We start from the raw sequence: 243,793 nt of genomic DNA on the forward strand, positions 1-243,793 counted from the left end.
CAAGAGACTTAAAAAACTGCTTTCATTATTCCTGCCCAACTCAATCAATCCAGTCTTTAGCACCGCACCTGATTTTGAATAATTTGTAATGGCACCCAGTTCCGTGACTGATGCCCTGCTCTGGGTGCCTACAATGAGATATCAAGGTAAAGTATGAAAATGGGTTCAAATCTTTGTGGCCCAAATGCCTGCACTTTCAACTTCAGACTGGTAATTTTTTATGACATCCATCTCCCTCGGCCCATTCCCCAGCCTGGTTGTTTACCCCAATTCAGTTTGTCTTGTGCTTCTGGCAAGCAGCAAGGGAAAGAAGCGGTCACCGACACTGCATTTTTTCCCAGTGTAAGTTGATTTTGATTGACAGGGCTGTAAAGCTCCTTTTAAATATACATTTTCCTTCATTATTTCTTACAGGAATACTCAATTAGTTGTGAGATCTAAAAAAAACAATTGCAGCACCTGTGCTGAGGAAACAGGCCCAACTGTGAAAATACATTTATGACAGAATATAGTTCTTTGCCTTGCATACACAAACCTGGGGAGCAAAGTGACATTTCTTATTTTATTTATTCCAAGGTTAATTTAAGTATACTTTTCAGTCTTTAGATTGAAATGGATCTTGTCCTTCCTCCTGCACCTATTCCTGTCTCAGAAACTAAAATTATAATTCAGTTAAAATGCCACAACACTGTATTATAACACAGTTACAAAGATAAATGAGTAATGGACTTGGACAAGGAAAAAGTGATATGAATTTAAATAACATGGAGAAGCAAGGAGTCAAGAGAGAATATACCAGAGCTCCTCCAGATGGCAAAACTTGCAGAGGGGACCCCTTGAATGGCACAATAGGCTAAGGGCTGCGGGCAGGAATGCCTTCCAGATTCAGTAGCACTTGAGGTGTCAGCTCAATAAGGCATTTTCCTGTTCAGCAGCCATTTTTGATGATCATATCCCTTGGTTAGTTGTTTGTTGCTACTTCTTCATCTCCTTCTTTTGCATTACTCTGCCTCCTTCCTTTTGTTTCTGGTCCTCAGACTACACACTTCAGATTTCACATTTTCTTTTCATTTCAGCCATTCCTGTCTTCTCCTGCGCCCTTCTCTCATCCTTTCCCCCCCTTCTGTTGCTTATTCTTTCTCTCTGTATTTGTCACTCTTTTTCCATTCCTCCCAGCCCACCATCGTTGAAGGAGACGATTCTCCGCTCCCTTCAGTCCACAAGCCAGGCCGTGGTCTGGCATCAGAAACCCTTCCTCGCTCCTGGATCGAGAACTGAGGCGTTTGGGCTCTGGCACCTCCGCGCTGCTCACAGCTGGGACCAAAAACAGATGTCACTTCCGCTGCCAGCTGCCGGGAGATGAGCAGCAGCTGCCTGAAGGGACAGACCTCCTGCATGGCAGCTGCTGGGCTGACACTGAATGCCACTTATTATCTGGCGTCAAGCTGCAGGCAGAGCCATCCCACTGAAGGGGAAATAATCTGCTCCAAGGTCAGGCTCCCCCTTCCCCCACTTCAGTAGCCAAACTTGGGTTTGTAAAGTCAGCACCTAGTCAAGGAGCCAGATTTGCAAATCTATCAGTGGCAGCAACAACAAAAAGTGAAAGAAGAGAAGCCAATCCAGGTACGGCTTGTAGTCCTGGCAAGTGGGAAAAGTATGTTTTCAATTACTAACCAGTGGCTTTGCCAGGAGTTGCTCAGAGACAAAAAACAAGGAACCCCACGATGCTGTGTTAAGCAGTTCCTTTCCACAGCAGAGACACAGCCTCATTGAAGCCCTACTAAAGTCAGTGGGACTGAAAGTTCCTTGCAGTGCATTCAGGAATGCATGGCATCTCCTCCCTCTGGCCATCTTCAGCTAACCCACACATAACCATACTGGTTATGCTGGGGTTTTATTATTATTATTATCATCATTATTTTTATTGTGCTGCAGTTTTAAGTGTGTATTTATGCTGTGCTCAACTCCCTTGCCATTTGGTGGGGCAACGTTATGGTCTTGATTAATACCAACTACGTCTTGGAATTTAGTTGTGACTCCAGCTTAAGCACCCACAGGCCTATGGTACTTGGGGTTATAGGGGCACTTCTGAAGGGCAGTTTGGAATTTCAAATCCTTTCAATACTCACTGTGAATCCAGTGACAGCACAGTAAGCCTAAAAGGATGATTTTGTGCACCATTAGAAGAAGCCTTGATCTCATGACACTGTGTTTTGTCCCTCTCTCTTGTACATTGAGGGCTGTGCTGCTGTGTAGCAATTCAGTTGAGGAAGCTGAAAACCTGTTATCTGGCTGGAAACTAACCCTACAAAAAGTGATTAGCTTTCACCAGGCACCAGGTGGGATGTCTTTGGGGGAGGAGGTACTTCATGATTCCTGCTGCAAAGGGATGTGCTGGAGGCATGTAGGGCTGCAGCAACAGAATCATAGATTAGCGTAAACTGACACTCAGTTGTACCATAGGGCACTAGTTTTGTAAATTTGCAGTCTCAGGTCCTGCATATGTTGAGGGCAAGATGAATATTTGTTATTCTAACTCTGTTATTCCCCTTCTGCGGACAAGGGTGCATAGGTAGGTGAAGCGCAGGATGGCCAGACACTGTACGTGGCTCCTCTCTTTGGCTGTCACGTACAGACTTTGTGAGCAGTGAAGTAAGCCCTGGTTGTGTGTTGTGACATGCAAACCTCTCCGAAAATGATACATCTGAAAATGCTCAGAGGTGAACTGCATTCCAGACTGGTAGGTCAGGATAAGAAAAGGAAGGAAGGAAACGAGGTGTCTCTCGCTCCTTCTGGGAGTGGCTGCTTACAGCAGATCAAAGAAGTACTTTTATGATGGATATTTCAAGAAAAGCTGCAAAATGCCTTGAGTGCACAGCACAAAAGGCACATTACATCTCCTTAGTTGTTTTGTTGGGTTTTTTTTCTGCTTCTTCTTTTAAAGCAACTGGCTTCACCGACTTTGGTCTTTAATCCTGCTTTTGATTGTGCACCCTTGTGTAGGCAGCTCCACAGAGCTGTGGAATGTGCAGGATTTGTCCAAAGCTTTGCTGCACCACAGCATGGTTAGTTATGGTTACTTACAGTGTAAGGACGGGCATTACAGTGGCAGCAATGCACCCTCTGCTGGTGTTCATCACTATTTTATCCAAAATCTTCCCCAAGTTAACTATCGACAAACCCTGCTGATGGCAGAGGAAGGGCCAATATTTTCCTTTCCATCTTTGCTGATTCCCAGCAGTGATAACGTGAGGTGTTGAGATGGGCTGAAAAAACACTCAGCATGGTGTGGGTTCTGCAGCCATTGGCCCCCATAAGCCCCAAGGTCTACAATGTGAATAACAAAGATGCAACTACCTTCAACAGGAGGCTGAAAAACACCCTTAACTTGTGAGTTAATGGAAAAATGGGGATTCATGCTATCAGGTTGTGTGGGTGGAAGACGGAAAAACATTTGTTATCGTCTGGGACAGCTCCTGCCAACATGTGCCTGCCTCAGGCTGGATTCTTGGTAGTGGTTTTTTCAGACCTTTTTCATTGCTCTCAAAACACGCACTTGACTGAGATTTGTTTCAGATTTCTGGAAACCCTAAATTACAGATGAAATGGGCAAGTTCTGGACAATTCTGTGTTCAAATTATGAATCTTCAAGTGCTTTTTTGAATGCTGTTTTGTACTTTAGTGAAAATCTCTGCACTTTTTTTTTTTGAGTTTTAAGCCAAATTTGATTAAAGTCTTAGAAGCATCAGAAAAAATTTAGAAAATAACTGCACTGCACTGTGAAGGATGTGGTCAGTGACTTGAGAGAGCATTAATGAATGTCTGGGGGTTTTCGAAAGTGGCATTAAGTAGGAAACACATAAAATGTCAGCTCATCCTACATTAACAATCTTGTATGCAAACTAAAAAAAACAAAACCAATGTTTTTAAGTGTGAAGTGGGAAAGAAAATCTCAGTAAAAAGTGACATCCATTAGATTTAGCAAAGATAAGAGAATGATTTCCAATCCATGATTATCATATCCTTTAGAATGAATCTGATAATTTATGTTCTTTATTAGGCTTGTATTTTTCCCCAAAAAAGCAATCAGATGGTCCTCAGAGGATATTTCATTACTAAAATGTGATACTGTAAACATTCAGTGTGGAAGAAATCGAAGTTGTAGAAAATTATGCTGCAGGCAATATTGCCTTGTAAGTAAAACACTGTGCCCTTCAGTAGCTCTTTCATGCCCTCTGCAGTTAAAACTCTGTTTTGTGTCTGTGCAGTCAAAGTGTGTTTTTCCTGGTCACGGAATGTAGGGTTATTGAAAACTGTAGAACAGTAAATACTATGGGAATTTTTGGGGGCTCCCTGTAGGGTAGGTCGTGACTTTTATTATACACTCACATTAGGCCTTAGCATTGGGCTAAGGCAGATGATCCTGTACTTTCACAGCAGTACCTCTTATATAGCAAGAGCTGAGAGCACAGAAGTAAACAGAGGTGCCCTCCTGTATGAGGTCTTTGCTGGTGCACGCTAGGTTGCACTACATGCATGCATCCATCTCCACTGAGATTAAACTGATTAAACTGACTAAACTGATTTTCATGCATGTTTGCTATCAGGTAGAAGTTATGTACAGATGACCATATAAACTGCTTTAAAGCAACAGTGAGTCTCATCGTTACATGTAACTTTTTAGCATCACTTTCTGAGAGTGCTGATCATATTTATGTATAGAATCATCCGAAGTAATTCATCCTACTCAAAACAGTTATAAAAACAGGTGAGGAAAAGTGTCTGATTTCAATTGATTGTACCTCAATTACACTCAACTAATTTCAAAGAGATATCTAACTTTTGGATATATAAAATTGTAATATAGTGAAACATACTCTTTAAATTTGAAGAGAAATGTAATTCTCTTGGATGAAAGAAGAAATAGTCACTCTGATGAAAATAAGGACTGTAAATAGCTTTTGTAGGTCCTACTCTGGCAAAGCATTTTAGCATATATGTATAAAAGCATGCCATGCTCATTATCTATGGAAATGCCTCATGTATATGAAAATAAAAGTTTTATCAGAAGATAGTCTGAGGAATATGTTCCCTATTTCTACAGTGCCAAAGGTCAGTCCTGAGGTACTGAAGAAAAAGATCATTCCTGAAGTACCAAGAAAAGGACTCTTGGGGAGGAAAGAACAAGTGTGATATAATTAAGTGAAAGAATTAACAACAGCAGCAGTAATAATAATTATCATGAGAAAAAGAATTGAAGCAAAAATCAGCAGTGCTGATGAGATGATCTGCTGTTTAAAACATCAAAGATGTATTGTCATACTTATGACATTTTTCAAGAGTGACTGCTGGTTACTGACTCTGGTATAGACTTCCACCATGGACTAGAACAGGTAATTTCTTGCTTGTGCCTTCAGGTTCTCTGTGTGTGTGTATATATATATATATGTATATGTATATGGCTCTGGGCTGTGGCTCTCACTATCATTGCCATGATCACTAGTAGAAACAACACTTGGACTCAGACACTGGTCTAATGAAAGTATTTCTGAAGAAACTAATATATTGCTATAAATTGAATGCATTACTTTGGGTTTCTCATCTTGATTGAGACTTTTAAAACAGTGACTCTTCTTCAAGGAACTTCATAGCCTAAATAAACCACCCAACAGGGAGTGAGGCTGGACACAGGTGCTGTGAGGAGACTGGGGAAGGCCAAGAACCCAGTGACTGCTTGAGGGAACACAAAGTCCCAGGATGGTGAGGCCAATGCCAGATCACAGAGACCCCTCAGGCCCCCACTGTATCTCACTGACCTCTTCTCTCCCCATAAAAGAGCAAAGTGTGTGTATTGCACGTGGTCCCATGTTTCAAGTACAGACCAGAGAGTCTGGTTTGCTGGGCACTAGCCCCACTCAGGGAAAGATGAGCATTGGCAGGCTGGTAAACATCAATATGCTTCAGCCTCTCCCTCTGTGCAACATGAATAATAGCTACTTCACAGCAGCATTTGCTACAGTGAATATATTCATATTTATGAAGTCTTTTGTAAACTGAAAATCATAAAAGCTTAAAACTGCTGTCTTGTAAAATTTATTACTGCTGAGATGATACTTGAGTGCCAAAAACAACTCTGTGTATCAGGGAACCCTTGATTATCCAGTTCAACCATGGAAATATCACTTTACCTGCATTCATTTTTGGTGGCTCTAGGTGGTATTACTCATGTACCTGAAATATATGCAAGGAGCTTGGACCACAGCATTTATCAGTGTATTAAAATTACCCAGCCGTGTTCCTCATTTGACTCATTCAATGTTGTGCAGTAGATTTATGAATGCTCATCTCTGTTTATGAGATGCATCAGCAACATGAATTGAGCTGAAATCCCTCTTAGACAGACCTGGGATTGTCACCTCACACTGAACTGTGGTTTTTTTGAAAACATTTAATGGAGGAAACTGGGCTTCCAACTTGTGTGAGCAGTGCAAGGGGAGCAGGGCTGATCAGGGTGTGTGTAACCCTGCCAGGCCTGGGCTGTGCCCCCCACAAATGGAGGCTGGGGCTGGCTGGGGGCCAGCTTGCCCCCCACCTGAGGAGAGGGCTGGAGGACAGGCTCCCCCTGCTCTTTGCCTGGCATCCATTTCCAGGCAGAGCCTCCTTCTTGATCCCTGCACAGGCTTTGCTACAGGTACCTTGTACCCAAAGCCCAACCCAGATCCCTGCTCAGCTCACCCCCATCCTAGCAGACCTGACTGGGATGGTGGCTGAGCTCAGGATCATGCTCTCCTGAGGGACCCTCAGCAGGGAACAGTCCCTGCATCTCTCTTCACCGCTGCCTGTTCTCTGCCCAGGGGTAAGGCTGATATTTGGTAGGATGAGGAGGAGAAAACCCTTGGGAATCTTCCACTTGAATGAATTTTTTGGAAGAAAACACAGTCTTTACAAAGTTGAAATGATCTATAGAACCAAATCAGAATAATTCAGGGTTCTTAGATGGCTTAAAACACATGGGCTTCAATCAATTCACCAAAGCCACAGCCTTGCATTTCTGTGTCACTGTGCTGACATTGCAGGAGAGCAGCTCAGGCCATCATCCCCATCCCTGCTGCTGTCCTCTGCCGGGTGCCCAAAGGACACCATCTTCCACAGTGCAGCACAGACCTTCCTCTAAGCAAGCTGCGGGTGTGTGGGGGGAGATTGGACAACTCTTGAGCCTTTGTGAAAGATATTTGGCTGGGCAGACTACTCTGTGGGCAAGATGTGGCATTAAACATTAAACTTAATATTCCTCCCATAGGGCAATATGCTGTTATAGGGGAATGCAGTTTAATACTAGTTTAAGACAAAGCATTTGAAACAAGCTGTATTTGGATGCTGTATTTGGATGCTAAACTATGTTTTACTTTGATTGAAAATACTCAGATGTTTCAACGTTTCCCTTTTCTCTCATTATTCATATCAAGAGAAAATGCAAGTGCTGCTTTCTGGCTTTGATTTAGATTGAAGATATTCAAGTGTCAGACTTCATGGAGGGACAAAAAAAAATCATCTGTGCCCCTCAGCTCCTGCTGCAGAGCGGTGGTGAGAGGGATGATGGGGACAGTGATGGGGGAGAAGGGGGCTGTGCCCCAAGGCACACAGAAAGGGAGGGAAGGAGAAAACAGGATCTCTGGAAGTACTTGAGAGTCACAAAGAAAGGGACTGAAACTCTAACATACTGAGTAAAAGGAGAGAAAGTAAGTAATGACGGGATTAAGGTTGTTCCTGCGATAAGCGGACGGTGTTACTCCTTAAAAGCCTTTTCAGCAGGATACTCCTGATCCACGCGGCGGTAAATAGCGGGTAAATGCAGGGCACAGGGAGCAAACACGCCTGGGAGAGGGCGGGGAGCGGAGTGGCCGCGCCGGGCGGGCGGGCTCGCCCTGCAGGGGGAGTCGAACACCAGGAATGGGGAGAGTGCGGGAGCGGCGGTGGCTCCCGGCGGCTCCCGGGGCGCTCCCAGCCCGCGCTGCCGTTTGTAACGCACACCTCCTCACCTATTGAACTCTTTAGCAGCTTAGCCCTATTAGCTGTGATTTATATGCTGTATGTGATAAAGGTTAGTTGATGGGTTTAGCTAATGTAAAGTGGTCCATGATATTATGAGGTGGATGTGCGTGTGCGGGGGAAAGGGCGGCCTCCTGGCACGTACCAAGGTTCAGGTTGTGAACTTGCAGCTGAGGAACGGCAGCCTAAAATCTCTGCTCGCTGATGTAGTCAGTCCCGGGCTCATGGGTAGCTCCATGAAGCTTAAATCGTATTAAAGCTATTTAAAAAGCGTATTTGAGCTTAAAGCTTAAAACAAGTGACTCTATTGTTCAGCCAATCCTACACAGACATTTTTTAAAATTACATCTGTGATAATTTATTATCTTAAAAATAATGTCCTACAATCACATGTTAATGGCTAGGGATAGAACCAGCAAAGGCTGAAGCTGTATAGGTGTTCAACAGCAAAGTACTTGTTTTTTGGTTCTCACTTGTCCTCTTTCTTTAGGATGGTGTATGCAGGAGTGGGCTCTTCCCAAGTGGGTGCAGTGCCGTATTACCAATGACAATCTACAGCCAAGAGAGCTGCACCTGGTGTGTAGTTTAGGGAAACAATTACCAGCTCCTCAACTGTTGCCAGGGCCAAGCAGGGACTGAGGGAGCTGCAATAGCTCCCTGTGATGTGTCTGGCAGACGCTGAAAGTACACGCACATGCACAAAGGCACGTTCAGAATTGCACCTGCACACATGTTAATTTATAGGTCCTGTGTTTAAGCCAGGGCTAGTCAGTGTTATTCTCAGTTGTCACCAATCTCTTCATTCTTTTGCACTGTTGGTTGCATCCACTTATTTTAAGCAGTAGTGCTAGAGGTGTAGGTAACAAGTGCCTCACCACATTTCAGAGAAGATTCATAGCTCCAAGCTGATTGGACTCCTTTGCTTAACGTTAAAGTCGTCTAATGACTACTTACATATAAAATGTATGGCAATATTCTGGCTGAATACAGATTGCTGTGTTCTTGATCTTATTAGATTAAATACAAGTGCTGATAAATGACAGACTCCCTTTCTCCATTTATTTGTGAGAATATACCACATTCTTCAGACAGGCCTTTTTGAGATTTCACACATTTTACCCAATCATCTCTTTTCAATTTTTTTGACCTATTTGACACAGAGGTTGAAGTTTTCCAGTAGTTACTGTTAATATTAGCTTAAACGAGTACTTAAGAAAAGTTAATTATCAGTGGCTCATATGTAACACTTTGCTTGGGAAGATCCCCAAGTACTTTATAAACATTCATTAAAAGTGACAGCAAGTAATGTGTAATAGCAAGGGAGAGCTGTTCCCATTTTGCTGAGACATAATTTCTTGGTCTTGATATACCCACAGCCTTGACAGTGAGATAATGCAATTGCACTGCTTGACTGAAGTACACGCTCAAGAATTGCTGCTACCTCTGCCCTCACCTTTCCTTAAAATAGTTTGTTCCTGTGACTCCCTCTGCATAATAGCTCATTGGCTATTTCTACAGAAGACTGTGACAATCCAGCTGTTTAAAGGATTTAGCTAGGTGTTGCATTAAAAACAAACATGACTATGCTTGGATCCCAGGTACTCCAACTAAAACCCATAGTGTCCACATTAAAGATCAGAAGCTTACTCCAGATAGAACTGGTAAAACAGCATATGGTATACCTATCTCTTTGTATATGCTGTTAATAGAAAGAGAAAACAGCTCCTGAAATTGAAACTCTTCCTCGTACTTTCAGTCACTGACTGTCCAGTGAAGCTCCCCTGAAGTGGGCAGTTTTGACCACCTGGAATCAAGTAAATAAATTGTTCACAGAATGCCACTGTTCTCCACACTAATAAAAGGACATATTGAAAGCAACTGAGGAATCTCAGCTGCCTGGGTGAAGGACTGAAAAGGGTATAATTTAAAGTAATGGTTGCATAAATGAGAGAAATAAATGGAAGCAGAAAGAAAATATGCCCAGATATCCCCCACAGTAACCCAGTAGTCCAGCCATGCCATACAAGGTGTTGCTTGTGGAGATTGTAAACAATAACCATGAAACAAATCAGCTTCCTGCATATTGTATTGGGCTTGCACTAAAAAGCACTACCTTCTGCAAATCTTAACAGCTGATATGCAAAAGAGGTCTGAAATGATTCTGTTAATTTGATTCTTCTATTAACCTAGCTTCTGTTACTTGTGATCCCTCAGCAATATATTCCTTTGCATGGTATTGAAGGAAAAGGAGCAGAAACCAACAAACAGCTTGTTGCACAACCCTGAAAAGCCTGGGGAGAGCTCTCATGGGGACATAACTTAGAAGGACATTGGTGTGGTGAATAGCTATGGGTTTTCTCCTCAGGAAAAGAGGGTCCATACAACATTGTTTGAAAGAAGTATTGACTTCTGCAACAGTTTCTCTTCTTTGGAAGAGTCCAAAATCCCTGAATGTTGGCCATTTTCTCAGGTCCAAAAAGATAACAAGAGCAGAAGTTTTGACAGATTGTTCAAGGTACTTTATCAGATTTCTCCTGAGGAACAGAGACCAAGAAATTATATAGCTCAGTAGTGACCAGTAAAAACACCATACTCTTACCTTCTGAAGTGGAACAGGATTGAAGTCATGTGTATGACCTATGGTAATCTCCAAACAAGTTACTATAAGAACAGCAAAATTCTTAAGATAAAGTCTTATGAGTTGCTTTGGCTGACATGCCACACTGTAGAGATTTCTATCCTTTAGAGATCTGTGCACAGTTCAGGTGTAGAAGCTTACAGTAGCTTCAGGGAGTGAGAGATCTGGGAACCCGCTGTCAGTACTTGCCAGGTCAAGGCCTTCTGGCAGCTCCTGGTCAGCTGTTCTCCTTTCCAGGCTGTATCAGCCTCAGCTACACCTCCTGCTGGCCAAATGCCCTTTTGCTATGGCACCTGCAAAGCTCCTCTTCCCTTTATGGGCAGATACTTATGGGCAGATATGAGCTGTAAGCCTCAAATCCATCATCTCCAGCCCCATACTTTCATGAGCTTCAGGTGTGCTTTTCCAATTGAAAGCCTCTTCCTGTTACCATTTTCTGGTCTTTGAAATGACCCATTTCTACAGGAGACCAGAAACCTTATCTGGAAACTCTCTCTTCTATTTCCTAGAACAATACTTCCCACACCTTTGATTTTTTTCCCTCTCCTGCTCTTTAATATCAGAGACAAGGCTTTTCTTCTTGTTTTTTTATATAATTCTCTTCCACCTGGTACAGCTGCATGTGGAAAGGTCCCTCAAGTACATGGTGCTGTGAGCTTCTGGGTTGCTTTATTGTCAAGTCCATTCTGAATGTTAAATAAGCTTACAGAGAGATCAATAGGTACTCAGAAATTAAAAAATACTCAATTTTAGAGCTAAATCCTAGTAAAAATATATACACAAAGACTGCATATATTATATATATAGTATGCACTTATATCTATCTACTTATAAAATCTACAATCTATAATCTATATATAAAAAGTGTATAGAATCAATTATATGCTTATATATATTTGTTTGCATTTTAATGCCTATAGGCCTAGGAGAAACACATGTAAACAATATGCAGTTTGGGGAATGAAAATAGAACCTGTCAACATTTAAGATGTTAATGTTTAAAACCAGACTGCCGGTGAGTAATAAAAGAGGCACCTTCATCAGACATGTTCACAAATATAATGATAACCTAAGTCTGATTAAGCCAGATGTCAAACATGAAAGAGCAGGCAGGAAGGTTCAGGAGGCTGAGAACAAACATGAAGAGACCAGGATCTGGAAGGCCATGAAGAGTGAACTATGTTGACATGAGATGGTTAAACCTGAGTTGCACTGAATAAGGTCTAGTTTCTTATTTTATGCTTTGTGGGTGGACTAACACAAAATGTTTACTCTCTAGACTTGGCAGGCTCTTATCTTTCACCTAAGAACAGCTTGCTGAGGCATTTAAAAACAGTACTGACAACACTGAACAGACAAAGTCGGCAAACATTTTTCCCCAGTAGTAGTTTTTCTTTTCTCTCTCCAGTCGCTAAAGCTGTCATAGTGTGTGGTGTGGTGTGGTGTGGCAAGGCACAGTACTGTATTACAGTCATTTTTTTAAGCATTATGAGATCTAGAAAGCCATATGCCAGCTCCAATAGAAGACAGCTGCCATGGCCTATTGCATGGCTCTGAGGAGCTCTGCCTCTGTACCACCGTGTATGATAAAATTGCCTATTTATCCTATATGACACTATGTCTTCCTCTATATTCCTTTCCATTTGTTTGTGTAACCCTGTAAAATGGTGAAGATTTCAATTATTATTAAACTCATTATTGCAGAACTGCAAAATATAGAATAGTCTGATTTCATGAAGCTTTATTTACTTGGTTAGGGGCTTTCTACTGTACCTATATGGAGGGACGCAATCCAAAAACTCTCCTGAGCCAGTGGGAAGACTTTCCAGGTCTTTAAAGGGCAGCAGAGCAGTTCTCAAGGTGGGTGAGATGATTAGTCTCAAATTCAATGTTTTTGTGCAGGCAAACATTGTTTTTCAGTTCTACTGTCTTAAAATGAGAAAAAGTCACATAGGACAAAATGTCTTGCTCAGCTGATAAGGAAAGTTTCAAAGAAGGAATCCTTTCTGTTTAAACCAACTCTATATTTCTCGTGGACATTTCCAAATGATTCTTTGCCCCAGTCCTCCCCGCCAACTTTGGTTTGCAGGAGGTACTGCAGACCCTGCTTGCACAGGTGGTGTGAGCAGATCTGCCCAGCCTGCCCATAGCAGGAGCCACATCGCTGCCACATGATGCCATGGTCACTAGCAAGGAAAATGCACTCCTGGGAGATTTCAGCTTTTGGGGAACAGAGAAGGCTGAGTATCAGTGGGGACACAGAAAGGCAGGAAGAAAACCAGAAAATACTGAAAATCCCTAAATGAACTTATACCAACTTCAGAATGGTTCATTAGAATGGTGGGCTCTGTAATCTAGCTCATCACCTAAATGACTTCCCCTCCTTGGTAGTTATTACACTGTCACCATGATTTAGATAATGAATGAATAAATTTTGCAGCATTTGTCTTAATGCTTTTGTCCCGTTTCAACTAGCTATTTACTAAATCATCTTTTTGTACATAATAATTGGTCAAGATAGGATCTGCACTCAAAACAATGGGAAAGCTCTTTATATTACTTACACAGTGTTATTTTGCAAGTATAATTTCCTTAAATGCATCCTGCCTTACTCTAAATCTAATCTGAGGTCTGGCTGAAAAAATTTAATCTCGTCCCCAGCCATCTCCAATTGCCAAACTGAACAACCTTCACCTGGGTTTAGAAGTTCAGCTTTTTTATACACCACTAATTAATCATAGTGATTAGTTAATAAACAGCTACCTTCACTGCTTTCCTTTCTACCCTATGTCTATTCCACTAATTTTTATCAGAAATTATCTAGTGGAATGGTCTATCAGAAACTGCTAATTGAAGAAAGCTGATTCATTGACTCTAGAACACTGAACGCCAAAGACCTTGCATTTCTCAAACCCCAAGCAGCAGAAAACCAGGGTGCAAAGCCACTGGCTTCACAGGTTTGTGCATCAGGGCTTACTCCCAGCTGGCTGGAAGTCCCTTGAGTCCTGGCCCTTAGTTGTGTTCTTTGATCTTGGTGCCTGAGGGCAAAGAACTTGGAAGTGTTGGGCTCAGACAAAGCCCTCCATTGAACTGGAAGGTGGTTGGTTCAGGAATTCCTGTCAGGTTGCAGCTTCTTGCAAGTAAGCCCAGAAAGTACCAGTTAAACAAAAGCCTTTCCCTGGAATATGTGGTCTGAGACCTGATAAGCCAGCACAGCTGTTAGTCAAAGTGAAGTTTTTCTCAGCTTTATATTTGTTAAAATAACAGCTTGAGCCAAAGGAGAAATTTCTTCAAGGTTTACCCTCTATCATTGTTTCTAATGCAATTTTTTTATAATGTCTGACTCAAAATAAATCTGAAAAATAATAATATAATTCATTTGTATTTGAGATGACTCCAAGTTCTTGAAAAGTCTTGCAAAGGTAGAGTGCTGGGTTTTGGCCTTTTCTTTGATGGGTGGTAAGCAATAATCAAATTAATGATTTCAAATTAATTAAAAATCATCCTGACCCAAATCCAGCATAATTACAAGCAGATGGATAAACAAGAACAATAGGAACTCACAATATAACCAGCAGCTGTTTTAAAACACCTCTGGTAAAGGAAAAACAAACCCAAGCATCTTTAGGGTGTTTTTGATGGGGCAGTATGATTGCATTAGCTAGAGGCTGTGAGATCCACCCCATCAGTGACACTACTGCAAGAGGTTGCTTACCCAACAGCTTCCAGGGCAATCACAAAAACAAAACCCCCCCACAACCCTGCCTCAAAAAGTGATAGACTCTATGTCTGCTTAAAATAACATCTCACCGGTGAGAGTTGTTCGAGCTTATGGACGAGCAGCTCAAACATTCCCAGAGCATTACCAGGAGCCAAGGCCAATGAGTACAGAGCAGCCAGCTCTGCTCTAGTAAACACTCTTATCCTTCAAGTCCGTGTGGCTGCTTGCAAATTGTCTGTTGGGAATGGTGCTGGAAATCCCCTGCTTCTTTGTGCCTGGGAGTGGTTTGAAGGGTAGTTGGCCGCAGTCTGGAGGATGCTAGGGACTTGCCTAAGTCTTTTACACCATAAATGATCATAACCCAGTGCCCAGAACTGTTCCCAGGCCCTGTTTATTTCACCAGGATAGATGTAGGCTGAGAAGAAAATTAAAATGAAGTATTTGGTTTGTCGAGAATAGAACTGTCACGTTTTCTACTCTACAGGACATCCATTACAGAGATGGATTAAACCAGTGTGGTATTATTTGTTTGTCTGGTGCAGAACTAACTACTAAAGTCACAGAGGAATCCTTTTAGCAGTACTGATGTCACTTCAGAAAATCAACTTGTATTCAGGACAACTCCAGCACTGTGCAGTTACAATCTTAATTTTGCCAGCATCAGCAAAGAACCAAATTAATCTGCAGCAGACTTTTAAATGTGACCTATGGGCCATATGAGTTGGGTTTCATTGGTGATAATGGCCCAAACTGGGAAGCATCTGTTAATTTCTTCTCTTACTTTGTACATCTGTTATCAGTCCCTGGTGTGATTTGATTTTTGGAAGCTAGATTTCCTTTCCACATACCATAAGGTTCACTTCCATGTCCTATATACAGTTTGCTATAAAGCCCTCGATTAATGCACTAAGGGCCAAATCTGAAGAGTGACAATCAATCCAGACTACTGCTGGATTACACCAGCTGAAAACAAGGCTTTCAGAAAATACATTTAGGTGTCATAGTCAAAGCCTATGACACCTATTTTAAAGATTATTTGTCAGTGTCAGCAACATGAAGTACATTCACCTCCACAACCCTCGTCTGTAATTTTGTCTGGGTGGGTGAAAGGGAATGAGAGTACAATTGTTTCACCTCTTCTAATTCTTAATGATCCTGCCTTCCCCCAGTCGACCTATGCAGAGACGTTTACAGCCATCAGGCATACAGACTGCCAGACCTAGGTATGTTGAACTGCGCCTCTAGGGATCCTAACCAGATGGAATTTTAGGAGAGGACACAGTTCATTTCAGAGCAATCCGAATGAGCAGCTTTCTTTTCTTTATTACACCATTGCATTTGGCGGCAATCCACCAGAGGCAGATTCTCTGCTCTCTAAGGAATGATCTGCCCACTCTGTCCATTTAGGAGGACGTTCAGCTCAGAAAATCCAGTTGCTGATCACACATGTGGAGCAGATGTGTGAGTGTGCACAGCAAAATAAAAAATAAAAAATCCCAGCAGTGTACTGGGAGAAATGTAGCGTAACTACTGAAAAACAGTGACACAAAGGCTCTGATTCTGAAACAGTGGTTATTGTTGTTTTAAGGAGGATTTTTCTTATTACTCTTTCTTAGGGAGGAAAAAAAAGCGTAATAAATCCTTTATTATTTTTCTCTTTGGAGGTCAGGGAGGATTATTCATGTTATACAAATGTGGCTTCTTTGTTCGATTTCACAGACTTCTTTTACAAAGATATGATTCTAACTATTTTGACCAGACTATCTTGGGGCCCTACCTCTCAGGAACTGAGTGCTGGAAAGCTTCCACTGGAAAAAAAAACACACCCTTTTAAAAGAGAGGATATCAGAAGTATACATCTTTTATCCATGCCCCACACACTTGCATGTAAAGGGAGAGCACCAGCTGTTTTTCTCATGGTGAATAAGGGTTACTTGGGGAAATCTGACTTCCTGTTTTTACATGGACAGCTACATTGTTGCATAGCCAGTTAATTTTGGTTAGGTCAACAGACCAAGTTTAATTATTGGAACCTACCTTACTCACTCAACTTCACACTGTACAGAAGAAAGACAAATTACTGGGAACTCCAAACTGCATACAGAAGCTGAAAAGCTCATCTTAATTGCATGGCTGTTGCTCAAATATATAAAACATTTTTTTTTTTGAGATGGAGGGAGCAGGGGAAATGGGATTTGCTGAATAGGGCCATTTGGACTGCAGGCTAAATTTCTTTCTTAGTTCAAAATATACTGAATAAAAACCCTATAGAGACTTTTATTTAAGAATATACATACATCTATATATATGTATATATATGTATTTATATAATGTATATATGAATATATAAAATAAAAGCCAACAAAAAAGCACAAACGCCTAAATTAACATATTTAAGACACTGGAAGCAGTAGAACTACTCCTACAGATGTGGTGGGAAAATGGTCCATTTTTCCATGACTGCACAACCCAAAACAGCAGCGTTGAATACAGAGAGCAATCCCATTCAGTTACAGATGGCACTATGAAAACACACCTCTCAAGCTGTGACTCTTATAAGCAGAACAATTGGCAATAGTGGAATGAAATTGCAACCAACCCCAGGTAAAATCCCACAAGAAACCAGAAGTATTTCTTTCACTCTATGCTGTTCATTTCTAACTTACATTAACTGGAATGTTTAGATTTTTTTTTTATTTAGTTCAGTCCCTGGCTAAGCCCCTTCCTCCATTTCATATGGTGTTACAAGCTATGGTGGATTTCTAAATCTTGGTCTTGGTTAATGCATCAAAGGACATATGGGCTGATTTCCTTCAGTTTTTCATAATATTCGTGTAGCCAGCTGCATGATATTACATAACTTTAGACTTAAAGCAACCAGATCATTCTAGATACCATGATCTATTTCTGTGTTTTTGATACAGTTATATTACAGTGGGAGAAACTCACCAGTGCTGTTATAAGGAAAGTTTGGGTTTTTTTTTTAATTCATATCCTTGTTCTTAATAAACATCCCAAAGAAAAATATTCAACAGCAGCAGGCAGTAATAAAGAGGCAGAAAATGGCAAAACCACAGTACTGAGGAAACCTATGTAAAAACACTGGTTGTGTCTTCCTGGTTACAGAAAACAAATAGAACTGTTCAAAGTGCTTGCCAATAAGGGCCTGCCAAATAAAATATTGTTTTATGAAGTCAGGAAAAAACTAATTTTAAAGGTTATTGTAGGTTATTTGTGGTCACGTCTTGTGTTCATAAAACATGATGTCATCTTCACTATTTTTATTTCAGCCCTATAGGTCTTTGTCTGAGACACTATCTCAGCAATTGTAGAAATTTAAAAGTTATTGGGGAAGTCTTAAAAGAGTCTGTTCTACAAATTTAATAGGAATAAAATAAATTAGATACAAGCTAACAGAATGCAAAAACCCACCAAAGCAGTTGTATTTTCGGGGAGTTTATTTACCTTACCCAGTAATTTGGAATGACGAGATCGCACCACTAGCATTAAGTTTGAAATCAGAGAGCTGCAGAATTTTTTTCCCTACTTACTTTTGTTTCAAATTATATTAACACCACAAAACTGTGCATCATGGCATCTAGTCTCTGCCCTGTCCCTGGAACCCTGGGGGAGTGATTATTAAGGTCACTACGGCAAACATTTTGTCACTTTCTGCTTTTTTGGTGGAAAGAGTTTATTCACCTCAGTGACTGAATCATCCCACCAGCCAATCCAACGTATCTAGATGAGCTGCAAATCCGTGGAGAGGACAGATGTCAACGAGATGGTTATAAGGAGTTAAAGACTTTTCCTGGCCACCATTAAAGCTTTTGCCTCATTTCTTTCTCTCTTTTCTATCTGACATTCACTGACCTGTCGTAATGCTGGATGGAGTACAGGGGAATTTTTTTCAGAATCAGGGCTTCCTACAAATGGTTTCTCCCATTTGAAGCTACCTAATTAACAGCTGACTCAGGCCTGAACACTTCCTTGAATGTGACCACTTTGGGGATTTTTTTCCACTGACAGCCTTTTCTCTGATGCTCTCACTGCTGAAGCAGTTTGTCAGAGCAAAGAAATGCTTATGATATCTTCCCTTGTGCCCCTTTAGGCTTATGTGCCTACTAATTTTTTTATTAGAATAAGAACATCCCTCTAGTTCTTCTCCTTGCTCCATTTAGGCTTTGTTTTATGGTCGTGGGAAGTGACTTGACACGACCTAAGTCTTAAAACAGAGATTTTAAGGTAGTGGATAAATTGTTCATTTTCTTTCTGAAGCCCATGAGACTATGCTATCCCAGTGATGGTGGAAGCACCCTGCACATGGAAGAAGCTGTGTGCTGAGGCCTGGCCCAACAGGAGCAGTTTCTTATGGCTTGGCTCTTATGGGCATGCAAGGATATGCATGGTGGGTGCTATGATATTCTCATGGGATACCAGAGCATGTACCCACTTGTATTTCTCCTGGTGCAACTTCTGGCTTTATTATTTTCACTCCTTTTCTCAAGATATGCCTGTCTTTTAAATGTAAAGGCAACTCTACGTGGATCTCTGCGTCAGTGAGGGATGACAGCCTGGGTCTGCCAAAGAGCACAGGACTCCTACCCCCATGTGAGGGAGAAGTAAAGACAGTTTTACCCCACTTCTGTTCCCTCTCTACCCCAGGCTGCTGCAAGCACAGAGGCAGTCTTCAGATTTTTGTAGAGTTTACATAGCCCAGAGGCCTTGTGTGCTCTGCTGGTGACAGTGTTGCTCAACAATCCTGAAAGGCATGTGGTTTGGCTCTGCAGCCCCATCTCCAGTGGGGGCCTATTTGATGCCTGGGGTCACCAGTGACTTTTAGAGGGACAGCCAAAAGCCTCCCTCATGGTTGCCAAAGGAAATCCTCCTTCAATTTCATCTGGAATTTTCAGAGGCTCTTTTCACTACATGAACCTTTTTCTTGCATAAAAGAGCTGCAGTCACAGGACAAATCTCACCTAATACATCTTACCTGTAAATGACATTTTTTTTCTCCCAGGTCAGTTTCTAATACCTCACTGATTTTTACTTTTCTGTTATGCTGCCAGTTGGCATTGCTGATGCTATTTCCGTGCTGTACTGTCATGTTTGTGGAATGAATCTCAAGAGCACAGTTTCTATTGATGGCTTATCATTTGTGTTTTCTGGGTAAACTTTTCACTCTAACTACAGTTGAGTCAGACTTCTATTCCCACTATCGATTTCACCCTCCCCAGGTGTCTCCTACCACCCAGCTTGTAAATATTTTTCTTTATACTTAGTACTGTGGAATTCATGTTTGGGAAACCAAGATAGGCTTTCAGACAGTTTGGGCTGGTACTCAAAGATTCTTCTGTTCCTGTGGTTAATCAATAATATTCAAGTGCAGAAAAAGAAAACAAACTTAGGCAGTGGTTAACATTTGTCATGGAACTAATGCTGTTTTCTGATGGTAAAAATGCCTAACTTGCTTGTTTTCCTCAATAGCTAAATTCAAAATACGGAAAAATGTGATATGTTGAGCCACCATATTTGTGTGTTTCTTAAAAGAAACTTGAAGGGTGTCTATTACCATTTGGCTTCATTTGCTGAACTTTTTGATCTCTATCTAGAAACATTCCAGCCAGCCAGTCTATTGTATTACAAGCTCAATTTCTAAAGCTCTGGACAACCATGTAACTCAATTCTGGACTCAGCTAACTTCTATCTTCCTCTTTATGCTCTCCTCTACATTTACAGAAAGACTTGTGGGGTTTTCTTGTGTTTGTCTGTGGTTCGCCCCTCCTTTCTTTTTTGTTTGGTATCTGCTTACAAGCTAAAAGAGATGATCTGTTCTGTTTTTAAAATGGGGGGAAAATGAGCAGCAGGAATGCTCAGGATTGGAGAGAGTTATGCTGTATGAATAAGGTAGGGATGGGATGGGAAGGAAAATGATACAGCTGTTTAATCATTTCTCTGTAACATGACTGGAAGCATATATTTTATGATACAAGAGCAAAAGGGGTCCATAGCCCTTGCATACATTTTTATACATACCCTTTTAATAGACACTCATGCCATTGCTAATAAAAATAAATCATGTGATGTTTACCATAGGAAGTTGTGAATTGTTACCCTGGTGTGCCTCAGAAGATTAGCTCTTGATGATGTATTCCTATGATGGGTACAAGTAAGAAACTAGCACTGCAGAGTTCAAACAAAAAGACTAACACTGATGAGATAACATTTCTGAGATGAATTATAAGAACTCATTTTCTGTATTTCTAACTCTCAACTTTTCTGGGGCAGTTCCTTGAAGGGGCTCCTCAAGGTGTAGGAAGTGTGTAGCAGATGTTTATTGACAGGAGAACTAGCAGTAGCTCCTGCCTCTCGTTAGAGAAAGTAGAGATTCTTTGGAAAAAGGTCCCACTTTGATCCTACCAGGAATTGACCTCCCTGACCACCCCATAGGACTTTTTCAAGATGAGGACCATTATCAAATGCACCTATGCTTAAGCCTATTGGTCTGTGTCTCATTGGTTTGGGTTTGCATGGCATGGTTTTGGTAGTGGAGGCAGGGAGGCTACAGGAGTGGTTTATGTGAGAAGCTGATAGAAGCTTCCTGTCTGTCCAATAGAGCCAATGCCAACTGGCTCTGAAATGGATCCACCAGTGGCCAAGGCTGAGCCAGTCAGTGACAGTGTCAGGATCTCTGGGACAATAGATTTCACAGAATCACAAAATGGTAAGGCTGGAAAAAACCACTGGAGGTTATCTAGTCCAGCCTCCCTGATCAAGCAGGATCCCCTAGAGCATGTAACTCAGGTTTGTGTCCAGACAGCTTTTGAATATCTCCAGGAAAGGAGACACCACAAGCTCTTGTGACAACCTGTTCCAGTGCTCAGTCACCCACACAGTAAAGAAGTTCTTCCTCACGTTCAGGTGGAACTTCCTGTGCATCAGTTTCTGCCCATTGCATGTTGTCCAATCACTCAGCACCACCAAGAAGAGCCTAGCTCCAGCATCCTAGAAGAGCCTAGCTCCAGCATCATCACACCCTCCCTTCAGATGCTTACAGACACTGACGAGATCCCCTCTCATTCTTCTCCAGGCTAAACAGATCAAGCTACCTCAGCCTTTCTTCATAAGAGAGATGTTCCAGTCCCCTAAATATTTAAGAAAGGGAAAATAAATCTAGATAACAGCAGCCAGAGAGAGGAGTGAGAACACGTGAGAGAAACAACTCTGTAGACCCCAAGGTCAGTGAAGAAGGAGGGGGAGGAGATGCTGCAGGTGCCAGAGCAGACATTTCCCTGAAGTCTGTGGTGAGGCAGGCTGTTTCTCTGCAGCCTTTGGGGGTCCATGGCGGAGGAGATATCCACCTGCAGCCCCACACTGGAGCAGGTAGATGACCAAATGAGGTTGTGATCCCGTGGGAAGCCCAAGCTGCAGCAGAGTCCTCACAGGACCTGTGGATTCATGGGGAGAGGATCCCATACCAGAGCAGCTTTGCTGGCAGGACTTGTGACCCCACGGGGGATCCACGCTGGAGCGCTCTGTTCCTGAAGGACTGCAGCCCGTGGGAAGGAGTCATGTTGGAGAAGTTCATGGAGGACTGCCTCCCATGGGAGGGGCCCCATGCTGGAGCAGGGGAAGAGTGTGACAAGTTTTCCCCTGAGTGGCAGAGGCAACGTGTGATGAACTGATAACAGCCCCCATTCCCTGTCCTCCTGTGCTGCTGGCAGGGAGAAGGTAGAGGAAATTGGCAGAGAATTAAAGCCTGGGAAGAAAGGAGGGATGGGGTAGGGTGTTTTAAGATCTGGCTTTATTTCTCATTATCCTACTCTGAATTGATTGGTAATAAATTAAATCTAATTTTCCTGAGTTGAGCCTGTTTTGCCTGTGACAGTAATTGGTTAATGATCTCTCCCTGTCCCTATCTCTACCCATGAGCCTTTTGCTAATTTTCTCTCAGGTGAGGAGGGTGAGCAGTTTTGGTGGGCACCTGGCATCCAACCAGGGTCAATCCATTAACTCATACATTATATAATGGACTTTGTTCTCCACCTCACAGGATTCTGTGGAGAAAGCAGTTATTCTTTTTACTTTTCATATGGTGATATGCAACAACAAGGAACAAAGTAAGGTCCCAAAACACTGTTTTAGCAAACATAGATCTCCTAGTCCTGTTTTACTGTCCTGTGCAAGCTCTTTCTCTGCCCATTGTGGTCTACTGTACAGGCTAATTCTGACCATCTTGCAAGGCTGACCTTGAAGATCAGCTAAGGAGGCAGGTTCCAACTGGTAAGCTTAAAATTTTATTGCAGGAGACACCTGCTGCATGATTTAACAAAACTTGTATGGAATAGCTGCCTGAACCTCGGATGAATGCTTCAGAGTGTTAGGAAGGAGAATTCCCCCAGAGGTCTCAGATTTCAGGCCTATTCCCAGACCTGCCTGTCAAGGTTGACAGGAACTCAAACTAGAGAAACTACACACTACAAGCGTTTCCTCCCAGAACTGCACAAGCAAACTTGTCGTAGTGTGTGGTGGTTTCAGCCTTCTGCACACTCAGTGGGTAATCTGAATCAAAACCAAACAGCTGTAATGCTGAAGGGTATGACTGAATATTGTTTGAGAAAACTGAATATTTCTGGAAGCAAATTGTAGCAAGTGAAGCCCCCAAAGCACCCTACTCTATTCTGAAGGGCAGTATTGAAAGGAGAAGATGACAGCAGAGTCCTGACAGCAACTTTCTCTGACTGAGTAGAGTTAATTTTCCACAGATCCTGAAGGGCAGTCTTTTCCAGAGGAGCACAAACCCCTACCAGGTTGGTGGTAGAAGATGAGACAACAGAAAGTTCTGCTGTTGGCTCAAGTCAGTGGGACAGAGACAGTGAGGGGCATAAAACTGGGACATCCTGACCAAATGCATGGAACTTGCTCTGCATCAGAGCTTGACAGGGGCTCCTAAGAAAGTCTGCTTTGCAGTTGACAAACACATCGCCCTTCACAGGTCACCATCAAAAAAATGGCTGTCTGTTCACTGCTGTTGTGTAGCACGCTCACTGTCGTACTATCCTGTGTGAAAAATGTGTAAAAAAAGTGCTCCTTGTACACATTAGGAAAGGAAAAATAACAGAGTCTGAACCATGCAACCAATGCATTTCTTCCAAGGAACACCAGCCAGTCCTGTGAATTGGGACTTTTGGGCTTCTTAAACTCCCTTTTGACTTCTGGTCTGGGATAACTTGATGCATATGAAAATGAATTAGCACAAAGGACATTCTGATGTAATCACCAGAATGTCTTCAGCACTGTTTTTCTGAATGATTGGAAATTGGGTCACTGCCTGTCTTGATCTTCAGTTCTTAAGCTTTAATATAAGCTTAGCTTTTCCATATCTCACCAAAGTGTCGGGAAGATTTAAGTGTTAAAATACATTGATAATAGATTATATTATTGAAGTGAGCATGTCTGATGCCTTTTACAGTCTTCTAGTAGAGGCATAATTTCATGAGGAAGCCTGAGGATATTTTGGCCATGCTCTATTTGGTGTCTGAGGTGAGAAGCTCTCTAGCTGTGGTCCTGTTGCCATCACAGGAGACAAATGAAGAGGTTCATTTTAGGAGTTGTCATGGTGGTGAGAGAAGGACACACCTTCATTGTGAGAAGTGATTGTTTCTGCACAGCAGCACAAACCCATGCATCTTTGTCTTCAAGGAGGGAGTTTTGCCCAAGTCTGCTGTAAACAGCCATTTCACAATGATGTTGTGAGGGCTGATGTGCACAGATTGCTCTGAAGACAGAAATGTTATTGACAACTGCTGCTATTACTAATGAGTAATAGCTTAAAAACTACACATTATTTATTACAAAATCTTTCTTAAGAATATTTCATAAGTAATCAGAATGGGTCAAAGGCACAAATATGTCTTTCAATTAAGCAGCACAAAGAGGAATTTAGCTTGAGTAGATATATATGAGTATGTATATATATATATACATGCATATATATGCTAGATCAAACACATCCTTAAAATATTCACAAAGAATGTTATTGCTTTTATTTGACTCAATAACTATTATACAGATGTAAATATTATTGCATTTCTATGTGCTTATTGTATGTTGAAAATTTGTTGTTACACAAATTTCATACTTCACTGGAATTTGCATGTGTAGCAATGAATAAGAATACTTGCTGATTTAGGGATTGATAATTGGATATTCAACCATTTTGTCTCTTCATCACCAGTTCCACTGAACAACTGCCAAAATGCTTTCTTTGTAAATACTATTTGGGGTCTGTGTCATGGAATCAACCTATTTCCTATTCCTAGTATTAATCTCAAGCACAGGTCACACAGCAGTAGGGTCACACAGTGTGGTAGGAGCAGAATATTTATGTATCAAAAATACAGTCATGCATAGAGGAATTCATCAAAAGATGAATTTTTATAGATAATATTATATAGATAATTTTTCTTGGCATATGACAATTTGAGAATTGTTCCACTACTGTAATGTTACAAACACTTGGCACGATTTAAGGTTGCCATAGGCTTTAGGACAGCCTCAGTAATATGTCTTAGGAAGCAAGCATTCCATTTAATTTACTTTCTTTTTATTGCATATTTTTAACCCAACACAGGCTGTTCAGTTTTAAGGGCACTTATTTGAAGATATATATATATATATTCATATATATGTGTCATTACCACTATCATTCTGAAAGTAAGTGGTGTTAATCCCTATCAAGTAACATCCTGTACAAGTGCCTTTGTATAACTTCTGCAACTCCTTTGTTTCTCTTCAGGTTCACTATTCAAGAGAATAGTGACACAAAGTAGAGAAATGAGGATTGTCATACGTGTAATGCAAGAAATACTTAGGGATTTGTAAGACTTAAGATGCTATCCACTAGTAGGAATCACATTTTTAAGTCGTCCAAAGTGTATCTAGTTTGTTTCGTTTATTATACAGCTGAATACTTAGCCTGTGGACAGATGTTCAATTTGCAGACAGCTGTGTTAGTTTAAGATGTTACTATCCCCAGCTGTTTGCAGCCAGCATATTACTGAAGGCCCCTGTCCATATAGCTCTGCATGGCTTTACTTAGGTTTCTGAGGCTAGCTAGGGCAAGGTCATTTGGGCTAGTTCAAACCATCTGCAGTAGCCATTGCTGTCGAGAGGTGCCATGAACTATTACTCCTGCGGTGTCGTCACTGTAGTGGCTGTAGCAAAGTAGTGGCTTCACCCTGGTGAACCTCAAGCATTCTGTGAGTGTCTGCTTGGCAGATCAAATCCTCCACAGAAAGGCATCTGTCCCCAGTCTCCTACACATAATCAGTTATAGATAGATTGTGAATAATCATCTCCTTTGTGGATCTTCAGTAAGGATGAGATCTTTGTTATATAGTGAGCAATTCAGGTACCTAAACAAAGTTATATCTAATATATACCTATAAATACTTATTGCCATTTCAACTTTCTAGGCTGTTGCAGTGTGGACATCTTTGATATCTTATGGTTAAGCTGATAGTAGTCACCTATTTTTAGTAATCAGACTTTTCCCCTCTATATTGAATAGCTATCACTGACAGATGGTAGTTGTTTTGGTGAGCTACTAAAAATTTTATACAGCTCAGTCTGAATCCAATGAGACACAAATTCAAGGATTACTTTACTGGTGTTTAATAATCTGAAATTCTGAATTCTTTGTGAGGAAGATTCTTAAGAGAGAGTAAAAAAGAATGTCTCTATATACATAAAAAAATATTTCCTTAGTCAAACCCTTTCTTAGGAGAAGTAAAAACTCCCTCAGTCTTTTTTAGTTAGAGTCCTGAAGATCTGTTTCTCATAATATATTTAGTAGATTTAGGAGTAGCTACAAAATGTCATTATTAATGCTTGTATCATTCTAATTTTACAGACAAAAAGAAAAAAAAATCTCGAAACGTCAATTTTTTTCTCAGTGTCTCCTACATGACTGAGAAAGTTATGTGCCTGATAGCAGTGTGAAACAGAAGTGTATAATCACAATGGAAGAATCTTGAGATTGTCATATAAAAGCAAATGGCCCCTAAGTTACTGGTCTACCCTTCTCATATGTGAGATGGGTCCGTTCTTTTGTGCAAAACTCTTTGCTTCTTGACACTGTGCTTGTTATCTTTGGTTTATCTCTGGATTGCTTTATCGCTGGTTTAGATGTGTAATGGTGCAACCCTTTAGTTGCACTGGGGTGTGCATCTAAAAGCTGATGAAAGAAGAGGTGTAGATTTTATAAATTTGTTGTCCATTGTTCTCTCTATTTCACTACTTGAATATAATTCAGAAAACTGATGGATAGTCTTCACCATTTCAGGCAAACGACTGAATTTTAAGTAAGTGATTCCACATGCTGGTTGAGAAAGACTCTTTATATTAGCCTTTTGCTGGTCTAAACCTACAAATCATGTTTGTAAGACCTTTTCTTTCTGTTTTTGACCTATCACTTTAAAGTCAATGTATCTATTTTAGCTGCAATAAAACAAATTGTCCCACAGTCTGATGAAGACTACTTACTTTCAGTGCCAGAAAAGGGCATATGTCACAAGAAACAGTCTGCACATGTACTTCACTGTTGCTTATTTGACAGATGACCCTGATGTGAATCTCCACTGGGGGCTGAGGCTGCTTATGTCCATGTTTGGTTCAGGTTGTCTTGTTACTATTTTCTTCAACTAGGGCAAAGATACAAAGTTCCTCTAATTTTTGTCTCAAGGCTTATCAGCATCATCCAGAAAGAACAATTTAGTTTTTCAAGGGAGAAATCTGAGGCCAGAACTCTCGCTTACTGCACATTCATTTTCAGTGTTTTACAAACATCCAACATCCAGATATCCCAGGCTGTGCTAAAATAGAATGACACTCATGAGGTACAAAGAGACTGAGGACACTGCTGTATATGCCCATATCTGGCTATCTCTCTAAAATACCAGCAAGAAAAAAGGTTGTATTAATATGTATATAATCTGTGGGTCCCACTTGTTTCTCACTTCAACACATAATAATGAAATAATATTATAATAATATTATTATAATAATATAAATGATAGTTATGTAATCCACTACAGAGAAGTGAACCAGGTCTTCAAGATACATGTTTCAGAGTCCCTCCTGCTTTAGGCAGGGACTTTGAGGGACTGAATAATTAAGTAAGTTCAATAGAACCATGGAGGAGTAGGACTGTGCTGCTATGGGGTCACAGATTATGGCTGTGGACCAAGAAGAATATAATTGAGTTTTCAATATAAAGCAACTGCAAATACTTCATATAAAAAGTTCTATGTGTTCTCCTTCCTTCTTCCTATCCCTCTCTGCTCCCTGCCTACAGACTCTCAACATTTAAGAGTAAGTAAAAAAATACTTTTGAGTATTTATATGCAAATATATGACTTAAATTTAAATTAACTCAGTAACTAACGCATTCTTATTTTGAGGGCATGTGCAATGCAAATAATACAGAAATATAGCTCTTAATTCATTGTTTCACATCACAAATGTTTTATTTTTTATATGCCAATCGCACCTATAAACTGAAGATATATGTATATATTCATGTATGTGTGTCACCTATAAACTGAGGGCAACCAGATTAGTGATGCTGTTTTTTCCCATCATAGTGAGTTCCAGTCTTTTGGAGGAAAAATATTCTCTTCAATATGCTGAGATGGTTTAAAAAGACTTTCCCAGAAGCTTGAGTTACATGGTATTTTTTGTAATTTTTAAGTAAACCCACATTTTCCACAACAATTTAGGATGCTTTTTCTATGATACTGTGTATGTGGAGTTTCATACTGTGATGATAACATTAAAGGCACATTCAGTGGCTACTTAAAACTTTACCTATACAGCAGATGAAAACGACACATTTCACAGAGTTGAAAGGGAGTTACCGAATCAGAGTGGGCTTCTCAGAGGGCCACTGACTGGACTAAAATACCTTTTTAAAAATTGTCTTTAAAGCAAGAATATGTGGCCCTTTCTTAATGCTTTGTATATTGTTGCTAAATTTTTATTATAGAGGTAGAAATTCACGCAGTTTTCTTTGTTTATTAGTACTTACTCTGTTTCTATTTTATTGCATACTTGTGTCATGATTCAGTCCCTAGAAATAGCCATATTCTTTGGGCTTCTAATGCTCTAACATCTTGGCTCTCAGAGCAAACAAACTTATTTAGCACCAAGCTGCCCTACCTACAAAAATAATTTCTGAAGGTTTTGTGAGTTGGAGCTGCATTAATCTGAATGATATGCTCTCCTCAGCCTGTTTAGCATTATACCTCATTCAATAGACAGTTTAATGGATGATCCACAGCAGCACATTACAGTTTTGAGCTCTGGGAATTACTCTGCACAGCCCAAGTTTTGGGACTGGATTTGGTGGCTGAAATCCAAAAGCTTTTTCCTTTTTTTAAGTACCAAACATTGCCTCTTGCCAAGTGGGATCATTTTCCCATCTGTTGAAGGGTTTTCTGCCCTTAGTAACAATATTCAGTTTCTCTGGCTCCTTTATGCTTACACTAGTATAAAATAGAAGTAACAGAATTTAGCAGTAATGGGAGTAAGCAACCAAAGTCAAAGGCATCAGGGAATCAGACTATAGGTGTGAAGGACCAAAAGAAGGCCTGTCTGCATCTGGAGGAGTTTAATATAACATCCGTTGTCTCAATCTCCTTTTAATAAGTGATGTCTCATTTAAAAATGGCTGAGAGTTCTTTTCCTGTGATGCTTTCTAGACTAACACACCAGCTGTCTTTGAGAGGTTGGGAGAGAAGCAGGCTATGATGAAAGGCTTTGAAAGCAGTGTTTATATCTTATCCCTAAGGACTCCTGAGTGTAAGCCCCTAGTTTTCAGTGTGGAGTGTGCCAGGGACACATTAATACTGTCCGAAGACACTGCTGCAGCTTGGTAAGTCCTGCCCTTCCCAGAGCAACAATGGGAGCGAAAGGAGAACTGGCTGTGCGTGGGACAGGCTGGTGACAGCTGAGCTCAACCAGGCCTCTGGCTGCCCCAGAGGTGGATTGGCTCAGGACACCAGGCACATCAAGCTGACCTGTCAGGATTTGTTGAGCTGCTGAACTGAGTACTGAACTTAGCACAACTCAGTCCTGAGAAGACTATTTGATCTTGCATCCCTGGAGTTTATATCTTCCCAGTGGTAGAATATGCATAGAAAAGGGCTAATGTGTATAAATATGGATATACAAAATAGAATATATATATTAGTACATGAAATGTACAGGCTCCAAAGAAATTACTTCAGTAGTTATTCCCCTATAACTGGAAAATGGATTTAAAAAATCATTTTGTGTGTCTATTTTTGTCACAACACATTTCAGAGCAGCTGTCATAACACTTGGAATTTGCTTCCAAAAATATATTCCAAAAAATCCCATTTATCTGGCAGCAAAAGACTTAAAGCTGACACTACATTGCACAGAGTCATATTCCAAATGCACATGATAAAAAAAACTTCTGGTTATTACTGGGTTAATCAGCACTCTTCTGGAAAGTACCAAAAATTGCATGTAACTGTTTCAAAAATCACAGGGATATTTTGAACATTTCCACTGGGTCAAAGTAAAAATAATTATACATCCTTTCTAGGTGATTATATTCAGGAGACTGGTCTCGCTAAAGTGACTTAACACATCCATTATTGCAATTATAATTTAGTGATAATTACTCTGCAGAATTCCAGTGTTCTATTACCACAACTGAGGGCCTATGGAGAAAACCAGAATCCAGCAGCTCCAGAGCCTTGGAACGAATGCCTGTAATTTATAATTTCCAGACTTGTTACATTTAGTTTGTGAGAAGCTATACATGCATTGGGTAGGTTAAGAGCCCTCTCTTTGCTGATTTAAATGAAGTATTGTCATTTACATATCAGATCCAATATAAATAATTAACATGGAAAATACATTTGACCTACACTGGTACTGATAGATGACTTCCTTACACAACTTGTAAGCTGTATAGACACTTGTAGGCATTAAGCCAAAACTTAAAAGCAATTTGTATTTTATGAAAGTCTATTTAAGGTTCTCTTCAAATAGAACAAATCAAAACAAAAAACCAGAAAACAAACGAAGCCCTCACACAATGCACGTCTTCAGGATCATAATATCAACTTTCTGTAATCAGTATGTGACCAAATCCATTTTTGCAAACAGCATTCCTTCATAAACCATGATGACTGAACTTAAAGATAAGACCCTAAATTTCTGTTTAGAAAATTGCACAACAGTGTAAAAGGCAAATAATTTCCCAATAGTACTTTATTCTCTGTTTTCTACTTCTCAAATGTGTGCCCATACAGGAAGGAGGGAGGCAAATACTAGCCATCTAGAAAACTAAGGAAATAACAACTGATGGAGAAAGGAAGTGGAGAAGAACCGAGGCTCTTAGGAGTCAATGTAAGTGTCAATTACTTGTTGTTAGTGGAAAACTCTCAGTAAAACTCAAAGGGCTGTCAATTCAGGACAATATCTTCTACTTTACTCCGCAGTGCTTTACTTTATTTCAGTTCAGTTTATTGGAGGAAAATAAATAAATTAGCAGCAGCCTGTATACAACCCAACTCCAGCCAAATGGTGGACCATGTCCTTGGCATTGCTCTCTGGTTGGCCTGGGGAGATTTGAAGAGCTGAGAGAAATCTCTGGATGGTACCAATGGAGTAAGAGGCACAGCTGAGCAATATTTTTCCCCTGCATTCAGCTGTTGACATACGCTTTGAAGATGTAGCCATCAGTGCTCCAGAGACCATGATCTATGCAGGAGTTCAGACAGACCTGTAGCCTATTTTAGGACTAAGAAGGCACAACCATGAGGTAACAAAACCTTCCTTCTTTACACGTTCTGGTCTCTGAATGTGGTCATCAAGTCAGGAGAAGCATTTGTCCATTAGCAGGAGTAAAGATATGAATACTGTAGGGATATGGTACTTCTCTAAGATATCTTTCTGGCTGTGACATCAATCAGACTTTTAACCAAGGAAAGAGGCAAAATAGACCACATAAATATCTGTAATTGCTTTCACGAGGAAACAAATCAGCCAAAAATACTTGATTTTTCACTTTGTTTTTCCAAGAGGAGTTAGGACCTAGCTGAATAGCTTCATTTTTCATCATGTGGCTCTAGGAAGGAGATCTGGGGAGGAGACATGCTTGTCAGTCTGTCTCATGTAATCTGTGGCTCGGTTTTGCCAACACTTGAAATGACAAAGATTGGAAGTTACAGCTACTTCCCAGCTCTTGCAAGCACAGCTGCTTGTGGTTAGCAAGGCAAGCACACAGAAGGAAGAGGAAGGACTCTTCCTATCATGACAGGTGGGGTAGAGTTATACGGTAACATTAAAAAAGGAGGAGAGTTGAAAGAGAAACAAAAGAGCTACTGCCTTTAGTGATAGTCACACAAAATCTGACTCTTTTCATCATGCCCTCATCTTCACCTCATGGGAGGATCTCTTTTGCTATCTTTATAAACTTTGGCCACCCCAAGTGTGATGTTGATGTTCTCACTGTGTTAAAAGCCAGCCTTGTCTGCACTGATAGAGAGATCTAACACAGCTCTGCAATAGGCCTTGATTTCAAAAAAAATATTGAGCTACAACACTTAAAGGCCCTTCAGGTTATCCAAAAATAACTAATAATTTTTTTTCAAATGTTGATGTGCCTTTGCTCAGTGACAGATTTCTGGAAACAAATGATACAGAGTAAACTAATGAGCCATTTCTTGCAACACTTTCAGTTTGGGTTCAAACCGGAAAGCACAGATCCAAGTTCTACTGCCTTGGGGATATTTTTCAATGTGAGGTTTGGATCCAGCCCACTGTAAGGAGCCACTATACATGCAAAATTCTGAGATTGCTGTAGGTTTGGACTCTGTCCACTGTTAGAGTTCATAAGGTTTTGTCTGGGTATTTTGATGTGGGCCTATCTCCATTTTAGTTTTGGAAACAAAAAGCCTCAAATACACATAGGAACAAAAATCCCCTTGCAAATATGCAACTTGCCTATCATATGCAGAAACAATTTCAGGACTCTCAGTCCTCCAGGTAGTTACTCATGCACTGACACCCATTGTTTTCAGTGGACTCCATGTGTAAATAATTACGCACCTGGGAACAACCATTTGCAGGATCAGGCTGTTGTAAAATAATATGCTGATGAAAACTTAAAAGGTAGCTGTAACACTTGATTGGATTGGTGTAGACTGTTAGCAAAGAGGCTGTCTGGATGCAGGCTATTGTCAGTCTCATTTTAAGAGGCAATTTTTAAGCAATTACATTTCTTTGCCCTTGGTTTCCAGGGCATCTCCTGCTACCCCTTCTAGGAGGAGACAGCTTGCAAATACATGTTAACAAATTCAAATGCTACAAATGAATTTTACAGTCCTCTGTGCTGGTTATTCTCACCTCATGAATCCAGAAGTGTCTATGAATTTGAAGGATTGTTTTGGGGGGATGATCTCATCTCTCAGCTTTACATATTCTCTAGTTTCGTTTTCCCCTGCAACTCATTCCATGCACTCAACTAGCAAGCCAGACTTTCCAGAAAAGGACAAACTACTATTGCTTTTCTTCCTCTTCCTTTACATTTGCTGCTTGTGTTTATCATCTCGCTGTGGGGCAACAGTTTTTGTCCAGGGATAGTAGTTATTTTTTGGGTTTTTAATATTTTATGTACTTTTTATGTTCTCAAAAGCAAAGTTTTAATATTCCACAGATCAAATAATTCCCAGACTTTCAAAAATGATACAATGGAAGCTTCAGCTTCACAAGCACAGCTGTAAATGAGGCTTTAATTGCCAGCTTAGAAAAAGGGCTGAAAATGTCTAGCCAGTGAAAATGCCATAAATTTTGAGAGGTCAGATCAATAGAGAGCATGTCTGTGTTCCACAGGGTATAGCATATAAGGCTAGAAACATTCCCATGAAGCATACTTTATGTGATTTTTATTGCAGAGATTGTGAAAAGTGAACAATGCTCTTACCTTTTGTTATCAAATCCTTTCTGTCTGAATATTTTACCATCTTTAAACTGCTTTTTTTGTATATTTTTTCCCAAAAATGAAAGAGAAATTTTTTTAAATGGTGCGAGTTCTTTCGAACATTTTCTTTTTCTGTGTGAAGCTCAAGAAAACTTGGCAGATTTCAGAAACTACTTCTGGAAGTTCACAATAATTGATGGACCAATTATAAAAGACCATAATGAGAGTTGCAAAAAAATCTCCTCAAAACTTCCCTATAGCCCAAATTTCATATTCCTGTTCCAAAAAAGGAATGTCAGAGAGATTCTCAACAAGAGTTCATCAGGCCTTATTTCACAGGAACAAAACAACATTTTTCCTCCCAAGAGCTTTTCTTGGAAAGAAACACAGTATTTTGTTAGTTTGAAAAAAATCCCAGAATTGGGTCATAGGAAAACAGAAAAAAACCATGGAAAATTACATCCCCAAATGGTTAAAGATTTACAAGTCTATAAGCAGCTGGCAAGAGGGTCAGATACTGGGTTATGTTAATGCAGTTTCAATAATAGGTGGTATTATTAGCTCAGCTTGTAGCTGGTATTCTTATGGGATGTCAAATATGAGATGTTACGGAAATATTTCATTATATAATAAATGAGCTTCTCTGAAATAAATCTCTCAACCTTTTGCAGCTGACTCATCAGTTGTTTCTGAAACATTGTGTCTTTGACGTTGCTACAGTGACTGCCAAGAGCTGGATCAACCAGTGCCAGCTGTTACCGTATTTGTGATACAAATGTATTCCCAAAAGGCATTTACTTTATTTTAATTTTCACTATACCCCAGTTATGCACTCGTTCAGGTTGACTGTTTTGTGCACTCGGGGGCAATGCAGTTCAGGAGGGTTTTGAAAAGAAGTGTCTCAAAAGTCAAGATAAAGAATTACATTAAGAAAACATTAGCTGGAAATTTTGTTGTGGCTTGTTACCTACATTTAATAAGGATCCAATAAAAAAAAAAGCCAAAGCCCCCCCAACCAACCCCAACCACCACTGTAACAATAGTTTGGTTTAATTATAACAGAGCAAAGATGCAAAAACTATTTTAATGTTGTTTTACAAACAATAGAGCATATGATAACATTTTGTATACTATTATTTTATGAAAAGCCTGTTAGATAGTTTTCTCACTCAATTTAGAACAGTTTGGAAAGGGATAGAAGAAATAGAAATCACAAGACCTATAGTACTTCTGAGCATCCTATTAAAAACTGTCAACATATAATTGGAATTACCTTAGAGGCCAACGACTCAGAGGCACGCAATTTTAATGACTGTCAGACAAAAAAGGAAGAATAAATGACACAACATTTTGACTGTGCTGAATCACTGAAAGAAGTAACACTTCATTTTACAATCAGTCTGTGGGATTCACTGTCAGAGAATGCCAAAACTTTACACAGGTTAAAAAAGAGAGTAGTTCATTCAGGAAAGAAAAGTCCAGCAAGGGCTAAGAAACACGAAAGTAAAAACTCTACCTCAAGAACTCCTTAAAGCCATCATCTAAGGAGAACGTGGTGTGAGAAATATCCCTATCATGCTTCTCCTGTTCTTATACAGGAACAGGGGGGAAGGGGCAGTGCTCATCTTCCCATAACTACTGATGCAATGTGGCGTATAACACTTCCTAAGAGCCAAAGAAGCTCAGTAGCTCATGATTGTGTTAGTGGAAAGAGAAGAGAGAGGGAAATCGTTACACGTTGGCACTGTGGCTCAGTAATAAGGTCCCTAATGTGTTTCCTGCTTGTTCTTCCATCCCATTTTCCTAGATTAGATATACCAAAGTCTCTTGGCTTTCTATGCAGTTATTCTTTCTATGGTGCCAGTCCAAACACTCTAATGACAGTAAATCTTTCATTTTCCTCCTTTTAGGTTGTACCTGTATCATCTTATTACTGGGGCTTACTTCTATTGACATTTTATTGCTAGCTGGGCTTCTGCTGCAGGAGATATACACAGACCACATCAAAGAAGAACAAAATGTTACTTACAAGTGGGAACTACTACTCTAGCTGTAGTAACTACTTCTCTAACATCTGTTGTTCTTCAAAGCATGCTATGCATTTTTTACTCTACGTATATGGAATCAGAAGTTGATTTTTTCCTTAAAATTCCTGCATCTCAGAAAAGCTAGCAAGGTGTAAACTAAATCCTACAAAAGGAAAATAAGAGGAAATTCACAGATGGGTCTGCACTGGAATTTTTCAGAGACTGCAATGTGCTGTGCAGCTCTCAACTAGGGCACCCTGCTTCATTTTTTTCCCATTCCTTACACATGCTGTTTGCCTGGCTCCCATGCCCACACAGGCCCTGTGCACATACTCAAATAAAAACAAGGGCACAGCACTGAAGAACAACTGCTATTTTCTTTTACTGTCTGATTACAGTTTAGCTACTACTGTATATGTTTTCTGCCAGTCCTGAACAAATAGATCCAGTCAACAATATTCATTGTACATGTTGCCTAGTTGGCCATGTCTTTGGTGAAAATAACTGACCCTGTATTTCTGAGAGATGTTATTTTCCCTAATAACTATCTCACTTGTCTGGTAGCTAGGGAATTGGAATTGACATGATTTATTTCCCTGGAAGTAAGTAATGGCTGATAAACAAAGATTTGAGGATATTATTTAAAATTTCAAATCCACTTTCACTTCAGTCCTTTACAAATCTTGCTGGCTATTACAGTCTTGGTGTTTAAATGTGTTTTATATAGTCTCCTCACACTTCCAAGTAGTTCTGTTGCATTTTTGTGACTGAGTGTTGCCATTCATTGTTTGAAGTAGGTAACAAGAACTGTGCATTCCTTCAAAAGAGGAGCATCCCCAAAGGCTTACTTCAAGTTCTGTTTTGAATTTAAAGTCAAAGTTTAAAATCTGATTATTGCATCTTCTTTTTAAATGTGCTTTTAAGTCTGTTCGCATGTGGGAAATGTTTTCGGTTAGAAAAACATAGTTAATATATTTATTCCTATAAACTGAATATGTGACACGTGGTACAAGAAACCTTCATATGTATGAAAGCTATCCATATGAATTCTATTGCTCCTGGTCCTTATGTGAGTCTGCTGCTGATGTGGCTAAATACAATTTGGCCTATCACTTAGCAACAGACAAGGATTTATGAATGCATATCCCTTCCCGCAGGCTCATAGAACACCCTTCTTTTAACCACTGATGTTCACTTAAGAAACATGCTTTACTTATTTTTGGTGGTGAGGGGGATTTCCTCTGGGTCCTTAATGTCAGCTCATTATAAAGCCTGTTACTGTACATGGTATGGGCCAAATTCTTTCCTCATTTTAGAAATTGCAAACTTCATTTAATTCCTTGGGGTATATGGAGCTGCTTCAAATTTATGGCAGTAAAAGGAAGATGAGAATTCTGCCTTTGATGCTCATCTGTTCTGTATGAACTCCCTTAACTTGCAGAAAAAGTCTTAAATGAACATTCAGGTAACTGAATGCTATTGACCTCTGTTAAGAAAGATTATTGTTGTTGTTGTTGTTGTCATTGCCATTGTTATAGTCTTTATTATTCCTTATTATTATTTGACTAAAGAGAGTTAAACTGAGGAGACCATGGTCATGTGCCCTTTTGGGCCACTGACTTCAGAAAACCTGGTAAGTGGATTAAGATAGAGTAAGCAAGGGGAGTACTAGGATTAGTGCTAGGGAGAAGTCAAGGTCAGGTCTGTTTTCTTGAGTTCATCTTGGTTCCCTCAGTCATCCTCACTGTGGGTGGTAACAGTGAGTTCCCCCGTGTTTAAAGTTGAAGTCATCTTTAGACAGGTGGAGTTACTTTGAGTCCTGCCAATTTCATATTTATTTTCCTTGAATTCCACCACAGTCCAAATCATCCTGTTGTTGCTTTATGAAGATAGATTCCAGAAACCTGCCTTTCCAGTATCTTTTTTTGAGATTTCCTACATTTAAAAGGTGTTGCATATTGACTCATGGATGATTTATTAAAAAAACCACAAAACCCAAATAAACAAATAGACAAACAAACCCAAACACAAAAAACCCTCAGCAAACCCGAAGATTTTGACTTGTCTAAGTAGGGTAGTGCTTGCGGAGAATCAAATCTCCCAAACAAGATGATCAGTCACTATCTAGATAATGACTGTAGTATGCATTTCAAGGTGCATTACAATAGCATCTTTAGCTGGATTAGGTGAGATTTCCCAACCCAAAATGTGAAGAATGTGGTTCTATATGACCACTCTAAGCACGTCCATGATTCATTGGTACTGACAAACTACCTGCAAAACATCTCCCAATTGCTTTAACTACGTGCAGAAGACCATCCCACATGCCCATTTCTTCAGCTGCAATTTCTACCATGTCTCCAGCCTGTCCATGGTCTCCCATTAGCCTGTTCATACCTCCGTGGGGGAAGCCCTGGCCCAAGCAATTACTAATTGCACTGGGGGAGCACACAGGCACAAACTTCATACCCATCTGTACCACATCTATAACTACAGGGCAAACTTGAATTCAATCCTTGTGTCACATTTATAACTTGAATTTCAAAGCCCTTACCACATTAGAAAGAAAGTGCTTATTACAAGATCTCTAGTAGTTTCTTAGGGCTGCGTTATGGCTTCTCTGATAGGGTTTGTGTAGACAAAAGAAATGCTGAGCAGCTCTGCAAGGGACTGTTTTGATATAGATGGGAATTTTAGCTGTCTTTGTATTAAAATTTGGAGATGTCTCCTACACATTCTTCTCACTGCCTAGGAGTTAGGCAAAGAGAAAGGCAGCTAAGCTTTAGAGCAGAATAAAGACAATAAAAAAAAAAGGCAGAGATTAGAAAATAACAGAAACACCATTTGAGAGAAAATGAAAACAGTTGCTACATGACTTGAAGGCATTTCAGCTTCTCAACTGGTTGCATGCGTAGACAGCTTTGACACAAACATTTGCATGCTTAGATTTATAACAAAATGTTACCCACAAGGGTGACATGCATTATTGTAGACTCGGAGACTGAAGTAACCAAGCCAAAATAGCAGAAATACAAGGCATTCTGGGAGCATATGAGGAGCACATGTGCACAGCTGGGTTTGCCCTCTTTCACATGTACACACAAATGCACTCACGTGTAATTCAAATGTATGTGTCCTGGCCTCTTTCCCAAACACCTCACACCTTAAATGATATATACACATATATGTATGCATGGATATAGATATAAGTACTTATGCACTGACTGTACATGTATTTCCCCTTGTTCTATGTCTAGCACTGGTATACTTCCCAAAATGTATCCCTCTTGGACCTGTAACACTTATAGTGTGTCAGGGACAGCAATGACCACCAGTATTCAGCCACAGCTGCATGTAGTTCCTCTTTCACCAAACAGTACCCAAGGGAGAGCAATGCTGCCATGAGTTTTTGTCTTCAAGTATGAAAAAAACCCCCTACTATTGTTGGGGGTGGGGTTAGCCATCAGCTGGGAAATTTGGAACAGCATGTATAATTTAATGAAATTTAAAATAATTTAAACCCCCAAAACATGCAGGATGGAAAGTGTCTTTATATTTTGGATGTGTACATGATATCTGGCTTCGAACATATAAGTGACTGTGTGTCTGCAGGGTGAGGAGTGCTTGGAAAAGCTGGTGCTGGGTTGGAGGTGGGCCAGGCACCCGGTGCCCCTGCCGTGGCGTGAGAAAGTGTTTGTGTCTGAGAGCCTGGCATGCCCCACGGAGAGGGCTGTGCCAGACACAAAGCATAGCTCCAGGTTCAGCTCCCCCAACCACTGAGCTTTCTAAATCTGGAGTTTTGTTTCAGAGCTGCCTCCTGTAATGATGGGGAGACTATCTGCTGTGGCTTATGAATGTTTTTGTACGACACAAAAAAGGATCGGTAATTCTATAGATTTTTTTTGTTTTTTTCTTTTTGTTCTAGTCTTTTGGTTTCTTCTTCTTTTTTTTGGTTGGTTTTTTTGTTTGGTTGTTTTGTTTTGTTTTATTTTATGTCTATCTCTCCTTTTTTCCCTTCATGCCTTTTCATTTTTTTTCCTTTGCCTTGCTACTATAAGGGTTGAAATGAGTGAGACTCCTAATACTTAAGTGCTAAATTTGAGGTCACTTAGTAAAATATTTACTAAACCTTGAAGTCTGGTCTATTTTAAAATTTCTCTATCGTGACAAGAACTTAAAGCACAGATGTCACTATGCCATTTATTAAACTTTTTCTTGCAAAATTTAAGATCAATATAAACATAAGTCATCTACAGCCTCAGTTTGACCAGCAATTTATTTAATGAAAAATTACCTTAAAAGAAAGTTGGGTTGATTTAATCTTACATTGCTTAAATCATCTGCCATGTCCATGTTTACTCCAAGCTTGTACCCATAGCCTCCTTTTACAGCTAACACAGAGAAATGCACACACTCTTCCTGAAATTTATTTGGCTGATTTTAGACTAAGAAATTGTACCCTAGAAGATCTGGACTATTGCATAACTTGCTCCAAGATGACTCTTTCTCCCAAGTATTATAGCTGCACCAATGAGAAATTGAAGGACACGAGTGGTTTGAAATCCATCAGTAGTTAAACATAAGTTCTAAAATAGAATTCAAAGATCTGGATTGATCTGATTGCCCTTTTGTAGTTTGATTATTTAACACTTGCTCACAATAAATTCTAAACTGCCTTTTTGAGGTCCAACATCAGCTACAGAAAAAAATCATCTTTCTTCTAAGTATTTCATGCAGTAAAGAAATATATTTTGATCCATTATACTCACTGAAAAAGCCCCCAACCTATCAAGCATCAGTTTCCTGTTATCTGCATAATATGAATATATATATTCACTTGCTTCTTAAAAATCTTAGTTGAATAAATGTTTATATTCATTTATTTTGTATTTGTAGATGTTTTTCTAGCTAACTTTTAACTCTTCTTAGTAGAACAAACTTCTGAAATCTCTCACTGAAAACAAGGTAGATTACATAAAGAGGTGTGATCATCAGTAGGAGTTTCTAACCAGTGGTTTGACTGACCATTCATTTTCTGTTTTGCTGGACATTCTTATTGTTCTTTTCCTAAAATACTTCTTGAATGAGGTTTTCATACAGATAAAATCCATACCTTTTTTGTCAAGTTTATGAAGCCACTTCTTAAGGAAGGCATGGAAATCAACAAAATAACTCACCAAAGAAAAAAAAGATTTAATCTCAAATGCTCCAACATACACATATGTGTAAGGAAACCTCTGCTCATGACTGGAACTGAGAACGGTTCCTTTTGGTTCTTATGATAGTTTAAAACTGTTAATATTTCTTTCAAGCTTCAAAAAATGATATCTTTCCCCAACTGTGTCACAAGAGGTCTTTTCTATAGCCCTGTATTTGGCCACACCAGATTCGTGGTACCTCCTGTTTGACAGTGCCAGTCAAGCTGTAACAATGTAATGAGAATACGCTGTCGGATGGTGACACTCACTGGGGGACAACCAGCCCGTTGTCACAGATAGCTCAGGTGACGATCATGGCTGTGGAGTAGGATACAGGCAAGTAGAGCATCTGGCTCACTGTCTCTGAGATGGAAATTTAACTTCCTTCAGCACCACTCCTGTGTGAGATGTTAAAGATGCCCTGATTATTAGAGCTGGTTGAAAATTTTCCAGTGGAATACTTCTCTGTTGGAAAATGCTGATTTTACAGAATTGAAACATTTCACAGGAACATGTTGATTCCATTGAAAGTTTCAATGGAAAGCAGGCAGGCAGGCTGTCCAGGAAGCCTGTACTCCTGGTCCTGTGCCAGCCTGGGCTCCCCTGGCTCCCCGCTCCCCAGACAGCTGCTCCTCCAGCTTCCTGACACCCTGACCAGGCCTCTACCTTGGGAGTGGGGTGGTTCAGGGGGGAGGGAAACATGAAGTGGGGGGGCAGGCTCCCTTGCCATAGCACACCTTTGAAAGTTTTCTTTCCTTTGCTAAAGTACGAGTTCTTCAGGAAAATTCACAATCAATTCTTTCCACAGAAGAGAAAATCTGTTTTCTAGGCTGATGTACCAGCAGGGTGATACTGACAGCATTTGCTTTCTCTTTGCTTGCACTTCACATATTTATAAATATATAATCCTAGGTGGAAAGTATTCATTATATTCACACTGAAATAATGATGGAAGTGTCAGTGCCTGAAGCATTTATTCCCTATGATAAGCACCAATAAAAAAAGGACATGTTCACTGTGCAGACTGTCATCATGATGAAATCAATTCACGTTTTTATCTCTGGAATATATATTCAGGGTTGTCCAGAAGAAATATACCAAACAAAAGGGATATCTATCTGTCTGTCTGTCTGTCTCTCTCTCTCCCCACTTCATTTTTTTATTTATTATCTATTTATTTTCAAATTTGCTCGGGTGAGGATAACTAACCTAATTTTTTTTCATCCAGTCTAGGAAAAAATATTTAGGGAAAAAGAAAAAAAAAATTAATTAGAAATGTCTCTTAAACATTGTAATGTACACCATAGGAATTTCTAAGCCCAGCTGAAAAAACTATTTATATGTTTTCATTAATATGTTTGTTGACTTGAGCTTAGTAATTATAGTCATAACTTGAGCTTAGAATTCTGTTTTGGGGCATGTATGCTATGACAGACAGCCCTAGAAATCAATTGTCTCATCACTGTTCATAGATATCTTAGACTGTGTCTTCATGTGGGTTCTACCGGCATGTGTAAGCTAATTGTCTCATTAACTTTATGCAGTCAGTAAAATTAATAACATGTAACTAATAATTTCTAAAGTATTTTGGGTGATTTGACTTAAACAAACAAAAATGTCCCAATGTTTGTTCTGCATTTTACCACCCGTGGAGGAATATACAAGCTATGAGCGTTTATGTGTGCATGCTTACAAGTTTTGACTTGCACTGAGGTGTGACACTGCTGATCATTTCTGTGCTATTTCCTCAAATTTGGTAGGTGGCACACTTACAGTACATCCAATCAGTGAATCAATAAATAGTGAAGCCTGCATATTAAAAGAAGTTTAACAAATAAGTGCTCATAATGAAAGTCAGTGTTGTAGGCTTTTTCTCCTTGGTTTCACTGGCAGTCGTGCTTTTGATCTGGGAACTGTTAGGAGCCATTGCACCACAGATGAAAGGAGTTAGAAAATTCCATATCATAATGCAGTTAGATCAGTAATTCATGGAGCAGGTAATTCACAATGACTTGCCAGTCCTTTGATTGCACACGGTTTATGACTATTAGCAGTTTCCCCTTTCAAATTTGTATGCTTCCATACTTCCTTTCTGACCTCTTTTTCATCATTTATAGTCCAATTTGGTAGTGAAAAAACATAACTGGTGCTCAAGTGCATGGCTGTCATTCAAACCTCAATGCGTTAGTGAGCAGTTTGACATTTGTGACTATGAAAAAAAAACATTAAGCAGGTGTACAGAACACTAACCAGGTCCCTCAAACAATGCTTTATGGGATTCACAACTTGCCTCTAGGCTATAAACCTGATTCAGCCTATGTTTTCAAGGTAGATTTAATCTTGATATTTATCCAAATTTATCTTGCATCAGAACATAATTGCAGTATAAACGGACACAAACACATTTCAAATGGAAGATCATGGGAAGAGAAGTTTTACTGTAGGAGCTTTGGAATGATATGTCTTCTTTGAGGTTTAACAATTATCTGTCCTTGGTTTGTAAAATCAAGTGCTGCATCCTCAGCTTCAGAAAACTGGTTTACTCAGAGGGGTCCTGGCTCCAGCAATTTCTTGCTACTCTTCTAAGGGAGTAAGGTCCAAATTAAAAGAAACACAAAAAATGCTGTTTAATCACTTTTAACCTAGTCATCTGCTGTACAGGTGTGCACATATCACATTTTATTTCAGTTATACTTCCCAGGTTTCTGGGAACTGATGTTGCGGCTTTACAAAGGTAGAGAGATTTCTACAAGTTGGATGAATAACATCAGGTAAATGTGTTAAAATAAGTTACTGTTTTGTTTCTAAAGGACTAATATAATGTTGAAGTTGCTGAAAAAGGGCCCCTAGAAAGAACATTGCAAACATCTGAGTGGTCAAGCAGGAATAAGAACTGTGAATATGAGAACTAAACAGTTCTGTGAGGTGCTCAATTAAAATAATATTTTTATATATATAAGCAAAAAAACTGTGCACAAAGTCCTCCCATGATATCCCTCCCAGTTTCCAGTAGGTAGTGGGTTAGGGACTTCCTTTTCGCCAGAGGGCATCCGGATCACTGTGCTTAATAGCCATTGATAGACATATCCTTCTTGAATTAGTCTAATCTCCTTTTGAACCCTGGTATACTTTTGGCTTCTGCAGCATCCTGTGGTAATGAGTTCCATGATTTAATTGTACATTGTAATGAAAAGTGCTTCCTTTTGTTTGCCTGAAAATTGCTGCTCAAAATTGTTAGTGGGGGCACTTGCCTACTCCATCTGCTCGATTTTGTTTAGAAGACAGAACTGGTTAGTCTGTTCATAGTCTTACCCAGGATTTTGTTTCTTATGATGGCAAAATCCATAGCCAGTAAGAGGTAGAGAATGATGTTTTGAGATTGCTTCAGTACCGACGGATTTAGTGTATGAATAGCAGAATATATGGGTAATTCAATTGTAAATACTTAATTTTGATATTAGGCCTGGGGTTGCTATGACATTTGTGAATAAGAAAGCAGGAGTAACATAGGAAGGCTATGATAAATGTTTTCAACACATGTGCAAACATGTGTACGTATATTATCAGAGTCCTTCTAAAGTGGTGTGTGCTCATGCCCTTTGTGCAGCATTTTTTGTGGAGATGGAGAGAGATTTTGTGGGCAAAATGTGGCAAGTACATGGAAAGTGTGGAAAAGACCACACAGAGAAAATTGTCTGGAAAGTGAGCACTGGCATCAGCTTGTGAGCAATAACAGCAAGAAGAAAGTGGACTTTTGCCTCCTTCCCACCTTCTCTTTGCTTTGGGCAGGGTTACTAGGTGGTGTCCATGCCCTTCATGAAATGGCTGAAACAAGGAAAATCCCACATAAGTAACTGAAAATGTGAGATACCTTACATATTTTGCTGCTTCTGTGATGATATGAATTTAGTTTTGCCCTTTTTGTTTCTTGGAAAAGATGAGAAAAGTTTTGTTCAAATTTTTTTGGGAAAAAAAGTGTGTTGTTTTAGGACCACAGCATATCTTTTAGGTCCAAGTGAAGACTTCCTTGGGTTTACAGTTTTCTTCCTCTATTAATACAAAAAATTTAGCAGGAAGGAAAAAAATATACAATCAAATATCTTGAATTCGAAATTCAAAGAAATTGAATCCATAAAATATTTATATATTTTTCTAGAATAAGTTGAAAAAGAAGCATGGGACCTTTTTAAACAGGGCAGTTAGACAGCTATTTTGATAAATTATACACAGAGTAATTTTTTCCCTAATATACCTTTTTTTGAAATGTAAATGATTTAATCAGAATTATTTATCCTATAGAATTTTCTCCTTCCCCATTCAGCTATTCCCCCCCTCCCCCCACTGTTATACTCCTTTCTGCATTTTGTTCTTTTGTTTTTCTCTAAGTACCACTCATTTTTGCTCACAGGCCTACAGAAAATTCAACCTTGACTCTTGGTCCGCCCATGTCAAAGCCTTGTTGAACAAGCTGGATGTAGCTCACTAGGTGTGGAACAAAACAAGCCCCAGATTTTTTCTAACTTAAGAGGAAAATAAACCTCACACTTGTTTTATTCTTTTTTTTAATCTTCTTACCTGATTTCCTGTTCAAGAGGGCATAACCACAGTGACTGTTATTGCTAGAAGCAAACAACATTTGTTTTGTTAATATTTATACATTTCCTAGCATAGCAAGGCCCTAGTCCTTATTAATGTTTGAGGCAATTCTGCAGAAGAGTCAGAGGATGAATAATTTTAGGGACACCTTGGTGCTTTAGGCCTCACTCTACATTAAACCAGTTTTGGGGGGCTGAGGGTGGTGGGTCAGAACTGGAACAGCTGACTAACAAGCTGCACAGAGAGCTCATTAGCCCTCTACTTTGGGATGCTTTTCTGTCCAAATTAACTTCTTTTAGGCAGCGAAATATCTGATAAATTCCAGCTATCTAAAGGGCCACAGCATAGTTAAAATTTGTCTCTGGGTAAGAAAGAGATCATCTTCAGGACATAAACGAGTGACATTCTATTTAATCTACTTACTATTTATATTATTCTCTTGGATATTTTCTGGACTGTCTTCTTACAGAAAGGAAAGATGGGGTTTTCAATGAATTATACTAAATTAAAATCAAGTTTTTATAGCCTCACTGACGGGAAAAGAAGCAAATAAGAAAATAAGAACTTTTATATTCTTCTTCTTCCTTCTAGCTGATTCTCCAGCTTTGAATGGTCTTGCAGATGTGATGATAAACATACTGACAAAAGTCTTTGAATCTGAATCTACCATTTTAGATGTGAGACAGAGCAGACTTTTCTCAAAATGAAATAAAATTTCAGAGCTGATGCTATTAGGAATTTAACTTATAAAGCTGTTGCTTTTAAGACTTCAACTTAAAAAACCCACAATGTTTCCAGTTGATTTGAGCTTTTAGTATGAAGACTAGCAAGACCGACTGTTGTAAAATGAGAGCTGAAACAAAAGGTAAGCAGTGTCTTTTTTTCTAGGTACAGGAAACTTTTACTTTTACAAAGCAACTACATACTCTTGAAAAAAAAATGCCCTGTAGCTTAGGAAGTTTAAAGAACAACATTTCATAAACCTACATTTATTTAATTTTGTTTGTTTGTTTGTTTTTGTTTTTAAGGGTAAAGAAACCCAGAAGGACTAGTCTTCTGTTGAGAATATTTGGCTGTTCCTTGCAGGTGTTTAGATTTTAAAACATTTGGGCAGAACACCAATAATTTGGTTTACAGATTACAGTGTTGTCCAGTTTCCTGCACATTATTGCAATGTGGAACAATGACATTACAACAACCCATGTCTGCTATGAACCTTTTCTGGTTTTTGCTTGTTTGGTTTTTTTTTCCTTTGTTTGTTTTTTGGTTTTGTTGTTGTTGTTGTTTGGGGTTTTTTTTGGTTTGGTTTGTTTTGGTTTGGGGTTTTTTTTGGTCTTTTTAGACTGTGTGTCTCTTCAGAAAACATTTAAGTGTGTCTTGGCCAGTTACTTTAGCTGTTTACCCAAGTAGCTACAGGACATCTGTTTCAAGGTTGGTTACAGGCACATCACATTTCACCTTCCTGAAGGGGAAAAGGACAGGAAACTTAATTTTGAAGTTCAGCATTGCCAAAGCTTTCTGATTTCCATAAAGATGCCAGACAGCGACATCATATCTACCTCGTGTTTCTTTGTTTTATGGCTGGATCTTCATTGCATGGTGCAAAAGTTGCAGGAGAACAATTGATCTTGACTTTCACCAGACCTGTACTAAGCAAAAGTAACAAATGGTGTCATTGCTCAAGCCTGTGAAACAATATTTATAGTCATGGTTGTATCTGGAGCCAAAGACAGAGGCACTGAACCAGAACCTACGTAGAACCCAAATCTTGCCAAGGTCACATGTTATTTTATTTATTTGTTTTAACTGGACTAAGTAGGTTTTTGATCATTTAACCATGGCCCCTGTTCATAACAGTCCTGTGGGTTTGCATGAAAACAACTCTTCAGTGTTTTTAAATACGATTTCAATTAAATATTATTATTCAGAACAAATGTTTTCACCTACCACATCATGTAACTGCAATCTGTGCTTTTGCTTTCAAATCTGTTATAGTGAACACAGGTTAAATGACCACATAAAATAATTTACAGTGGCCTTGTGTAAAAACAAATACATTCAGAATTAAGACTGAAAAAACCTAATCTCTAGTGTACTTAACCAAAACAGCATTCTGTTGGCCAAATCCTAAAATACTGGCTTTTGGACCATGACAAGCTTTCTTAGAATTGAATGCGGGCCACTTGCTGCAGGGATGCCTTCTCAACTGAATGGTGCATGTTGGAAGTGATTATTAGTGGTTTTAATTATATCATGGCAAGTACTGTAGCAAGTAGATACATTTTTCTTTTTCAGTTCCACTTCTCAGCCACTCAGTCTGCATAAAGATATGGTTGTGTTCTGCTCAACACCTGACACATGCTTCTCAGAAATGGCTCCATTTCAAATGTAAGTGAAGCGATCCTTGCACAGAGGGCCTAATGTATGAAATTACTGAACCCTCACGTTTTTGACAGAATTCAAGGTGAGTTGTTGCTTAAAAACCCTTCCTGGACATTTCTGTCTTATAGTGGCAGTTTTTTAGGGTAAAAAAGGGCTACATGGTACATATATGTTATCACATTTTTATTCTTAATGCTAAATCACAATGAAACTCCTAATGAAAAAAATAACTTGTAAAATAAAGCTTTTGCTAAGCACTGTAAGTTTTCCCAGCTTTACAAGAAAAGCTGCCTTGAAACATCTTTTTAATAACTTTAGGAAATATTATGTTACAAATGTTACAAACATATTAAAAGGCACACTAAATGTTATGTCAAAGTTAAGGGTCTGACTTTTTTATCCTTAAAAGTACAGACGTTTTAACCAACCTGCATTCATAAAAGAAACGTCGATAGACCCTTAACTCTTGTGAATCCAGTGATTAATGGCATAAAGAAAGAACACATTCTGAAATACATTACAATAAAGCTACATACAACATAGTTTATAGATTTATAAGTTTTAGATTAAGTCATGATAGTTTTCTGTGTTTATCAACAGCATTAAAAAAAAAAACAAACAACAAACCAGTAAGCAAACCTGGAATACCACAAACCAATCAATAAAGTTTAAAAGCTCCAGTGAATCTAACCTATAACAGGTCCTTGTTTGGAGAACATGCCCAAGAAACACATGTGCCTTTAAGAGGTCTTGAAAGAATTTACACCCATGGACCATTACCATTTCCAAACACCCTGCAGCTTTACCAGCCCAACATGTGCTGACTGTATATCACCATGACCCTTTCACTAAAGCTCTTTTGACTGGAGTGCTTTTAATACCCACTTTCTCAGCTGAGCTCAGGAGTGATTTGTTTTACATGCCACATTAATCCTTTCCACATTTTCTGGATGAGGCAACCACAATTCCACTTGTGAGGTGTTTCTAAAACATAGTTATAGGAATAAAGCAGCAGGGTCCCAGATTTGACAACTTCCCTTCGGGCAGCTGACAAAGTGGGCTATCGTGGCTGGTGTTGGAGCTTGCAGTTGTGCCCGGCAGCGAGGGTGGCCTGCTCTCCGTGGTTAGTCAGAGGCCCAATTATTGTTGGCAATTCAGCCACAATTAAAACCCTGTAGGGATCTTCGTAGATTTAATGTCCAATGAATGCTGATGCAGATTAATAAAATCCAGCTCGTCTTTTATAAGCTTAAGATGAAATGCAACAGAGAGAAACAGAACTGAAAGTATAAATCGCAGCTCCGTAAAACCCAAGAAGTTTATGCCTCACACCTACACGATTGGAGGAAAAGAGCTTTTTATAAATGGGCAATTAGTGTTCAGTGTACTGGGTTTTATTACGTGGTAATTTTACAGTTTTCACTTTAAAGACACCCAAAAAGAGAAAAATCAAAGGCCAAATGAATTTCTGTTGTATGCATTTATGAGCTTTCTGCATTTATAATGTTAGCTCAATGTTCCTAATGTAGGGTTTTGAAAATTTAGTGTTGTCAACAAGGCTAACAGAGTGGACCAACCAATTACAAAACTGTTTTTACATGTCAGCGCTGTGCACATTTTATTAACAAGTTAGTATTATACTCCATTTTTTATGTGTTAAATCAAAATGTACATGTAACTGGACGACAAAAATTATGTTTCTATGCAATTTAATTTATTGCTCTTCCCCCATAAATTTTACTTGCAAGTTCAATGGTCTGAGCTGAACTATAAATTAGAGTGAGGTGAGTCTTATATATAACTTGATTTACTCTGGTAATTTCTGAATGAAGTATCTGAATCCACATGCCTGTCTACAATTGTCTTTACAGCAAGCTATAGCAACAGAATAAAAAAAACAGCGGCCAATCTAGAGTTTTCTGTTAAAGGCTTTTATGCTTTTAAACCAGGCTCTTTCACAAAGCTTCAGACAACAAAAGTAGCTTCACGAGCCATTCATGCCATGTGGTAGGTGTCACCAGATGGTGCCATTTCGATCTTCCAGACTGTTCTTTCCATTTTTCTTTTATTTAAGCATGCAAATAGATATTCATTCCCAGGATAATATACTAATTTTTTAAATTTGTGTGTCTGTATATACAGTTGTGTGTGAAGGGAGCTGCGTTATCAGAAGGTGAGATTGTTATTTGCTTTGATCTTGTATTAAAATCTGTTCTTCAGGTGGAATTGTTGCTTGTAATCCCAATTCTAGTGATGAGCTGAAACTCTTGAAAAGCGGAATTACCTGCATACTGTTTGATTTTCTCTGTTCCAGTACTTATTTATATGTGTAAGTAAACCAAGTTATACTTAGAATATAACCAGAGGCCACATATCTGATTTCCCTCATCTGCCAAGACACCTGCAACTGCTCTGCAGGGGGACAACAAAGATGTGTGCACAAATTCTCCTTCTTTAATTTGCAATGAGACATTTATTGTTCTGACTTTTAAGATATGCTAATTACCTGCAGCTGGGAGCTGGGGACACCCAGCATTTTTATGTGTCTCAGGTTTTTTGCATGACTGCTCTCCTGGGCATCAAGTAGAATCTCTCTGCCAGCTTCACCAGCTGTACATTAAGACCTCGTTGACTACTTTTTCAGTGTTTTTTTCTTTTCTGACTGTATTAAGGTGGAGAGCTCAGGAGCACAGAAACATCAGCCCATCTTCTTCACATTTTCTTCTTGAGACTGTGTAACAGGTATAGAAGCCCTGACCCGAACTTACTCTTCCCACTTTGTCTGACTGGCTATTTCAAAAACTTCCTGAAGCACATGTGCAAGGAGAGGTACAGCTGAGCAACTGTTTGTTGCCAGTAGGACACAGAGAGCAATGTGAAGTATCCAAGAAATAAATTTTGCTGTCATTGAAGAGGTATTACATCTAGCAAAGAAGAGAGAATACACCCTTTATGAGACTACCCACCACCCTTTCCCAAGTACATGGACGATGTTGCAGTATCACATGTGACCCAAGTGTGGACATTCATTTCACCAGGGCAAAGCTGTCATGTATCAAAAGCCCAGGAGCACTCTGAGTCATTCTACCTTGTGTCTGAAGCGCCTCCTAATGCTCTGCATTTGAAGGAGACTGCATGGGTAGCAGCACTCTGCACACCAAAAGGAAAAATGCCACCTTTTGCGAAATAACCAGCCAGCTGGATATTGTCAGCCATGCAGCATCCCCATTTCATAGAATCATAGAATAGTACAAAAATAGAATCATGGAATTATAACATGGTTTGAGTTGGAAGGGGACTTAAAATATCATCTAGTTCCAAGCCACCTGCTGTTGGCAGGGACATATTTCATTAGACCAGGTTGCTCAAGTCCAGTCCAACCTGGCCTTGAACACTTCAGGGATGGGGCACCTACAGATTCTCTGGGAAACCTGTTACGGTGTCTCACCACTCTCACAGGAAAGAATTTTTTTCTAATATCTAATCTAACCCTACTCTCAGTTTGAAGCCATTCCCACTTGTGCTGCTGTCACTACACGCTCTTGCAAATAGTCTCTCTTCATCTTTCTTGTAGGTTCCCTTTAGTTACTGGAAGGCCACAACTAGGTTGTCCCGAAGCCTTCTCTTTTCCAGGCTGAACAACTCCAGATCTCTCAGTCTTTCTTCATAGGAGAGGTGCTCCATCCCTCTAATCATCTTGGTGGCCCTAAATTTCCTGAAGGGTAACCTCTATGGGACTCTCTAAAAACTCCACTCTTCTCAAATAGAAAACCAGAGAAATTCTGTGGGAACAGAATAGACTGCATGGCCCTTGGATCACCATGATCCTTATGGCTGTACATGTGTTGCATTTGACTTCCTCAGGCAGGCTTCAGGCGGACCGGCCCCACTCTACAGGACATGGACACTGTGCACAGATAGTCATGCTCCTGGTCATAGGGCATTATGTGCACACTACTCAGCCTTGTTCACTTAGCTCACACAGAGCATTGCACTGATCAGCAACAGTCTGCTCTTGGAACTGGCTAGTTCAACATGAGCTTGGCTCTTTCTATCAGAGTACAGGCATTGTCCTCAGCCCTACCTGTTCCCATATCTGTACCCTTGGCTCTTGATGAATAATTTAATTCCCTGAATTTTCACTGACTTTATTTTTATTAAAGAGTCTCGCATAAAAAAGAGATTTCATATATATAGAGGGGAATACCCACCCAGACCTCTGATAAATCCAACCTGTTAAAATTATTTGTAGCCATCTATACATGGTAATGTTACTTACTGTATGCCACAGAAATTAGTCACCGAAAATGGGCTGTAAATGTTATCCAGACAAAAAACTTTTCAAGATGATAGTCTAGATTGTACAAAAGAAAATTGTGATTCCTTAAGCAAGACAACTTCCTGAAGATTTGAGTGGATGTGTAGTTTTTTTAATATATACCAAATAATAATATCTACTAAATAAAAATATCTACATTTTAGCAAACAACTTCCTTCATCATTCCTTCATCTGTTCTTCTTTGGAATATATTACTTATGGGTTTGGATTGCTATTCTTTTTATTGTTTTCAGTAGCCATTTAACAAGAGCTTTCTAATTGCTTGTACCTCAGGATACAGATTTTGACTGTAAAGAAGACAACATGAAAATAACAATCATTGAGCTTTTTAAAAACCTTAAAAAGCTTTTGATCACTTTCAAGACCACATATTCACAAAATCCTTTTATATGTCAGTTCAAAAATCAACTCAGCTGTATTTTGTGTGGGGACATAATCTGAACCACAGAAATTGCCTACTTCTCTTTTGCCTTTGGGCAATTTTTCAATCCTAGCTAAACCAAGTCCATAATGTACGCCTGCTGGCCAACATTCCAGGTAAATGAATAGCTTTTAAGGAAAAATTATGCTGTTTTTCAAAAGCTTGACGTTTTTAAAATACAAGTCCAGAATTGAAACCTTCGATAATTTTTCCATGCCTATATGTTGCAAGCAGAAAAATGTTACACAAATGAATACATCTGGGATTATTTTTAAGCTGTTATTTCCCACTAGGGAAAATATTTAGAAATAAGGCTCAATTTTTTTTTTCTGTGCTGAAACTACAAAGAGGCCAGCCATCTTGATGTTTTTCCAGATTTTTTTAATGGTTTTACTGATATTGTATAGTGACTTTACTGCCCTGTTTTGTATGCCCTTATATTCACCAATAGTAAGCATTTATGTTGGGTTTATTCCAGTTTTTAAATCTGTTTTGTGGCATTTATGACCTAAAGCTAATAAGGACATTCAGTATTTTCTTGTAAAATATTGAAAATACCTTTTACCATGAAAATAAAGGGGAAATGTTTTTAAAATTAAAAAAAAAAAAGTAGCCTAACCGAAGGCAGGAACCACCCTTATTTAAACTCAGACAGGCTTTGCCATAGCAGTAAAGTGGTGTTTCCTAGGCATCAAGGAACTGGCAGAAACTCATCAAACTCAAAAAAAAGCCCAGCAGAGGTTTGCCAGTACCTGGGTACAAGGTGTACTGGACCAGGCTAGGTGGAAAATAAATACGAGTTGGTTGAAAATGAAACTTCCTCACAGAAAAGGGTTTGTCAAAAAGCCTTTTTTGACATTAAAAATCTAGAAGAATTTTTCACTGATCAAAACTGTTTATTTTTATTCTCTTTGAAAAATAGTGTCCTGCTTCTCTCGCTTGAAATTATTTTGCATTTTTGGAAAAGAAACCAACTGAAACATAAAACTTATAAATACTCTCACAAATGGAATCTTTTAGGATGACATAAGTATAGTGCTGCTTAGGAGAAGACTTTTAGTTAAAGAAATATCTCAGGACTTCCAGTTGGATTTTTGCATGGTCTTTTTTTTTCTTCAGAAATGTGGATATTGTTACGGAGCAGAAATCTGTTTCCTTCCTAGTATGTGTCCAAATGTCTTTTATGGGGCTTTTTCTGGGCATGATCATTACACTCATTTTACAAACTGGAAGCCAAGGTGTAGAGCTGCCTTGCTAACCAGGTCGGTGGCAGAATAATTGTCCTCAAACTACATTTCTAAATGCAAATACTAGCCAGTCCTGCCTGGTGATGCACAAGACCTGTCCTGCTCCCTGCTGTATAAATGCATTGCAGTCCCGTAGAGCAGTCAAGCAGCAGTGCTTCCTCCCAGCTTATATTTTCTCTGTACAATAGAGGTTCAATTTAAATAAATGCCTTATTTACATTCACAACTGTAAAAAAATTGCCTACCAAGGCCCAGCGTGCCGCTTGGTGAAATCACGGTAACATTGAAATCATTATTCTGACAGGAACCCAGCCAGCCAGACGCCTACAGAAGCGCTTTTCCTCTCCTTCACTCTGGGAAGCACGGCCCACAGGCCTCTCCAGAAAGCTCTCCAGCTCCATTCATTTATTTATTTGCTGCATCGCCAGGTCACTAAATTCTGGTTTCTGCGGCCCAGGGCGGGGGGAGCGAGCTGCCGGGGCGGTGGGGAGGCCCTGCCAGCAGCGGCAGGGGGGAGGCAGCTGCAGCTGGATCTGAGCCTCTCCCCAGGGAAGGGGGGGCCATCGCCACACATCCAACACCACCAGGGCTTCCTGGCCAGCCACCTCGTCCCAGTGTTTACATGGACTTGCATGTAAAAAATGGGACAGCGCCGGCCTGGCTCTGCATGGATCTGCTCCTGCTGCTTCACGTGTGATGGGTAGGATTTGGGAAGAATTTGCGCTTTTTTTAATTTTTAATTTAAAAGTGTCATGTCATTGCAAAATAGGAAAAGGAAGAAGAAAAATGTGTCTACAATGAGCATCACTCTGAAAGTCACATAATCTACAAGGCATTGTTAGCCAGTAGCTAATTATTACCCAGCTCTTCTCCCATCCCTGCTTATTAGGAAAGTTTAGATATTAGTTCCCATTTGCTGTTCAGAATAGCACAGATGGAAGGAAATGAATATGCCATTTGCTTTTTGTGACCTCAGGGGAGTGGAGCAAAATATGGATGTGAAAACATTGCCAGAACCCTGAAAGTTATATTCTTTCATTCATTAGTTTTCCTGCTTCTCTATTCCATATGCTCTCCTTTCCTTCGGTTCCATGGAAAAGTATCGACGAGCCAGACGAGTAATACAATTAGAGCTTATGTATGACCTGAATGGTGTATGTGGCTTGACTGGCCTGTTAGCCAGGGTGGCTGCTGTATGACCAGAACAGCACAGAACAGCACAGACTACAAGCATGAAAGTCCATAACTCTCTTATCCTCCAAAACATCTTTTGACATATTATTTGTGGATTAGTGTGTATGAATGGTTCAATACAGTGAGAAGTCACAATGAATAAACAGAGGGGACCAGATTCTTTGTAAGGATGTACACATGGTTCTCATTTTAAGGCCTGAACCAATCCACTTAAGTTAATGTAAATCCTTCTCCAGACTTCAATGGGAATCTAGCCTTTCTGGCTAGCTCTAGTAAAGGACTTAGGCACCTAAGGCAGGATGTAGGTGGAACAGCATCCAAAAGCGCTCTCCAGAAACCTGTGCTTGGCTGCTGCCTAATCCTGGAGGCGCCTAGTCTTGCAAGGCACTTCCCTTTTCGATTTTAAAGTTATGTAGGTGACAACAGTCATCCAGATCATATCCAGATCAGCCTGGTCTGAGCAGCTCATCAGCCAGTTCTTTCCTCAGAATGGTCTAAAGCCAGGAACTAAGCAGAAGATGCCTAGGACTTTTGAGGGCCACATCTGGTAGGCATTTTCAAAGCGTCCTAGCATACACTGATGGATCAAATGCTCTTCATATCATTCTGCTTTAATACTGAAATGTCAAAAGGCATTTCTTCCAAACCAAATCTGAGAAGAACAGAAGAAAGACTACTTTTTTGGTTGATTGGTTTGGTTTTTTTGTGAAGTTAAAAAGAGTAATATGATGTAGATAGGAAATATGTTTAATTATTCACATTACTTTTTTTCTCTCTGATGCGCTTAGAGGGTATTTTTAACTCAACTTTGACTGGGCTGAAAAACAGTCACCTCATCCCTAAACAGTCTCATGTCTAGGAATGTTCACATTCTCTAAATCAAGTTGAATGTCAAACAATTAAGTATGGATAATTTTTTCTGCATCTAAGTTTGGAAACAAACCCTTCAGTCTATATTAAGATTACAACTTACTAATAAAAAGGAACACTATTTGCAGAAGTCAGCTGCTTTTTGCACAGGTAAAACGTGGTGCTTTAGAGGCACAGAGGAATGTTGTGTATTACATGAAGACTGCAAGGTGGAAGTGTTAATTCTGTGTCAGACGTTTGGCAAAACAGAAATATAGCCACAGAAATAGAACATTTTCAACACATCCTGCTTTGAAAATAAAATTACTTGGCTTCTAAGTGGTATTTTTTCATTAAAATAGAGGTTTTGCTGTGGTATTTATGTGTCAGGAGGAGCCCATTAGTCTACGATGATATTCTTTTTCCATTGACATTATCTTTTAATTATATCATTCTGAGCCACATCACTAGTGGAGGATCAATTTTTACAGCCCAGTTTACATATCGCTTCAGCATCTAATTCTGAGGAGGTGTTACACACTTTGAGGTTTCTGCTTCCCTTTTTTAAAATAATTTGGAACTCATGACTGCTTAAAAAGGCATCAACAAAGGTGCCTGTCTTTCCTTTGAAGTCATTTTTTGCGGAAATCACAGTCACTGACCAAAAGGTTTCAAAAGATTAAATTGTGCTTATTTTACGACATTTTAAAACAGCAGGGTTAAATGCTGGGCCAGCTGCCAGGCAGTCAGCAGCACCCATACTTTCATGTTCAGCAGCCAGACACATCTACAGCAGTTATTTCTGAGTAGTTATTCCTGAAATATGTCACTCAGAACAGCAGAGGAGATTTAGGATTTGTGCGCTTTGATGACGGGCTAATGAAAATGTATTTTATATATATGCCATGGGTGTAATGAATTTCAGGGTTAAAAAAAAAAGGAATGTAGTGGGCAAATTAGATATTTGTAATTCTCTTTGTCAACTCTGGCTTCACCCTATAGTTGGAATCAACTTGGAGATCCACAAAATCACGGCTGGCAGACACTTGGGTCCTGTAGTGCATTATCCACGTGTGGCAAAACACTTCACTGCTCACTCCTTTATATGGAGGCTGTAATGGACCGAGGGCTAGTTTATACTTGTAGAACTGTTTCAGAAAGGGACACATAAATCTTGACATCATCTTCGATGAGGAACCCGAGGAGAGGAAGGACACTCAAACACTGTCCATCCTGGCCAGCAGTGCTGTGGGCTTAGTGGATCTTTTTTGAAGTTCAGCTCTGTTGCAGTCAGGAAGTGATTTGCCCCATTTTATAAATTTTCGTTCTGGTCTTTTCTTTCTAATCCTCATGTGATGCCTGGTTTCCCTTGCCTTGGTGTGTGTTTTTTTTTCATCTGCCTTTTTCCATTTTGAGGACTCACAGGCCAGACCCTCTGTGCTGGTTTCCGTCACTTTGTATTGTGCAGGTGTTGCAGGGCGCTGTCTTAACTGGCCCCGGGGGATGTTCCCTGTGTAGGGAGCCATGCAGCCGGTGCAAGGTGGTATAAACAGCTCTTGTGCCAATTCTTCTTCCCATGCTGGCACAGGGAAAGACTGAGAGACCCACAGAAACAAAACAGAGTGCTCTGGGTTCTTAATGGGTACATCTCAGGGACTAAAACAGGCTGGGATTAGTTAGGGTGTACTTGAACTACACAAGCTTATCTAAGTTCTGCTGGGGCTCAGGCTGACACAGGAGCAGCCGTAGAGCTGTGTGACCATAACCAGCTCCCCATCTCCTGCTCTGAGTGGATCTTGGCAGAATATGGACCTTTTATTCTTGTCCTGCTGGCTGGATGAAACCCCACTGTCTACAGATCAAAGGAGTTTGATGGACTGCCAAAAATAGTAACCTATACGTAAAACATGTGCTCCATTTATAGCGATCATTTGGAAAGTTTCCTGCTACTGCAGAAATTCAGATTACATTGATTTACTGTTCAGTGCTGCAATATACTGAGAGGCTTTTCAATGAGTTCTATTGTATGCATTTGCAGAAAGGCTGGGGAAATTTCTTCCTTCCTTCCTTTCCCTTTGGTATATAATGCATAATCATGTGAAGTACATCTTTCTGAGGTTTTGCATAGCTCTAGTGAAGTGGGTTAATATCTACTCTCCACTTTGAAAGACATTGTCACCTGTGCTGATGTTTTAGTCTTTGAAAATGAAGTGCTGTTTCTTTTGATGTAAAGAGCATCTCTCCAGTATTTATGGAATCATTTTATTTTACCTCTCAGTCTATAGGCTGTTAGCTACAGAATATGTCCCGCATGTTGTTTCCAGGCATTTCAGTGGCTTTTGTGTGAACAGATCAGTGATTCACATGGCAATTAAACAGGAAGGTACACATGAGTACAGCCACCTTGTGTTTCAGCGCTTGTGCCTATCTCTGCTGTGGGCAATACACTCTTTCTAAGCCTCATCTAAGTTCTGTTGGGCAAAAAAGCTACTTTCAGACTCCTTCCTAGAGGAGTATTAATATCACTGAACAGCCATAACGGCGCTGCATTTATAGACAGCCTGAGCTTAGGTGGTTATGGCAAGGAAGACAGAATACATTGGGCTGTACGAACTGATGTGGACGCTCAGAAGTAAATCAGGGAGTATAATAATGCTACATCCTCTACAGAGCCAGCCTACACAGACCCAGTCTCTGTGTTAACCAAACAGTATTTGATATCTAGCTAACAAACAAAGCTGAAAAGAAAGAAGAGCATCTGAAGCTCTTATGACTCATAAGAAGGCTCATTAATCCATGTACTCATACATGTATTGTGAAAAGAGTAAATTTACTGAAAAGCTTAGTAATATAAGAAGAAAATAAAAGCTCAAGAGTGAGCAGGGACAGTTAACTGCTGGCCTACAATGTTTCAGCCTGTTAGCAAACAGGGATCCTCTTTGGTGGATGATAAAGAAGACAAACTTGGCCTTAATTTCATGACTCATATTACGGATGGATGTCATACCCTTCTCTCAAATGATTTATTTACCTAACAATATCCAGAAATGGCCTTTTTTCCTTTCTGGTTTTATTTTTATAAAGTGTTTTCCTTCAGACCCTAGCTGCTAATAGGCACCATAAGAGTTAATTATTCTATCTCTGGATACTATTAAATTCACCCCAATTCACTCCTCTGCTTCCCGTCTGTTAACGTCCTATGGATCAAAGCTCAATATAACTATTTTAGGCCAAGAGTTCAAAATGCTACCATTCATATTATAACTTAACAGGAAAGCATGAGTTACTTTTCCTCCTAATAATTAATACCTTTCTGAGTTATGGTGGTGGTTCTTTTGTTTGATTTTTTGTTTGTTTGTGTGGTTTTTTGTTTTATTTTATTTGCTGGTTTGTTTTTTAAACTGAAGAATTAATTTGGATTTTCCTGTTTTATAGTCCTAATCTCAAAGATTACATCAATCTGTTTTCGTGTATCTGTTATGTGTCAATCATTTGAAGGAGAAAAAGTAATTAATCGAAACACACTGAGTAAGAAAAGTGTAGATAACATTTCTGAAGGAAACAGGGGTTTAGAATGGCAGCAAGAAAAAGGAAAGCCTTTCCTCGGCTATTTTTCTCTACTTGTGAATTAAAAAGACATTTTCCTTTCAGATCTCTGCAGAATTATTAGCAAGCATTCCCACTATCTGCTCCATTTGCGACCTGAGGGCTTTGCACGGAAGGAGCTGTTTTAACCAGCGTTCAAACGGACACCCTCCGCCGCGGCTCTCCCTGCGTTTCTGCCTTCCCCGAAACGTGCCGGCCGAGCGCTGGACTTCACCCTGCGATCGCTTCGGTGTACATGTCCGCCAACCTGCCCTCCACATGGACACTTGGAACGCTCCCCCCGCTTTCCCCGCTCCGGGATCCCGGCCCGGCGCACGGGCGGCCGCGCTCGGGCGCCCCCTGGCGGCCCCGCTCGGTGGCGGCGCGGCCGTGTCGCCGCCCGCAGGCCCCGGCTGCGCTGCAGGGCCGCGGCTCCCGGGGCCGTCGGTCCTTGCTGCTTTGGGAACGGCGACCTCCTGCTTCCCGGCGCTGGCCTGCTGAAACGGTGAGGGTTTGCATGATTCTGTACCGCCCCAGCCGCTTGAGGGTGACGGGAAGGAAAAGAGGAGCTCGGTACAGGAGAGTGCGCCCGCGGTCGTAGCGGAGGCAGCGGTGACACAGCCCCTTTGGAGGGCAAGGCTGAAGGAGCTCACGGGTTTAGCCTAAGTGACAGCTCCAGCAGCATAGAATTATTAATTGAGAACTTGCAATCTCTCAATACCTATACTCAAGGTGGGGTCTCCCCTGGAATACTGAATCCACCTCTGGGGTCCCCAGCACAGGAAGGATATTGACCTGTTGGAGTGAGGCCAGAGGAGCGTCATCAAGTTGATTAGGATGGAGCACCTCTCATATGAGGAAGGGCTGGGAGAACTGGTATTATTCAGCCTAGAGAAGAGAAGGCTCTGGGGCGTTCTAATTGCGGCCTTCCACTACCTGAAGGGAGCCTACAAAGAAGATGGAGAGGGACTTTTTCCAAGAGTATGTAGTGACAGGACGTGGGGGTGTGGCTTTAAACTGAAAGAGAATAGGGTTAGATTAGATATTAGATAACATTTGATATTAGAAAAAAATCTTTACTGTGAGGGTTGTGAGCCTCTGGAACAGGTTTCCCAGAAAGATTGTAGATGCCCCATCCCCAGAAGTGTTCAAGGCCAGGTTGGATGGAGCTCTGAGACAGCTGGTCTAGTGAAAGATATGCCTGTCCATGGCAAGGGGTTTGGGACTAGATGATCTTTAAGGTATCTTCCAACCCAGGCCATTCTATGATAGGTATTTTAATATTTTCATTGTAAAAAGCGCGTTAAAAGCCTGGGCTATGTAATACTCCAGCCTTTGTATCGTGGTTGTGAATACTTCTTCAGAAATAGGGCATTAGAGCAGAAGTGTAAGCTGAGAGATTGCAAATTCATAATTAATAATTCTATGCTGCTGACAAAGTATTTACCCCTGTCAAATACCTACCTAAGTTATGTTGTTTATAAAACTAATTCAAACATCTTTGATCTCAGCTCACACAAAATTCCGTCAGATGGAAGTCAAACACTTTGCAGAAAAAACCATGCACTTTTGAGGTAGTGTTGCTCAAACTGTGTAGAGGGATTGGCATTGGCTCCAGCTCAAGGACTGACACGTCCCCCTCCACCAGCCTCCCTCTCCTCTCAGTTTCACCCACAGCACCAGCCCTTTCCCTGTTCTAAAGTTGTTGCCCAGGACTTTTTATTAGCCATTTAGCCCTGCTCAGCTGTACAGCATGAAGAATGCATACTTTTCTTTCTACTTAGTGTTGGCTTTATCAGTAAAATTTATCTGGAGTTTGATGTTCAGAGGGTTGAAGGGATGATGGGAGGGGGGAATAGCCCAGGCCAGCTGTGAGTATATTGACTGCTCATTTAAGCAAAGGCAAGGGAAGCAGCCTGGCTGCAAAAAGTAAAATATCACAGGCTATATCATAAGGTTTGGATGTGAACATACATACACAATGCTTCTTTCACAGGATTCCTGCTGTAAATTTTATCCTTTACTGGGTGATTCAATCCTCTGTAATGAAAATGTTGCCCCACTCTGAACTTTCCTGATGCTATTTCTTTCCCAAGAATAGTAATAACAGAAACTAAAACAAAAGACAGAAGAAAACATACTCCATCTTGTGTTAAAGGAATCTTTCTTGGAAAATGAAAAGCCTTGGTACCACTGGGATCGGCCCTTCAAAAGCTTCTGAAATTTTGCCACGGCCACCACATCTGCTACAGAAATTAATTTGATACGGCACTGCATTCCTTTTATGGTTAATTCACACTTATCCAGTGGGTGACCTATCCAGCCTGTAGATAGGTAGGGCAGTAAGTGTGAAGTCACCTGAATCAAGAAGCAGTATGGCTATATTTGTATCATCTGTATTCCCTAGTTCAGAGAGGTGCCATGTTGAAACAACAGCTGTTTTTCCTCTCCATCTTGTGAGCTGCTGTAAAATAAGTTTTGCACTGTTTATGTTTTTGGGGGGCCAGGGTACCCCACTGGTAACCTTGGATAACAAAAACCTAATTAATGTAGCCCTGGATAACAGAAACCTAATTAAACCACAGACGCCATGCACCCATGAAAACGCCTGGTGATAAATCTTTTTCCCATTGGCTGTTATGCTTCCAAATTTGCTGCTTCTCTCAGAGATGTTATTTATTTGCTTTGTGCAAATCTTTTTCATGAAGCATGTCTGCTTCTTTCTAGACCTTTGTTTGCAAGGTATGCAAGTATTAATGCATGTGTGCATACAAATTGCTCCCTAAATTATTAACTAGCTTAGGACACTTCGTACTCTGATTGAATCCTGACTATGTTTGGTAAGCGGACAAATTTCTAGAAACTTTCTGGTCCATGTTTTAACAATGAATATCATCATGCAGCTTTACAAATGCCTACTTTTTGAAGAAAATCATTCTATCTTACATAGGAGGATACCCCAGAGGTACCATGGCTTTTCATTTTCCAAGAAAGATTCTTTAGCGCAGTCACTGTTCTGCTAGTGATACATCCCCAGGAACTCTACTAGAAACCTAGAGAATTGGAAAGTATTCAATCAACATATCAGTTTATTGCTAAAGCAAGATCATATTCCAACAGAGAGAATATGAAAACCAATACACCAATAGACCACAGTCTTTTATTAACTACTGAGTGTTTTAAAACACAACAATGTGCAAAGTCTTTTTGCAAATTGAGTGCCAGGCTTCATTTTTGGAAGCTGAATGTTACTATTTTGATAGATATTAAAAGATTCAGTTCAGTAAATACAAAACTGACATGTGTGCACCGGTACAGCAAATTCTAAAAATGCATGTGATGCACAAAGAACCAGACTATTTATTCTTCAAGTATACTTGTTTGGTATGTTGTATGATAGCTGTTAGGTATGCTTAAAGAATTATTTTGTAATTGCAGTCTCACAGGATGTCCTTTTGTTTTTCTGAGGAATATTCCCCAGTGTTTCTCTTTTCATTTAGATGCCTAGAGCATGACCACAGGAAGACATTATTTCCCCCTTCGATACAGGAATATGTATCAACATAAGACCCATGCCATACTGTTACACTAACAATTGTTCAGTAATTTATTTCCCTCTTGTTTCTCTCTTTCCAGTGGAAATACGTGATCCAAATCTGAGCGAACTGACTGCAGATGTTTTTGTTGACTTTATAGACTTTGATTATATCTTTGATACAAGAGAATCCGCCCTGCAGGACGGGAGTGTAATTCCATCAAGGACTTCTGGTGACCTCATAAACCATGAGAGCTGGCATTGACTTTAATGGGCACCACGTGGTTAAGTTCCCATGCATCATTTTGAAAATGTAGGGCTTCATTTGATATTGCAGAAGGATACCAGACCTACCATGTCAAATTGTTTCTCTTTCTTCTTAAGGAGCCACCCGCTTTATGTTACAGTCAGTCCTTTTGGTAGCAAATGAAATATGCCATTCTGGAAAATTAGTATTTTCTCTGGCAAAATGAACTTGAAAAGTGCATTTCATAGAAAAGCACATATTTGGGTTATATTCTTTTAAATAAACTTTCTAAAAAGATGGCAGTAAATTCAAGGAAAGGTGTGGGTTTTGCAGCACTGGCTTTGCTTGCAAACTGGTTTTACTTGCAAATTTCAAAGTATGAGACATTTAAAAAAATAATTTGTTAAAAAATATAGTAATAGAATTGTTATGAGTCAGGTGAAAAATTAGACCATGTTAAACATGGTTTAAGTTAAGCTAAGTTAGCTCAAATTGCTAGTGATAAATGACCTAAGTTAGAAGTTACTTAAACTAAACCAGTTTAACTGTATTCAGTGCACCCGTTCTAGGACTCTGTTATTAGGAATTTCCAGGGGTTCAATAAAATTGACTTGAAGTTTCGATGTGTGAAATTTGTTCCATCACCTTTGTAAGGCACTTGGAGATTTTCTCCTGCCTTCTCTCAACCTACATTTCACCTGTTGAAACCAGTATACAACCATTGTCCGTACCTATGAAAAGTTGCTGGATATCAGTCTAAAAATAAGATCTGTCAGCACAGCTCTGATTCAGGAAAACGTGGTAATAAAGACATAAACTAAGTGTGTCAGCTTAGCTTTTTTTATCATATATGACATCAGTATATAACAAGGAGATGCTCTAAAAATTCCTCATCATGATGATTGCATACCAGGAAAGGATCTGTCCTTCCTAATTCTGAGAGTACAGATCAGTGAACTGCCTAACCTCTATTTTTATTTCAGCGTTATAAGTAACTTTATTCCTAGATTGGTCCATAAATAACAAAATCTTTGTTACATGGCTAGATAATATTCCTGTATTATATGCGTAGGATATGTTATTTTTTATTCAGCTTCAGGTAACAAATCACCTTGATATTAAAGGGGGGAAAAGGATACCTTTTAGACAGATTATTCAAAACCTACTTACTTTGGCCTTTCTACCACCTTAATGTGAAGTCCCCAGTGTGTGTTGTTCTCTGGGATAACTTCTGAACTATGTGCATCACTGCTCCCTATGCTATATTGCAGTGAGAAGTACATTTTTTCACCATGTGCATGGCTCATCCATAAGGTATAGCACTCCTTTTAGTAGTTCTATCCCATGTCCTAGAGCTAGGTGGAAAAATTGCATGTCTTAAGTTTAGTTTAAATGTCTTCTTAAAGAATGGTGACTGTGGGTGTATGGGAGAAGGTTGGTTCTCCAGTGTTGGTGTCATGGTACAGTTATGTAGATTTTATACAACAACCTCCTTCTTAATGGCACTCAGCATTATCCCAGTTGTAATCTCATAGCTGAGATAGTTAATAAATTATAGGCATAAGGAAGGCTGTGTTGTACTCTACTAGGTTAGATAGTTTGTACCAGAGGAGGATCCCTAAGGCTTGTTGAATAAATAGATGGATCTTCTCTCTACTCCATGAAAAATTATATATGTTTTTGGTTTGTTTGTACTACTTTCTCCACATGAAACGTGTGTTTGGTCCAACAATTCTGTGGTTTCCTCACTTTGTGATAATAATTAACACCCTCACTGAAGTCTAAGCAGTGATGACATTTGTTTAGGGGCCTGACTCTGATTTTTGTTGCTGTTTTGCCTTATGTTACTTTCAATATGCAATTGAAACCATTTTGGAAAAGGAAAAGGTTGAAAGTGTTGGTTTTTTGATCTTACTGACTATATAGAAACTCTTTCAATATATCATTCAACTCAATATATCCTTCAACCTTTGTGAGTGGACAACCTCTCCAGTGCTGTGGGTCTGGGTTGACAGTAGCAAGGTGAAACTAAAGTGAGCTATGCAGGGGTCTAAAGCCTCCCCCTTTTTTTTTTCCCCTCAAAGAAACAGAAAAATAGATATGATTAATATAAAAGTAAACCAGTCAGAAAGTAACTGTTGTTTGTGAGGTAAATGTGTTAGGAGAGAAAAAAAGAAAGGACATCTTAAACCTTAGAGATTCCTGAAGCTTTGGGGAAAATTTATTTTAAGAAATATGACAATGGTTCTCTCCTCAGTAAGCTTGTAAAAAAAGATTAATAGCTTTGGAGTAGATATACATATTTTGAACTTCCTTTCTGGATAGAGCACAAAGAAAACCTGGCTTGTTTGTGGTTGTAGAAGAATCATAGGTGGCTTTGTATAAGAAAGGCAGGTAGCTGCCAGGGACACACAAGCCTCCTTCCCTTTCCCTGTTCTTTTTTTTTGGTAATAAGTTTTTTCAATATGTTGTAATTTTTTTCCCCATTTTTCCTAAATAAAGTGAAATGTCAAATCAGCAGAGAATTAAAATGTATTTATAAAAAAACAACCAAAAGGGCATCTGATGTTTTACAGACATTCCAACACCTTCAGGAAATTTGAACTCACACCAAAGGGTCTGATATTCATTTGAATCTCCATCTGTGCTGAAGCACATGTGTGCACACAACACACATTGAACCACTACAGTGGAAAAAAAATCCCTGCTCTTAAATTATAGCAGCTCTCTACAATTCTTCTGTAACCACAAAGGCTTTGGTAGTTTTGAGACATTGCAGTGGCTTTGGGTGATCTGATCACAGAGCTTAGTTTTGTTAAAGAAATCCCTTTGCTGAAAGGTATGGAAAAGCTGTAGGAGAAACATGGGGAGCTGCAACCTCACATCATGAGGGTAGTTTGGAGTAAAGGGGAAGGGTTCAAGAAGCTGTTGTGACAGCAGACACCCTACAGCCAGAGTTAATGCTGGAAACACTGCAGTTTCAGTTCCCTCACCAGAAATCCCCATGCTCGCAGGAACGGATATAGTCATTAGTCCTCAATGGGAATATGACCTTTCTCTTTAAGTATCTGTGTGATGCTTTTGATCCTTTGACTCTCTCTAAGGGATAGATTAAATATGTGGCACAATGTCTACTCCTGAGTGAGGATTAAGCCTGGCTTTTGGAAGCAGAACTATATTGTCTAACCCATCGCCATTTATCATGTTCTCTGGGGACCTGTTCTCCATTTTTCTTCCCCTCCCCCTACACTTTTAGAAAATCCTCTTCTCTGGGGTTTAATATTGATATCAGCTGCGTTGGCCTTGGCTTCATTGTAGTTCCTTCTGATTTTACACTGAACCAGGTCTTATGTCACAGATATCTTGTTAAACAAAGTGCTATTTTGAGGCTCAGCTCTCATGCACCCTGCACTTCCCTTAGCACATTTTTGTGTATGAATTTTAGTAATAAATACCTTAAAATGATTTATAGTTTTGTATCACTGTGTATTTCAATGGAATTCCCTGAGGATAAACCTTGCCTTTTAATACTTGTATTCAGATTTAATGAAGCAGTGAAGCATATGATTACCTTCAGGACCTGTGTAAATCCCATTAACTTCAATTAAGCCCAAGAACATGCTTTGGTGCGTCGCTAACCAGGGATGCTTAAGGCTAACATGCCCATAAATGTTTTGCTGAATCAAGTCTTAGTGTTTTATCCATTTTTATTCCTATTTCTCTTTTACTCTGTCTGATGATATAATAATTTTGGTCTTGTAGTACCCTTACATGCTGCTTCCAAGTAAGAAGCTACAGTAGGACTGAAGGTCTCATTCAGTAGAGGATAAAATTAATCCATTCTGCAGCTGTGAACCAGAGAAGCACAGCAAGCTTCCCAGTAAAATGAAAAAGTGATGGTATGCCACTCTGGCTCATAAAAATGTAATTTAAGCATTGCCCTCTCAATAAAAATATCACATTTAGGACACAGTAATCCCCTTCTGAACCTTATCTTACTTTTCAACAGCTCTTTGGACTCTCAGAATTGATGCACTTTGAATTTCCTGTTGGTCAGGTAGCATGACTTCCTGTAGCTCCCTCCCACAACCCCAGCTTTGCGTGTCATTCTAAGCAGGCAATATCCAGGTACAGGCAGAAAGCTGACTCCTCGGTCTAAAATTCAGTACATTCAGGAGCTTTAAGGTACTTAGTTGGCAGACTTCAGAACTACTACTGCTCAGAGCTGTGGCCTTTGCACATATTGCACCAAAATGAGTGAAACTTCAAAAATGCTTTTCAATTGTTTTCTCAAGACTCCTGCCAGAATCTTTGCCTTCTTTTCATACTTTTTTCTTTTAATGAGCTCCTGATTTATGACAAGAAATCACCAGACACCTAGGTTCTCTGGGCTTATTAAAACAGACAAATTCTTTGGTGTTAGAAATTCATCATAAGAACATATATTTTTTCCATACTAGATTAAATTAATGCAGGCAAGTGCCCCAGTCCTCTCCCAGCTATGGTCTGGAGGTATTTCAGCACAAGGAAAAAAATAACCCTTTCCAATTCCTGGCTCAATAAAGCCAATGTTTTCACTGGAGGCAGAAGGATGATTCTTTTCTTGTCCCCACAGTATTCTGCATTTTATCTATATCAAAAGATTTACTTCCTCTTCCATATCCTCTTCTTATATCTTCCAAATAGGAGTCTTCTTCCTAGCTTCCGTGTCTGAGTTGCACTGGTGATTTATATGCTCACTGTCTGTTTTCACAATGTCTTTCCTGGCTGTCTTGTATCTCTCCCCTGTGGAGCACTGGGTCTTAAAATCATTGCAGTAAGGACAGGCAATCAGTCTTCTTTAGATACATATTGGATTTTACTGGTGCCTGAGCATATAGAATGTGCCAGTGTCTTTTGTGGTTCTGGCAGAGAAACCTCAGGAAAGTGTGGAGTTTTGGGTTGGATAACAGAGAAACTGTTTGGGACTTTTTAAAGCAAAGTGTTCTTTATTTATTGTTCTTTTCATAAGATAATGCTGGAATAGATGAGGAAGTTTCAGAAGGAGTTTTGGAACTGCAGGGTGGTGGTTCTGCTCAAAATCACAGAGCCTTATGTTAACTTTGGATTCTGTCTTTGGAAGCAGCCTCGTTGCAAAGTGCAGCTCTGATTCATTCAGATAAAGGATTTAAGAATATAGGAATGGCCACACCATGCAGCCCAAAGGCCTCTCCAGCTGAGCAGCCTGTCTCACAATAGCCAGTAGTAAATGCTTAAGAAATGTGTCTGCCAAATACATACTGAAATTTTCAGTGCCAGTGCAAATTGGAGTCAGTCATGTGACATTTAACATTGTAGTTATTAGTCCTTGATTTTTTTTCCCCATGAAGATTTCTAACCACTTTTCACACAATATAAAATTGTAGCACCTGCAATATCTTGTAAAAAGGATTCACAGAACTTGTGTGTACCTTGTATGAAGTGTCTTGAAAGAAGGATCTCTACTTTGGGCTTGCCAGCTACTATTTTATTTGATAACCTCTAGTTCTTATATGGGAAAAATCCATGAACTGTTACTTCTATCTGCCTTCTTCTTGCCTCTTAGTATTTTATTAGACCTATATTACTTCTCCAAGCAGAACAATCCTGATCTGCCCAACCTTCTTCATATAGAAACTATTTCACACCTTTCTCCTTCGATGAAATTTATCTGAAACAATTCCAATACAGACTCTTGTCTGTATTGTATCAAATGTGCATGGTCTAGCCTCAGGCTACTGTTGGTTTTGGGTTTTTTTTGTGAATAAAGACTTAAATATTAACTGAAGCAAGGTTTTCCCTCTCATTTCAGAAAAGGTGAATGCTCCAGTCACAGAACACATGGCTTCAATGGATCTTTTTTTAAACAAAGGATAGCAGTATTTAATATCCAAAGAAAAGATAGAAGTGTTTGGGATCACCTCTGTAGCCAAAAGTGTTTGGCTTGGACTTTAGGCTGCCTGAATTAGCAGTTATTTCTTTCTGTCTGAAAGAGGTGATAAGGCCTTCTTTGCTTTTCTCTTTGAAAGTTCCTTACTTCATCCCACCATAGCATGAGAGGTGAGGAGGGTAACAAGAAATATAGCATGGGACTGCTAAACAGTCAGCTCTAGCCTTAGCAATGACAAGTGAGACAAAATTACACAAATATTATGTTCTGCCTGAAAAACTTGGGATCAATTCACTTGCCTAAACATACATGGTTGGCATCATTTGAGACAAAACAGGCTACCTGGGACACCTATATGGAACTTTCCTGTTAAAAAAAACTTGTATCTTTCTGGAGTGACTAGTGTGCTGACTAGGTACCTTCAGGGCTCACAAATACCACAAAGCACGTGTTTGGCAATTTTATTGCACATCTCATTTCTTTCATTCCAGTTTTCATTGTCTGTGCCTCGCAGATTTGTTTTAATTTACAAGTGTAGTACAAGTCAGGTAAAACACACATTTTGCTACAATTCTGTTTATTTGTAAAGGATGTGCACAAAATCCCATTCCCTAAGAAAACAGTAGAAACAACCAATAACATTTTTAACTTACTTGCAATGTCTCATTTTCTTTCAGCTCTCAGGTCAATATTTCATATTTCTCCTGAAGTCTACACTCTTATGACTGTTTCCTCTAAGACTCTGTCTTATTTGTTTTGATGATCTTAAGGCAGTCGTTCAACCCTGCATAAGATTCAAGAATTTTAGATCCACTTGACTTTGACTAGGGTTAGACCTTCCAATGCCCTTGGATATTGTTTTCTGCCATTTCCAGGTATCTCTCTGCATAAATATATCTTTCACTTAACTTGCTGAATACAGAAACATTACATAGATCAGTGATAACTGAAGCTGAACAAGACAAAAGACTAAGAAGTCCAGTAAGATATACAGACATCCTTTAGCACATGTTAGTTGCCAATGAAATATGAATCTATTTCAAGACTCACTTTTATTTTGTGGGTTAATTGTACTATATTTAAGTTCTCTCACCAATTCTTCCTTTTCTGCTCATAGACTTCATGTAAACAGCCATAAAATTATGTGGGTTGGAAGGAGCCTGTGGAGATTGTGTAGTCTAATCTCCTTCCAGGTAAGGCAGGCTACGCAGGACCTGGTGCAGTCACATTTGGTGCATCACCAAGGATGGACACTTTACATGCTTTCTAGCCAACTACTCTAATGTTTGTGGGTTTTGTTTTTCCTATATCTAGTCAGAATTTCCTGTGTTCCAATTTATGCTTATTCCTTCTTGTCTTCATGCTCTGCCCCTCTAAAAGCCACAGAGTCCTATAAGAAGCAGAACAGGTTACCAGTCTGGGTACCTGTGATTTTTATGAGGTGATTGTTATTACTGTAGCCTTGCATACAGATATAGGTGTATTAGGGAGGGTTTGGAACATACTGAATCTTGAAAACCATGACCGTTGCAAGCTCAACAAAACTGATATTTATTATGAAGAGGTGGTCAACAAAACAAACAAACCCAAAAGGGATGAAGGAGGAGAGAAATAAGCCCCCAGCATGACCTCCCCAGTTACCCAGCTGTTGCCCATAAAGTTATCTTACCGACCTAGCATCCCTATAATTACCCACAGCAGAGGCTGCATCCTTGGCGAGTCAGTAAGTTCACAAACTGGCAGGCGTCCCCGCCAAAAGGCAATGTTGTCCTTGGTGTGAAGCTAGCTCACCTCCAAGAAAGCACTGTCTGCTTTTATACAATTAATGGAGTGACCTCAACCTCCCAGGTGTGGCCAGCACAGCCCAGCCAGAGGCCCTCAGTCCCACCCTCTTGGTTATGTAAGTGCATCCCTTGAGCGCACGTGCGAGAACTTTGGAAATCCCCTCACGCACGCACAGTATGCCTTGGGGGTCTTTTCTAATTGAGTCGGGGGTCAAGCCTTCCTCCTTTCCTCTTCGGTTTCTCCTTCAAATGCCCTTGGCAGACAATGAACCAATAGTAGAACACCAATTAAAATATTTTATACAGAAGTTCTCCCTCCAAGGACAAATTCACTGTTTTATCAGTGAACTTGGCAGGGAGAATATAAACTACTACAGGTGGCTGGGGCCAAACACAGACCAAAAGTATCATCATAAATTCACCCTGCTACATACAGGGTTTGAATGATCTCTTGTGTAATTAAAATTTCTACCTCAAATTCTAGCGTTATCCTTTAAAATTAAGCTTTTGAGACATAGTTACATCTTGTATAAAGACTTGAACTTAAGAAATACAGATTTCTTTGAATATTAATTAACTCTCGCTCCTTTTGTATTCTATGTTTGCTCACTTCCTTGGAAGTTTTTAAGGAGAACTGGTGAACAAGTTGATCAGACAGATGGATAGGCAAGCAGCACTATTACAGATGTTTTAGTTTTGGAAAACCAAATTAAAATGCTAATTTTTCATTCAAAAATATATGTCTTTAAACCCACTTCTTAATAAAAAGAAACTGATGAATTTACTTTTTTTCTAAAAAATTTCTCTTTTCAAAGTGCAAAATTGGTATTAGATTTTGCAGTTTTTAAGGACATATAACAGAAGATTAGACTGTTCCAGAGAAAATTATGAATGCCTGAATGGGTTATTTCTACTGCTACTCTGTTGCTAACCCTGCAAGGTTTTGTTGTGAGACAATTACTGACCTCCAAAAGAGCAGCTGGGCATGACTTGGAAACGAGCAGAGACCATGGTCCATTCTCAGTAGGCAGTTTTGGAAAGTAAAGAGAGTTTGGATAGATATACACAGTCTATTCCATATTGTTGGCCTTAATGGGAAAGAATAGTCATTTACCTGTTAAATTTTACTTGTACAGACTTTGACATCTTTTACCAGATAGAAATAAAACAACTCAATTCATGTAATTTATTATACATGATATTATATAATTTATTCCTGGTGGTTCTATTTTAGAGAGTGTCACAATTCCCAATACAGAAACAGTGACTCAATTTCTGATCTTGACAGTTTATCTTTATTCCTTGTCGACTGCAGGTCAATGATGGCAGTGCTCACTTTACTTTTCTCACCTTGCCGTGATTAAAAGTAGAATTTGTTTATCAAAGGTCTTAAATCCTTCTTCTCAGCAGCTAGTAGTTGCTAATTCATCATCTTTGCTAGAATAGGAATGAGATATAGAATTACATTTGTGGAGAGTACTGAACAGTTTGAATTCAACACCAGGAACTAGCTTCCTAAGTCTTATTCATTTGGCATCACAACAAACTCTGCATTCATTCATGCATTGAGCAGATGTGTTGTGCATCTGAATGTCTAGTCCGTGAAGATTTAGAGACTTGGGTACCTGGGTACCATCTGTACCATTTAGGGTCATCGCTATTCTTGTCTTGCAGCAAGACCCTGAACTCCAGTTGTATGAAGAGAGGGGCAGGCAGAGCCAGTGGTGTCAAAAACCCTCACGATGGTGAAGGCTGCAAGATTCTGACTTCTGGTATAAGGCAAACAGCTCCTGCTCTGCCTGCAGTTTGGCAACTACAGATCAAGGTCAGTGTTCTGGTTGCAGACAAGGGGCTGAGAGCTGTGCCTGAAGCACAACCCAGGCTTGCTGAGTCTTAGCCCCAGCAGCACACAAGATAATCGGTACACTCAAACAGAAGAAATTCTATTTAAATGTAAGAAAAAACTCACTGTGGTCAAGGTAGTCAAACACTGGAACAGTATGCCCAGGAAGTTTGTGAAATATCTATGCTTTGAGCACAGGTTCATAGTAGATGATATTCTGAGGCCCCTTCCAACCTCAGGAATTCTGTTTCTCTTTACCATAGTGGAAGGTTGTGAAGACATATCAAAAGAGGATAAATTAGTCAATGAGGAGCGATAAATTATGAGCTTCTGGTACCCAGACTAGTTCATTAAGAGGTCCATATGACCTGTGTATTGCTGTGCAGGCACATTCATATGTGGAAAACATCTAGTTTTGGATCCAGAGGGAGCGTAAGGAAAGTCTAGTCAAGGCAGTTCTAGCCATAGATAAATGTGTGATTCAAGAAACACATTTGAATATTGCAAAAGAGAGCACTTGGGGTATTTAGTCACCACCTAAATTAGGTGTAAATCAAATTTTTTTTTCATGATTTTTTTAAATTTCAGTTCTTGAATTTTCTGTATATCCATACTTTAATTGCCTAAGATGCTCACCAGTTTCCGTCTTCAGGCTTAACCATGCACAACCAACATAGAAGTGAAAAAGTTCACCTCCACCTCCAAAAGAGATTTTTTACTGTCTTTCTATACATTCCTACCTTTGAGGCCACATAGTTGCTGTTGTTCTGTACCAGCAGCCCTGCATTCTTAATTTGAATATGTATGTAAAATGGATGACCCTCACCTTCCCACAGTTGTGCAACTATTATAACTTCAAATAATGTTTTGCAGCTGGGGCACGGGGCTGAAATACTACATGTGGTTACTTACTTCTTTCTATGTGGTATCCTTCATATTACAGTATGTGTCTGCTGTTCCTCAGTAGGGCAAATATTGACATACAGTATTTTTCTCCCCTTTAGCTCTCACACTTCCCTTTTAGCCAGATGTAACAAACTCTTTCCTAACCTATTCTCTCTCTACTGCTATATATGTTGACACCAATGGACTTGTGAGTAAGTAGGCCTGTCAGCAGTGGATATTTTTCTCTTCCATTGTCGTTGGAATAATGACATCTCTTGCTTTATATGGTTTTGTGTCCTACAACTCAGTAATCCAATGCAGACCTTACTGTCTGTCTGCAAGACACCAGTCTGTAATTCACCTAATAAGCCTAAACAAAGGAAATCCCTTGACTTAAGGACAAGAATGTGTCCTGTGTTCTTAGTATTCTGCAGACTAGAGAGCAAAATTGCTCTCCTCTTTAAAGTCAGAATGATTACCCATACCTGCATGGCTATATTCCTTTAAAATGTAGGAAACAACATTCTACATAATTATTTTACAACAGCAAGATTTTATGTGCTATTTTAGATGTTTCCCTTGTTTTTCATTTTAAAAGAAGAATATAAACTTTCTAGAACAAAACATGCTGAGGATGGCTTTCAGCTGCCACGTTCTTAGCTTAAGCCAAGTGCCTTGGAAGTGCAGGTATGTTTACATCTGGGTTTTATTTCTGACCCACCTTTAATAAAGGTGCAACAACGATACAGCAAAACACAACAGAACATGATAATATATGGCACATAATAAAGAACTGCCATAAGTACACAGGGGGCTCAATTTTGCTTTCACTTTATCTCTGCAAAAATCCATTGTTCAACGCTAAACCTTTACAATTGTCAGAGTTCCTTTTGGTTCAAAAAGAGACATTTTCCAGAGTAATGAGGTCACTGGTTCCCGTTTGCCATTCTACAATATTCTGTTTATTCCTCGAATCCCTGTTCTTTCAGCAATAGCTGATGCTCTCTGTAGCTGTTACTCCTGGGGGAATTGAGACTTTAAACATTCATTAAAAAGTGAATTGCTATTGTTGACAAAATACAGATGGCCAAGCATGAACTACTGACACCTATGAGAACACTTCCAGTGCAGTACATGGTGGTGTGGCCATGTGAGCACTCTGGTTGCTTTTACCAAACCAGTGTGTCCTTTTTTAACAGACTGGCCCTGCTGTGTGCTCATATTCTTTTGCCTAAATATGGCACAAGGTGCTAAAGTTATTTCTTTTAAAAATGAACTAAACTTATCTCTGCTTTAGAGAGTGAGAAAAGATGTGCTCTTTCACAGCAAAACTAGTAGTGAACAATATTCGTACAAGGCTCAGCTCACAAAATAATTACCCAGAGTCAAAGCTCTGCTTCAGGCTGCTGCAAACATAACACTCGATGGCTCCCAGAGGCTCTGTCTAAGTGGTGGGGTGTGTGCCATAACCATGTCCCCGATCATCTGGGGGAGACCTGGCTGGGCCGGAAACTGGGGTGCAGGGCTGGAGGGTGGAAGGGAGTTAATGTGAAGCCAGGGTGCAGCTGGGACACACACACACACACACACACACACACGGCTGTAGGAGCTGGGAAGCACGCCTGTATTCCACAGGTTAGACACAGCCAGAGCTTTAAATCAGCCATGTATTTAAATAGTTTCTTAAGCTGCAGCCGACAGACTTAGTCTCTGAAGACTACACCAGGGTGTAGCACGCAGCATTACACTTGCATAATTATATGTACTGCACTCCAGGTTAACATGTGGAAAAAGCTGAAGGAAGGCTCTAGCATTTAACGTTTTCAACTTTGGGAATAAAATGTGATAAGCTAAGACTGAGACAGTAAGATGAAACTGGTTGAAATGTTTTTCCATCTTTTTCAACACTTGTAAAGATAGATATTTTGGATAGATAGGTAGAAACTGCATTGGCTATATGAAGCTTTAGATTATTTGGGGCTTAAGGTGTTTTGCACTTTTATATCTTCTCCTCATCACCAATACAGCTTCCTTTTTTTTTTTTTTCTCATTTTTATATATATGAGCAAGATTTTTCTTTTTTTTCTTTCACTGTTTTGCTACTGATATATTTAAACTCTTCTTTTTTCCCCCCCATTTTTTCTTTAGAGTTTTGTGGTCCTCTTTTCTCCCTCATACCCATTTTTTTTCGTGTTTTTGTTCCTTTCTAGGTGCAGAAAAGTGCAACTTGCCATTGTTTTTCTTTATTTTGTTTTAATGCATGTGTGGTTTTGTGTGTGCATAAGAGAGAGAAGAGGAGATACTGTGAGGCTGCCAGCAAAAATCAAAATTGGAGGAGACAGGAGAGCAGAGGGAGTAAGAGACTGTCTTATTGAACTTGGAGAGGAATGAGGCCCACCTGGGGCCGAACCAGCTATTGGGAAGATTAAGGAAATAAAATAATTATGGAAAGTTAGTGCTGGAATTGTGAATGGGCCTGAGAGACCTGGCTGAGGCTCAGGAACTGGGAGTGGTGGCTGCTTGAGCTGAATCAAATACTCAAAAATTGAACAAATAAGGATACAGTAGACATGCTGAGAAATTGTACTTATGTACTTCGACTTGACTTTTTTAGCCTTATGAACTGAAAGACAATAACTCTTTCTTTTCAAAAGAATGGAATCCGAAAAATGTAAACCCAGGTCTATTTGGTGAACATTTAAAGAGTACTATGACCAAATAGCCAGAAACAAGAATCCAGCCCATAAGGAATAGCTCCTCCAGTCTCTGACCTTTCAAATTGGAGCAAGGCTCTCTGCACAAATGCAGTGAAACAGAAACGGGGTCAGCACAGTTAAAACAGACATAGCTGTGAGCTTAAGGTTCCTGCTTCTTCCTAGTTTTTCATAAAGAAGACTTAAGGTAATCTCTTTCTAACTGAGTTGGTATTGTCTGCTTCTGAAATTCATTATTCCAAAGCTAATGTTAAAATTTAAAGAACAGCACAGTAGCTTGAAAATTCATTTTGCACATAATCATCCAAATGACTCTAGTGTACACTACAATGAGAATTTAATGTTCTGTCTTTTACTCTGTGGTTTTTGTGTTGGTATTTCTTTGAACTGTCAAAAGTTCATAGAAAAACACAGATTTTAAGAAATAGAAGTATCTTCCAACATGCACCTTTCTTTAAAAAATAAACCCAAACACTTTAGAAATTGTCTAATTTGGCTTCCTAATACACTTTTCATAACATCAAGTAGATTTATTTGGTAGCATGTGGTTTTTTTAACCTTAAATGAGGTGTGGCTAAAAGTTTAGAATGATTTCCTCAGCTAGCATACATTGTCACAGCCATTCACTTCAACACTTTAAGTTCTACTTATATGAGCAATAGAAATAGACCAGCTTAAAAGGTGTAAAAAGTTGGAGGACAAGATGACGATGAGATGGTCAGTGCAGCTTTCATTATCATCTGTCTGGATTGATATATCAATTTGAATATATAAGCATGCTACTTATGCCTTATTTTTCATATTTCTTTGTAGATCCCTTATTGGCTATTTTTAACAGAATGACTGGATTCATGGCCTGATGCTATGTGTGCAGCTCTTTTCGTCTTATGGCATATAAAAAGTTTGTAAATACAGGGATATTTTAAAGCTGGTCTTGTATAGGAAATAATATGATAGATAGGTACGATGGAACTTTCCTATGAAAGAGAAGCAAGTTTAATGCAGTGATAAGTGTAATAGAAAAATTCTTGTATTCTAAATCTCAGTGAATAACATCAACACTTTATGACTGAGGGATCTGAGGAAGGATGGAGCAGGAATAGGATGATAGTGATCAGAGTCGGACTTTTTTCTTTTGCAAATAAAGAGGAAAAAAACAAAAAGAAAAGCATCTATTTTAATCTCTGTATGCTACTTTTTTTCTAATCACAACTTGCACCACTGATAGAGTATGAGAACAGGTTATTATGAGATGGCACAATTCATGCTACCAATTTTTGTAGGTCATACAGTCCTTACCAGATGACTGCAGAAAGCATATGATTTTTAAATGCTTGGAGGGGCCCACCAGATATTAACTTAAGAATTATTGGTTGTGCGTAGAAGTAGGCTGAAGGCATTTCCTGCTGTGAATGACACTTGGAAGTTCTCCTTTTGCAGTACTGCAGAAAACAATGGCAGAATTTATGCAGCATTCATAGACAGCAGATTTCCCTAGACACTTCAGAAATGCTATCAGTACTCTTCAGTAGGGCTTCATATTTTGTTTTTATTGGCTGTATAACAATAACTAAAGTGTGAATGTAAAATGAATCTTATTTACTTGATCGTTGAAGTGTGGATTTTGTGAGATACAGAAGTGAATTTTTTTTATTTTCTGTTCCGGTGGAGGTGATATAAATTTTCTAAACTATAGCTGATGGAAACACAATCAGGAACTATGGAGACTGCCTACTCTGAGATCTCAAGGAAGTCTCCATGTTTCTCTGATCTGACTCATGATTGGTTGCTATTAAACCTATGTGTTCACTTTCTCGACGGATTCAGTTCTATAAATCCTTCCAAACACTATGATATTCAGGAGGTACAATATGAAAATCCCAGGTTACATATTTGGGAAGAGCTATCTCTCTAGCCCTGTATATTTGTTGATGATTCCATACCACTCAATGTGAGTCCAGATCATATGTTTACTTACTGCAATATCTTTGATTTTGATGTATATTGACACATTGCCTCTGAAAGGAGTTTGATACTAGGTTGTCCCAATTCCCTTTTCACTGGGATAGACCTAGAGATAGGCAAATATTTTTTCCCCACCTCCATGCAAACCTGGGCAATAGCAGGTGAGCATCACCTGGGTGCTTACTTTCCTTCTCTCTGTCAGTGGAGGCAGGATTTGGCTTATAGCAGTAAAAGGTGAGCAAAGGTTTTAGTGGAGAACCATAGCAACCAGCTGCTATAAATGAGCTGGCATGAAGGTTAGTGTGCTGACTGTTCAAGGGGGAGCAGATTAATTGCTTATTGAAAGTGCCAGGAATGTGTTTTGAATCCTGCTCCCTTTTCTCGTTTGCCCTAGGGAAAAGGCTGCCATGAGGTGTCCTTCACTTAAGGCCACGTTAGTGGGATGGGCTCAGCACTCTGAGTTATTATTCACATTTTCCTTTAAGACCACAGAAATGGTTGCTTGAAAGCTTTTGAATGTTTGGATGTTAATGTATTTAAGACTGAAAATTGTGCTCCATTCATCTGAAAGAGTGTTGAGAAGTGCTGTTATATGTTTGAATAATTATGCTATCCCTGAATTTAAAATAAGTGGTGAAGGCTTCTAAATTACTTCCATTATCAGCATAAGCCATGGGATGGACTAAGCTCATGAGCAAATGGATACTGCATGGTTGTCTGTCTGCAGAAAAAAGGGGTTGGAAAAAATCAGAAAGATTGGTTTAATGACGTAGCAATTGCTTGAAGAACCAGCAGGAAGTCAGTCCTCTTTTTCCTTCTGTTTGAAGACTGAGGAAATGAGGGATTGTCCTTCTTATGTCCAAACATATTCATGTACATGAGATAAGAAATTCTACCGTATAACCTTTACCTAAGTATAGCTAACAGTGAAGCTTTACCTGGCTTATGTTAATGAGAGTTGTGTACTGGATTTGGCAGAATCCCCATCTATCCCCATTAGCATACAAAGGTCCACTAAAGATAGACTCATTTTTTTCACTAAGCCTAAGAAATATAGGAATATTTTATTAATCTGGAAATATTCTGTATGTACAAGGAATAAAATGCTCAGCACTAAAATGCTTAGCATTTAATTCAGTTTGGGTATATTACTAATTTTTGGTGCCATCTAATTAATTTGCAGAGGGAAATCAAACCCACTTTGATTGGTTTGTATCAGTTTGCATCACACTAAGCAGAGGAAGAAAGTAATTGGTAGCATTAGTGCTACTTCTAAGGAGTTTTTAGAATTTACTTGCCTTTAGGGATTAGCATGGGTTTAGATCTGGTTACTCCTAAAGCTGGAAATAAAGGAACCTTTTTATTTCAAAGTACAGGGAGAAAAAATACTTCCTAAATTCTATCATAAACCTGGGGGAAAAAAACCACTTGTGATTAAGAAATGCAAATTGACACCGTGTGAAGAAGCTGTATTGCTTTTGACCAAAAGGGAAAAAGCTTCTTTTATTAGATAGGTAAAAATGCAGTGTTATATTTAGAGGAGAGAAGAGGAAGATGGAATGATTGACTGACAATAGGCAAATTTACCTATGTAAGTAGGATATAATACTCTTCAAGTTATGGAGCAGCTAGAGGATGTTTCACTGGAAGCCATTCTAACCAGTGGCTGGAATAGGCTGCACAGGATCCTTATCTGTCATGAATCTCAAAATGTCATCAAGCCCACTCAGTAAAATATTTGGATGTATTGGAGTTTGCCCAAGTACAAACCGCACTAGCAAAGCCAATGATTTCCACTGGTTTGGGGAGTTTTTGTATCAGGACCTTATAGAGCCTCAAATAAGACCTATTGTACTATTTGAAAGTGTAGGAGGGAATGAAGTCCGATGTACTGGATATTTTATTTAAAGAGTTAGTGAACTGACATATGTTTATACTTACTACTGATAATATTTCTTTGGAAAACCCATCTAACTTCTTAACTGTACAAAATTGGCATCCTATATGACCTAAATTGGATTTGAAAATGGCATTTGGATAAAAATCAAAAAATACGTCCTACTGGTTATATATGATTGCTTTATTACGTTTGATAAGAATGAAAAGCCGAAGGATATGACAGTCCCAGAGCCTGGCATGTAAAATGAAATTCCTGAATGTGAATTAGACAGATTAAACTATCCTTTAAAAGACCCTTGATGGAGAAAAGGATGTATTTAAAATCCAATAAACTTCAGACCTCCTTCAAATGGCTTAAAATGAGGTCCAGAATGCTTGCTAAGTAGGAACTCCACTGGTTTTGATTTAATATAAAATCGTGGAGTCTAATTTGAAAAAATCCTGTCACTGTATTCACCTTGCAGAAATAAATATGAAACCATATGGAGAAGCATATTTCCACAAATGTATTCCAATTCAAGATGAACTAACTGTATGCTCTACTTCATAATCAAACAACAACAAATTTCTTGTATTTCTCTACAATTATTAAAGAAAATAATTGCAGCCTCTGTATGACTTCTCATAAGCAATGCACAGAAAATAATGTGCTTTTGATAGAAGTTCTAAATGGATGTCTTAGTAATTTTTTTGTGAGGTAGCGGTGTCATAAGTAGGGATGAAGTATTTTTATGTTACTAAGTTGCATATATGGTTGGCTGTGCTGGCAAAAGAGCACAAAAGAGCCTTTGTTATACTCTCGGTAGAGCTATTTATACATTGTGACTTACTGTGTCCAAGGACTGCTTCCTGCTTCCGTTAAAAAGTAGTCCCTCCAAATAAAATAAAAGCCACAAACCCTGACATTACTCAAGTCCTGTCTATTGAAACAACAACAAAAAAATCTCACATGATTTTGTATTGCCTATATAGAGTTCTCTTGAGTTTACTTAAATACAGTTCCAGATGAAGCATACTGTGAAAGCAGCGCCTTCCATACCTAAAGAGGCAGACAGACATTTTATTTGGTTTGAAAATAATAATGATCCAAGCAATCAGGTGCACCTACAGGGTATAGCTGAAGCTGGAGAGGACTGCAGCAGTTTGTTGTATAGACCATAAGCTCTGTTGGCAGCAATTACTCTTTTTGTCTTGTGCTTGAACAGCCCGAGGGGAGACCTGATACGTGCTTTGGTCTTTGTGAAGTACTAATACAATCAAACAACATAAACAATATCTATATCTTCATGTCTTCCCTCCTTGGTCCCCATGCCCATGGTCAACCACAGCTCTTTCCCTCATATCTATATGTGCTCACTAATGAGTTTCACTTCAGTTTCATGATAGTTTTAAATATGATATGCCAGGTTTCCTACAACCTCTGTGTACATCTAGGAAAGAAAACCCGAAAGAAAACCCAAAAGAAAACCAACAAAAAACCAGAAAATAAATAATCAGATAAGGTTTCTGTTCTTCCCATTCTGGGAACACACAAGACTTTTTGTAGCCCTGTAGTTTTGGGCAATAACCTTACTCCAGAAAGATATGAGAAAAATTTCATCCCTTCATATGCTCAGTATAGACATAAACAAGAATTCCTAAAAACATGAATATTAGAAAACTGCTCTCAAAATTTTCACTATGGTGTCAAAATTTTTAGTAAGGCCACAACTAACTTTTATTGTGGCTTTTTTATTAGGAGGGAAGAAATTCCACTGTCCTACAGTTCTCAATCCTCTCATCCATATAAGGAAGTTTTAACTTTAATAATGCATAATGAGGTGTATTACAAAATATAGAATTTGGTACCTCAGCTATCTTTCTGAATTTTTTTTTTCCCAGCACACTTAATATGGCCTGTGATTTTTCTGTCTGTGATCGTTCTATAGTGTGCCAGGGAGAATTCATTCACTGTTTCCTTGCCAGGAATAATCTAAGTGGGCAACAGGTGTTGGTGTGAATGGGAATGAAGTGAAAATTGGAACTATTTAACTGCATCTAATCCAGGCTTTGTGTACATAATACATGTCTCTGTCCCCAGAGCACCCTCAAATTTCTCATTTTAAATGTGTTAATAGCATTTCTGGACTAATTTTGGTTTAATTAGTACAATTTTGTTTAAAAAGTAAAACAAATAAGTATTTAGCAGAATCTCTGAAGGCCCTTGATTCCTTTACACACATTTCTCCAAAAAAAAATGGACTCCATTTAGCCTAAACCTTTTGCTATTTGCGCTGAAATGCCACAATGATATTTAGTGAAGAAAAGGGAAAAATGCTGTTGCTAATATTTACATTGTGTTTTTTTTAATGACAGCTTCTAATATTGTTCCCATGCTTAAATGGTAAGGTATACTTAAATTTTCGTCACGATATTTTATTCACAGATATTTTCAGGAACAGCATAACATACACATAAAGACATATTTCAAGTGATCCGCAGGGTTTTTACTTATTCTGGTGAGTGTTAACCAATTAAACTAGATATACAATAACTTTTCTGGTCAGGCTCTTAGGAATAATTCAAGGACTGCTCTATATAGATCCATTATTTTTGCACTCAAATTTTATAATTATTACGAAATAAGTTTTAAAATTAGGTGGAAGTAGTTTTTATTCACATTCTTTTGCATAAATCCTGAAGTTTTGTTGTTTTTTTTTCTTGTGTCAGAATGAGCTCTCAATAAAGTGAATGGAAGTTCAACTTTAGTAAGGATAGAGTAATAAAAACTGGATCCGGATCTCAGGATTTGGCACGTGGACACTAGATCTATTAAGTCATCTTGTCCATACTCCTGCCAATGGAGAATTGTTCCCTTCAGCATAATCTCCTGTGCCTTAGTCAGTCCAATTTTAAATGACTTGGGTGAAGTGGTTTCCATTACTTCACTTGGTTGAAGTATTACTTATTCCACAGACTAAAATAATGCTTTTCAAGCTGCTTCATTCTCATGGATCACTTCCCAATCCCAAAATTTCCCCCAGACAAATGCTTATGAGTGAGGGTAAGGAAAATGTGTGTAGAATATAAAGGCCAAAAGGAAAAAGTGGCACAAAGTCCTTCCCCTCACTCCATTTTTTTATGTCTTTCTCCTTGCTTCATATTTCTGAAGTCTGCCTCTTCACTCTTGCCAGTGAGACTTGGACCAAACTCCTTGAGAAACAGATCCACTGTGATTTTTTCCCCATTTTTCTGCATGTGAATCATTCCAAAACAGTCTGTGAGGCTCCCCCTGCCCCCCTTCTCTGCTATATCCTATTATTTCTACCTTTCTTTGTATTAAATTTATTTTTAGTAAGGCTCTGACTTTAACCACTTTTTGCTGACTCTTCATTATTCATTATCTGTCACTTAACTCTGGAGGTATTATCCTGCTTAGAGTGAATTTTTCACAGAAAATCCATAGAATATATTTTTTGCAGGTGAATATGGGTGTGTACAATAAAAATGACATATTTCAAATTATCAGGAATGCTAAACCCAATTGTAATAGTAGACAAGATTGATGAAAAAAACACTGAGAAAGGGAACAAAGATTTGTGGGCCCTGTTTTGTAATATATCACATAATTATCTGTGTAAGATAGTCAAGGCCTTAAATCACTGTGCATGCAAAATGAAGTTGAAATATTCGGTATTGTAACCGATATTACGTGCTAAGATCCTTGTTTCAGTTTTTAGGTATACGCACAGTAGATGCTGCAAGAACAAAGACTGAATTTGGCACTTTATTGAGATGTAGAAATTCAACAGCAGGAAATAATCTTCCTTGAAAGAAACCCCTATTTCCGTCCTCCTTTTTTTATACATCCTTTAGTAGCTGATCACTTAAAACAGGTGCTGTAATTCATGATTGGACATTAAACGTTTACGATGGATGGTGTCTGTGTTTAGAGACAACTTTATGTACCAGTGCTTGTAAGGCACTTCCTCTCAGGAATCAAATGGAATTAAGATCATATAGCACTCTGGCAGATTATAGATTCAAATATTACAGCTGCTTGAATTATTCATTGGAATTCATTTACTCAGTTCATTTTAATATATGTAATTATTCAGAAATGAAACTTGATTCCTACAAATGTGTTCTTTCAATAGAAGTGTTCCTTAAAGCAATAAAAAAAGGATGCCATCTGGGTACAAACGTGCCTGAGTCTCATATGCTATTGGTGCTGCCCAGGTTTCTGGGCTGTGACAGCTCTAGTGGGAACATCTGGAAGAATTTGCCAGTCATTCAAAAGGTCGAGTATGCCAGGGGAAGTCTGGCTATGCCAGGAAGAAAGTCAGGGCAGGGTCCCAAGGCCATGGTAGGAAGTGGTGCCCAAGCACCAAAGAGCCTTATTGCAGCTTTGTTTGACTAATCAGGTTCTCAAACAGAAATGAACTGCTAATAACTCCCATCCATGTGAGTCTGCTTCATGCAGAATGATTACTGTCAGAGGTATGTATTCACCTCTGCTGGTTTACAAACCACTATCTTTGCTGAGGTATCCATATTTGCCTCCAAATGAATTAGTGATTTCAGCTGTGTAAAGAAGAGGATTCCCACTCAGCACAGACCACTGTACGGAGTGCAATCAGACAGATAACTAATTACATGGGTAGAGATGTTTTAGAGATCCAACCATAATCTCTGGTGGGATGGCATATACAACTAACTCATGGTATGATTGAATCCATGTGGCTGTGTGCCCCTTCTCTTTTCTCTGCTTACATAAAGGCTTTATCTGCTCTGATACTCATATAGTGGTAAAAGCTTACCTATTTTGAGGTGCTTGTAATGTAGAGAAGAAACAAGCTCTTTTCCAAGGAAAAGACACACATGAACTTTGAAAGGCATCCTGCAGCATGTGGATTTTCTTCCATTGCCTTGTGAAGTGTTTGTGTACCTGGAATGTACCCTGCAGAGACAGAACTGTACTGAGATGCTTTGATAGCTACGCATGTTTTGGGTGCTGGGCACGGCCTCTGCTCCTTTCTCATGCCAGTCTTAATAACTAATTCCTTCCATCTGGTAATGATTGCTCAGCAGCCACAGGGGAACTGCAGCACCTCCTCTGGGCACAGCAGAGGTAGTTTCTCCTGGCAGGAGTTGGGTATATTTGACTTTCCCCTTCCAGAATATGTAGGTAATCACCCTTCTTTCCTGTCCTTTCTCTGGGTATGTATGAACTATACAAATATAAAATACCTAGAATGTAGAACAAAGAAAACCTAGATTCCTATGCCTTGTCTCATGTATATGAATACTCGTGGTGAACTGTGCATCATTAGAGCTAGATGTACTTATACTGAGCAAGAAAACCCTAGTGCCAAATATCTAAGGTTTATTTAGTAGATTTTTTTCACTTCAGTTGGATATTTGAGTCCTTTACATTTTATTATCAGTTCTGTGAGACTGGTAGTTTAATTTTCATGCTCCTTAGCACAGGAGCATGAACATCTATAAAAGCAACATTTTTCAAATACATAGTATAAATGATCTGCTATTCTAAGGACGAAAAGCAATGGAAAAAAAAAAAGGATATCACCCAAGAAAATATTTGAGAGCCAAATAGAACCTGAAAAGGGAGAACACAGGAAAACAAGACACAATACAGAAGGTATGTCATATAGGAAACATTACATCCTCCTTCTGGAGACAGATATTGTCAAACCTGCTACTATCAAAACAAAAGCTTCTTTGACCATAATTGGTCATAAAGACTTTGGATCCTTTTCAGGGTAGTCCTCTGTTAAGAAGACATCTGGATTATCCTTACCTTTTCATCAAAACAGGTCTTACTGGTGGTAAGTTTGATCAGAGAAAAACTCATACTGAAATCTTTTTTAAAGTTCCAAGTAAATTAATTGTTGAGAAGACAAGCCCTGAGAGCAGGTTGTAAAATACACTCTTATTCATGAGCAAACTCCCCAGGGTATTGCCGTGACCTGGGCTCATTTGATATGTTAGTTTCATACTTACCTGCTCCAGAACAAGCGTGAACCAAGCCAAGGCTTCAGACATTATTACTTAGGATGTAGTTAGGTGCCTCAGCTGAAGGATTACAATCTGTAGGGCAGAGCCTTAGCTTCCCATGATCTAGCTTGCTAACAGCTGTTGACTGACAACTTATAGCACAAACAGAGACGCTGGCAGGTTTTTCCTGATAACTAAGAGAAAAGAATGCAATATGTTTTTCATCTGATTAGGTGTATGGTGATTACTGCTTTATTTTGCTAGGTTTTAGTGCTTTATCTACTTCCTGTGAGTACAAGAAAGCATAAGACAGACCCTCTTTCAAGAATATACTTTAGAAGCCTTTAAGAAAAAAAAAACCAAACAAAAAAACTAACAGATACAACCCCCCCAAATGTTTCCATGCTAGAATCTGAAGTGCTTCAAGATCACTATGCAGAGCTCTGGCTGGAAGCCCACTACTAAGACACGTACTAGGAAGAATATCTTTGCTTTGTAGGTAGTAGAGTGCCTTCATGAAGTCCTGGAGTACTTTGCAACAGTCTTTGTCATGATGCACCAACTTCGGGTCCAGAGTATAAAAAAGATGGCAGAACGTGGTAGCAAATGAATGAGCATTTTTGAACTGTGTAAAAGGCTCTTGGAGCTGAAAGGTCTAGAGTTCTCCTCATTAAAGAGGAGATTTGGATTAAAATACAAATTTAAAATTAAAAATACAAATTTATCCTCACCTCAATGCATTCTTCAGAATCTGCAGATTTGAACTTGGAGAGGTCTTTTTAAACATCTTACACAAGAAGAGAGAGAATTTGAGTGACTGCCACAAGTAGTACAGGTGATGTAATGCATTTGGTTTATTTGCCTGGAACGAACAAGGTACTTTAGTGAAGCATTTGTTTTCACCAAAGCCCAGCTATGTTACTGATGGCCGTTATGCTTTTGGACTGCAATGGAGGATACTGTGCTGTGGGCAGGCAGTTTGGAGAACAAACTGGAACTTTTGTTTCCTTTCATTTAGGGAAAAGAAAACAAGGCAGAAGGAGCAATGCTGAGCAGCTGCCTGAAAGCTGCTTTGTCTCAGCTTCACTATGACATGATCCCTGAATTGGTTTTTGATAAAGTATATAATATATTGGAAGAAATCACCAAACTATAGCTGTAGTAAGCAGTTTTATTGGGAATTTATGCTCTCTGATGAGATAGCAGTGTAAATTCTATTAAGCAGATCCTATGCTCTTTGAAACAGGGCATTGAAATCTGATATAGTACCTAATAGTGGAATTAACAGCGAATATGATAAGGCAAATGCATGGTTGTCAAACTTCACTTACCACCTATTTCATCACATGGAGAGCAAAGAAATCATGACAGTACAACATACTGGCAGCATGAGAATCTGTCTCATTTAACATTGTGCTACTGTTGTCAGTTGGGAGAGCCCTTACTCAATTTGGTGCTCTCCACTGAATACTCAGTATCATTTGAAACTGCTGGAAATCTGAGTGCTTTGTAGCATCTGCTTTTTACATCGTAGTGTTCTGCAACCTTAAAAACAGATGTCTGAAATAGTTTATTGTGCTTTTCCTCAAATATTACACAGCACCGGTATGTGCAGAGCACAAAGGATTATCTCAACAGCACTGTGTAGGTCTTTAGTCTTTAGTCTTTAGTTTATGATCTCTGTGATCTATTGTATGTAAACCTTTTTATGAGACTGGGAAGGGATGTAGCCTGAGTAAAATTAAACAGTGTACTATGCAAAAAAACAAAAAACCCAAACGAACAACAACTAACCAAACAAAAAATTTAAAAAGTTAAGGCTCTTCTGCTCTGTAAATGGACAGATTGAAGACCCAAAATAGAAAGACTTTGGAAAATGAAACATTTTCATCAAGTAATTTCAACCCAGAGAAGTATTTTATGCTAGACAACAGAAGAAGATGTCGGGGTTTGTGCTGACAATAACAGGACTCATCTTTCCAAGGGATGGAGGAAGTGTTCTATGCATTCTCTCACATTTTGAAATTTCCAGTGGGAAAAGCTTAACTATTTTTATCTTGTTGTCTTCCAGTTTCTGCATCACTTTCTTCTGTGAAACAAATAGAAGTTACAGTCAAGTACCAACATGGCTACAATCCAAAGAGCATGAGATACTTTCAAGAGAAATGAGTGACGTATATAATGTTTTGTTCAGGCATCTGTACCATTGTTATTATAATACATTCTTGTCTTCATGCCTAAAGAGTCATGCCAGCAGTAAGCCCTTATACTGAATAAAGAAGCATGCTGCTTCCCTGTAGGAAAATGCTAATCCAATCTATCCAATGGTCACATCACTAGAGATTTTCCAAGTATTGTCATAAATGGAACCAATCAGTGTATAAGTCAGGATGTGAGTGCTTCCACTTAAAGCCCCTGAATGCCAGGATGTGATGGACATAGGGGTCCTAAGGACAAGATTCTCAAAGATACAAAAGATTTCTGAAAATCCTGTTAAAGGAGCCACACAGGCTTATTTGAAAGGCACTGGAGAGCAGAAGTCTGTGGACTCATTCCTTCGGTTTGCCCTTTCCCGGCAGTTGGGTAGCTGGGGAGTAACGCAACTGTTTGGGTATCTGTTCTCATCTAACGAACCTCATGTTGATACATCTTTAAATTAAGAAATGGGAATGTGCAGAATTTTCATAGCTTGCCACTTTGCTAAAAGATGGAATACATAAATTCAAGGTTTTATAGATTAAGAAAGCATTTCGCTCTACTTTGGGAGTACTATGAACATTGAACTATAAATAAAATATAACATTTTGTCTCACAACAAGGATTTTTAAGAATACGGTCTTGGTGCTGTGCCTTATGAGGAGTTCTGTCTTATGCCAGATTATGTGTTTTAGAAAGCAATGCTAAACTGAAGTGGCTTAGTGAGATCCAAGTACAAACAGATCCTGCATGTCTCAGCCATGTTACCATGGTGGTGTTTTGGGAAAGGCACAGCAACAAAAGTTCGGAAGTCTAAGGATCTTCCAAGCTGAAATTATTGGTACCTTAGCTCTTCTGAAATCCTACCCCGTGTAGGCTACATTCAACAAAAGATTAAGGAATTTCTTGCATGGAACTGAGGCACATGAAACCTAGAGATTCTCTCTTCCTTAATGCCATCTAACTCTAGAATTGCCTAAGTTCAGGTGCCCTCTCACTGTACACTTTAGTTTTTCCATGTGGCTAGTATTTCTGTTGTTTGTATTGCTGTACCTGCCTATCTCTGAGCAGATAATTATTCATCTTCCTCCAAAGCTTCATCAGAAGTTCAAATAATACCTTCCTCTCTCATCTTGGCAGAGGTCAAGAACCACTTGGACAATGTTCTCAGGCACATGGTGTGACTCTTGGAGGTGTCCTGTGCAGGGCTAAGAGTTGTACTTGAAGATTCTTGTGGGTCACTTCCAACTCACCATATTCTGTGATTCTGTGATCTCTTCTGGAAGGCTCAGCATGACAAGCCAACATATAATATAGGAGCATATATTTTAGAGTACAGCACCGTGGGGCAGCTTCCACATATTATATTCACCTCACTTCAAGGGATTTTTTGTTGCCCACCACATGGAGTCATCTGGATGGGAATACTCACCCTTGTTGTTGTTTTCCACAGAGTGCAGTGAAAGAGCTTGTAAGCAATATTGTAAGCCTCATTAGCATAAGTCTACCATTTGTCACAATTGTCCTTGTTATATCTTCTTTTTCTACCTGAAAATTTTACCCTGAGCAATCCAGGAATCCCAGATGTGCATTTTGCTTGTGCATATCAAATCTACCACACATGCACAAATCAGCTGTCCAGGGCAAATACAGGAAGTGCAAAGCTTCTTGGAGGCATCTGGCCTGCTCTGCATATGATATACACATTTGTTGCATGGAAAAGACAAGGCAGCAGCCTTATGAACATGCAATAAATGTGTGAGCATATGCAAATACTTCTGTCTGGGTTAAACAATCTTATGTTCCAGGCTTGTGATCTCACATGCCCGGAGGCGTGACTGCCACCAAAACTCCAGGGAGAATGAGATGGCTCCTGTCAGTGTGTCACTTTTTGGGCAATGCTGGGTGAGCTCTTCATATGGAGTCTTTCCTGTCTCTTTGTAAAGAGACCAGCTCTACACGGGATCTTGCCTAGATGGCCGGCCACCAGCCCGTTCAGATAATTTTTTGATAAATACCTCTGAAAAGCTAGTCTCAATACCTTGACAAGCTCTGATGAAGTCCCAGGCTATGTAAAGATCCAAGGCACAGTGGTTGGAGTTGCAGTTCTACTGATAATGAGAGTTGCAGTCCGTTGTACAGAACCTCTAGAAGATCACACCAACATTATTTAAGTGCTTTTAATAGGTTTCAAATTTTAGCCATCAGGAGTTGAATGTTGTGGGCACAGTTTATGTGCATATTGCAGAACTTGTGAGTAAAACCTTGAATAGAAACTTTTTTTACCCCTTAGTTGTCTTAGAAATCATGTTTCATTAGAGCAGTGCAAAATGTTCACAATGAAACACCAGACCACACAAAAGTCACCTGGTGTGGAGTTTTGTTACAAACTAGTAACACAAACCATATTTATCAAAAGATTCGCTAGCATTATGCAACTCCCGAATGACCTGAACTCAATTTTAAGCATATATGGTGTGTGGCTTTGGATCAGAATCATGCAAAATTCATAGCTTTGCATGGTTTTGATGTGAGGTGTGAATAAACACCAGGTGAAGTACAGCAATTCCAATTGAGTTTCAATTTGATCAGGATTCAATCCTCACCCGGTGTTAATTGGTTTAGCTCCATTGAAGTCAGTGTTTTGTCCCATTGTTAAGCTACACCAATTTACTGTAGCTGAAGAGCTGATTGAAATTTTCAGTTTGCTCGAACCTGAAAGTCAAAGACTAACTCAGTGGGTGTGAAAGTATTTGGATCAAAATGAAAGAAAATGTTTGGACAAATGCTCGTGGAGTAAAACTAGTTCTATATTTTCCAGCTGTAAGGTCACAGCCCTGAAGTATATATTCCAAATGATATAACCATAAGTTTAAATGTTTCATTACTTTCGTTGCTAACCAGTAAAATGACTTTTGCTAAATCTACTTTGTGATAAAAATTTAAAAGGAAGAAAAGGTATTTCTACTCAAGTCCTATCATAATCTCAAATAAAAAAAGTTTTGGAGATAACTAAGAAAACTCATGACCTTGAGTGCAAAGGAATGCCTAAGAAACCTATATATTGTATTTGTACCTATACATTTAATATATAACTGTAAAGGCAGCAAAGGTATGCAAGTACTACACAGGAATACAAAGATAATCCTAAAAATAACCTTTTCCAGGCCAGCCCTGGAGAAGACTGGAAAGTGACATCTTTAACTTGTGTTTCAATTCTGCTTTCTTTTTTTATTGTTTACTTTCCAATGATTCCATCAGTTCAGACAACTTTCCATTGACTCCCCTTTCCCCTGAATATACTAAATAAAGAGAAGATAGAAAGCTAGTAATGCAATGGGCTGTCTCTGAAACACTGCTAGTGTTTTCCACAATATCAGAAGGGTGACGTTGTGCATCTCTTATTAATGATCAATGTGGCTTCACTGGCTGCATCCATACTAGTAAGTCAAGACAATGTTCTTTGATCCATTAGACTATTAAATTGTTACAACTGCCCCTGCATGTGTTTAGGCCTGTGCCGCTTAGCACTGCCAAACAAATTCTGAGCACAGTGACCATTGCCAGATTGGATGTTTGTGCAGTCCTATGCTTGCAGAGTAAGATAATTTAATAAAATGGTCACAGTCCAGGACATGACGGCTATCAGAATCATTGTGATAGCATAGGCATGCTTAAATTACTAGTGTAGATATAGCCATTGTACCTTATTCTTGGCCCACCAGCCACCTTATACATTTAATTTTTTCACCCTTCTTTCAGATTCTTTTGTTTGATTTAGTCTTATTTATCTAACAACTTCTGGTCACTATGTGGCATAAACAGCATCAATTCAGATCTGTTGTCATATAAATTTGTTAGTAAGACAAATTTTAGGATGCACTTATATCTTTTGGAATCTGCCAAAGAAACCCCGACCAAACAAACAAACCCTCTTCATGAGACTAGTGCTCCTTGGCTGTCATACAGACTAATTCAGGATACTAAATAAAGGTGTAGTTACAGTGGACTGTAGAAGAAAAATGAAGATTGATTTCTAGTATGAAAAAAATCCTCTTAGCAAATGTGTTAAAACTAAGAAAGGATGATGGGGAAATGCGTTTTTCTCAGTGGAACAAATGAAAACTCTCTTAGGATTGACACTGGTAAAACACACTATCAATGTTTTCTCACTTTGTCAATGTTTAAATTTCTTTTACCTTTTTTTAGGTATAAAAGTGTTTAAGGTCTTATGAGCTGAACCTTTAACAACTTCTTATGCCATTGCTTTTGTTTAATAACAAGAAATAAGAGGAAAAATGTATACAAGTATCAAAGCTTTTATGGGAATTGTGGAAATAAATACCAAAAACTTCCTACAACTTTTGAAATCTGAACTATGTCTTGGCTTTACAAATGACTTGTGGTAAACTAGTTTTTTTTCTAAAATAAACAACTGACAGTTGTTTCTAAAATAAACAACTGTTTTATGGCCAAAGGGGGGGTGGGTGGGGAGTAGGAGGGGAGCACTTCACTTTCTATGAGCATATTCCATTTGGTTACTTTTTATTGGAAAAATAATAGTAAAGTCTTTCCAGAGAATGCTTCCATTACAAAATTTAGAAGATCCTGTGACAGTCACAGCCTGTGCAGTCCTTTAAACTGAGTGCAGAGTTGAGATGGTGATGAGGTAGGAGAGCGGTGTGGTGCAGGATCATTTCCAGGTGTAGAACTGCTCGTATTTTGCCCCTATCTGAGAACACATTAAGAAAAAGTAACAAGCTCCTTTTCCTCCCTATTTAGTAATCCTGTTCATCCCTGGCAACACTTACACTACATGTCATGATTGTTAAACTGTAGTAGGTTAGATAAATAGGTCTGAATGTTGTAAGTTTGAGAAAGAAATGTGTTGTAAGGCTGGAAAGTCTCAAACTCATCTCTTTTTCCCAGAGTGGGTGAATGAGGGAGAGCTGTATCCTGTAGAGAGGGTGAAATTAAAGAGTGGGCTTAAAAGAGTGAGAAGAATGTCGAGAGGAATTGCCCAAGACATTCTGTTAGAACAGTAACTACTAGAGAAGAGGAATGATCCAGTGGTTGACAAAAGGTCCAGACTGAGAGCTAGGAGATCTATGGCAGCCTGAGGTAGTTCTTGAAAAGTTGGCTGCTTGCCTGTCTGCCTGAGGTTTAAACCCTAGACCTGTCAAATTCTGCATGCATCTCTGTGCTATTTTGTGAGTTGGGACGTGTAGTTCTAACTCAAAGCCAGGGGCCTGTATACTCTGCACCTATTGAAATATTTGGCGTATTGTCAGGCATTGTAAACTTTTTCTTGGGGTAAGTTCATACAGAGCTTCTCTTGCTGGTACTCCATACAAAAATATAATTTTAAGAAGTGTTGTGAAAAAGATCACTGATTGAAAAGTTAATATCCTGCCCAAATGGATGACGCCTGCAAGGTAAAATAAATTCATATAAAGAAATCAGCTATCTAAATTATTCTATTTCAAAAAGAGTTTATTTCTGTCAATAAGGCAGAATCTCGTGAATATACACACTTCATAATTTGCACATAAGGTTGGCAGTTTTTCCCCACTTTTTGGCAATGATTTAATAGCTGTAGCAAGGGCTTAAATTACTAGGACTATATTATATTACACAATACACTGCAGCATATTTACAGAAAAATCTTATTAATTTGTATTAATATGAACTGTAATTTACTACTTTTTTTTATATATGCCACAGCAAGGAGCATGTTTCAATCCAGCATCCTGAGCAAGCTGTGAAGTGGTATGATGTTGGAAGTGGGTAAGGGACCAGATGTGAGAAATCTTCCATTTATATCCAGATGAGGATATTTTCCTCCATGCTATTGGATTAGTAGTCAGGATACCTGTGTTCTGCTCCTGAGTCAGGGAGTGATTTACTGTGTCGCTAAGTCACATTTGTTGTGTCTTTCTTAGTTGTTTCTGCAACAGTCTGTGTGAAATGACAGTAAGACTTTGATGCCTTTGATATCCTCTGCTTTAAGGTTGTGTGTACATTTTGTATGAGGTGGTATTATTTGCTCTTTGAATGCATCCAGTGATTGCATAGGAGTTTGGTTGAAATCAATGAAAACTGGGTGTAAGGAGAGTGAGAATTTTGTTCTTATATCCGAAAGACTGTCTACATGGAATTTGAGATCAAATCCAAGTTAAGTTTAATAGAAAGCTGTTGTCTTTAGCTAAAACAAAGTGGTTCATTTGGAAAACATTTGTGTTCATCTAGACAATGATTAAGAATAGGAAAGAACAGAACCTGGCCATATATTGTACTCCTTGATTTTAATGAGATGATATTTATTCTATCGAAAAAGGTGTTTCTGGCTAATTACATGATTAAAAATTTGGCTCGGCATTATCTGAGCTTGTGTAACAAACTTGACCTTGCATTTTATAGGATTTTAAATAGGATTATTATGAAGGAGAGAGCAACTAATTAAAAAATGGCAGGTTTCCAGTTTCCAGCTGATGACCTGCTGCTGCTGCTGCTTGTTGCTGTCCCCAGAGTGAGGGCAGCAATATGATCCTCTGCTCCAGGATGTACAGAATGTTCTGTGGTGTTCAAGTCAGGCGCTCTATGGAAATTTAGCAGGATCTTGCATCCTCAGTGCTTTTATGCACTCTAGCTGGGGAAACCTGCCAGAAAGCCAAACCAAACATTTTTATGTGTTTCCTCAGGCCCTACCTCCACATCTTGTTGAAAAATTAAAGCACACAATCACGGGTGGGTCTGTTGAAGCAAGCAGGCACTATTATTCCAGGGTTTCGAGCTTGTTTTTCAGTCTATGGATCTGCTCCATTAAGGAAGAGCACATCTACATTCTTTTCTGAAATTTCTCATGAAAACCCCAGTCCAGGAACACTTTCCAAATAACTCTCAGTGACTGCAGCAAGAAATCACAGAAGGTAGAGATTTTGCTAGAAGAATAGGTATCCCACAAATTTAGCAGTATAGTTTTATTGATGAAACAGAGTTTCAGTTGAAAAGGTCCAGTAACACCATTCCCCACTGCTCATTTCATTTCTACTGTTTTAATTCATTATAAACTTAGAATAAAGTCTTGTCAGAAAATTTTTAGTCATTGTGGCTAGATAGGAATTTAAATCCTACAACTAAAGTCTCAGCTGTGGCAACTTGGAGTTCAGTGCGGGTTAGCCACCTAAATATTTGCCCAAATTTTCAGATGAAGTTTTCAATCCACACCTTGCTCTGTTTAAGGCTATATGTTTATTTATCATCTCTGGACCAGCTAATTGCAGCTTGTGCACACATCCTCAAACAAGCTTTAAATCATACTTCTGGGCTGCCAGGTAGACGTCTTTAACCCCTGCATAGCAATGCCAAACAGTAAGCTGTTTTTTCTGATGCAATTTCATTGCATTCTTTCTGAATCCTCATCTTTCATCTAGAAAGAACATCCTGGCTGGATAGGAAGTTAGTTCAGGCTATATATTTAGTTCATGTTATAAAAATTAGTCTTAAACCTTTCAAGACGTGCATACCTAAGAGCAATTAAAGTGATTTTATTTCCATACCCTTTTAGGAGATTAAACAGTAGATGCCAATTGTGCCAGAATGCTTTTCTAGTACAAACTGTGTAGAAGCCAAAAAATACAGGACATCTTCAGCTGCAGGCATTGCCAAGTGCAGGCATTCAAAATAAAGCTGTAGCATGATTGAGTTGCATGGCACCTTTTAATCTGAGGACAAATTTGCAGAATTTCCTGGCTAAAAGCCTTGAGCTACATAGTTCTGCATGACACAAATGTCTGAAATTGCTCCATGCTGGGATTTGAAACCTACTATTTTTGGGGGTGAAAGAGGAGGAGGGCTGCCTTCTATTCCTTTTGTACCAAAACTCCTTTTGTATCTAAATATTACACAACTTTGAAATGTTTATGATAAAACTTACTCTTTGCATTCTTACTGTCTTATACTGTATTTTCTGAAGGCTTATCTTTTTTGACTTGTTGTGACTTGTGGACAATCCAAAATGATCAAAACGTCAATTCACTTGTATATATTAAATCAAGAAGGGTTTCATAATTACATATAAATACATATACAAACATAACAATTTGCATAGGAGGCAGTGAGAGAGGGGAATAAAATGATTTGGTTTTATTTCTCTGGGCGTAGGAGTGGAGATGATCCAATCTTTGTCCAAAAGGCAGTCTCCCTGAAATATGCTTTATACTATGAGCTGAGCTCTGCCCACGTGAATGCTTTAGAACCCTCAGTTCGCAACTACCTAGAGGCTCCTGGAACTATTAAAGTCTCATTTTGTTCCTTCAAAGTGGAAAAAGGAGCCTGGCCCAAATTAAGCAAGGAGTGCTGTTCCCAAGACATACCAAGCTTTATGGGACTTCAAGCACAGTATTTCAAACTCTTAATTCAGAAGTATAGAGGAAAGCAATCGCCACTATATTATGCCTTTTTTTCTAAACAATCCAGTATGTTTTCTTTTTGTGTAAATGTGATGCAGCTGGTTCTACTACCATATTTAGAGTAAATATCCTTTTTGGTAAACGAAGGGCTTATTGAGGCAGTGCAGTAATAATGTGTTAAAGGATTTAATCTGCTTTTTGAACAGTTACTAAGCATATAATTTTTTGAATGAATGATATAAGTATGTTGGACAAAATCTTACCAATGTAAAAGATCAGAAATAAACCAATGTTTACATTTTTAATCCACTACTTATGAAGGAGTTGTGGGTTTTGAAGGAATCCTGACTTTGCTTGAATTTAGTGAAGTAAGATCTAAGGGGTCTTCTGTGATGAATTTCCTCAGGAGTTCAAATGAGAATATGGAACTTTCAGCCAGAATCTATTGCTTAAATTTAATGAATTAATTAGACACAGAAAAATGTTAAAATGTATGGAATGAGAAGGACTTTCTTCCCTGCTTTAACAATGTTAAGAAAATGGACTTGTGTTATGGTTTCTATCATTGTTGCAATCTGTTTTAAACATCATCATATCCTACTTGCTTTTTTCTGCATCGTTTTGGAATAAATAGTATTCTTCAAGTACAGATGATGGCTGTTACAGTTTCTTTTCTTCAAAGAGATTTCTTGCATATATCCCACCATGCAGAATCAAGTAAACTTGGAAGAAAATGCTTCTAGAACTCTTTTCTGTGAGTCTGCTTAACTAAAGCCAAATTAATTTATATGACTTTATATGATTTTATATGAGCTTAAGTAGAAAACTGATGTTAACTTACAGGGAGCCTTTGGAGTCTTTTAAGGAGACCAAGAGTGTATAAAACAAAAAGCTGAGCTCTTAATTAAATACTTTTTCAGTTATATCAGTATGACCATTGAGATCTCATTGTAGTCTTTGACATCCTCATGAGGGGAAGAGGGGCAGGCACTGATCTCTTCACCCTTGTGACCAGCGATAGGACTCAAGGAAATGACATGAAGCTGAGTTAGGGAAGGTTTAGGTTGGATGTTAGGAAAAAGTTCTTCACCCAGAGGGTGATTGATCCCCAGTACAGGCTCCCCAGGGAAGTGGTCACAGCACCAAACCTGATGGAGTTCAAGAAGCATTTGGCCAATGCTCTCAGGCACATGGTGTGATTCTTGGGGTGTCCTGTGCAGGGCCAGGGCTTGGACTTCATGATCCTGATGGGTCCCTTCCAAATCAGAATATTCTATGATTCTATGATTATCGAGTTCATTTTCATTTCGGACTTGTCAAGCACTATTTTAAACAACCTGATGACAGTTTTGGTCCTCAGATTTGAACTGACAGGTAATGGACCCTTAGCTGGGTCAGATGGCAGAGAGTTATCCTTTTCTGTATTAGTCTACATACTATTTATTCTTTTTTCCTGCCTCTAATTTACAGAAGTCTTCTCTGTCACAATAAAAAAGCTGCTTGTGTGATATAGCTCTTCTCAGAGTACTTGATGGGCCTCTGGAACAAAGAATTGTATCCAAGTGGGCGTTTATGCTTCCAGGTGAATTTATTAGGCAGAAACATAGGAATGCAAGCGAAGTCTTGCGTTACCTGTTCAAGTTTTTTAATGTAGCAACTATATATTCATAGTTTGTTAGGTGTTTCTGAAGAGCAATTATATTTTTCGTCTCTTTACTCTGCAGCAGATATTCCTTCAGAATGTTATTGCTGTAATGGCCAGACAGCATCTTTCAGTTTCCAGCCTCAATTAATTTATGACCAGTGCTTGCTGACTTATTATTGTGCCAGACCTGTCTGTTGGCTTATATAACTATTCTGCTTTCCTGATGTTTACTTGCCCACCCCAATTAATTTTGTAAAGCTGCACCAGCAGAACTTTTTTAGTTTCCTCCCCCCGATATTATTATTATTAATATTATTATTATTAATTCCTCTGGATATCTTAGTATACACCTGCTGTAGTGATAAATTCATTTTCCTTGAAGACAAGCCATATACAGTATTGCAGATGAGGCCTCCCAAACCTTGCACAGTTAGACACTGAGAATTTGCTGCTGTTCCTCTACTGTCATCTTAAAAAAACATTGCTTTTGGAGCCTCCAGCAGTCATCTGGTAGTCCAGAGCAACTCTACTGATTCTTTTCCAAATGAAGGTTTTAGTTATTAGCCTTCAATGCATGTTTTGTTATTTTCACTATTGAATATCATCTCATTTCGGTTCACAAATACCCAGTTCTTTCAGTGGATATTCTTGTCCTCTTGTATGTTGATGTATGTCTCTTTGGGTTGCTGTTAGTGTTTTATGGCCATGGCATAAATCAAAATAGTAAACAAAATCAATCCCTTGTGAAACTGTTCATAATGCTAACTCCCTCCTGGCCCTTTGTTTCAATTTTACACACTACTTTCTCCATTTTTTTGATATCTCCATTTTTATGTGCTGGGCTTCATGCTAACATATACTTTATTTAGAGATTGCACCCTACTTGGCCCAAGAACAGAATCCAGATCAGCATCTTTCTCCCTGGCAGATATCTAGCAAAATAATTGAAAAACCCATTAGCAGACTTTTTATCTTCTTAATTAGGCCTAGTCTAAGTAGTGCATCAGTTTTCCTATTAGCTGTATCAGCAGAGGTGAGGTCATCATTCATGCTGGGGTGGTTGTGGTTTTGGAATGGGGATTTCATTGGTTTATCCATAAATAATTTAGGGTACGTGTTTTTAAAATTTCTGGTTTATTTAGCACACTAAGTGAGAAAACATTCAAAAGACATCTAATTAAAAATTATGCTGATGATCTCAACAATATACAGATGTTCCACATTTTGGTCATGTATCATCTCAGATTTTGATGGATAACATAACACTCAACTAAACTGCAAGACTGAGACTATCTTGTCCTATACTGTCAGAGAAGCCAAGTCCAGGATAGATTGGGCTTTGCCTACTCTGAATAAAATTTTTTGTTGTTGTTGTTTGGTTGTTAACAGTTCTTTTAAGGCAGGAATGCATCAAGATTCTTCCTGAATGCCAGGTTAACAAAAACCTCCAGAATTTGGGATATTGGTTCTGTCAAACCCATGATGAGTCTGCTTTGTTTTACAGTTGTGTCTGTCAGAGTGTACAAACAGCTAGCTGGCTGCAGCTTCAGGTCTCTTATCCAGAACCACACTGGGAAAAGCACCAAAATTAGGTCCAGCATCTGAAAAAAAATTCTTAATAGAGCATTCTTCACCTCTGGAATCCAGGACAGTGTCTATTGCTTTCTTTATTAGTACCTCAGGCAGCTTAAGCAATACAAACAGTACTATTCTTTGCCTCATCTAGAAGTGGTTATAATATGGAGAGTTATAATGGAGAGTTTCATAGTGGGATCCTGTCTACAATGAAGATACAAATACACTTCATGTGGGCCAATGTTCTCAATCCTTCAATCACATAAACCAGCCAGCAGCTCCTCTCACTGGCACAATAGCGTTTCCCACCAGGGCAATGAGTCTTTCAGACTCTGAGTTTTCCTGCTCCAGTTCGACATTCACGTTTGGATTGAGACAGCTGAATCTGAGCAGGTTCCAGGGCCCATTAAACTTCATCATCTTGCAGTTCACTGGCATAATTTTTATTTAAAGAACCCCTGCACTTAAAAAAACCAAGCACACATTCCACATGTACTAAATATAACTTTCATCACTATGAGTATTTCCATATTAAAAATTTAAATTTATATTTGATTTGTGCTTTATGAAAGAAACTATTATATGAAGTTTCCATTTTGGCTGAGTGAGTGTGGTTTAATTTGTAACTTCTCAGAGGATTGATTACAGAAAGAGAAACAATAATGACAAATGGAAGGATTTGTTTATCTACATTGATTTAAAAATAAACAGGATCATAGGGCTGGCCATTAGTCTGAACTGGTCCTAAAGGACACAAAACCCTTTTTCTGGGTGGGTAGGTGGGTCTGGTTAGATTCAGTATGTCTGAGAAACTGTAGGTAAGATCAGTAGATGAGGTTGAATAATTAAAGAATTCATTTACTCTTTAGAATATCTGTGTCTTGTACACACAGAATTTGGAGCTCTTCAAAGATATTCTGCCCTTCACACAACCACTTTGGTATTTAAGAACAAGGGCATGTTTCTATCCACAAAAGTTGTGATCTTGAATGAAAATCAGGTTTATTTTGGAAGTTATTAGCTGAATCCCTAAGGACATTTTTTTTGTGTGATTTCCATGGATTCAGTTGCAAAACACTCGGGTATGTTTTATTTTTATTGTTAGCAATAATTAAACATGCTAATGTTTTTATTCACATCTTTACATTCTACACCACCAGCCACCCCAACCCTCCTAACCCCTAACTTGGCAAACTGGGTTCAGTTCTGGTCACCTTCCTGTTAACCTTTTCCCTTGAAAACTGATTGTTAATTCTCACTCTTTGTTTTTTGTTTCTTAGCCTGTTTCTAACTCACAACAGTATTTTACCTCTCACCCCAATTCAGTTGTTGTAAGGTTTTTCATGCAACAAAACAAATGCCACTTGTGAATTGTGAATTGAAATTGTGAAAGGTTCCTAAAGGGAACTTTAATATTTTTTTTAAATCTTTTGAAAGAAAGGAACTCACATAAAAACATATTTACAATATAAATTTAGAAAATAATGATACAATGAAAATATTAATATTACTCTGCTGTTTTGGAAGCATAACTGTAATAGCTCTGAAGTAGCCTATGAAAGCCTGAACGTGAAACAGAAAATGAGTCTGACTAACTCTGGGAGCACAGCCAACCACTGATTGCAAGTAGTTTAGATCTAAGAGGGAGTTAGGTGCTGAGTGGACATAGTAACATAGTGACTGGAAAAGGAAAGAATTAATAAATACAAAACATTCATAAAATGAACCTTCAAGGTGATGGATAGTGCAAAAAGGAAAGTTCTTGGACCATCATAATTCCTAGTCATTTACACATTCCAATAAGCAAAAAGATTTCGTATGGAAAAAGGCAACATGACTTTTAAAACATCCTAGATATTTGCAATATTCACAATATTCCTATTTATAAATGAGGAGGATGAAAGAAACATATTAAATGTAGTTTGACATCTGACCAAAGATATAACACTTTTGCATGTCAACTGATATTCTTGGATGCAAAAAAAGAATTTTGAATTGGATTTCCTATGGCACAGGAACTTGGAACAACATGAAAGTCAAAGTTTTGGAACAGCAGTCAATCTAGAGATAGAAAGTGGCATCAGTTAACACAGAGTGGCATACAAAAAGGAAAAGGAAAATTAGGGGGGAGCCATTTTGTGTTCTTACTCCCCACAGGTATAACTACACTGACAAGATGAAGGAGAATGAGACAAAGCAGAGACTAGCTGAAGCCGTCAGCCCAAGTACTGACAACGAGCCAAGTCGCAAAGGTGACTCATTATGAAGACGTAAACAATCCTAGTCAGTGACTCAGTGGTGAGGAAGCTTGGCTAAGACATCTGTAGCCCATATAAAGAAAACAGGATGATGAGATTTCTCTAGGGTATGGTAAGATAAACTATGGGACAATAATATTGCACGTGCCTATGATAGCCCGTAGAAAGTTGAGACATTCTTACCCTTTATAGCTCACGGAGGAATGTACATATCACCAACAAAGGAAGCTTTGATTGGCATTTGCCTGGGGAATCTGAGAGGAGCTCTGGAAATGGATATAGTGTGAATCTTCTGAGAGTCTGTGGAGGAAGGAAGAGGGTGGGTGATGAATATCATCATGTAGAGAGTGAATTCTGCAGTGCAGAGAATATTACACAGTTTGATCAGTTAATTTGTTATGGCTTAAAATCCAACATCTGGATAGAAGGTCCACCTCCTTTCTGGTTTTAAAAACTTCAGCATGTGCCCGGCTCAATCTCAGCAAAGCAAAATGTGGAAAGAACGTACATTTTCTAGGAGTCATGCTCCATAGGTGTTGGGGGTGATTTTAAATGAAAGGTGAATATTATGCACCTGTATACCACTTGAAGAAGCACACTGGACAAGACAAAAACAGTATCACTGATAAAAATTATCTTGGTGACTAAAAAACTTTAAAGAATCATTAGAATAAATAGACAGCAAACATATGGCATGTTGTTTCAGTTTGCACCAGAAGATAAAGCAGTAGGTGAATATTTTTGAAAAATCACTTACAACCTTTATGAAATATGTGGAAGTGAAAGCCTTCATTTTGCAGTGTGCTAATGAAAAACCAGGGATCAGTGATAACAGCAAAGCTATAGAGTGGTTTTTGTCATTATTTGTAGACCCAGGCTTGAAGCCAGACTCCATTTTGATAGATGCTGTGGAAATACACAACAGATCAAAGATCTTTATAGCATTCCATAATTTACAGATGAACGCAACTAAGAGTTTAGCAGCTCTCTGAAGACTAACAAACATACAATATCAAAGGTGTTCTGCAGTAGACACTGCAATGGGATACTACTTTTAGAGTAATTTGATAATTACCAGGTGGTATTTGATTCTGAAGGCTTTTACTTGGTTTCTTTCCCTAGACATCTCTGTCTTAGAGAAATACTGCTTTCCACTACTCTTATTTTTCAAAAAGGTTCCTCACATTTATTGCCATTCTATCACAAACACTAACTGATGTTATGTCACAGGCATTGCTTCTGCAGGAGTGGGATTTAGCTGTTGTGTCTGAATTTTGTGGCCACTGTTGAGGGAAGTGTGTGCGTGGTTCATTCCCACACCTGTTTCCTCCCTGTGTTTCACTGCCAGGGAGGTTCCCCGAGGTCTGTGGAGGAGCCTGGGTCAAACGATTTTTCTGTAAAACATTTATCTTTATGTCCATCTTCCTCTTTACAAACATGAGAGAAATAGAAAAGATTTTTAGGAAGTGTTTACTGAAGGAAAATAAAACTGCAAGAGGTATTTCTCTGCGGAGAGGAGAGCTCGTCTTCACTTATTCCCTTGTCATAATTCTATTTTTTTCTGTTTGTTAAAACTGGAATATTTTACAGTTTCTAAGGTACTGTTAGGTAAAAAGCTAAAATTGCATATGATGCCAGGAATTCGTCTCAAGAGATTAGGAAATCTTACCTTCTTGGCTACTACAATGAAACCTGAAACTTTTGTTTTGGAGTTGCATTTTACAGACTTCAATCCTGTTTGGTATTTGGCAAATATATCAATTTGTCAACTAAGCACCGGACTTCTGCAGCATTTTCTCCCAATGAGTGCCTATTAAAGCTAATGCAGGGAGGATAAATTCTTGCTCATTGTGAATAAGTGTACCATAGTTGGGTCCTAAATGAATTGGTAGCTATATATATTGCAATCCTTCCCAGCTGCTGACAAAGACTTGACTGAGCTGACTAAGCCAGCAAAAAACTGAAGAACTTAAATTCTCAAGAGCTTGAATCATGGAACATAACTTTAAAGAAAAACATTGACTGGGGGTTTTGAAGGAACCAGAGAGATTTTGACTGCTGTTGCTTAATAAATATGCTGTTGTCTGTACTCTTTCTGCCTTTATAGAATATTTGAATTTCTAAATTAGTTTTAATAAGACCTAGATAAAAATCTACTTTTGGAATTGCAATGCATGCTGCAGAGTATTGATAAAATTCTTTCTACCTTGACTCAGATATGGATTTCAAATGTGGGGGGTTTTGTTGTCAGTTAAACATTTGGGACAAAATTAATTGGATTAATTTGGCACAGCCGTAAGTTCTCAGCATCTGAGAACAAAATGAATTGGGTTATTTGGGCACAGCCCTAAGCTCTGAGAGCATCCTGCACTGTCTGTTCAGTAAAAAGCATTGTCTGGAATGTTGTTGCTCTAAGCTGCATGGCAAAAGTAAAAGCATCTTGCAGAATTCTGATACCTTAGAAAGACTTTTTACTTGCATTCATCCAGCTGGTAATCAACATTGTACCACCTGCAAGAGAGAAAAGCACGATGAATGCTCTCATTCATTTTTCCCCAAATAAAAATCCAACAATCTGAAGAGATAACACTTAGAATAAACTAAGGTCATTAGAATTTTTGCTCCATAACTGAAGAGATGTGTTAAGCAATGCAGGAATAGCACTGAAGGAGAAAGGTGGCTCATTAAAAATAATAAGAAACTACCTTAACTCTAGGAGATGTATTATTGGTGGTTTGAACTGGTCCCAAACACTGTTTCAGTTGCTTTCTTAATCATAGGAAGTTTTCAATACTGTTTTTCACACTTTTCAATATTATAATTAGGAACAATTATTTTTTAAAAATTCGGGCCCAGGATCTCCAAAGCATCTCAGTGACTTTGCTTTACCATTAGATAGGCTCCTCAGGTGCATTATTAACAAATGAGAGTAAATGTCCAAGTTACTTAATCCCTTCTGAAAACCCTATATGAATGCACATCTGCCTATTGCTAAAGCAAGAGATGTTCAATTCTCATATACAATAGCATGATGGTAAACACACCGGATATGGGGTTTAGATGAGTCACCATGACAGTTCCTCAGGGGACTCAGACCATGAATAACCCTCAAGAAGTTAAATTAGGTAGCAGTGAGGGAGGACCCTGTAACCCAGTCTGTTGCTATGTTTCAAACAACCCACTGTGTTTCTATGTTTCATGCACACACTCTGTGTTAATACCCTGGGCCAGTTACATATTTCACAGTTAGCATCACAGAGGAAGTGCGGTTACTAATCAGATGTTACTGTCTCTGTCCCTCTTGGGTAGCTAGAAAGAAAGAAAGGAAAGGAAATGAAATTTTATATTGTTAACCCCTCAAAAAATTTAATGTCTGCTTTTAGCAGAGATTTAGTGACAGTACACTAAAAATTATGAAATTATAAACAAATTATAATAAATCAACCCTCCTGAGATTTCAGCTGTGGTCCCTTTATCCACATTGTATTGTAAGGCATCAATTCCTATGCAAAGTTCAATTAACTTGTAATTTCTTTTTTAGGACCAGTTCTCTAATACCACCAATGTTTCTGTCCTTCGATATGTTCTCATTTGGTCTAACTGTAGAACTCTGTCCAGTTTTCAGGATTGTATCAGAGATCTATCAGTTTAGAGGTTTTTGCACACTTTAAAGCCTTTATGACCAGGAAACTTAATATTCTGAGCCCAAATCTTTCACAGATCTTGCAATCTTTATCAGTTTTAAGCTGATGATCTATTTTACATTGTTTTTATCCATTTTCAACATTTGCAAGGCAATATTTTAAAACACTAATCTTTATTTCTCTATTTCCTGGCCCTAAACACTTGATTTCTTAACCTCAGTTTTGTTCCAATCTATTTTTGAATCTCTTTGCATATTTCAATGATAAATTACTTATGAGATAATATGAAAATGTAGAGTTTCAAAAATATCCTCATGTGGGTCACAAGGGGCTTTTTCTGTTTTGGTTTTTGAGGGAGGTTTGGTTTGTGTATTCTATTAACAGCAATTGCCTGAATTGCTGTGCTTCTGCCACATATTGGACCTCACATCTCTAGGCTGACACCTGTTATTTTTGCAATAGCCACTTCTCACATTCTTTGAAGTTGTGACAGGTGTTGCAAAACATAGAGGGTTTTTATATCATGTTGGCTTAGTTCTTATTAAAACCAGAAAATATCTTTTTTCAATTACTTTTTGTGCTTGAAAAGACCTCCTCTTCCCATGGTACAAAGGAAATGGGTATTTGTTTCAGGGTTCATATGTTAAGATTAAGAAGAAGTCAGTTCTAATACAAACACAGAAATAATGACTCCTACCTTTCTTGTGGTTTATTCCATAACTGAGTTGTTATCATACTGCAACATGAGAAGGGAGTCATTGTGTCTTGGTTGAGAACACTAGTGGACAACAGTCTTTGGGTTAGTAAATATTTTTTATTTTATTTCTTTTGCACTGTACAGTTCCTTCAGATCTGTCACAGCTCTTGCAGATTCTCCTTGATTAGTGTGCTGAGCCTATCAGGTTCAACTCAGAAGTCTTTCTGTGTTCTTTTCCCTTGGCTTATCTCACTTTCTTTCAAAATCAAATTGGAAAACAAAAGTTTTTTAAACTCTGTTCCTTCCTCCTCATGATGAATAAAGACTGATTTTCTCTTTCTCTTTTTTTTAAAAATAATTATTTTATTTGCTATCATCATCATGGCTGGGCTTCGCGAACAAAGATTTGGGAAAGGCTCTACCCACATTTGTTGCAAGCACGTTGGTGGCTAATAAGGCCAATACGAGACAGACATGTCTGATTGCAAAAGGCACAGACTCCTTAGGTGGTACATTCTTCAAGACACGATTCTTTCTGCGTTGTCTTTTCTCCTCAAGAGTGATCCTGCGTGCGTTCTCAAAGGAAGCAGCAGCGTTATAGATGGTGTGTCTCCAGGCCTCCTGATCTGAGGCCAGAGTAGACCAGTTATGTTGATCAATATGGTCGAGGCTGAGATGTTGTTTCAGGAAGTCCTTGTATCTTCTCTTCGGGGTTCCTCTCTTGTGGCAACCAGTGGCAAGTTCACTATAAAGCAAGATCTTGGGGAGGCGATGGTCCTTCATCCTGGAGACGTGTCCTGCCCAACGCAGCTGTGTTCTCAGCAACATGGCCTCAATACTTGTGACTGCTGCTTGTTCTAGAACAGATGTATTGGTCACATAATCTGACCAGTGGATGTTTAGGATTGTACAGAGGCAGCGTTGATGGAAGCGTTCTAGGAGTCGCAGGTGGTGGTAGTAGATGACCCGTAATTCAGATCCATATAAAAGAGTAGACAGCACTATGGCTCTGTAAACACTGATCTTGGTACTTTTATTCAAGTATTTATTACACCATACTCTTTTATGGAGTTTTCTGAAGGCACTGTATGCCTTTGCTAACCTGTTGTCTATCTCTCCGTCAATCTTACCATCCGAGGAGATGAGGCTACCTAGGTAATTAAAGTGCTGGACTGATTTGAGCTCTGATTGGCCAGTGGTGATATGGGGATGATGGAAGACTTCCTGAGGTGCAGGTTGATAGAGAACTTAGATTTGATAGAAAGAACAGAGTACTAGTTTATGAAGAAGAGTGATATCTGTGGTGTGGAAGAGTATAAGAAAAGGTTTCTTTCTGACAGATCTGAAGCACAAATAACCTAGAAGTTCAAGTCCTTGGCTATAAATTCATAGGCAGATCCTTGGGGACTGAAAGACATATGACTTTTTTCTTTGTGATTTCCTCTGAGTTCTACCCTCAAATCCAGCCTTCTCAGAAGCATGGCCTAATGCTCCCCGGGTGCATTCCCTGGTGCATTTCCTTTGCTTGTAAGTTTTTGAAAAATCATACCAGATCATGTTGCTATAACATTTTAACGTTGCTCCACTTGGAAATCAATATCTTGCTCCAAACACCAGTTGACAGACATTGGTCTTTCTGTTGAGTTTCCAGTATTAATAATTACTCAGATTTGTGTGATAGGCTTTCAGAATAATTTCAGAGTAATTTGTAGAACAATTGCTTGCCTTGCAACTGCAATTTATGTGAAGAGTAATGTTCCAGTTTAGCAAAGGACTTAAGCATATGCTTTAATTTAAGCTTTTGCTTTATTCTGTGTGATCAGAAAATGCTTCAATGCATGTTTAGGTACTTTACTGAACTCGGGTTCTTGGTCAGTATTTGAACTGGTAAATTCCAGTATAAACAAAAAAGTGAAGTGTAGTTTGTTTTGGTAGTACAAAAGCTGTCAGTAAAGTTGTTAAGTGTTCACTGCTTCATTTACTTCTTCCACTTCATTTTATGGCACATATTATAAATGGGGAAGGATATCAGAATAAAAGAAATGCTGGTCTCTTGACCTCATTTCTTTTACAAACAAACTCAGTCTATTTTTCTGAGTATTGTAACGTAGTGCTCGCTGAATAGTTTTGGTCTCTTCTCCCTGGTGACCAGCAACAGGACCCAAGGAAATGGCATAAAACTATGTCAGGGGAGGTATAGGTTAGATATTAGGAACAGGTTCTTCACCCAGAGGGTACTTGATCCCTGGAACTGGCTCCCAGGGAAGTAGTCACAGCATTAAGCCCGATGGAGTTCAAGAAGCGTTTGGCCAATGCTCTCAGGCACATGGTGTGACTCTTGGGGTGTCCTGTGCAGGGCCAGGCTTTGGACTTTGATGATCCTTGTGGGTTATCTATGATGCTATGATATATTTTTAAGACCACCATGTATTGCTCTACATAATTGGTTTGGTTCGGTTTGGTTTTTTTTCCAAATATTTGGATGAATTTTAGAAAGATATAATTATTTTCTTCAATTAATTTCTAAGCATTCTGCATACAGAACAGATTGACTAAAAACTCATTTCAGGAACTAGCTGGTAGATTCTTAGCTAGGATATCTGAAGGCTGACCATGCCCCAGCCAATACACCAGACATCTCAGATAAACATGCCTGTGTAACGTTTGCATTGGAGCTAGATTGCAGCCAGCTGGGACCAGAGACACGGAGGAATCAAGGGAAGTGCTTGCACCTGTCTGCACAGACATATCTGCAGTTTCACTAGGTATAATTCACCTCATAGGGCTGGAAAAAAGTCCACACATTTTTCAAATCCCATTGGAGTCTTACTTCGAGGACTTAAGTGATAAAGAGGTCTCCTGATACCCATATATTCAGTGATAAATTTTACTCATTTATGAATGCATATACTAAGCCTCTATGTTGTTCTGAGGTGCTACCCATAGGTACTGCATTCCTCTGATACCTAAAGCAATTACGCTATTAACTGACTGAAAAAACCTAGATGCCATTTAAACAGATGTACCTTTCATCAGTAATGCTTACTGGGGTTTCAGCCCACTGAAACCTAAGGTGTTTTCTGCAAAAGTTGATATAGAGCAATCACAGATGAAGCTAAAGCTGCTATAAACATATGATAAACATAAGAAACAATCTACGTTTTGACATTAAATATCTTAAATTCTGTAAGAGTGTCTGATGCGTTTCCAGAAGGAAAAAATTTCCTAATGTGTGTTAACAGCTTTGGGGAGGTTTCTTTGCAGGAGAGGAGCAGAGAAAACTTGGAAAATCTTCTTCCTTCAGAATAATCAAAAAAGGAAAGCTACTAAGACAAAGTTGTATGTAGTAGTTTGTGCTTTTTGGAGGTTTTTTTTGAGTGTTTATTGTAAAATGGTACAATACTAGTGTTGCTGCAGCAGTTTTGTTTCAGCATTATGAAACTGGGTTACATTTACAGCCTTATCCAAGGAAAACAATATTTTATAATTTAAAGACAGAAATGGGTTCTTGTATTGTTCTTGATAGTGTGCACAGCTTTTGGTCTCAGTTGGTAGTGTTTAAAGCAGGCAAATCTTTTTTAAATCTGATTTTTGTAGGTTTGGGTCCCAAAGTGTCTTTAGAAAGATTAGTAGTTGTGAAGAAAAGGCTATTTTTAAAGGTGACTTTGAACTTAATCCTGAGAGTTGCTGAGCATTTGTAACACCTATTAAAATGAGAATTTTCAGGGTTAGGCTGGCATTCATTACATCAGCTTTCATATTGCACTAAGGTTTTAATCAGATATCATTTGGAAGTGGAGTTTCTCCTCACTCTGAATTTCTCCTGAACTGCACCTTGTCATTTTGGAGCCTGGCTGGGTTATTCAGCCAGTAACTGGAGTTGTTTCACTTTTATGCATCCAGACAGAAAACCTACTCAGATAAGCACGTCGACATCCTTTAGATTTGCACAGAAACCAAACCTATTCAAATGCAGGAGTCCTCTACCTTCCCAGGACACATGTACTGGGAACCAAAAAGCACTTTTGCTGTTTAGGTGTGTAATGACTTCCTCTGGCTTTTGCTGTCCCAAGTAATGGTCCAGCCATTAGGGTCATCTGTTCTTAACCACCACCTATCTACTTCTCATTACTGGCAGAAGAAACAATCCTTGCTTATATGTAGCCTTTATATGAGGAAAACTGCTAAAATAATCATGTGCCACTGGAAGTAGAATCCTACTTTTGGAGAGGTAAAAGAAAAAAGGTAGGAACCGTTTCAGCAGTCTTATATGTTATTTTCTTAAAAAGAAATATTGAAAGAAGGCAGAAATCTCTATACCCCAAAACAGTAGCTAGAAATGAACAGCTTCTGCTACACACATCCCTTAATCTTTGTGAAACAAAGTTAGAACTTCTGTTTTGCAGAGTATTGTAAGTATAAGCTACCCTTCCATTTGAAAAATAAAATTTGCTAAGGCATACTTGTTAACAGGAGAAAAGGAGAGGGTGTGCAGGGACAGGGAAATATTTTCATACTGTTTTCATTTTCTAATACAATGCCCTTGGAAAAAAAGGCAGAGGATGACATAATAAATTTGGAATTCCAAGGTCACAAACAGGAATTCAGACAACAAATGGGAGGGTTTAGGAATGTACATTGTAAAAATAAATCTATCAAATTTAAAAAGAAAAAGTTAGTATTGAAATGTGATATTTCCAAGTAGACATTTGTATGGTAAATGCATCCCTTTCCCTAAAGGATTACTTGATATAATTTCTGATTTATTTTGTGAAATTCAATTATGTGAATGCAAATATTAAGAGGTTTTGTAATTGACTTTTTTCCCCAAAAAACTACCACTGTTTTCTTAATATGGATATTTATCACTCCACGGGAATGCTTAATTCAGTTTTCAAGTTTGATATGATACAGTAGAATTTTCTGCATCTGTGTAAGTAGCAGCCAGGGACACATATGTAGCAGTGATAAAACTTTATTAAAAAATACTTAACAGGAAGCTTTTGAGATGGAATTTTGAAAGTCTTTTCTGGAAGGGATATTAGTACCTTTTTCCCCTCTCTCCCTTTGTACCTGGCATTTTGGCATTAGGATGACCTAAACAAGAGCTGGAACTGCTGCTTCTTTAATGAGATTTTTCAAACTTATTTTTTGTATTAGCTTGTCCAGACTAAAATCATAAAAATCTACTGTACTGTATAAACTATTCACTGTTGTTAAAAAGTGGACTTTTGCTTTGTAGGCTACTGTACCTATTTGTTTCTGTTTCCTTAATATTGTTTTCTCCAGATGTTGGAAGTTAAAACACCCTTGTTATTTTTTCCAGTGTCACTCTTTGTTACTTTCCATAGGCAATGTTCACCAAAGCCAGGCAGTAGAGGAAATAACAGATGTGTTACCCTCAAATTATGGGCATAAAAATAACCTTAATAAAACAGGTATTAAGTGACAGCACTTTACAAAAATCCAGGTCTAATTTACTCTAGCCTAGAAAGCAATAACTTAAGGGACCTCAGACATGCATCCATGGACTCCAGATAGTTTGTAGCAGAGCGACAGTAGCTTGGATGATGACAATCCCAGCTTGCTGTCAGCAGTGCATTCCAGGAGAGGCTATAAGGGTGTGTTTGTGCTAGACACTTTTCTGCCTCTAACTCTATTGTTTGCTTGTAATTAATATTCCATTATAGACCTGCTAATTCTGCCAGAGGAACCCTCCCTCCTCCTTAATAATAATAGTAGTAACAACATGACTAATAATAAAAGAATCAGCCACATTCTGACTTTGAATGCAGACAAAATTGTCACCCTGGGTTTACTCTCCTTTTACCAGGCCTTTGGTTCCTGCTGTTCACAGAAAGCTGCAGATGGCTGCCTCAGCAGGAAGCCCTTCCCCCTTCCTTAATGGAACTCGTGGGAATGCGGGGATCCTGGAACCAAAGCCCTCCTTCCCTTCCAAACCTCCTCTCCAAACCCCTACTGAGTAAAAGGAAAAAAATCCCCACATCCCTGGAAACATTTTTGCCAGCCTGTTTTTCAGTAAAAACTTAAATTAACCACTTCACTCCTGATTATAATAAAGATTTGTTATTGAAACAGCTTCTCTTTAATGTACTGAATCATTTCCACCCGCTTATTGAAGTCGTCCATTTGGGTTGAATTATAGCGTCCCACTTCCATTATGTAATAATTTCAAATAAATGAAAACAGGTTTGAATTCTCCAACAATTAGCAAAGTTTTAGCACGTTCCCCCTCCCCCCACTCCTTCCCAGACACCCCTCCAAAAACCTAGATTAAAAAACCTCAAAATTTTGGCGAAGTCACATCCTAAGTTTTCTTGGCTTGTTAAAATCTTCTCCCAGATTTTCTCAAACATATCATATGGGTTAAGTTACAACTTCCCTTTATATTTATTTTCAAATGAAAAATAAAAACAGCTTAAGCACTGTGATTTGATATTAGGAATGAAAGAGTTAAAGGCATGAACAAAGCACTCCATTTATAATTTTTGTTAGGAGTTCTACACTGAGCATTAGAGTGAGGTGTGTCTTATAAAGAGGGTGTTTATATTGGATTTGATATAGTTAAGAGATTCAGCTTACATATAATAGTCTTCTCTAAGAAGCAGCATAAAACAAAATGAGTTCAGTGGGATTTGCTGAAGTATAAAACATAGTATAAAAGTCTAATCTTATAGACTAATATCAAGCACCAAGGAATTCATCCACTGCAGAAAGGGAATGAAGAAAATGGGGCCAAATCTGTAGACCTTATTTTTGGTAACAGCCTTAAGGCCTCCAGCATGCTCTACATTTTCTCTTTCGATTAAAGGCTACATGCGTGAATCAAGGCAGTCAGAAGGGGTCCATAGTTCAAATGATTTGGGGTATGTTCCTTATTAAAAAAAATTAATTAAAAATTGCCAATCATATTTATGATGATTTCATTAATTCAAATGGTACTTGGATCAGGCCTGAAGAAAATATGGAAATTGTTCAATGCAGAAAGAGAAATAATCTGCTATAAAGAGGGTGGCTAGTGTCTATTGTGGAGCCTTAATTACCTTGAGTTCAGTGTTTGGAAGTTTAGAGTAACTATGTTGTCTAAATAAACAATAGCTGGGAAACAATAAGGATCTTTGGATTAGAATGGTGAGCAGTCCAACTTAAAAATTTCTGACAAGTCTGTTAATGAGGGCCATCCTGGATGGCTCAACTAATTGAGAAGATGCTGGGCGAACAGGGAAGGGTGTGGGAAGAGCTGTTCTGCCTCTGACTTAGGCATATTTGGCTTCAGTTCCACCTTCAGTGTGATACCGAATGTTTTAGCTTGCCTGACGCCCATAGAAAAAGCAAAGCCTCTTGAACTGGGACATTATAAATACTGCAGAAGTAAGGAAATAAAAAGCACACTAAAAAGAATTCTTAAATAGTAAGGACCATATGATGTACCCTGAAGGCCAGTGGGGATTAAAGCAATGGTTTCATTAGCTTTGCAGTAAGAACAGTTTAGGGAGGACTGTAGAGTGGAAAAATAAATATACATCTGCACTTAAACACTGGCCTAAAAAGAGGAACATATGGTAACCTCTGAGTGCCAGCTTATCTTAATGAAGGTTGCAAAGCCTCTTATATTTGATATAAAGTTTGAATGAAGACATATAAATATTACACAGCTTCTTAGAACTGATGGTATCACACTCCAGGGTTGTTACTTTTGAGTTCATTTGCTGCCAATAGGGCCGTGATTCAAAATACCATCAAAGGTTGAAAGTTTCCAAACCTGCATCTGTGTATGTAATTGTTGAGGAATCTTTAGAAGTACATATTAGGAATGAGAGGGCTTAGCAGGAGGAATGGACAACTTTTGAAAGCAGTTGACACCGCTCGTGTCAGCTTGGAAAAAACAAAACCAACATTCCTTCAAAGCAAGTAAGTGCTGTTTGGTGACAGATATCAGGACATCGCCAGTAGGAAAACAGGAATGAATAGAAACATCATTAAAAATAGAAATACTGAAAGGGCAAACAGCAGATTGGTTTTTTTGTTTGCCAAATATGAGTGCTATTATCTACCCAATAATAAGAAATAAGTGGCGAGTGATGTCGTCATACAGTATTCTTGTCAAACGGTCAGCATTTGGAATTTGTGATTATCAGAGACAGATTTATTGCCCAAGATGAGGGGAAAGTTCTACAAAATCTGCTCCATAAAAAATTTTTTTGTGCATGATCTCATTCATTATTACTTTTACTATACAGTAGAATGAGAAGCGATCACAGTAGAGATACTTGAAAGGTGAAATGTGACCAAATGCTGCTTAAATATAATAGATAAAACATGAATTGCATTTCAGGAAAGAAAAGTAGTTACCCTGGAAATACTTTAAATGTTTGCATGTGTAATGGTTCTTCAAGACCCAACACACTAATGATGGGCCATTGCACTGAGCTGAAAAGGAAATCCATTCCCATACACTGCCCCTATCCAAGTCCATTAAGAAATAATGGTTATAAGATGAAAGTCTTGTTAGGGTTTCAGTGAAAATGTTTGGCACACCAGGATGAAAAGTCAACAATCTGCTTTTAACAAGAGACACTGGAAAAACTTTGGTTAACATACCACTGAAAATATTAATTCTCCTTAATGGCAGGATGCAACACTGCTTTTTATAGTTTTTGATCCATGTAATAAATTTGGCCATGACAAAGGGATACTCCAGCTTTAGCTCACTGGCAGGAACATTAGCCATTTCCCAACACTAAAAGGTTAGTCCTTTGGATTCTCTGTAATGCACTAAACGGCCAAATTCTTTGCATGGAAATAAAATTGCATAGGCCAAAAAATAAAAGTAAAAAAGAAGCATAGTCAGTGTGTAAACTGTAGCAGATTTAATTTGGGCCATCTTTTTTTGCATCCATCACCTTGCTAAGGGTTCTAAATAAAATACAAATAGGAAGATATATTTTAAAATGAAATGTAGAGGGATGGTGACAGTATAAATGTAGATGTTGCGGCTTTTTCCCATCTATTTCTGGTCAATAATTAATGGAAATGTCTAGCTCTGTGAGCTTTTTCTCCGTGTAATTCTATATTATCATGTAGCAAAAGGCGGAAGTGATACTTTTATCAGTTCAGTGTAGTGAAATTTGGAATCCCTTCTGAATCAGAATCTCTCCTCTGAAACAACGCTCCATTTGTTCAACATATGAACATAGAGCTGCCTCTTTAGTAAAGGTGATATAAAAACTTGATAATTTATTACTTCAATAGCAAAGGCACCTACTAGCTAATACCACCTTTGGTCCTAGTACAACATGATCTATTTCCTTTACAATAAATAGAAGTGAACAATAGAAATTGCACACCACAGAAAGAATTCTTGTTCAGCCACCTTGCAAATACAGCATTTTTCCATACATAGTAAATTTCAAATACAACAACTTGAAAGTTTGGCAAACTGTGATTGATTTATGCATAGACTAAATTTCACCTCTAATAGCTTTGTCTGTAACAGAAATAAGTCTTTCTGTAGAATATTGACTTAAAAATCTCAAAATATTTTACAGAAATATTGTATTCTGAGACTTATTTTGTAGATCAAGAAGCTTAGGCAATCAAACCAGTTGTTTGGCAGATAAGTGGCTATAATTAAACTGGAAATTCCCTGAATCTCAGAATAATGCTGTAGTAACTTCTTTTCCCTAGGATTTAATGTCTGCTGAAATGCCCTTTTCTATATTCTTTCTAAATCATCCTTTTGGGTTCTTGTCTTGTTTTTCACCCACAGAATTCCATACCCTTCAATTATTTTTGATCAGTGAACTAAATTATCACCTTCATTGGTGCCAATCTACCCCAGAATCTGCTAGAAAGTAAAATACACTTCAGAAACTAAAGCTAGAAAGTGACTTCGTAGTAGTCAGTGGATTCCGCCCGGGACAGGTCTCCAGCAGGAGCATTGTTTGAGATTCCTGTGACTGTGGCTACCACTGGAAACCACAGAGACAATCCATGGAAAAGATTACACAATCCTAGAATTTGAAAATCTGTGGGTAACTGGCATGAAATCAAAGGGCACGAATGTTAGTGCCATTGATTTAAAATTCTGACCTGGGGCTTGGAAGCACCATCTAAGTGAGACATTTGTGAAGAGACTGTCATCGCCATGCATGAAAACTGCTGGGAATAAAGAAAGCTATCATTTCATGTTCAGTCCCGGAGTCCAATCTTGATTCTACCCACTGTTTTTTGAAAAGGGCTAATTAATCATATTACACTGGCAGGCTTCTTTGTGATTCTATCCTTAAGATCAAAATATTCCCGTATTTTTCAAAGGAACATGGGTTCTTAATGAGAAAACCCAAACCCTGTAATGTATGTAAGTGTGATAAATAAAATCTCAGTCACTTATCTGTCACTGAGAAATTTTTTTTCCATGTTTGAACTGACACAAAATTATTTGAAATTTTCTGCTCATGTTTATATTCCCCTATTATTTTCCTTATGAACTAGCATAGTGTTGAAAACTTGAGCGTGGAGAAAAGAAATTAGGATTTCTTTATTAAATGAAAGAAAAAGGAATAATTTTGGTACTGTTTTTATAACCTAATTTCTATGAAATAATTAGTTTTGTACTTTTCCTTTCAAATATTTTCTTTTGATTCTATGAAATTTGATTTTGTAAAGCAATACTTTTGATTTGGATGGTATTTTCTAAAATTTTCCCTGTGATTTAAAAAAAAAAAAACGGGACGCAAAGGGGAGAGAAGGAACAAGTTGAAAGACTGAGATGAAAGTACGATCATTAAACTATTCAAAAGTTGTGATGTTTATTAATGAAAATATTATCCTGTGTTTTGAACAGAGTGGGGAACTTAGACTTGGCCTCAACTGTGACCTCCTTGCTGGCTTCCAGTTGACATTTTCTGAGAGGTCTATGCTGCTGATGCTAGTAAGATTGAGGGAGGTGCTCCAAGGAATGAGAATATCATACAGTAATTAATAAAAGAGGCTGAAAGATTAGTAAGAGCCTAAGGAGATACCTCTTGGTATGTGCTGTTATTTATATGTATCTTTCCAGGTATCAGCAGTTCCAGTCTTCTCTCTTCCTGTGACTACCTGTGATTGCTGTCAAAAAGTTACAAATTATGAATCTCTCTCACACTTCAATTGTGACATTTTATTTCTTTGCCTTCTTAGACTATTAAATAAACAATGAAAATTAGATGACAAAAACAAATTAAAGTTACTTCAGTATTTCCACTGTGAAATCTGTCCCATTTACCATGTAATTCTCTTCATATGGTACAGTATTTGATTTTGCACAGAGATTATAAACCTGTATCATGCCTAACAGTAGTCTGGAAGAAGTTTTCAATTAACAAAAAAAGACTTGAATCTGGTTTATTTTATTAGTTAATTGTTACTTTTTCATGTATGTTTTCTTTTAACAAATCGCTGTAACAAAGATGGCTAGGGAAGGATAAGCATTGTTTGCCACCTGTTGTTCTCTCAGACTGCTATCAGGCTCATTGGTCTGGATCCTTGGGCTTGAAAGAGAGGGATACTACTGAGACTTCAGGTACTTTTTAAAGAATCAAAATGGGTCCTGGAAAACTGCGGTTGTCTAAGGGGTTTTGGAAACTGGCCTCAGTGGATGGGGCCTATATGGGATTTCCCTTGGCAGCTTCAGCTTCTTGAGGCCAAAGCTAAATCTGAGATTTTACAGAGTGGTGGCTTTTCGTTTATTTATTTTTTTTTTAATTTTAATTTATTTTTAGTTTAAACAGCTAAATGGTCCTACTGGGGACAGTGATCGACATGCATGCTTTGGATCTGCCTGGGCATTGTAAACGGGGACAGAGTTGGCCTAAGAACTGACAGACCATCACTGGTTTCACAATCACATAGTTTAGACCCTACTGTTTCAACTTCCTATCAAAAACTGTTGAATTATTGCCTCCTGTTCACAGACAGAGACTGGCTGACTCAGTTAAGCTTTGCCATGTCCAGTTGCTCTGGCTGAAAGGAAGCAAAGTGAGGTCCACAGACTGCCTGACTTTGGAGCTGAGAGATGAGATGTGTACTCAGAAACTTTTTGATTAATTATATGGAGACTCTGGCTATGTATGTTTTAGAGCAAGGATGTTGAATCACCCAACCAATGGAGGAAAGAAAGTATCTGCTTTTCAAGTCCAGGATCTGTTCTTTTGACTAGTATAGGAGGGGCTTAGTATCCTGTTTCTTTTCTTGGCTGTCCATGAACATCTGGCAGGGATGCCTATGTTTTCAATCCACTCACTAAATTTCTTAATTTCTTTACTTGATCTGAATAGAGTTGCATTGCAAAGTTTGTCCGATGACTTCTGTAATCAGACAAGTCAGTCACTAATCACTGCTACTCTGAAACAACTACACATGGACACTGTTTTGTAAAATGGCTGAATCACCCTGGATTCAGCCCATGCTAAAATCATCCACGGGGGAGTTGCTACTAACCCTACTGTACTTCACTCATGTGGACATGCTCTGACTAATCCAGAGAGAAGATGTCAGGGTTTAACTCAATTATGTCATAGCTCAAAATATATCTTGTATTATGTGGGACATAAGACGTGCATAAAAAGGGACAGGGAGTATAGTGGGGTAAGGAATCCTTTGGCCTTGCACTGCTAGTGCTGGCTGCCATCGATCTCACCCACTCCATCACAGCAGATATGTTTTGATTCTTAGGAGCAAAGCTGCATGAAAGAGGAGCTGCACAAACAGCAAATCAGAGAATCATAGAATGGTTTGGGTTGGAAAGGACCTTGAAGATCATCTAGTTCCAACCTCCCTGCCATGGGCAGGGACATCTTCCATTAGATCAGGTTGCTCAGACCACTATCCAACCTGCCCTTGAACACTTCCACGGATGGGGCATCCACAACTGCTTTGGGTGACCTGTACCAGTGCCTCACCACCCTCCTAGTAAAGAATTTTGCCCTAATATCCAATCTAAACCTTCTCTCAGTTTGAAGTCATTCTCCCTGATCCTTGTAACACTACATTGTAACGACTCCCTCTCCAGCTCTCTTGTAAGCCCTGTTTGGTGCTGGAAAGCTGCTGAGTGCACTGAAATGATACACTGGATTGACTGGATTGAAAAAGCTGGCATGATCCTAGCAGGCCAGCCACATGCCACGTAAAGAGCTGTGTTGGAGTGCCACTGGACCAGATGTCAGAAACCTGTGGGCACTGCCAGTTCTGGCTGTCCTGGACCAGTCTTCCCCAGAGATTTCCCACTCTACCTATTTTTCTTGTCTTAGCATCCAGTGACAGTCTGTCTCTGCTGTGTAAGAGAAAGGTGACAACTGGGAAAAAAGTAGAGAGGGGTAAAAAAAGGAAAATAAAATAATCTATGTGAGGCAGAAATTAAATAATTCTTCCTAGCTTTAATGTAAGGGATTGAAACCACAGAGTATGAAACGTGTCACAGACCATGGAGGTGCAATATCTACTGCTGTACCTCAGGTATGTAGATGATACAGGTCCATCAGTTTGGACATCTGAAAGAACTGCAATTCCATTTGGCCTAGTTTCTTCTCACTACTTCTTCACCTATATGAACATACTTGCCTGTGGAATAAGAGGCTAAAGAATTTTTCATTAAAGCTCAATGAGAGCAAAAATTTTATTAAAGAGTTAATTTCAGCTTAGAAACTCAATGCCATAGTCCCTGACTTTCTCTATGTTTAATCATCTTCACTGATAAGCTATTGTTATATTTAAGGAATTTTATTGTTAGTGTTGAGAAAGTGAGTCCTGCAAAATCCTTGTCATAAGCCTGAAAGAGTTTCTTGTTATTTTGCAGAATTTCTCCCTGTGTGTGCCTGTAGTCTGTGCTCGAGTTTATCTGATAAGCAGCTCTCCTTATGCCTTGATCGAGAAGACTTGTTTTCCAGACCCTGTATCATTTCTGTGACCCTCCTTTGAACTCCAGGATTTGATATCCTCCCCAAAGTACAGGCACAAGTACGGTCAAGTACTTGCCTTATGAGTGCTGAGAATAACAGCAGCTGGATTACTCCCTTCTCGTTGCTTAATAGTCTCAGGTTTACACATCCAAAAAAAGTTTTTTCTTTTTTGTTTTTTTAATTGCATTGCACTGACATTAAGCTTTTCAGAATATCTTCTGTGGTAACAAAAATTCCTAATGATCTCATTAAGGCACAGACTATATTCTTAGTATTTAGATGTTAGGCAAGTCTGCAGTTTTCCAGGTTTACAGTCTCACGTTCACCTGGGGAATGTTAGAGCTTCTGTTACTACCTACAGACGATCTCATTAACTATATTTTGAAATATTCAAAAGGGATTGAAATGAGAAGTTCCAGAATACCTATTTCAAAACTTCCAAAGGTGCACTCTGCTCATAGAAGTACCTTATATTTCAATCATTGCCCCAGGGCTGGAAGGAAAGTGGGTCCTTCACATGCAGGGCTTCAGCAAAATGATGACACATCTGGTGATGTAAACCAGAAAGGTAATTTGATATGTTTGGAGTTTCCTTGCCTTTTTTTTTTTTCTCTCTATTAATTGCTTGCTTTCTTTTCTCCCACTCCAAGAAAAGAGGATTGGAACCCAGTAGATGTAGGAAAAACATAAAACTAAGAGCTAGAAAAATAATAAATATCACAACTCGAAAGGGGTAGTTTGGATGAACTGCCAGGTCAACCACTGTCATGCTTATGTACAAAGGGAGAAAGCAGAAATGGGAATTGATTCCAGCTTTGCCAAAACTCTGTGTTATGAGCCTGAGGAAATAGCTGACGTATGTCTTAGATTCCCTGTGAATAAGTGGCAGCTGATTGTTAAATACCTGGAGAATCACTGACAGAACACACACAGAAATGTTTTTACGCCATTTTGCTATAGCATAACTGTATTCCTTTATTTTCAAGATATCCTTCTAATTTATTGCAGAAAAGAATATAATCTGAACCTCAGGCAAGCCCTAAGCCTCACCAACAGATTGTACTTCTTTACAGCAAAACTTGTCTCACTGCACCTGTTTTGCCTTTGCTTTGCCATTTTTTTTTTTTTAATTCACCCATGTGCATAATATGGTCAGTATGGTGGGTCTGAAAAGCACACTTTCAATCCCTGTGCTGTAATACATGAGCTTGGAATAATTCTGTATTTTCACATAGAACTAGATGGGTCTGCAGCTTCAGGACTCCAAATCTCCAGAGATGAATAAAAATTCTGAGGAAGACTGCATATTCACTACATTGTTTCATGTTCAGCTTTAAGATCATGCAAATGGCTGTACTGACATTTCACCTTTTGAGAAAGAAGTCTGAATCAGTGCTTGCAGCTGTTGTAGAATTTTCTCCAAACTGTTGTGAATCAAATCTCTTCCCTTGAATACCTTGCTACTTTACAAGACAAACTATGCTGAATATAATATATATTTTGCACAATTTGCTGCAGTTAGAGTTCCCAGATCTTCCAATATGGGGCAGCAGTTGCCAAATCCTGGCAGAAGAGAGTCACTTATTTCCATCTGTGAAAATATAATCCTCTTTCTCTATGTAGGCAGAGAGACGTTCCTAAAATAAGCCACTGAAAATGTGGAAGAGATGGAGTTTGTTTTATTCTTTTTTTTTCTTTCTATTTTTTTTTAATTTGCTGGCAAAGCAGAGGTACTGTGGTCCAGGAATGTTTCCATTTGTTACATTCCTTATGATGGCGAAACCTACACATTAATCTTTCACGTGATGTAGTTTCTGGTCAGAACTGTGAATCATCCTTTGGTTGCTGAAGGTGTTTTTAACTCATGTGAGTTGTTTTTCTAGCTAATTCAGTGTTCAAGGCCACATTATAATTTCTTTGCGATAGAAACTGATGCCTTGCTCACTAGATGCCACTATGATATTTTAAAAGACTTCTGGAATGTATAATTTCTCTTCTCTTTTGTGGAACTTTGTTCCACCCGTGGATCATATTTATCCCATATTTGGAGGTATAACAGATATATATGAGGCTTTTGTATCTGAAAATATTGTTCTTCAGTATAGCAGTTTAGAAGCATTTGCTCATACTTACCGACAAAGAAAACCTAATAAAACAAACAAAAATGATGATGATTTTGGCTGAATCTTTCATGGTTTTGACTAGATTCTCTCACTAAGCAAATAGACCATTAGCTTCAAATTTCTCCCGATTCCTCCCATCCTCTGACAGTCCTTTCACATATGCCCATGCCTTTGATTTGCTTTGTTTTCTATGCTCAGTTCTATGTCCCTACTTCGCTTCATTCTTCATTCTTCAGTTCTTCCAAAAAATTGAAATGCTGTGTGCCCCCAGTGCTGCATTATAGGCTATCTTGCCTAATTTGATTTCAGTAAAGGGCCTTGCTTATGCTTAATATTCATACCTTGCCTATCAGAATAAACCATAAATAACCATAATAATAGTCATGACTGAGTACTTGCTTTTGAACAAAGCACTGTTCTATCTTTTCTTTCCTTTTTCAGTCTGCAAAACACATTGCCACATTTTCCACAGGCTCATCTTCCACACCTATCAAACTTCAGCTGTTATACAACCAGCGTCCATTTGGTCAGCCAACAGTAGAAATGTTTTCATTGAGACCTACACTGAACTCAGCATAATAGCTAACAGGTGGTCAAATTAGAAGAAAAACAAGTTTTAAAAAAATGTGAAGCAAATAAATACTCAGGATCTTAAATGCTGATCAAACAGTGATTAAAAATTAGCTTATATTGACATGCGGTTTGGGAAAGAGTCATCAAAACAGTCCACGTCTTGTGGGAAGGACTCAGTCACTGATGAGGTTGAGAGGAAAACCCAGCAGATAATTCAGATGAATATTGTTTGGTCATTTTCTTCATTCAGTTTACCAATGGAAATGAATGTGAACTTTGGTAGATGTATATAAATGTATTTAGTTGATAAAATAAAATACAAGCAGCAATGTGCTGTTGGAATTTGGAAACTCATACTGCATAATAGTATTGCTTCTTGTTGACTGGCAGAAGAATAGCATGGGTTTACATCCCTCTTCTACCTGGATGAGTGTTGTTGCTGAATCAGAATATGAGCACAGACAGTCTCACTTTTACTGAACAATTTTAAAATACACATTTCATCTGATTGAGCAAGCTTTAACCTTTTTTTCTGAGTGCTAAATGTGAATAAAATAATTATTAGAAAGGAAAGCAAATATTGTACAAAAAAGTATCAATATCTCAAATAAGCAGAAGCACATATATGCCTGTAGCATATAAAAAATGAAAGAGCAAATCGCTAACAACTGAAAAGAAAATGCCAACGTTCAGTAATTTCTAATGGCAACAAATAAAAAAATATATCTTTTTCACAGTAGACATAATGATAATTCTGGCAAACATATAAGATTATTACTCAATAATTTCATAGATTTTTACCAAATGAATAATACTGCATCATCCCAAGGGGAGAACCTGAAAAAACCCTCATTTACGTTGGTATAGCACCACATTAAGAAGTTGCCATAAAACTGAACCTTCATAAAGCTTCACTGATGTTTGTTTACCCAAGAAACATCATGAAAAGTACTTAAACCCAGTGCTTTGGCTGCAGCAAATGGACCTACCCTATAGTAAGACTGCAAAACTTATTTATAAAGAGCAGTGATAAATGCAGTTAACTTTTTATTTAAACATTAACATTAGAAGTGTTTAACAAAGGGAGAGGAATCAGGAAGCTCAGTTAAAGTTGCAGATCTGTTCTGAAGTCTCAGCATTGTTCCTTTTATTTTTCTCAGCAGCATGGGTTCAGGATGGAGTTGTTAGGTTTAAGTTAGAATTTCCTGGCTTTTTTTTTTTTTTGGTTTGTGTTAAACCTCAGTATTTTTAAACATACTTTCACAAGGGATTCCACTGGTCAATTCTTGTCCCTTTTTCCTTTTCCCCCAACGTTATTTTATGCATATGTAATCATTTTACAGATGGCATACAAGAATTTGAAATGAACTCCTTCTAAGTTGTCCATTCCAAACAAAAATAACCAAATTTCACAACTATTTTCTCTATTGCTGTTTCAGTGCTTTTTCTGTGTTCAAATCACACTGGGATTTTTGGAGGGAGGGAAAAAATAAAAGTGGTTTTTTTAATGCTCTCCAGGAGATCCAGCTCCAGGCTCACTTCTACAGATAAGAAATGGTGTCTGGCTTCCTCTCACTTCTGCTATCTGCCTGCTACTGCTGTAGCATGGTATTCCTACCTTCAGTGGCAGCATACAGCTGCTGCTTCTCTTTCCTCTTAGATCCACTATTATGAAAGGTACTAGCTGGAAATAGGCAAACAAACTACACTACCAAAGAATTTTGAGTCCTTTTTAAATTTCATCAGAAATTTATTCTTAATTGTAAGAAGGTAAATGTGATGAGTCAATACCAAAACATTAAAGTAGAAATGTTGAACTTGAGTCAAAATTAGTTTTTTCCCCTGTTTGTAAGAAAAGGATAACTAACTTGATTTCTTTTCTTGTTATTAATTTGGATTTGTTTGATTATCTTATCTATTTATTTTTTTATTTCCACAGCTTACCAGGATGTGCTGTAATGATGAGCTCGAGTTTCCTCACTTTCATTTTGCCAGACCAGACCATCCTCCTGTGATTTGTTGGGTTCTTGTGGCTGAGCTACCTTGGAGCAGGCTTGCAGTAGTTTATGCAATGAAATGCTGAAGTACAGGAGGGCGACACTGAAATGATAAGTTTTAAACTTCGTATTTCTTGAATAACATTTCTGTTTTCTCTCTGATTTGGAATTGATGTCAAAATAATGGAATTGGGCTTTTATGCACACTCCCACTGCAATAAGAATACACTGTCCTTATACATGTATTTCACTGGCCTGAGTTTAGATTACATGCATGAAGTATCCAACAGGTGTTGCTCCCTCCATCCTGATGAAGTACTCATTGGTGCTCCCTGGTGCTGTGATGATAGCTGTCTTTTAAACATCACTGTTCAGGAAAGAGCATCTCTCTATTTCTGATTCTGGTTCCAGAATTTCTTCAGTTTGTTCTGATCACCTTTTCGATCAGTAAGAATGAGGGACTTATTAAAAGAGAGAAACCAGCTGTAGCTTTCAGGAAAATCATTAATATTTTTGAGACTATTGATAAAGTTGTAAGATTTTAAAGTGACTCCATTCCTATGGGATATTAAATAGTTTGCGCTATACATTTAGAGTTACTGTGGGAACATTAATTATTTTCAGTGGTGAATTTAGTGACAAACTCTCTGCCTCACTAAACTGCTCCAGATATGCAGCCACTACCTGGAAGTCATTCTGAAAAAGCTAATCTTAATTTTCTTCTCATAGACAATAGTAAAAATGAAAATTGACCTATTTTTAACCACTTCTTGACTCATAAGTTGTTCTATTATTGCTGTTTTACTGGTATATTAACCATGAACTCTGAAGCCATGCATTATTTAATGTGCCAATATTGTATAACTTTGTCTCAAGAGAAATCTAATGGTATATTTTTTTAAAATTAGAAGTGAGCTCACCATTTTGTTCCAGCAGCAGTTTTCACTTGAGAAGTGTAAACATATTCTGTGGTTACAGTTTCTTGATAAAATAATACAAATATAAAAGCATTCCTTTGTGGAGTCCATTTGTGGAATTTTCGTGCTTTCTATCATTCTGAGGGGTGTGTGCACCATGGGGATCTGTGCTTTACAAATAGAAATTACCCATCAGATAGATGGATAAGATTATCCCCAATTCCTGTTACAGGGAGCTAAGCATGAGATCCTTTGGATGTTTTCAGATATTTCAGCCAAAGTGGGTATGTGGTCTAACTTTATTACTGTGAGAAAGCCACAGGCAACATTCTCAGTTGTGTAAACTGATCCAGTAAATTCAGCTTTGCTGATTTATGTTAACTGATGATCTGACCCAGTGTTTTAAAGCTATTAAACATATCAGACATACAATAAAATATAATTGTTGATTGACTGTTTCTTACAGAACACAAACACAGAGAATGGGCATTTAAGACTTTCATAGTCATTCAATATTTTAAATGATGGTTGAACGCAACAGAGCTATTCTAATCTATGCCGGCTCAGCATCTGACACAATAGTGCTGAATGCTGTTAGATCATCTGGCTGTTTCTGTTTACTATAGTATAATACAAGAGCAATGGGACACTTGGCAAACTTAAATGGCAACAAGATTACTATAGATAAAAAGAAACATTTTCAGAGTACATAATTAACTATTGGAGAGTATCCTGCTCCTCAGTATTTTAAGGCAAGAAGGTTAGGATTATAAAATCACTTTGTCCAGGATAAAAATATAAAACAGTCCTGAATTCTTCTGTTTCACTTCCTGAGCTGACCGCAAGTTTCTGCGTGCTAGGTACATGCTTTCTGTTAGGCATAGTGATGCTTTGTTTTCATTATGGATGAGCACAATGGTGGTCAGAGGAAAAAGATTCTGTTTTCCTTTGAAACATTTGACACTTTTCCCTGCCAGAGGAAATGATCCTGGCTCAAAGGACTCATCAGCCTGACCAAAATTAGCAATTTCCAAACTATTAGGTCAATGAAGGGATTTGCTGGATATCAATTCCTCAGCCTTTTAGGCAGTTTAAAAAGAACTCTGTTCTGGCATTTCTCCAGATTTTATATTGTGCCTGGAATTTCAGCCTCCAGCCTTTCACTCCAGTTCACTGGAGTTTACCCAGTGATCATTTGATGTTGATGTTTTGCTTTGACACGGTGCTAACATGATGTGCTGAGGATGGAGAAAATATCAAAGAGCACAAAAAACTCTTTTGCTGTTTAAAAATATTTGAAACCAAATCTAAACTTTGCTGATAGCTGAATCCTTTCTTTTTGTGATTTTTGGAACAGATAGGCTTTTTATCCAAACTATTTATCCTAATCAGCAGTTGGAGGAGAGGAATGTTAAATAAACCATTTTATTCTGATTCTTTCTCTGGATGTTTACCAGTCTGTTGACAAAGGCCAGAGAATGTTTAATGACTTTGCGGGGAGACTTGAAACAGAAGTGGGGATCACACTGGATGCTCCGTATTTGCTTTCTTTCACAGTGCAACAAAAGGGAAATGATGACAGACCACCTCTTGATACCCAGTTTGATTAAGAAAATTTATCATGTTCCTTGTCATGAGTTCAAGTCTCCCACATTGAATAATATAAACATTCTCAAACGGAGCCAGAAATAGGCAGATAAGACTCAGATGTCTCTACTAGAGAATCATATTCAGTCTAGAAACGTGAACATGACCTCAAAATAACTCTCATGTAGAACTAGGGAGGATTTAAAAGTACTTGAAAGCCTTCTCCCTGTGCGATTGACTCAGGACTCCCAGTCTGGTGAAAGGAAAAGTAGTCTCTTCCATTTCTGAATTCTGTACATTCCTTGAGCTGACAGTAATAAGACACATATCGGGAACTCATTAGTTCCTGGAACTTTGAATTCATTTTTGTTCTGTCAGTTCTCATATAGAAAATTATCCCCCAAATTAGAGCAGCATTCTGACAGTCACGTTAGAGAATGCTACAAAGGAGATAAAAGTGGCATAGAATAAAAATATATTTCAAGACTATGTCATCAGATTTATCTCGTGAAAGCAAGAATATAATTTTTTGACAATAAGAGCTACATATAAACAAAAAATGTACACATTTTTTATTTGAAGAATTTGCTCTGTTTGTGGGTTTGCACACTTCTGAGTCTGCACTGCAGGACATAACCAAAAAGCCCATTTCTTTAGTGGCTTACTCATGGAAATCATGCATTTTAGTAGTGTATTCTGAATGCACTTAAAATGAGCAATAAACACCTTTAAGAAACAGATCTCAAAACTTGTACTTTCACATGGAATATTGAACTCCAGGTTTGTATGAATGTTCCAATGAAGGAATAAAGAGGAAATCTGACATCAGAGGTAGTGTTGGTTTTGTATCATCCAAACTTATGTTGTTGTAGGAACACTGTAGAATGAAGATATCCCATCTCAAATAATGACCATCTCCACAAGTATGACATTAAGTAGAATTTTTCCAGTTGAAGGAAAAACTTTTTAGAGCTTCAGTACAGCTCTAAACTGTACATTGAATTTTGAACAACCAGGAAACAGAAAACGGATTAAATACAATAAAAAATGTGCACAGACAAATAGTTTTTCCATTCCTAGAATCAAGGCTTAATGCCCTAGCTCTTCATCTCTGGAGACCTGATTCTCATTCTAGGGTGGGTAATAAATAACATGCTTGTTTGGTCAAGTGGTTATCTTCCATTTGCCAACTTTAAGGATACTTTTTGTGTATTGTAGAGTGGCTTTTCATAGATTGATTATCTTCTATGTAGAGTAAATTCCCCAGCAGAATTTTCAGAACATTTGGTAGCAGGATAGTCTTTATAGGTGGGTGGTAGAAAAATAACCTTTATTTTTATACAATACATATGGTAGACATGTGGCAGAAAACAGAAAATGACAGGGGATTTAAAACACCATCAAAAAAAAATCAAAGGGATAAAGTCAAATGAAGCAGATGGGCTTATGATGTTAGTGATAGTTGATATGAATATTTAGATAGAAATTACATAATAATTTTTGCTTACTAGATGTCTTCTATTTTTACCATAAAAGGTATGTCTGGTCCCTGAAAATTTGAGGTGCAGTAAAAAAAGCTCAGGCAATGCTTCTTTAAATAAAACAGCTCTGAAGGATGCGTCATAGCTTAAATCTAGGGAACATGGTTTGCTAAATAAAATGACTGATATTGCATTCATGCAAAAGTATGTGAAGAGTATTTGAAAAGGTTTTTCCACGTGTAATATTGAAATGTTTTGTTTGGAAACTTTTAAGTCTGTAACTGTTCAGATCTTTGACCTAGGGGTGAGAGGTCAAGCAATAACTAAGGTTAAATGGTGGGCATTTCTGGTCTACAGATATTTCACCTTGAGATGCTCTTCTTGTATGAATAGCTTTGTATGTGCATCCTTTCAGACCTAATTCTTTTATCACATTCCTTAATTCAGTACCTGAGCACCTTCAATAATACACTGAGCAATAGCATGGAGTATTTGTTTTTTCAGATCTCACTCCCATAGGAAAAACTATGTCTAGATTTTCTTTTGTAGAGCTTCTTTTGGTTTGATCTTCTCTGTTTATAGATACAGTTTTGGTTTTACAAGTCCATCTAAAAGAAATGTGCTTTGACCTTGGAGCAAAAGGTGGTGAGATTTCTGAAGTTTATTACTTGGTGAGTGGGCCCATTTCACAGTTTTGAAATGTCTTTGAGAAAATCGTGTCTTTTGCCTAGACAAACACTTTAGTTACTGTAGAGCATTGCACTATTCTGTTTTTAAATACAGTCTTCACTTCAGACTTGAAGAAGTTTTATAAATGCCCTGAGACATGGATGTTGCAACAGCAGGTCTGAGATTGATGTAATGATTTGTGATAATGAGTTTCCCCGGTGACTTCATATTCTGTGCCTGAAACTTGCCTTAAGCTGATGCTCCAACCAAGGCAGGAGTTTCACTCTATATTTAGATTTAGATTTGGATTGAACAGTATTGTCTTCTTTGAGACAGTGTTTTGATGTTTGAGAAAATGAATGAATTTCTGTCTTTCCTCTGAGCCTGTTTTAATCATACACATTCCACTTTTTTAATCTAGGCTATCATCACGGTTTTACCCCAACCAGCAACCAAGCACCACACAGCTCACTCCCTCACCAGCAGGATTGGGTAGAGAATCAGAAGGGTAAAAGCTAGAAAACTTATAGGTAGAGATAAAGACAGTTTAATAGGAAAAACAAAAGCCATGCACTCAAGCAAAGAAAAACCAAGAAATAATTCAGTGCTTCCCATGGGCAGGCAGGTGTTCAGCCATTTCCAGGAGAGCAGGGCCCCATCACACCTAATGGTTACTTGGGAAGACAGAAACCATCATTCTAAACCTTCTCCCTCTTTGTCCTTCTTCCCCCCACTTTATATACTGAGCATGATGTCACATGTTCTGGAATATCCCTTTGCTCAGTTTGGGTCACCTGTCCCAGCCGTGTCTCCTCCCATCCTTCTATGCACCCCAACTCCCTTGCCAGCATGGCAGTATGAAAAGCAGAAAGGTCCTTGGCTCTGTGTAAGCACTGCTCAGCAACAACAAAAACACCTCTATATTATTAACCCTGTTCTCAGCACAAATCTGAAACTCAGCCCACTGCAAAGAAAACTAGCTCTACCAAAACTAGCACAGTAATTGGGCTCTTAACATGTTTCCAAATATCAATGATATAGGCTCTAGTGAAAATCTCATTCCTGAAGAAATAGGTTGTTTTCTGGTTGCAGCTATTTCATGAGTCATCAGTGACTTTAGCATTTCCCTCTTCCCTGAGTAGGACAGGACATAAATGTTTGGAGTATGGATTCTTTTTTATCCTTTTACATTTATTGACAGCTCCTGGTGTTTCCAACTGTAATATAAGGAAAGCAGTATGGTATCATGATGAGTTCATCTGGAAGAATATCCATGTCTCTTATTTAACATATAGGAAATGAAGGCCTATTTCATATTATAAATTGTGTAGGTCCAAGGAATGAGTTAAATTGGAGCTTGTGTTTTTGCAAGAAGTGGAAACACAGGGGCATAACGGAAGTGGAAGTAACTTCCTGGTTGTCAAAGCAAATTCCCATTGGATTGAAGATAGATTTGAGGTCTTTATGTATTAGTACAAGAAGAATTTAGGAAGGTTGTGTTTTAAAAAAATCAGATAAACTTTGGAAAAATAACAATACCACAATAATTAGCCCAGAACCTGTGGATAATCATGCAATTATTATCCACATTAGCCAGATCCAAACTGATCAGTGGGGTTAGATAAAAACATACAGATTTTTATAGGTTGCATGAAAAATTCAGAAACAACACATGTGGACTGGGCATCTGCATTGCAAGTCCAATGCAAGGGGAATAGAAAAACAACAGGAAACTAAATTGTAGAAGAACTTTCAAGTTAAAGATTTAAAGATTTATTCAACTGACCAATAAATTGTGCTTACAAGAGTAAACAAATATATAACCTTTCTCAGACAGAAATTATGTGTGTTGAGTAATAAATTTAAGATTATTTCACTATTTCACGTAGTGTTTTCAGTGGAGGTATGAATATTTCTGGCAAGATAGTTGTCTGATGACTGTGAATAAGTATATGCTCCCATATTCTGTTGACATGCACTTTAAAGGCATACGGCAAACATTTAAATCAGAGATGGAAGTGTGTATGGGAACAATTTTCGGCTGTATAACTCCATGCAGATTTGGTAGTAATATTCCTTGTTATTTATCTGTGCATAAAGCTACATGACCTGATACACAACTGCAGCATCAACATAGCACTGCACAAGCAATTACATCTGAACTTCAGAAAAGTGTGTTCATGCTGCCATTTTGTCTTATATTTTGGGAGAGATTACTGAATCTAAGAAACATAAAAATGGACTAAAGCAAACTGGGTTTGCTCTGTAACAGGGAGTCTACATCAATCACTGAAAAGTTGTGTGATGGTAATCATCAGAAAACTTTGGGGAATGGGAAGCCTGCTGTGGCTTGCAGTTACTGTTACACTCACACCAAAGTTAATGGGATATGAATATACATAACTGTCATTTGCACCTTGGCATGTCTTTTGCACTACTGTTTGTTTATATGATGTTTTTATTATTATTTTTTGTAGTTGGGGACAGTAGGGCATTACAGCAATATGGGCATAGACTGTAAAACTTATCAGATGTTCACTGCTTATAAACACAATACACTCCCTCTCTCAGTCTTTGATCTTATAACTAGCAAAAAAAAAAACGGGGAGGAGGGGGGGAATGACACCTAGAACCTTTTGTTTGAGGTCTTTAATTTAGCTTTATAACACACTCAGATTGTATACTGCTGTATCTACTTAGTAAATCAAGAAACTGAGATAGCGAGATTAAGTGATTTATCCAAGTTACAAGAGACTCAGTGACAGAATTGGAATTAGAAGCCAAATGTGTTATTTCTCGAATCTTTGGTCCAACTCATCAGATTCAAGATTAAAAATCAGACAAAACTCAGGAGCTTGGCTGCCGAGGAAACTGCTAAGTTTTGTTCAGATATCCTTAGGCTTACAAGTAAGTTTGTTTGTAATTCAGGTGCCAAGATAATAAATGAGATATAAATTATAATGTAAGTCATACTTTTGTATGATTATTTTTATTGGAAAATGCAGAAACTAAATCAAACTTTGCAGGGAAGCATGTTTGTTTCAATGATTTTTTTCCTCAGGAGAGCCTTTGCAGGTTCAAGATGGAATTTCTAGTTACAGAAACCCAACACAGAAATACTGAATGTGATGAGGGCTAAATGGTTGCAGTGCTTACCTTCAGTTTAGGAAAAAAGGGCTCAATCTGTGTTGCATCAATTCAGGATGGTGATTTGAGTCTTGTTCTTTTGCATCACCTAGAGACACTGGTTATTCTGGTGACCCTCTTGCTGTTTTCTCTCAAAACTCTGTAACAGTTGTCTGTTTCATCCAAACACCACACAGAAAAATCTTCAGAATTTTTTTTTTTTTTTGCTATAAAACTGTCCTTTCTCACGCAGCTTCTAATATAGGTACTTGAATGGTCTGTTAGTAACATGTTCAAAGTTCAAAGCAGCAGTGATCTAAATCATCATTCTACAGCCTATATGAAATATCTGAGCCATCAAGACCAGGTGTTTACAACACAAAAATTGCTAAAGTAAATGCAACACATTTCCATTAGTTTCTGACAGTTTTACTAAGGCAGCCAAAGCCTGAATGTACTTTGTGCCAGAGTCTCCTGCTCAATAGTAGAAATTATCTGTTCTGTTGAGGGCAGAGATATGTTGCAGCAGAAGGCAGAGGCGAAGCACAGTTGTGATGCGGAGAGAGGAAGGAGGAGTGGAGCTCTGCGAACCATATGACTGCATGTAACCCAGAGTTCGTGGTGTGCTAAGTGATGCTAACTAGAGGGAAAAAAAGAATGAGACTCCCTCCTGAGTTTCCACTACAGTCCAGCCCTAGGAAGAAGCCTGCTTTGTGTGTTTAACAAGGACTTCTAGCCTTCACTACTGTTGATTATGTTTATTTCTTAAATTAAATTATTTTTTAAAAATAAATTAATTGCATGCATGAATCCAACTTTTTAGTTAACATATTGGGATGCTTGGACTGGTGCCAATTCTGTATTTTACTTTCTGATTTTTGGAACGTTATGTCATGATGAAACCAGAGAAAGTGTGTAATAGATCCATTCCCTTGTTATCTGTGATCTTACTAGTTCCACAGCTTGCAAATCCTCCAAATTAGGTTCACATATCAGCACTTCAGTAGTCTTCAGCAGCATCAGCCTGACACAACATAACAAGCTTACTGATACTGAAATGAATGGCTGCTCTTTAGAAGCAGTGATATAAACTGGATTTCACTCTCTAATGGCTGAGTAACTTTTGTTCAAGTATTACAGGAATTTATTTCAAACCCTCCCTCTACTTTGTGTGTGTGTGTGGGTGTGAATTAAAGTTTGTCAGTGAATGGTCTCTTTCTCTGCAGAAAGCTTGGGCCAACTGAAGCCTAATATAAAGTGCAGAAGTCCTACTGATCTGTACATAAAAGAACATTGCAAATGTACTCTTCAAAAGTTAGAAAATTATCATTATGTTTTTATAGATAACATCACCCTGGTTTCCCTGCGCATGAGAACTGCAAGTAGTACATTTAATGGCATAATTGTAGACAGCACTTGTGGGAGGCATACTGAGCACAGGATGAACAATCCTCTTCCTGCAGCCCTTTGCCTCATTTACCGGACACCTTCTAAGCTGTGCGGCAAGTGAGGCAAGGCGAGGGACTGAGAGACAATGGGCTCATTCACTGCAGAACACTGATTCATTTCTGCATCACCTTTCACTCTGTACAGCAGATGAAACGGGGGGGGGGCAGAGAGAAAGGGGGGAGTGTGTGGAAAAAATAGTATGAGTTTTGTGTAATTAAAAATTGTATAATAATCTACAAACACAAGAAGAACAGTTGAAAAAACATGCCTGATTTGAGAATTTCTTAAGCCTTGCATGTGAAATATACCAGAATGAGTGTTTTCTAGTAGTTTTTTGATATTGTTGTAAGGTATGTGTACTCATTTGCAAGTGGCTGTTCTTTACGTTCATATAGAGTTGACAGTAATTTTAATGTATGAGATGATTAAATTTGAACGGGATTTTCCATGTCAGTAAATGTAGGGTTATCAAAATAGAAATATTCAGAAGAAAGCAGCCTTTTTTTTTCTTCCCCTTTTCTGAAGATTTCACAGGAGATGGAAATATTTGAGGTCTGTCAGTGTTTAATTTCTGCTTCAGTATAAGTTTAGCAATGACATATAAAAATTGTTGCTTTGGATCTTTCATGCTTCTCTTCCCAGTAGAAAAGATGCTGTGCATCTGGACTATGTTTTCCATACTGCATGGCAGTCAGTCCCTGGGGATGCATGCTAGTAGAGAAAATATATCCTTTTATTTCAGTTTGCATTTGACAGATCAGATAAAATACATTGATTCGATGATAGTAAAATAATTCAGCTTAAAAAGCTAAAAAAGAATAAGGAGATTTTTTAAACTTTTGTCTCAGTTAATTATAAAAATAAGTACCAGAATATCAGACTTTCCCCTGGGGTGGAAAGTTCATATTTTATCATCTATGCCACTTACAGATTAGGCAAAGTAGATGATTATATTGCAAATCCTGATTAAGACATACCAACTTATTTTCATCTTATTTTTTTTATGATTTATATTCTCATACAGGCTCTTTGTGTGGTCTGGACAGGGCCTCAGTAGAGCAGAGACTTCGAGACTTGTGCCAAGCTGTGCAATGTTATGGTGGTCTGATGATATGGGTTGCTGCTATTTTCTATTTTAATAACAACTGTTTTCTTTTAACATTATAGAGCTGGCAGTTGTTAGTGCTTTTAATTGAACTACCCATGAAGTGGGAATGATAGGTGGAGCTGGCACAAAGGATGATCCAGAATAAATTAATAATATTAATAACATGGCTGGAGTTTATTTTGCCTGCAGAAAATCCCTTCTCTGACTAGCCAATAGACCCAGCATTTGTGTGTGTGTGTCTCTATCACCACCACCGCAGGCCTTAATACTTTGTATAGTCTGTTTCCCTTTAAATGCTGCTTTAGGCTTGAGTTCACATGTCTTTCCTTAGCTCATACTATTTTTGTAGCAGAGCCAACAGCCTGACAGCACTTTTGAAAAAGAATGAATGGGGTTAAAGTACCCAAGTAGTGATATGCTGTTTTGATGGCTGTTCCCCATAGTTTTGACTGCTGAGCAGTCAGTTATTGGCAAGTAACTGAGAACAAACAATTCAAATTCAAGCTGTAGTTTTCTTGTGAGCGATATCACAACTTTTGTAGTCTAACACTGAAATACTTCCTTTAGAAGAGTCCCCTTTCATAATGTCACTGTCAGAAAGATTACTCCAGTCTGTGTTATTCCAGTCCTACCCTCCCTAGATAAATTAATTTATAGAGGTCGCACTTGTTTCAGTGTACATGTTATCTAGCCTGCACTGTGGTGTGCCTACTGGCACAGCAGCTGCAGCTCACTGAGTCAACATGTGTGGGAAGAGACTTGGGAACCTTCTCCAGGACAGGCCAGTGGGCTCTCATTATCCAACCATCTGGACCCCAGATTATTCCAGATGTGACATGTGCAGTAAAGGCTGCCACACAAATACGTGTTATGAATTCAGCTCATTTTATTTTGAGTTATAGAGTTTTGAATTCACTCTGTTCCTTCATCTACAATAAACAAACACATGTGTATGTGTACACACACACACTACTGCCTTTATATGCTGTACCTACGTCCTCACCCACTCACACCCTGAATAGCTTTACCAAACTTGCTCCTGTGCAAGTCCATCATTCAGCTTCTACGTGCTTCACCTCTGGGAGGTTGTCATTTCCACTCTTATCTCATACTGGTCCTTCTGGCTCTCTGACTGGCTTCAGTGATATTTGCAGTGTTCCAGAGAGATGATTTCTCTCTTTATCTCTTTCTTAAATGATTGCCATGACTGTATCTGGAGGGAGAAACCTGGCAGTTCAAGAATGGGAAGCAATTATGCATCATACACCCTTTAGCCTTTATATTTATCTTTTATATTAACAATTTCTGTGGAACGAGAAGCCAAGTCTTTGAACAAAGAAATATATAACAAGCTGGGACAAGTGTGGTGAGGCAAATGTTCATGTGGAACAAATATTTCTATAAACCAATTCAAGAGCACAGGAGAATTTTTTAGGGACTCATTTGCAGGACATAAATGCTGACCTTATGTAGTCTCTATGTATAGGAACCTTCCTCAGACTTATACGACAAAATACAGAGCAGACTTAAGGAATTAGTTTATATAGAAGGTTGGTTCCTAAAGCCTTATCTTACCTTGGGATAAGGAATTGATTGGGGTTATCTACTGTCTGACTTTGGGCACTCAAATGAAGCACCCCATCTGGAAGATTAGCCTTTCCAAACTCCTTACATGTACTCAATGGAGGATCCAGATGCATGTAGAAACCACTTCTGAAAAACTGCCTGACAACTGCCTGTCCCTCTCTACTCACTGTAGGGAGGCAGACAGAATCCTAAGGCAGTAGACTAAGGTATGTGCTGTGAAATGCCTCTATGAGGCATGTCAGTTCTTTTTTTTTAATTATTTTTCTCAACAAGATTAAATTATAATGGAGCAAGTGTTTTACTTTTTTTTCAGCTTGGAAAGAACAGACATATATGGCATCAAAAGTATTTTGGATGAGCATCCTCTACTATAATGCCTGCTGTTCAGTTGTCTGAAAGTGTGGAGGAATGGATGCCTTAACACATTCATTGCTCCAGGAAGAAACTGGTACAGTGCCCTTTATGTGTCTAGATCACTGTAGGAAAACAATCCGTTACTCTGAGGATGCTAAGTTTATTTAATCATATTAACTATTTACAAGTTCATATGTCATTGGACTCTTTGATAAAATTGTGACTGGATCTGTTACTGGATCTCCATTCCCTGGCTCCTTTCTTTTTCTCTGAAATAAACACCTTTTGGTTTCTTGCAACCACATTTTTTTTTCCTATGTAGGCTTTTTATTCACTTCTAGCTGCTTTTCTTTCTTAACCTGGCTCTCATACTTCCTTTTGACTGTAACATAGTGGTTTCTCAGTTAAACACATTTCCTAAGCATTTCCTTGGCCCTCTTTCCAGTTAAGTTGAATATAAATAGGTACAAATTGCCATTCCAGTAATTTCTCTGTATAGTCATTGCTTCTGGTGTCATGCTATAGTAAGGTCAGACTCTCTTTGAACTGGTATTGTCTCTTCACTTGATAGGTAACCTGACATGTTTTTTCACACTAGGAAAATAATAAGGTCAGTTTGCAGAAATTCCTTTAAAACTTTACTGACCATCCTGTCTGGTAGTAGAGATGAACCTCTCTCTCTACATTTAGATAGTTATCCAAATCCATTTTGTCTCAGCCCTCTTGTGCATTGTTCTGGGAGTTTTCTTCCTGTGGACAGCTCAGCAGATCCATGTGGACCATCTCCAGGTCAGTCCCAAGGTTTTGCTGCTTTACAGCTCCTAGTTAAGAAATATTATGAAAAAAAGGGTCATTATTGTCTCTGTTCCCTCTTGTTCAATTTGGAGGATGTTCTGGCGCACAGTAAGCTTCAGTGAATCCCAGTGATCTGGCACTGGGTCTGGGCTTTGCTTACTTCCTAACTTAGGCTTATAGGCCAGGAAAATGTTGTAATGTAGTTTCTTCTCTCCAGTTAGTCCTTGGAGATTCCTCCTCTTCAAATTCAACTGTAGACCTTCATATATTATTTTCTCTGCTGTTTTTCAGCTCAGCAGATTTCTTGTAACTTCCTGCCTAATGGATCCATCTCCTCCTCTTCACTCCTTATATGAACATGAGGTCATGGTGAGGTTGTTTACTCCTAAGTCTGCTTCCAGAAACCCTTGTCCTTTCAGTTTGTAACCTTTTAAACCCTTGCAGGACTTTAAACACTTTCAGCTCAGTTGATTCTTCTCTTCCGAGTTTTCAGTTTATGTGATTAATCTTTATTTTTCAGTGGGTGTACTTGAGTGCTACAAGATTCTTATGCAAACACAGAAGACAAGAAATAAATATATTGCAGAAAAGGCAACTGGATAGGAATGAGAAACAGTAACTTCAGTTTTAGCCTAACAAAGAAAAGAAAGAAAAAGGGAAGATGTGATCATGATAGAAGAGCTCCAAAAAGCAGAAATTAGGCACCTGTTCTTCTGGCATTTCACAGTTGGGATTGATTCATTAATTGTTTGATTCCCAAAGGTCAGCATTGTAAAGTTATCACAGTGAGGTTTGACACTTGTGCTCTTTTCCCACATCTCTACATTTCTGGTCACAGTTGACAGTCAGTACAAAACTATACTCACAAACTAGAGTCCTCTCTTCTGTGTTCAAGGAGGTCTGCACACTTAGTGTGGAATAGACACAGTGACAGCAATTTAGAAAATTCTGGACATTGTTACATTAATGCGAAAAATGTTCCTTGACTTTAAGAATATTATCTAAAAGCTTTACCAATGGTTGAAAGCTGAGCAATAACACAAGGAGAGACCATCAAAATTATCGCTATTTACCCCTGGGCGTATAAAAAGCAAGCACATGTGGATGGCTGACCCCTCTGGTAGTGGGATAGGGGAGCCAGAACACAGCAACCTAGTCTATCAAGTTATGTTCCCAGATCAAAGGTAGCTAACAGCTGCTGGAAGGGAAAATAGGATAAGGAAACATGCAGACCTTTGGAATTATATGAATCAGTGCAATAAAAAAGATGTCTTGAGATGAATCCTGAAGCAGCTGATATTGGAAAACCTGCTAAGTATACAGTTTGTGTTAATTTAAAACCTAATTACCTTTCAAGGTAATACAGATGGGCATTTGGGGGCTTGTCTTCAGTCTGCATTCTAGGTGAGTTCAGCAAATATTTGAAACATAGGAGTTAATTAAATGTCCTGTGCAGGACAGGATAAATGTGATTTTGCTATTAACACAACAAGCTCACTGCAAGTGAGTTAGGCAGATTTAAATGAAAAATTCATCTTCTCTCTGAAAAAGAGAACATATCTGACAGCCAGGATACTGAGTTTGATGGGTCATATATAAAAAGAGGTTTGGAACTGTTGGCTACTTCTTTTCGTATTTGAAGGAAATTGGATTTGCAAAATTCTTCTTGTCCAGAATTAGGAGGAGAACTTAATTTTGAGCAGCAAAAATCCCACAAAAACTCACCATCCTTCACTCCTTCACCCTTTCACTTTTCTAAAGGTTTGGAGAATGGACCTGTAGGCTGATAATTATGTTGTTTTCAAAGTCAAAGTATGTTTTAATGGAAATATGCATCAAATAGTTTCCTTCTCACTTAAAATGCCTTTAATTTTAAAAACTTCAGAGTGTTTCAGGAAGTATTTTGAGTCTTATAGTTCTTCCCTCCTACTGACAAACACATACTAAAAAAAAAGAATATTTCCAACTAAGTATCAGCAATTGCCCGTGCTCATATAACCAAACATGCTGTTTTAGTAATATCTTGTCAGCACTGCCATGGTTTCATAAAGCAGAATTTCACTGGAAATGTTCTTTCTTTCTTTTCAGATAAATACTTATATATTCATATATACATATATATATACACATATATATACATATGTAGAGAAAGTTATTTTATTTAGTTGCAGTCTTTTCATGACTTGTGTAGTAGGATCTGTGCTGTAACCTCTCCCAGACAGAATCTACTGTGTAGACATCTGAGAAATATAATTATGTGTTTGAAATGTGTGTACATAGCACTCTTCCTTCACTTTATTAGATCAAGTCATAGTATTTAATCTCTTTGCACACTTTGGATTGTGCAAAAAGAACAGAAACTGGTTTGTTCATTGTCAGTACCTGACTTTATAGACCACACTGAATTCTGGAAGTTCAAGCCAGAGCTTCAGTGTCTGGTTGTCATTCTCCAAACCACAGCCAGCATTGGGCAATGCCCTCCCTTGTGGTGCAATGTAAAGAAAAAAAGGATTTGGAGGCATGACAGTGATCATTCTTAACAGATATGTTACCTGTGGTGTTTCATGTAAGATTTTAATAATAGAAAGCTTTTGCCAATAGGGATGTTGCTTTCTGTTGATATAACCTCTCTTCTGAAAGGAAACCCTAGGAAGTGGTGACTATGAAGAATTTATTCACCTTTTCTTTGATGACAGTGGTCAGCAGATGGGATTTCTGACACTAGAGTTAGAAATCTTTTGGAGAATTACACAGTGGTGGGGAAAAGTCTGAATGATTTGTCATTGGAAGACTTTCTACAGTTCTAGGACTTGATGTACCTACTAATAGGAGAGTAGAAAGAAATATGAATGAATCTAACAGTAGTGATTTTTTACATTTCTTCTCATATATAGTCAGTTGATATTCATTTTTTTTTTCTGATTTATGAGAATTTCCTCTGGCTATTCTTGGTTCCCATGAAGTTAAAAATGAGCATCAATGGTTTGAGTTACTTTGCACTCAAACTCTTTGAACTGCCTTTTGTTTCTTGAATTTTGTAAGTGAATTTTGTAATTGAAGACAGACTACTCTAAAACTGCTTTTCCAATGACAGGTAAGATTAAGTGAGACACATCTAGTATAGTACCTGCATTTGCATTTATTGGTCCTGTAGATGTGAACTAGAAAAATGTTACTCATGACAAAATTGCTATAAAAGCATAACAATATTTAACTTTAAGCATACCGACCACACACACAATCAGTTAAACAGATGAGGTTCATCACTTCCAGAGCCTTAAACATAAACCTCCACAGGATTTTTCTCCTAGGAATTCTTACGTGATAAGAATTCTCTAATGCTTTACTTAACTATTATCAAACTGTGGCCTAGATTACATTTATAAATAAAAAATATAGAATAAGACTTCAGTTCTCATGTTTCCTACTTTAATCAACATGAATTTGAGGATATTCAGGGCTTTCCAGCATCAGATATGTTATATGGCATTCATTCTTTTCCCTCAGGACTCTGAATAAATACTAATTAAAATGAAGCTAAAATGTTCAACTTTTTAAATATGTATCTTTTTTTTTTCCAGATCTACTTTTCTTCTGGATAACAAATGTGAATACAGACTTATTTCCTGCCTAACTTACTTTCCCATGCCTGTGTACTTTCTTCTTTTTTGTCCTTTTTTGTATGAAGGAAAGAAATAGTTTTGAAGAAAGCTGAACCCTCAAAATCCACTGGGTATTGTTGTGTGCTAGAGATTGCTAAGCATAGTATGCTAACAATGGGCCAAATACTGTACTAATTTCTCTGGGATAACTTTTGGAACCTGAGGATTGTACTCATTGAAGGAGGATAGCAGAACACCCAGAATACTTTCCTGAGCTCATTTTTCTATCCTCCTGTATAAAGTTTCCATGTATCACTGGTTTTTCACCTGGCAAGGTAATGTAGTAAGATCCGATATCTTAAAATATTACAAAAATTCTAATTCTCTAGGTCTTTCTGTTAGCACCCAAATATCAGGCCAAAGTCTGATATTGTTATCTGGAATATGAGGAAAGAATTTTTGTGATTATGCACCATTTTGGCTCACCCTTAAATCTTTAAACTGATTGCTAACATGTCTCAAACACATTTCAGAGTTAATGCTCTTTGTTGTGGGACACGTGTTAATTGAAATGAAGTTTTCCAATGCAGTGAATGTGGAAATGTGAGGAGAAGATAAAGTTCGTGTGTAGTAAGAGTGTTTATGTGATAGTAGAGCCTACAGAGCTCAGTAGCTCATGGGCTTGGGTCCTTAGTGTAAGAAGAAGTACGAACCGGACAACAGAGAATAGAACAATGATTAGATATCATGATTTGGACATCAAGAATAATCTTGGATGTCAGGAGGAATTTTGGACATGAGGAAGAATTTCTTCATGGAAAGGGTTGTTAAACATCGGAATTGATTGTCTAGGGAGACAGTGGAGTCACCATCCCCAGAGGTGTTCAAGAAGTGACTGAATGAGGCACTTAGTGCCGTGGTCTAGTTGACAAGATGGTGATCAGTCAAAGATTGGACTTAATGATCTTAGAGATCTTCTGCAACCCAAATGATTCTGTGATACTGTAGTGCATGGTAGGGGTTAGGTCTGATTTTAACAATGGGCTCAAACTTCTGGCTAACTGACATTGTCAACATACCTTTGTGTAAGATTTCAGTGTCCTCTACATGGCTGTGGAGATGGGGATAATATAGAGCACAGAAAGCACAAATTTCTCACAGAACACTTCTGTGTATCTCAGCATAACTCTTCCTTGAAGCCTGGGCCAGAGTTCTCACTTTGCAATTTCTTGGAAAGTACAGCATGGAGTCAGATAGGGGTTACGGAATTTATAACCCTAAATGTTGTTATTAGTAACAATTTCCAGTTGCTGACAAAGGCAAAGCACCACACAGTTGCTGCATAAGCAAATATTTATGTATAATACATGAAAAGTAAACAGCTTTTACAGTGTTTCTTAAATAATTTCTCAATGTGATCAAGAAGTTAACCTACAAGTGTTTCTTCCTGAACAGACTAGTACAATCTGTTATTACGAGATACACTGACAGAATTTAAGTTTGTCTTGTAACATTGACTTATAATGTAAAGAATCAGTACTGCATTTGGATTTCAGTGCTTTAACAAATGTATATAAGGACATTATTTCCTGTGTCATCTCGATTTCAGAAATTATTTCAGTCTGTGTGGTCTGGAATACAGAGGTGCAACTTGGATTTTTTTTTTAAACCTGACAAAAAGATTTTCAGTGGTTCTCATGACTTTCAAAAATGTTTCTCTTGTCAGCAAACAAAGGTTTGGCAGAGCCCTTGTAACTAGACATATTCAGCACTTTTTCTTGACTTGTTTGCGTCAGCTTGTGTGGGAGCAAAGAAAAAAATCAAGTATTGCCAAACCTGTGGACTCAAACGTTATCAATTGGGCTCCAGAAATTCAGAAAACTTCCTAAAATTAATAAACTTAAAAGAATATATATAGAAGAAAAGGGTCTTTCTGCCCACTCTGTGATGGTTGACCGTTTTGACCCATAATTTGAAACTTTTCTCTGTGGCAAATACAAACCTGAATCTACTCTAAAGGGGGAAATTGCACTTAATTTCACATGTCTTTACAAGATTCCAGAAGTTGGGCCTTTAGGAAGACCACCAAATAACAACAGACTTGTAGTAAAACTATAGTATGTTTTTGTTTTACTATAGTGAAACAATGCTGACATTGAAAGTGTTTAATCTGTAGCAACAGCATTACAGGTTTTGGGATGAAACCTGACAGTAACATTATTCTTTATCATTCAATTTAACCTCTAGCCAAACCCCTTGATCTCCTAGTAACATCTGTGTGTATGACGAGAACAGGGCAGAAAGCAGCAATGTCATTTCACAGGGTATTTGGATATATCTAAATTTAGTTTCTTTCACGCAAAACAAAACTTAGACATTCCCTTTGAAATAAAGCTATCTGCAGACAGCTTTATTTGAAGTCCATACTCTGAGGAAGAACTTTGGAAAATTGCATTGATCTCATGGCATCCTTCAAGCACTCCAAAAAATTTTGAGCACAGTCATAACAAAACCTTTACTGCACTGGAGTTTCCAAAGAATATGGTATTTTGTAAAATGGAAACTTTTAGAAATATATGAGGTTATTTTGGTTGCTTTTGGGAGGCAACACATAAGTGAAAAAATGTTTGTGGTCCAGGTTGGAAAAAAAGGGGTAGGCCTCACTCAGCTTTTTTTATTGTTGGATGCATGAAAAACTATTCTTTCAAGAATTTGAATCTCTGATGTCACAGGCTTTTGTAAAAACCATCATGTGAGAGACAGTTGAATCCCTCCAGTGTAAATCTGCCACACATGTACAAATTGGAGAACTGTTTTTGTTCCAGTATGGAAGACTTTCATGTTTGGTAAAAATAAAAATGAAAATGAAATGAAAAAGAAAAAGAGAAAGAAAAAAAAATAAGAAAAAGAAAAAAGAGAAAAAGTTGTTCTGGAGTCAGCTTGTAGGGAAATGTGCCTGCTCTGGACCCTATGGGACAGGGAGTGAGGTAGGGAGGATCCTCCAGCTACTCCTTCTGGCTGCTGATTCAGCTGGGGGAACTTCTGCTGGACTGGATGCAAATGCAGTTGAACAGGAGACCTGGGCCTGCTCTACCTGGTATCTGACACAATCTTGACAGATGGCAATTTTATATCTATAACTATACTGACAAAGATTTTCCTCAATCTCTCTCTTTGCTTATATACTTACAGGTATTTATGCATATAAACTTTGAGAATTTAACTCTGACAAATACTAATTGAAATAAAAATTGCTGCTGAATTTTTGTGACTTACTTTCTTGCTGACCAGTTTCCTGCCTAACTCAGCCCCGAGCCTTTGAGAGTGCAAAAAGTACTAAACAGCCTGTCTGCATGGGTAAGTTATTCAGGAAAGACTCCTAAATGTGCATGTCTAATTACCCTACACTCTTCCATCTGAAGTCTCCACTTCTGCTGTCTGCATGTTGGCCATTACATGGTTCAAACATAACATGGTTCTTCCCTCCTTTTTAGAAATAACAAAATGTTGACATTTGACACATCAGTTGTACAAGTAACAAGGAAGCTGGATGTGTGTGTTTTTGAAAAGCATTAGTTTTTCTTTTCCCTCTCTTTGGGAACCTCCCTAAAAATTTGACTTAGTTCCAATTTCTTCAACAATTGGCCAAGACATAATTCCCAAATTTCCCTTTCCATCTCTCCCCACTGAACAATATTCTACTTCCCCTGACATGCCTGCTAACTTTTCTGGGAATCTTTATCCAGACCACAATAAGCTCAATATTTTCAAGATGAAAATCCACAGCAGCTTTTCTTTTGCCAGCCTCTGACCATCATTTCTTTTCTTGTTTTCTGTTTAATGCCAATGCTAATGTCAGCCTTTCTCTTCTTCTGTCTGCAGCTGAGCTGTTACTTACATGCATCCTTTGTATATTATTTCCCTCTGCTTAGTCTTCAGCCGCATCCCTTTCCCTTCATTCTCCATTTCCAAGATTATAGTTCATACTGTGCTTATCTCATGTCCTAACTGCACTTCTTTTCCAGTTTAGCCTTTCCAAATATGCTATGAAATCATTACGCATAGCTTCTGAGAAATCCTTCCTGTACCTTTTCCCAGCCACTCAGGAGGACTAGAAATCAGATGAAGATACGAAATTAAAAATGTTCTACGTGTCTCTCACTCAGTTGTTTTCTCCTTTGCCATATCCCGAAGCCTCTTCAGAGCAATTTTACAGTGGTTCCCCATTTAACTATTTAATTCCCATTTTAAAGTATCCTACTTCACAAAATCTCAAATTATACTGCTGTAAAGGTTTAGTGAGTTTTCTACTTACCTTATAGACCTGGCCCTTTTTAAACACTGCCACTAACTTATTACAAAGAGAAATTTTTATTACATTTTGGCACAGCCAATGATGTGCATAGAGAGGTGTATATATACATATATATATATAACTCAAGCATCTGGCTCTTAATTATTAGACCGCATCAACCATTTGTCCATCCAGGGACTATCTGTAGCAAAGTCTTTTATCAATGGGAAACACTCATTCTTCCTTCTTTCTTTATGAATGCTCCAAAGGGAATCATAAAATCATCATAGAATCATAGAATGTTTGGGGTTGGAAGGGATGTGAATGATCGTCTAGTTCCACTCACATAGGTAGGGGCACATTCCACTAGACCAGGTTCTATCCAGCCTGGCCTTGAACACTTCCAGGGATGGGACATCCACCACATATTTGAAGGCAACATGTACCAGCATCACAGTAAAGAATTTTTTCCTATTATCTAAACCTTCTCTCTTTCAGTTTAAAGCTATTACTCCTTGTCCTATTTGTATAGTCCCTCTTGTGAAAAGTCCCTCTCCAGCTCTCTTGTAAGTCTCCCCAGAGCCATCTCCTCTCCAGGCTGAACAACCTCAGCCCTCTCAGCCTGTCTTTATAGGAGTGAATTAGCTATATCAAATACACTTTTTAAATCTGGAATTACATTGTTCTTTAGCTATTACACCATCCAGTAAAAATGACATACGAAACTGTGTAATTTCATCTCCCCAAAGCAATAATGGTTTATGCCTGCTCAACTGTTATGCTTCATGGCCTTAATTCCTAGGTAGAACTTCTGAAATCTGCTTTCTGAGATTAGCAGTGCCCTCTCGCCTGATTTGAAACAAAAATAATTGGAAAGGCACATATACCAGCTTCCAGTTTATAAGAGTTCATTATTTGAAATCCCCTGAGCTCCTCCAATTAGAAAACAACTTTTTGACTTAATATCCTTCAATTGTTAAAAACTTGCGTCATTGAGAGATCACAGTGAAACGTAAAGGTCCCAGCACATTGGCACTTGATTGTGAGGGGATGTGATTGTTCCACATTTAGACTGGAAAGGGTTAGGAACTCCGCTTCCCAATGTGCTTAATGAATGAAAGGAAAATTGGACCCTTGAGCCAGAGGCAATGACCTAACTGAGTGAAAAATGTTTGCAGGTTAACAAGGGCAACTGTTCCTTGCTATAATTCCCACTGGAGGTGAATGACAAAAAAGGCCAATAAACCTCAGACTTTGGATTATTTATTAACCTGTTTTCTTCCTAGAAGAAAAGACCCTAATGTAGCTCTTGGAAGACAGAACTGAAAAAGTGTCCTTTCACAAAGGGTAAATTAATGACCATGTGCACCGCTTAAAAAGATTAAATTATAATATTTAGTATCATTATATTTAGTATAATTTAGTATCATTATCTCTGTAATCAGTCAGATTTTTAGAAAGTCAACTTTACCGGGACTGAAACACAAGGAAATAAAAAATAAAATTGATTAAATGACTCTAATTTAAGCCATATTAGAAGAAAATGTAACTGGAAAGGACATATAAGCATTGCTGACACTGAATCAGAGAAACATATTTTATGTCTTGTCTTTACAAGCACTGCTGCCTAACATGCTGACACAGCAAATCCATAGCTTTCCTACAAGTACTCAGAAACTAGGGTGTGGTGGGACAGCCAAGTGTCCTGATGGAGAGTGGAGCCTCTCTAGTTGGAAGTCACGCAATTCACTTCTCACCCTGGAAGACAGACTTGGTTTCCAATCTTAACCATTTGTAATGAAGTAATGGAAAGATTCCTGTTGTCTTCACTGAGATCAGGTCTGGAGCCTAACACAGAGGTGATGGAAAAAAATTGCAGGGTAAGCACAGAACAATGCAGGAAAAGACTTAAGACTAGTAATAACCAGTAGAGCAGCTGTCAAACTACCTTTGCAAAAACTTCTGTGATGCCTTTTCAGGAAACAGTGTAGACTAGTCAGGAGAGAATTGAAGGGTATGATCCAAAGTTGAGCCCTTTCAGTGTGCTTTGTATTGTATTAGTCCCTAACAGAATATACAAATAACATATTGCTTCCTGTATTTGAAGTGCCAAAAATGAGATAGTTGCAAGCATTCTGCAAACCATATGTCTGAATCAGTCTGAGGCTGAAGCAAAAGGAAGGAATATGAATTTACATAATGCAACTCTCTCTGCAACATAGATAGGATAACCATAATGCACAGATGTACTATTAGTAATGGGAACTGCATTTGACTTCGTATTAAAACAACCCTGTATTTTCAAAAATGCTCTTTCCTCACCCTGTTGTGTACCCGCACATGAAAAAGCGAACACTGGGTTTATGTACTGATTTCCTCTCAGAATGACAGAACTGCCTTCCTGCTCAGATCTCTTCCTGAAAATGTATGATTAAATTTGTAGGGTCTTTGGCTGTGGGCTTACAAGTCTCATTGAATTCAAAATGGCTAACCAACTTACATTTGATTATTAATTCTTAGGTAAAGAAAATGTCTGAGAGAAGCAAGCTGTGCTTTCTATCCCAATGACTTTTAAATAGTGCAGGTCGACCAGCATGCCAGGTCCTTTTTCACCAGCCAGCTTTCCAACTACTCTGCCCCCAGCCTGGAGCACTGCCTGGAGTTGTTGTGACTCAAGTGCAGGACCCCACATTTGGTTTTGTTGAACCTCATACAATTGACCTCAGCCCACTGATCCAGCCTGTCCAGATCCCTCTGCAGACCGTTCCTACCCTCAAGCAGATCAAAACCCCCACCCAACTGGGTGTCTTCTTCAGACTGACTGAGGTTGTACTTGATCCCCTAATCCAGATCATTGACAAAGATATTAAACAGGGCTGGCCCCAACACTGAGCCCTGGGGAACACCACTAGTGACTGGCTGTCAGCTGGATGTAACTCCATTCACCACCACTCTCTGTGACCAGCCATCCAACCAGTTTTTTACCCAGTAAAGAGTACACCCATCTAAGACATGAGCAGTCAGTTTCTCCAGAAGAATGCTGTGGGAGACAGTGATAAGATCTTCACTAAAGTCCAGGTAGACACATCCACAGCCTTTCCCTCATCCACTAAGTTGATCATGTTGTCACAGAGGGAGATCAGGTTAGTAAAGAAGGACCTGCCCTTCACAAACCCATGCTGTCTGTGCAGCTGCCCTCAAGAAGATGTTGAGAGTAGCTGCCCAGGAGCAGGTGGCAGTGCTTTTCATGGAGATTCCCAGCTTCTGTGTTAAATCTTCAACATCATCTCTAGCACCAGTAAGTAGGTGTTACAGCTGTTTCTCACAGCTTGAAGCTTGGTTCAGTTGTAGGGAAGTCTTCTAAAATCAAGAAGCTGTAGATAATAGAGAACCTGCCCTCTATCCTCTCTTTCTGAGAGACAGTACTCCTAAGTTGGGTGCCTAAAGTCTTAAGTCTGTGTCTTTGTCTAGACAGGCCAGATGTATTCCTGATTTTAAGAGGAAATTAAGTGAAAACTTGCCCAGTGTTGCTGGATATTGCCTGCAAAGTTTCATCTCTTGTCTCTTTATTGCATATTCTAGGAAACTGTGAAAGCCTGTGTAATGAATCTTTTTATTAAAAAAAAGAGGAAAAAAGAATGAAAATAATTAAAATGAGACAATAACAAAGGAGAAAAAAAGTAACTGGTGAATAATATTTAGGTTAGTAGAAAAATGCTTCTTTGAGAAAGTAGCCAAATTACTAACTATAAAAGGGTAGAAACGAAACATTTTGGTACCATGAAAAATTAATGAGTGAGTAGGAGGTCAGAACTATAGTGACTTTTATTCAGCTCAGCTTGCCTTAAACTTGGATATGAACTTCTGAACTTGGTTTTCCACAACCTTTCTAGTTTGGGATATTGGTTAAGAAATTATTAATCATGATATATATATCACTTTCTTTCTGAGTTATATGGGATATTGATGAATCATCTGTACTGCTCAGAGATTTGAAAAGCTTGCTACTCTCAGTAATCATTTATAGTCCATTATACATATATGCTTCTGTTTGTAATTCTTCTATATGTATAGTTTCAGGGTTTAAAAAAATAGAATTTTCTTGTTTAGGGTCCTTTAAACATGGATAGACATTTTTTCTCTGTTAAATTCTAAAGAGGAAAAAAACTAAGTTTTTTTACACAAAACTATTCTTTCACTCTGCATAAACTCTCCTTTATTCTTTATCTCAATTTTTGGTAGGCAACCACGCTAGCACTTGACTACCACTTTTGGATGTTCTGGAGGAGAGAAAAAAAATTGGCCACATTCTAGTGTTTCAAAACATAATCAGTATGTATTAAAGCTTTTGTGTTATTTCCAACAAAAAATGAAATCTTTTCTTTACTGGGCACTTTTCCCAGGCACATAGTATGCAAACTGAATAGGCCATGAAAGTTCACTGACACAGAATTTCATAAAGGTGTTATAATGACCCTAAAAGCCTACTTCTACACCAGTTGTTTCATACAAAATTTGTAACCTCACAAATGTTACTATACATGCTTGCAGTCACATCATCACTGGCTATGATCTTGTCTCATAAATTAAGTAAGGTTGGGTCTTGTCAGTTCTTGGATAGAAGGCCTCCAAGGAAAACCCAGATGGTGCAGGCATTGATAGCAATTCAGTGGGAAGACCACCTACTGTGTTAGTACTCATTTTTCTTCTGGATTGAGAGCATTGTGTTTGGAAGGATGTTGCTGTTTTTTTCTGAGGTTGAAAATAAGAACCTGACCAAAATTAAGTATTTCAAGGCATCATAATAATAATCCTACATTATGAAACATAAAAGTACAGGAGTGGTTCAAATATTGCCAGCTGAAATCAGAAAAATATTAAAATTAATTGGAAGTATCTTTTTCCCTTTTTTTTTCCATTCTGTCTTCATTCAGTGTCTGTCCACTCCCTCTGTGAAATATTCACTGATAACTGACAACTAAAAGCAATTTTTATCTTCATCAGCATTTCCTGCAAGCTTTTGTAAAACATTTAAAACTCAAAAAGCATTACTGCAACAGAAACTGGAAATTCTCTCAGATGGGAATTTGTAGAGGTTTTTTTTAAATCTTATTATTTCCTTCTGTGGCATAGAACAAATAAAATGTTAAAATGTAATCTGTTCTGCCTTATTTCACTGACAAATTTCATCATGTCCTGTGCCTCCATAACCCTCTGTGGGCTAGAATACCTGGTTACACCATAGGTTTTTGGTGGAGCAGGGAGGGGTGCAGGCAATAAATGGTGCTACCTGAAAACCCTGGGCCAGGGGCACTGTGGCAAGTGAAGCACTATTTACTATTTGTTGTCTCAGTAGTGTGTATATTCTTCTTATTTTCTCCCCAAGTGCTAAATCACTATTACAGTGCATCACAGCAAATCTTGTTTAGGAGTGGTTTTCAGTTGTGGTTTTTTGTCATTTCCTCTAATATGCTTTAAAAAAAATAAAATGATTCATGAAACACAGACATTTGTCATGCTAAAGAGTCTTAAACCCAAAAATTTGAGGAGAAGCAGTTATAGTAGAAACAAATTGTTAAAATTCCTGGTAGGAGATATATGTATATATGTATACATATACATACACACATATACCTATATAGGCTTCCTCACAGCTAAAATATGAATAATACTGTTGTGATTTTTGTATGCAGATTGACAAGATTATAACTGTTTCCGAAGGTTTAGCAACTAGTTTTAACATGCAAAAAGATTTTTTCAAAACCTAGAAGATTTCACAGCATTAGAAAGAAAAATCTTTGAAAGTGATGATTGGCTAATTTATTCGTAGCTATAAATAATGGGTCCCTTTTCACAGAGGATGTGAAAGACACATTTGCCTTCTACTCTGAGAGCCCAGCTGCTGTCAGGGTGCTATGTCAGAGAGTGTACAGTGGAGTAAAACTTCACATACATTTGCAAATACTCAGTCCAGAGGGGGTTCACTGAACTTGATGTTGATTATTCATAAACACAAAGTAGTTCTCAAGTCAAATAGTATTTTAAGGGAAAGTCACAAGGAAATTACATGTTCTGAAGATATCAGCAAGAAATCACAACCAAGTAGGGAATAACTGTAGACTCTAATAATGTGAAAGTCCTATTCATCCAAGCATGTTTCAGTAAAAATAATTGTGGTTGGTACTAGGCTTTATTTATATTTCTTAGAGCTAAATCTAACTGGAATAAACTTTGTTTCTTCTATTCTGTATATTTTTCCTTTTTCAGTGATGGGCTTCCTTTTATACTTCAGCTTTATTATCAAACTATGAGGGCATTTAAGGACTGTTGAAGACAGTGTTCAAATGAAGAGTTCTTATTCCACAATACTAGTAAATTGGGAGTAACCCATTTGTAATCACACTTGCAGTCTGCTAAACTGGAATATCCAGTGCAAAACTAAGCTCTTTCAGAACTTTGAATTTTGATTCTAGATTTGTCAAATCTTACTACCTCTGGAAGGTTTAAAAAAACCCCAAGACTGTCATTTCAGTCACCAGAGGGGCTGACTTACTCAAAAGCACATTGATGTAATAGGAACCAGGATGGATTAAAAGCTCTGATGGGAGGGTATAATTAGACAGACTTTATATTGTGTTCCCCAGATCCCTGTTTGGTATCTTGGTGAGATGCCCTCTCTATTCTTACTAGTAACATGTCTGTTTGATGGCCAGAATATTCAAAGTTGATTAAAGACTCTGAATATTGTCAAGTTCTGAGTGTTCGACATGAAACATTGTTTAAGTCCTCTAATATTTAGAAAGTGCTCAACACCTCTTTTATGAAAATCTGTTTTCTTTGAGCCAGGCCTATAAAATTATTGGGCACCTCAGAACATATAGGTCAGTCTCCTTCCCCACTAGCAACAAAATCTCAGCTGGGCAAAACTGCGATTGCTTCTGCAGCTTACCATGAATATCAAACCTCGGGAGGATTTCACTACCTTCAGTTTCTCCCACCAGCAATTCATAACAGTAATTAAATAAGTTCTGTCCTCTTTTGGAACATGGCCACAGTTTAAACTGTTCAGAGGCAAGTGAGTCAGATCAGGCTGAGTACTACCACCAAGCTAATCCCCTTTTCTCCAACAGTGTTCCCTCCTGGCCTTTGTAGTTTCCTCTTTGCAAAAAGCACCCCTCCATATTGTATTGGTTAACTGCTTCTGAATTTGTATGCAATACAATGTGAGGTAGCAGACTCCTTGGCCCACAGGTTATGTAATTTTACAACCTTAAAAGGTAAATTACTGAGAGATTTCTGGTGCTCCAAAAATAAGTAAGGGGAATATTTACAAAGTAAGATCTGGATATGATCTTTGCTTGAGTTTATGATCCTGCCTGTTGTTCCTCCATGTTTCCCATGGCTCCAGACAGACTCAGTTTATTATCCATCTCAGATATACTGCCATCTCCAAGCTTCTGGCAGTCACTGTTATGTCACACTGATGTGCTGCACAGGAAAATTTTTCTGCATTTTTTGGTGGAGAAATAAAAAGTTATTGGCATAGGTAGTTTGGAAGCCAGAACAGCTTTCTTACCCAGTGAGATATTATTGTGTTTCAGAAGCATCTGAAGGGAGTCAAACCTCGTCCACACATATGTTCAATTTTACATGGTGTGTTTAGGCCAAAATTTGGGGCCAGCTGCTCCTAAGTCTTTGGCATGTGCTTTTCTTTAACCACATAGAGCACTGGCTGTCTGTATCTGCTTGCACCATTGTGACCTCAGTTTCAGAGCCATATATAGGTTTCTTACCCTCTGAGTGTCTTTAAAAGAAAAAAAAAAAGAAAATACATCATTTGGAGTTAAGTCTAGAAAAGCAGTTTGCTGTCTTTTGGCTTATTAAACTGCAGTAGTACTAGAAAATATAATGTGACAACTACTGCCTGAATTTTGCATCTATATGGAATAGATTTTAATATTGTTTTAAAACTTAGACAGTATAGGAAATGAAGCCTCAAAACTCATGTATTCTGGTTGCATGTAAACTGGTACTTTTTTGTCACACATGAGGACAGAGATTAAAAACAACTTTATAAAGTATTTATGAGGTTTTGATTTACCACAATTATTTTCTCTGGCTTTTAGAGTCTCTGAATAGTATCTTAATGCTAGATCATATTTTCTGACAGCAAAACACCAGATACACTGTAATGATTTGGCATTCAGCCTTTTGGAACGAAGGCCAAAACTAGCTAAATAAATCTTTTTCAATAGCAAGGAGCAATGATTGCATTGTAAACTCTGCATAAATCTGTGATATTACAGAAAGCAAATGTTTTGCAATAAAGTGACTTGAAAAAAAAAATCTATGGAAAAAATTTCCCATACTGGAAAGATGTCAACATGGCATTTTGCTACCAGAGTCTTCTATACTGTTGCAACTGAATATTTAATAATGTGACAAAAAGTGTTTTTCTTGATCATTGTACTCAAGACTGGGTGAGAATCTCAGACTGGAGTAGTATTTAATAAAAATATTAACTTTATTAATAACATAAAACACATTTGGATTCCTAGTAGTCAGTTCTATACAAGGTTAAGAAAAGGCAGGTGATCTGTGAAATTGCTTGAGCTCATGCTATGCAAGATTTCTATGATGAGAGGCAAAGCTCTGAGTTAGTTCGTATTCAGCTGGAGACAGTGGCGTAAAATATTCACCGATGTGCATTTACTGATAGTGGTGTATGACTGTAGGTGTTAGAAGTGATGCAAGACATTAAGGTTGTTGTGCTAAACACTCTGCAAGGGTGTAGGCAGACACCCTCACCAATCTCACCCAAAAGAGCTTATACTTTAAAATACAGATGCCTCAGACCTGGTTGAAAGGGAAGCAGACATTTAAGAGAAGCAACTTATGCAAACCACAAAACTGCCAGTGGCAGCAGTGAAAGGAGGAGCGTTTCTGGAGGCTGAGCACCATGGTGCAAGCTGTGACTTTCAGTCCATGGGAGGGTGGGTTTGTTTATTTACCCTCAAACTTTTGTGCGTGGAATGACTGTATGGAAACACAAAGCCATACGCTGATGTGACCATGCAGCCTCACAGGTCCCTCCAGCAGCTCTGTGTGTGTCAGACAGGAGAAACAAGAGGGCCCCATGGTGCTCCTCAGGTCAGAGCCTGTGAGCAGAGGGGTGGGTGCCCTCTGTGACCCCCTGCTCTATTCTCTTCTTGAGAAACTACCTCGGTTTGGCTTTAAAAAGGGCCAGAACCAGCTGAACAAATTTATGGCTATTTGGTGTAACATTTCCGTGCAGTTCAGGTTAATAGTTCAGTTGCAGTGCGAAGACTAAATCCACGTTCTCCAAATCATACAAACTCTACCTCAAAAGAAATAACAATAATGATAACTGTAACAATAACAATAATACTTCTTCAACTTGTTACATTATTAAAAAACCCAACATCCCGGCAAAGATAATTGGCCGAAACGGGGAGGGAAGGACAAACAAGGATGCAGAAGCCCATACTGATGTGAAATAGATGGCTCATAAAGTCCTGCGAGGGCAGATTTTAACTCCTCGGGCTTTATGATGACCCTTTGTATCACCATTTGGAGCTATTGCAGCAGCTACAAATAAAACCGGGGTGAAGCGACGCCTTGCCCAGGCTCCCCGCGCCGCTGCTGCCAAGGGGCTGTGCCGGCGGCGGGCGCTGCTCCGGAACGGCGGGAGTCGGCAGAGGGCAGAGCTCGGTCCCGGTCCCGGTGCCGGTCCCGATCCCAGCCCCGGCCCCTCAGGCTCCCCGCGCTGCCAGGGACGAGGCACCGTCCCCGGAGCTGACGGCAGAGGGGAATCTCGCAAAGGATGGTGGTTAGGGAGGGCTGCAGCGCGTACAGGCATGTAGGAGAGGAGCCTTGGAATAAATCCAGAGACCAAATCCTTGAGTCTTAGCAGCTGAAAGATGTTGAATGCTCTCCTTAGGCTGAAAAGCGCTTGGCACGCTCCCGGAGAGTGTGTCAAGACAAGACTGGCACTGTGGCGCTCCAGCGACCACGCGGAAAACCTTAGGATTACAGCTGTAACTTGGCCACTTCCTCACTTACCGCCTTCGGTTTCAAACCTCTCAACCCATCTGAAGCGGAGCGTCCCAGCATGATGCACTTCGCACATCTGATTGCTTAATTATTATCTGAGTTTCCACACATGTAGAACCACAGTTTCACCTGCTCATGTGGCACCCACATGTGCTGTCCTGAACACCAGGGTGTGAGCAGCTTGGGATCACTGCCAGTTTGCCTGGTATCTTCTGCCTTTGCTCATGCTCTTCATTCCAACTGCAGCTTCTGCATGCTTCCCTAGGTATGAAAATGTAAATGCATGCACAAAATAATTGTGCAGCTCATATAATACTTAGCAGAATCTTTGTTAACTGCTTTGAAAGTGAAAAGCGCCTTCTAAAGACAAACGGTTAAAAAGAATCTCTGCACAATAGCTAAACAATTGCCAGGGAAAGTAAATACAGTTTTTAAATTTTAGGGTTTTTTAAAAAACTTCCCATCATTTAAAGCCACATGGACTTTAATTTAAAATGTTATCATGATGGCTGTTCATCAAGTGTATATTAAGTATTGCTCAATAAACAAAACAGGTGTTCTCTCAGAACCATGTCAGAAAATACATTTTTATTCTGAAAAAAATCCACTACAAGTGTTTTCACTTTTGTTATGCAAAGAATACATCCCCTGTCCTCATACTACAGAACTTTTTTTTAGAAGTTATTGTTTATCTGTCTTTCTAAGTGTAAAAAATATTGATCTGAAAGAGTCTTCAAGACACAGGCAGAAAAACGGTTTGAGAAAAGCTACCAATACATTTATGTCCAGCAAATGAATGCAGGTTAGAAGAAAAGGGAAGTGGGAAACAGATTTCAAGGAACCAGGTACTTGCTGTGTGTACTAATTAGATTAACTTGCTCCTCGTCTAAAGCAAAGTACACTGCAAAATACAGAGAGAAGAATCAGTGATGGTTTTTTGGTGCCTGTGATGGTCCATTTGCATTGTTCTGGGACTTTATGAAGAATTTTGTTGTAAGGGCTGGTTTCCTTTGCCAGCCGTTTCCTCTGGCAGGCTGGCAGCTTGGTGACACACAGATAGCAGCATTGCTTATGTTCTTGCAGCAAAGGTGGAATGCAGCCTCTCTATTTGATGTTGTGGCTCTGGGTTCATGCTATAATTCAGTCATTCAGGGTAAGGGGGCCAGAAGGCAGATAAGCTCTTTTCCAAGCAGCTGTTAGCAGAGTTTGCAGTGTGTGCTTGAAATGTCACCTGAGCAGAGGCAGATTGATTTAGTAAACTGAGATCTGTCTTGGAACTTTGCAACCTTTCCCATCTTTGCCATTGCTTTCCTGCTGAATCACCTTTTTAGCCTAATGCCTTGGTTTCTTCTGTAAAATGGATGCAGTAAGCACTGCAGAAGCAATCAGTAATGTGTTCTTCTTTCTAGACAGAAAATGTGATGTATAATAACTGAACATTATTTATTTTTGTCTATGTTTTAGAAGACAGGGCAGGTTTTGTGTGGTCCTATTGGCTCCTCTCTCATCCTGCCAGTACTATAAGAACAGTGTTAGTGTAGGGTTTTTTTTAAATTTCCACTTGATTGTTTCAATCAGTTCAGAATAAATGAGTATCCATGTGCTTTTGGGCCAATTTTGAATGGTTCTTTCTTAACATTTTCTCAAAGAACTTGAAGATACATATGAAGTCCCTGTCATGGCAGAGGATTCTCGCAGTCAGGCAGCAATTGGTCATAGACCACCAAAATTAGAGGTAGGGAGTAGGTAAGAAATCTTAAGAGTCATTTAAGTTTGGGAGAGTTTTAGATATGCAGAAGAAGGAGGTACATTCCAAAACTTAAGGGGGCAGCATTAAACAGATACTTAGTTTAGAAAAATATCTTAAACTTTGTAGATTGTTCTCTATTTTCATATCAATAATGTATTCGACATTTTCAAGTGATAGCATGTCAAGAACATCACAAACATCCACCCACTGTCTAATTGTGCTGACTAGTTATTTCTAACCTGATAATAAGCAGTGAATTGGTTAACAGTGTTGGTACTTAAGTGTACATATTTTGCTTCAAGGCGGACACTCCAGCAAGATGAATGGGGGAAGTTAACTTTGCTTGATGCTATTGTTTTAGCTGGTAAGGATGAGGACTCAACAAGATGAAAGTATGTTGGTTTACATTGTCAAGGCTATCTTCACAACCAGAAGCTAGAAACTTCCTTTATTATGAGAAAACAAACACATAAATTCTGGGAAATAGAATAAAACATTTCATTAATCTGCATGAAAGTCTTAAATCATTCAGATTCGTAGATTTGCCACCTATGGTAATCTTTTTCTTCTGCATTTGGAATAAGAGTTTGTTGGGATCAGACAGCATTTTTGCTTCCATTCATTGATGGGCTAAGAAATGACAGTAATAACAGATACAGCAGGCATCTTTTCTTCAAAATATAGTTCTTCGGAAATGGCACAGAAGCCAAAAGAAAGGCTTATGGAATGCTACCCTCTTCTATTGAAATCTGTTCAGAAAAATAAATGAGATTCTGTTCTTGGCTTCCTTTGCCTCGTTGAACAATATAGGATAAGTCATTTGATCTAGCTTTACACCAGCTTCTAAAGTGTGAAACAAGAATGAATGAGTTATGCATGTTTTCTAAAAGTGCTGGTAAATGCAGATGAAAAATTATGTCATCCCTAAGCACCAAATTGGGTGACCCTTATTCATATTGAAATAATGAGGACTATTTACAGAGTAGCCTGCTATTCACTGTGACTAAGGATGACAGAATCCAGGCAGGTTTTGCGTTGGCCCAAAGAATACTTCTGAATTGCTCATTTTGTTCACTTTTACAGTTCCATTTTCATAATATTAAAGGGACCTGAAAATTAATAAAATTGCAGGTTAGTGAATGATACTATATGTTTGAAGATATCCACACTCTAACAATCTTTGACTATATCTTCAAATACCAGTATCTCAGTTGTAGTATTACTGCTGGGATTTTCAGAAAAATAGCATGTAATGTCAACTCTCCACTTAAACTGTAACCAACAAACCCTGGGGAGCTATCAAGTTATCAGTCTTTAGTACCGAAAGCATAACACTGGTTTTAAGTATAGCTACTCAAAATGGATCAAGTTACAGATGGGTTGTGTTTTAGTGAACTAAAATTAATAAGATATTTTTAACCAAACAGAAAAATTCATAAGTGTAGATATCTGTAGCCAAGTTCCTGATTCTATAAGTTAATTTTTATTTAACCCTGTGAAAATTAGTTGTATGCACACATACATGCATGCAAACCACCTGTGAACACTGAAGTTTTCAGTACTTTGTTGCCCATAACCTCAAGCTGGAATAGAAATACTTCAGCACTCAAAATCTGGATCAGCTGCTAAGGTCTAAGATGTTTGCATTTGAACTTTGTGTACTTTAGAGGTATATGATATATATTCTGATCTGAATTAAAATATGTGGTAATTGGTAGGAAATAAGACAAAACCTTTCCTTGGGAAACTGAAATGTTTGTGTGTCAGATGTACCCATAAATGTTTTCTCTTTCTAAAGGAAAAAATATTTAGAGATCATGATGTGAGGATCTAAATCTGAGCAAGTCACTTCTGAAGAAACAGTGGAGGAAACATCTTTGGTGGCCTGAGGAAAACAATTAGCCATTGTCCTATGTACACTTAAACATGTAAAGACAAATCTGCTTGTCAGATCAGCTACAAAACTGGGAATTTGAAGGCTTATAGCAGCCAGTATTTCACATTTGCATTCACTATTTTCTGTCATTCTGTAAAGAACATGTCTCTATTTTCTGTCCAGTTCCACTGGTGAATCTCCAAGAGACAATATCAGTTTGGCTCCAAGTAATTAGTCTTTTTTTTTTTTTTTCAAAGCACATAAATTGTTACTGGGCCATTAATTTTGAGTGAATCTAATCCCAGTTCACTGTTGATTTTGCAGGGAATAAGTTATACTTTTCAGCCTATATAGCAAGGTTGTCACATTACCTGTCTGTACAGACTCTTTAGCACATGCTTCAGTTAAACAGAAGATCAGGACAACAAATACTAAGTTTGCTTTTTGTGACTTTCACTGAAAAGTCAGAAAATCCACAGATGTCTAAATGAATTACAGAGCTACAAAAACAACTTTAAAATACCCCATGGAAGGTATTTATCCATTATTTTTAAAATGTTTTGAGATTTTTAAACAGAAGGAAAGGAAATAAAAAATCCTTAGTGCTATTGGCTTTTTGCATGCATATGTAATATTTAATTTCAAAATTAAGATGTTCATTAAGACGTTCAGAACTTCTAAAGTGAAACAAAGACAAAACTGAGTTTTCCAAACTGTACTTTTCAAAATGCAAATAGCAAAGGAACACTGGTTGCAATTTTATCGTTTTTCTGCACCTAGTCTTGTGGTGGATACAGATTCATTAATCAGAGATATTTATATGCTTTTCTTAGCATACTTTCCTAGACATCACATAATTTTGTGCATATACACATAATATCTATCTATATTAGAAAACTGTTATTTCAGTTTTCCTGATGGGGAAGTTGAGGCACAGAGAGACTAAGGGACCTTTTCCAGATCGCAGAGGATATGAGTTAAAGCAGGCTAAAAGATCTTGAATTTATGATTAACTTCTAAATCACTATATACCTTTTCTTAGGACAAATCAATGCAAACAATTAATTAAACTGCTAAATGTTTATTTGAAAACCAAACAAAACATTATTAATTTAATCTGGCAAGTAAAAATCCCCCAACAACCCAGAATATTTCTAGAGTTAACTTTATTTTGAAGTGTATTTTATGGAAAGGAAGAGCAAGATTGTTATTTTTTTCCCATCAGAAAGATCTGTGCAGTTTGCCAATATCTGCCTTGGCAATACTTTTGTAGAAATGTGTATATTTTGTCTTTTAGAAAACTGATTTCCCAAGGCTGAGAAAAACTGTGAGCAAAATTATTTGGCAGGAAACATTTAAACGTGAAAATATGAAATATAATTCAGATTTGATAATTCTGTGTCAAAAGACACACTACTTAGCAATTCTTTAAAGACATCTTTAGCCTAAAAATATCCTATTGGTTAAGAAGAAAATGAAGGCAGCAATAAAAATTCACATAACAAAAACAAGAGCAATAGCAGTGAGTTTAAAACTGACTCTGGGGAAATATAGACAATAGATACAGGAAGCTGAAAATATCTTAAAAAAACTCTGTAAAGGATGGAGGAAAACAAGAAACAATACATTAAGTATATATAAAAAAGTGAGATCTTATTAATGGTTCAAATCCTGTACTCAGCAAGTATAGTAAAAACATGGATCACTATGTGCAAAAGGCAGATGTGCTCATACGTATCTGTTTTTCCAGAAAAGACAGGAAGATCTATTTCTACCTTACAGCTAATGTAAAGTATTTTCTATCCCATCAGTAGCTGGAAACTGAACAAATATTTTTTTTTTCCAAATGGGCAGTATCAGGCAATAGACTTAAACTAAAGCTAAGGTAATTTATTTCAGTGTACTAATAATTTTTTAATTACAGAATGCAGGGGAATTTGCAGAAAATGAATGCTGAGCTTTTAAATGAAAAATCTGTTAAAAAGCATAGAAAAGACTGATTAAAATGGAGGTAATAAAGAAATAAGTGTAGATGACTTATAGTCAAATAGGGAAAAATATTTCTCGTGTGGTACTGTGAGGATCTGTTTTTCAATACCAGGCCATGTCTTTAGCAAAGTCTGGAAAATCTTCAATTATCAACAGCAAAACTTACAAGTGACAAAAGCATTTAATGAACAAATAATGATGATGAAAGAGGAATGAGTTAACCTGGAGTGCTCATTACAATAAATCCATTACAACAAGATATTTTTGCATGGACAAAACTGAGGCCAAAGGAAAAAGAATTTACATAAAACTTATTATTGGGAAGCTGAGTCCTCTAGAAAAGACTTAAATATGAAAATAAACTAAAAGAATAATGTTATGATTAAAATGTAAGATGCAATCCTTTCATGTCTAAGCAAGAGAATAAAGGTGGTGATACTCCCTCTGTTACTGTCATTAGTGAGGACATTCCTGGAATGCTCTGTCCAGTTCTAGCATTAATGCTTTGTGAAGGACCTTTACAAACTGGAATGGGCTCAGAAGACGACTGCAAGAAAGGTATGAGGTCTGGGAAATGTGCTTCATTTTGAGACACTAAAGAAGCCCAGTTTACTTTAGGTTAGAAGAAGACTTAGTCACAGTCTGTAAGCCCATCCTTGGAAAAGATTTCATTGACCAGTTCTATTACAAATGAAGTATAATAAAGTATTTAAAGTTAATTTTTTTTAATTATTAGTGTTACTTGATCATTATCCAATTAATGATAAAGATGGAACTACTGGAAATTTAATTTTGACAATTCTGATCTGGAAACAGAGCACAAATATCAAGTGATAGTAATTAATGTTTGGAACAAATTCTGACATAGCAATGTGCTGGATTTTCCATCTGTTGCAGTTCTTAAATTGAGCTGTAACATATCTCTCAGAAAAGACACCTGATGCAGAAATTGCTGTGTCCTGGTCTATAATTTATATAGCAGGTCAAGTTAGAAGACCAAAAGGTATCTCATGGCTATAAAATCAGCAAGGAAAAAGTAACTAGGGTACACTGTGGTGAAAAAGACAATACATATATACTACAAATACTACTATCATAATAAAAATAAAGTGGAAAGGGAAAATTATATTAAATAATAGAAGAAAGCATCACTGTTTTTAATGCATTGCTGACAATTAAAAGACCATATTCTGATACTAAACCTTCCTCTAACTTCCTTGCTTTGTCCAATTCAAGTAATTTTTACTAGGTACAGTTCTGTCTAATTTGCTTTGTAATTTCTACTGATGAGTTGGAATTAAGTTTAAAGCATGTAAATCAAACACAATGACCACTTCAAAAAACACTGAATTTTATATATGGTTTCTGTATGCACCAGGGAGGCACAGAGAGTTTTTCTCCAGCTATTCTAAAAAGAACTGGAGTGCAGATGGGTCTGATTGAAAAAAAAAAAAGTATACAAATATATCACGTGTATTTATGGTCTTCTGTTCTTCTTAAATCAGGCACTTCATTCTACTCCATTGTTAAATGGATATACTAACAGTTACAATATTTTGCTAGGAAAGATTACAGATATTAAGACTTTGGGGGTTGTGGTTTTTTTTTATTTTGGTTGGTTGTGGAGTTTTTTGGGGTTCCCTTGTTGTTTTGTTTTGTGTCTTTTTGTAGTTGTTGTTTTGTTTTGGTTTTTGTTTTGTTTTGTTTGTTTTTCCCAATGAGAAAGCATTAAGGTCTATGATGAGAAAGTGCTTTATAGCAGCAATGGCACGTGTATTCATTTAAGAAATATAAATTCTTTAGTGTCATCTAGCAATTTTTGGGAAGACTCATAGATTCAAATGTGCATTATATTTTGTGTTCTAAACATATGGGCCAAAGTGCAGCTCTGTTGGCTCAAATCTGTAAATAATGTTATCTGATGCACTGTCTTCATTTCTACTGTAACAGGCAGACTTCTCTTTAGTGACCAAAACCATATGTGGTTTTATGCTCTTCTTCATTTTGAGAAAATGCCCCTGTGTTTATATTTCAGGCCCTCTTATTAAAACACATATATCTTTCTTGGACTCATTAACAAAACGACTTCACAAAAATGTCTGGGGGGGACATCAAGCAAAGCATTGTCAGCCGGTCGAGGGAAGGGATTGTCCTGCTCTGCTCTGCACTGGTGCGGTCTCATCTTGAATATTATGTGTGGTTTTGGTCACTGCAGTATAACTTAGAGAGCATCCAAAGGGGCAACGAAGATAGTGAAGGGCCTTGAGGGGAAGCCGTATGAAGAGCAGCTGAGATCACTTGGTCCGTTCAGCCTGGAGAAAAGGAGATTGAGGGGAGACCTCATTGCAGTTACAACTTCCTCGTGAGGGGAAGATGAGGTGCAGCCACTGATCTCTTCTCTGTGGTGACCCATGACAGGACTGAGAGAATGGCCTGAAATTGTGTCAGGCGAGGTTTAGATTGTATATTAGAAAAAGTTTCTTCACCCGAAGGGTGGTTGGGCATTGGAACAGGCTCCCCAGGGAAGTGGTCACAGCACCAAGCCTGACAGAGTTCAAGAAGCATTTGGATGATACTCTCAGGCACATGGTGTGACTCTTGGGGATGGTCTCCTGTGCAGGGCTAAGAGTGGGACCTGATGACCCTTGTGGGTCCCTTCCAACTCAGCATATTCTGTGATTTTGTGATTGCTTAACAATGTTCATTACAGACATTACAACCTCAACAACATGACAGTGTTAAAATTGAAAGCTTCTTCAATTAGACAGCTACTTTACAATACTTTTCCTGAGAGCTTTTATCATTTACATTGACTAGCTTTTTCTCTGCTTCCTCTTATGCTTCTTCTGCCAGTGTTTGGCATTTGCTAAACTTTCTCTTCTACTTAGAATATTTTTTGAGCTTGGAAACTTTCCAGGTGGAAGAAAAGACTTTCTGTGAACTTTGATAAATGATTTTATTAATAGTGCAAATTTGCTAATTTCTATTGTAAATACAGGTACTATATGATTTTGTTTGTTTGTTTACTTGCTCTGTTTTTACATCCTAATAAATTATTCTGCACATGTTTTGTTCATTTCTGCATAGTTTTAGTCTCATAGAGGAAGTCTTTACAGATTTCATCTGTATCATTAGAAAATACTCAGAGGGTGGGAACATCTGGAAATAAACTGTATGACCCACTTTAGCATACTTTGCACTGTGAAAGCTTGTATATTATTTCAGTGGCCCCTGGAGCTGCTATTCTGGACAGTTTTGCTCAGCCTGGACCTCAAAACAACTCACCTCTTCTATCCCTTGCTCCTCCAAAATAAACTCATAACACTGAAGATGTGAGGGAGGATTGTGACCATTAATGTATAGATTACTTTTGGTTAAAGATTACTCTTCCCAGTACAGCCTGTATTCCTCCATTTCAAGGCTTCCAGTGCAGCCATGAAGAAATTGCTTCCTTGTCTCACCAAGAGAGTCATGATGGCAAGTACCTTGCTTCTTACTGCTATGTGGTGTATTAAAGGCATCTGTATTGAATCATTCATTTGTGCAGCACTTTGCACACAGCTTAGTGAATGAAGCAGTGAGCTAATGAATGAACATTCCTACTTAAAACAGACATATATATCTTTCAAGTTGCATTCCTTCATCTTGATGGCATACCTAAGCCCATTGGTTCAGTCCAAAGTAAATTCATAACATGTCATAGCTGGACAGGCCTCTGATGAGATTCTTTTCAACAAGTTAGCATGCTGTTAAGTCATTATTTTCAAGGTCTCTAACACAGAAGTCCCTTGTTGAAAAACTTTGCTTTATTTGGCCAACTGTATGAAGGCACGTTTGAGTGAGATTTTTAATTCCCAATTCATGAATATTATTCCAACACAAATGTAAATCTTTGTAAGCATCGGACTACTGCTGTGCATTCTAATAACATGTGGAAGATAATACCGTGCCCATTCTTAATCACTTAATTAAAATAATTGCTGGAACAACTTTATATAGCAATATATAGTTGTGGGATTTTTTATTTTTAAAAATTTGTGTTATTAGAATTAGTCACAGGGAGGGATTTTTACTGACTGGTCAACGGTGGTGAGTCTTAAAGCAATAACTTTAGTAACAAGACACTATATTCATTCCCAACTGGACAGAGTCTTGAAGAGGACAGAGTGGGGCAGTGGTGCAAGCTGCTGCTGGGACTTGTTTGGGGATCTCTGGGCTCTGTTGTAGAGAGGAAACCAAGCAGAGTGTTGGTTGGCTCTCTGAACCTTCTGGCTGTATTGAACCTGTCATATTTTTAAAACGCTTAGGCAACTGCGGGTGTCTTTCGGAGGAAGTAATTTCTTTTAGCATTCTTTTCCTATTGCTTTCTGACTATCTCAATACTTTCGTAAGGTGTTGCCCTTTGTAACAGGAATGTGAACTGTACTTAGGCCTGAAGAAAATTAAGTGACTCAGAAAATGAAAATTATCTGGAAAAACTACATTCCTCAGGAATACAGTATCATGGAGACTTGATTATTTCTTCTTGTGGAAGGGGCCAAGGTGTTTTATGATACCATGCAGTTGTAGCTGAGATTGGCCTGTAGCCCAATCAACTAGTCATTCCTTTCTGGTATATTTCTGCATTGGACTTGTGCTGAAATGCCCACAGGAGATTTGGGTAACTCTCTACAAATGCTTTTGCAGGTAGTGAGTGTTAATATAATTTAAAAAATCTGTAGTTTTCCCACCCGTCTCCTACTCTTCACCTCTCTTTGTGAAAAAGGTAAATCATTCAGAGGTTCCTTTCAGCATATACCAGTTTGTTGAATTTACAGGAAGGGCTGCAGTTCCTTTATGCACGTGATGCTTTCTAACACATCACAGGCATCTTAAATAAAATCCATAAAAAACATACATCAAACAAGCAAACAAAAAATCCTTTCCTCTCAAATATCCACACAGGAAAATGCTATGTAGCTAAGTGTGCTATTACAACTGTACCAGTAGCTTGTAGACTAAATTATGCTCACTGAATTGTGGATATTCTTTTAAAAAATGAGGGCATAAGACTCCTTTCTTGTACCAGCACAAGTTCAAAAACCCAGACATATTTAGCCATCAGCTGCCTAAGGAAATGTCACTTACCAATGTTCAGGATGATCGATTGCATCCTTTAGATGTGCCATTCTCTCTCCTTCCTCTCCAAGGAGATCCATTCTCAGTTTTTTACCTTAAAACCTAAAAGAATCATAACAAAAGCTTCTCACTTAATTCATCACTTCCACTTCCTCCATTTCGGGAGCATTTATGTAGCATAAAATATGCTGCTTGTGGTACTCTGCTCTTTGCCTACATGTGAGCTTAGAATCAGCTATGCTGATCAGACAGAAGGAACTGTGTTTTTGAAAATTTTAAAAAATAAAATTTTCTCCTGTCTCAACCACTTTTAGAAACACCCGTGTGAAAAGAATTTGCCCCTTTCTCCCTGCTGTGTGCAGTATTAGAGTATTTGGAAGGTGTGCCTTTCAAGGCCTTCTGTCTTACAGCACTGATATCTCCACTACAGTGGCAGCTATACTCAGTGTGGACGAGACTCAATACATATACACTTTTTTGTTATAGTGTATGAGTATTATCCAGAACAGAAATGTGCCTCTGGGCCACCTGAGTTAGATCAGAGCAGCCCTGGGGGTGCAGCATTACGGAAATGAGCTCAAATTGCTTCTGAATTTGAAGTAGCCATACAAGTAATACAGATCACAAGTGAATAGCCCATACAGGGATCAAAACACAACCTTGACATTAGTAGCACCATGCTCTGCCTGAGCTAACTGCTACTCTAACATTCACCTGTGATGTGCTTGAACTAATTACTCCTCCAAACATGCAAGCCCTGGTCTGTCTGTGTCTATAGCAGAGATACTAGTTGCTTGCATATGGTGGTGTACTATTATGGACACTTTGGACATATATAAAGAGGAAAACAAAACCCATCTTAACTCTGCCTGAGAGAGATCCAGTACTGTTTCTAAGAGAAATGGTCTGGATCCTGTCAGAGATTCTGCAGGTCAGTAACACACTACTGAAAATAGACAGCGACAGAAATTAAAGGAGAAGGGAAGGGAAAAAAAACCACAAATGAACAAGCATGAATTTGATATTTCAAAAAAACTGCTCAGACTCTGACAGTTTATAGTTCAGGAATATATTCATCCACAGTGTTGTTTCATGTTTAATAGTTGCTGGTTATAGCCATGAATTTAGCTGGTGACCGTGGCAAACTAGTTTTTAAACTGGAGGAAAAAATATTATTCCTTATTTACCCTTTTCACACCACTCATGATTCCATAGGCATCTATTATACTGCTTTGTTCTGGGACCTCCTTCTAATTTTAAAATTAACAATTTAATTATTTTGTGTCCCTCTGACCAGTTAAGCTCTGAAAGCATTGTTTCTTATCTCAAGCTGTTTAATTTTTTAAGAGGTTTTAGTGAAAGATTTTGTAAAGGAACAGTTAAGCTCTATCTTTTCCTGTAATTTATTTAGTGAATTCCCTCTGTAATTTCAGTTTACTTATCCATTAATGTTACTGTTTTACTCATTTTCTACAAAAATAATTTATTAACCTGCACTTCTATAGATCTCTTATTTCTCAGTATTTGTAGGTATTGTATCACTTCAACTGCCTTCTTGACCATCAATACGAAAGCATTTTTAAGAGAAGGCACTGAACAGGGCTAATACAGGTTTATGTCCCGTTAATGTGAAGAAAAGGCAGTCGCACACAATTCTCACCTGGCATGAATGGCAGCCCTGATTCCATGTCAAAGTAAGAGTGTGAGTCCTCCTTCAGTTCTGTGAATCATACCCCTTATTTCTTCTTTTACATATCCATGAAAACATACTATTTTGCTTCAGTAGAATGCTGGTGTACATTGCTTTGTATTGGGCAAGGGAAGCATTTTTTAAAAACGTATTTTGACTCAACTGGAATGAACTGTGTTCTTCAGTTTGTTTGTTTTTTCCGCTTTGTCTTGAAAAAATAAAATTTCTATTTGCATAGACTAAATACTTCCCAGGAAACAGATTATGATATTTGATTTTGCTCTGAATATGTACTAAGTTTTAACTTTTTTTCCTGTAAACGCAATATAATGTCTCAGTTCATATATCTGTGAGATCAAAAATGCACAGTTCCAAAGCACTGTGTAGGAAATCTATAAAAAACGCCAGGTGTCTGAGCAACAGTTTGACAAGTGGAGAGACAAAAGGAACATAGGGAAAGGAACAGTGTCAGAGAAGTGTGAAGACAAAGGGTCTGGAGGCAAGGTTCGTGCTCAGTGTCATAAGGGAAATAGAAACTCCACCGGTGTCAGTTTTCTCTCTGTAATGCATCTCTGTCTCAATTCATGCTAAATAGATTGGCATGCACTGCTGACTGCCTATTATTTTACAATCCATGTGTTTTTTAAATATATATAGATAATAGTACACTTCAGTCCCTTAGCTAGGTTATCAATAGGACATAATGAAAATCCACATATTTATAGATTTGGTATATGGTAGCATAACAGTTCTGGGGACTCTGGTGACTCCTCTAATGGAGTGGAAAGAACTGTGTCTTAACTGGCCTCTGGGCGAGAGCCACTTGGAGATTGAGTCACGGGAGTCTAGAGAATGGCTCAATCTTATACAAAGTAGGTATCTGCAATAAATCAGATGAGTTGTGGTTGGAAGTACCTGCTTCTTCCAAATGTAAGTTTTCATTTTGTCTTTAAGCTACAAATAGTTAAAGTTACACAGGTGAAACTTAGTTCAGGATGCTGCATCTTTTTACCACTAATGCTGCTGTATTACTTCACGCTCTGAGAAGAGCTCAGTTGGTTAAAGCATGGTGCTAGTAACATCAAGGTCATGGCTGTGATCCCTGTATGGGCCATTCACTTAAGAGCTGGACTTGATGATTGTTGTGAGTCCCTTCCAACTCAGAATGTGATTCTGAGCCAGCACAACAATACTCAGTTCTGCTTCTGAAAAAAAGAAATATTTCAGGGAAAAATTAATAAAGTTTTATTTAGAGTTTGTCTTGCTTCTGTCATAGTTTTAATTAATTTTAAGACAGAGGAAGTTGTCAAGCTTTGTTTTGTATCTATCTCCTGTAACAGGAGTTATCAGCAAAAGCTGGTCCATCCAACCTGTTTGCAGTGGTTCACTTTCAAACAAACACCATTGGGCATCATTCCCGCAACATATCAAGAACGACACATCAGGAATATCCATGTATGAGGATATGTGTAGATAACAGGTATCATCTGAGGCTTGTTTGTGCTGGGGGTCATATATTTCACTGTATTAAGGAGATAGTACTAGTAGCTTGTGCATGTGTAAATTTTCCGCCAGAAAGGGTGATTTGCCAATCTCTAGGCCTTGCTTAATGCATTATCTTTCTGTCCTACAATGCTTTTTCCTCACTGTAAATTCCTTGTACTGTTCCAGAAATGCTTCCCAGTCTACAGCCAGGCAATCAGGCAGAGATGGAGGTGGCAGCTGCAGACTTCACCTGTTGAAGAGTGATCCCTTTTTCAGCCCTTTGTACTGAGTGATGCAAGAGCAGAGTTCCCACAGGGCTGAGGTTCAGTCTAACTGAGGTGACAGGACCTTGCCATACCAGTGTGAATGTCCCTGATTTTTAAATTAACTTCTTTCAAAGGAATATTAATACTGGTCTATGAGGTCCAGATACAAGTTCAGTGACTTATTTTGCTTAAACTAATCAATGAGGGCTGTACTAAAATAAATGTGGTTTTAGCACAACTGAAAATTTATCCAAAAACTTCTTCTGTTTGGATGGTTTAAAATCAGGTTAATTAAACAAAATCACATTTACAGCTGGTACAGACAAGCTATAGCTACTATATTTTATGAAAATATAATAAATTCAGATCTTAAAATTATGGCAGTAATGTTAAAAATATGATTTATGATAAAAGTTTACCAATGTGTCTATATCCAACTGTTGAAAAATGCTGAAAACTTTTTATGCCAAGGCCTTAAGGATACCTTCATTCCATATCTGCTTTTATGGTCCCTATTTTTTTTCCAAGATGCAGTATAATTCCACATTTTAGCCAAAGACTCCAGTCTTATGCTATATAGACTGTCAGTTGATTCTTTCTCTTCCTGCTTTTCTGCAGCATGCCAGCACTATTTCTTGCTCTCCAGCTTTCTTTTGGAGAGCAATTTAATTGCATTTGAATGCCTGGTCCCTGGACTGTTCTGTGGAGCCAGGTAGCTGATGATCAGGAAGCCAGCCTTTGGAGTCCAAGATTGCAGCTGGAAGCTGCTGGAACAGGCCAAACGAATCAGAGCTGTTAAAAAAATAGACTAGCACATGGGCTGTAAAAGATTGTCTTCAAATTCTCCCTCCTGTAGAGGGAAGTAAGTGCAACCCTTGCTATCTGGAAAACCCCATGAGACCCCAGATCGACGGGGATTATTATTTTTTTCATTAAAAATAAAATGTGGTTGCTTGTGGGTTCTGAGTGCTTGCCCATACAAGACAGTATATGGGGCTTCTTTGCAGTTCTTCTTTTGCTCCTACTGAAATCAGCAGGAAATTACAGTTGATCTGGGTGGAAACAGAATCTACACAAAGTTCAACTGGCTTTTCAGCTGAAAGCTCACAAGGATTTTATCACTGGTCAAAGATTCCTTCCTGTCTTATGAAGAACTTTCTATTAACCATAAAAGCTGAATTTTTCCACACTATCGTATGTTCACAGAAGTATTAGAACTGCCATACCCAATCAGACCAGTGAGCCATCTAGGCTAGTATCCTTGGCTCCAGATGCCTCAAAGGAAGGTGCAAGAAAATTCATAATGTCATATCCCAGAGGAAGTATCTTCCTAATTGTTGGCAGTTTTTGGCTAGCTATTGCCCTGAGCATGAGTGTTTATATTTGTTATACACTTTTATCCTATCTAAGGGTTATCTATCATGTATGTTCTATTGTTTGAACTATTCTCTACAGGTTTAGGCATAAATGTCACAATAGGACAGAGGTCATAAGTCATAGTAGATCAAAAGCCATAGTGTGTCAAATGTTGTAATATAATTCATGCTCGTGTATACAGCTCATATATAAAGTGATAGCTCATGCTAAGGCATTGCCTCACATTGCTCTTATAGCTACAGCTCCCCTAAGAGCGTTATAATATGCTATTGACTTTCTTGTGGATTCATCGTGCTGTGAATTATTTCTGGCCAGTGGAATGCATGGAGTTACCTTTTGGGTATTATTTAAGCAGGCGTCTTGTGATTGTGCCAGAGATCTTTTTTGCAGAAGTCAAGGTGTGTATTGTTTCCCTAGATTTTTTTTAAAGGAAAAAAAAAAGGGGGAAGAAACTGAAGATTTACACTTTGGCTTAAAGATATATTGGGTATATGAAAACAGCTCTTTTTTTTCTCTCCCATAAAAGAACTGATCCCATGGTCTCAGCAGGAATATGTATATGAAGCCATATTCAATAAAACTTAGGTGCCACAATTTTTCTCTATTTCCTTTTAAACCAAAGAATAGACAACTGCCACGTATACTTTTGTCCCCAGCATTCCATCTTTTTAATTTCCTACATACAGTTGCTCAGTTTTTTCCCTCCTTCTTTGTTCTTTGTCTTGGAATAAAAAAGAGATAAGAAATAAAACAAAAAACACTGTAAATGATCCTCTTCCTGAGGACGCTTTACTCCTTCTAACTGTTTAACTTTTCACCCTTTGGGTGCTTCGTGGAAAAGCCATTACTTGCTTGCTGAGGAAAAAAGCATTTAATGAATCACAAAATCATTCAATTATTCTTAAAAACACTTCACATCACACATCTTTTTCCAAGTACAGTGAGCATTTTTCACATTTAAATGGTGCATAACTGCCTCATAGAATGTGTCCCTAGAGTTAGAGACATTTTAACAGAAAGGTTCCAGGAGTATATAGAGTTATTTTGATATATATAAGTATTAAAGACATAGCACTAAAGATGCAGAATTTCCTCTTCTCTCTTCACTGTCTTTCAACAACATTTATGCAAAGTTGCCTTTGTGCTATTGTGCAACCTCTAGCTTTGTGCTGAGCTGAGATCCGCATGCTGTGCTTACTTCGGCTTGCTGCAGTACCACATGATAAAAATGAAGTAATAGTAAAGCTATTAGCTAGTATAGGGCAGCAAAGCATTTAAAATGTGTTTTGTAAATAAAATTGCAATTTATCCAGGAAGGGAAGTAAGAGACTTCGTCACAAAAGTACATTATTTTCAATTGCTGTTGAGGTTGTTGCTGATCTCTTGCTACTTTTTCTCTGCTTTCATAAAAGAAGTGCTTTCTGCAGACTGCAGTAGCTGCCACTTCCTACACAACTTTCTCTTTTTAGTTTTTTTTTTCCCTCTGAGGTATTTTGTTTGGTTGGTTGGTTTGGGGTTTTTTTATTTGTTTGTTTTTGGTTTTGTTTTTGTTTTGCTTTGGGTTTTTTTTAAAGGACTTACATTGTAATATTTTCTTTTCTGTATTTTATGAAAATATATGTGCATTTCCCAACAAAATCAGGTGGTTGACTTGATTTGTAAAACCAGCTTGAAGGCTGCACTTTTGCCAGGGCAAATGGGAGTCAGCCTGTTTATTTGAATGCCAGCGTATGAGCTGGCTAAGGAGCTGGCCTTGAATTTGTAAACTTTCCTGCACTTTTATATCCCTGTAGTTTAAACAAGTAATTTTTTCCATAGCAATGATTTTTTCCTTTTATTTTTTTTAATTTAATAGGAAAGAGTGGTTTTTATACAATAGCTTTAGGCTAACTTAGATATCCGACTTAGGCACAGTTTTAAGAACTAAACCTAGGTGTTTGTACTTGCCTGCGTAGCTGGCAGCAAGACAGAGGTGCCGGGGGGCTGTAGGCAAGGGGGTGCTGCTGCAATTCAAAGGACCTAAATCAAATGCCTGAATAGACAGTGTGAATAACCCTCTAGATGACTGGAATTATTGGACCACATTAGAGAGAGAGCAAAAAAGTGAGGCTGGCATATGGTGAGTGTCCTACATATGGTATGTTGTTTATATGTGTTTTTTTCCGTTAGCATTTCTCTTTCCTTTGTTGCTCCACCTCCTCCTGCAGTCTCTCCTAACAACAATGTTAATTCAAAAACTTCTGTGGTTGAAGTGAAGTTTTTGGACCTGCGCTACTCTCAAAAGCACAAAAATCAGGCGAAATGAGTTAGCTCGCTCTCCCATACTCTGCCTCGCCTAAACAGTGCCCTAGGTGCTTGTGTGTAATTTCCTATTTCCTTTTACTTTTCTGGAGCCGATAAGGTGTGTGGGGGGTTAAAATCACTTGTCATAAAATTTACCGTATTTCACCCCTTAAAGCCTGTGTTTTCTACTTACTCAAATATCAATAAAATTTTCAATAACTAGAAAGGGTAGGCATCAATATAATAGACACACACTCTTCATACTGTATTAATTCCTTTGGTCCAGTCAAATCCTGGTCTTATCCAAAGTAGCTTCAGGGGGAATCTCCCTTGTGCAGCAAAAAGCAGGCTCCACCTGGTTCCGATTAACTTTCCACTGGTTGGATCTGCCCAGTGATGGCGTAAGAAAATACAGAGCGGAGAAGCCTGCAATTGAAGCCGTAGATTCATGGCCTATAAAACTGAAAGGCTATTATGATCATCTACTCAGTCTGCCCCCCCCCGTGTAAGAGGCAACAGAACTTTTCTGAATTACTCTTTTTTCTCTGTGTGTGTGATTTTAACAGAAAAAAAAAGTCTTCCATCTTGATTTAAACCTTCCGGTGTGTTTCTCCAACTACATCTTCTTGCCACTGGCTTCTGTTACACCTTTGTCACCAGACTGAAAACTGTAGTGTTATCAAATTTCTGTTTCTCACATAGTTATTTATAAGCTGTGATCAAGTAGCTTTTTAAATGTCTCCCTGATAACCTAAATAGATCGAGCTCCTTGAGTCTTTCATTACAAGGAATGTTTTCCACTCCTTTCATCATTCTTGTTGCTTTCCTCTGAACCTTTTCCAATTTTTCAACAACCTCTCTTGAATTGTGGTCACAGTATTTCCAGAACTGGTTGTGTCTGTGCCAAGGACAGAGGTAACACAACCATACTGTATATTTCTCTGGTGATGTGCCCATGGGTTGTTTCAGATTTGTATCTACCCTCTTGTACTCACAGTTTTTTGCACTGATTATCTGCTCTACGGCCTTTTTCAGACTGACTTCAGTCTGTGAGCAGGGTCCCTACCTTGTAGCAGTGGTATAGTCTTTGTTATTATAGCAGTGTCTTATCTTTCCCTGGATCGAAATCTACCATTTGTTAACTGTGGCCAGTTTCCTGAGCAATCTGGGTATACAGTGACTGGGCTTGCTCTTTATTTATTAATCTTTCAATAATTTCAAATGCAAACTTTCTAAATATATTTTTTTATAATTGATAGAAGAGTCACAGAAAAAAAAAGTGACAGGGTCACGCGTTTGTGGATCACTGTTAAAACAAACACCACTATTTCTCTCCACTTAATACATGGTTGAGACTGATATTTGACTCTAATAGGTACAATATTGATTTTAATAATTTTTTTCTTCATCAAAATATTATGATTAACAATGAAAAGACTTTCCAATATTCCTCTACATATTTAATAATACTAAAATTACCTTTATCCTACCAAATTTATACCCTTATTAAGTGATATCTAGTTAGCTTTGGCAAGATGGTTTTCCAGAAAATTCTGTTCTCACTGCTTTGATTAAAATGAACTAATATTCCTAGAAACCATTCCTTATTTTGCTTTAGATCAACGTGTGGTTGAAATGCTTACTGACATTTAGGTCATCACATTTATTCTTTTTAACTATTCACAAAAATTTTTACATAGTTCCCTTGAACCTCCCTAGTTCTCCAGGATATACTAAAAATCCTCACTAACCATGCAGACAGGTTCTCTGCCAAATGTATTAAAATACCTCCATGCAAATTATTTGGGTCTACTGATTTTAAAAATGTCTAGTTTTATTAGCTGCTATTTAACGTACTCCTGTGTAACTACTGAAATAGAGCATCATATTCATCTGATATGAATACATCATTTGAATTTTTCCCAAAATGCAGAAGAAAAGTATTTGAGAATGCTTTTTTCCTTTTTTTTTTTTTTAAATGTTATTACAAAAAGTCCTGGTTATTTCCATTTAGTAAGGATTTTTTTGTTCATAATGTAATTTCAAAATGTCCTCATATTGTCCCTGTCTCTGTTTTCTCTTTGTGATATTTGGCTTTCTTTAAAATGCTCTATAATTCCCAGCTTGTAATTTGCATTAATTGTTACTTTCCCCCCTTCTCCTCCCTTTTGTTTGCTTGTTGTTTTTTTATAGTATTACTTTCACATACAAAGTCATTTTATTATTTTCAACAAAGGAGTAGAAGATTTTCCTTGATTGTGACTTTAACAGACTGAAGATGTCAATCAATTTTTTCTTTAACACTTTCTCTGTATAACTGTTTCAGAGTCGCTGTCAACTTTGTAAAAACTGATTGTCTTATACCAACAAATGTAAATATTGGATGTTAATGCATTTGCTCGTAACAAATATAATCGAGTTTTAGCTATGTGCGCATAAGCAATTAATTTTTAATACTGTGATTCCTCTGTCACTAGACTGAAGTCTTGTAGAGAATTCCTCCTTGTTGGATTCAGTTAGGGAAAGAGTCATTTTTAATTTGTTTTATTATGGACACTCTCAGGTTTCCCGTTTAATACTATTCCATACCTTGTAAGCATTTTTAACATGTTAAGCTATTTTGTGACCTGTATGAAAGAAATACAGACTTTTAAAATTATTATTTAAATGTGACAGCAATGAGAATCTTTCAAAGGAGGCATTAAGAGTAAGACATAAAATGACAACTTGATTCAACTACAGTTTAGATTATTGCTTCATAATAAAGTGTAGTTTTAAAAATATTGACACAGTTACTGAGAGGTGTGAAAGATTTAACGCACAGAAGCTCTTTTGGTTTTTTGGTAGGAGTAAAGTGTGAACCTGTAGTCACAGTGTTCTCTCGTAGCCTCTCTTTATTTACAGTATCACATGCAGATTGCTCACTTCAATGCTTTAAGCAGAAATACAAAACATACTGAAAATGCAGCTACAATTATAACAAATTATAAAATTCTGGAAATTGTGTCTGAAGTTCCAGACTCTTTGAAGTCAGTAGCACTCAAACTGTTAGACTTTCAGTAGTTTTCTTCACAAAATGCTGTTCCATATTATAATAATTTAACTTGCCACTAGCCTCATGGTAAAGTTCGCTAACTGGATCAAAACACCCTATTACCTCACCCTGATTTAATCCCATTCTTTAAGAGGGTGAAACCTATTAAAAATGGTATTAAATAAGAATGTTTGCAGGGAATGCATCTCCTAATTCTTGCTACATGATTTCCTGGAAACATTTTTAAAGAGGAATATTGCATTTCTATTTGTGTCGTGAGCAGACTATTCTTAACGACAGACCTGAACTGAATGTCTACAGTATACGTTTCTAATTTTAGGTATAGTTGCCTTATAATGATCTGGTTTAATTTCTTTTGCCCTTTCTCTTGCCTATTTTGATGCAAAGCTCTCCCGTTCAGTGCACAGCAAAGATCTCTACAGAAATCCTATTAAAAGATTACTGATAATTCAACTGGTCACCATCTAAAATTAATTGGTAGAATTTTAAACATTTTATCAGCAAAACCACAGTATCTTACCTGTTTTCAGCTATTTTTTTGCCAGTGCCTTATGAACGTACAATACTGACTTATATGGCAGTTGGGAAAGGAGACACCAAACATATTTGGAGAATAAAATAAGTATTAAAATGGATTAACAATCAATTTGGCTTCAATGCAATAAATGCAGAGCGACTCTGCAAGCACAAGAACTAGCTACATTTTCTACACAGATTTATTTCCTACTATGTAATGTACATAAAACACGTGAATTTAATTTGTTATTGGTATTCTGTACCATGAGGAGAGTCAAGGAAAAAAATCCATATAACCACACGAGTGTAATGTTAAATATGAGAAAAACCCTATTGTACCAATCAGACAAGAATTAATGCCACGAGAGTTATTAGGGGATGTTCACATGTGCAGGAACATTTGGATGATTTGAGAGAGGCCGAGGCTGACCAAGCCCAGTGGCTGATACACCCTATCACCAGTACAAAATAGTGCTTGAGGCTATGTATCTGGGAAACTGGACTTTCTCTGCTCATGCTCTTTCTGATCAGACTTGTCTTTTTCTGGCAGCTTTTGCCAGCAATCAGATCCACTGGAAACATAAAAGAGAAAATGACTGCTGGAGTTGTGCTGAACAAGCGGAGCGTTATTTTTCTTCTTGCTCTGTTTGCCCATATGCACAATGAAAGGAAGCTGGCAGAGGTCCTGATCCAGGAAAAGAATTAGGAGCTTTATCATCCAACAATAAGTTGAGCAAATTGAAGACCACAAACTACTTCTCTTCAGAGTACCCTTGAAGGATTCGGTGCCTTAGAGGTAATAGAAGGAAGTAAAGGGAGGTTGTAAAGATGAGTAGCCAGACAATGAGGGATGCTCGTACAAGGTCTGCTGTCGAGCATTGGGCAAAGAACACATGCAAAAAAATCTAAAATTCTAGATCTTGAAGTCCTGGTAATTTTAATTATTTTCAAAAGGTGCAATACTTTTTATTCTAAAATTTTGGTTGTTCACATAATAATATTTCAAAGGACAGCACATTTGATGAAAGATTACAGTAATATACATGGATTATTAAATATATATAATGAAGCTGGTAACTAAGAAGAAGTTGTTCCATTCAATAGAAATAAATGAAAGAGAATTTTAAAACCAGGGAGTTAAAACCCAAGAAGTCTTTCATGACCAACGAAATACAATCTTTCTGCCCTTTGTTATCATATAACCCTTCCTCAGATTATGACTCAAGGAGCACACGGGAGAGGTTTTAATATCCTGTAAAACTAAAAATCTTAAAACAGAACTTTGACATGGTGACTGAACCCCTTTGAGCTTTTGAGCTGGTCTTTGGAAATTTGGAAGGAGTCCAGATTTTGCTAACTCTTTGTTTTCAATCCAAAATAATCTGGAAATAATACCTGTAACATGAATGATATTAATGTATACCTGTAATAAGGACATAAACTGGTGGAAATATGACTGCTTAGTCTCCTCAAATAACAATATGAACTTTACCTTAACATGATCATCTCACACAAATTCTTTCAAACATCAAATGGCTAGAGTGTTATTTAAAGGAAATTTTTTCCCATTATAAATTGATGTGCACACAGAAAAAGATCTGAAAAATATTGAGCAGAAATCTAATCCACCCAAAATCTTTATGGATAAACTGTTCCCCTAGTAATCCCTCAACCTATAAACACCTCAATAAGACATCTAGAGAAAATTGTTTGAAATTCTTATAGACTCAGTACCTCTGAAAATGCTGCAAAACTGGTCTACTAACACTGATTAACCAGTTACATAAGGAACTCAGGAATCATAAGCACTGCTCAATTTACTGGAATTAGAGGCTTTCTTCTTTTCCCTGCCCCTTGCTTGACAATCAAATTTTCCATACAAATTGGCATGGTGTGGTAGATTTTCCCTCTGCTATTCCATATCCTTGATATTCTCTGCGTGGGGAACTGCCACTAATGCCAAAGGGATGCTTGGCCCGTTGTGCTCTCCCGATAGCTACTTCAGAAATGCTGTTGGATTAAATAGCGAGAGACAGCAGTGTTTCGGTCGTGATCCGTCAGGCGGATCTGAGAGGAGCCGTTTGCCCTGAGAGAGGATAGACTTTCGAGACATATGGTGCTATAATGGGGGGGTGGGGAATTTTCAATTCCAATCCACCCATTCCGGATGAGAGAGACTGAGCTAATACCCTCGTGTATGGTGCACTGCATCTAGCTACGGAAGTAGCGTTAGGATGGAATTTATGGACTCTCTAAATTGTTTGCCAGGAAATGTTTACTAGCTATGCACAATAAATGACTGTGAAAGCGTATTCCTGTGTTTAATATGGTATGGTTATTTCCTTATATTTTGGTCATACTATTATGATACCAATAAAGGAAACTTAGAAAAACAAAAAGAAGACAAGAAAACAAACAAGCAATGCATGTTCATATTTATGGGACTTCATTTGGGAAAGTCTGATTGACTACAAATTGTAAAGGGTAAACTTACTGCCTGCACCCCTGGATACATGCCATGCCTGCCATATTAAAAATTAAATATATGAGTTATTTTTAAAGCAAAATATTCTCATCATCAAGTCAAGGTATGTTTTTAAAAAAGCCCATTACCACTGCAGGGGGTCATATGTAATGAAATTACTGTACATGTATATGAGAAGGCTACCTACCAACTTTCCAAAATGGATACACAGCTTCATAATTTAGAAATTAAAGAGGCAGTTTTGGACTGCAGGCTGAAATCTTGGCATTTTGCTCTGAGATGTGACTCTGTCTTCCATACAGCTCACTGTTATACCAGGGACTACTGCACAGTTTTATAGGGTGTGTTAGATTAGATACATTCCCAAACATTTTACTCTGCTAGGAAGCAAAGTCAGAACTTTGTCTGGTAATCTGTGCAAGGAGCTTTTTCTGCTCCTTCATTTGATTTAATGTGAGACTTCTTTTTTAGTATAATGCGTCTAAGAACTCTCCCTGTTATTAAAAGAAAGCGGGCACTAACCCAATTTGTTTTAATTGTACATTAAGGGTTTGAGCCTGGAGGTAAGCTTGTATTTCTGCACGGCTGAACACCCTCTTTTAGCGTACACATATGTGTATTTATACATCCAGTATGCAGTTCATGATGGGATTTTCAAGTTTAGTGTCTTAGTAATAATGCAGTTTCTCAGTTTCCACTTGTATTTTCTGCAAATAAGAATAAATATAGGAGACAGGCATACTTTGTCCCTTTTTTCCTATGAATATAACAGAGGAGATTAGCTGATAAAAGAAAGAATGAAAGAGAATTTAAAATTAGACATCTCAACTTCTATAGCAGATCATTTAACAATTTTAGTGCAATAAAACATTGAAAATGCATTAGTAAAATATTTTATCCACCAGGTTTGGTTCAAAATGCAATTTTCAGTGTGTTGGTGTTAGGTTTTTTTTCGTAATCACAGGGAACAGTATTTACATTTAGCTGCACTTTTAAAAATTGCTACTACAGTCTAACAATGAAGTTGATCCTGTAAGGTCATTGGGGAAAAGAAAAGACTCAGCACTTCTCAAGGTCAAGTATGAAGACAGTTCTTGTTGTAAAACAGTTAGAGTGGGTTGTTTCTCTAAAATGTTTTTCTCTAGCAAGCTGATCACAGTAGTAAAAGTATATGAAAAATACATTATTTTTAATACGACTAGGAGGAAAAAGTGGTACTACAAGTTATCTTGGTAACAGCAAAAAGGGGTTTCAAAAATGGGAATGCGTAGGTTTGGATGCACTACGAACACAATTCATACCGTGAGATGTTAGTTTTGATTTGAATTTCATTGTTTCAAACAAAAGAACAGTATTTAAGAGGTTTTTTTCTATTACATAGTAAAAATCTATCTCAGCTTAAACCCATTGCCTACAACTAGCAAGCTGAAAAACGCAAAATGCTATGAAGGCAGTTTACCTGGACAGTGTCTGTTTTATTAGTTTTAATCAGAGTTGTATTGGGTATCGTGAAGGAAAAAACACGGCTTTCAGCGTAACATAGCCAAGAAGCTGACATGTCTCGTGCCTTTCTCTTCCATTAGAGACATGCTATGCCTCCAGATGCTGCAGTCTGGATTTAGGGGCATATACTGCTATTGCACAAATAAGAGTTGCATATGTTATGAGTTAATTCCGTTTTGTTGTGTTCTCTTACACATGGCGTTTTTGAAACAGTTAGATGGAAAATATTTTTAGTTTACCATCTTGTATTAAAATATACTTGGATTATGAAGTAAAATCTAAATCCCTGAGTGATATGTTCTACAGCTCAAATACACAAATGCATGAAGTTCATGGACAAATTACCTATGAGGGAATAACACAAAACCAGACAGTGTCCCCACATTGCTGTACTTTGCATTTGTGTCTCAGTCAGCTGAAAAGTATTCCAAATAATACACCTCTTCTTACAGCTGAGCTTCACCAAGCCCGCAGTGCTAGGCACTTTTTTTTCGAAAGAGAAGGGATAGGAATAAATGGTCTTCACACTTTTATTGTGGGCATCAAATTTAAATGAAATATATGAGACATACATTAAACAAGAGAGGACAGTGGCTACAGTGATTCAGTGCACCAAAATGCAATATGTAAACTTAGATGATGTGAAAATGACTCAAAGACAGTCCCTTGCTAGAATAGTTTATTGAACCCAACCTGAGACCTATCACATTTTATCAAAGGACATGCAAGTGTGATGCTTAATAAAGCATGACAAATAAAAATATACTGGAAAGGTTTCTTTCAAGGAGTAGTACAATATATTCACAGCTCATCAGTAAAGCTGCATTCTGTTTCGGTGAAATAAAATATAAAATGAGTTTATGCAAACATGGATTTGGAAGTTGTCAGTCTCAAGGTATGTCACTCGAATGCTTCTCCATGACAGTTAAGAACTTACCTATTTTTTTTTTAGTGTCATTGATGCCTGCAAACTTAAAATAGCTTCCTTAATCAAAATCTTTGAGACTTTATCTGCAAATTAAGCACTTCTTGGCATGTATTTTTTAGGGAAATCTATCTTTTTTTTTTCCCCCCCTCATTCTTTCACAAGCCAAAATATCTGCATCTAAAACCCCCCTCAATTTAATCTAAAATTATGATTTCAAACAATTGTTATTTTGCATTTAATTTCTCCTATCTGTTGTTAGCGTTATCTGATATTAGGTTTTGGGGTGCATGATGCAGTTATGCATTAAAAAGTACATCCAATTTTTAACTCTTTCTTTTCTACAGCTATTATTAATTAAGATTGCAATCCTGAAAATGTTTCTAGTCAAGAAAATCGCCATGAACGCAAAAAAGGACTCTGTAAAAACACAGGATTACTCCCATGTGAAACTGGTGAAATGAATAAAGCCTGAGCTCTGCAGGGCAGTGAATATCTTTCTGTTCCAAATACTAGCTAGTTAGGGGTTTCTGCTCCAAGTCTAAAGCTCATCACACTATAAATCATAGCATACACACCTGCAAAGTAAATAACATAATCCCAGCAGCTATAAAAACCTAGATATTTTGTAATTATTTATTCTTGGTGCATAGATATAGGCATATGTGTCTTTTTCTCCCTCCAGAGTAGAGAAAATTAGGAATTACTACGAATACACACTGTAAAAGTAGTATTTTACTCATTAACCTGTAAAAAGAGATGACGAAAATTAGTGACTTATCACTCTCCTAATGTCCTCTGATGGAGGCAGAATTATGAAATATGCCCCCTGCTGCTGATCCTGCAAGGACTTGGAAACGTCAGCCAGGGGGCAATAAATATTTCAGGTTGTGGTAGGTTTTTTCTCCATTTAAACCTTCGTAATGTAAGCATACTGTGTATTTACCCAGTAAATGGGTAAGTCATAGTGTAAATCTTTGATGCACAAAGTTTTCAATCATCTGTATTTTTTGTTCTGGGTGACTCAGACTTGAAGTAGAATCATCAAAATATTAACTTTGCAGCACAGTAAGAAGCAAACGTTGTTAGAAATATGAAGAGATGAAAATACACTTTGCCTTTCTTCCATGCACAACGGTATCTGCATTTTTAATGAGGACTCTGGTAAATGTCTTTTCAATGCATATACAGATCAAAATCCACAATGTGAATTGTATCAAATAATAAATGATTAATATGTAAAAATACAAGCCTTTTTTTCCTCTGTGATTAGTAATTTTAACAGGAGAATGGACGGAGGGTAGCGTGTAATTGTCAAGATCTGGAGACAACAAAATGAAAAACATTTTTCAGGCATCATTGACTTGCCTGCATATGCATTTTGAATGCATTTCTAAATACAACTTAAAGATACACATTATTAAAGTGCCCTACAAAGCTTGTCATAGCTGTTTGCTAGTTCAAGTATTTTTAAGTGGAGATAATACTAGAATAAAGACAATTGTTAAATTGTAGTATAACATGCAGATTGGGAAACAAATAGTATTGTGCAAGATGGTTCAGTTTGCAAATAAATTATCTATTAAAAACAAACACACCCCAAAGTTTTGAATATAACTTGTTCTGGAACTTTTGAGTATCTAACACAAGTTTCCCATAGCTCAAATTGTAGAAACGTTCCTGAAACATCATAGTTCAGGTGTGAAACCTCAGGTACTTTACCATTTTAATATTTCATCAGTTTATTAAATTAAATAGGAAGCATAAGACATTTTATTTGTTACAGTGGGCTGACAATTTAAGTAACTTTTAGTGATGCAATGCAGACTTTTACATCATTTTCAGTGAGGGCCTCATAACTAGGCACAACTTTTCTGTAATATACTAAATTGCTGGCATAACTTTTAATATTTGTAATACTCAGAGATCATGAAAATTAGAACAGAAGCCATATGTATATGGGAGAAGTAGCTGAAATATGGATTCAGGCTTAAAGCTTTTGTAGATCTGTTGTAGAAAAAATTGTGTCTGATAAGTGTTAAACCATGGCACATGTAAGCGCTACAGAGAGTGAAATGGAAGTATACCACAGAAATGCAATGTTAAAATTATGTGGTAAGCATTGTGGTAGTGTAATTTCTCAGAAAATGATGGTTTTATGGAGAAGTATTGTAAAGATACTGGTATACCATAGGTTTATGAATGGTAAATGTGATTATTGTCAATTTTCACTAGGCAGGGATTCAGTATTTTTGACTACTCAGTCAACAAATTATTCATTTTCTGTGCAATGATTTTCACTTAAGGCATTCAAGCATCTCTGTAATAATGCATAATCCCCCGGTTTTATTATTGCTTTTATCTGTGGGTTTCCATTGCAGCACAGGTATCATGACAAACGAATCATATTGCTTCTAAGGGAGTTAAACAGGCAAAAATTATGGAAAAAAAGAAAAGGCTGAAAATAAGCATGCATCTGTTGTGAGTCTGGATTGACTCTAAGGTTAAATGATGCCTGCCTTCACCAAATTGCCATGGAAAAATACAAACTGATCATGTTTACAGTAGAATGAAACTTCGTCCTCTTGCTTTGGTAGGCTTTTGAGTACAATAAAAACTTTGGCTAAAATAAACTGAATTCATATTTGTAAGCTTTATCTTAAGTAAGAAGAATATTCTTAAATGGTGTAAAATGCCATCCTTTTACTGACTTCAGGTAAGTTACGACGATTTTGTACCACTCAAATGGTGGTCCCCAAGTATGACTATCTGATTTTACTGTAATACGAATACTGCAAATACGCAAACCATGCACTAGAAAGAACTGATCAAGAATCCTACTTACATTCTGATAAATATTCAGGAAGGTGATCCTTTCAGTCTCCAACATAAAAAGTGAGCAAGACTACAAAAGTCCTGAAGAGGAGGAATTGTAAATTGGTTCTTTCAGGTCAATTTTATATGATCTCTTTCCACATAAATTGTAAATTAAAAAAACCAAAAACAACCCACCACCAAAAGCAAAATACACAAAGTGAATGCAAATAGTAGCCCATACATGAAAATATAGATAATGTTCCAAACTGTGTTGGCTCCAGATGTTTTTATAAGTTAAACAGTTTACTGTTTTCACATATTTAAAACATTCTATTTTTTCACTTGATGTTTATAAGCTTTGGGCAAACTTGCTGGCATTGATTTAAGTTATGCTTTTGTACCACATGTAGGTCAAACACACGTTCTGAAAAAATACAATATGAACAAGAATTCAATCATTAATATTGAGAGGTAATTGTAACTGCTTACACTTTCTTCAGTAATTGTTTCACTGAGACACTTTGCACTGAAGGTTTAACTAAAAAGTGTATTTTTTTACAAAGAATGGTATCATATAGCCATAGGTATTTGATAACTCTGCACAGAAAGTTTTTGAATCATTTCAGTAAGCATTTGAAGCTGCTTATTTGCCTTAACTTCAGTTGCCTATATTTGCATTCTCCTTTTATAGTTTAAAATGAAAGCATAAAGCTCTGTAGAGAATTGCATTTCCAGTTCTTGTGTGCTTAAAACCTGTTATTAAAGAAGTAATAAGAATACTTGATGTAGGACTTGTGAACTTATTAGGGTACTCAAAAACCCTGGGAAGCACAGTCCCGAATATTCAGATTTGACTATGAAGCTAATGGCAAACACTAAGTTTTGCCATTATAGCTTTGCTTCTTCTTTTTCTTCTTCTTCTTCTTCCCCTTTTGGAGCCTCTCCTACCTCTCTCTAAAAGGTCCTATTTGGCTCCGTTTCTTATTTCTCTTGGAAACCTAATCTTTCTTCCTCCCCCTCGCACCCTCTCACTTTCTTCATTGTACTTCAGTTATTTCAATTTTTTTATCGTGTGCGAGAAATCCTGCGTGGCCATGCCCCAGAATTAAGAAAAGGCATTTTTACACCGGCTTGGGTTCGGGACTTCCCCGACCCGTTCGCAGCTGTGGCAGTGTCAGGGCTTCAGCGGCAGCGGCCCTTGAAGGAGTGGTCCTGGCCTCCTCGACGGGGTCTCGCCCCCGTGGCCGGGGCGGACGGACGGACGGACGGACAGCAGCAGGTTGGAGAGCCGCGGAGGGCAGCGGTGCGGTGCGGGGGGGCCGCGCCGCCGCTCCCGAGCTCCCACCTGGGCCGCCCGGCCCGGCCTCGCCGCCCGCCCGCCCCCGCAGCCCTCGGGCCGCCGCTGGCGGGGCCGCTGCGGGCGCGACGCACCGCGCCGGTCGCTGTCTCGCAGTTATTGCTTCATGGCAGCGCCTTGTTTGTGAGGGACAGCAGCACCCCTGTGCTGCCAGCCCGGCGAGTTCCCAAACCCAAGAGGGGTTAAACCATTGAGATTTCTTTGTCCTCCTCTCTTCTAATATTAGAGCACATATTGAAACGATAAACACAATGAAAAGCACGAAATATTTCATCAGTGTTGTAACTGTATATTTCCTTTATTCTGAAGAAATATCAAGTTTTGAACGGTGCACAGAGGCAGCAACTTCTGCTTTGGACTCTGCTCTCTTTGTAAAGACCGCGTTGTTACAGTTAAATCTAAAGACAGTTTTTAAAAAGCGTTAGATGTCAGAAAAGGGGGGAAATCTTACCGTCGAAAGACTGCTGCAGGTTCCAGCTCAGTCTGAAACTGCAGAGAAAAGCAGAGCAGCTGCTGAACAAAAGTTTTAGATTTTTTTTTTTAGAAAGTCTGCAAAACTAATTTCCCACAAAATAGGACTCAATTTCCGTTTAAGAAACTAGCTCTTGCAAATCTCATACAATTGCTGATTTTTTTTCCACTAGCAATTGAAATTCATTTTATCTTTCACACATGGACCCAAGAATTTACACTTAAATTGCAGAAATGCAATGGTTTTCCTTTTTATTATTTTTTTAATGTTGATTTGAGGGGAGGAGGAGGAAGGTACTTCGAAGGGTAAGAACAAAACCTTTCCATAGTGGGCACCTCTTTGGTCAGTGATTAATAAATGTGTTATCCTGATTTAAACCAGTTATGAGCCGCGTTCATGGCTACAGTTAATTCTGCTACACACACGAAAAAAAAAAAGGGAAGAAAAAAAAAAAAAAGACAGGCCCAAGCTGTCCAGGTTGTCTCTCCTGATCTACTACGGACCGCAACGAAGCAAAGGAAGATACAAGAAATAAAAATTACGCGACTTCTTGTTTTAAAGGGGCAGGGGGCAAGAAGGAAAACTTCTCCTTCCGCAACAAGATTTGCAGGCACGGTGGGCGCCGGTGGGTTCGTTGCAGAAACAGCCCCCGATGCCAGGGAATAGTGTAAAGTGCATGCGGGCAGCCCGGGCAGCGCCGCGCTCACCCCGGGTGCGGGGCCGTGGGCACGGGCGAAGCGGGAGGATGCCCCGCACCCGCACCGGGAGCTGGGCGCGAAGGAGCGGCGTTCGGCCCCGGCCTCGGCCCGCTCAGCTCCTCACGCTGCTCTCGCACCTGGGCGCTCAGGTGAGGCGCTGCCGGGCGCCCTCGAGTTCCGGGGAAAATGGGGCGTGGTGTTCCGCACGCCCGCCGCCGGCCGCCCAAGTCACCCTCCGTATTTCGCCTCACGTCTTTATTGCGCTCCCCCGCCCGCTGCCCGCCCGAGGGGCGGCAGCGCCCCGAGCGGTCCGGTCAGCCCCGACGGGGCGGTGATAGCCCTTGCGGGGTCGCACGCACGGGGGGACACGGCCGGCCCCCGCCCGGGGCGGGGTGCGCGGGCGGCCCCGCCGGCTCCGGCGGCATGCCCGCGGCGGGTGCCGCGGCGGGAGGCGCTCCCCGGTCCGCCTGGGGGCAGGGAGAGGCGGGCGGGCTGCGCCCCCGCGGAGCGCGCCCCCGCACGGCCGCGGGTGCCCGGGGCGCGGGCGCGCAGCGCTGCCGCCCCGCTGACGGAGCGACTCGGCGCGGGGACGGCGCTGGCGTTTTGGAGGGAGTTTGCATGTGGTCAGTGCTGTGCTGCTGAGCCAGCCCCCAGCTCACATTACACACTACTGTATTTATAACCTCTCGAAGCTGTTTCCCCCTTCAAGCAGTTCTCTGGGACCACCTTCTATTGGCTTCAACCTCTCCTGCTTCTTGACATCTGAGCAGCTCTGAGAACGGCTCATCTAGGTCCGAGTGTTTATGCAGCGGAGACTGGCCACTAGGGCTAAAGACCTGGATTATCTGAGCTCAGCTGCCTGCTGCAGAGTCTGTCGGTGCCGTTTTGGAAAAAAAATCCCAGCCCCGATCTGTTTACAGTGAAAGTTGACAAAGGGTGGTGAAGTTGGATCTTTCCTAAACTCTCCTGCCTGGAACCTGAGACTTGCATGCCATGGATCACACACTTTTTGGCTGCCTGCGCAGCCCCCATGCCACTGCGCAGAGCTTGCACCCTTTCTCCCAGTCTTCTCTTGCCCTGCATGGAAGATCTGACCACATGTCCTACCCTGATCTGTCTTCTTCTTCTTCCTCTTGCATAATAGCGGGATACCCCAATGAGGAGGGCATGTTTGCCAGCCAGCATCATAGGGGGCACCACCACCACCACCATCACCACCACCATCACCACCAGCAACAGCAGCACCAGGCTTTGCAGACGAACTGGCACATTCCTCAGATGTCGTCTCCTCCTGCCGCGGCCAGGCACAGCCTCTGCCTTCAGCCCGACTCAGGAGGACCCCCGGAGCTGGGCAGCAGCCCCCCTGTCCTGTGTTCGAACTCTTCCAGCCTGGGCACCAGCACCCCCACGGGGGCAGCGTGTGCGCCAGGGGACTATGGCAGGCAAGCTCTGTCCCCGGTGGAAACAGAGAAGAGGTCTGGCAAAAGGAAAAGCGACAGCTCAGGTAAAGACTCGCGCGTTCCCCTGCGGGACGGGATCCCCGGGCGGCGGGTGCCGGGGGGAGGACGCGGTCGGGCCCCTCGTACCCGCCGCCGCTCGGCTCGGCTGGTTCGGCTCGGCTGGTTCGGCCCGGCCCGGCTCGGCCCAGCTGGGCTCGGCCGGCTGGCCCGGCCACGGCCGCCGCCGGGGGCTCGCCTCCGTCTGACACCGGGCTGCCGGGGTCTCTCCTTCCCTCCAACGCACTCCCGGAATCTCCATCACTAACTCAAGCTTTATTGGGGCTACGCGAGGGGAAAATAAAAACAAAAAATCCAACACGTGATAGAGTATGAAATGAAGGTGGTGGTGGGGGGGAGAGTTCCCTATAGCGAAGGAGAGAAACGGTTGTAGTTTTCGTGCGGATTCTAGCATCTGGTCCTGCGGCCCCCTCCCCCCTGACCGATACGACACCTCTGCTTCAAAATTCAGAATCCAGCGCGCTCCTTCCCCTCCGCCCCTTCGCCACGGAGCTAACTGCGGCTCCGAGGCGATTGCACAACGCTTGGAAGCGCTGCCTTGGAAGCAGGGATTTGGGAGAGGAGCTGATGCCTCGCTACCCTGGGAGCTGATGCCTCGATACCCTGTAGGATCTGTGTGATCCTGAATCAAATCCTCAGCGTCTAAAGGGCAAAATTTGGAGTCCGTAGAGCAAACGGCTGAATGGGAGCTTAGGAAAGCTGCTTCATTTCATTTGATTTCAGTTTGCTGGTGGAAGGGGCAGAGGGAAGAAAGGAGCCATCTGATTTTTAAAATCGCCATAATTCTTATTTAAAGGTGAACATAAAAACATATAGATCCACAGTCATTCCAGAGCAATGATTTGGCATCATAGAATATGCAAGAAAACTTGACATTATCTTTGCTTTCTAAAGCAGCAAAGCCTGTCAAAGTCCCGCTCTGACAAAAAAAAAAGCCACTCAGCGAAGGCAACCCGACTGATGGGACTTCCGTTAGGGCACACATAAACTGGGGGGTCACTAGCAATATACTGAGATAGGCAGGAGGCACTTGAAAACGAGAGGGCTCAACAGATTGAAAACTCGAGAGCTGGCGTAGCAAATTGTTTGTTATCGCGGAAGAGAAAGTGAAAGGCTTTTCCAAATATTTATGAAGTTCACAACTGAAACCGTCACCTCTTTCATTCAAAAAGTTGTAAGCTTGGTAAAGTGGTAAGCAACAGAAACGATTTTTAAAAATGACCCTCAAGAATGCCATAATTTCCTTCATTGTCCATTACATTAAAAAGATTTACAGTAGTTTAGAACGTGTTTAACCGAATTTCATCTTATGTAGTGGTATACACACAGAAAACTCCTCCCAAGATTAAAAGCCATATATAGTTAAAACACTGTTGGTAAAATCTATTGTTTTGTCTTCTTTACATTCAGTGACATAAAATGAATTATCTGATTTTGTGATGTGCATCAGGAGTCCCTGTTACTACTGGGAGAATAACTGGATGCCTGCCGGTGTAAGGATTTGTTGTATTTGTCAGTCTATTTAAAGCTAAAGGAAAAAGGGAAATTGGTCCCTTTCACTGTTAGGGAAGTATCTGAATCACTTTCTGTTTATTTAATTTTACAATACAAGCCAAAAAAACACCAATGGGGAATGTCCTAAACCTTACCCTGAAGTGACTGGAACCTTCCACTGGATTAGTGGACAAGGGTTCGAGCTTAAGCCATGGTTACATTTATCTTGTGCTGTACTCTGATTCTCAGTTTCTGAGACTTTCTGAAGATCAAGGCAGGTAACTATTTCCTTTTCTCTTCCACTAAGAAAAAAATATTATGGCCATTCATACAATTGTGTATCTCTCAAACTGAAAATAGATGTCTTTTGACAACAGCTGAATAGCTGCTGTATCTTTGTTTTTTCTTCAGGAAAAACCCGAGTTTTGGACTGAACATTTAAGCCCACCCCTTTATTAATCTTGAACCCTGGTGCCCTTCTAATGTATGGCAGCAAGAACTATTTTTAAGTCACTATGTTTCTATATTTGTCATCCATAATTGCCCCTCAGTTGATTAAAAATCATCTCCTTTATTTCTCATTAATCTGTTTTTTTTAAACAAATTACTGTGCTTGAAAGAATTTCATCTATGCCTTCATCATACTTGGAACTACTTCAATAGACATTTGTAAAAAATCCTAATAGTAAATAAGTAAGAGGTAAAGAGAGAGAGACTTTTAAGTTTCAGTGCCAGCATTCTGAGACAGTTATTAATGCTTTTGATTATTTACACATATATTTCCTCTTCTGAAGCATTTCACTTAAAGCCACAGAATGTTCAGTGTTTTCTTGAGCACTGAATCTGTTCCGCATTTCAGGGCTGAATTAACCTTAGGCTACCCCTTTCTTGCACTACTCTGCTTTTGTTTCTGTATGTTTTAAGATCAGAAACATTGAGTCATAAAGCTGAGTTTGTAGATAGTTTAAATAAAATAAAACATGATCGTTCCTTCTTTAATTTGTCTTTTAAATAAGTAACTGCTGCTCAGCCATGTAGCTACTCTGAAAATTTACCAGCGGGGATACCCCATTTTACTTATTTGTTATGATGGTGGGAGTATAATTTTTTATAATTATAAACAAAAATCCAGAGGGCAAGCAAAATTTCGGATGATCGACTGTGTTTTCCCTTGGACTTCACATATTGGAGGAGAATGGGAGGATACAGAAATATTTTCCTCTATGCTTTTGTTTGGGATTGAGAAAGTGAGGTGAAATGCACTTTCGTGGTAGTTTATAAACTGACTTACAGTTTTTTTAGCCCTAACCCAGATTTTAAACAGTTTGGGAAGTTCCCTTTGAATATTGGATAGGCTGCTACAGAACAGGGTGAAATTTTCAACTGTTCTCATAAAGGACTGGGAAATACTGCCTACTTAGTCATTGACCCCTGCATGCTACAGTTGTCAGTGTATCCAGGTTTTGTAGTCACTCTCCCATTATTTGCAGAACGTTCCTTTCAACCTGTGTAGGCCCAGAAGTGAGTCAGTAATCTAGACCAGTTTACTGACCAGAAGTGGGCCAGTAAACTCTTCAGGTTGAGGAGTGATATACACAAATCTTTATATATTAACATTTTGCAGTGAGTAATGGTATCTGCACCCTTACCTTTGTAACTTAGCTCTGAGTGTGTCAAGGAAGTAGTAGTAAAAAGACAATACTAAATTTGAGGATAGGTTACAAATAAAATAGCTTATTTTAAAGTGCACTAATGATCAGAATTGTCTGTGTGCTAATGAGGTGCGGATGAAAACCATGCTGAGTGTACACAAAACGTATTCCTGGAGTGCTTTGTTGCCTTGTGGTACAAGTTGTTCTATATGGAATATTTTGGATTTTTTAATGCCTTCCCTTCTCATTATTTGCCTGTGAGTTTTGGGGACATTTTATTTCTGTTTATTATAGAGTAGGTTTTGATTCTCAGATGATGCAGGATACATCAAATGAAAAGTTACTACCGTGATTTCCTAAGTTGCGTTACTGGGATCCAAGGTTTCTTAAAACTTCAGTCAGAAGAAAAGCATATTAATGCCTTCACAGGAAGTGTAATCTAGGTTTACTGAAAAATACGAAAAGAGAGTCAATCTGGTAGCCTTAAGGAAGCCTAAAATGCTACGGTGAAAAAAACATCTGTACTATGCTGAAAAGACCAGGGAGAGGTTGAGTACTGTCAAAGGAGTTCTTAAGCACTACATATAAATACATACAGATAAACATAAATTGTAAGTAAATTTCATTCCAATTAAAGTCTATTGTATTTAAACACATGCCCACAGGGAGAAAGGCATGGGAAGCCTTTTTATAAAAAAAATAACCACCAGCCAACTTTGACATGGAAAAATGTTTTTATTTGGCACAGATTTCTAAGGAAAGGCTAGCAGACTGTATTTACAATAATATAATCTAGAAACACTTCTGGAAAAGCATTTCAGGAATCCACTATTTCAGTAGTTCAATCCTGTGTTTCAATAGCTGTTCTGCTGGGTTTTTTTCATTGACAAATTGCATGAAAAGAAAATAATACTCTTTTTTCTCCAAAGTTTTAACATTTTATAACTTACCTATTCTCAACATGCAAGCAGTACATCTCTCGGGAATTTATTTTAAATACATCTAAATATCATAAATCATACATTTTTGTTTGAAATGGCCTCTAAAAAGCAGGTCATTTTGATAAATGATTATAAATACTGTGAAATCCTGAGTTTTGAGGACTTCTGATTGGTTTCTGAAACACGTCAGTAAGAAAAATGAGCTGCACACTTGTAGTCAAAAAGCACTGTGTAACTGATTCATCAATATGCCTGTGCTTTTCAGCATGGTTATAAACGGAAGTGAGAAAAACTACATAATAAAGCACAGTTTTCCGGAAAGAGTTAATTTGTTTGGTATCCAGTATAAAAGCATCACTTATGCATTAATAAATAAAAAACCCAAACAGACAAACAAAAAGCACCTCTATAGATTTCATAAATGAAACAATTTAAAAACCTGATGAATAATAATCATAAGTTTAGGAGAAAACTTTCAAGTCTGATTGCTTATCAAATGTTAGGCTTACTACTTGCTGAATTGTTTAATACATGAAAACTTGCAAGAAGTTCACTTTTGTTCTCAGGAAATATAATCAGGAATTTTTCTCAGACTAAAATTTCGAAAGACTATTTCACTGATACATTCTCAGAATTCTTTGCCCCTAATCAAAGAGGAAAAAAAAAGAAAAAAGGAAATAAGTATGATTTCTAATTATGCATTTCTGTCTTTTGGTATATATGATTCAGTAAGATTTATACTTTCCCTCCCTCCCTTTCCCCCCTCCCCCTCTCCCCGCCAACCCACCCTTTTAGAAACATCGGGAGCCCAATCCAGACGTTCACTGGAGCACAAATGTTTTTGTAAGAAGGTCCATTGACTCTAGTGGAAGTACTGAAGTGCTCAAGGTTTTTTAAGCCATTGGAGCTTAATTCTGTTACTCTGTTTTAAATTTTGGCCACAGAACTGTAACTCCATGTTATTCTTTTATTATTTGGTAATAAGTACTATCAAGGATTCCGGTCTTCAAAGCAAAGTCACCGAAGAGTCTGGATGAGTGGTACTAGAATCAAATGCAAAAGGAGATATGGACATGGGGACAAAAGATTCAAACATTCTGGCAATATCTGGATAAAATTTCCCTAAAAAAAATTTAAAAAGCATAGTTGTAGTTATCTTTTAGAATTTTTAAACTTTAATTACATGATAGAGAAAGACAAATGCTTTATAACTCTTGCAGATATTTGTTGATGAAATATTAGGATTGCCTGATTGAAAAATACCAATTGAGCATTATACATATACATTGAATTTTAATTACATTGGTTTAACAACCTAGGATAAAATTTGTCCCAACATATTTAGTGTGACACTTCTCTAGGATTTTGTAAAGTAAGTAATTGGATTCTGATTTTTTTTGTTAGACTTGTTGCCATTTTTAGACATGCTAATTATTTGATAGATGCTTTTCAATTGAGCCTGTTAGTCTTCATATAGTTTGCCATTTGGAAATATTCTTTAGCGATGCGATGACTTGATATGCGGTATTTCTGAATTCCCCAAGAGAAGGATTAAGCTCTGTGTCCTGAAATTCAAGGGAAGGTGACATTATCTTTGCTACTGTCTGTAATACCCTAGTATTGCTCACTGGATTATTGCTTTCAGCAAAGACACTGTTACTTGACAGCATGTATGGTTGTTGTAGCATGTTTCTCTTAGTAGCAAAATGTATTCTACCAAGTAATTTTGATAGTCTCCAGAAAGGAAGGGAAATAAATCTGGTTTCATCTGCTAGACTGAGCAAAGTTTAAACCCATCAGTAAAACATAGTTATGGTGGATTTGGGTCCAGTCCTTAGTTTTACTATGTTACCCTGTCTCCTTGTTCTAATACACTTAAGAATGCAACTTGAAAGGATGCAAAAGGAAAGTCATATTTTTTAAATATAAATACTTGCATATGTCGCTAGTATGATTTCTAACTGAAATAGTGTGGTGTTAGAGAATTTTGATAAACAGTGCTTGAGGCTACTTCATTACATCTGCGCACAGCTGGGCACTGAACCCAGCCTTGTGATTTGTCTCGAGCCTGTGCCTTGTCCTTTTATGACTGTTTCCCCAACCTATACAATGGCCATACCAGTGCTTTCTTTCCATTTGCAAAGTACTGTAAGTTCTATTAAATGAAAAGCTCTGCGTGCATCCGTGCTTTTTTTTCCTAGTAGGCTTTAAAGACTTACAGATCTGCATCACCATTTCTCTGCCAGTGGCAGAGTAGCAGCGAGACAGTGCACAGCCACCACGCAGAAAGAGCCTTCCTCCCGCTACTCAGCAGGGCGGTCGCATCACCTTTACCAGCATGAGCTTGTGTGGCTGCAAAGGTGTGCGCAGCAAGAAGTCACTTGACTTCTGCGCTCGGTGTCTGGGGTCGTTGATGTGTGGGTAGCTGCTTTTCTGTTGTATTTAATGAAAGTCTGAATTCAAAAATAACCTGATGTTATTGTGCTGGATGCACGCAGTCTAGTCTTGTATTTTAAGTATTTGAGTCACTACAAAAAAACCACAATTGAAATAAATGGTTTATAAACAGGCGTGCTAAGGGAAATTTCACCAGGAAGATAGTGATGACAAAACTCATACCGATTTTTGGTAGGACCAGATTTTAAATTGTGAGTTCTTATTATAAACCTAGTTTAACTTGGGAGAAGGAGGTAGACCAGTTAGCCATACTAATGCTCATGTTTTTTTGTGATACGCTGTCTTGAATTCTTCCACTGGAAAATATGGCAAAGGAAAGCTTATTTAAAAAACCAATGCTGCCATCAGTCTTAGTTTTCTAACATGTGTTGTCCTTGTTATTTATTAATACATATTGCAAAATCTATGTACTTTGATAAGTTTACCTAAACTATATCAATTTAAAATAACATTTTAATAGGCAATAATCTAAATTACACTGATGTTATTAATTTTACTCGGCAAATTTTATGCATATATCTCTAATATCACTAGTGCAGAGTTGCATCAGTGTATCCTAGCATTCAATGAATGATGCAAAGTAGGAAAAAACCCCATTAATGTAATTGGATATAGTAGTAGATGGTTCACTGTAATATATGAAAATTTTCTTCCGAAGTCTTCTACTAAACATTATAAATAGACTACTTGGACTGTCAAAGTTCTACTTGTTAACATCAGTGATATTAAAGATGTAATGTTCATGGTAGATTAGGGAGGATGTCCTTTATTTTGAGATCTTAGACCTACAGAAGACAGTAACAGAGCTCCTGTTCAGAATGAGAGTTTATTTTCTACATGGAAGTGTAAATTTTTAGAAACAGTTTGGATGATAGGTTACTTGATTGGAAGTTGAGCATATTAGTAAGTAGGCATGTGATTTTATGTCAAAAGAGAAATCTGGAATCATGTTTGGAAATTTGTTACTGAATGTTTTATTGTTTAATGATGAATGTAATCACTGAATGCTATGCAGTCTGAAGTCCCTGGAGCTTCTTGCTCAATGGAAGAAAGCAGTCTGAACTTTATATTGAAAATTACCTGTGCTGAATAAACCTTGCAGTGGTGGGAAAAGGGGACCTTAAAACACATGAACAGAAGAAAACATCCATGAAAAATTAATGGTCATGTGAAAGAAAAGTTACCTTGTACTTGAAACTATATGTTCTTTTATACTTCTTTAATAAATGAAAAGAAATAATTGACCAAACAGCAGAAGAAACAACTCTCAAAGGAATGAGTCAAATCTTTTATTTATGATGGAAGAACATAGTTTTACTAAACCACTAAAACACAGTGGATTATGAAATGCTGACTAGAAACCAAGTGACTTTTTCTTTCTCTTTTCTCTTTTCTCTTTTTTCTCTTTTTTCTCTTTTATCTTTTCTCTTTCTTCTCTTTTCCCTTTTCTTTTCTTTTCTTTTCTTTTCTTTTCTTTTCTTTTCTTTTCTTTTCTTTTCTTTTCTTTTCTTTTCTTTTCTTTTCTTTTCTTTTCTTTTCTTTTCTTTTCTTTTCTTTTCTTTTCTTTTCTTTTCTTTTCTTTTCTTTTCTTTTCTTTTCTTTTCTTTTCTTTTCTTTTCTTTTCTTTTCTTTTTTCTTTTCTTTTCTTTTCTTTTTTCTTTTCTTTTCTTTTCTTTTCTTTTCTTTTCTTTTCTTTTCTTTTCTTTTCTTTTCTTTTCTTTTCTTTTCTTTTCTTTTCTTTTCTTTTCTTTCTTTTCTTTTCTTTTCTTTTCTTTTCTTTTCTTTTCTTTTCTTTTCTTTTCTTTTCTTTTCTTTTCTTTTCTTTTCTTTTCTTTCTTTCTTTTCTTCTTTCTTTCTTTTCTTTCTTTCTTTCTTTCTTTCTTTCTTCCTTTCTTTTCTTTCTTTCCTTCTTTCTTCCTTTCTTTTCTTTCTTTCCTTCTTTCTCTCTCTCTTTCTTTTCTTTCTTTTCTTTCTTTCTCCCTCTTTCTCTATCTCTTGTTCTCTCTCTTTCTCTCTCTGTCTCTTCCTCTCTTCCTTTCTTCCTCCATTCCTTTCTTTTGCTGCTTCTTGGGCTAAAGAAAAATTGGTTGATTGAACATTATTTTATAGCAAATAGGATATGAAAAACTAAAACTGAAACAGATTACTTCAAGCTTTTAAAAGTCCTTCTTCCTCCTGCATTCTCTCAGATCTCTAATAGCTATTATTTTTAGCAAGTAAGTCTGAACAAATGCTGCCTTACATAAACTACGTTAGATGCACTTCAGTATCCTCTGTCATTATTTTGAGTTTTAATTCTTAGACTGTGATCCTATGATGATTGTAGTATGCTTTTAATTTTGTATGTTGGGACATGAATGAAATCTTGGGAAGCTGAAGTGAAAACTAACTATTGAGTGGAGCCAGGACTTCATAGGTGAAGTAGTCATAGTAGTTTGATATGAACATCCCTGAAGTTAGGTGTATGTTTACACATTTTGGTGAATTGAGGGCATTAGTCACTTAAATTTACCAAGCAGAAAAAACTGTTTCCCACTTTGGTCCTTCTAAAAATAGATACTAAAAAATCTGTTGGACATATGTGGTCTTACAATGTAGCCCCGAAGAGAGTTGAATGAACTGTGGGGCTTTCTACCTGCCAAGCAAAAAATGGCATATTCTAGAAGCACACAATGTATCCTGGGTGTGTATAGGGGCTTCTTTGGAAGGGGGTGTTATGACATGGGGAGTGAGGCTCCTCAGGCACATGGGTCTTGGTAGCTTTTCAAGCCTATTTTTTTCATCTGGTGGAGAATACCAGAACGCCGTAGACTTCATAGAATATGTGGACAAGCAAAACCTACCTATTAAAATGTGCTTTTTACTGTAAAAAGAACAGTAGGAACAATGACTAGATGTCTAAAAAGTTCGTGAAATATCAGTTGGTTTAGTGAAGAAAAAAGAACTTAGGTCAGATGTGTTGATAAACTATCGGATGACATATTTTGTGAGGCTTTGGTACACTGAGCTGCTAAAAACAGTGTGAATGGAAGCCTGGGCAGCTACAGCAATGTTGACTGCTTGAAGATGTCTTGTAAAAGTGTGCTTAGAATGCCAAATACTATTTTCTGCCAGAAGAAAACAGCAATCTAATGGGGGCTAAGACATGTTCACCCCTTTCAAATTGCTATTTTCTCAACTAAACATTAAAACCTAGTAAAAGTCTTCAAGTCATACTTGCCTTACATAGGGCTTAGGAAGAACTATGAACATTGCAATTCCCTTGAAGTTTGGAATTACTGGTTTGATTGACTCAGAATTGGCATAGTAATATTAAGCTTTTTTTTTTTTTTCCTATATTCTTGTTTTGGGAGGACCACAATGACCTCAAGCTACAGCTCTGTGTTAAGTCTTTGTGATCCTGAGGACATTAGAATAATATACACTAATGGTCTCACTCATGACTCCCTTTATCTCCCTCCCTGCCTCTTTCTTTTTTTACACAAGTCCATTTCTGAAGGAGTGCACGCCTGTATTATCCTTTCAATTTCCATTTATCCTTGCAAAATGAGCACTTTCTTCATTTCAAAACAAATATACTACCCTCTACCTTAATCAGAGTTCCACTAAATGTAACCTACAACAACTTAAGAACTGCAGGGATCTGCTAAATACAACAGTAGTGTAAGGTAATGTTAATCTGTTAGGCAATGCAAGATGAAACAGTTATGGGTCAGATAAAAATAGAAGGCTTCATTAGCAGTTGTTCATGAGGCATCTTTAATCTGCAGCTTTATCTTTTCTTGTATTACCATTTTAATTTACATGATTTGTTCATAACTATTGGGTCAATAAAAAGAGTGACAATTCTGTCTGTATTATTTGGTTTTTTGTGAAACAATATGTTGTTACTAAAAGTAGCAAATGCAAAAACTTAAATTATAAATTAAAAAAAAAAAGATGTGAACACACACAGGAGAAAAACCTGGAGACGAGTACAAATAATTTTGATTGGTTTACATTATGAAGAAACATTCTGCCAAACTTTGCCGTAGTTTGGCTTAGCTTTGCATTTTAATTTGTTTACTCCACTCATTCTGACCCCTTTTCTTTTTACACTTCGATGCTACAACTTTATAAGCCAGACATCTTTATTACTTTAATATGAGGGTATGTACAGAAATCTAACAGTATTCAAACCCTGTAAAGCTATCTTTATTTCACTGGTTCCAAACTGAAATGTAGACATGCAGAGAAGGCGCCAATTGAATTTGCAGTCTGCTGGCACAAGAAGTATCAGAGATTTAATATTACTGTATTTGCAAACATATCAGGAGAGCTTTGTCAGACATGACACCCAAGCAAACAATATTTTTGGATAGAGATTGTGTGTTCCCAGTACAGTAGCTAAATGTGTCCAGCCATTTTTAAGTATATTTCATGAAATAAAATTTACAGAATGACTCAGTCCTTCAAAGTTCTTGGGGAAGCCATTTCCTTCCCTCCTGCAAAAGTTACTCGGTGCTTTGCCAGTCTGCATACTGATCCTCTAATTCTGTCAAAGCTTGGGTTACTGTGTATAATTCTTTTGGAATTAACAGTATAATGTTGAAAAAGTTGAATACAAGCATGTCAGTTACTACTTTGTCATTGATTCCTTCAGTTTGATGATGTGCGGCTAAGAAATGTTGGTAGTTCCACAACATATGGGTAGATACCATGAAAATATTATTTATGGAGGCTCTGGCTTGCTTTTGTGTTTTACAAGCATGTTTCCACAACTAATTGATAGTTTTAATTCACGCACACACAAACTAAAAGCTGCATCCATGTTTACCTGGAAACACGTGGTTGACTTGTTTATGTAGATAAGTGGAAAGCTTGATGTCTCCATATAGTGGAGACTGGCTACATGTTATTGCTGGTCTATTAATTAAAACAGACTTTGTTAACATATCAGTGGTGTCTTATTACAAAAGGCAGAGGTGAAATCTACAGTGAGCTGGAAATTCAAGAAGTACTGTTCCTATCTGAGGTGTTCATATGAACCTACATGGAGCCTTAATAGTTCAGAAGTTATTTGGAGGGGAGTACATGTTCCCTATATATACCTCTGGAAGAGTATTTCTGAAAGTTTTGGAACTGAAAAAAGTCCAGGGAATGTGTGTATCCTGTTGCACAACAAGCACAAAAAGAAGGTCTCACTAATCAGCCTTTGCACCTTCCCTGCCATATCATTTGATGGCTCATGTACCTCTGCTCTCCCTAAAGCTTAACTTATGCAGTAACTTTTTCAGTTTCTTTGTAAAAGCAGACAGTGTTTCCTTTCCTTCTAGGTCAAGAATGCACAGATGTAGGAAAAAAATGCTCACAAAAGAGGCCTGGGGTGAGCACAAAACATCTTTTACAGGCGCAAAACAACTTTGTCCTTGGTTTCCCCAGTACAAGGCTGTGGGCTGCTGCTTGCGCTGAACAGGGTGAGAGCTATGGTTTAGAAGATCTTATTTTGCCATGAGACTTCGCAAGCTTTTTTTTTTTTGTTTTCTCTCTCAACAGCAATGTTTTCAGTCTGTTTTGCAAATGACTTTTATACCACTTAGCAGAACTTGAATCCTGTTTTCCTGCTCTGGCCCTCTCTTGGCTTGTATTTTAATCCTGCCAAAACCAAACCTCATGAAATGATCCTACCTTTCAGTCATATCCTTTAGAAATTCCCTTCCTAGAATCATTCTTCTGGTTCCAGCTTATCCTCTTAAATTTACTTCCCTGCAAGGCGTTACCCAACTCCTCAGCCAGCGTTTTGGATTCTGTTTCTTATCTACTTCAGTTTTTTTCTCTATGTTGTCTTAATTGTGTTCTTCCTTTTTCCATTCCCACTCTTTGTCTTTGGTTTGTCTCATGTACATGCAAGAAACATCTAAAAGCAATATTCTGTCACTACCCATGGTCATAAACCCCTCATCTCCTTTACTGTGAGCTTATTTTTGGCAACCATAGGTTGCAGTGTGTAAGAAAAGTGTGCAAGACTGTGAATGACCTGGGAGGGGGGGAAGAGATGTGTTTCATGTGGTCTCTCTTGAGGTTTCAACTCCATAAAGGTGTGCACCACAGAGCAGATTCTGTAAACAGCTATAGAGAAATCAAGCATGACCCAGACATGACAATGCTGATGTTTAATATCTAATAACAGTGTTGAGATGAGTTGTGTGTAAAAAGGAAGTATTTGAAACTAAGCCAAATGTGTGTGTGTGGGGAAATCTAACTTTCTTAAAATGCACTCTTTTAACTCCAAGATTTTACGTAATAATTATTTATGCCAGAAGGAATGTGCTTCAAAGCAAGTAAAGTCTCATTTTGAAGGGGCCTGTAAACTCTTTAAATAGCATTGGCAATTTGTTCTTTCACTCTAGTTTTCTGTAAGAGGAATTTTGAAAACAGTAAAATATTTTTATGTGATTCCATTTCATTTATATAATAGACATGAACACGCATTTGGGGACGGGGGGTGTGCATGTGTGTATCAAATCTAAAATAAAAGCAGATAGGGATCTGGATAGTTGACATGATTTGACTGGACCAGCACTTGGTTACACTGGACTATTTTATTCCTAAATGTGTTTTAAAAACAGTTTGGGAAAGATGAGGGAGCTTCAGTCAGAGAAAGAAAAGCAAAGATACAGGAGTCTTGCTGATACCTTTTGAATGCTTGGGCTTGGCAATTTTGCAGTTATTTTCAATATCTAGGCTTTTTCAGTGTAATATCAGCAGAGAGTGCATGATAAAATTACAGAATATATAAAATCTGAACTTTGAAGACATAAATTAACATGAGGATCAGATGACAAGACCGGCCACTTTACAGGTAGTCTCCAGCGGGCTTTTTTCCATATCACAAAAATCATACAGTTTGGCACAAGCTTCAGGCTCAGTGAAGTGGGGTTTATTCCAGGACTGAAAGAGCCAAAAGCAGTAGATGATAGAATTGAGGTGCATTTGCAGAGTAGGACAGAGACAGTTTTACAGCTTTTGTCTCAACTCTTCTTTCTCCTAACTAGGAATAAATCTCTTTGGATTTTGGTAAGAGTTCTATCAACTTTATGGAGGAGAAAGGGAGGAGACACTAACTAAGGAAAACCTAGAAGTGTGTTGTGTCAGTAACTCACATTTCTGCAGCACACATTAGAATCTATTAGAATTTAATAGACACTATTTGAGAAGGTTTAAAAAATGGTAAACAATACTTTTCTGATGCAAATTTAGAAAGAAATAAGAAAGTTGTAGACTTCTGAAAGTGATGGAGTCCTGGTCCCTTCCCCCACCTCCCATCAGCAAGCTGATGTTTCCAGCAACTTCAAAAACAGAAAACTTCTCTGTAATCCTAAATGTACATAAGGAACAGATTAAAGTTCTGATTTGTGAAAAAATTTGAGCATATGCTTAAGAGCCATTGACTTCAATGGGAGTTAAATATGTCCTCGCACACGCTTCTTGAACTGGAGACTAATAAGGATATTAAAAAGGATCAAGAGGCTGCCCCTCTTCAGGAAATGCTGCAAAACTGTCATAGCCAAAAGATTTTTGGTCATAGTCATACTGACTTTCATCACTAGCCTCCTTACCTCACTTCCAGTCTTCACAAAGAGGAGAAAAAGACCCGTCTCTCTGTCTCTTCTCCTCTCTTGTCTATAATGATCTATGACAGGCTAAGCTTTCTTTGGCTCAAAAGAGGAATTACTGACTCTGCAGTGTCCAATAGGGACACCATATCTTCCAGTGTAATGGACGTGGATGATGGTCAGATGGTACAGTGGTTGAACAACTGCCCTGAGAGAATTAATTACATGACAATTAATTACATTGTTGTATAGATAATTTATCTAGAAGAATCCTATTTACAGGGAAAAAGGTACCCCCTGCCAAACAGCTTTGCATATTAATATTCTTTTATTAGACAAGTGACAGACTGAGTGAAGTAGTGATGACTAAAAAGCTTGAGTGTGGGTTGATTCCTTTCAATTCAGTATGACAAAATAGGTTATATATATGGGTTTTGAGCGTGGTACTCATTTATTAAATGCTCATTTTGATTTTAAAAAATAGCTTGCTTTTCATTAGCAGTCTCGGGAAACAGACTCCATGGTGTAATAAATCTCACTTGCAGGAATTTTGGCCTGATACTCATCTTAAAATACTCTGAACTTTCTTTTTCTGAGCTTTGTCTCAGGCTCTACTACAGTCCTATCCCTTCTCTTTGTTATGCAGCTTCAGAAGGCAATTCTCATACATCCTTATAGACAGGAGTAGCTAGTTTGGGGAGTCTTTGTTCTCATCTTCAAGTAATTAATTCCAATTTTTTTGTTTAATTTTCTTAATGAAAACTCTTTCTACAACTGAAGGTCAGAGCTAACTTTGGCATAATGGCTGTTTAGCATAGTATCACTTATAGAAAATAATTTTTTTAAGAATCATAAAGCAGTAGAAACTTTAAACCTGAGTATAGTTTGGAAAAGAAAAACTGAGGAGAAGGATTCTCATTCAGTATAAGAAAAGCTGAAAATGGACTGTATGTTTCTTTCCGTCTCTCATATTTTATTAAATTAGCTCATGTAAATTAGTAAAGATGTTTCCTGCCAACTCTGCTTATGTGCTTCTTGAAACAGTTTTCTTTCATTCAAGTCAGCAAAAACTCCAGATTTCCACCCGTAGTTTTGTGTCCAGTTGCTCTGCCCTTTGCTGCTGTGTGTGCTGTAAAAATAAAACAAAATATCCAGGTATTCTTTGCTTTTCTCCAGTGGAGTCTACCTGCTCATGAACTTGATTGAAAGTGTTGCATTCTTAATCAGAGATTTTTAAAAAATGTTTGAATTCACACATTTCTGCAGAACAGGTTTCCCATAGTGGGAAGGGGACTGGGAATGGACCATTACTGCGCCAGGTTTAGTATCAGATGTGTTTCCCATGTCATCTGTTTTAGTTGTAGAGGTATGGCACTACCATAATTCCTGTCTGTCTCAATAGATGCCCTCTAACATTTGAATACATGGTTTTATGACTACTCAGTACAGATTTCAACCATCCTAGGACGTATGAGGGTCCAGGCACAATGATGTACTCTGGACTTGCAGAGAGAGCATTGCAGCTCCTGTATCAGGATCCATGTCACTGTAGGATGGATGTAATTGTCTTGAGCAGTAGCAATTTTGTAGGCTTAAATCTTCCCTTTGCAGGGTGTAGCAAAGTACACATCGACCTATGTTCTACTTCCACATAATGATATGATCTCCATTTTTTTTTTCTTGTATAATTCACATGGTAATTTTCTGACTGTTTCTGCTACTGTTTATGCTGTTTTTCAGTCTGTTCTGTCTTCAAATCTGTGAGGTAATCTGTGACTTTTGGATAGTGAAGTAAGATGGATTAATATTTTTTTAAATGTATTAAACCAAAAAATCTTGTTCCCAAAGATATGGTTTTGGAAGATACATTTTTACAATTATTTCATCCAAAATTTATGTCTGCTGCTAATAAAAAAGAAAATACTACAAATAGTGCTTAACTGGGCATTTTGGAAAGTTAGTGTTTTATTCATCTTGTTATACTAAGGAATTTAAAAGCTAGAAAAGCTGGCATTAAACTTAAAGGGCAATGGAAAGTTGGTAGCCTAAACATTTGTTTTGATTCATATGGAAGGAAAGAATTTGGACCAGATGCCTGAAAGAGCTCAGAACCCAGCAGCCCCCATTGTTCTTCATTTAGGTGCCTAAATGGTAACAGTTGGGTGTGCAGTTTTCTTGAAAGCTGATCCTTTTGTGTTGAGGCAGCTTTTAGGTTTTAGCCTATCTCTTCCTGGCTATAGAACTTAACTGTAAATATTTTATTCCAGAATTGTCCCTCATCTATATCCTTCAAGCATTTGCTTATAGTTAGGAGATCTATTGTTAATACTGCAAGGCTGCAACCCTTTCGGCCTGTCCTGAATTTTAAAAATATGTGTCCTCACGTTGCTTTCATACTGGGGACATACTTTTCTGCATCTTATATGTTGGTAACATATTTGTAAGGAGTTCAACCAACTCCAGAGTGTGAACTCTTAAAATGCAGTACATTCATATGCTTTTGTTTGCTTTAGGCTGGCAATCCTATAAAATATAAAATATTTTAGAGAAACCAGGGCTGTGCACTTTCTTCTGTAAAGTAAGCTTCTAGTCCTAGAAAATGTCTCAAGTGAGCCTAGTGTATAGGATGATTGCATATCAGTGTGCTTATATTTTAAGGTTCATAATATACAGATGATCATAATATACATAGTTTCAGAATTGGGTTAAATCAAGATCAAACAGAGCATCTAGTGTGCCTTCTTATAGTAAAAAAAAATAGAAAAATTAGCTGTTGTTTTCACCTAAGTTCTGTATGCGCACACACACACACACACACACACACACACACAAATACAAACACAATAAAAATACCAGTTGAAAGGTTTTGTGCTGTGAGGTGTTTAGGATGTTGCATATGATTCAAAAGAACCTTTGGACTTCATTCTTCGATTATGAGTTTTTAAAATTTAGATTTAATTACTAAAAGAGTAAGGCTATTAGTAGGCTTAAAAGATTAGGACTAAATTTTAATAAGCAAGCCCCCATGATACCCTGCATCCCAAAAAATTAGAGGAGATGGGTGGCTTTGAAATAAGAAACTGTAAAGAAATCAAGGAGAAAAAGTTGAGTTTCCAACAGGTCGGCATTATGATTTTACCAGGCAAACTGGCCCTGCTGAGAAGCAAGTACATTACTTCAGGCAAGTCACCATGACTATGCTCCCCACAGCAATCCCCACGTAGATCTGCTAGTTTAATTTCCTTCTATAATCTTTACACAGGGCTGCAGTTATTCCATACTTCAGATCTTTGGTTTTTAAAGAGAAAAACTAGCTTACAGTTCCTTATGTATAAACAGAGAGAAACCGTTCAGGATGTCCAGCTAGACTGGGGAGTAGGAGGACTCAAAATGCAATGATAATTCCAGTTCTAAATGCTGGGTGGATCGAGGTATTTTTGTGCAGGTATGTGGCTCCAAAGAATAAATAGCACTCTCTATTTTATCATCTTAAATAGAGGAATTCTTACTATTTTGATGATTTTTTGAACCAATTATTGGCAGATGTGCTTTAGCCAACCATATGTATAGAGGTGATTTACAAATATATTCCTCTGCCTCAACAAATATTCCAGCTTCTTTCCAAATGGTGTGTTTGTTTGGTTGATGCATAACGTTAGCCAGCTATTTTTCTGAAATTGAATCCAGATCAAATGGAATATCCTACTGGTTATATCTCAGGGCTTGCCTTGATCAGTGTTCTTCACCCTTACAGAGAAAGAGCAGTTATCTGGTTATCCGGGATTTTCAAAACAGGTTCCTGTATGTTATTCTAAATGTATTTTACCATCTTTGGCAGATGCAATTATCACATCCAGTTAGCACTGAAAGACTATAGCAACATAAATCTGGTAGTATCTTTCTCTACAATGTTTTGATTTATTTATTTTTCACATTGGAACTATGCAATTCTCAGAATAAATCTCCATGCATTGCAAACCTCCCAACTGCTGAAAACCCTTTTCCTCTTGTTGGACTGAGTTTGATCAACCATATTGTACAATTTATATTGGGTCTCACTAAGTTTCATATCAATTTTCACGTTTTATTGCTCCAATCCAAATTTCTCATCTACTAGGAGCTACTGTGAATTGCCATATTGTGAATTGTCTCTCCAGAACTAAGGAAGTCTTGTCTATCCTGAGCTTTAATTGGAAGCGATAGGACATCCATTTTTTTCTTGCCTGTCACTGACTGACTCATTGCCAGGAGATATTCAAGAGTCTGGTTCCTTTTTCTGTATTTTCAAGTCTAAATGTAGGCCATTAATATACCTGGATATTTTTCAGTACAGTGATTATTGCATTTCTGTACAGAGCTCTTGGAAATTGTGTGAAAGGTGCTATATAAATGTACAGAGTAGAGTGGAGTGGATTAAATAGGACTGGACTTCTGGAATGCACATCACCTCTTACCATGAGTTCTCATAGTGTGGTTAGAGCCAGCCTGTACTTCATGAAATTTTTTTTTGTGATGTCCATTTAACCAATAAATCTGTCATCACTGACTGGTCTCCATTTCCTCTGAAATAAACAAATCACTATTAGGTTCTTTGAAGCAGCAGACTGCCAGGAAACACAAAAGTCACTTTTGCTTCATCCACAGAGATAAAGTAGTTAGTAAGTGGAAATGAGCTGCAACTGAAGGAGCCTCAGTGTTCTCACACCTGCTAGAAAGTACAGTAGATTTCCTCAGAGCAGGAATTTAAACAAACCTCAGAGTACTGTGTTCAGTGAAAGTGAGCTTGCCTAGCCAAGTAATGAATGGCAGGTCCTTGGAAACTACTTAAAGCAAGCCAGTTTTACAGGGACTGAAGAAATTTGAAAAAGTCCAGGATACTCTTCTAGGTCTGTGACATCCATTGCATCAGCTGTGGTTTGCCTGGTGCCATATTTCTGACCTTCACACTTCTCAGACTCCGTTTTTCAACTAGATGGTCCTCTGCTTCCTGCACTTTGTGTTTCATTCCACAGGTCACTTCTCTGGGCCTCGACTGCTTTTAGCACCAAGTGTTCTTGTGTTAGTTTGCATCTGCTTTTTCTTTACTCTTGAGTAAAGAAATCCCTTAATCTTGGGATTTATGTCATTGCAGTCTCTGTCTACAAACAATCTATGGCTTAAGTGTTATCTTTTACCTCTTTTCAATGTGAAAAACTAGTTTGGAAAAGCTAGTAAAGTCCTTAATTCATTCTGGTTGTTCTCTGCTGATCTGCTGCTGATCTGCTGCTGGTGGAAGTTAAGCTTCTGACAAGCAAGCATAGTGGTTGTGAGAGGAAAAAAAAGATTGGTTTTAGCTTCTGTAACTCATTTTTAGGTTAAGTTAATGAGCACAGTTTACTTTATAAAATTGAAGGAAAATGTCCCTGTTAAAAATTTGCAATCAATTTCAACAAAGGAGCTTTAAACTTTCTTCCCAATAAAAAGCTGACTTTGACCTGTACAAGTGTCTGTAAATATCAAAACTACAAGAAACTGCTAATGGAAGGTGAACTCATGAAAGGAACATCAATAATAGAAGAAATACAGCACTTTTAGGAAAATCTAATGAATTTTTGTTTCGGGTGGACCCCATGGCCAGCATAAGCTAGTGAGAATTTTTTTAATGGGACAGCTTTACAACATAGTTTATAAATAGCATTGAAAAACCTTTCATTTTTTTTTATCCATTTCATTTTTATGCTTGTTTCTAAATAATTGGTGCTTGTTAAGAGTTTTAACATCAGTATTTCCAATGGCTTTTTTTTTCTTTGTTGGAAAGCAGTGTTACTGTTGGAAAACAGTGTTATTATATGCTCATTAAAAGTTCTATCTTGGATTTGTATTCACATCCAGTAATATTTTTTTGTCTTTAATCCCATAAATAAAATATTTCATTTGTTCTTATCCAGATCCTTTTAATCGACTTATTTTCAGACTCATGATGACATTCCACTTTCTTTTTTATTGCTAGCAAATTTAATATTTCACATTTTGAGCTCACAATATGGTAGAAACTATTCTTGTAATTACTGCAAGCATAACCACAGGCTTCAGTTCTGTCCTGTCAAAACATATATTCTAACCCCTGTATTCAGACTGCTTTCTGATGCTTTGAGTATATAGTGATTTTTGTAAGTTAATATGGACTTCTAAAAAAATTTACATTTTTTTAGTAGTAGTCACTTAAAGGGACATTTCTGCATCTACCTCTTTCCTGCCATGAACTGAGAGTTTGCATGATTCCAGCACAGTGCTGAAGTGTCTCTTATCTTCCTTGGTGGGAAGATACTAGAGGATTGAAAGGAACTGGAGAGAAAGTGCTGTGTGGAGCCAGTGAGATGTGGCTCCTGAGCCAGGAGCATACCCCACCACAAGACCTCATGTGAAGGTGGAATGGGGCTTCCCTTCCTCCTTCCTTTCTCTGTATTTATAATGGTTTGCACTACTGATGTGGAAATGTAAAACAGACCTATAGTAAAGTGGTGTGAAACTAAACCAAAAGGAGTATGGCACTTGCTGTAGTGCAAGATGCTAGACCTGATTTTGGAAACTCCTGGAACAAATCTGGGGCTCCAGCTGACAATATATATTTCCTGGCAAATGTGTAATCCCATATAAGTGGGGGTTTTGTCAATAACAGAACAAAAGCAAGGAAAAGAAAGGCGTGTATCTGTCTGCCATACGTATGGCAGTTCACTTCCTACAAAACACACTACTTGTTCAAAAAAATGAGATTATTTTCCACTTTACATTTGCCAAAATATTCTGAAATGAATCCATGTGCAAAATGAAAATGTGCTTAGAGATGATTTTTCAAAAGTATTTTTGTAGCTTCAAGTCTTGAAAAGGCACATTTGTTGAAGCTATGCAACTGTTTAGGTCTTGATTGTGTCACAGGAAAAATGTGTGAGCAAATAATGAAATGGTGGGAATAATCAAAGAGAACAGGAGAGAGATTATAGAAGTTGAATTAGCTGAAAATATTATATTTCAAATCTAGCTTTTTTTTTTTTGTTTCCCAGAGGTTTATAGCCCATCATTAACAAAAAAAGGTTTGTTCATATGAAGAAACATCTGCATACCTGTATCTTTATATCAATCAGGTAGCATGCAGCCTTCTGCATGAATGGGAATCCTGGTACTGTCACTTTCAATCTGATCTATAAAAAAGGGCAAAAAATAAAATAAATAAAATAAACCCTATTAAATAAACACAATACCTAAAGCATGTGTGGATAAATATTCTGTAAGGGTTATTGTGTTATTATGTCCTTAGATGATCTATCTGTGTAACTGCTAAAGCACCTTGTTGCAGGAAGAAAGAAAATTTGAGGGCCACTAAACAGCTAACTCTACAATACATGCACTTACAAGTTACATAAAAACTGTAAAGAATATTTTTATATTTTGGTGAGCAAATAAGGGATTACTTTCCCTCTTGATTCATTTAATATCTCTGAGGTTATAAACAATGCAGTGAAAAAGCAGATTTTTCCAGATTAAAAATAGTTGGATGAGGTAGTGCTAAAATGGAATCTTCAAGCTATTTTAAATAATACTGAGCTCAAAACTTTGAAACTTCTGTCCTTAATATGATAGCTAGTTTTATAACAGTTAAATGCTTGTGAATTTCCTGTTTACTTTGTCTTCCAAAAAAAATTGACCCAAAAAATGTATCATGCAGACAGCAAAAATCCAGTCTGTTGGACTCGATGATCCTTGTGGGTGCCTTCCAAATCAGACTATTCTGTGATTCCATGATTCTTTTCTATGAATTACTTCAGTCACATAAGCCTAAGTTTGGAATGATTGGGCAAGCTCCATGTAAACATCAAAAATTTCGGGTGTACAGAGCAAAAACTACAATCATGTTTTCCAGACTGGTTCACTGTTTTTATTTATGCTGGTTGAGTGCTTTTAGTATGAGATGAACTGAAATAATAAACAGTTTTTAAGATACTTTATGAGAACTGAAAGGTGTCATGTTCATGAATTATTTATATTAATATGACAGAAAATAATTAACTTCTTCCTGTATGTACTACATACAGTAGTGTATATGTTCATAATTTACTAAATCAGAGTTGAGAGTTTTTTATCTGTTCCTGTAAACCATGAATTCTGAAGCCACACTTTTATGGGAATGGAGATTCAATCTTGTTGGGAAAAAAGACCTGGGTCTGTGTTTATGAGCCTCTCCCACTCCTAAGTTTAAGAATTGCTTCAGTAGAGCACAATTGTCTTGGAAAAGTCTTGTCTTGGGAGGAAAAGTTGCCAGGTTGCTCAAGATATTTCTGTGGGGGTTTTAAACAGCTGGAGAGAGACCTTGAAGCAGACTCCTTACTTCAAAGGGGAGCCAGTGCACAGAGCAGGAAAGGAAATGGTCACGTGAATCTTCACGCTAAGCAGACTACTTGAGTGTTTATGTAGCAACTCAAACTTTTTTTTGAGGACGCGTGACTTAATACCCGCATATGCATTACATCAGTTAGCAAATTCTGCTCATTGGTGCCTGCTTTGTTTCGGGTAGGACAGGGCATAATCTTCATCATCTGGAGTGCGAGCTAAGCACAGTGAGCATCAATCCAAGCAAATACACAGGGGCTAGGCAGTGACAAGGGCATCTGCCTGCACGTCTTAACATCAGGAGGAGGGGAAGTGAGGCGGAAGGCATTTGGAGAGAAGGATGCATTTCAGACAAGTACTTTGGTCCTGTCTAGAGTCAGCTATGCTTTGTCCAAGTGATGATTTGTTCCGGATATAACGTTGCCATTTCCTACATTTTTCTTAGTATTGATTTAGAGTAAACGAGGAGCTGAACATAATTTTTGTCATTTCAACATTATTGCCCTTACTGGTTCTTTACTACTTTTTTAGGAATATTGAATGGCTTGAGAAAGGAATAGTACAGATAGTCCAGGACATTGTACTCATACTGATTCACAGGGTTCTGGATTTGAGAGAAGTCTGTGTGTAATAACCAGTTAAAAATGGGATAGGTATATTTGATGATCAATAGCAGCAGAGGATGTAGAGAAATGACTAAAATGGAACAACATTATGGGTCATTGAAAGTCATTTTCCTTAGAAAAATGGGTACAAAAGACAATATATTTTTCTGAGCATTTCTACCACTTCTTTCTCTTCTCACACTCATTTCTGGGAGCTGTGAAACAACTTATTGTTCATATCCTGTATGAGTGCTCCATGGGAATATGATTTGTAAACAGGTTTTCAGAACTGGATTTGAGCTAATGACTTGCATACACTATGTGCGTTCTTTTACCAAGTTTTGAAAATTATTTTGATTGCCCTAAACATCTGCTGTGTGCAAAGGGAGTTCCAAAATATCTGTTTTCTAAATATGCCTAGGAAAATGAAAGTCTAGAAACTGATAAGTGATTTTACTCCTGGGCAATCTGTCATATGAGTTGCCTAAAAATAAATGACTGAATTTCATAGTTCTCTATTGACAAATGGTTATCTTGCATTTGCAATGACACCTATATAATTTCAGAATTTGCTTCCACTTTGGAACCATTTTTGGGTAATTGTGGCTTGTATTTCTGCTTCCTAAATATATTTCTAAAATTTTAAGTCAGATTTTGATCTATTAGGGTTTCTTAATCTGTTTGAATTCTTAATTTATAACAGGAATACATCAGACCCATATTCCATATTACCAATTTGTCATGTAGAAGATACTCTGATTTATATCCAAAAAAATGGTGCTTTCAGATGTTAAAAAAGCATCTGAATTACTATTCTATTGACACAGCTCTCACAAAAGGTTGGTCACCATCTCAGAGATGTCTGCAGAGGTCTGCTAAGAACTAAGTATCATTTTCATGTTGCTTTCATCCTTTCATTCTTGGTTTAGACCCCAGCATGTTTCTTTTCTTTAGCCTTTTGCTGAACCTAAGTCTGACCTCTTTCCTATGATTTTTAATTTCCCACAACCTTTGAGAAAAAATTTGGTCATAAGGAACTGTAAGAAGTTTCAGAATTGGGTCACTTAAGAGGACCATTTAGACTTGGAGAAACAGACTTTGTTGCCATTGCTTCTGCAGTTGTCCAGGAACATCATCCCCTGTTTGTATACATTTGACTAGATCATACACAATCTGAATGCCCTGTGCCCTTCTTTTCCCCTGTTATTTAAAATGTGAACTTTGTCTGATTGTGTTTATACGTAAAACAATCTGTAATTACACTAATTTGGCCAGTTCTTGCCACACCTTACTTGAACAAGGATCAAGGTCTTGTCAAAGATAGGTCACAACTGTGATGTTTTTCCTGTCTTTCCTTAAAACCTGCTCTGGTATAATGTCCAGGAGGATGATAGCTGGGATGCAGTGAGCAACATTTTCACTTGTTTGTTACCACCATGAAGAAGTGAGATGTAGCATACAACAAACGCATTGTCAGCTCTTGGGAGCATGGGCTTTCATTTGATAGTATGCAGTATAGTCCAGTATAATGAGGAGGCTGTTTAAGCAACACTGCTACACTAATATGAAAGAATAACATATTTGGAACTTTCTTTTTCTCATTCTATTTGCGTGCAAATGTCGTCATTCAAAGAAAGAACTTCTGGGCTCTTTCTACAGTTTTTGAATGAAACAAATGTCCTCCTAGATAGGGAACTAGCTTTTCTAGCTGCAGCAGGTATTCTTCAGTCTTTGAATTGTAGTCTTTTCCAAGTAGCATTATAAAAATGTATTTATGTATTTATGTAACCCTTAAGTCTTAGGAGGTTCATGCACGAGTACCCTAATAGTGTCTCTTCTCTGAGAATTAATGATGAATATTTTCAAGTAGTAATAAACTGTCTGAAATGAGCTCCTATTACCTGTCAGTACAAATTAAAGCAAATCCAATAAAACCAAATTGGAATTCATAGAATCATAGAATCAGTCATCCAGAAGGGACCTCTGAGATCATCAAGTCCAAGCCTTGATCCACTACCACCGTGGTTACTAGACCATGGCACTAAGGGCCACATCCAGTCTCATCTTAAAAACCTCCAGGGATGGAGAATCCACCACTTTTCTGGGCAGCCCATTCCAATGCCTGATTACCCTCTCTGTAAAGAATTTCTTCCTAATCTCTAACCTAAACCACCCATGGCAGAGCTTAAGACCATGCCCTCTTGTCTTACTGATAGCTGCCTGGGAGAAGAGACCAACCCCCACCTGGCTATAACCTCCTTTCAGGGAGTTGTAGAGAGTGATGAGGTCTCCCCTGAGCCTCCTCTTCTCCAGGCTAAACAACCCCAGCTCCCTCAGCCTCTCCTCATAGGACTTGTGCTCAAGTCCCTTCACCAGCCTCATTGCTGTTCTCTGGACCTGCTCCAGCACCTCAATATCCTTCCTGAACTGAGGGGCCAGAACTGGACACAGTACTCCAGGTGTGGCCTCACCAGCTCTGAGTACAGGGGAAGAATCACTTCCCTGGTCCTGCTGGCCACTGTTCCTGATCCAGGCCAGGATGCCGTTGGCCTTCTTGGCCACCTGGGCACACTGCTGGCTCATGTTCAGCTTCCTGTCAGTCCAAATTCCCAGATCCCTTTCTGCCTGGCTGCTCTCCAGCCACTCTGTTCCCAGCCTGTAGTGCTGCAGGGGGTTGTTGTGGCCAAAGTGGAGAACCTGGGACTTGGCCTTGTTGAACCTCATCCCGTTGGAATCAGCCCAACTCTCCAGTCTGTCCAGGTCCCTCTGCAGAGCCCTCCTGCCTTCCAGCTGATCGACAGTCCCCCCCAACTTAGTGTCATCTGCAAATTTGCTGATGGTGAACTCAATCCCCTCATCTAAATCATCGATAAAGATATTAAATAGAACTGGGCCCAACACTGATCCCTGGGGGACACCACTAGGGACCGGCAGCCAATTGGTGCTTAAATGATTAAAGGGCACTTTTGACATATTAAGATACACAAAAGAAAGTATGGATCTATTCAGTAGCTTTAGAAGGGCATGTCCTATTTACAAACAGGACACCATCCATACAAATAATTGTGTTTGACTTGCATGTTAATATATGGGTGAATTATTGCTCATTAATACACTGAAGGATGTTTAACTTGAACTTCTTATCTGGTCATTATTGACGCAATCTGAGTTGGAATGCCTGGTGATTTTTTTATGGTCTTGTCTTATAAATGTCTTCCCATTTTGTCCATAAAACTGAAGATGAACTTGAATGGTAGTTACTCAAGAAACCTTTTATTACATCAAGGGCTTGTTGGGCTGACATGAAAATGAGTGAAGAAAGAAAGGAGTTGATATGGAGATTTTTAATAGGGACTAGATCTGCTTGAAAGAGGTGAAATTTGTGGAACCAGGAATGGAAACGGGTTTATTTATACATTTTTGAATGACAGAACACCAAATAAGCAAGCAGTCTAAACCTGAAAATAGAGTAAGTAGGTGATGTAACCAATGAGGTCTTTTACAGTGACAGTAGACAAAAATCTCCATTGAAAATAAAGGAAAAAAAAAAAACAACAAAAGAAAAGACAGGCTTTAAAGTGAAACTACAATTCTAGAAGTAAAGTACTGGGTTTTCCTGGAGGGTTGGCTGATACAAAATGAAGCATAGTACAAAAATCATTAATTTTTTTTTGGTTTACATTTCAAGGCATGAGAAGACACAGATTTCCTGCTTTCAAAAAGAAAGTGAAAATATATGGGAGTAGGAAAGTACCAAATTATGTTTAGAAAAAGCTTAATATTCAGCTAAATGCACAGATGCATAAACTAAACACTTTTATGCATAAACCAGTGTTTATATAGTAATGAGGATTTTCCATCAGTTTCTTCAGTTAAACAGTAGCTGTCTTTTTGCTGTTTAATGGTAACAAGGTAATCCTGCATAAAAACATCAGATGTATCAGCATGTTATGGTCTTTGATTTTTCATATGAGTTCAGCATAGTTATAACCATAACAGACCAACATTTTACCCTCCTTTCCTTTTGATTTTTGTCTCAGATTTGTAAAATGAACTGCGTCCAATTTTGCTTAAGAAGCAAGCCAGGTTTTTGGATAACAGAGAAAGTCAATATCCAGTTTTTGTTTTTGTTTTTAAAGATGGAGAAAGCTTGTTTGGGACTGGGAAGATCTGCCAAATGCTCTAACACCAGCATAAATTAACTATTTACTCAAACCTGTATTTACATCTGTGAAAGAAGATATTGCTCCATGTTTTCAGTGCCCCAGAGGCCTATAAATACCCTGGAAAACATCACAACAATGTAAAACAACCCAGTGCAGTTATCCAACAAGAACCATTTTTATAGGGTTGTGCAGTACCAGAGCATGATCAGTCCAGCCTCTGCAATAAATCCAAGCCTTAGTGACAGTTGTTCTATTGACTGGAGTCACTAGGGACTGCAGAAAGGAAGGGAGATGCAAGTCATGCTAGTTGGACACTTTAAATAGCTGGACAGCAAGCAGATGAATCCTAAAAGTGCTGTGCTGCTAAGGAGCTCTCAGCAGAACAGTAGGTAAGACAGAGAATGAAGTTGTTCAACACTTTACATCTGCCTATTGACACTTTGTCATGCAATAGACAATTGAGATCAGACAGCTCTGGTTTTGTTTTGCATCAATAGAAACTATCAGCCAGTGTATTGCAGGGATGGTTACGCTAAGCAAACAGTCCCTTGTTTGTAGGCATCCCCCTTTGCATCCAGATCCTGAGCAGCAAAGTGAGAGGCCATATTAAGGGCGGCTGTCAATGGGTAAAAAGAATTGGCAAAGGTTTTTCAAAGCTGTACAATTTTAAAATAAGATATCCTTGATAAAAATAGTATAATATACAATCATCTTACTTAATTGGGTGGAAACTCAGTAACTGAGTAGTTTAAAAGTAGATGGAATAAAGTTTTATACTGAAAAGAGTAATGCCCCAGAGCTCGTGCCTAACTGCTATACCTCATTTTTTTGCAAAAGTTGCAGAACTTTATTCCACTTCTTTATATACCTCTTGAATTTGAAAGGTGCTACATACTCTTTTTCAGAGCTGACAGAGCAGAGTTCAGGAGGTATTTTCTGAGGTTTAGAGGGGGATTTATCTACCTCCCTTCCTAATGCAGCATTCACTGCTGTTGTATGAAGTCCAGCCCTGGAATTGCTGGTTACCAGTATACATGCTGGGATTTCACTGTTGCTTCGAGCCTCTGCTTTTTAGAGTGCACTCTACATCCAGTAGGTACGCTAAAAATTTATTGATCTATTGATCTATTGTGTCTACTCTTACTGCAGAGATCAAATCCTAGATTATATGGATGGGAAGAAAAGCAAAGAAATAAAACACCAGTTTTAATTTTTTAGAAAGGTGGACTTCAACACTTTTCGGAGTTAAAAGGGGGGCTTATGTTTTACCTCCAGCCTGCCATTACTGGAGGTGACAACCGATCACATTGGAGAATGTGGGCACTGATTTGAGTTGTTTTAACAGTACAATTAAATAAGCTCTTCATATGTTTTTAGTGTTACAACTTTTAGGATGGAGAAAAAAGTTATACCTACCCAACTTGTGTCTTGAATTGTAATGAATGTTTTCTAATTTTCTTATCCCAGTAGAGGTAGGTATTTTAAATGAGCTTTGTTTAAAAGAGTAAAATAAATACTGTCTGGGATTGTAAAACATATATAGGATTTACTATGCTTTGACATGCACTGTCAGACTATTTCACTAGCACATTACTTTACCAGGAAGGCCTTTCTTCTCTAGCTTGTATACAGCAAGCTATGTGAGATGAATGATGGAAGAGTCAGGCCATATCATTTAATATTTGTGTGCCAAATGGGCTCTCTGATTGGGGAAAATAAAAATTTTTGCTTTTGAATGAGTTTAGTGATTACAGAAAGACTTTCCATTACTGAAAAGGAGTTGGAAATGAAGCTGGGGACAAAATGTCCTTTTGATTTGACTAACATACTGTGGACTTGGGTTACTTTAACTATAGTCTCTCTATATCATACATATAAAAGGGCACAGCACAAGTATGGCATGAAAGTTTGCCATCTCAAAAGCTGTACTTGAACCCATACTTTAAGTAACCTCCTCTCTTAGATACATAGTATTTTCTTGCACTCTAATCTTAAAATAATAGGAAGTACTCCAAACAATTATGTTACAACTTTTTGCTCACATCAAAGTTGAAAGTTTTTTTTTATTGCACTGCCAAAGTGTTCCATTATGAGTCACAATCTTTAACTGTATAACTTTGATTGTTAGCAATCAAGAAAAATTAGTCATGAAAATACCCTCCCAGACTGTAAAATTAATAGTAAAATAGATTTAGCAGAAAATTAAACATGCATTATTAGCTAGATTTTATTTCTTTTAGAGATTTATTTCCTTTACCAATTATACTATTTAGAGAACTATTTTGGATTTTCTGTTTAATTATGTGAGCATTTTTCCATCCTTTAACAATTGTACTATAGTTCAAAAAGGAAATTGTGTTAGCTTCAAACATGACAAATCCTTTGGGTGTTTTTAGTTGATTCTGCCATTTACAATAATTATTTGAGAAAACACAAAGAAAGGAAAATGTGGCATGCTGCTAAGTAGGGGAGGGAACCTGTAAGTCAACACCAGCTGATAGTCAGAACTTCTAAAGCAGTCAATAGGAGATTTTCTGTCAAGTATTAACAGACAGTAATCATTTTAAGTGAAAAATGAAACTTTCAGGGTTGGTCCGAAAGCCAATGGCATAAACAGTTTAAACATCTGAAAAATTTTGTTTTACAACCTTTTTTACTTTGGTTTCCCTTGAAAGACAGGTATTTCCATATAATTGTATGTGGGAAAGTACTTTTCACTGTTTTTCCATTTTACAGTTAGTGTTATACTTCAGCACAATGTTGTAAAGTAAACTGTGAATGAAATAGTAGAATACACTCAGAACAGCAACCCTGTTGGGTATGAGAGTGTGCACGTGTGTGTGTTTTTCTGTTCCTAAGAAAAGGTCTGGATATCTACTAAGGTATGTTATGAGCACAGCTGGGCTCATTTTAATGCTTTCTGAGGGATAATAAGATTTACAAAATATGTCACTAAAACATATGCAGGCCAATACATTTGCACAGAAATCTGTGTTTCTTAAAGACCCAGACAGGGATTACATTTGTGCCTCACACTGAAAGCTGTAATGCCACACTAGCTGAGCCATGTCCAACAGGGGCAGCCACTAAGGTAGTGAATGACCGCGTGGAATTGCTTGTGGGGACTGCGACATTCATCACAACTGTGAAATGGAAGGTGATTTGTGATTCTGCAGTTCTGCAAGGTGCTACATACACTTTAGAGGCCAGTTATGGGTGTTTAAAGAGGACAGGTTTTAGAAAGAGTAAAAACATTTGAGGTAGACTGAATTAAAAAAAAAAAAAGGGAGAAAGGCACACTAACATAGGATTAAACAGTAATATTGGATGTTAGGTTTCCTCCAGACACTATTTTTTTCTGTCATATGTTCAACATATATAAAATTTTCACTACATCATTAAGAGGTTCCAAAGAAATCTGTTCCATGATGAATGAGAAAAAAAATAAGCCGGTGTAACACACGTGGAAAAATTACATTGAAAAATACCACTGTGAAATGGCTTCCTGTTCCCTGTAGCAGCAAAATAATTCTTAGAAAGAGTTAAAAGTTGAATTCTTGGTACCCATTTATATTTTCCTTTGTGTAACTTTATCCTGAAGCTTGGGTGAGTTAGGCAATATGGAACCCTAAAGAAACTCCAACTGTATTAAACTTCTGTAAAGTGTTTCAACTTTTATTGCTTAGTATGGAAAACTAAAATCCTTGATTCTTTGGCTTATGTGCAAACTATTTATTTTTTTTGTTCAGACAGGAGCTTATGCAATTGCAATAAATTTCTTTTAAAAAGCAAACTTAAAAGTCAGCAAGATTTTGACTGTAAGTTTCTCCTGTACATTTTGAGAAAACATATATATGGGAGCCTAAGAAAATACTTTTCTTTATTTAACTCAAGACTTCTCACGATCATAGAGAAAGTAAACCAGTACTTATAATGGGATCAAAATTAGCTCTAACACCCTTGTGATTGAGAAGAGATTCCACTGAAATTCTTGAGCTCGTCCAGCTTTCTCACTGTAATTTAGGGAAGAACTTGGCCTATGCTAAGAAACTGGCTCAGATGGCACACTCTTTTCTGGGTCATTTGCTCTAGTGAAGGTACCTATTTTAGCACAGTGATCTACAAGAATAACTACAGATTCTGGCTTTTACTTTTTTCTAATGTAATGCCTTGTGTCTGAGGAGTGGAGGCAATGGCACTATCTATATGTAGCACATCAACTATGGAAGAAAGAGCTTTAGGCTGTACACGTAGTGAAGTCTGTAATCAAATTACACCTTGATTTCTGCAAACTATGGATAATGTGACTGTGTAAAAAAATTGTAGTCTATTTGCCTATGGATAAAACACAGCAATTGTTTATTAGAAGGATATTTGGAAATTCACAATGAAGATTTGATTTAGTGATATCTGAAAATTAAATAATTGACATTTTTACATGGAGTAACCAAGTAACTACATTAAAAGTGTTTTACTCACTGATTCAAAGAATAATATCCACAAAGTCTGCACTTTCTAAGCAACAGAATTATTAGCAAGGCCTGACTGCCATTTGGGAAGCAAACATGGGTAGTCTTGCATTGGAATTTAATGCTACTTAAGTACAAGAGACTTTGAATGTAACTGTAAAAGCACATAAAACTAATGGCCATTTCTATAAGGAATTGAAGATATAAAAAAGGTTTGTAAAATGTATTGCTTGACATACGTTCCCATCCCCACTGTAATTTGGATTCTAATACATTAACAATGGCATCCTATCTTTACAGAAAAAAAACCCAACTATTTTCATGGTATTTAAATTCTAGGTAGCGCATGCAGGAAACATACTGTTATATTTTGGTATATTACTGGTGACTTTTCTTAGCAGGAAGCCACTGCAACATACTTTTTCCATTCCTCAGCTACATCTCCATTTTTACTGGCTAAATCTCCATTTGTCTTAAGCTAAATATATAGCATTTTATGTCATTTAAAGTGGAGCAACCACAACTATATTTTAACTACAACAAAGAGGCAGATCTACATATACTTGTGAGAAAGCATGTCCTCAAAAAGCTTACTTGCCAAAGGATTAAATAGTCCAGAGTGCATTCTTTATCACTTAAGTATTTTAGGTATCTTTTTTTAATGTGAATTAAATATGGCCTTTTGTTAAACCTGAGTTCCAGAAAACTTCCTAGTATTTTCAGCAGGACAAGGGTCTCCCTAATTTGCCAAGCTAAAATGAAAAACTACAACCCATCATTTTAGGGAGATAAGACTTGTTGAGAGATGATTAACTAAGTTCTATGTGTCTTACACTCTTTGCTTTTCTCAAGCAACCACTTTCCTACAGTTTCAATGCTTTAGATCTTTCAAGTACCATCTTGCAGAAAAGATCTATTTTCCCAAGAATTTTTATACAATAAAGTAGGGTCAAAAGGAGTATTTAATGTCTCCTTGGAGTTCTGATACAGCTGCTTTCCAGGGAAGAGTTTTTATCAGATGGATGATGATGACTGAGGCACGCAGAGTGTTTAGGGTAGGTTTGGTCACTCTTCATTTATATTCGGCTTCGAGTTAGAAAGAGCCTCTGTGGGAGATGTCTAGGAGATGAGACTCAAAAAAGAGAAGTTATATAAACTTCTATCTCAACTATTTTTTTCTTCACTTGGAGGTCTTTTTTCTAAGAGACTTCTGCATGGAAAATCTTTTGATTTAATTTTATAGGCTAACTCTAATCACCTCTAATCTGTGGAGAGATGGTCCAGCAGGTCTAAACTTCATTTAATGAAGCTCTTCTACAGGAAAGCAAATTATAAAAATCATTTGGTAAATAGGCAAAAGACCAGTACGTGTTATTTGGTGCTGCATGTAAGAGATGTATCTACCGAAGTCCAAATGGGAATTGGCAATCCCAGTAGACAAAGTCACGTTAAAATGCAGCCTGTAGAGTTTCTTTCAGGGAAATCTTGTGTCTCTTTTCCTATCATAAGCTGTAATTATACACACATTTGGGACAAAGAGTAGTGTCTGCCACAGAGAGATCTACTTGCTATGATAATTACTCATATGTTGTCTTCCACATTTGCATGATTTGACGAAGAAATGACATGTACATGCTACAAAGTTGGATTGATTAGATGAGATGGTAGAAACACATCTTTTTAAGCAGAGATATCTTCAAGAACCTGCAACATTAGCTATTACAGTGTTATGAATCAGTGTTTCCGATACTGCAGTATAATTCCTAGACTTGTACTTTCAGGAGGCAGTAATAACAAAATGTTGGCAGCAACAACTAGTAGGTAATGGTTTAGAATGGTATATAGTGTGTTTCAGAATACTCACAGGTTTTGCTGTGCCAGTTCAGTGTTTTTATTGGGTGCAGATATGAGGCTGTTTTAAATTGTTAATTGTCACAGACTGTTAGAAAGCATTAACTCAATAAGCAAACAAAAGTTTGCTTTCATTAGACTGAAAAGAAGGATTCGTGTAATTTTTGACATCGTACTTGTGCTACTGTGCAGCTTTGCCTATTTGCACATGCAGAGTTGTGAATTATGGAAGTGATGATGCTATTGTTTCCAATTTTCAGAAAGGATGCTCTAAATACATTTAGTGAATTACAGAAATAATTTTAATGACATCGTCAAAAGAGGCACTCAGACTGAATATGTTCAGTAATTTGAAAGTATACTTTTTAACTAGGAAAAATTTTGTAAGAACATTATTTAAATGACTGTAAAGAGAAGGAAAATTATGAAACAAAAATAGATTAATTAAGTATGCAGCATTTGGCTGCATAGTCACAACTGGTGCAAATAAGAGTAGACATATCAAAGTAAACACAGCTATGTAGACTTAACTTTTTTTTTTTAACAAACATTATACTCAACAGGGAGTAAGGATTCAAATTAAGATCCTGCAAAGTAAAGGGTTTTGGACACAGGGTAAGCTTACATACTAATGCTGAGCAACTTCGAATTGAAAATTTAGAAAAAAAATAATAGAAAAACTTCATTGTATTCTGTGTTAAATGTCAAAAATGTCTGAAAGTGACTATTTCTGGGTAAATGTTGCTCTCACACGTAGTTTCTGGCAAAAAAATAGGAACCATATGGGGGCCTTTACGCCAGCTCCTTGCTTGTCTCTCAGTGAAGGATTTCATTGTGTCAGAAAATATAATTAACTATAAAGCATCAGAAACAACGGGATTAGGCAATTTAGAAGTATACCAGTATGTACTTCTGAGTATTAAAAATATAGTAGTCCTCTCTGTAATATTCCTTTCGAACTGTAATAATACAGAGTTGCATATTTTCTTCATATGCGCATTTCAGGTTAGTGTTATTTTGCTAGATTATTGTCCTGATACTATCATACTTCTCCCTAAGTTCATATTGCTAATATCTGCAAAGAAAAAAACCAAACAACAAGCAAGCATTTGCATTGAATCCTGTATCATCCTTGTGTCCTATCAGTATTTAGAAACTTTTGTGTACCTTTTAGTGATTCAAACAAATGTAGAGGATTTAAGTTTGAAAGAAATATTCTTTCACACAAACTACTCAGAAGTAACAAGATTTTTGCATTGATTACTTTGTACAGATTGTTTCATTTTGAAGTATATATAATAATACCTGTGTAGTAGTTCTCTGCAAACACTCAAACATCATTTATAGGAAGGTATGCAATTAAGAACATTTAATTTATCCAACTTCACCATAAATTTACAGGGAAATAGTTTGCTCATGGTAGGGGTTTTTGAGAATAAGCATTGCAAGCTGTTAGCGAAAGTGTAAAACCTGAATATTGAACAATTCTAGGGGTGAAATTATGATGGCCTTTTTGTCACAAATCATAAGTGGTTACTGTCACTACTCACTCCCAATATGGATGTCAGGATCTGAAAACCATCTAACTGCCAACAGAACACTAGCAACCTGACTTATTTTTGAAAATTTTTTTCTGAGATTTTACAATGCAAGTATTAACTGAATGTTCATTTCTGTCTGAGAAATAAAGGTATGCCAGCTATTGAACTAATCCAACAAAAGTAGCAAATGCTTCTTGCACATTTTGCCTTTGACTATGACCATGCCTGGTTAGTAGCAGATATTTATGCCATGGATATCCCAACCAGTCTCTTTTCTGTGTTCAGTGACCTGTCTTTTTTTTTCCTAGGCATACATAACAAGGAAAAATACCAAAATGATCACTTTTCATATTCTGCAAATAGGAGTTTGCTTGGCATGCTTCATCTGTTGATGTAGAGAGAAGGAGATAGGAACTCTGGTGGGACAATACAAATGTTGGGATAAAGAACAATCCTTTCCTTAGAGTAAAGTAGCAGTAACTTTTGAGGTTAAAGAATAGTGTGATTAGTAATTTTTTTTTTTTGTAATAAATTTTGAGCTATTATTAAACTCAAGAAAAATCTGAGTCTGTCCAAGATTTGTAGAACAGCCACTCATAACTTTGAATGTTTTTGCAAATGGTACCCTCTACATCAGTTACCAACAAGCATTTAATAAGGGATATTAAAGATGCTGCCTCAAGGTTTTGAAAAGTGATAAAAACAGTTCTAAGAAAGAGGTATGATCTGCATCCCTCAAATCAGTGTTTAACTGCCTACATTACTTGACATCCAAAGAACAAAGGTTTCCAAAAGAGAGACTGATAAGATACAAATACCTGCATGTAGGCTGCATGTTCTGAAAGTGTGCCAGAATTTGTCTGGGAGAAGGCGGAAGACAGACAATATAGATTACTGTATTTTTCATCAAGTGGTTTGTACCATCTGTATATATTTTACGTGTGCCTTTTGAGAGGAAAGTAGTCTAACTTAGATCCCCCTACGCTTTGTTCTCTGCCTCTACACCTACTACTTGGCATAAGATGTAGCCAGTAGAAGAAAACTAAGGTTCTTGGGACCTTTTTCTTGTCTTAGTTGCAACAGCTGCAAAACAGATGTAAGCTAACATGAGTTCTGCCAAGGATCTCTTCCAAGTCTCCCACCCATTTTCCACCAAAGAGAAGCCAGTCCAGCGATATGAACAGAGTCCTGAAGGTCAGAAAGAGATGGGAGTTCCCAATCTTGGCTCTGTAGAGACTGTTAAAAAGAAACAATCAGTAAACCTGAATTTATCGCTTTGGAAATTAAAACAACCAAAAATGCTAAAATTACTCTTCCAAGCAGTACGACATCAATAAGACATTAAAAGGCAACCTGTATGTGAACCACAGCAACACTGTAGAGAGAAAGTCAGATGACACCAAGAGTTCCTAATTCGTGTTCACCCAACTGGTATCCATATAAATCTCCTTTTAGATATATTTTCAATATCTCAAATGCATTGAACAAAACACCATTGTCTTGCTGGCCATATCTTTGAAACAGATTTCCCAGGATTCCAGTTGCTCTGTTGCATTACCTTCAGTATTGAGATGGAGTCAGCTTTCTGTGTACCTGTGCCAGGTTTCTGCCTATTTCTCTAACTTCTGCTTTTAGCAAATGTTTGTATAAACCTTGTGGTTGTGTTTGTTTGTTTTTTTTTCAGAATATCTCAACTATTACAAATTCATTTAATGATATTCTCAATAAATAAATAAAAACCTGCAACTTTGCCGCTGCATCAGTCTGGAATCTTACTACTAACAAAACTGTGGCTGTCAGGCACTTAGAATCCAGCATTGACTTGAAGGTAGTATTGAACAATGGTAGAAATGTCTAAATGACCAATTGTCCAAGAATGCTTATATTTGCACAGGATCTGTGTGGGCTAACTGATAGCAGTTCTGAATCCTCTGTGTTCACAAAGATGAAAGACATATGCCACTCATGCCGTTATATTTCCCTTTCCTTATCCTAGCATCCCTTCCCTTTCCAGTATCCCAGGAACCTGTAATTTAGATGTTAATCACATTTGTAAATTGGGAATCATTTGCTCTGACTGTTATGAAAAAATATAAGGTTTTACTGATTGTACAGCAAATCTGTTTTCCTCATGGAACCATCCTGCAGAAAAATTGCTCGTGTTACAAGTCTCACTCATTTACAGAGGTCAGTAACCTCCTGGGAGATGTTTGGATAGATACTCTTGAAGTTTTTCCCTTTGAATATGCACAACAGCAGTAGCTACTAAGGTTTTACACTCATTACCCCTCTTTCTGTATCGTATCCAGCCTTATGTCTTCATTTCTAGTATTTAATTTTCAATACGGTATCACAGTCATCTATAGGTACATTATTTTTATTTAAGATCACAACCTATAGTTTGAAAACCAGTGAGCCATGGGTCTTTCTTACAGCGAGTACTGACATGGGAAGGCTTCTTGGCTCATGGTCTCACACAGGCATAGGGTGACCAAGACAGTTACAAGAGGACTTTAACAATGACCTGCATAACATACATATCTGTGTCATGCTGCAGATAAGGACTACGCACACCGCCTGCTTTCAAACATATACAAAACACATCTGGTGGTATAAGAATGGTAACCCCAGCTACTAAGAGTAATGATGTAGGTATCTCTCTTCATTGATTTATTGGAATGCTGATATACAAGTGATCTAAATAGTATTTGGATCTTATAATGAGGTGGCAAGACAAGAAAATTTGAAGGAATAAAAGCAATGTGCATGTTTGTGCAAGAGGAAAATGTGGAGAGAAGTTACAGTGACTCTAGTCTGCCAACTAGTATAAAGGAAGAAATGTGAATTTCTAGGTTTAAGATGGGTTTGATCTGTCAAATTTTCTGGGTAGAGTTTGGATAATAGACCTTGGCCCTCCACTGTAGTCAATGGGTCTGCCATCTAATGGGGTCCCATCCTAGGAAATCCCTACTCCAGTTCTGGCTGAACAGCTCCCAGATCCACTCAACAATTCAGTGGATACCCTCAGCCATACAGCCAGCAGTACACTGCACATTTGAAGCAAAGTTCTGTGTTCCGTGTCAGCAAAAGTAAAGAGGTTTGGTAACCTGAAGCCATTAGCTTTAAAACATTTTAAATTAATGACTATAGCACTGAGTCAAGCATCAACAGTTCTCATTAAAAAAAAAAAAATCAACACCAAAGTTTCCTTCCAAGCAACAGAGTGACTGACAAAAACTGAAAATATTTTTACACCTTTATAAAATGGAGATTTGAAACCAGACTCACTAGCCAGTTGGACAGTCTCAGGCACGCCGATGATTCATCTGACACGGAGTCCCAGGGAGGGATTTCTTGTGGGCCAGGTCATTTGGATGTTGATGCACGTTTCTATTTAAATCAGCAGCCGAAGTGTGAATTAATCTGTGACATTTTTAAGATGGTTTGTGAGGCCAGAATTTGACTAATGATACTCCTACTGCTCTCCTGCTAATTTTGGATTTATAGGTATTGTATCATTCCCAGACTTACAAATGTCTGGTCCTTTTTTTTTTTCTTTCCCTTTTTTTTTTTTTTACTTCCACTCTCTCCTTTTTTTTTTTTCCAGTTTGAACTCTTTTCATTTATTTAAACAGGTTTCACTGATAGCAACAGAATGACTGTCACTGAGTTAGTGAGTTCAGTAGTTTGGGCTAGGACCAAATGTACCTGTTTCTGAGAGTAAAAGGAATCATGAGGGTGATAATGAAACTTTCGGCAGAGCTCCTCAGATTAGGTAGCTCAAGTGGTAGTAAATTTCCTATACTGATACTAGCAGTGGCAAAAAGTTCTTAGCCTGTACCATAGCATAAGCAGGGGAAGATCCCATGGACATGCTCACCAGTTTCTTTTTGATGTGTGTTCAATTTCCTATGCTTTGTCTGTTAGCTTTCCCTGAAAGTTTTATTGGACTAAACCCTAAAGTGTATGCTTTAAAACAGAGCTTTGGCTTAAGGTATTAGCAAAATGATAGGAGAGAGATTCTTGAAGTATTACTCATTAAAACACTAATCAAATGATACACATCCTGTACCGGTTGGATGCACTGAGAGTTGCCAGAAGTGGGAAACAATTGAAGCTTTGCAGAAATTCTACAGAGAATTGTTAGAAAATTAAACACTGCAAGATTTTAAGCTAAAGTTTGACGTGTGTGAATCTGGCAGCTCACGTCTGCCAGATTACTGCTGCTTTCCTGATTTACAGCAAAGAATCCATAGGAATGAAAGCAAGAGTGTGTTTCTCTGAGAAGAAAGTTTGAAGAATTTAATTTTAGCTTGTTGTTATCTTCAGGCTTGTTTCCTATTTAGCTATACACTTGTCATTACAACCATTTTTGCACTTTTTTTTTCAGATTCCCAAGAAGGAAACTACAAGACAGAGGTCAACAGTAAACCCAGGAAGGAAAGGACAGCTTTCACCAAGGAGCAAATCAGAGAGCTAGAAGCAGAATTTGCTCATCATAACTATTTGACCAGGCTGAGACGATATGAGATAGCAGTAAACCTTGACCTCACTGAAAGACAGGTATTGATGCAAAATAATGGACTGTAAATGCTCGCTCAATATGTACCAGTGGTTAGTAGTTCCTCACAGCAGAGCTCTTGTTTATTGTACTAATAGTTATGTTGATATATCAGATTGAATGTTTTCAGAAAATGATATACATTTATTATCTCTCTGCTGTGCAAGTAATTTATGTTTTTATATGCACCACTGACAAGATTAGTTTCATCTATTAGGCAGAGATAGAAGGTAAAAGCACGAGTAATATATCTGTTAGACCGGGGCACATCTTTTCTAATCTGTCCACACTGGCGTCTCTGAGGAGGTGGTAAGTCCAACATACTGTATACAGAAACAGTTGATTTGTCTGCATGCAACAAATATGAGCGTCTTGGTTCAGTCTATTAAATATATGCAGTTGCCATTTATCCAGAGTTTCAGAACATCCTGTTTCCAGATGGCAGCAAGAATGGGAACACCAGCAAAACTGGAATAAAGGCATTTTAAACCACTTTATCTTACCCTGCTCTGTGAAAGCAAAGGAGATGATGGAATTTCTTATCACTGTTGTTGGTTTCCTGCTCACCAAACCCTGGTCCGGGAAACACTTCTGCATGTGCTTACATTTCATCATGCATGTTGTCACATTGATTTCTAATGGAAATATCCACATTACGCATGTACTGAAGTGTTTCAGGATCTCATCTCTAGACACTGTATAGGTAGTGAAGTCACATTTCAAATAATAATTATATCAACATACACATTTAAAAAATGTGTTTTAGTAAAGAAGTTTAGAATACCAGCTTCAAGTACACCAAATCTGATGAAATATTACCTACATTTTTATTAGTAAAAATGTAAAGCTTTTTGCCCACTGATGGACAGTCATTCTTTCTTCAGAAATCAATATTAGATTGAGGGATTGCTTTAGATGCAATCAGTAAGATGATGATATACTCAAAGTAAGGTATATCAAAATAGCATGATAATTTGTGAACTCTACATGTAAGAAGGTTTGCCCTTTTCTTGAGTTTCATTAACACCTGTTGTAAGTAGATATATCAGCAAAAATCCAGCCGTGAAGACACATTTACTCACACAAGCAAATGCCACAGTTTTGGTTTTTTTTGAAAGCTTGTAGAGAGTGGCTGTCCCTTCAGTCTTGTCAAGAAGAATACAGCAATTTCTTTTTTGACTTGACCACATTTCCCAGGTTCCACTGGGGTAATTTTCAGTTACTTAAATATGGTTGTTATATTTGTGAAGCACACCATTTTGTATCAAATAATGGATAAAATTTTGCCTTTTTTATTTCACTGCTGAAGGTAATCTGAGAAAAATAGATTAATTTTCACACCTGATTTTGACAGCTGAGGGGAGGAGGAGTGAATTCTTGTCTCAGTGACAAAGGTAGAGTCAGTGGTGAAACTGAAAAATAAGAAATAAATTTTAAAAAAGATTTGCTAGCCACTTTAATGGGAACCAATGAGCTGAATTCAGAATATATATCCCCATATTTTATAATGATGAATTTGGCCCGGAATTTAACTGTTCTCCCCAATAAATTCTACAGTCTTTTCTTCAAAGATCACATCGAGTAGTACAACTAAATGAAGAGACATTTCACTATCCTAAAGGAATAGTTACTCTAAAAGCATTTTACGTACTGAAAAGTGACAATTAAATATTGAATATCGTCTCTGGAGGAGAAAAGGCAGCCCAGCTACATGAGTGCAGAGAATTCATTTAAGTCATGAGAGTACTCGCTATTTTCTAGCTGTCACAAAATGTCAGTTTTAAGCATTCTGCTGATAATTGTGATAATTTCTATAGCATTGTCATTAGTCTATCTAAGTATGTAATCTAATTCTTCTCTGCTTCCTCAGATTATCACAGAGTGACAACTGAGCTGCTAGAGATAACTCCCTTCCTTCCTGTTTTCCTGCCTTCCTTCCTGCCTTCCTGCTTAACACCACCCTTGCTTAGGAAAAGGAAAGCATTAAGATTTTTAGTTTGATAGAATCCAGTTCTGTATCTTGCCACAGTAAAATGGTCTGAGAGAAGAAGAAAAGAAAAAAAGTGAAAAGAAAAAAAAAAAAAGAAAATGGAAAGGAAATTCTGGAAATATTTTTCGGTTTCTGAATTATACTAAGCCAAGTAATGTTGTAAACTAGGAATGTCTCTTTTAAATCAACTATATTGCTTTGATGGAAAAATGGTGTAAATAGGCAGGGATCTGGGTGTGGGTTTCCATGGTATATGGCAGACTTCAGAAGCTGAATGCTGTAAATCAAAAGAATTGACTTTTCTTGCATGTTTGTTTTACATCAGTATTCCTTCAGTGACTTACAAAGTACTTCAGGGCGAGTGTGGTGTGACACTAATATTTCTTTTCTCTCCAGTTAAGAGAGTGAACTCGGATTCAGGACCTGTCTTTCCATCATTACCAGAATGAATTATTATTATTGAGATAACAACACTTATTTGCATACATTTACTACTGTTACTACTTTTTTTTTAACTAGCTGTCCCAATAGATCATATTTGACACCAACCTTAAACAAGTGCAACAATATGAACTAAAATATACTGATAGAAACAAAGCCTTGCACACTCCCTCTCCCTACCCTCCTGGCCTTTTCAGCCGAGGTAGCATGTTTAGAAAATTGCTATTTGTGGAACAGTTTTCCTTTACTATTTTCCGCCCAAAGCTGCATTGCAGAAAATGGTACTTTATAGTTCCTTTCTTTGAAATAAATGAACGCACAAGTGATAGCCTTGATCTCATCTCAGGCTATAGACCTCTTTGTGTTGGAAGCTTTCTTGATCTCTCATGAAACACTGAATTTGCACACAGAGAATTGAAACTTGCTTCAGATAATACAATGACAAAAAAACTAGAAGTGGGTATTAGATGATCTAACATATCTGCTCAGAAAATAGGTTTGAGAGCAGATTTAACCCCTGATGGGGGTGCTATTTGTTTAGCATTATTGTTTTCACTAGGATTTTAGAAAATTACAAGCATATTATTCAGAGACAGAAAAACAAAAAATAATCTGGGAAAAGTATTGTTGGGTCATCCTAAAGTTACAACTTCCAGTTATTTCCCAAGATGTGAGATGAATCACGATGCCTATTATCTTCAGAAAGCTTTATCTTCCTCTTGACTGTAGTGATAATTTCAACCATACGTCGCAGCTTAAAAGAGCCACTGACCAACTAGCACTTCATAATTACCTTTCTGTCATTTAAACAAGCTGTAGAAAAAAACTATGTCTGACTATATTTAAAAAGCTGTATAAGGGTATTAAAGTGTTCTACAGTCATCAAAGTAAGGCTCCATTTGACTTTTGAAATAACTTACAAGATCAGTTCAAACATAAATGGCTCATGGAAGGCCATTTCACAAAATAATAATGAAAAAAAAACCCTCATAACATATGGATCAGGAGAAGGAAGTAATCCTATCACTCCCTTGAAAGGAAACCCAAGTTACAAGACAGGAGGATGAAATGAAATAAGTGCCTCAATTGCCTAGATAATAAGAGTGCACTTTGAGAGCATTATAAGCACATCTGGTGGTAGGATGGCTCTATTATGTTACTGTAAGCATTCCATAAATATAGGTACATATAATTCCTGCTCCATCTCCTATAGAGTGCACTCACAATCCCAGCTCAGCCAGCAGTTAATAATTTTCAGCTGGCAGGCCTTTACTATATTTTGAAGAGCTAGTTAGACTAAAAACTATCTTAGCTCCCTAGATATTTGTAACCTTGACAAGCGCATTCTTGGCTTTTTTGTACATCCAGATAAACTTGGAGAAAGTTCCATGCAGACTTTTTAATATCTCACTGTGGGATGAGGAGAGGAAGCAGCTGCAGTGGGGTATCAGAGGCGTGGCAAAATGGACATTTTTATGGAGTTGATCCTGCCAAATATAGAAAGAGTAGGAGATCTTTCCACCTCGCAAGATCTTTTTGCATGGAGCTAATCAAAAGAGTAATGTTGCAGTTCTGCAGGCTAGCTAAGGTTACCGGAATAAATAATCCAAATATGCTTCTGTTTGCCAACATAAATGGAAAATCCCACCTAGTCAGACTAAATTCTGCTGATGGTGATGAGAAGGTTTATTTCTTCTCAACTTTAATTTCCAATATCTGCCCAGAAGCCACCAATCATTTATAAAAGGCCTAAAGCCACTGATTTTACATAGACAAAGGACAAAATCTTGTCAAAATGAAGAATGCTTTTGTATTTGTGTTTGGCTTCCATGCATGTGGTACCAACTTCGGATGAGTGAAAAAGGAAGAAGTTTTGTGATGCCTTTTTCTACCAGAAATGGAAGCAAACAGTGCTACTATTTAAACTATACTTTGGTATAGTACCATAACCCCCACTGTAGCATTGCATTTTTTATGACCATACAAATACTATTAAAAAAGTTTCCTTCAGACCTGGTTATCTGAATGTTTCATCACAAAGGACTTCATTAAAATCCTTCTCAGTATTGCAGAGCTTCAGGGAAGCTAATCACTGCATTTTTTAGACTTGACTGTTAAGGTAAGAGTAGCGTCCCTTAGTCACCCAGGTGAGAAACTAGGGAGTTCAACATTCTGCAATCATGTGTTTGTTCTGCACAGCCTCTGGAAGTGTAAATGTCTCTCCATGCATCACACAGCACGACTAGTTTCCTACGTTAGGAAGCTAGTTTTCTGAGGTTAAGTGGTGAAATTATTCCCCTGTATACTTTCAAACAAAATATGACTGAATTGACAGGACAGGCTTGACCATATCTGTCTGATTTGTCACACTGTCACATCTTCTCTGAAAGGCAGCTGCTCATTCCATGCTTCTATGTGTTAAGCACTCTCTATACACACACTATAATAATGAACCTATGTGGCTTGAAATCCTTTGGATTTTTTGTTTATTTACTGTGACATTCTTAATAAAATAAAACTTTGGTATTTGTTTTGAGCAATATAAATACCAGCAGTAAGAGTTACTGTTCTTTCTTAGAAAAGAATGCACCTAGAAAATTTAATAATAACTTGTGCATAATTTTGATTTGTAAAATAATTCTTTTTAAAAAGTATATGGCAAAACTTCAATCAGCATATTTACTTTTGCAGTATTGATTAAATTCAAACAAGCATTTCCATATGCAAAGATCTAAGTGCATTAAGCTGTTAATTGTGAATGTACCCTACACCTGCAGAGAAACCATGTGAGGTTCTGGGTGGGGAGAAACCTCTGTATGTGCCAAGCAGCCCATGCAATATAAAATATTAGCAGCTCATATGGCTGCTTTTACAAAGTGTGTGAGGTTCTGACATTACCTGTCCCTGCCCGTTCTTAGACTCAAGTTGAGAAAGATGCACCTTCTTCTGTCACCTGTTTAAGGAGAGAGGAGCTTTTAAGGTTTGTCATTTGTGGGCACTTTAAGAAAGAGAAGAAATCTGTTGGGAACAAATGATATTAGAGGTTAAAAATGAACATGTAGTATAAAGAACATATTTTTTATGCAGGCCATTGAAAAATGTAAAATCTCTTTCTAGTTTCACTGGTTTCTACTCTTCAAGTCATTTGCCTTTCTTTGTACTAAAGCAGTAACAGAAAGAAGCACCAGCATACTCATCTGAAAGTCAGTCTTGATTACGTGCAATTTTTTGACTTTCACATTCAGCTGACCTGTGCAAAATGGGTGTACAGTGATGCACATTAGAATGTTTTTTTATCATGAAATAAAATACGTGAGAGCAATTCACGGAGGTAAATGCCTACACAAAGAAGAAGAAAGTTCAGCTAAAGATGATCTTCCCCAAAAATTAGTTTTCCACCATTTGTTTCTTCTGCAGATTTAGAATCACAGAATCATAGAACCATGGAATTGTTTGGGTTGGAAAGGACCTTAAAGATCATCTAGTTCTAACTCCCCTGCCATGGGCAGGTAACCTTTCACTAGACCAGGTTGCTCAGATCTCCATCCATTCTGGCCTTGAACACCTCCAGGGACAGGGAGTTCACAACCTCTCTGGGCAACCTGTTCCAGTGTCTCAGCACTCTCACAGTAAAGAATTTCTTCCTAATAGATAATCTAAACCTACTCTCCTTCAGCTTAAGATCATTCTCCCTTGTCCTATCACTATATGCCCTTATCAAAAGTCCCTTGTCATCCTTCTTGTAAGCCCCCTTTAGGAACTACACACATGTAAAAAAATTGGATGAAAGCAGACTCTAAAAAGATATATTACAGGAGAATAAGGTAGAGGGAATTCTAGCAGCAGATTGCCTTTCTTTGCCTTTGACCAAAAAGAGAAAGACTAATTATTATAAAAAATATTTCCTTAGACTATGTAAAACAAGTCAGTAGGAGGAAGGAACATGCAATAGTATGCCCCTTTCTGCTTAAGGTATGTTAACTGTGAAACCTACTTTGGAGAGATTTTGAATAGGAAGGGTTAACTGCTTGATCATGAAATCAGTTTTGAAGATCATTGGTGGAGAAGGTGGCAGTTATTTGGATGGGGTAGAGGGAGGTAAACTTAGTGTTCCCAAAGACTTCTGAAACTGGAATGAAGTACTCCCATCACTGCTGCCCTCTGAAATATAATGTCTATTCTATCCCTGTCTAAACGTGGGAGGTAGAAAGGAGAATGTGTCACCTAAGTAGTACCCAAACCTCAACTGACTTCTATGTAATGATAAACCAGAACTCACTCCTACACCTTCCTGGGTGCCAAAAGCTCCAGCTGTCCTTTGTGCACCTGCCAAAACCTCCCCTTTTTCTCAACAGCTGCTGCAAAGTACTTGTACACACTCAGTGCAAAGTCCTGTAATTTAACACAGAGCAGATCTCTTTAAATCAGTGAGCAGGTGACTTAAGTAATTTTAATCGAAGGTTCTGATACCACTCATTAATTTCCAAAGAGACGTTATGGATTTTGATAATATTTTATAACAACTAAGAAGACATTTAATACTCAGGTTTATTTAAGCTGGTTTTAATATTCAAAATATATTTAAGATATTTAAGAGAGTTTTTTTTGGAATAGAAATTGGAATTCCTTTAAATTATATAGGTAAGAAAATTTAGTTTAATTTAATAAAACCACCTTAACTTACTCTCCCATGCATCCAGCATGACTGAAGTACAGGAATTATTTAAAATTTCATGTTATCTTTATTTATTGAAGTGAACTGATAATTATGACTACCATTTCTGTAAACATTTTAAATCAATAGATTTAATTCTTCCAATACTTATATTTATTCATAAGAAAAGAAACTTCTGGCTGTACATTTCTGTTTGCTTTTATAAGTTTGCTGAATAAACTACCATGAAAATACTATCTCTATATATGCAAAAAAAAGTAAGCTTCAACTGTAAACACCAGTGATTTCTGTAAAGTTCAGGAGTTTGACTTTCCTTAAAACTTGGCAACATAAGTGCACTATCTAAAAATAACAGGGATGTTTTCAAAGCCAAAGCAGGTTAGAAATAAACCTCATTTTTTAAAATTTTGAAAACTTGGGTTACTTTTTGCTATTCATATGTTTGTCCATATTAGAGGAAAGCAAACTGACAGATTTAAAAATAATTAAAAAAATAGAAAATGGACAATGGAGGACCAGGGCAGAATGCTTAAAAGGCTTGATGGTTTGGTTTTCATGACATATTTAGTTATAATAAAACATGGAATTTAGGATACTGACTTCAAAGACTCTTAGAAATATGCATCTCTTAAAGCAAAATAAGTTTCAACTGGCATTCGCTTTGCTTTCTAATTTTTAAGGTTTTTGAGATATCAGGCCTCAAATTTTAATCTTGTTTGGGACTCCTGCCACTAAAACTTGGATTAGAAACGTAATTTTAGGAAAGCCTCTTTCATTTCAGAGAAGAGCTTTTTTAAAGAGAAAGTTTTTTTTCTTAAAAGAGGAAAGACAGCAGACAGTGCAACTAAGGTAGTTTGAATTCAGTTATGCTTTAATTTTTAAGTCAGTTTTTCTTTAAGTTAATGTGACTGAAGAGCTCTGCTGAAGGAGGAGCATTAAATCAGAAGTTTAGGAAACATGGTCATTTTGAACCAAAATGATGTGTTGATGTCCACATCAGGAAGTTGTATTAAAGATACACAAGAAAGACAGCACATCATGTGACCCTAAAGACTACCAAGGACCTTTATCATAAGTATATAACAATTACTTTGCAATGTAGACACTAACAATGTCAACCTCCTTGTTTTGACTCTCGTCCTGTGATTACTACAGAGTAGGTCCTAAAATAAATTGGACACAGTAAAAACATTTATCTTGTACATCAGGAAAAATCTAATAAATAATTTACTCGTATCTTAAGTAACAGTCTAATCATCAGATGTGGAGATGCAGATGCTAAACAACTTGTTGACTAAGGGAAAAGAAACAAGGTTTTCGTGCCATAAGCAGATGTGCTCAATAGACTCGATCATAAGTGCTGATTTAGAAACAGCTGTTAATGCTACCATCATCTTTAATACAGTTCATTTCCCTCCACTTCCTTTGTTTTCTGTACATACATATGCTTGCTCTTTACAGTCAAGTTGTGCTAGTCAGAGGGTGGAGAAGAGGGTTATTTTGATAAATAGTAAGCAGTCAGGACCTGATTCTGGCAGGTGATGAGCACTCTCAGATCCTGTTGGAGCTGATAGACTTGAAAAATAGCATATAAAGTTTAATAAATTCTATAGTATTAATTTTGCCACAGTAGATCTTTAAACTACTTTAAAAGGATATAATTTTTTGCAAAAGTTGTAAAAGGCACCAGCTAGTTATTTTACTGGGAAAAAGTTCAAGAGTTTTTTAAGTTCACTTCAGTAAGGATTTCCCTTCACTCTCTATTTTTATTTTAATATTTCTTTGTTTTTCTTTTACTCAGTCGCTCTCATTTCTGTGTCTCTTGATCTTTCTATTCTATTCTATTCTATTCTATTCTATTCTATTCTATTCTATTCTATTCTATTCTATTCTATTCTATTCTATTCTATTCTATTCTATTCTCTCTCCTTTTTCTTTGTCCTCTTTCCTTTTTTGTTTCTCGGGGTGTTTTGTTCTGATTCACGTTTTGTGCAATAGCTGTAAATTTTAAATGAGTTCTGTGTTTAAAAAGCATGGTTTTCCATGAATCCAGATAAATCGGTGCTCTGAAGTACTTAACACAGAGTTTGATTCACTTTCTATTACTAAAATATAGATGGATCACATATCAGTAACAACTATACCCTCCATAAGTGACTCTTCAGCTCCAAAGGAAGTTCATAATTCCAATATCTAAATTTGATCTCTAGAGGAAATAACAAGTGAAGTACCTGTCTCATATTATTAGCACATGAGCATCAAAGTCTTCATCTAAAGTCTATTGAGCTGTATGGAAAAACTCAAATTGACATTCGTACACTTTGGATCAGGACAAACTGGACTTTAGTACTTCATAATGGAGGACATAAAGAAATATATATAAAAAATATCTAATGTATTCCATCATATCAGAGTCCTGCTGTACACTAATGCAACAAATTATATCAAAATAAACTCATAATATTTTCAACAATAAACGCCACTATATCTCTAGCTTTTGAAAATAATCTTTGATGTACCAAATAAAGACATTTCTTTTTTTATATTCTCTAAGTAAACAAGATGCAGTTTATTTACAGTCATTTACAAAAAAAAGCCTTTTTTAACTTCTTTTTTCTTTTTAACACTGTTACCGTTTTCTCTTTGTGGGAAGGCTATATGCCAGTCAGTAGTACATTTTATTCAATGGGATTGTCAGTGTTCCTGCCTTTCTTCTACACTCAAGAGAACGCATGCAAAGGTACCTGGAGTCCTTTTAGCCTGATTTTTCTCAAATGCCATGTTTCCCAGACCGTGAGTTGTGTGCAAACATAGCATTGCATTCTGGATACTCCGAGGAATATGTAGATGGATCTCGCACTTATGCTTCAAAAGGGAAGTCATCATCCTTTAATTCATTTATATCAACTAATATGCAGACACTGACCTCAACTCATCCCTGGTGGAGGCACTTCGAGGCACGATCCTATGAACTAATCTGAGGGCAGGTGATCTGAGTGAAGAAGTACTCCCCAGCCTGGCATTGGCTACTTATTATTACCTGGAAGCAGGTGTCAAGCAGTTCTCTTGGGTTTAATGCTCAAGGAGACAGATTCTTCTCAACTCTGCTATTGTGAATTATAAAAATTATAATTATAATTATAAAAAGCAGAAGCAAAATATATTGTAATAAAAACCGGAAAACAACAACAAAACTTATTTATTAAACTGGAGTAGAAAACTGTCAAGAAATGTTAGCTCAGAAGATGTGAGAGTTTAGCTTTGTCTATGAGAGAAAAATAATGAGCACCTGCATCAGAAACCAGGCAGTAATTATCCTGCTCACCCCTATTCCGTCCAGGATAGTTTCTGACAATGGTTATAGGAGTACTAGCTTCAATTTCTCAAGTATCCGAAAATAAACTGGTTGCATCTGGAAGGCTGTTTGCTTGGATGTCCCCTGATCCAGTAAGTTAAAGTAGGTTGCATCCAGGCTGTGCACTGAAATTTTAGCTTCAAATGTATCGTCATCTATACATTATTATTTTGTTTTAGAATTTCAGGGCTGTCAATTATTCTGTGAATGTTCAAGGACATAAAAATATCCAGAGAATTTCTGACATCTTTTAACAATTACTCCAAGCCTGTAGTTTCTTACCAAATAAAATTCTTTTGGTCCTTATTTCAGAAGAAATGTGATAATATCCCATGGTACTGGGTTGAATCCAAAATGGGGGGTTTTTGATGTTTAGATTATGCCTGAAGTTGCATCTACTGCACTATCTTGCACCAGTAGAGTAGTGCCTTTTGCAAGAGAAACTTCACTGTTAAAAAAAAAAAAAAACACAACCAAAAAACTAAAGAAAATAACATCAAACTTCTCCCAGAAGGCTGCCCTTTTGAAGACACTGTTTTCATGGACACTTCTGACAGCAGTCCTGAGTGTGATAATTTCCAACATCACAGCAGCTAGTAATATTTACACTCATTTTATTTTACAAGGCAGATTCTTTGGCTCTGATGAGTTGACTAGGGGAAAAGATGTACTGTGTTTTAAGGCTCTTAACTAACCTGGAATCATTTCGCTCTGTTCCCAAGTGATTTGCTTTAACAGCTCACTTTGATTTTAGCAGGAATATAGAGTATTAAAAAAATAAATATACCTTTCTTCCTTCCCATGTATGTACACAAAGATAGTGACGTAATCTATCAGTTCAGTTGTAGTAAAATTCTAATGTAAAATTCAAAGTGATAGTAAAGGTTAAACGCTGTGATGTTTCCTGGATGTGTAAGACAGATTCAGCAAAACAGCATTTTTGTGGCTCTATTACTCATGTTGTACAATATGTCCTGCTGTGCCTGTTCCTTGCTGTTTCTTTTAGAACTCTGAAACACATTCTGCTTAACGCAGCAGAGGATATACCAACGTTGCAAGCTTTCTTGCTTTCTTTCCAAGTGAAATGTTGCAGACATTGTTTATTTTTCTGTGGAACCTTCATCTGAAGAGCTGCACAGACACACGCACAAGATTTTTCAGCAACATTAACTCTAAATGAATCAAACCGAATAATATTCTATTCATACTGTTTTCGGTGACAATACTTTAAGTTGATCTGAAATCAGCCTTTAATCCAGTCTAATATACTTAACAGATGCTGTGCACATCTTTTGTTTCTTTTCTTTTGGCTATTGAAAAAAAAAAGTCCTTGTGGTTTGCAGTGCAAATAATTTAGGTTTACTTCTCCCTCATATATTTCCATACAGAGAAGGGGAGGAGGGGAAATGAGTTTCAGCTGGAGTAAAATCTTGGGGTTTAATGTGACTTAAACACAGATACATTTTTAATCTTCCATGCAATGAATTTCTTTTCCATTCTTATCTGAAATTATTAGCTAATTTTGATTCAAATTTCTAAACGTCGTGCCCTCTGACTTTGAGGATATCTGTTTTCTGAAAAATTTGACCAGGGTCTATGGTTAAATGTCTCAGAATCAAGGATGAGTTGACTAGAATGATTTAAACACACCTGTGAAATAGACAGGGAAATCTTAAGTTTGAATGCTAAGAATATTCTTTCAGATACTTCAACAAGTTACAAAACAAAAAAATGCTTTTAAACTGCTGCACCTGAAGCTCACCACCAATTTGCAGAAACAAAACAGAAAGCAATGCCAACTTTTCAGTGCAAGTTCCTTTCCAAAGCAACTACCCTCCTATGAAGGGTACTCTGTTACTTGAAATGCACGGTTTTTTGCACAGTTTCCCTTGATGGGAAACATTTTGCCTTTGTTTCTCTCCCTGAGAAATGGCATTAATATGTTTTTCAAGAGTTACCCGAACTTTTTAATGTTTTCTAAAGGGCTCTGAGATCTTCCCATGGAGCTGTCTGCAGCAGATAGCCTAGCTGTCTTCCTACAGTAACCCCTTTTCCTCCTTTGCCGTCATCACATCTGCAGTGTTTACGTCCTGTCCAACACTGGACTGCCTGATCTTCAAGGAAGGCTTGCTAAGCTTTTTACCATACAGCCAGAAAGGCACATTAAAAAAATAAGAAAAAAATCCCCAAGTGCTGCACTACAGATAGAAAGTTCATTATTACCTTCAATGACCCCATCTTTTTTTTTCCTTGTTGTGTCCTTTTTCTGTGAAGGTAAAAGTTTGGTTCCAGAACAGACGGATGAAGTGGAAGCGGGTAAAAGGGGGCCAGCAAGGAGCAGCGGCCCGGGAGAAGGAACTGGTGAATGTGAAAAAGGGCACGCTGCTCCCCTCCGAGCTCTCTGGCATCGGCGCAGCTGGTCTCCAGCACACAGGGGACTCACTAGCGAACGACGACAGCCACGACAGCGACCACAGCTCTGAGCACGCACACTTATGATACACAGAGAGTGCCCCAGCTCCGTTCTCAGGAAAGATGCTTTGCTGGCAAGCCTTACACAGGCATCGTTTACTTATGCAAGTGACTCTGGCAATGATTTTTAAAGTTGTTATGGAAAATTCAGGCTTATTATGTCTGCTTTTCTCGATTTTTAGATGGTTTACAGTAAGTGCCATGTCTTAAAGGTGCCTCAAGAGTGGAGAAGTGGAAGACAAACTTACTTTGAACATTCCAGATTTGTTTGTCGTGTTTATGACAGCGGGCAGGTATTTTTGCTTTAGCTTGCACTGAAAATTACATTGCTCTCAACAGATGTTATATTCTGAAAACCACAGTGCCACAAAATCACTATCTAGTGGATAAGAAATGTATTTTAACTCTGTATATATTTACCTTACAGCATTTTCCTGTCTTCACTAATTTTTAGCAATGCATTCATATTAGCTGATGGCAATAGTCACTCATGACAATAAATGGCTTTTTGTCTCTTTATCTTTGTTTTGTTTTTCCAAAGACATACAATACATGCAGATACTTTTGTTCAAGTAAAGAACAATACAATAGTGTCTGCTAGGACACATCCTTGTATGACAGACAAAACAAACCTTATGTTGCATTTACTATCAACTGCTGCTAATAGGGTATTATTAAACTTACCTAGCTCTTCAATTCTTCCTATCTTATAACTGCAAAAAGTGATTTTTAGGATCATAAGGATAGTCCAGTAACCTGCCAAAAATGTCATGTTCCACTCATGCACAGTGGAAACTTTCCAAAGGATTATTAATTTCTACTTTTTCATGATTGAGTACATTGATAAATACTGACATTTTGTAGAAATTTTGTTGCTTCGTATTCAGTTTAAAAAACAGCAGATAAACTGAAAGTTATTATCAACTGCTTATGTTGGTAGAAATCAAAATATGAAGGTAACTATATTGTGTCCCATGTGTAAAATCAAGACACATTTTCTGTTATAAGCTTTTGTGTACATACAGGCAAATACCAAACCCCAAAATTTAATGCAAAACATTGATTGTACTTTGTAAAGAAATATGTTTAATAAATAATCATTTTTAAATAATTCTCGTCTTTCTACAGTGATTTCATAGGATTCTAAAAGTGATTTTTGCCTAAGCAGCTCTGTCTTTTTTGGGTCTTTCAGAACTTAGTCTGTCCGGGGGCAAGAGAAAGCTGTTTTCAAATTTAGGTTTTTAATCTTGGGTAAACCTTTTACCTTGATCCACTTGGGAAACTTTTTCCTTTAGCAAAAAAATTTAACTGGCAGCTAATGATGTCTTCAGCCAAAACCAACAAGAGTCTGTTCAGCCCTTTTTCCAGATTTAGAGCAAATGTGAAGGGTTATTTTGTTGAAGCTTGTTGAAATGGATGAAAGGTAGTAAATATCAGGAAGGGATGCATGCTTGTATTATCATGCCTTTGTTCAATAAAGCTGTTCAGGAGAAAAAAAAATAAATCAGATTAATTGGACTGGGTAGTGTGATAGAAGGAGAGGGGTGAAAGAAAGAGGGAGCAAAAAATGTGCGTATCCTAGTAAATACTTGTAAGCATTCGGTGAAGCTCTGCTACATGGAGCAGTAGGACATCATAAAAGTTAAATGTAATCGAGAACTCTGTGTCTATTTTCCAAATCCTTTCCAATGCAAGTTTGATCTTTCTTGCACATTAATTGTTTTCATGACCATTTTAGTTTAAAATATCCAAGCAATGGGTACTTAATTTCTTAAAAGACTTCAGAGTATTAATTGATTCCAGCAGTTAAAGGGCTTTGTA

At 38.0% G+C, this 243,793-nt stretch overlaps 1 protein-coding gene and 3 long non-coding RNA genes across 5 annotated transcripts; 2 read left to right on the forward strand and 2 right to left on the reverse strand.

Moving 5' to 3' along the window:
* The first annotated feature begins 59,664 nt into the window (after window positions 1–59,664).
* LOC108640251 lies at window positions 59,665–72,560 on the forward strand. The gene is made up of 3 exons (XR_001921044.2): window positions 59,665–59,772; window positions 60,448–60,450; window positions 72,416–72,560. It is a non-coding gene; the product is annotated as an uncharacterized LOC108640251 (long non-coding RNA).
* Window positions 72,561–74,101: 1,541 nt separating this feature from the next.
* Window positions 74,102–243,076, forward strand: MEOX2 (mesenchyme homeobox 2). Of its 2 annotated transcripts, XM_018075860.2 has the most exons (4): window positions 74,102–74,156; window positions 188,971–189,330; window positions 228,869–229,041; window positions 241,775–243,076. In XM_018075860.2, exons 2-4 carry the CDS (start codon window positions 188,994–188,996, stop codon window positions 241,997–241,999), a joined length of 735 nt encoding a protein of 244 aa, XP_017931349.1. In that variant the 5' UTR covers window positions 74,102–74,156; window positions 188,971–188,993; the 3' UTR covers window positions 242,000–243,076. The 2 variants fall into 2 exon arrangements, with proteins under 2 accessions (XP_017931349.1, XP_008918607.1); XM_008920359.2 differs by lacking the exon at window positions 74,102–74,156 and having other exon boundaries at window positions 188,419–189,330.
* Window positions 94,590–103,251, reverse strand: LOC108640250. The gene is made up of 3 exons (XR_001921043.1): window positions 103,205–103,251; window positions 102,313–102,429; window positions 94,590–94,899 (listed from the first exon to the last, which is right to left on the reverse strand). It is a non-coding gene; the product is annotated as an uncharacterized LOC108640250 (long non-coding RNA).
* LOC108640249 lies at window positions 158,447–187,142 on the reverse strand. Its single transcript, XR_001921042.1, has 4 exons — window positions 187,108–187,142; window positions 185,328–185,398; window positions 166,907–166,999; window positions 158,447–159,023 (listed from the first exon to the last, which is right to left on the reverse strand). It is a non-coding gene; the product is annotated as an uncharacterized LOC108640249 (long non-coding RNA).
* Window positions 243,077–243,793: the final 717 nt, after the last annotated feature.

This window comes from Manacus vitellinus, unplaced genomic scaffold, assembly GCF_001715985.3.
Source record: "Manacus vitellinus isolate BGI_N305 unplaced genomic scaffold, ASM171598v3 scaffold_3_pilon, whole genome shotgun sequence".
Taxonomy (NCBI): Eukaryota; Metazoa; Chordata; class Aves; order Passeriformes; family Pipridae; genus Manacus; species Manacus vitellinus.

What these genes read in the sequence shown, in the direction of transcription:
- MEOX2 (XM_008920359.2), top strand. Translation starts at nt 188,820, where the DNA reads ATGGATCACACACTTTTTGGCTGCCTGCGCAGCCCCCATGCCACTGCG. An exon ending in AAGGAAAAGCGACAGCTCAG is followed by an intron (nt 189,331 to 228,868) that starts GTAAAGACTCGC and finishes TTTTTTTTTCAG; the next exon opens with ATTCCCAAGAAGGAAACTAC. An exon ending in TTGACCTCACTGAAAGACAG is followed by an intron (nt 229,042 to 241,774) that starts GTATTGATGCAA and finishes TTTTCTGTGAAG; the next exon opens with GTAAAAGTTTGGTTCCAGAA.